The sequence below is a fragment of the Centroberyx gerrardi genome, chromosome 16 (assembly GCF_048128805.1).
Source record: "Centroberyx gerrardi isolate f3 chromosome 16, fCenGer3.hap1.cur.20231027, whole genome shotgun sequence".
Taxonomy (NCBI): domain Eukaryota; kingdom Metazoa; phylum Chordata; class Actinopteri; order Beryciformes; family Berycidae; genus Centroberyx; species Centroberyx gerrardi.
Window position 1 is genome coordinate 20,465,825 of NC_136012.1, and position 234,729 is coordinate 20,700,553.

Below are 234,729 nucleotides of genomic sequence, written 5' to 3' on the forward strand. Positions count from 1 at the left end.
ACGTTAAAGCAAACACACACACATAATACTCTACACATGAAATCTCTACATCTACATCAACTTCATAAAGCAATGATATAATGAGAACCTGCATGAAGAGCTTCTCAGATGTTTTACTGGACTACTTAGGATGCTCAAACTCTCAAAGTCTCACATGTAGTTTGTTTGAATTTGTCTGTCTTTGTATGAGTTAAAAATGAAATTGTCAAAGGTTTTTTTAGGAAAGTCACGGGATTGTGCCATTCTTAACTATTTTTGGTATTTAATAATAATTAGGTTACATAATTAGGTTGTCCTGTGTCACAGTTAGGGATTGATTATGCAGGTGAGGTTCCAACGGACACTCAAAAATCCCCCAAAACACCTAAAGCACTGTAAACACTGTAACACTGTACTTGTTTAACACTGTAATAAGACATATCTGTAAAAAGATGTAAATGAAAATTACCTAAATTACCTTTAAGTCATGCCTTTCTTGGCCATTGTTTTAGCACTTCCATGTTTATTCTTTGCCGGCCGGCTGCAGCTGCCTGTGTACATGCACCGCTGTGCAAGTAGTGCTAAATAAAGAGTGAAAGTAGTCTTTCTTTGTTCCCTCAGCCATCAATTTACTAAACAGTACATAAGGGGAAATCCTACAGTAGCATAGGCATTAAGCACTTTACCACCCGCAATTATGACCCTTCATATTATGTTCGTGCATAGATGTATGTGTTTTGTATTGTAAATTGCTGCACACCACTTGGATTTATAATATATAAAGTCTGAGTTTAAGTACATTCTCACTTCAAACAAACCACTCTGAGTTGACATGGAAGTGATGTGAGTCCACCTCTCTCAGGTGCACGAGGGAGTGGTTGTTGGTTACGTACCTGTGTTCAGTTGTGGTGCTCTCATCCCCCCGAACAAACTGAAATGAGAGTGTAATCGCTCCAGCGTTCAATTCAACTGCATCAAACAAGGCATGTGTAGGAAGGACGGTTGAAAGAAGCTAACGTGTAAACGTCATGATCTGAGAACGTTTATTTGCAGCACTTGTACTGAATCTGATCCTGTTCGAAATTCACTGGCACCTCCCCAGAACAGAAAATACTGAATCATTCATAACTGTCTAATCTCAGGCTCCACACTGTTATTTGCCACCACTCAATAAGTCAAACCATTCGCTCCTGCTCTGGCACAAAAAATCTGTGCCCTGTATAGAAATGTTCACTTATACAATGAGAAATAAAATGGTATTCTGCTCACAAACACATAGTAATCCAACTACAGGTAAAGAGGTACTGTTTTTCTGATAACTTCCTTTCAATGAAGTCCAAGGATTGGAGTTTTCTATGATCAGCTAGCGTTAGCGATAACAAATAAAGCAGCGTGAGAGAGTTTGACAAAGGGCCACAGTCTTCATAGAGGGTATGATTATTATGCCAAGGTTAATCTCATGTTCTCTGGGTTGCCACATCGCTCCTAGATAGAGCCGAGGCGGTTGTCCAGGATGGCTGAGAAAAATTTAGCTCCATTGTCTCTCCATCTCTACCATCCCAGTATTGATCAGAAATAATGGTCCTCCTTCAGTCGGTTGAGGAGAGTGGTATTAAAGCCCCACATAGTGAAATAGCTTTACCAATCACTTTGTGCACTGAGAACAAAACAGAGACAAAGTTCACTGGTTTACTCCACCACTTTCTTCACACAATATTTCAAATAAGGGCTTTCTGTTGATAATACAAATCTTCATAATGGTATTGGCATACTTCACGTCTCGTATATCTGCAATATAATTTCAGAGTAATTCTTCAAGACATGGATATGGTCAGATAGCTGGGAGCTGTGTTAGTCCACATAAGCAGTACTTTCACTTCATTTTGGCTCGACGTGATTGCGACAGCAATGTACAAATGTACAGATTGGCTTCAATCTGCATCAGTCTCTCCGAATCACACTCTGAGTGGGAATACTGGCAGGTGGAACTGGACCACGTAGACACAAAAATAGAAAAACAGATAAGCTGTACATATTTAGAGGGAGGAGTAGGCCACAGGGTCCATTTTCCTCAGAACTCCACCAATCCTCCCATCTGCTTGTTACTAGGAAGGTCCTCAGCACGCGGCCCCACAGTCTTTAGTGTCCACTGCAGAGCAGATTAAGAAGCAACAACAGAAGGCTGGTGAAGGCAGCTTGAGGCATTAAGCTAGGAGGTGAAGCAGAGTTTGGGAGGCTGTTGGATGGCAGGGTGGAGCTGCCCAGCAGTTGTTCATTTCCCATGGCCTAGGAGGAGAAAGAGAGATCATTTTACAGTAGTCCCTCCAAGAAACACTTCTTTACAATTTTCAAGGTTAGCCTGAAAAATAAAATCAACTTGACACACATTACTTCATTTATATGTTGCGGTGACACTGTGGGCAAAAAGTGAAATAGCTAAATTAAATCATACAGGTTAAAAGGTTCAAACAATGAGTCATTATGTAAATGGTAATATCAACACTGCACTTAAGAGCAAAGTTTTTTTCCAGGCTGCAAAAATGGTTCACTGTTGTCTGCATGACTGTGCAAACCCGGACAAGACAACTGGCCCACCTGTGTTGGTATTACTGTTTCCAGAATGTTCTGCATGGTTTCCATGGCATCGGGTGGAGAAGTAGTGCTCTGCTTTTCTCTGCCGTCGTGGCCCGGGATAGGTGGACTGGGTTGGCTGAGAGTGGGCTGCTGGTCTAATTCGCTTCCAAATGCCAGGAGGGCATTCCCTGGTACATGAGACATAGAGAAATCACAGTAAAAAAATTGGTTATTAGACTCCAGCAATATATAGGTATGATACATTTTCATCACGATCCAATCACGTCTTATTCAATAACAGACGACCCCTGCAGTTCTGAATTGTACATTTTGCATGAGCGGCTTCGCTGGGCCAGAGCTAGTTTGGATTTGGTCAGCAGAGGCGAAAAAAGAAAATACTCAGTATTCTCTTCAAGTATCCAAACTGCACCTGCCTCTCCACATCGACCTCATTAACTCATAGGCCATTGGCACTGGCCAAACAACTCTGAGACCTCTCTCTGTATCTTTTCTAGGCAGGGGGCCCGAGGAAAGACTGGCCAAAGATTCACCTCGTCACACACACCAAGCAAAGGCAGCCCTTGTTTATACAGGTTCAAAGATATTCACAGTTGCAAGACAACAATAAGGACCATTAATTATTCACCTTCCATAGCAAGGGTCATGAGAAAATTGGAAGCAAGGTAGTGGATTGTCAGGGTGAGAACTAACGGGAGGAAACAGACGACACTGAATGTATGAGTCACCCGTCTGAAACATATGACTCCTGAAATAAAACTGACTCCTGAAATAAAGCTGAAAAGCAGTTGAACCAGGTGACGTTATGTTATGAACTGATCATATATGCCTACCTTTCATTTTTATAGTCCTATTACAGAGGTCTTTATGTGACCGTAACACTTACAAAGGAGTCTGTTTCAGTCCACAAATATCAGTAGAACTTGTTGCATTTTTACATTTTTTTTCTGCCGACAGCCATCAGACTGTATAACGCTTACTGTGCAAACGGCGCCAACCTCAGCAGCAATATAAAATATACAAACAAGCCTCTGTTGCTTTTTGTATTCCTATGCTCTGGTCTAACTTATATGACCTTTGCTGTTTCTGATCTGTACATACAGTGTGTCTGTACATTCATATAAATTATCACATATCTCTGGACACGATTTCTGTATGTATGCTACCTGTATCTGTAAAAGTGTTCCAATTGAATTAAAGGATAACGCTGGTGTTTTTTAATGCATTTCTTATCGTCAACAAATCCTATGAAAATAACAAAATCAACAATGATTTCCCACGTTCCCTTTTTAGCCGTCAACCCGGAAGTCATTGGCTCCAATTGTAAGCTAAAAACCTTGAAATACAGCTCACAAAGACATAGTTTCAATTTTAAAAATCGCTAGCTGTTACCATGAAAAGTCAGGCTGTTGTAGTTATTACCAAATCAAATTCAAATGGGAACAAATTCTTCATTACACCGGGGACTATTTTCGGTGCTACGGAACTACTTTCCTGAGATCGCAAAGTGTTTACAGCCGGCTTATTAAGTTGTTTGAGGAAAAAGTTGGCTGGCCCGGTGCATCGCGATGATGAAATATGTTGCCCAGAGCAACGGCATGGCTCTTTGACGTGTTTTTAAACGTTTTTTTAATACAATGGAGTTCTATGGCTGCTGGGACATGGCTGCATTGGGCATCGGCTACATGGACGAGACTTGTTGGCAAAACAAACGCATTGCTGATTTTGTTATTTTCATAGGATTTGTTGACAGTAAGAAATGCAATAAAAAACACCAGTGTTATCCTTTAAGTGAGAAAACAAGTGTGCACCTTGCTCACTGTCACTTTTCTGTACATGTGTCACCTCCAGAGTTTTCATTAGGTGGACAGCCAGCCAGCAAAGCACATATCCACATCCATACACTCTGTCTGTCTACATATGCCCTCCATCTGGCACATTTTTACACATGTTGTATATATAGCCTACTGTAGTTTCACAAATTGTTTTGCTTCATATTCTCATTTCCCCTCTTTGATTATATATTAGGCTACATACTGTATTATATTGCTATTTTTATAACTTATTTCATACTGCACATATTTGATATTTGTTTTTGGTGTCCTCTCATAACATACTTAAAGCTGCCGTAGGTAAATTCAGGAGGAAAAAGATCAAATCTCCGGAAATTCAAATCAACACGAGTGTGAATAACACGCCTCCCACTCCTCCTAGTGAGTGACAGGAGGAGTGACTGACAGGACGGAGTCACGCCTTCTGCCTCAGACTTTCTCCTCATTGATCAGATGGGTTTCCACACGTTTCACTTTGAAATGAGAATAGCAGAGGAACGGGTCCACTGCTGTTTCAGATCCTGACATATTATCCTGTTTGTCTTTGGCTACCAAACACAGTGATTTATTTTTATTACGTTTAAATAAATGTTAATCCATGAAAGTTACCAACTGCAGCTTTACATTATTTCTTTAAATTTGTTTTTTGCGCACCCTCTTAATGCTGTAATCAACACCTTTCATGCTTTCATTCATACATTTTTACCTTACATTTTTGTAGTGTTGTAATTGCTGGTTGTGTATGTTTATATGACCTTCTTTTCCTATATTCCTATTTATATCGGATTTTATTTCATCTTTCGTTTCATATTTAGTTTGATTTTATATTTCTAGCTGTCACCACAATTTGGGTTTCAGAACATTTCCTTCTAACACTGTGATTTAAAGTGTAAATAGATGTTTCATTTGCTGAGCTCTCTAAAATAAATGGAAACTAATCTATATGAGCTCCATCTCAACCAACTATTATTATGCATATGAATAAATGTGATACTCAAGCGCCAACAGAGGTATTACATCTCTAAAGAGGTTAAATCGGTGCCAAGAACAACAAGTACTTTTCAAGAGGATGTTTCTATAAGTTTGTTTCAGATATTTCCCATCAACTGTTGTAAAAGCAAAGTACTTCAGACATTAGAAGGAGGAGGTTTAATAAATATACAATTACTTAAGAATCACAGGGCCAACCTATTTCCATTTCAGCTGAATGCCCAGGTGGAATTACCAAGGAAACAGCACTAAGGGGGTGATTAATGAGGAGAGAAGATGGAGTGAGCAAGGAAAAGAGAGAGAGAGAGAGAGAGAGAGAGAGAGAGAGAGAGAGAGAGAGAGAGAGAGAGCATGCTGTTCATTCTACAAAAGCAGAGGATCCCTCCTTTAAATGCTGTTTGAGCGTGTTGGGACACATCTGTCTCGCCGAAGCCCATTGGCTCTGTCCTGTCACATTCCTCTATCATAATTTGTTCATTCTGCTTTTCAAGTTCAGTTCTGATTTACTTACGTCCCCTGGTTGTTATCAGTGCAAATAATTCTGAACAGGGGATGTCATTGATGATCATAATGAATTAACATGAGCTGTGGAATTATGTGCTTTCTGGAGAAACCATCCACATAGATACACATGGGCCATTGGTGGAATTGTGGGGTGCAGCTAATTTGCTACAATGCTACAATGTTTCTAGAAAGGTCTATTTCTTAACGCCTGTTCACAGTACAAAAATATTATTTCTGACCATTTTAGGCTGCGTTCACTCTGCGGCTGAGCGTGTCCACATTCTGATTTGCCCCTCCCATGTGACACAGATTTGATGTTTTCTCTGTTTGAGCTGCATGGAGTCTCATTTTTCCACTCTGGACCACATGCAGGGTACATGCAACTTGTATTTAAACGCTCAAATCAGAATTTTTCAGCGTTGCCTAGTTTTACGTCATTCACCTGAGACAACTGTAATAATTCTGGCACCCGTGGCAGCTTGGCTGAGCCAGCGATAGCACAGAGGACAACGAGACACAACAGTGGAAAGAAAGCGTAGTAGCCGACTTGATTGGTATTTGGGGAGACACAAACTGCCACACACTGTAACTATGTGTTCGAAACGATTTTGAGTGAAAATTTTCAAACACTTGAGTGAATTATTCATATCAGACAAACTATTCGTCATTCCAATTTAGATCGTAGCTTCTGTGGACGTTGGCGCTGTCCCATCTTAGTCCCATCTTACCGCCGCATCATGTTTCTGTTTGTCTCATCTGTTTCTTATCTCATTGTCATTGTCCATGTCATTGTCCATTTTATTGATTGTTATCCATCTTTGACTCAAGGTTTCTTCCATTTCTTTTCCTAATAAGGTTTTCTTGGGAGTTTTTCCTTGTATGCACTGAGGGTCTAGGGTGCTTCGTTTTGTTTCCTTGTGTTTTATTTTGTTGCATACTGTATTGCATCATTTTGTTCTGTGATTGTTGATTAGTTAGATCTAGGCAGGCTCACTCTCTGTAAAGTCCTTTGAGACATGCTTGTGATGAAGGGCTACATAAATAAATGAACCTGACTTGACTTGTCTTGACTAGATGATGCAGTTTGTGTCCTTGGAACTAAATAGAAACTGCATTTTACAGAACATTTTGCAACATTTGGGATCCCACTGCTGTTGGCCTACTTTTTCTGTAAACAGACAAGGTTGTTTTTAAATTGTCAATCATGGAGTCATGACCTGAAAAAGACCAATATGCCTCCCAGAGCCAAACTCTAACATGGGAAATACCTATGAAAACTCGATCCGCTTCGACTGTACAACACCAATAAAGCAGGGCAAGTTTCACTAAAATAGCAGTCAAACTCCCCACCCCCCGCCTTGCCAAATGAAAGCAAACATCCCTATCTAAACCCAACCTCTAGCCTAAAAAGTTGAGCCAGTAAATTCCATGGCAGAGGACGCTGTGGATAGAGTGACACTCACGGAGACAGATGTTGTCGGTGAAGTATTCCAGGAAGTCGTAGCACTCCTCTCTCTGGTTCCCGGTGGCTGAGCAGGAGCACCATGGGGCCACGCTAGACGTGGAGTTGTCGACGTAGTTGGGGGTTATCGAACTTCCTGCAGAGAAACCGCACCGGGCCTCAGTCAGTATTAAATATTCATTCTACAACGCTGTTTTCACAATGTTTTATATGCTGAAACATTTATGAACATTGCATTTCCCATACACAAAGACAGAAGCAAAGGGAAATAATATTCTAGTGTTGTTGGTCGGAGTTTGTGTGCACTGACTCTTATGTGATATCATTTGTTGGCTTTTATGGAGTCAGGAAAAACTCCAATTTTCTTTTTTAGGTCACAGAATTCTTCGACATTGGGCTCTTTTCTGTGGCTGCTTTTTTATTTTTTATTTTTTTTTCAACAGAGTAGAGGTGGGATTTCAAGTGCTTTAATAAATACAAGACAGGAATGAAAATGCCAAGTGTGTGTTTGTGCTGAGGGGCACCATTTGAGGTTCTTGAAATGCATTAGGTTAGGTTTGCTCTCCTCTTCGCAGAGTGTGAAAAAGAAATGGCTGTTCTTTTACTGACCGTTCATAAAGCAAAGCCTGAGTTTCATTAAACACACTTTGCACAGAGTATAAACTGCCTCTGTTTTCCTGAAGCATGTAATGAGGGGTTCTTATGCATTTTGTCTTAGACCCTCTTGAACTTCATCTGTTGGTGTAGCACGAGTTTCATTTCTCCTCCACTCACTCTTTACCTGTTCTGTATTCATTAATTTACCCTCTATAGCCCACTTTCCCTCATTCCTTCCTCTCTAAATCTCCATTTCAGTATTCAGTATACTTTTCTCACATACCATATGGCCAACACCTCCTTTCACATATTATTTACATGGTTATTCCCTCTCTATCTCTCCTCCCCCACCCGTTCATCTCATCATATTTCCTCCCTTTTATGTGCTCTTACCTCTCATGTGTGTACCTACCTATGAGCCCTGTGTAGGCGAGGAGACAGACTCCATAGTTCCCTTGCTTGCAGCCATTGGCAGACGATTTGGTGGGTTGGCAGTCGTATTGGAACTGCGCCAGGCGAGACCTACAGAAGCAATGCAACGATGCACTGGTTAGCAAGGCCATGACAAATCCCAGTGCTTATGTAGTGGTTTTATGTAGAAAGTTTGCCGCTCCTTTTTCATTCATACTTTTCCACCTTTACTTGCCCACTTAATTAAGAGTTTTTGCCTCCCTACATTAAAAAATATGGTTGGCCATGGTCGGGACTGAAAGCAGCGGACTGTAATGTGATAGTGATAGAAAGAGTAATATATTTCATCCCTCAGACCTGGGATCATTAGTAAAGCCCTCTGAGTGTAATGGGGCTGTGAAAAATAATGGCCATGACCAGAGATAGCAATGAGCGATAACTCTGATCCATCTGGCTCTTTATCTGTGCTAAATATTTAATGTGTTATTCCAACAGGCTCTCTGGGGTGTTCTAACCATTGGTGGTAGAAAGCTTCAGGGTAAAACAACGGGCCATTTTGTTGATTGAATGGCTGTTTGTTTGGTTTCGAAGAGCCATAATACTAACCAGCGTTGGACCCAAAATGGCGAGTACGTCTAGACTCGATATCCAAGGAATACTTGGAAAACTAGGAATACTGAAACACTGGTTAGCTGATTGGGGTTGCCATGAAAAAATAGTTGAGCTGGGGTTACAATGATATTATAAGAATCTGTTATCCTAATGGAGCTGGTGCGAGACCGTGCTAAGTGAGAAATAACTTTAATATCCATTATTGCGATGAGAGAAAGAAAGATTGAAATTGAAATAAATGGAAGCCAGACAAAGGCCTTTTGTCCTAACCTGCACACATAGTCAGCCTTGCAGATCCGCATCTGTGTAAGGCAGCTGGGCTTGTCCACGCCTTCATAAGAGCAACTGGGCACAATAGTCTGCCTTCGACGCTCTGCGCATGCCGTGTCTGTACAAGGGCAAAAGAGCAGCTCGTGTGTGTAGTCGGCGGGGACGCGGTCAAAGAACCTGCGCAGAGCCTTATTGCATTTAGCCCGGTTGCACAGGCCCGACTTGGCGGTGGGTTTGATACAAGCTGAGACATATTCTGTGCGAAGCTTCTGGCACAAGTCGTCCACATTGCAAGCCTTGGCCGCGTCCAGGCAGCGGTTCACAGTTGTCATGCCAACGTCAGAGTCTGTGGACGTAAGTAAGGTTGAAGGCAAGAGTAGATATCAGTGGAAAAGAAATAGCAGTAGACTACAAAGGTTTTGTGTTTATGCGGTGAACATTGGGGTATGTTAACTAGCCTGGCCTCCCGAAATTTCATGAAATGAGCACAATGTCTTAAAATGCAAATACGTGCTCCATGGACGTATGTGAGAGAAATTTCCTGCCACAAAATGATTACGTGGAGGAAACACGACTAGAAACAGCTGTAGTTTGACACTGAAATAGCACGGTGGAAATTGATGGTGTGGAAGCTGGTGGATTTACCTTCAACTCCAACTACCTGGGTTCAATTCCCATCTCATCCCACAAAGTTTTCTACTGTGAGAGAAGTTTTTACCGAAGGTTTTTCTTATTTAACCAAGACCAAAACCTTACCTAACCGTAACCAAATTGTTTTACTTGCCTAAATGTAACCATTAGCCAACCTTTTCATGTGCGGAACACGTGAAAATAGCATGTCCAGTTCATGCTATTGTCACATAATCCTTTCGTGATGGAGGAATGTAATCATTACATTATTTGTGTTCACTACACAGAATCTGCGTTTCTAAGTTTGTGCTCATTTCACAAAATTTCATAAGAGAGACGTGTTGGAGGTTACAGTATGCTGTTTCCTTGCAGCATTATCAGTAATATTTTGTTACAGTAACGTACAACATCTTAATGTTCCCCTTAAGTCATGATGTGTGGCTCTGATAACAAAGACACAAATATGAGGTTGTCAGTTGAAGTGTTGTTATTTGATTGGTGATACCGCTAGCCACATGCCCAGCAGTAAAGAAGCAGTCTGAATTTAGCAATTTTGTTAGAAGGTGCTTTTGGGAAATCCAATGTGAAGAATGAAGAAAAATGTACAAATAATATCATGAAGGGAAGATGAAAAATGTCAATACATAGCATTATAATTAAATGTTTGTGATATGTTATGATCTGAGAAGTTTTTGAAACTGTTGTTAAGTGGCAATTACGGTTGCCTGTTAGCAACCTTTTAGCAACCGTTAGCAACTGTTTAGTTTGCTACTTTGCTGCAAACAGCCTGAAAACAGCTTGAAATAAAGCTGAAAATGGCCTGGGCCTGGGTCTAGCCCACTCCTTCACCAGAGCATTTCAGAGTGCGGCTCCAACAGAATGATGCCCTGAGTAAACAAACCAGATTATTATATCCTAGTGTTGTTTGCACAATCTTGCACTACTATAATATCAGCACAAGTCTTTATACATGAATGAAATCTTTATATAGGAAATAAGCCAATGCTCCTTAGGGCTTCATACTTATTCCATGCATTTCCATCATGCTCATTAAAACTATCATGGTATGTTGTTACATTGCACTGCTAGACTCTCACCATGCAGCATAGACTGCTTTTTTGTTTATATGTAGTAGAGTGATATGCATACTCCACTGTCAATTTCGCCCACTGTCCTCTTGCACTGAATGTGACCTCTTATCCTCTAAATGTGTGTGAGTACTGCCTTATTATGGCTATTGCTACATGTGTCATTTCAAGGTGACTTCAATTATCCAATCACACCAGACACATTAAATTAACTGGTGTGGATGCACAGCAAACAGTAACAGTGACCATAAGGCTTAAATGGGTGCTGCTCTGGCTGCTGTTATCAAATTGGGTTTACTGGGGTTGATATTGTTTGCGTTTGATGTTTCGGATTAGTCTTTTTCATGCTCATATGATAAAATTGTCCTCCAGCATTACTGAAAACTGTTTTACAGAGTGAGATAATTAAGAAATGTACTGTATGGCATTGCACATTAATATTACAAGCAATGTAAAGTAGTAGAGAAGGATAGCATGAGAAAGTAATACAGATACAGGTTTAAAGAAGCCACAGGAATTGCATAATACCCATTTTCAGGCCAAGTGTGAATATAGGGCAGTGTGATCACAATATCTGGTTATCTTTAGAATCAGATCTTCAAAATCCCATCGAAATGACAAGTGTAACCATAGCCTATGTTAGTTTGGTGTTACGTCTCTGCACCAGTGTCACCAAGACAAATTCCTGTACATTTGTTGTATTGGGAATAAAGGTTTCGATTCAGAGATCATTCTGAATGTATGTTTGGTGTGAGAGAGAACTCTGCTGCTCAGTGTACCAACTTCTAAATAAACCTTTTAAACACACGCTGCCTTGGAAATTAGTCCCCAGGTGAGCACTTACGCAGGCTAGGCGATGCTAATCATAATGTTAGAAGTGCTTGAAGGATGTCATAATTTTTCTGCAGTACGTTTATAGGCAGCCTGATCTCATGAAATTTTGTGAAATGAGCATGATGTCTTAAAATGCAAATAACTTGTGAATGTGAAGCGAAGTGAAAGAAATACATTTCCCCACCAAGAAAGGATTACATGGAGGAGACACGACTAGAAACAGGCTGTAGTTTGAAATTAGTTGTAGCAGTTGTTGTGGTTGGCGTGGTAGATGGATGTATACACTTGCCTTCTCATGCAAAATAGTTTTAATTTTTTCATTTTTTTCTCATTGAATCAAGACCAAAACCTTACCCTAACATTAACCAAATTGTTTTAGTAGCATAGCTTTAACCAAAGTTGTTTTACTTGCCTAAACTAAACATTAGCTACAGTTCATGCTATTGTCACATAATCCTTTCATGGTGGAGGAATGTAATCTGCGTTTCAGAGTTTGTGCTCATTTTATAAATTTTTTAAGACTTTTGTTTGTTTGATTTTTGTTCTAGAAGTATAAGGCTATGAGAAACAAAGCATGATTCAGACAGGAATAAATTTGAGTTAGCAACACAGAAAAGTAACTGCATTAGTATTCATTAACATTCATGGTTTATGTTTACTTTAACAGCGAGTCTGAGATAGATAGATGTGAATGTAGTTGCAATTCAACAACTTGAAAACAAAGACATCATTTTAAATATCCCAAATTATGTACAGATGCATGGCAACACTTTAATTTTTTAAACCATGCCTCAAGGACATAATACATTATATCTGCCTTAGGCACGCTTCCAGGGAAAATACAATAGAGTCATGTACTCTTGCCAGAACACAACATCTTCAAAAGGGTAAAATGGTAAAATAAGATGAAAGTTAATGAAGGTCAGTGAACTTGCCAGCTGTAATAGAGGCCAAGCGGACGTAGTCATAATCCCTCTCCACTGCCTCATAAGGATAACTCTCCACCAGGTTGAGTCCTGAGAGAATAAGTGACACAGGTAGTAAAATCTGCAAGGATTTTATGACACCACAATTAGTCTAAACTGCATGAAATTATAAAAGACGCTCAAATGTAATAATTTTCATTTACCCACTGAGACTGTGTCCAACAGGCTGAATCACGAATTATGCCCATGTGAAAGCCCGTCCATTACTCATTCATCAGACATACTGCATTCTTTTAACAAATTGAGTTTCTCAAAAATGTAAATGCACTATTGTTCCTCAGCTAGTCTATGTAAATTAAGAGTTATGATCTGTAAGACTTCCTAGAAAAGTCAAAAGTGTTGTAGCAGTAGAGACAGCTGCTACTCACCATGTATGATGGACTGATGAAGGCTCCAGTAGATGCTAAGGCAGTTCTTCTCCTTCTTCATGCCCCGTTTACACTGGCAGCCATGTAGGGGGCTGGAGAGGAGGGCGGACACTGCATTGGCACACTGGCTTCTTGCCCCGGGACCCAACTTCATGCTGCCGTTGCCCGCCACACATTGACGCAAAGTCCGCAGACGTGGACTGCAAGTCTCATCACTTGAGCACGAGTCTCCAGCCACCAAGCAGTCTCTGCCGGCCAATATAACCTCCAACAGAGCTGCGGGAGAGGAGAGCAGGTGGCAGAGCACAACAGAGAGCAGAAAGATAAGGGGATTTGCGAGGGCAGATGAGGTTTAAGGTCATGGGATGAGAGGGGAATGAAGAGTAAAGGAGAGAGAGAAGCAGAGTCAGAGCAAATGTCAAGAATAAGAAGGAAAGAGAGCGGAAGAAAAAGAAGAAAATGTGGGCAATTGTGAGGGGATGTGAAGGCCAAGAGACATACAAAGTTGAATCTATTGGGAAAATCAACAAAAATTTATTGATATTTTGCATCATTTCATTGCTTGTTATATTGAAGAATGTTTCTATGGTACATGAAAGTAAAAAAATATCATCCTACAATAGTAGAATCTATCGGGAAAATCCCTTCAACTCCAATGAAAGGAGGGGAGAGTGAATCTTGGGAGATGAAAGATTGGGGATTGAAGGAATGGAGTCTTGTGTCTTGCCATCCAAAAACACAAAAATATAGTGGAAACCAAATTAGGTATTTTTTTTGGCTGTGGTAGATTTGTTCCTTTTTTTCATAGATGAATTTCCATTTTGACACACATACAATATTTCCTATTTTGTTTATTTTTCCTCCTCGAGACCACTTCATGAAAGCACAATTGTATGAGCAGTTAGTTCTAGTGCTCTTTTCACATAACCTCAATTAACTGGATGATAACTTTGCTCAAATTCATTAGAACGGGCAACGTGCTTTGTGAATATTCAATATCCTAAAGGTAAGAATGTGCTACAACAGTGGCCTGCCGGCTGCAGGATTCGCTGCTTTATTTCCACGCAGGAACCCTGTGAAAGAGAAAAGGCCTCAAGGCTGAATTACTTCATGTATTCTTACTAGCCTCTCTGAGATATCCAATTGCTGAATTACTGTATTCTTCCGCTCCATTATCCCGTAGATTTTCACTAACAATGGACTCCGGATAAGTACATTGTTTAAAACATCCTGAATAGCAATACATACACTAAGCCATGTTCACATTGTTTCAATGACAAACTTGAGCAGGTATTCTATTTGACCGCTCCCCTTCCATTAGATGACTCAAGCCCATTCAGCTAGCCGGTGAACCTGAATAATAGGTGTGTGTCAAGTGCAGAATATACAGAGAGCATTAAAAAGTGAAAGGACCATAGATATTTATCTGTTGCAGCAGCGGAGAGCCCATACCATGTCCTTTCACTGCACTTTATCTCAGTGGCCAACATGACAGCCGGCAAGATGAGGTTTAGCTTTTCTTTTGCGGGGTTTTCTGTTGTGCCATGACGGCGGGATAAGAGCATCTGATACAATGGATAACTGAATGTGTTAAATGGGATAAGTGTGGGCGTCCTGGTGGTTTAGTGGTCTTGGGCGCGTGCCTTGGGTTTGAATCTGACCCAGGAACCCCCCCCCCCCCACACACACACACACACACACACACACACAATATTTCCTGTTTGTCTCTACTTTTAACTGTCAAATAAAGGACAAAATGCCCCAAAAATAATAGTAAAAACAAAAAGGTATAGGTGAAGTTATTATTATTATTAGTAGTAGTAGTAGTAGAACTAGTAGAAGTAGTGAAGGTAGAAGTAGTAGTATTGAGGGAAGACAAATGAAATGCAGTTGCAGTTCTAATGCAAAGACTATGCATTATTCGAGGTCATGTCTCCTTGTTGTCATATGTTGCACACAACTGACACTCACAGGCATATTAATGTGGGATTCATGTGCAGTTCGCTGCAGCGTACTGTTTATATTCTGCTTCTGTTTGTATCTTTAGTCTTGTACTGTCACCCCCCCTTCCAAGAACATAATGACACACATCGAGACGTTCACCCCAGGTGTAAAAATGTGGACAATTAGCAGTTACAACACATTTTCATTGGAGAGCTGTTAGTCGTAGAGTTCATAAGGAGGCACAGACCTTTGCAGGAGTTAATTGCTGTGTAGGTGTTGGATTTTTCAAAAGAGCTGCCACTGTTCTTTTGACTGCCTCTTCTCTTCTAATACTCCCTGCTAAAAATTGTACTTGTATGGAACAAAGTAGCATGACTTCAAGAAGAGAGAGGCTTCTTAAAAAGGACTATTTTTTGTTGTTGTTCCACTTCCACTCGCCATGTACTTTTTTACTTGAGATGTTGTGATGTTTTACACCTTTTATGTGTATCCAATTAAATCATAAAGGTACATGTGGCTATTGCCAAACAAGGATGTTCCCTGTGAAGATCTGGCAGGGTGTTTTTCAGCTTTGTGCTCTCAGATGAAGAAACATATTTCTAAAAACATATTTCTAAGCATGACTAGTCTGCATTAGGCCAGGTGGATCTTATTATTCAAACACTTTAAATTCATACCATCTCTGCTTTCTCTAGTAATGTCCCTTACCCCATGTCTTTAAACCAAAATTTTTCAATTTCATGCTGCTTTCATCTGCTTACACTGTAGGTAATTCTGGGGCAAAATTGCATCTCAACAATTGTTTTGATTTCCAACAGACACACACACACAGAGAGAGAGAGAGAGAGAGAGAGAGAGAGAGAGAGAGAGAGAGAGAGAGTAATAATACAAAATATTGTGACATTCTATCTGTTGTATTTGACCTAAAAGCTGGATCTTAACGCAAACCCCATAGGTGTATTGAGTCTCACTCACAGCATGAGTTCTCCAATCTCTCATCCTTTATTCAACACATGTCAGCTAAGCTCACCGAATACGGACATGTGGCTACTGGCAAAAAAAAAAAGTCCCAACCAAAGCCAACGTCTTGGAAGGCCAGATGGTCAGTTGCAAATTCAAGGCAGAGATCCTGGGCCCTTCCTCTATGGCTGCGTGTCAGTTTGTGCTGCCTGGGCAGAAGCTGGAATAGACACCATACATCATGAATGCAAATGAGCCGCTTGATTTGACATTTCCAATAAGCCTGTCTCAATGTACCAGTGGGTTTAGCCAATTAACCATGTCAGTAATCAATGCCTTCTGAGCCTCGGTTAAGTCCTCAGTTTCCCTGCCACATAAATCACAGGCAGATTAGCTGATCAGTTACCCTGGCGCACTGACTTAATGGCCCACTTCAGGAGAGATAAAATGGAAAATGAAACTTAATGAAGTCAGCTGGAATGTTACCCTCACTCCTATATACCTACAAGGCAGTAAGGCTGTGGGGGAAAAGTTAATGTATTGGTGCACTTAACACCTATCGCACTTTGTTTCAGCACTCTTAAGATTTCTAAATTTATATTAATCGCTGAATTAAGGCAAGCACTCTCAGTGAAACATACTGTTCCAGCAGCATTAACCGACAAAATGCAAGCCATACATTTCTGTATATTGTTTTGAAACACTAAATTCAACTTGAGGAGAGTTGACAACATTCAGACTGGTAAATGAGGTTTGACATTGTAATTCATTCATTAAAAGTCATTAAAATGTAAAGGGTTAGAAGTGGCACACTTTAATAAAACCAAGTGAATATTAAATTTGGCCTTATTCTTTATTGATCTCCTGCTGGTCTTATTAAACCTAATTGTACTACTTTGCCTTTGAGAGAAAAGTAAAGTTCTTTAGATATAGAAACTTGGTCCTTATCTTACCTGTAGCCTATATGCTGCACCTCCTCTGCTTTACCAGTGACAACTCAACTTCTAGGTGGAAAACACTGGAGTCACTGACATAAATTAATGTGTATCTATAGTTCTACCAGTGTATGAACGCTTCCTTTGCAATGATATACCCTATATTTTATTATTACAACCTGATTTATTATGGCTGAAACCCTGGATAAGACAACATTACTTGCTTTTATGGCACAAAACATTTAAATTTCAGACATCAAAAGGGATTAGATTGCAGTTGGGCAAATGAGACAGAAAAATATCCAACTTAATTTAAAGTAAAGCATTGTCAGCTCCACTCAAACTCCATGTTAGACATCAAACAAATAGTGCATAGAGGCTTCGCCAAAAGCAGAACAATTTATCTTCAAAGTTTCAACAGAAAAGCAGTCACACTTTCAGGAGAATATATCAATATGTGGTACGGAGCTGAGGGTCAAAGTCCTTTGTCAAACGTGAAGTTTTTTAATTTTTTGAAAAAATGCACCCATTCAACTGACCTTATTCGCACAGTGGCCATTTTTGCCATAAAACTAGCATACTTCCAACACATAAGGGAGAACTTCAGATAGACCTAAGAGTTGTCAAATTAGCTAACAATCTTGGGAACAACAGCTACAATGTTTGAATTTAGAGGGGAAGTTAGCTACCTATGCTAGATTCTAACAGCTAGCTATAGTGGGCCATATTACCTGAAAATGTGAATCTACATCTGGATTCTTAACATCCATTTGTTTCTAATACATGTTTCAGTGGGGAAGTTTGAAATGTTTGTCCAAATGTTTGTACGATGTTCATATTGGTACACAACAGTAGGACATAGCTGGGCTGTACCTGCTTTTCCAGGTAGAGTTTCCCACCAGAGAATGACATAAGTTCAAAATTGCCTATGGGAAGTTTACATTTACATTCACCTACTGTAACTTGATAGGCGTGTGCTGCCATCAAGGCAATTAAGCATCTAAAACAGAATGGCAAATCCTACAATATTTTGTCCTTATGCCTAAATGCAACACTTGTAATCTTCACAGACATTGGTAGGCCTGCAAGAAGAGAATTCATAGGTCAAATCGCACACACACACACACACACACACACACACACACACACCTCTACTTGATTGAGAGTGACAGAGAGGAGGGTTAAAGCACCGCGAACCCTGTATTCCTCTAAGTGACGTCTCACACTCCAGGATAAGATCAGGTCCTGAATAGAAACCATTTAGTTCCCTGATAACTATCTCCTCTGCCCCACCAGCACCTCCATCCCGGTCTCTAATCGATGCTTTCCCTGAGTGGAGCTTTGGCTTGAAAGGAGACGGTCTTGTGTGTGGGAAGCCGAGCCTAAACTCACACACTGCGAACACGAACACAAACGACAAACCACTACAACCACAAACTACTACAGAGGGACATTTAAGGGAATAACAAATAAACATAAACCCAGCCAGCGCCAAGTATCACCACAAGGCATTCAAGTCCTCATAACAAACAATATTGCATGTGTACGCTACTCCAGTTCCTCTGTAATGAATTGCTAATAAACACACTGTCACAGCCTGAACTCCCTTTGGCCGCCTTCTCTTTTTCTTAATTATGCAGTCTGTGCATGTGCTTATGTCTCTCCCCCATGGCTCTTACACTGACAAATATGTTTCTTATTATTAATCACTGGCCGTCACTGGAGGCAGAGGCATGATGTTGTCATGTTCTCACACTACAGTAACAGTTAAGTACACAAAGGGCTGGCTTCCTCAGGGACCATAAGGAAACATCTGTGCATTACGCTCTTTTATGCTTTTTTTTTTTTTTTTCTCAGATTGCTTTCCACCTATATTTCGGATTTTCTCTTTCTCACTGCACATTTCGAAAGAACCTATAAATTGATCCCATAATGCAAGGGGCTGCTGTGTGAAGGACGGGGAGCGAATTGTAAACAAAAGATTATATCTGAACACGCCGAAGACGGTGGTTGTTATTCATGCCTCGAATCGCTGCTTCAAGTGAGCGCCCGTGTCAGCTTGATCCAAGGGTTAGATGCTGTAAGAATGACTGACGCAGTTGCAAAGGTCTTGCAGCATTAAAGTTTGGTTGAGTCTTTGGAGAGCAAACTATCTAGTAACAGCTTGAGTCTGTATGTGTGTGTGTGTGTGTGTGTGTGTGTGTGGCAAGTTAGGGCTTGGGTTAAGGGTTAAACTGGCATTAACTAATGCATGACATTGATCAACCTCCATCAGTGACTAAGGAATTGCCACAATGTCAGCAGGTCTCTTGCACAGCTTACAGTGGCCTATAATTGACACAAATAATAGTCATATGCTCACAGTGAAAGGAGTCACATAGATGACTGAGCTCGCTAATTAGCGCAGAGACCCAACATCTAGTGAAGAGGCAAGACTTTATATCACAATCCAAATACTGTAATAATAATACCGCTTTGTCCTTGGCTTTTTTGGCTAAAGAACAAAATGTCTTGCGATACCGGTTGAACGGGCTGGAAAGTGAGTTTTGAGGGCCAGAAATCTCAGTACCTAGCAAAGTAATTGTTGATCGACATATTGATTGACAACACTATCAAACCTCTACAGATATATTATGTGCCATGGGAAACCTTTAAGATTAGAATTAGGATTAGGTTAGGCCCGGAAATGAATGTAGTCAACGGTTCCTCATAAGGATAGAAGCACAAGGATGTGTGTATACACGCATGTGTGTATATCTGAGTGTGGTGTGCATGTATGTGCACTCGTGCGTGTATGGCTATGCATGTCTTGTGTCTTGTGTGCGTGTTTGTGTGTGTGTGTGTGTGTGCGTGTGTGTTCTGCAAAAGCCTTAACTGTTCTTCTTCGGGTGTTTTCCAAAAGCTTTCTGAACCACCTGAGGCTTATATCACTGGCAGGCTGAAATGGCCTTAATGCCCTGGGCCAAGTGCCAAGATTCAACCCAGTGCAACATCACACACACACTCACACTCACACTCTCTCTCTCTCACACACACACACACACACACACACACACACAGGCAGGGGCAAACACTCATGCACACACACTAAACAAAACACACACAAATGCACACAGAGACACACACACACTGACACAGTTCTAGGATTTCTATTCTCTTGGGAACATTTGGATCCAAAAAGATAGCCAACGCATCGTCACATAGTACACACACACACACACACACACACACATATATATATATATATACACAAACCACAAACCCACAGCCTGTTTTGTTGCTATTGACCCATAAGAGAGACTACAGGACAAGGACTCACTCCACCGGCAATATACAATTAGTGGCAGGCAATTTGCTACCTGGAACGGTGATCAGATACTCTCACAGTCATTTTGTTAGGACTAACACTGATCTCAACACTGACAGGGAACATTTATCTCTCCCATCTGAGGAAAACACGAGAAGACACGAGGACAAAGTAGGACAAAGCAGAGACATATATAGATGTAGCTTCGTGCTCTTATGCACTGCTGAGTGATACCAAGGGGCAGCAGCGAAGACTCTGAGTGTGGAGGTGACTGGATTAGCAATGCTAACAGTATCTGCGCACACAGGTCCTCCTCCTGGGGAAATCTGAGGAGGCATACCGCAATTCATCAAGATACCTATATTTGGAGGAGAAATAGAGAAAAGGCTTCAAATGGATATCAAATGAAGATAAGACTACATTTTGTTCTGTTGAAATCTCTGGAGATATTCGCAAATTGATTACCCCAAAAGTCGCTTAGTTACTTATTCATATCTTGTTGATTTGTTGAAAGGACTGCATTCCAGCCACAAGCATCTTTTTTTTATGAGGAGGCTCCTGGCATTTATACAGCAGGAGGAGACGCAACTTGTTACCGTTAATGAGAATGGGAATTATGCAAGGCTTTCTTTTAGTATGCAAAACAGTTTGACTCGGGAAAGTTAAATTTCATTCATTTTCCCAGATGTGGGTAAAATAGAGCTGTGATTATTTTGCGGCACGACTGATGGAATCGAGTTCAGTGTGTGTGTGTGTGTGTGTGTGTGTGGGCCAATTCTTATGCCGGTGTGATGGCTTGTCAAGTTCAGTCTCAATGTCACACAACAAAGACTGCTTTATCTTCAGCTGGAAATGGTGACATTATGAGAGTGTCGACTATTGGTTAGTAATGGTTGCAATTAACTTATCAGCATATCGTCCTTTGCTTGCTGAGGGTGAAAGCGTGACACATCGGCTTCTCCCAGTGTGAAAGTGTTGGCTGTCTGCAGCGCTGAGCAGAAGGACCCAGGCCAGCCAACCAGGACACACAAATTGTCTTCTCAAATGTAGGGTGCAAAATGTGGTGCAAATACTGGTCCTGATTCATTAGGAAATGTGTGCGTCATACCGCAAGAGGGTAGCCAATTAAATCTCGCCTTCATGATGAGACCAGCATGCCGTCTAAACAGGCAGCCAGCCTTGTTAGCAGTGCCGTTAATCATCCCACCATTTGGTATGTGACAGACCTCAATGGATCCCTCTCTGACATGCTATTATGCATTACAACTGTTAATTACAATCAAATAGTACAAAAATAGATACTTACTCTGACATCATCCAGAACACATGAATTCCTCAATTTCAGGTTTTGTTGTTTTTTTCGTATCAAGAACCCCTGATTTAGTACACATTGGGGCCATGGACCCCCATTTGATGAGATTTTGTCTCTCGGACCCAAATCTGAGAATATTTTTATTGTTGGATATGATTTTGTCCAGAATTCCAAGACTATCTGTATTGTAGAGAGATAACAGTGAAACTATGCTCAAAATAGTCATTCTTCAATATTCTCTTATTGTGTTAACTTCTTGTAAATGAAATACTGGTGAAGTTTAACAATTCATCAATTTGCTGGGGACCCCCTGGAACCCCTTCAAGGACCCCTGGTGGTCCCCTGACCCCACGTCGAGAGCCACTGCTCTAATACACTAATAAAGTTTTTTCTAACAACTCTTATTGCAGCCATGTCACGCAGAGGCCACACTCCGGGCATACAAACTGTAGGAAGCTGGAAGTAAAAGCTTGACGTGAAAATAGTTTTTCAAAATTAGAGGAAAGTGATTTACATAACAGTAAGCATAGTGATGAAGTGTTAACCTTCTGTCGGGGTCCGTGGTGCTGTGGCAGGGCCCTAATATCTGCCAGCTGTGGCTGTCACTCAAGAGTCATTACAGCAGGGGGAGGAGCCACGCATTCCACTAGAATGACTGATGGGCACTTTTATTGATGAGACTCTTAACTGCAGAGCAGCCTCAGTCCTCTGTCCCTCTCAGACTCTCAGCATGCCTCCAGTCAGAGTGTGGCATTGTAATGCAACAGTGAGAATGAGAGGAGCGCACACATGAATCTTCAGATAGGGCTTTTCAGCTGATTGCCTCCACTTGCTTCCATCTTGATAAAAAGGTGCAACATGGCAATTTCCGTAACGTGTTGTGTTTTGAGGTAATAAATCTAGAGTGTTTCGCCGTGTTTTTCAATTTTATGGGTCTCAGATGCACTCTGCTCTTAATTGGTGTGAGACAACAGTCTAGTCAATGCTGCGCAAATAAAGCCTGTTTTAGTTGTACGTTATTCAAATGTCTTTAATGGCATTTTCCACTGTGAGCACCATTGCTTTCAATCTTGGTTTGATTTTGAGTCTCCACCTGGTTACCTAATAGGTAATTGGTGTCTTGCCACGCCACACCCAAACCACTTTATATAACAATCTCAGTACAGAAAGGTTATGACTCAACTAGAGCCAACATTAAGATGACAAAAACTCAAATGTAGGTCAATATGACCAGATGCTAGCCCATTGAGAGGGATAAGTATGCCTCGCCTCCCTTGGCTGAGGTCATTCCATGGAGGACGGAGCAGAGGAGCCTGTCAATCATCAGAGCCCCATGGGAGTACAACAGCGATCTGCAGTAGCTCAGTTACATGGCTTCTTTCACTGTATTAGAGCCTCTGATGAAAGGTCAAGAAGTGATCAGAGAAACCAGAAGCCATAGCCTTAACATCAAAGGGAACTTAAGCTCTCAGTCAACACATTCCTGAATATAAAGTCACAAAAGTTCTGATGCCAACCGCTGCTAAACAAGTCATTTTTGTAAAATCTTCTTTAACCGGTGCTTTGATGTGTGTAGAAACTGGGTCAATCAATCACTTTGGTTTGCCACAGTGGGACGACTGAAAATGAAGACATGTTGAAAAGTTGTGTAAAAGGATCAGTGAAAGTCCTTCTTCAAGGGTCTACAACCGCGGTGCCAATTTGTCATCTTCAGAGCTGTCAATCATGCTTACAACACCGCTAGTGATAAATAAAATGTACAGTCAGTTGCTGAAGCGCTGTGCAAAATCTTAAAACACTAAGAATAAATGATAGGATGTCATCCTCAACATTTTCCTCTCCTCATTAGCATGTTATAAAAGTGATTCATAACATGGAGGTGTGACAGCGACCACCTGGGTTGCAGAAAGGCCCTGAATCACCTCTACGTAATGAAATACATTTATTCATTATTTCAGTGCATTTTCTTGCCACAAAACATGTTCGTTTTACAATCATTCTTGTGTTATCCTTTCCTTATTTATACTGTTATATGGAATGACATTGTTCACTAGTTACATGATAGATTGCATTTTTGCAAGAGAAATAAAACTTTTCAAAACGTCTGGTCTGCATTGATTTTTTTCCATTCAGTTATACAGCTTCTTCAACAATCCACTGTCTGTTGCAAACAAAAACATCGATTCCGACTGAAGCAGCCATGCATTATTCCCACAAAAAACCTATTAGACATTTGTGTCACAGTTTGTAGAACAAAAGCAATACTGTGCATGAAATTAATAAAGTTTTCTTTTTACAATCACTTCACTTCCACTGGCAACAAACCACAACAATGTGCTAATTAATTTCTGCTCCGAAATTCATAGTTATTCTTGCAAAGTGTTTGGATTATAGCTTGCAGGGCCAAACATAACAGTGGCTAAACTATAATTAGATAAGTGGCTTCATAAACTATGTTCACCATGTTGCTGTAAAGGTAATGATAAAAACATTCAGTTGCAGATAATTATATGCTGTGTATTTCCAAAATGGCAAAATGAATATGGCAAGCTCTACAGAAAGCCAGAATATGACAGCTAAATGAATGGTGCTGCAATTAACTGGTAATATCAGAGAGAGCTTTCATAACATGTATCACCTCATCACTGCCTCTATGTGATCCATGAAAACTGACTGATATGTGTTAGAGCGTTGCTCTTTTCTTCTGGGCTTTCTCTCTTTCCTGCTCTCTTGGTGACTGAAAGGAACAAAGGGGTTGAAAAAGGAAAAGTTGATTATAGATAAAACAAGATTCAGAGAAAGAGAAAAGGAGATTGAGAAAGAGAGTTGCCCTGTTAATTTTTTATCTGGTCAGCAACTATTGTATTGGGATCAAACCTATGAAATCATATTCCAACCGTAGCTTACATGGTTTAATTTCATTGTGCACTATATTGCCATTTGTATGATAATCACATAGATTGCTTTCCCTCCTTTCCTTTGTCCCTGAATACCAAGGCTGTCGAGGCTAGCTCATATTGAATGCAATGTGTGTCACTTCCCAGCAGCCTTTCAAGGATTCTTGGTGTATTCATCTTCTTGGTGTATTCATCTATTTAAAAATGAATGTATACAAGCACACTAATGTGATTAACCTGCTTAATAAAAACCAAACTGCACCACTGACAATGAATTTGTTTTCTCTGTAAAAATCAAGGATGACCAGTCTAAGCAGTGAATACTACAGGAGAAACAGCTAGGTACACAGTTCTGAGAAGCTGGAATTGAACTGAAAATGCTCACAATGTAGCGAGAAAGAGAAATAAAGGCACAGAAGATATATGACCTGAGAAAATGTTATTCTAAATATATAAAATTCACACTTTTTGAAAATGCCATGCTGACCTCTATGCTATCGCCCTCTGAAAGGTTGCTCTGCTGCAACTCCATTACATGCAATTCTGTGAAATACTAACTCCAAATCATGTAATAATTGACCTTTATTAACAGAATTGTGCATGTATTATGGGTATGCTTTTGATTGCTATGGATCCAAGAAGATCCCCCGCCTTGCCTCTTTGCATAATGTGTGATCCTTACTAACAGCGTGACAAGAAAATCTTAAGACATGTTGTTAGTCGTGAAATGACCTCTGTTTTCCCAGGCTACGACTTAAAAAAAAAGTCTTGTGGCCTTGTAATGACTGGGAAAGAGCAACATCAGCTTTTACATGACCTTTTGTTTTGCCCAACATCACCATATGTTGTCTCTGTAACCTCAAACAGGTGTTCCTCCCAGGTTCGAAGGGCATGTTCAAAAGTATTGAGGCAGGTAATCTCAGGCAGCAGCTTGTTCTGCAAGCCTCCCCCCCCGCCCCGAACCCTCCCAAAAAAAAAACCTGGCTCAGACGCTCCCCTCCTTTTCCCTAGGCCGAATGTGTGATGCTGTAAGAGATATCAAGCCGCGTCTCATTATGATGCAGACCATGAGATCTGCAGGGCAATGGATCAACCTCCCAAAAGCAATAACAATGCTGCCAAAAACTTAGAGCTGAGACATAGGCTTCTCTAGCTTCTACAGGCCGTTTTTTGCAACATTAATGAGCAGGTTGTTTGGCAAAGGAAAACTTCCACGCATGAGGTCGCAGCTCCAGACCCTTAATGATATCAAAACTATCTCAACGGGTGACCCTCCCACATTTCCACCACTGGCTTATAAGGCCATCAGACACTATGTATAGATATATCTTCTGCTAAAAAAAATTAATTTTACCACAATTTATAACTTTGTGAAGGAAGGTGTCATACAAAGAAATTATTATAGTGGCACGTTACATTACGGTACACAAATTACACGGTAGTAACTGTGTATTTACATAGAAATTATCAGAAAGTAACTAATAATTTCTGGTAATAACGAGTAACTATTATAGTAACTACATATGTAATGTGTGTAATTTCTCGGTTAAATGCTGGTAATTTCTGGTGATAATCACTTACAATTACTGAATAATTACTATGTAATACTTTGGAATCATTTGCTTACCGGTCCTTTCCTTCTCTCTTAAATACAACTTCCTTATTCTACTTCAGAAGACAGATGAGGTTGTTATAGTATTTTTACCCAATAACTATTATAAAAGTACTAGATAACACCATGGGAAGTGTACTGCCAAGTAAAGTCCGGCTTGATACTTTATTCCTTGGTTCAATAGGGACATAGAGGGAGTTATGAGTTCAAATATTTTGAGCACAATACAAAACCTTTTAAAAAATCTGTTCCATTATGCTAACTTTAATGGAAAATGTTGTTTATCATGACACAGCACTACAGAAAATGACTAATACCAACACTGGAAAATCCACAGCAGCTTTCACAGCCTTGCGAGGTCCTCCTGCCACTTATCACAAAATCACTGCTGAATCCCTCAGGATGAATGTGGCAGAGAGTCAATGGACCTAATATGGAGTGATTCTTCTCCAGGGGCAGATCCATGGGAATGTGGCTCTTGTTTCTCAGTTATCACTCACCCAGACCTGTCAAATGCATAGTGGCATTCTCTTGATCCAGTTAATTAGAGCCTAACAAGCCGTGGAAAGGGATAAGATTGGGTTCCAGGGTGGTGACAGAGGGAACGGCCTCCACAAACTGGCCACCATCTTGTCACAGACTGACCATTAATGAGACATTTGAAATAATTTAGTCGGCTAGGTGGGTTGGGAATGTCAAAACTGCTCACAGGTGTTCAACCTAATATAATTGTGTGACGAAGCTGGCCAATCTCCCTCATAATATTGTAGCACCAACAGAATATCATATAATCATTATGATCAGGTTCTGTTGACAAGTTTAAGCTCTGACTCCAACTGAAAATGTGGAGTCAACCAAACAATCCTGAAAACTGTAGAAAGATTTAAAATCCCCATCTTGCGGCGATGCCACTGAGCTGAAACAGAGATGGGGGTCTTCTGTGCATAGGATTTGCAATTACTGTTGCCTGCCTCATTCCCTGTGTCTGAAATAATTAATCATGTAGTGGTGAGCGGAGGTGGCATCCTCTCCTGCATGGAGCAGATGTTGTAAATCCACTGCAGCTCACAGAGACAGGTGCCCTCCAGCCGGTTCCTGTCTGCTGGCTTGGTAATGGTGTGTTTCCTTTCCTGGAACACTGGAGAAATCAAGCAGCACTCAGTCCAACCTCTATCATCTCCACATTACAAGGTTATACAGTAGAACATAACTTGACTAATCGCCTCAGGAATGGAGGATATTTGGTGGAACAAAATGTTCAGAGCGTTGAAACGTATTGAATTTCCAGACCAAAGCTTCATACAGAAAAACTCAGAAATGCTCTGTACAGCCTCTTTCACTGATTAAATGACTATTTGTCGTATTAACAGAGAAATTCAAACAATAATGTACAATCAATGCACAGTAACATGTATTAGGATTTTCTAGTTTCCAATATAAAAGACCCCATCCACCAGGAGAGTCCATCGAAAAAAAGAAACTCTGACTGACTCACTGACTGTAAGAAAATACTGCATTTTCATTAACAGTGAAACATTGCTGTAGATATGCATTAGTGACTACACTGTTATAGCAATGTTGACACATAAATAGGCCCCGGTAGAGCAATCAAGAATGCATATTGTGTTGTTTGGGGTTCTGAATATTCAGTGTTATATGGAGAAGGGGGGAGGGTTATAGGCCAATGGAAGCTTTTGCAACTTGCATGAAAACCGTCACATTGCTCCAAGTTTGAGCTGTTCCTATTCAGAATTGGGCTGTTCAATGTGCACACTGGGGATTTTGGGTGTTTCTTCACTGGTTTATTCAAAACCTTGGCTTCCTTGTCCTTCCCTTCTATATGGTGTAAAAGCATGCCATGCTTGATGTTGTCTGCTTGTCTGCTTTCCATGTCATTCTGCTGAGGCATTGCCTTTAAAAACCATGCGCCTTTAATTAATTTAGTTTAGGATGACGGTGCATAAAAATTGAATTGGGCACATTCCCTTGGGACATTCATTATATAAAAACATAGTAAAATATACTTTGCAAAATGTTAAATGTTTTAGCCTATTCCACACATTTTTTCCTATCACTGAAAAAAATGTATAAAAAAATAAAGTAAAGGCAACTGCTTTCTACTCAACTCACTGCAAATCACTGTTCAAAAGATGGCACAGCTCAAAGATTGAGGGCCTCTCCATTCAAAAATGGATGCCCAGGATGCACATGGCGTCTGTTAAACTTAACACATTTAAATTATTCCTTGGCACCTTCCATACACCCTGGAAGCCCATCTCCTCTGATCTCATCCCTCCTTCAAAACCCGAGCACATGGCAGGACACGTCTAGTTTACTTAGTTGTGAAGAGTTGTCAAATTGCTTTAAAGTAGTAAAGTAATGACATTTTCATATAAATACATTTCCATCTTACTCTCTCTATCGCCGATTGATATCACACAATAGTGATTCAACCAGCGCCCAGTTCATGAAAGCTTTTACATTTGCTGTTCTAAACACTTTTCCTGGGGAAAATCCTCTGGCAAACAAGAAGTGATGAGTTTTATGTTTTCAGCAGCAGCAACAGCGGTTTGTTTGGAATAAATAGAGGAACTGGATAGTTATAATGAGCAGCGATAGCCACCATGGCTGAACAAACAAAAAGACCAGAAAATCCCAGGAAAAAGGCATAAGTACCGCCCACACTGTTTGATTGACAGGTGATATCTGGGAAGTGCAGTGCAGAAACACCACAGCAATTAGCGCTTAGTACCAAAGATGTCACCAAAATAAAAACAAATAAAAAAATCTCATGGATTACCACTGTACATACCATTCCAATTATGTAGAAACCAATCAACAGCGTTAGACAGTTTGAGTAATTTAAACTTCAAGTTCAAGACTCAACAATTCATATCCTATTTGATATCTTTGCCATTTGTTAGTATACAGATTTCTTGTTTTACATCAGAAAACCAATGGAAGTGCTACATATATCAAACGGTTTTAGGTGCATAAATGTGGAAATAAGGCTTTTGTCTTAATTTTTTAAAGACAGAATGTTTTCTCCCAACAGCAGTGAAATATTTTCTCCACTGAACTCATTCGGTAGATTGGTCAGTTCAGGCTCTACTGTATATCATTTTCAGTTACAGAATTGGTATCCAGTGTTTCTCCTCCTGGAAAGCTTCAGTTACCAAGCTCATGGTTTGTAGTGAGGACACGCGGCCAGTGAGGGTCAATGAATTGCCGGTAGGTTGGGATCTTGTTGCCATTGTGCCATTTCCTGTATTTGAGATCTCACATTTCGTGGTCTAGACAATGATTCAATTTATTTTGTGCAAACAAGCATTTCCAGTCATTCCTTTTTATTTCAACAACGATGAGGCCACCAAACTGATTTCACTGATTTGATTAACTGAAGAGCTCCTCCTGGGCATAAAAGATGCTGAATTAATTTCAGTGAAAAACTGTTTGGTGCCGTAGCTTGACTGGTATATGGTCTAGTCTGGGACCGGCGATAAGAAACTATTCTATTTGCTCGCTGAATTGCAGTGTAATTCACTTGCCTGTGCATGTAAACAAACAATGAAATAGCCCTGAGTAATTAGATAACGTAGAGAGGCCACGTTTAGTTTTAATTAAATAATAATAATACGGTATATAATACACGCAAAGCTACAGATATCAAACAGTTGAGTTACTGTAGTGAGCTCATTCATCCTGCCTGTCATAAAACTTTAAAACATAAAACATAAAACAGCAACATCGTCTTAGAGCTCACTCTGGCTTTCAGGTCAGTGTATAAACTTTTTTCCTCACTTTTTGGCTCAACTCTTAAGGCTGTGACACACCTAACAACTTATGGGGCAACATGACAAGACAGCATTCATGGCAAGAATAAACTGAAATGAAAAAGAGGACAAAATATACAAAAAAAAGGGGCACCACTACAAATGTTTTCTTGCATTTACAATACTTTTATCCGGGCAACAAGACGTCATGCCATGTAATCAGTGCAAAATGACAACTCCTTGGGCAACATTATCCTAAATCATTGCCTAAAAAGTGGGCCACTTGACAATAGCCCTTTACCTGAGGAACAACTGCAAAGGAGGAGGAAAAGGGGATGAATACCAGCAGCTGTCATTTTTACTTGCAGGAAATAAAATGAGAGGAATAACTGGTGCGCACATTTCATCTAAAAGACACTTCAGTAGCTGTACTCCTCGTGTTTAATAATGCCAGCAAAGCCATATAGGAAAGAGAAAGAAAAACCACTGTATCAAAAAGGAGTTCATGAATAAATTTAAAATTATTACATCGGAGAGAGGGAGAGTACCGTTATTTACACAAAAAGTCCATATCTACTAATCTTACCATTTTTAAGAGGATTACTTCTGTCAGGGTCTTTCCAAAGTCTAAAAAACTGCAGTGCTGTCTCCAACTGTCTGGGATAAACTTGTTGCTGATGTCACACCGGTTGGTGAGTCAGTCTTTAGGAGAAAAAGTCAGAGTAACATAACTTACACTCACTCAAAGACCATATTGTGGGTTTTGTGTGCTATTGTGTGCTATTTCACACTCAGCTAGCTGGAGGAGAGAGACTGAAAATTATGTCCTTGGACCTTTGTCATCTGTTCTCTTCCAAGATTCGCTTCCATCTATCTTCATAAAACTTCACTCACCCCAAATAGATTCAGCAGCGTCCCAGAAATACTATAAGAAGGCAGGAAGTGGAGCTTAAGCCCTCCATTTGAAATTGTGTCACAATGGGGCTGTGCCTACTTGTCTGGAACAGACTTTCTCTCTGGATAACCACCGACAGACTCAGAGCTAATGAGCCTCTGTTTGGCCCTTAGAGGCCACTGTATGTCTATAACCTCGGAGCCATTTTCTGAATTCCTTAACAAGTCTAACAGAGAGGGAGACACAGCTCTTAGTCCCAGCAAGAGCCCCACTTATGCAAGTATCGTATCAGTTTCAACTTCTACCTCTAAACCTTGTGATCAACATGACGTGCCATGAAGATGAAAAGTAGCCCATCCTCTGAATATCACTGTCAAATGAGTTGGGATAATGACCATTGGTGCTATTTTCTCTCACCAGTGTGACCTGTTTCAAATTTTTAAACGGCTTTCTGCAGTGCCTCCCTGTCTCACTTTTGGGCGTAACCTGCCAGTCTATTGGAGGGGGTCTTCTTACACTTGGCAGGGAATCAAGAACTCTTAAATTGGTCGAAATGAAAGCAAAAAGAAGATAGTTTGGGCTACTGGAGAGGATCTGATGTGACTATCACTTGTGCTGTTAAACTAGGGTGAATCCCTATGCAGAAACCTGAACTGAATGCTCAAGGAAATGGGAAAGGGGGGCTGAGTGAAAGCGGATATGTCACTGGGGTTATCAGGTAGGTCCATCCCATCACAGATTCATTGAATTAGGTCTGCCACATCTCCAAGAGACTCAACAATATATTCTAGCATCCCAGACACACTCCTCTTAGCACGCACAATGTGCTTGCACTTAGACTTACACGCCACAACATCTCATCCAATAATTTCTATGCTAAATATCAGCTGCAACCACAGTAGGCTAATGGAACAGCTAACCCGGCTAGCCTGAAAGTGCTTGCTCAGCAGTTCAGAAACCGCATTCAAATGCACACACAAGGTGCTGGGTTTAAGCTCGCTGTCCGGAAGATTGATTTCCAACCACCAGGAGTCAAGCTGTTCTCCAAAAACAAAGCATCTAACCATGACCCAGATCTTTTCCTCGATCTTAACCACAATGGGTTTTCTCGCCAAACCTGAAATTGGTGGTTGTTGTTGCATAACGCTGACCTAATCAAACCAATATGACCTTTTTTTGCTTACCCTAAACTGACCCTTAAGTGCAGCTTTTGTTCCTGCGTGAACATAACCACACAGAGGAAAGTGCAAATGAAAAGAAAATGTTACAGTTTAGCACTAGGGATCACTAGGTGCCTGTACATGACTTTGTAAATTTCCTACTTAACCACCACCAAGCAGTCCACTAACACAATATGGCATTTGATATACTGCATGCCAGTTGGTGGACACTTTTATCCAATACGCCTTGTTTCTTCTTCCTTCCAAAATGTACAACTTAGTGATCAATGCTCATGGAGTAGCAGCTGCATCCCACAAAGTAGCTTTTCTTGCATCACCTGGTCTTCTACTGATACTGTGCTGCAAGATGAAATAAATCCATGTGAACTTTTCTGAGTATATGAATCTATTTTTTCACACCTAAAATTTTAAGAGCCCTGTAAATCTTCAAAATACCAGGGAAAAGTGTTCTCGTCAAATTCTGTTCAGAGATAAATGGTAGGTAGCTGGTTTAGTGAAAAGACCATGAAATTAAAGTTCTTAAAATTGCTACAGCACTTGAACTTAAAGGACAGTTTGAACATTCTTGAAGAGTTTGACTTGAGGATGGAAAATAAGGTTTTTACAACTTTCATAACTCATTGTAACTGCAAATACGTGTCTGTCTTATTCAACTTTACAAGCGACCAATGTACCAAAACATAAGATATCCAGAACACTAGCTAGCCTGACATGTTGTCAGTCATTGTAGCAAGAGTTCAGTCCATTTGAAAGAATGCATTCAATATAGTCAAAATATAAGTCAAAATGTTAACAAATACAGTAGAATGGGGCAACAGTGATTTAACAGGAAGCATCATAGCACAATAATGGATTGAGGCTTCAAAGTCAGACTCATTTTTCACCAACTTACAGTCATAACACCAAATGAATGACATCTCTTCAGCTTCAGCCCCCTCCCCAACTTTATGTACTGTTTGGTGCTATTACACTTTAATATTATAGGCAGATGATTATGTGAGGAATTGAATAATGTCACTATTAAAGGTCAGAGCCATCAAACTGACTGACATTAGATGAATGGCAGAGTGCCAGCTCAACAGCAAGGTTTAAAACCTCAATAATTAAATACAAAGGCATTTTAAGGGGCCTGACAATGGCTGGAGAACAGAGGCAGCCCACAGGAAAGGAGTGTAATAGCCATTCTGTCTCTGAAGCTTTTAACCGCCAGCCTCTGCCGGTGAGTGAATGTTACTCAAATAATATTGATAGGGTTTAGATGGAAAACTCTTATACTGGAGTTTTATTTCCTGTAGCCCATGAGGCTCAACACTGGCTCATGAGATCTAATAAGGAGTCATTTTAACAGTTCACTAAATATTTGATTTATCAACAATGTAGCACAGAGAGAGGTGCACTAAGATTTTTTGATGTGAATACTGAATCATCATCTTCATCATCAAAAATAAGAAGAAATAAGAAAACCTTTTTTTTTTTTTGCAAAGATGCTGCATTCACATGTTTTGTCCCTGTTTTACTACATTATATAGAAGAATACCTACTCACTGGAGGGTAAAGACACACTTAATCTCTGGGTAAAATTCCCATAATCAAGATGGCAATCTCTTTTCTCACCAATGATGCACACATTTAACTGGAATTGGAATGACTGACCCATTTGTCCCACATGAAGAAAGCACAAGCCTCTGATAGGCTATCTGTTCGCCATGGGTAATACCTGCTTCAAATGAGATTCATGACAAATCCCTTACAAGAGGCCAGCCAATATGCTAGGTGATAGCATGCTTGGCAATACTTATCTGTCTCCATTAAAGATACAGGTCATATCCCACAATGTCAAAACCCTCGAATGAAAAAATACAGCATGATAGGCTGAAGCTGGGCGCTGTTGATTCCTTAAAAGGCAGTTAAAATATTAGATCTTGTACAGTGAATAATTTTGAAAGCAAAAACAAAAAAAATGTCCCTGATAGTAGTTAATCAGTTTCATCTTTTTAAGGAAAATTTAAGACTACAGGTCAATTACTACCACCTGCTAGTGTATTTTCATTGGAACCGCACCACTAGAGATAATTTCTTACCCATTCAATATGAACCATTAATATTCAATGCAATCACCTTGTGCTACATTTGGGATTTGCACCTCGATATGAAATGGTCGTGATCTGACTGTGATGCCCCTTTGCCATCTCAGGTTAGCCCAGCAGGCAAATGCTTATCCAACCTAAAAGAACATGCATTGCACAATTGTATTTAATTCTATATCATTCTGTGGCTCCATGTGGATCTGTCTAAGTGAACCCTTGTGTACATTCATCATGCAGATAAGATCAATGCTTTGGACATTCTACCTCTTGCCTGGGATTTGTTTTATTTCTCCTAAGAGTGGACGCAATAGGGATTCAGTTTGAACTCCAACTCATCCAAATGCATAATCTGGCCTTCTGCTAGATTAATTTCTTCTTCAAGACCTGCAGCCCTAGACAGAAGATCATCATTGCTCATGGTCCGCATGTCTCAGCTCAGACCAACGTGCTAGGGATCCATGAGCAAGCTTTAATAAAGCAAGCACCGAGAAGCTCGCTGTAAAACATATTGATTAGTTTAGACTAGTGCCACATGATTACACATGGCTTTCACAATCCTAGCAGTTAATCTTTTCTTAACCATGACATATTCTATACTAGTATTCTTATAACATTCATGTGGAACCACAAAAGTAGAAATGTTGGAAAAACCGTTTGTTTTTTGGTGTCTGGATTGATTACAAGACATCAAAAGCTATCAAAATGGCTCAAAATGATTGATTCTTACAAATAGAGCTCAAGATTTCTTATTATTTATGGGCATTTGTGTTGAAAAGTAGATTGTGTGCGCAAATAAGCACAAAGAAAATAATTTACACTATTGCATGATGAAACATGCTTTCATTCAACAAAGAAAGTAGTACCAGTAAATAAAAATAAAAAAGTCCAACAATGCCAAGCCTTAATGGCCACTATTCTCAGCTGGGAAACATTGTTTTTGATGTGTCCTTTTAAGAGCACCTATGTGTTCCCTTTCTGGGAAAGTGGGTGATTTTAAACTCCCTCTGTTAGTGGAGGCTCACAGGTATCTGGAGCAGTTAGGCAGGCTGGGCAATGTGTGAGCTCAGTCTCTGTCCATATGAGCCACATAACTGTTCAGTATGCCATATAAATGGGTTGAGTCACCCAAACAGCCTATTGTTGCTGACCTTTTGCAGTTTTGCCTTGCTAAGATTGATTTGGGCAGATGGCTGAACAGGCTAGAATCATCATCTGTAAAAATTTGCTGATAAGAAACATGCTGATTTTGAGAACAAAATGCAATATATCAGCATCCTGAATACAGCAAGACATTTATTATACACATTCAAATTCAAAATTGATTTGGGGTTTTTTCAAAAGGAAGTACACTGATTGGAATAGTTTGCAGGCATATGGCTGAAGTACATTACTGCCTGCTTCCATTTCAAAAGATCCATTATCAACCCATGCCAAATGAACGTGTCAACATCGAAGGTCATAACAGAGAGAAATGTTATGATTTCAAAAGCAAATTGTATTCATTTCCATTTACCATTCTTCACTGGCATCCTCTCTCATTTCTCTAATGAAGACATCCAATGAGAATATCAGTAATGAGTAAAAAAGGCTAACTGCACATGCCTGCTGCTGTGTGCTGTTGTTAAGCAGGGAGGTTGGGGCCAATTAAGATGGGTGCCATGGCCATCAATGATCATAATGATATTATCTCTTTGGCAACAAGGTTGAGACTGACACGTGTCAGTACTGTAGTGACAAAAGGACACGGAGAGTCTACAGCTCTTTTCCCAATGCTGTAGATTGTAGGCACAAAAATCAATATTCCAACTTCATTCAATCACAGGAAGAGTGTCTATACTGCAACAATGGAAAAGCCACCCATGCACCTCAGTGAAATTGACAGAAATTAGTCACTTTTGAAAGCTGTACTAGAAAAACCAATGCAGTAGTTAACAAGTTCTATAGAAAAGCTTGATTTTTGCGGTAGGGGTGAGAAGCTATTGAGTAGCCTATTATGGCTATAGGGTATGATAAACACGTAATATAAACATATAGCTAGTTAAATATGGACATGGAAAATAATGGCAAATAATATTATGGAATATGGGTAATATGGGTAGCTGTATTAAACCAAAAAACAATCTACTGATTCATTTAGTAGGAAAAAAACAAGCATGTCAGTTTACATACACACACGCGCACACACACAAAAGCACACACACATACGCTCGCAGAAACGTATACACGCGCACACAAGCTCACCCGCAAACGCATATACGCACACATTTAAACACGTGCGCATAATATTAAGCCTCCAATGCACATAACCCACAATACAATACATAACCCACTTGATTGGTGTCGGGAAATTAAGCGGCTTAATGTCATTAAATTGTTGTAAAAACAAATAAACACATTTTTTTTCAGATTCCGCATGGAAATATATTACTTTGATGGATAGGCAGCTGTCATATGAATTATACAATCTAAAGGATAATTAAGGAACAAGAGAGAAATTCCTTTTACTTTTCGGAGCATTAATTTGATCAGATTTTAAACGGGCATTTTAAATCAAAGCTCAAACATGCACGGAACAGGTTGAAGTATTTTCTTACCCGGCTAATGAAAGATAATAATTACATTTGACAAATTGAATGCAAACAAAGTCGTTACTTACCCAAAGTTATGAGATGAAACAGATAAACTCCCCACAGATCCATTTCTGTATGAGGTGAGAAATTCGGATTAATTGCGGCAACTCCACGCGACGCAACTACACCTACACAGCTCTGCAATTACACGGCGAGAGGATATCCTGTTCTGCATATGGAGATCATTATTGACACAAGGAGAAATAACCTCTGGGAAATCCTTAAATCGATCTTTGGGTTTGTTTGTTTTTTCAGAATTCCATTAGTTTCTCCAACGTGAAACAATTAAGATCGCGCTTTTGCTTTTTGCGCAAAGGCAGAGCCATACATGCGTTATAATGTCAGTGAAAGTTGTCATATGTACGGTCCGGCACTGTGAGTGTGAGAGCTTCTGTTGCGCGTCGAGGAGGCAGTCGCCCAAAGTCCTTAGGTTCGCTGTTTGGAGAGAGATGCTGCGCGCTGCTGGGAAGAACCACTGCCGAGGAGGAGAGGGAGAGAGGGAGAGAGGGAAAGTGTCTGTGCTGCTGTCAGTAAGCAGTTACAAGACCAAAACATGTGTCGGTTATCAAGTATGCTAGAGGTTTGATTCCCCAACGAAAAATCATTATACAGTATATTCCTATTGGGACTTGTAGTGTGTCTGTGGCACTCCATACTGTTTTTTTTATCCTCTCTGGTATCACTATAATAGTCCTATGATATCCCAATAGTATGTCCATATAGGGACTTATAGTTTTTCATGTGATATTTGTATAGTAGCCTTCTAAATAGTATTGCTATAGTTGTTTTTTGTAAGGGATTTGTGAGGTCTAAAAGGTTGCCTATCATAATTCGTGTCATATATCCTGCTGCCCTCTATCATCAGCTCAAGGTCCAACACTTGTCATTCAGTTTACTTTCACTATGTAAAGTAAAAGTATGGGTTTCTGTAGTGACAGAGGAATACCAGAGTATAAGCCCAAAGACAAAAGGCAAACAATGAAGGAGAGAGTCTGTTTAAAATACTGTAGGGAATATTCTGAAATTGTGAATAGTAAGATATTGTAACTCCAGTGAATGAAAACATAATCTTGCTTTACTGCAGGTAAATATATGCTATTTTCCATCTCAAAATATGGTCAAGATGTGAGTTGACCATATGCACTGAAGTTGAGGCAGGGTGTTGAAAACCTTGTTTTTGGGGCAATGTGACTCTGCATCTGGGACAGGCATTAGTTTCTGGTACAATCATTTGACTCTGAGCACCAAGAAAGTCTTCTTTTGCAACTTGTGTGCTATTTATTCTTGAACGCCTCTGTTGTAAAAATGTCACCATTTTGACAGGTCAATCATGATCAAAAGTATATACAAGCCTGAATCTGACACCTGCAGTATGTTTGTGCAGTGCTCATGTTACATGCATTTTTACCAATTTTAAGCCCAGCCGCTCTCAAAGTGGAGCCTTGGGACTCCCAGGGGTTTTAGAGAATATCAATAGTATTTAGCACAACTCTCAGAAGAGGCTGGTTTAGTGCGCTCTCAACCAGAAACTATACGACTTAGGTTTCCTGTGTATGGTAAAGTTTGAGATCGCATATTCACATCTACAGCACAGTCTGATTCGCTAATGAGTTTCTACTGTAGATACACACAGAGAGGCACCTTCAACCTCCTCCCCAAGCCACACAGTTTTAGATTGGTGGTGAACGAAAATAAAATAGCTACAATGTATTTTTTGGTCATGTGCGCCATGTCATCTTTTACTTAATTGGCCATCTTTGCTGTCAGCAGCCAGTAAATGATAAGAACTACAGTAACTTTCTAATGTTAACAGGCATTAAGAAAGATAGAAACACCAGTGAGTCACCTGGTTGCCAAAAACAGCAAAGTAGATTGCTGTATCTCTCCACAACTGTTCAAAGTTTTCACATTTTAATTACATATAGAAACAAAAACACTTGGCCCCCAGAGAGATGTGGATCCAATTCCTGGTCACTACTGATGACTAGAGCTGCACCGCTCCTTTTTCAGACCTGCTCACTGTTTTGAAACAGACAGTTATTGATCCTTTTGTGTTAAGAATTCAAGTTCCTTAGCATCTGTTCATTTTATGGTCCAGAACCCCTATTCATTCGAAGAGGACTTCAGTGGTCCAGGATGTGCACTTGGAGTTTGTCGACCCGCCCTTAAGTGAGTCTCCAACATGGTGACAGCGAATGAGTTTCCAGATGATCCATGCAAACAGAGCTGGCAAGAAGCAGATAACAAAGGGTCAGCCATGTTGGATCAGCCGGACTCTGTGTGTGTGTGCGCGCGTGTGTGTGTGTGTGTGTAAAGCAACCCAGGGGTCCAAAAGGATGATCCAGCTGTGTACCAAAGACAGAATGAAGACCTCTGAAGAGCCATTTCAGCCTGCTGGTGTTATCTTTACTGCCATTCATGGCTGTTCTACTACAGCGTTCCATTGGACTTACATTAGCTAGCAATGTTGATTCAACTGTTTGCAGTCCCATAGTTGGTGATAGTTAATGTTCTATTTTATCTAGTGCTGACACTTCAAGTTGGAACCACCCTGTAATTGTAAAACGTCTTTACGACTCAACGATTGTGATTTTAACTCCCTAACAAGCTTGCCATGAGAGTATTTGAAACAATACATTACCATCTCTACTGGGACTTGGAGTGCTTAAACTTGGGGAGATGAGCTCTGAGAATGCTTTATGAATCTTTAAAGAGAGACAAAGCGCCATGGGGATCTTTTGGTAAAATACATATTTGCAATATGCATCTGAATTTGTTATTCAAATCAACATAAAATTTTGCAAGAATGCGAAAAGCCCTGTTGATGGGTACGAGAGCATTAAGGGGGAAATGTTTATTTTCTCCTAAACTGTGAAGTCTTTGGAGCTCTCCAAGGGGCTGCTGGGTACAAAGGGCTTTGTCTTTCTTCCCCTCATATTAAAAAAGGCTGATCTAACGTGATCCGAATCACCCCAGCTGTGGATTCTCCAACAGAAATATGGTATAGATCAATCTTTTGTCGAGCCAAAGCCCTCCTTCATAAAACATGTTCTCTGTCTGAGGAGTGCTGCCTTACCTGGTTGTCAATAAGTTCAGGACCTCTTACTTCTCTCGACTACCAAGCTTTCAGTATGGAGAGTAGGTCCAGTTTGAAGGTAGGAGATGGACAGCTCTCACTTTTTGCTGCAGGCAAGGGTGCATTGATTTCCTATCTTTGTGAGCTGCGGCAGTGTGGACACAACATTAATGAGGGATTACTTTTGTATCCATAATCATTGCTATGTCAATGTGCCAGACCTGAGTGACGAAGAGGGGCTTTGTAAATATTTGTTGGAATCATTTAACAGCTACACTCACTGCCAAATGGAGACTTCTGACTTCTGCATGACAAACCAAAGCGCAGTGGCCTCATTTCCCCTTGCTGCAAAGTAGAAATGTACCATTTGTGCATATTTGATGCATAACTACTTTTTGTTTTGGGGATTTTTTGTGAAATATTGGCTTTGCCTTGAATTCCCATCTTAAATGATATACTGGTGGGGGGGGGGTGGTGGTGGGGGGGGGGTTAAGTTTGTGCCAATCATCTAGGTTGCTCCTCTCCTTCTTCTTCCTGTTGGTGTCTGCACACAGTCAGCATGCCATTCATTCTCTGAAATTAAAAAATAACAGGCTTGAACATTGCCCAAGATAGATAATCCATCACAGTAAACATGAAGCCTTAATTTGGTTTTGTCAAAGTTTCTGTTTTATAGTTATTCCATTGTGCTGAGTTGAGTGTTTTCATATCAGTGCATGCATTGTGTTACACTCTGCTTACTGTCAATCACCTGATGCCCACAGGAAGAAATGGAAGTCTCCACTAGGAAATAATCCTTCAAAACATGTCGCCTTACAAACTTTACTGTCACATCCATGTCTTCTTATTTGGGGCGTCCCTGACAGCTGCGACAGCAGTTAATTTCAAGCTAGGTTTGACGCCATAAAGTTTGTATTTTAAAAACGAAACAAAAACACACAAATGATTAAAAAAAAATCGAATTACATACAGCATGTGTTGCAAAATGATTGGTGGAAATGTAAACTAGACGTAGACAGTAGTAAATGGGCTATAACTCTAAACAACAGCGGTATTCTCCTTTAACGCAGCTAATGGAGCCAGGAGTCCACATCGCAGCCAGTGATTACGAGTCTGGCGACATGTGTTTCAGGGTTTCATTCTACACCTCCAAACATTCACACTCGGCAAGGAAGTCAGCCATATATACTGCTCCCAGGACAGTGATGTCATGTCTATGCTTGATTGCAAACAGTGTGTTGCTTGTTCTGTGGGATCTGTGTGGGATACTTCCCCCTCCATCTTGTCTCCCCGCCTAACAGCTCAGTGGCTCAGTGCAGGACAGACTGGCTTATACTTGAAGCAACTTACAAGAAGTTCTTCTCCACACCAGAACTGTCACTGTCTAGTTCTTGAATATTTGAAGAGGTTTAATGCGGTTTTATAAACCCTCGCCTTATATTTTTCTCCTGCATGCCAACCAATATTGGCAGAGGCCTCGCTTTTAAATGTCAGAAAAATCGACTTTGTCTTCTATTTGGCAAAGAGGAACTCTAGTATTTGTCGAGTATGTGGGGAGGTTTGGGTGCATGTAACCGCTGTGATCTGAGAAGGGTGTTGCACAGCCAATGCCATGCCAAATAGAGCATTGCTCAAATGCTGCCAGACTGCATGGTGGGCATTCGCACAGACGGTGACTCTGTATCCTCTCACTACAACAGATGGTGTGTCTCATGCATACTGTGTGGAAGGTTAGGTTACTGTTCTGCGGATGCCTAGTTGTGTCTTAAACCTCATTTGGACCACACAGGCACAGACACAAACAGACACAGGCACACACACACACACACACACACACGTATGCATGCACAGGCACACATACACAGAGAGGCAGAGAGAGAGAGAGAGAGAGAGAGAGAGAGAGAGAGAGAGAGAGAGAGAGAGAGAGAGGACACCGCTGAATTAATCAAGCACTAGGTGTTGAAAAGAAGAACTTAATAGTTTTCCAACAGTAAGCACATTGAAGTTTGGCACCCACATGCTGCAATAACAGCACATTCGCAGAGGTCGCCTGTGTTTCTACAGACAATCCTCGCCTCCTGTATCAGCTGAATAAAAGACACAAAGAATCAGAAACGTATCTATTCCCAACTGGCTTCTCTTGTAGGTTTTCCCTTTTAACAATTTCCCCTTTCTTCTATTGGCACCTCAGGATTCAACTATTATCACTCATGTAATGAAAGATTAGTAGAGACTCGGGAAAAGAGCAAAAAGATCAGGTTTCCATGGCTGTGACAGATGTTAAATTCATGAAATCTTTTTTTTTTCTTTTTCCAGCAGGGGCTATCTATCTCTGCGGTTGGTTTAAGGGGGTGAGAAGGTTATCCTGGAACATCTATCACTGATTTCCAGACACTCCTGGTGGCCAAAAATAATCAGATGGCACCTGGATCAACAGCTCTGTGTTTTAAGATCCATAACTCATCTCCTGGGATTTTGTGAATGTGAGCACACACCGAGAGATGTGTGTGCATGTGTGGGTGGGTGTATGTGTGTTGTGTCTGTGTGCGGTTTGTGTGTGTGTGTGTGTGTGTGTGTGGGGGGGGGGGGGGGGGGGGGGGGCAATGTGGGTATTAGTTCTCTTTTCTTAACACTTCCATTTGAATTTCTGCTGTGTCCACCAGGCACCTCCTTTTAAGCTAGAAGCACTAAACAGATGCCTGTGGGAAGCGCTGTTTGTAGCAACTGTTGTTGCTATGAGACTATTGAAAACCAGTTTGAAGCCCACTTTGCACAAAGTTGAAATATTTCTAAGTTGTAGAACTCAGCACTCTGAATATTTAGATCATACTCAGTTCTTAGAAATGTTCGAACACACAACAGCATGCCGTATCCATTGAAAATAGCAAGCAAAAAGAAGAGGTTCTCGGTCAACATGCAGCCTTTTTCATGTAGCCGTGGGGGAGACGCAGGGTTATTTTCAGGCACGTAACTTTGTCATGAATCGTGTTTTAAGACTGGCCTGACCTGGACACGGGTTCATTGATGTTGGTCATACTGCTTGTGCATTTCAATCCTCCTGGGAAATCACACAATTAGCCAAATTAGAAGGCAAAACCTGGCGAGGGCGAAGGTCAAAAGGGGAACCAATGCTGTTTTCGACATTGGTTGTAAAGCAAACAGCTCAGCGGCGGTGTTATTTCTAGCAGTCTAAAGTAAGATGGAAATCAATTACTTTGGTAGTTATCTGTCTCACTAATTCCGTACAGGTTTTTTATCATTTTTATCCTCTCATTTCTCGGTTGTACAAAGACCTGCACAAGTGTACATACATGCACATACACAAGAATGCAGGATCGCACACTGGCACACACTTCATTCTTGCTTTCAGAGGCATTTCACATAATTTCCATAATGCGTTCTATCTCCGATTGTTTGAAGTCATCATCACAGACATTTCTCCTCAAACTAGCTGAAGTAGTAATTTGCCCTTTGTCTTTATTTAATAGGATTGAGAGTGAGTGGTTCAAATGAGGATGTCTGTCTTGTGCAGAAAATATATTTGCATTCTGTAATGAGCCCTGCTGCCATAATGTGTTACAAAGTAGTCATTCACAAAATTAACTGTTTGGCAGTGCATTTAACTTTCAGTAGAGTATGAATCTGAAAAATCACAAGGCGATTTGCAAGGTGTCTTTATGGTTTTGGTTTTTTTCTGTTAGTGTCATAATACTACTTCAGTATGTTTCCTTCTAACAGGGAATTTAGTGGTTTCTTGCAGGAGTTGTTATGGGATTTTCAAAGTTGTATTATATATTTTATGGCCCCCTTTACTGACAATTACATATTTTCACACATATATGTTAGGTTTCTGGGGTCTCCGGCAGCTGCTGAGGCATGGTTCATGGAAAATAGAAATAGAAATGTGATCCTACTATTCAGCTACGTATGTAGGTCTTCCATGGTGCCTTGCATAGCTTACATTGGCCTGAGGTTTCCATGAATACTAGACTGGACTATACTCTATGGTAAAGTCCATGTTATGTACAGTAAATCCCATTGCTTCATGAATCATGGATGAAGATTCTGGCGGAGGAATACCTCATATTTAGTATGGTTCAGGTTCTGTTTTGGTGCAGTATCTCCTTAAAATATTGAGTGTTCATTTTTTTTGGATTATCGCAAACTAATTATATTTTCATCCAGTGGATCACTTCCTAAATTAATATGTGGTTTTCACTTATAGCAGAGGAACAACTTCCCTTTATTCTTAGATTAGGATAGATAGATAGATAGATAGATAGATAAATAGATAGATAGATAGATATGAGCAGTACTTTATTCATCCCTAATAGGAATATTCATAATGTCACCAGCAGCACAACATTTACATATAACACGTAAACATCAACTTAAATAAATTAAGTGCTAACAAAGAATAAAACAAGGGCGAGAAGTGTATGTGTCGTGTCAGCAAGGCGCACAATTCAACTTTACCCTCTTCACAGCAGCGCTCTCAAGAGCTGTCATTGTAAAACCTCTCACACAACGTGCAAGAGAGCATTATAAATAATAAGGCAATTTGCTGTAGGTGTCATCCCCTACTGCTTTAATAAATAACTGCTCCAACTATGGTCCCCAGATCACACATTGCACACAGCTCATACTTAAGCTGCGAATCACTGCAATATAGCATGCTTTGGGGGTTTTTTTTCTCTTCACAAAGACGAGAAATTCAGAATGTGCTCTATTTATTTCAAAGTGAATTTCTTGTTTGTCTACCAATTTCCCTAGAGCCTCTTTTGCCTGTATGGTCTGTTACCTCAGGACCCATCACTATTACAGTGTAAATAGTTGCTCATTCAAGCTTCCTCTTGTTCTTTGCGTACTTTACATAGATTCATGCAATATATAAATGTGTATGAGGAGATCATGATCCTTTGCTGAAAGAGCAAAAAGACTAAATGATGTTTGGTGCTGCATGTTGCATCTGATGAAACCATTTCATGTTCAGCCAAATGTTATATTGAGTTTGAACTGGTTCAAGTGGCAATCTGTGAGTTCTTTGTTTCTTTGCTTTCACATTAATGAAATTGCCTTAGTGCCTGCAAACAGCAACAAATGTAACTTGTAATTCTTATTTATTGGGCCTCTGTCTCTGTAGGACTTGGGGTAAGACTTTATTGTAGAGCCCTACTTAAAACCAGGTGCAAATGGAATCTGCACACATTTCTTAAATTTTCTGTGGGTTTTGTTTTTCCTGAAAACCTGTGGAAAATCTTGAATTATACAGTGTTTTCCTTTATTTTTGTTTGTTCATTTTTGTTTTTTCTAAAGTGTACAACTTCCATTCACTAATATAAAAACTGCTATATGATGCATAACTCTTTTGTGCTGCCTTGTTTGTTCCCCTCCAACGTAAAACAGGTGTAAAAATATACTTGGGGATATTCCTTGGCAGTCAAGTAAGGTACACATGAGGAAGTAAAGGCATGAATTCCCCAAAGAAAAATAGGTAAAACAGGTGTGATGCTTCGCTTGCATCGAAATTATACAGCGCTGCCATAAGTGAAGTTTTTCAACTTAGCAAATGAACGTATTCCATTAGATTTCTAGGGTTCCTTGCACCTTCACCTCAATCAACTGCAGAGATGCTTAAGGAAAGTGGTGATAAAGTGGAGGCACAATCAAAGCTGATTGAGATAATTATGTAATATCCATTAGTTTAGGTGATAATTGGTCTCATTAAGCTGTTGAGAACAGAAAGAAGGTTGGTATGGACGGGGCTGGATTAGACTAAATGTTACATTTCAGCCAAGCAGGGAAGAAATTAATATTTTCTATGAACATGAGATTTCAGCCGTGTTCCACATGCAAATTAATACATCAAACACATGTTGGTTCATTAGTTCTGTGGACAATTAATCATTAGCCTTGCACCACTATGTGTTTTGCTTTCAGTAAATATGCTCATTAGCTCGCTTGATAAAGTATTAAATTGATAAGACAAGGATTTGCCCTGTTATATTTCATTTTCTAATTGGGTTAATTTACTCTTAATTTCACTCTGTTCATTTCCCTGTACCATGTTCTACCTCCCTGGTGATTCGCTTATCTCAAATTCACATTGACGCATTGTTGTATTTACTACGCTTGTTTGTCAGAGAAAATATGACCAAGGGAAATCAGTGTGAAGTCAACAGACACTCCCAGTGAAATGTTGAAAACCACAGCAGTTCGTTTGATCTATTATAAGCTTGGATCTGTGTCCCCGCTGTGAATGACACACCTATCCCGGTATGAAAAGCTACAGAGAGATGTAAGCACAAGCCTCCCCACCTAGGTTTGTTTTTATGTTAAGGGTCACGCTCTCTGCATACTTTGACGCAAGTATTTCAAGAAGTTCGCATGAATAGACAAGGTCATCTGAACCGTAGGCATTAAGGCCTAGTATGGTACAATCGTCCCTACAATAGATCGCACAAATAGCAATTCAGAGTTCTTCAGGTCCATGGGAAATGTGCTCCTGCGTCCTCTTGGGAGTGACAGTGAATGGGAAGATTCAAGATCCGCTCTGCTGAAGAGGGATTACATCCCACAGAGCCTCGTGGGGAGAAAGACACAGATGCTGCATTGATCCTGCTGATAAACACTGAATGGCTGGATCCTCGAATAAGTGTCAGGTTCCCCAAACGGAAACGCAGAGACGGCCTGAGATGAAGCTTGGAGCAACACATGGAGGATTTGCAGATACATGTAAAATTAGCAGAACTACAGTGTACTTCGCTATGGCCCTTAATAATCCACTCAACAAGAATATATACTTGTTTACATAGTTTTCCGACTGCAGTGCCATCAGTGGAAAAGTGGATTTAGTGTTCTTTGAGAGAGAGGATTAGATCATTTTGTGTCCTTTCCTGTGCAGTGTGTGTTCCTATGTGAGTGTCTTGTACCATTAGGTAGTTATTGTGTTGTCCTGCCACATCTTTGTATGCATTTAGCACAAGCAAACTTTAATTGGATTGACACCACTTATTTACATTTACATGTTTGGGAAAAAAATGCAGTTTTGTGAAAAATCATGGTTGGCATTAAAGTTAAGTTCATTATAGATAACTATTAAAGTTAGGAGTCATCTTAAGACATTTATTTACAAAATAATTATGTTTTTGAGGAAAAAACAAAATAATTATCATTCAGTGATAATTATTATTATTCAGTGATTTTGTGATTCAGTGATTTTGAATATTGACTGATGAAATTTAGGAAGCAATTTTTTTCCAAAATAGCGTTTGGGATAAAAACCCTTAATTGTAGCCTAGTCTACAGCCTAGATAGGCTACAGCTAATGGCCTGTAGTCTGCCGTAGCAAATTATGCACCATTTGACAGAATTTCACTGCCTTTTGATCAACATTTATCACATCATTTGGCAGAATCTATTCACAGAATAATCAATTAATTCAATATCGGACACCTTGCGTACAATTTGCACTTAGGACATTTCCACAATCACCCACATGGTCACTGCAGTGTTAATGCCAGTGTAAAGCCATGTGGGAGAGCTGGGTTTGGCTCTTATCTAATTTTCACAATATATTGCCCAATATATAAAAGAATAGAAATAGAATCTTCTAAATAGAAAACTGTTTATTCACAGTTGATACAAGTTGTTGTCAATCCTTTAAAAGTTTGCTTGTGTTAAATGCGTACAAAGATATGGCATAACAAGACAATACCCCCCCAACAGTACGGGACTCACATTACATGGGGCACAAAGGACACGGGACAGGACAGACACAGCGGCCACCTGATGGAACAAGACCCTCACTACACATGAGAAGACACTACTACACAGGACAGGACACAAAATGACCTCACCCCTGCTGCTCTTTGATTTGCACAGCGTGAAATGACTCCCCTGTTTGTATGAGAGGGAATACTGGCCACCTACCAGGTTGGGGCTGCAGAGAGAGGTCCAAGAGGCCCTCATAAATTAAGGGTACATTCAGAGAGTCTCCGGGGAGGGCCGCTGATTGCCTCCAGCTCTTCTAATTGATTTGGTGCAAGGTCAGAGTCTGAGTGACAGAGGGTGAGGGGAGGAATTTCCTGTTTCTGCATCTATAATTCAGTGGCTTCCTGTGTGTGTGTGGGTGTGTGTGTGTGTGTGTGTGTGTGTGTGTGGAGAGAGAGGGAGAGAGAATGTACACATTTGTTCATTCATATGTGTGTGTTGCATATACCTGCCATATATATTCCATATGTATAATTAAACATCCAACATTAATATTCATGTAAACTAGGTGCCTGGCTGTATATTGCATGTCCATCCATAATGTTGAGGGAGGCTGTGTATGCGTGTGCTGTGTGTTAACTGGGGGTTGTGTTGTAAAGTTTGCAAGCTGTCCAAACCAGCAGTCTGCCAACACTCCCTACTGCGCTGTCCCTTTGAAGGTCTGGTGGGTTTCCCTCTGGTGTCTCAAGACTCTCAACCAGCCACACAAACAGACCGCCAGCTCCATGACAGAGGCCTTTGTTTTTGTTCTTTCCCCCTACAATAGTTGAGCCATCCCATTGCAATTGAACAAACACAGTAGTGTTGCAAAATCCGTGATACAATTCTTCCAGTTACAGAATGAAGATGGACCGTCATCTGAAGCATGGAGCAAGGCTATTTTCATTCAGCACAATGTAATGTCAACAAGGTGTTTTCACAAACCCCACAAGCAATTAAAGCTCAACCTGAGATAACCTAAAACTAAAATTGCATATCAGCCACTGCTAGTCTAAGGTCCCTCATGCAGGTCCAGCCAAGCTTTGTTCAAGCCCACAGAACTTAAGCTTATTGTTTTCTAGTCAAGATCCCAAGGTTTCCAAAGATATCAAATATGTCCTGCTGAATTACAGGGACATGTGTATAAAATGATGCACAAGAAATCTATATTTTTCCATTTGATGTAATGGTGCAGCCATAAAAAAAATGGCATCTTGGGTTTCAATATTTCAGTCAATATACGGAGCTATAGCTTCAATGACGTGATGGAACGAGCAGATTCAGAATATGTAGCCTATATAACATTACAGTATGGAAAAGGTATTTTTTATAACTTTGAAGCTAAGGGGAAATTCAGGCTGCAAGGGGTTAAAAATAATCTGTAGGAAAAAGTGGACACTTCATTTGAGCAATGACTTAATTTTGAGAGAGTGCCTCGCTTGAGGGAACAATGACCCTTCCTCTCTCAAGGGATTTCAAACAACCCCCAAGTCACCATTTCCTTAACTATTGGACTATATAGCATGCTGATAAAGCACAACCCACAAAAGGAGAGAGGGAGAAGGAGGGATGGAGTGATTTATATGCTCTCTCAGGAAAAAGAGAAGGTGTATTCCGTATCAACATCCAAACCTTTCGCCGAGTCGGAGAAAGGCGGGATCAGCCGAGGATTTCAAACAGCCCAAAGCAACCCAGGCGTCTCTCACACAAACCCACAAAGTATCCCCCCAAAAAACTCCCCATCACATTAAAGAGAAGCATCTGTCACTTAAGGGGCCTTCATCCTGTGTCACACTAAACAGGTTTATGTTAACTAAATGCTAAATGTCTCCCGAGGAACCAAGGCGGAATCACGGTGTTGGGTTTGGGATTTGTTGGGTGGATCCCCGACCACAGAGGTTCAGGCCTTAATCACATTTCCAGCTTGTGTCGGATCCAACTTTCTGTCCTGGCGGATTTGCACCTCTAAGCTCAATCATGAAACTTTTTTTTTGCAATGCTACACTTCAGACACCAGGGGTATTCAGACTCAATGCCATCTGGAGAATAGCACTTTCATGTCGCAGTGTAGACAGCGGCTTCCCATGCAGCCATTCACCTGGCCTGGACTGTTGGTGTTGTATGTAACTAAACTACCATAATGAGTAATTCAGGACAGTTTTAGCACACTGTGTGGCTCGAAAATGGTTCCATTTAAAAGTTTGCTCCGTTCAATTAATGCAGAGATATTAAACGGGATAGGAAGTCGGCATTAGATAATATATTAATTTGTTTGTTCCAACCATGATGTTGCTTACTAATTAGTTGATGTCCTGAGGTGATATTGACAACTTCTTTCTCCAATAAAAGAGCCACTGCCTGCCAGGGGCACATGGCTTATGGTTAGCAATAAAGCCAGATTATGATTTATCCGTAATATTTGATCACAAGCTATACTGAAAAAGTATGCAAAAGGTCAACCTTTGCATACCAAGCGTGATTGTTTTTGTTATGGATTAAAGATGTTTAAAAACAAATCACTTCAGTCAAAAGCACAAACAAGGATAATTTGCGAATAGAACATTTTTGCAGCACAACCCATGAATAAAGAATATTCTCCTTGAGTTGCTTTCACCCCCAAAAGCTAAATGAAGGGGCCTTGTGAAACCGAGGCCCCCATGTGGTCTTTTTATGTGTAATCAATGGAAATTGTGGGGACCTCAAATAACCGCACAAAGCATTAGTTTTAATGGCATGGGTTTCCTCCCTCCCCCACGCTGGTCAAAGCATGTCTGCAGGGTATATGCTGATGAGGGCACAGCTCACTTTCACACGCAGGCCATTTCATTAGGGACAGAGGAGTGAAATTTACAGATGAAGGATCTGTTTCTTTTGAATACAAAAAATGGACACCATACATCTTGAAAGGGTCAGTTCACAGAGGCTCCTGCCTCTCAGGGCATTTTCATCAGAGATTGATGGGAATACAAAATTCTCACGGGGCCCACAAAACCAGGGGCCAAGCACAGTTATCAGAATGGACAAAATTTACAGTCTTATTTACAGATTCAACACCTATTGGTCATTAGCATATTAACTGACCACTGTTGGCACTAAAGAGAATGAGTAACCCGGGGTCTGTCAAGTTTGAACCCAACTATTGTTGTAAAATGCAATGGTGGTAAAATGTGGTTAAATAAATGATGAACTCTACATGCCTGTGTCGTTGTCATCGGTCAGTCGATATGTGTCATAATAAAGAGCCCTTTCTTTTGGTGCAGTGGAAACCATTTCAAATAAATCTCTTATCCACTTTAATTTCAAATTCAGCTTCTTTTTACTATATATCCAGCTCATTTCACAGCACACAAAACGACACGCTAATTAAAGGTGATTGTATGTGAAAAAGTGAAAATGTTCTGATGCTGCTAACTGCAATTAATCAGTGACACATTCAAAGCAACTCTTTCAGGATTAATTAAGTAATAAAGTGTTAAGTGAACTTCATTATGTTGTGCAATTTGACAAGGGAACTTTAATCAGGTGGCCATTGTTTTTCCACAACTCTCTGACTAATGAACTAATGAATGGCATTGAAATTATACTTTCTATTATGTTGAATCATTGAGGGACGACAAATTGCTCAGCCCAAGCCCTCTGGTCCTAAAAAAACATGAACATGTGTGGTTTTGAAATCTAAATCTTTATTTCATTTATTTCAGTATTGGATTCAATATTCAGAATCAGTCTTCAGACACTGCTAAAATGATAATTCTTCTTTTTATATTGAATATACATGGAAGTCTGATTTAAATTTAACTGCCTGGGGAATATATATATATATACACACACCATATATACATATACCATGCTGTATTTTGGTGCAACAGTGTTCATCTCAATCATGGCCCATCGTACTAGAAATGAATAACTGCCTGAATAACAGAATTGTCCTGTCTGATCCATGTCTATTTTGTATGAAAAGATTCCTGTTATAATTGGCTCATGAATGTGACCTTTTGTATGATGAACAGCCCATCAAACTGCTGCCCACAGGATGTGAGAGCAGCTCTTGATATTGAAAAATGTCTTATCTAGCCAGGCTATCTTGCTAGCATGCTAAAGATTCTGACTCGCAGGAATAAGCTCCACATAATTGGATACTGTTGCTTCTTTTGCATCCCAGAATTTAAAATGCCAAAACCAAAGGAAGGCATTAGCCTCATCCAACAAGGATGTGTTGAATGTCCAGCAGCGGGAGATGTGAAACAGAGATAGTGAGAGATAAAGCTGAATAGCCAAAGTGTTTCAAAAGTCTCATTTGCACAACATGAGTCAGACCGCGTTTAGTCTCAGTGGGAGCGCCTGGCTTGACCTTAGAGAAAGAATTCATCTGGGCATTTGCAGCTGACCTCTTTCACACAAAGTACAATGGTTTTATTTTAATTGTCCGAGGCTCAAATTGTGATAGGGTTTCCAAAAATGTGGAAAATGTCAACATGTTCAGGAGGTCTCAAACCACCGCTGGAGAAAATAAATAAGAACTCTACTAGCCGTGTGAGAACCAAAACCACACAGCTTCTTAGCCATGCTTAGAAAAAATAAAGTCTTAATATTTCGAAACAAGAACTCAGACATATTATCTAAGTTATTTAAGTATATGGCTGTTTATACAACATGAACTAATCAGATGAATATGTCTGAATATGTCTTAACTGACTGATGAATATGTCATCTGTCAATCTTTGCACACGTCTCTGTCTCCAGAATAGGCTGCTGATCACCCTTGGGTGCTCCTATGCTTTGGTCTTGTCTCCTGTGCCCAAGTGTTATTGTAGAGATTGTTTTTTCATTGTTTTGTTTTTTTACTCAAATGGGTTTTCAAATGTGTTTCAAGTGTTAGTGAGGCTGTGTTAAATGCCATAGGGAAGAAGAATCTGTTCATAAAACCTTTTGTGAAGAAGGTAGAGTTAAGCACAGTAGCATCAAAGATAGCTGTTTTTTTTTTTGTTTAGTCCTCTTTAAGATGCTCACAAACTTTTTGTTTTTCTGCTATAGATCCTGCTGTAACATTTGTGATGCTAAAGCCTCAATTTGGATGATTCACAACTCAATTCTTCATGTTCCATCCCATTGGCTCAGACCATGCAGCAAGATTTATACGACGCCATTGAGGTCTTAAATGTTTCTCCCTGAAGATGAATGTGAGGCTATTGGGCAGCCCGCAATGTTTCAAAAGTATCCCCGATGACTACATGGCAGAGGTGCTGTTGACAAATTTTTACTATTTTGACTTTGCCAGGGAAATCATTTGTGGAGAACTCACCACAGAAACCCCAAACAATTCATCAAAACCAACTGGTCATTGTGCAGCCATCAGTGCGTTCTTAAAATAATATTTCACTCTATCATGTTTATTTTAATGCAAGGGGCGCTAAAGTGCAACCACCTTACTTTAGGTTGGCTGATTTCACATGAAGCGGTCGTTCATCACTGAGTCCTGGAGTAGCCCTCCAAGGCAGCAATGGGATCTGTTGTGGTAACCGGTTTGGACAGTGCTAATGTAGGTTGGTAGATTGTTTCCATATGGAGTCCATTTCAAGCCCACTCACTTGGCTTGGTTCTAAAAATCAGCCTCCATGTCATACTTTGCCCACCTCAAGCATGCAATGTGAAATAGTTAGACAACTTTAGCACCAGCAGTCATAAACAACATAGTCTGCCTTTAACCTTGGTGGCTAAATCAACAACAGGTTGTTGGAAATATAATTCTCAAGAGTAGATGTAGTGCAATATGCTATTTGTAATAGCAAGTAGTAATTGCAAGGTGGAAAACAAACTTATAAAATGTAATGAATCTGATACAAGTACAAACGTACAAAATAACAAAAATTTGAATCATACTTTTTTCTATATATATGTGATATTTCCTCCTTGATTTCAATGACTGACTGCTGAAAAGATAGTTACCCCAGGTTGTTACTTTACTGTACAATAATCATAATGATAAAAAATATATATATATAGCTACATTTGCATACCACTGTGCTTTACAATAAAAAAAAGACAAAATCATGAAAACAGAGAAATCCTAATGTAAAAAATAATAAATTGGAATTAAATAAAATAGACAAAATTTGGGTAAAAGCATCTCCATAGAAATCCTATGAAAAATTGAGTGCATTTAAAGTGCATTTTCTAGAGTGACTTAAGAAGAGACTGATTTTGCTAGCCTGCTCTTCCCATGTGAGTTACTCCATAACTTAGAGGCTCTGATGGAAAAACCCCAATTATATTTAGTTACATTTTGGAGCAAAACCACCCTGCATGAGCATCTCAGGCTGCACTTTAGCTCGCAGGGGATTAAAAGCCCTGTGATATATGGCAAGTTGTCGTGCAGATGCAGCCGAGCCTTACAAGTAATCTGTAAAATCTTGTTTGTGGCAAATATAGCAGTAAAATATATGACAGAACTGCTACCTTTTAGCCCTTTACAGTATATAGGGCCTAAGCACACACCTCAGAAGCCCCTCTGGATGTATTCTTGCCCCTTCATCTGCATAATATGGTAATGACAGTAATATGGCCACTTCTACTTCCCTGCAATCTTTGAAATGCATATTGAGTGTTTTGTACTTGGTTTGTGAGAATAAAGGACTCTTTCTCTGCATAGTAATAATTGCCCTTCATACAGCAGACACCCTCCCATCTCCTCAAACCCTCGCCTCACATCCCTCCCCCTCGGTCCTCAAACGAGGCTCTATCTGGCCCACTTCTCTCGGGGCGGGCTCTTTGACCTCAACACTTTCTCTACTTGAAACGGCCGTGCTGTGTGATGTGGAGGCCTATATGTATGCCTGCCTGCGCTCGACCCCTGCAGCGGACTGTTGCACCAAAGTCCACATTCCAAAGTTACAGAGCTCCTGCGGCGTTTCTGGCACGGCTTCAGAGGATGACAGCCGACGGTGGGGGAGTTTCACTGGAGGATGTGTCCAGAGGTCCAGCCTCCTGCCACGCTGGGTCCCAGGTGTGCATCCTCTCATGGAAATAATGTGTTCTTTTTCATCTCTCTGCGGTGCATCCAGGGCAAATTAGCATTAGATGCAAGTGGACCAATGACTCTGGGGGAGGGGCGAGTAAACTGAGAAGGTTAATGGAGAAATGTCACCTGTGGACAAGCAGTTGGGAAGAGTATAGGATTATGTCGAAGTTTGTTAAGACAGTTTATTACTGTAGCTGGTCTGCATTACCATCCAATACCTCCCCCTGTGTTGGCATCTATTAGATTCCACTTGATGTTAAGTCCAAAGTGTGCAGAAGGCAGGCATCAGCGGCAGAATATCTAATTTAACCCATTTACTCATCAATATGATAAAAAATAAGGTGTACAGATACAGTATGTTCTGCATGTTAAAATTGTATAGATAGCCTACAGCATATGCAAATATTTCTATAGCAAGAACCACAAAGGAAATACTGATTAGTGAAGACCCACGATCCCATGAGGAAGCAGACAATTTGACCAAGGGTTTGTTGTTAATATGCGATGACTGAACAAATATAGTAACAGCATAATATTCTGTAGCAAAGGCAAGAGTATGTGCAAAATACAAATTTATGACTCCAAAGCCATTCAATTTCAATGGTTTATGCCATGAGTGGTAAAAATGACAACTGCTAAAATCAGATTGTACCTGATTTCAAAAGCCATGTTCTCCTGTGCCATTGCTCTGAATGCCAACTGAGATAATTGGGGTTACTCATTCAATATTTTCCATCTTTGTCTAGCAACACTGAAAATATTGGGATTCGTAATTACAGTCATTGTTGTATAGTATTGATTTGTGTGTGGGCAGCAGCAGCAATTTCACTCATGTGGAACCGTGGTTGAAATGCAGTTCTCAATAAAGGGCAAACTGTTACTGACAGAGCAATTTTTCACTCAAGGTCTCCATAATACAGTTAAGTAAGGTTTAACTTTACCTCACAGATCATGAAGAATATTTTATTTCACTGGCTGCATGCCTCCAATACGAGAGTGCTGTAACTATAACTGGTTAACCACCATACATAAATAAAAGCCTCTTCAAAACAGAATGCATAGTCTTCTAAGAAACATCTTATAAGCAGAGCAAAAACCTGAGAACCAATTGCCTTTTGCTTAATCACTTTTCCATCCTTAGGAGGTATCAGGAATGAGAAACAATAAGCGTTCTTCTGAGCTGTGTTTTGCGGTGCAGATGCATCTCAAACACGCTTCCATCATTTCAGGAAAAACTTGCTGTGGCAGATCCATGACATTGGGCAACGAGTGAGTGAAATATTTTTTATAACATTTCTTTCATTACACAACTAATGTGGATAGTTTTGGTGATATGCAAATCATGTCTGAGGTTGGTCTTTATTGTGCTGGGCTTCATGGTTGCTTGGTGCGGCGGCAGAATGGGAGGGGTTGAGAACAGCGGGGGCAAGTCTTTCATCAGACGTCTGTCATCTCATCTTCCATCTCATCTCCCTCTGTTTCTCCTTCTGCTTCGCCCTCCTCTTCCTCTTCCTCCTCCGATGTCAGATCCAGCTCATCCATCTGAGACGCACACTTTGGACACGAGCAGACGAACAGGTAGTTCTCCCTGGGAAGAGAATAATGCCGTTACATAATTCACACTGTTGCGTCTCCAACAAGGACTGAAAGAATAAGAAACATTTACACAGTCTGCTGTTCAGAAAATCCATTGTTGTTCCAGCAGCCATTGCCCACTAGAGCAGATGAGGATTTAATACTGCATTTTCAATTGGAGGCTCATCTATGTTCACACCACCGGTCTAGAGTTCAACTGCAGCTTTTCCACAGGATGCAGCAAATATGCATCTGAGGAGGCTTGCAAAGCAAACCCTCCCCCCTGAGTGTTGAGGTGTAAATCAATGATGGATTGACAGCATATTGATCAATAAGCAGCGTAAGCACAGAAGTAGCAATCAGATCCCAGGCATCTATGACTCAGGATTACCTACTACTGCCTGGAAGGCTTTCCATTGATCTAGATGAATTGGGAACAGTATGAGCCCGTCCATTGCATTCATACTGAGGATTACGGACGTTTACCTCAGAATTTTATGTCTGCTATGACGGCTTCGATCACGCTGACAGCAGTCCAAGTAACTGATACAGATCTCCTAGAGATTGAAAAAAAAAACACACAGTTGAATTGGCTATAGTACTCACACATCCCAAAATTATGTTATTGAATCCAGATGTCTTAACAATGACGTGTTAATACCACAAACCCCTTTGAAGCTACTACTGGTTTTGCTCAAATGGCAGAGATGAATCAGGTTTTTCAATGTCCATTCACCCCCCCATGCAGGAAGTTGCCGTGCCCTCCCATCTTTCTATTGGTGAAATGTTGTACAAAGCTCCCCAGTTTTAGCCAGTATTCAAAGGAAGGCTTTGCTGTGAAACTCGTGCGGCTGCTCTGACATTACTGTGGCGGGCAGACGCAAGGCTTCTCAATCTTTCTGACAGCTTGACAAACCCGCTCCAATCCTCAAAGTCTCAGCCTTCTAATACTGTCTGACGACGGAGCACACAAAGCTAGAGAGGGATGTTCTGTCTCATCTATCCCGGGCCAGAATTTATCGCTGCAAACCCAGACGTGTCTGCTGACCTCTCCTGGGTTGATGTCACTAAGGGCACTGAGGTGAAGCAAGAAATTGTTGTCTGGGAAAGAAGCCTCTGCGTTGGGTATGCAGCTGTGGTTACCTGCAGGGACAGAAAAAGCAATAAGGTAAAAGAGGTGTGGAAGGACAGCCTCTTGACCGGGATAACAGTGTCTTTAACGTTAAACGACAGAGATCCTAACAACATGCACTGCTGCTGCACTTACATGAGCTTTGAAGCAGGAAAAGTCCAGAACCCTCGCAGTTCAGAAAGTCTCCCGTCTCTACAGAGAGAAAAGACAAATTACGTTCACTTCTGACCTTTAACAAAATTGGAGCACTAGTTATATAATTATTCCAGTGACGTCCGTGTGTTAAATGTCCAATGTGGACAATATTGAACATTCAATCATACAATATGACCATTACAAATCTGCTCTGATGAGGAAAAAGTTTGTTTACTACAAATACAGGCGAATATTGCAAGACAAAAAATATAATTGTGACCTTTCTCTATGTCCTTGTACAGCTGGTCGATAAAGGAATCCAACTGCTCCCTCTGCTGACCAGGAAGCTGAAGTGCATCACAGGCATGAACCCACTGACTTAGGGAACTGAAATTGAGTAGAAGACAAAGACATTGTACAATTCAGTCAAAACGGAGTTCCAGAGTTAGGCCTGTAATTTAAAAGCTGAAGTGAAAGGCAGAGAGGCAAGTGTTTACCTGGTGCCTATGCCTTGTCCGTTGGTCCCCACAAGAGAGAACAGAGAGCGGAAACCGTCCGGAGTAAACCACTGGAATACAATCATAATAATAACTTTATTGATCTCTGTAGGAAAATTCTTCACCCTCCTCCACAGGGAGGTCAGAGGTCAGGGTCAGCTACAGAACAGCACCCCTTAAGCTGGTGGGGATTCACTATCTTGTTCAACGACACTTAAGCAGGACAAATTTTGACCCAGATTTTGCTGCCCAGGATGAAAAACCATAAAACCTCCAATAAATGCTGAGTATCTGGTCTTTTAATTAGTGCCGGTCATGTCAGCAAATAAACGTTGGTCTCCATTTAACGTCATCAGCTTGTCATCATAACTATAATCACTTACAAAGCCAAGTTTAAGAATATATCTCAGAAATGAATGGGAATATAAACCATCTTTCAGTCTGGCACAAGCTGCCTACATGATTTACACAGAAGACCTTGTTTCTTTCCAGCTTGCACACATTTGACAGACAGGCCAGCAGCATGACACCAGGAAACTTTCACCTGACGTACAATTTACTTCTTCACCCGATTTATATTACAAGTGATAAAAAAAGGTGAAACAATATTTAGTAGACAAGGCGTACACAAACACAATTATTTCGGCGTAGCCCAAATAAAATAAGAGAGAGAATCAGCTGCTAGACGCTAATCTCCAAGCCTCCATAATCTCCAACACCAAAAGCTTGCCGCCCTGAGCAGGATAAACACCCAGGCTATTATTGGAAGATTGACAGTATTTGGTCGAAATACACTAGAAAAATATTGAATTGGAAACGTGGAGAAACATACAGTGGTTAGATTAGAACTGTACTTACCCGATTGAGATGATCATCATAAAGTGCTGCTTTAAAAAGGCTTTGTAGCAAGGCCAACTGTCCCTACAGAAACATTGTAAAGTATTAGAATTATAACATACATATGCAATTTGGTGGATGCTTCTTTGCAATACAGTACCATGATTGCACACATTTTTAGCATAGGTGGCCACTGTGGAAGGTGAAATGTCATGCTCTGCCCATTGAGCTATACAGAACTGCAATTACCCTACAACCATGTGATATAATGCCTCTGAACTGCCTGACTTCACACGTTCATGCACACTGCACATTTTATGTAAGATGACGGTTAACTTACCCTGAACTTCTCCCCCAGGAGCTTGTGGGCTATCTCCTCTTCCTCGTTGGCTGCACGGCTGCAGAACTGTGAAAACAGCTTCTGCCAGTGTGCTTTGTCTTGGGCCTGGACAACATAAGCAGTGTTAATGACAAATATTGTGTGTCACTTAGTAAATACAGTATATAGCATTTTGTTGTTAGTATCTTTCTTCGTTACATACTAGATACACTAGATAATGCATCACAGTAAACATGAAGCCTTAATTTGTCACATCCAAGTCTTCTTATTTGTGTCTTTATTTGCTGGTATTGCAGTTAATTTCAAGATAGGTTTGACACCGTAAAGTTTGTATTTTAAAAACAAGTAAATATTAAGAAATCTAATTACATACGACATGCATTGCGAAATGATTGGGGGAAATGTCAACCAGACGTAGACAGTAGTGAAAGGCCTATAACGCTAAATGACACCAGTCATCAGTTATCTTTGGGTCTGAATGTTTACCATCTTTTTTTCTTTTGTTTCACTTTAATTTTCTTTTTGTATGCAAATTGATCTGTGCTGTTCTTTAGGTCATAATGTCTGCATCTTATCGTCTATATTGTTGTTTGTCCCAGTTCTTGAGTGTGGATGACAAGAAGATTAGCGCCCACTACAGGATAAATTCATGGGAATCCAAAATCAAGTATACAAATGAATGAAAATGTGATAAAAGTAATCTGAGAATCACCTGTTTGACAACGGCCACCATTCTGGCCATAAGCATGATGCTGGAGGTCTCTGGGGGATAGTGCATACTCCTGGAGAGGAGAGGAATGATCTTAACTCAGGAGAAACAAACCCATCAGAGTAATACAGCGAGTTCACACAATGAAAGCAGTAAGTGAAATCCTCCCTCACCTCCATGCGTCTTTAAGCTTGTTGATTGGGTGGTCCGGATCGTCGTGGGAGGGGCCGAGACACAAGACCCGATGGTATTGGTCTGCTGCAGCTTGTCGGCACTCCTTGCTACAGTACATAACCTGCAGGGGAAGACAGGCTCGCTCAAATCAGAAAACATCACAAATGGGTCATTGAAAGGGAAAGCAAAAACATTATTCAACTTGTAGTCTTTCTATGACTATTCCACTCTGTATAGCACAATTTTGTTAGCCACTATCTTGAGAATGAGGTCATCATTAACTAGTAACAACTATCATGTGGGACCTCTGTAAAAAGGAAATCTGAATCTAATCTGAAATTTGCTACATGGTTTATGATTCCTTCAAAAGTTAATTCGATTTAACAGCAGCTAAGGTTGGCTATGAAACACTTTCCCAGCTGAAACAAAACATTAACAAATGAACAAATGTTCAACGCCAGTGCCACCAGTGGAAAACTGAAGCATGGTTAGGCTTAGATTGGTTTTATCACGCAGTTATTGGCCTTTTATTAAATATCCAACATCGGCCGGTTGTTGTCCACCACTGATACAATGGAGGTTCCTCCCTGACTGCAGCTACATAGATTAGATTAGATTTTATTTCGAACATGTTAAAAAAGTAAAAAATATAAGTGAGAAAAACAAAACAAAAATAACCAATAAAATTAACAGCAAACATATACAGCAAACTCTCAATAAACAACATAAAAACTCTGGTCTGCAAAACCTGCAATGACATTTTAGTTTTTTTTACATTTAATTGTTCCATTAAGTTTTTTGGTAGGTTACTTCTTCATTAAAAGGCAGAGAGTTTCCAGTACTATTGAACAGGTGGGGTGGATCACTCTGCCTTAAGGAGCTACAAACCCAACTAAAATAATTTCATTAGTCTGGGATTCAGTGGAGAGTTTTTGTGTCCCATAATGATCTAAATGCTGTTTCAGAGGCTTTTAGAATAAAGTTCTATGTGGGAACACAGAGTACTTTGTAATTTCTGGCATGGAAAGGTAAAGACTTCAAAAGCCCACATGAGCCAAAACCCTAGGATCCCTAAACTGCCTTGTATCCTGTTGAGACCGACCTGGCACTGAGGACAGGCTTGGTGCAGCTCGGGGCGCACGCTGCACAGCTCGGGGTGTGGAAGGCTGAGTCCCGGGATGCCACTGAGCCTCCTCGCATTTTCCTCCGCAGTCTCCAAAGCACGTAAGCAGTACTCACAGGCTGTGGAGGACAGAGGGAGGGGAGAAGAAGAAGAGGGGGCAGGATAGGGCAAAATATCATTACAGACCATGTTGATTTTAATTCAAGCTTGTCGAAGAGCGACAGAGTGAGCGAGGGGTGACAAAATTTCATATAAGTTTTGTTCCAGATCAAACTTCCACACCACCACCCTCAGCCTGATCTTTGATTTATCTCATAATGTGAATATTCATTAAGTGTGTGTCTGTCAAAACACACACGCTTTCTCTGCCCTCCCTGTGTGTTGTCATCAGTTTATGAGTTGTTAATGCAACATGTAGCTGTCGATTAATTTATTCTGGGATGCTGTTGAGTCTTCTTGACGTGTCGTGAATCCAATTCAACGAAACATCAGCAAAGGAAGGTTCCCACTTGATAACATTCACTCACCCTGAAAGCTACAGCAGGTAACTGGTGAATTCTGCTGCCTCTCATAGTCCTGTAGTCTGATGTTTTTCTGTTTTTTTTTATCATTCTGTTAAACTCTGAATCAGGCCTCTATATGAATGCTCACCTTGGATTATGGCACAAGGGATCACAACATCATATCCTGTGTATTGATAACATCTCTGTTTTGCAACAGAATAAAAAACACTTCACCTTTGTATTTGTACAAAGCATTCCACAGGAACTGGGCAGAGACCAGAGGGCGCTCTATGAAGATGCTGTCTCCCTTCTTGATGCTCCTTTTGGCGAACAGACCCTTGCCCTGAAAAATGAACAATACATCATTCCTGTACGTTATGTTTTCTGTCCACCAGGCTTTGAAACAGGTCAGCCTCAACCTTTAAAACCAAATCCACAGCTGGCTCTTTAAGCTGCTAGTTAGCTGGTCTGTGTTAGCTTTTGGTTTAAAAGTCAAACCCCAAGCAAGACTTGTCAAAAACACCTATTATTCACATTGTCAAAATACAGCAGAAAGCTTGTTCTTGTTAATATAATAGCTGGTATCTACTTCATAATCCCAATCACTGCCATGCTAGCTGTATGAGCCAGATTGATAACAGGCGTGGAGCTGCAACATTACTGTTTCAGAGAGAAATGAAGCCCCAAATTTGTCATAAATCCTTTTCTCTGCAAAACTGGGATGCACATTACCTTGATTTTGTCAATAAATCTGACTTCAACGCAACTGCTAACTTTGCCGGGGTCCACGCAGAGAGAAAACATGTCATCTTGGGGAGCAGCCATCTTCCACGTGACCTTTTACCTTTCAACCCTGACGCTGACGTCTTACTAGCGACGGACCGGAGGGAGAGACTGCTGCCCTCCAGCGGCAGACAGGGGAACAGCAGGCCTCAGTCTGCTCTGCCACTGTGTGAAACCAAGGCTGTTATAGTTGACTAACACTAAGAAATAAGTATGAAAAATCGTATATATTTTAGTAAGCTGAAATAAAATAAAGTGGAGTGTATGGAAAAAATGAAACTAAATGAAAACTATAAGTATTACCTCCAAACTGTCTGAAATAAAGGAATTCAAATATTACTTTCTGTCAGAGAACCAAATTAAACATGGTGTATAGGAGAGAGCTATTTAGAAAAGAGTAAATGCCACTAACAGTTATATTAACATTAACTAACATTACAATCATACTTACCGGTACTATGAAACTCAAGGTAATTCTCAGTATACTACTTTGTCTTCCTTTTTTCACACTGGACACATGATTTGCATCTGAGGACACATTCTCCTTATCCATGACAGTTACAATATTAACACTAAAACTGAAACAAAATGAAATAAAAACTAATGAAATTCATGAAACTATTTATTCTGATAAATAGAAACTATACTTAAATGAGCAAACCCCATATGAAAATTAACTGAAACTAAACTAATACTGAACGAATACTGATCAAAATAAATACGAATGCAAATTGCAAAACAATTATTACCCTGTGTGAAAGCCCAGCTGCTGAGGAAAGCCAACTTATAGCACATCAAAGCAGCTGAAGCAAAGTGTCACCTATAGCTCACATTCACTTAAATGCCTGGTGATAAAGTAAAAGTCTTCATAAAACAAAGCAAGTCGAGAAAGAGGATTTATTAAATCATTTAAATAATACAGATAAAAGTGTTAGATTGTTTGACTAGCAAACATTTAATAAAGTAGCAGAGTTATTATACAAAGGAATAAGAATACCAGTTAATGATTAGTACAATAATATTCAGGTAATAATGTTATTAGTTTCAAAATATTGTGCAAAATTAGTTATCCATTAGGAATACAGCAGAGGTCCAACAATCAGTCAATACTGCAGTGAACTGTTCTTCCTTGCAGTTAGGAAGGAAATGCACCAAAGTCCATACATTTGGCTACTGTAGAAAAAAAACAACAACAAAAAGACACTTGCTAAGAGAGGTCAGAGTGCTGTGTGCTCTTTCACATTTTCACATTATTGGGGTTAGAAAACCTGGCATGCAGTCGACTGCCATTCACCAGTTTAAAAACGTTGGTTACCTAATATATATATATATATCCACATTTTCCCATAAACTCATTTGACAAATACAGCCACCGAACAGTGGATTCACACTGGCAGTATCGTCCAATCCATAACTGCTTTGTTCACTTGGACTTCCCTCATCAGCATTTTTCTCATTATTCAGAATATATTAGCGCTGCAGCCGCTGGTTAGTGCATGATAATCCCGGCTCTGCTATATTAATGCAGCAGAAAGTTCCCAGACCTGTCGACAGGTGCTAAGTAGGAACCCTAGGGTCTCCCTGACAGCTATTCACAGCGTAGCCTCATTTACATCCTTGTTCCCTGTCCTCTCCTCTCCCCCGCCACGCCATCCATCATAAGCCCTTGTTGTAGGTCACCACCTTGCAATCTGTCGCCATGGCGATCTCCGGCTCAAGGTGAGACACCTCAATCTGCAAAAAAAAAAAGAACCAAGGTGAGAATTCAGATCTCCCTGACGCCGTCTTGTAACTCTGTCTGTCTTTAAGCCTTGAAATCATCGTGACTATTAATTAGATCTGGGAAGACACATCTGGAATGAGAAGTGAGTGGGGGGAGGGCTGGGGGTGTACATGTCAAGTGGTGTATATGTAATTTGAATTCCACCCCAGCTGTCCCCCGAAGCCATCTGGCCTGAATCAGCAGCAGCAGCAGCAGCAGCAGCAGCAGTCGCACCTACCTGAGACATCTGGGGAAATAGGCTGATGGCCAGAGGCAAGGAGAGGCTGAAGGTAGCCAGGCACACGAGGCTGTGGATGGGCAGCAACAATCTGCGGTTGCTCTGCAGGAACTGGAGTCTGCGGAAATTAAGAGAACGACAAATTAACACATGTGCCTGAAGCCAACAGAGTCAGCTTTGGATCTACAAAACCTTTCACCTGTTTTGCACTATTTGTGGGTGGGAGACAGTTTTGGCTTGTCTTGTGTTTTGGTCGATTTGTCCCAGTTCTGGATATATTGCGCCAGTTGCTGACTACTACTATTCTCTTTGATATACTTTTAGGATAAAAGCAGCAATTATAAACATTCTTAATATTCTTTTTTTGTGTGGTTTGAGGGGAAATTGTACTGAATTATTCTGTTTCATTCATTTTTACATTGCATTCTGTGGTGCCCCACTGCTGAACAAAATTAATATATGGGAAACACTGTGGGGTACAACATATGCCCGCTCCAGACAGTACACATGAAATATTTAGGCCATGTTTTTGTAGAACAAGTAGTGCAAGAGAATAAAACAGCGCAGAAGAATAGAATCGACTAGACTAGAATAGAAAGCGTCATTGTCTATAGCTGCAAGTTTGCTTTTAAAATGGCAAATTCCCAGTAACATGTTTCTGCACAAACCTCTCTAGGTAGGACATTATGATGGGCGGCAGGACAAAGATTGGCATGGGGAGGACCACACGTGTGAAGGCGGTCTCCATGATCGCCTGGGGAAAAAGATGTGAACATTGTGCACACGCTTCATTTCAAATACTGCAATGCGTTGGATTTAATTTTCCCTCCCATGAGATCAGATGGATAATGTAGTGAGGGGCACAGACACATGAAATTAACAGGAAATCATGCAAACCTGGTTTTCCCATTATCAGCCCCCCCCCCATCGCATCAAATCAACTGAACCATACTGATTTGCCATTCGCTGAAAAGACCGCAATGTATGAACAAATTCAGCACTTTCAAATGAATATACTGAGTTTGCAAAAAGCCACTCACATGCCTGGCAGCGATTTTGGAGGATCCCACCACGTTACCGTTGTTGTCCAGCACGTCGATCCCCTCAGACAGCTCGTTGTGCCTCATCAGGCCCACGTTGCAGATGTTGGCACTGGCTGAGGACGGGGAGAGGAAGGCAGGTAGGATCAGCAGCCATTAAAGTGGTTTAATACATTTTCACATGACCTACTTAGGAGGTTGTAATTGCAAGACTAGAATAGACACTGAAGAACAGGAAACGCTCAGTAACAGATTCGAAATCTTTTAACTTTGGCTGCAATTCCTCCATAAATCCCTTATCTCTTCTGGCTGGTGTGAGACTATTTGCACAAGGCTAACCACAACACTTTAGAAGAAGAAGAAGAAGAAGAAGAAGAAGAAGAAGAAGAAGAAACAGGACAGACAAACCCCGTCTTTATTGGTCACATGCAACCATCTACAACACACGCACACGGCGGCTGGCACACACACACACGCATTTTAATGGCGCCGTGAAATTTGTTCTCCGCATTTTCCCATCTTGGCCAGTTAGAGAGATTAAAAAAAAGTGATAATGTGCAAGGTATGAGCCTGCAGAAGTCTGTCGCCTACAACCACAGCATGTGTGACTCTTCTCTTGCCTCTAATAAGACAACATTCACAGAAAACAACAGATTTAAACCCCAAAACACACACTGCAGTGTCTTTTCTCTTCTGCAGCCTCTACCATATTGTGGCATTTTCTCACTGACAAATTCAAACCAATTTCTTGTGAACAATTAATGGCATGAATTTCACCACTGCTGTAATCTTAGAATAGATAAGGTCATAAACTATCGCTGACAATAAAGTTCATGATAATAAAAAAAATGTCAAAGCTCAATTTTGTCTCACACAAGGGAAAGATTGTTTTCATACAGAAATGGAATATATAATATCTATAATTTTAGATATTACATATATCACATTTATACACTTCTATATATCATTTGTAAGATATGAAATCCCCAATGAAGAAGAATTAATTATCTATCAGTGAGCTGCTATAAATCCAACCACCAGAGGGTGACATAATGGCCGTCCCTCCTCATTATTACTGCTATGGCAGGTCGTCCCATCAGTACGCACCCACAGCTGGGAACGGGACGAGTCTCTGTATTATCATTCGGGTGGCAGGGCTCAACTTGTTGGCCTTCTGGATCAGCACGTTCAGTCCCACCTACAAAACATAAACACACTTTAAATCACATCTGCTAACTTTTTAGTAACATCAAGGAACTCCTACTATAAATACTTTAGTGCTATTATTGTTTCATTATTCATTACACCAGAATGAACCTGCCTGAAGAGCTTAGGTGAGCTAAATCAGGTCAGTCTTTTGATTCAGTTAAATTTTTGTCTTCTTAAAACCCACTTTTATAAAATTACTTTATGTAATAACTCTTAGATTCTTAATTATTTGTCCTTATTCATTATTGACTAATTTATATGTAATCTCTTGTTTCTATGTATTGTCTTTTTATCCTCTGTAAAACAATTTGTAAACTGTTTCTGAAAAGATGCTATACAAAGTTTATTATGAGTATTATTATTCATAGCAGCAGTATATCATCATTACTACTAGTATCATAAGCATTAGTACAACTAAAATATTTCCATTTATACTAAATCTATTGCTAAAACTATCCCCCAAACTACCACTAGCATTACCGCTACTAATGCTGAAATACTGTCACTAGCACTACTACTGCTGCTAGGCAAGGCAAGTTTATTTACGCAAAGGCAATTCAAAGTGCTTTACACAAGGTATATAAGACATTAGATAAAAATAAAAAGAGATAAAGTGTATAAGAAGAATGAATAAATAAAGAATTACAATGCATAAAGGGAATAAAGATCAAGTTGCATAGGCAGTGCGTGCAGAAAAAAAAGTTTTAAGCCTATAGTTTTAAAAGTGGCCAAAGTTGGGGCGTTTCTGAGATCTTCTGGAAGTTTGTTCCAGCAACATGTAGCATATTAACTAAATGTACCACACCACACCAAGGAAACAGCTCTGAATCATGTGCAGGTAGTGACCACATAACAACTGTTTTAATCACATCTTGAATCACATCCTGAGAGCAGATATCAACGTCACTGATGTAGAAAGACACTCACTGCGATGGAGACGGCGCTGCCCACAGCTCCCACATAGCCTTGAAGAAACTTGGATGTTGGCGTGGGCTGGAGGGGGAGAAAAGAAATATTGTTCCACAGCTCTATACCTTGTGTAAGACAGGCTATAAACTCTTTGCAGAGATATATTTTCTATTGGACAATGGGACTTTTTTTTTTTTTGATTCAGACAACTTCACAGAACAAAAGACAAGGACATTACAAGACGCCAGGCAAAAACATAAAGGATGATATTGTATTATGGGGGAAAAACAAAAACAGAAACCTAGTCATCTAAAGCAGCCAAAATGAATAATTAATTCCATAAGTTCAGATTGTTTTCTCATATAATAGAAATAGTACTTTTATTGTTGCACTTACTATATTGTCATTCAATAATTACTGATGTAAAATTGTGTTCTTATAGCGTTAGAAATAGACTGAATACAGGTACAGTACAGTTACATGAATCCATATGAGCTCAACATGTGAATGCACACACTTCTGCAAAGGTAACCACATATGGAAATATAATAACAAAGAGTCTATACATCAGAAATCAGAGTCCCATGTACATAATTTAGTGAGTAAATTCCATTTTCTAGAGAATTCTTTGTTAAGCTTTACCAGAAGCACCCCCCCCCTCCCCACCACCACCACCAAGATATAATAGTGTTAAGAAATGATCTGAAAGAACTTCATGAATAGTTCTGTTTTTTGTGTTTTGAAAATAAAATCATGTTCACGTAGTATAATGATACTATTCAGTAGAGCATTGTGATCGCTGAGATCTCCCCAAAATAATCATTTATCAGTAGGTTGCTAATATTTAATATCGACCAATCTTCTACCTCTAGCCAGATGGAAGTCACCACAGGTCAGAAACAAAATAAATGCATAATGTGTTCTTCCTCCCCATGACAAAACCTACAGCTAGGTAGCCTACATTTTCCCTATTCCAAATGTATAACATAGATAGATTACAATTGAATAGAATAGAATAGAATTTAAAAAGATATTCTTTGGACAAACTATACAAAGTGCCTGTTGCCTTGAGAACAGCACAGTGTGAAAAACCTTTTAATTCAATAGGTCAATACCTAATTCAATAGGTTTTTTTTCTTTCTTTTTTAGAGTCAAGCTGTAAATATCCACAGTGAATTTTCCCTACCTTGGTGGCATTGCGGTTGGCGTAGTTTACACAGGCATTGTGACTCTGGTTCAGCCACTACAGGAAGGAAGGAAGGAAGGAAGGAAGATAGATAGATAGATAGATAGATAGATAGATAGATAGATAGATAGATAGATAGATAGATCATAGTAAACAAAAAGATGCTACAAAGATATAAAGGAGCAATAACAATATGGAACAAACAGCACACAGTAGCACTTTACAATGGCCTTATTCCGGTGTATTAACATTGCAAGGACACAATAATAGTGTGTAAGTGCTTACTGGATGTTTCAAAATGGATGATGAATGCGATGCCTTTACATTATGCTTTTCTTTTTACAGTACCTGCCATATAATGGTAGAAACCACAGTCTGATTTGGCAGAAGAAGGCCAATGACCTAGATGAAACCAGGGAATAAGAGCTTATTTTTGGACTAAATGAGTCCCAGGTTGCATTTTTATCCATACCCAAACATGACCATAAATGAGTGTTGCTGGAGCAAATGGATATCTGCATAGCAAAGTCAACTTCATGCAAATGTTGAACAATGTATACATAAAATATATGAAATTTAGATTTTCATATAGGACTTACAATTGGTGTTCCAAATGGTACATAACCTGTGTGGTGTACAAATTATAATCAGCATAAAAATGATGACAAAATGGGGGGAAAAAAAGAACGTTTAGCGAAGATCTTCATCTGAGGTCATACCTGACATTCGAAATGGCATGAAGATTTTCTCTCCTGTGTCAGGATGAATGATGGCCTGCGTGCAGAGATCATGACATCATCATCATGCTGCCAGGAGCTAAGAGAAAATGTGTTGAATGTATGGAAGCGCCGTTAACCCCGGCTGAGCTGCGGCTCCGTCAAATCACTTACCTGTTTCACCTTTTGGGCTTCCCATAGCTGCAGAAAGAAACAGTGCAATTGAACAGAAGAAATGAAATTATTCATTAGGTTTACATTTTTGTTTTTAGACATAGCTGACACTTTTACGGGGGATAATTTACTAGAAGACATTCATAGGATGTCACTGTTTTTCCTTTTTTGTGATAGCTACTTTATTGACCTTATTCCCACGGTGGCCATTTTGAACTTGAGTCAACCTCAGGGTGGGAAAAAGAAGATTGTCATGAAAACAGTGGCAGATAACAGAAACAAACCGGGTCGTCCATGAAAATGGACCCAAAAAAGGGAAGTTAACTAGCTTACTCGCTAGTTAGCTACTAACTACCTAAGTTAGATTCCAGTAGTAATCTATAGTGGGCCAAATATTACCTTAAAGCTGTAGTCGTCAATTCTTATGGATTAACATTAATTTAGAAGTAATATAAATTCCCATGTTTGATAGCTAAAGACAAGCAGGATAATGTTAGAAACAGCGGTAGCCCTATTTCTCTGCTATTCTCATTTCAAAGAGAAATGTGTGGAAACCCATCTGACCAATGAGGAGAAGTCTGAGATTTGATCTCTTTCCTTCCGAAATTACCCATAGCAGCTTTAAAATGTGAACCTATCCCTCCAGATTCTTGGGATCAATTGGTTTCTAATACGTTTTTCAGTGGGGAGTCTGTGAAATGGTAAATGATAAATGTTTGTCCGATTCAAATGTGCATCTTGGTGCACAACAGTAGAACATAGCTGGGCTGTACTTGCTCTTTCAGGTACAGTTTCCCACCCCGAGTGTGATGTAAGTTCAAAATGGCCGCTGTGGGAAAAAGGTCAACTGATCCCTGAATGGGAATTCCTCTTTTATATTTTCTCTTGAACAAAACAGAGGCCCTGGAGCTCAGTGTCTTGCTCTTCAAACACTTCAGCAGGGCAGAAACATCCTGTCCATTTCTGACTGTGAACATCTGCTTCACCTACAATTGCTTCTACTGTTGCTGTATAATATGCATGTTTTTTGTCCTGGCCATACAGTCTGAATTTCCTTTAGGGAAATAGATGTTATCATGGTATATTGTATCATACTCTGTTGTATCAAATCAAAAGGCTCACCTGAAGATCAGACACCTCAGGTGGAAGCGAGCCATGTTTATAATCATCCAGCAGTTTGACACACTCTGTCAGTCGCCTCTACAGACAGAAAAAACTTGTATTTTAGCTGAATAAGCATGAAATAAAGGGCTAACAATAATGGCAGATCATGTAAGAGTTAACAAACGAGTATAAAGTCTGGATCGAACTCCAGAGTTGTACTGAAGACATAAATCTATCTAAAATACATGGCTTCAACAGTAAACTTTACCTCGGACACAAACAGGGTGCTGGGGTCAATGATGTCTACAAAGTGTCTCAGGCGACCGAGGAACGAACCCTAGAAAACAGAAAGCGAGAAAGTTAATCCTTAATGAGAGTCGACACATGGTAATAACAAACCATCCTCCACTCTGTAAATGGATAATTCTCACACAAGTCGGGAAACTGAGAGAGAAATAGGGTTGAAAACACTGAATTGATTTATCAGTGCTCATTTCACTTGGCTTAATACTTACTAAATTAAAGTTGCTAAGCATTGTTTTCTCTAGCACATTGTTGTTTTTAAGTAAAATTAAAGGGGCATTTCACAAATAAAAGCTAACATATTCTGTATTCATATTACACATAGTATAGTGCTCACTTTCATTTGTTTTGATAATTACCGATGGATTAAATTGCCTGTCATCAGGGGACAGTGAAGCCAAATGCCTGTGTGAGGAATACTGATAAGAAACTATAGTAGACTGTTATACACTCAGTGGAGTAAATAAGTCTTTTTCAAACGTCAAAAAAAAGTAATACATCCAAATGTCTAATGTTAAAAAGCAGGCAGAGAAAGTCTTTGAGGTAACTGCACTATGGGACACTTTACAGCTGAGATGTCCAGCAAGTAAAAAGTGTCTTTGTGACCAACTTTGGAGAAAAGACATTAACACTCTGAGCTGGTTTACATTTACCACACACACTTTTCCAGTTGAGGCAATTTTTCACCACTCAAGCTTGAAACTGTTGGTCAGGCGTTCTGTTTTGCTGTTCCCTTCGCAGTGTAGATCGGCATGCCAAGCTAACAGCGTGTGCCAGCAGTCTGAAAAGGCCCAATGGCAGCGCATTGCCAAGAGTCTGTTTGGCAAACCAGATGGGCTAAAACATGGCAGCTTCAATCAGATTCCCTCCGAGCCATTTATCACTTATGAAGGGCAGGCGGCACAGTGGAAAGACAGTGGAATGCACCCTTCTCCATTTTAATTATCTCTCAAGCACCGGGTCCTAATTGAAATCAGGGGAAACAACCTTCAATCCTCCTGAAGCCTGGAAGGGGTGAAGAGAGGAGAGGGAGGGGGGTGGGGGTGGGGGGTGGGTGGTGGTAGGGGGGTGCAGCACCTTTCTACACATCTCCAGGTTTTCTGACAGGCCATATGTGCTGCAGTGCTGTTTTTTTTAGAGAGAGGATCCATGTGAGAAGCCTGCTTTAATTATTCATGTGTTTCAGCTCTCCAGAGAATACACAACAAGGCTAGCAGAGATGGAGCACAGACACACCGAGAGAAGAGAGATTTATGCTGATTCAAGGACTGGCCTAATTTTAACTGCTTTGATGCAAGAAACTGAAAGTATTACAGCACCTTTATCAACTCAACACGGACTACCAGGTTTTCAGATGGAAAATTAAAGGTATAATTTATTATGGGTTAAGACTAAAAGGCTCTCTTGCTGAAATTTCAGCAATAGGAATTGGCAACAAGGATGAATTACCATCTTCGTTAAAAATTACAGTCATCCAAGAGTGATTTTGGGAGAGTAATTATTGAAAAATAGTAATCACATGAGCCAAATGGGTGTAAATAAACTGTTATTAGGCTTCTGTGAACCATGCAACATCCTCTGTTAATTACTATCCTCAGTTATATAGAGGTTGGCTCCAAATTCAAGAATAGAAGTGTCTTTTTTTGGGCTCCTTGTTCTTGCTTTTCCATATAGTTTCCTGCCACATCCATGTAGTGTCGCCTGCATTTTGATAAGGATCGCATTGATAGTATCTCATACAATGATAGATCCAAAACTTTAGTGACTTATTTACAAAACCTGACTACGGACTTTGTTCTGAGCAACATCATCAGGTAAATAATTTCCTATAGGCTGCTCTATAGTAGAACAAGAGGCTTCAGATATTAAATCTAACTAACATGAGTCCAAGTAGCTTCCCAGTTAATGTGCCATTGGAGTTAACGTGAAGGTCACATTATCTCTGAGTTGACCAATGCTAATTCATTTCTCAGGATGGAAAATTGACTAATGTGCTGAAGATAAGGACAGACAGACCATTAATCTTGATCATGGCAGGGTTTAAAGGAGTTGCACAGCTGGGCAACAGTCTGCCAAATGCATCCTTGAAAATCTTGTAAAAGGTGTTAAAGTGTGTTTTGGATTGGCTCAATATACAGAAGATAAATGACGATCAGGGGCAAATATAGAGATATTATATTAGAAATCTGTTTGGAAACTGCGAGTTTGACTTCATATAGGCCAGCAATAGAAATTAAGAGAGAAACAAATGCAGTTAGATACCTAAAATAGCACAAACTAGTCAATAAATGATGAGAAGACTATAATGAAATGAAACTACATTCAGATAGAAGCGCAAAATATTAAAATGTCATTTTGCGGCAGCCTTAAGTAATCTGATTCTTGCACGTAATAGCACAGAGATGCATGTTATGAAATGTTGGCTTCTGTTCTGCAAGCGGACGCGCCTCTGCAGGGTTAATGCTGATGTACAGCGATATAACATTGCGGCCAGATCATCACTGCCACTAGAAACAACTAATCCTACCGCATGCGGAAGTTCATTATAATCTGAAAGTTGTTAATTGGTTGCGGGATGAATTTAAAGGACAAGGGGAGAGAAATGCATCGCGCATCAAAGGCAACTTTCGCCACAAAGTAGCAGCATCCAGATCAGCCACAGCGGAGCAGCAGGGCGGAGGATGGGGGCATTTTTGCACCCGAAAGCCTTAAAAACAAATGTAATTAATGCATGAGTAACGGGCGATAAAGACGACTTACCTGGTCATATCGGGGTCTCCCGAGCTGGAAAGCAGGACAAGCTGCGGATTCCGCCATGACACCGAAGTATTTATTTATTAATGAACTGAATCATGAACGGATTTTCAAGTAGAGTGAACTACACTCAATGTGTAACTAGTGAAGCAACGAGTCGCTACGTCTGTTGGGATGTGTAGTTTCTGTCATGTGCACTTACACTGGCAAAGTTGAACCACATGACTACACATCCCAAATAATCAATAAGGTGAGAGCTATTGCATAACCGTTCGTATTGATAGATCTTGGGAGAGATTAATGGAAACACTTTCAGCTGTCAGGCTGACCCAAATCACAATGTGAACAAGCCTGAAGGAAGAAAGATTAATACACAGCAATGCATTATGTCTGCTTTCAAATGCACGTGAAAGGCTTCATTTGTACAAAAAACACTGATGAATACAATAACTTATATCAAGCTGGGAGATAAAAACAAATATTTGACACCCCATTAGACACTTCCATTATTTTCGTGTCATAAAATTGCCAAAAATACAAGAGACACCTATTTCCACAGTGGTTAGGGTCTATTATGTAACATGTGCCGAATAAACACTATAAATTATGAAGCTTTATTTATATAGCACCTTTACACTACACATGCAGCTCGAAGTGCTATACAAAACGAGAATATGCATTAAAATGAAAATGTAAGATTAATCATACCAAAAAATGAAAAATATAAAATGTAAAATCAAGGACAAACAATGAAACTGCAAAATTAAGGCGCAGAATAAAAACAATCAGGGCACAAATAATAAAATCCTATGAAAATGGCAACTTAAAAAAAGTGTGTTTTCAACTGCTTTTTAACACTATTTACAGTAGAGGGAGCCTGATGAGTCTGAAGTGGGGCAGTGTTCCACACCTTCATAAATCAAATTATAAAAATAAAAAAGCTGCCTCTCCACTTTTTTCTTTAGCTTTTCAGTGGGAATGTTAAGTAAACCAGATGATCTCAAACAGGGACTTGGAACATATTTCTTAAGGCATTTTGATATGTAAGGAGATGCTGAGCCATTTAGTGCCTTAAAAACAAGTAAAAGAAGTCGAAAATCAATCGCAAAAGAGACAAGAAGCCAGTGCAATGGCCAATGCAGGTGTGATATATTCACTCTTTTTTAGATTAAATTGATTTCCTCTACAACATTATTCTCCTTAATAGCTCAAATAGGTGTAAAGTATATACTGTATAGAGTCATGCACTTGAATCTCATTAATATCTGCTAAATCAAAGGCTGCAAGGTGGAGGACAAGGTCCATGCTGAAACAGCAGGTTTACAGCACTGAGGGGCGGCTGCACACCCAGCAGGGGAAGCTGGGATACTGTAAGGTATGGAGTGCTCTCTAGTGGAGAGAAAGCAATGTTACTACACAGAGGTGTGACCAAGTCAGCTTTGCCCGAGTCCCAAGTCAGTCTCAAGTCTTTATGTAGAACAGCAAGTCAAGTCAGAACAAATCAAGAGTCCAGTATCAATTTAATATCTTATAGAAAACTAAATATCTAGGACTTTTCAATGCAATTTGGTTTTAATAGGATAAAAACTTGGTAAGAGCATCATGAGTTTGATTTCTATAATCAGTTTCAACTTCAATAAATTCAATCATTCCATACAAATTCAGAAAACAGAATTTAAATTCAGTCGTCTGCTGGAACAAATCTCATCACTTTCAATCTAAGTCATTTACACAAACACAAGATCTCAAGTCAAGACTTTAGAGTCAAGTCAGAGTCAAGTCCCAAGTCACCAGAACCCAAGTCAAGTCTCAAGTCTTCTCTTCATGCATCAAATCAAGTCTCAAGCAATTAAAATTGTGACTTGAAGCTGACTCGAGTCCAAGTCATGTGACTCAAGTCCCCACCTCTGTTACTACAGTATACACATGCAGTATATTCTGCATCAGTCACTATAGAGTGCTGTGGTCAATGACAAGCCGACAGTATAAGGAGCTTAAAAACTTCCATTGGTTCATGTGCATTTTATTTTACTTTATTACAGTACTGCGGTCATGTAAAGCATTGCAGTTAGCTACAGTGGTACTAGAGTGGTATTAGATAATATATTATCATGACAAAATGATTTGAAAGAAATAACTTAATACACTCTTATTTACTGCATTGTTGCTTTTCTTATTTCTTTAGTAACCTTTTGCTATTTCAACTCGAACATTGGCTGAATAGACAACAGAACAGGAAAATGTATTAAAACATCCTAGCTGCTTTAGCCTGTAATCAGAAATAACTATTTAAAGAACACAATATTGTCTAAAAATGAAAAAGTGCAAACTGGAAATGAGAGTCTGCTCTTCTCTAAGAGAGATGTAAGTATAATTCTTTTGCTTATCATACAGCGATGTTAATGCAGAAACATATTTTCTTCTGATACTGTTTTGCAGTATTCATATTGCATTGCAAGATTTTATGATGTGTTGCTATTTTTTTTTCGTTTTTTGTCACATTTCTTCAGTTCTATTTCAAAATATGGAATTCACTCAAGTTAACCTTTGTCCAGTTGGCATTTCATGGAACTGTTTGAGATAAACACTGTTTGAATATCTTGTGCCAAAATGTTTGCTTATTTTCTTCAATTCAACTTCAATAAACCCAAAACTGCATTTTTTAAGGTTACTTGAGGTAAGATCATATTTTGCAAGAGTAACTGTTTTAATCCCTGAACAGCATATTTCCAAAAAGATGTTTTCTGTAGCCTGTATTTTATTTATGCATAAGTGAAAGCAGTAAACTTATTTTAAATTGATAACAGCTGAGTACCTTACCTTATTCTAAGAAGCATGGGTGAAATAACTGTTTGCATCTGCTATGATAGAAGCTTCTCGCATAGAGCTTTGTTTTGTTCTTTGTTTGTTTGTACCAAATTGAGATAGTAAGAAGCATGCATGTTGGGTAATATCGTGTCTACATCAACAGGGCAGTATTAGCAGTGAGAAGACCTGGATGATTGTGAGATCAGGTTAGTGTTTTTTGGACTACACCTGCCTCTAGAACAGTGCTTCCCAGTCCAGATTTCTTGCCCTTTGTGCAACAATGGGACTTTTCAAGTAAGCGACCAAAACAAACCCTGTGATTTGAAGTCAGTCTCTGCATCCAGTTACAAATGAGTCACAATCTACTGAGGAAGCAGTGTTCTAGAGGAAACTGATCATACAGTGTGTGCAATACCCATACACACTCTAGTGCTGTTGTCACTTGTGTCTCCCGCGCACTTGCAGCAGCGTGGGCGTCTGCTCCATGATCCGCAGCAAAAGATTATCAATGTAGTCCTCAAGGTCTCGAACCTGCAGCTTGACCTTTTTCAGCTCCGCTTCACGTTTCTCCAGCATCGCCTCCTGCTGCTCTGAGGCCGCCTGCTGCTTCTGCATGTCCATCTCCTGCTGCAGCAGCAGGGAGATCAGCTCCATGTTGGTCAGGTGCTGGTACTGAGCAGAGTGGTCCACTGGCACCTCCTATAGGGGAGAGGAACAGCGTGTCACAGGTTAATAGGTTACACCTTTAATCAATGCTCTTCATAAGCTGCATTTCTATTTTCTACTTTTTATGTATTTATAATGCATTTTATCTCATGTAGCCTATGAAGTCTGATGTGTTGGATTTTTCTTTTGCCAGAGTGCCATAGACAATTTTCCTTTGTATGTAATGTAGTGGACAACAAAGATCTATCTATCTATCTATCTATCTATCTATCTATCTACCTATCATAGGTGTGTGACACAGGCTATTTTTTTAATCAATGCTCTTCATAAGTTGCATTTCTATTTTCTACTTTTTATTTTATTTATCTATTTATATTGAATTTTATCTCATGTATATAAAGTCTGATGTGTTGGATTTTTGTTGCTGGCGTGCCTAATTTTCCATTGCATGTAATGTAGTTGACAATAAACATCTATCTATCTATCTATCTATCTATCTATCTAACAATCAATCATAGGTGTGTGACACTGGCTATGTTTACATGCGCAGCATTTCAAGTAACCTGGTTTTGGGTCGATGGATGTAGACGTCATGACTCGGTTAGAAAAATCCGGTTAAACTTGTATTCCGTTTATGAGAAACCTGGTTAAGATGCCTTGCTTACTCTGATATTAAATGTGTTACTGTGGCATGCAAACATCTTATTCCTTTTCATCATCTGCGCAAACTCAGACTTGCACAGCGTTATGGGTAAATTTTAATGTCAGCAGAAAACATGGCAGCAAGCAATATTCACTATTACTATTAGGATCAGCATTTCTTTCCCCTGTATCAGAAGTAAGCTCAGTCAGATATGGAGGGGGGAGCTGGCAGCTTTTCATGCATGTTTGCTGCATACTTGTTCTATCTGGTAGACAGGAATATTCTGTCAACTGTTTTATTAATGGAAACAGCGATTCTCACAGGGTATCAAAGATGCATGTGAACAGCTTAACCTGAATAAGACCTTAACAAGAGTATGAGCAATAGCCGGGTTGCTCTGTGCATGTAAATGTACAATAGCTACTGTGGAATGTATCTCTCCAAGTAATTTGGGAAGAATGTGGGAATACATACCAAGAAGCTAATTTTAGCCCCTTAAGTAACATTAGGCCACCCACAATATTTTCTGCAAAGGGCCAACAAATTCTCATCTCATGACATCAATGAAAGACTTGCTGAATTGTATAAAAGATTCCATCAATATAAAAGGTTATAAAAGGTGAATAAAGGATGTAAAGGATTAGAGTTTTGTTTTTTGTTGCACAGTACCTGACTCTTCTCAGGTTCAGCCACAGCGTGGTGGGCAGTGCGTCCGGGGTGAATAGTGGACTTGAGCTTCTCCAGGACTGAACGACCCTCCTTCTTCTCCGGCTGGCTGCCCATGGAGGTCAGCGGCTTCACTGGATGAGGGCTGCAAAGTTAAAAGGTCAGCGGCAGCATTTCAACAAGGATATATATTTACTAACATTCTATACAGTCTACAAAATAGTATCTGCATGACTAAAACACATTACAACAATCGTCTTGTATGTTGAAATGATGGTTCAGTTAACAATAACTGCACTGCAAGGAAAAGCTCAACAGATCAGAGCAGATCAGAAGGTCGACTCTTCACTCAGTGAAAGAAAATTAAAGACTATAGAGGAAATATTAAAATGGCATCTAGTGTTCTTTGAGCATTAGAAAACTCCTTGCTCCTCAAGGATGAAATAGTCATGAGGGATACACATGGGTCCCTATTCAGCAGCAACAGCAAGGGATTGCTTAGAAATTGAGAAACAGAATTAAAGTTAGAATTCAAATTAAAGCTATATTATGATCACTGCAGAAAGCAAAGCTGGGCTTCTGAGATAATCCTTTAAATATTTACTTTGTAAATATGCTTTTTATTTGTGATCAATTCCAAATGTTGACAATTAAACGGCTGTGCACCTGTGCTTCTCTATGGTCCTTTGTCTGTTTGTCAATAAACACATGACAGCACATTACTAAATACTACCCAACACTGTAGTATTTGCAATATCTCTCCTATATCTGTTGTAAACATAGTATAACCCAATGGATGCTGCATATCTGACCATATACATTTATTGTTTGTTCCCTGTGACTGTATTCTGCTCATCCCTATATGTCATATGTATTGTCCTTTTGTTTCTTGGGAAGACATACGTCCAAAATGGGGGTCCTTTTTCATAATTATTATTAATTACGCTGACTTAGACTTTACCTCTGACCAAGATGCCTGCCTCGTGTACTGGAATGTACAGAAGAGTATTAGGGCCATTGTAGGTGACTTTTTTTTTTTTACGGGGGGAGGGGGGTAATATTCTAAGAAAAAAGTCAGATTTCTGAGATTAAAGTCAGAAATTTGAAAAAAAAACAACTCTGAAATTCTGAATTTTCTCGCAAATTTCTGTTTTATAATCTGAGAATTTCTGAGTTTTTTCTCAAAATATTACCCCCCTCCCCCCAGCTGTTAAATTTTTTTTTTACCTACAATGGCCCTAATACTCTTCCATAGGAATGCTATCACACATTCTAGTAATATAATAATATACCAATATGAGGGAGATTTGCGTTTAGCTTTCATTAGCAGGTGGCCAAAATGGCAGCAAAGGTAACTAAGTTCAGGCAGAACTTAGCGTAAGAACAAATAACAAAATCATAACAGACAACATGAAACTGAAACATGAGATGAGTAACGTAAAAGTGAAGCAAAGCAAAGAACAATGCACAGCAGGTATCATCCAACCGCTTTGGATGAGCAGGTGGGATTTAGAAGGGCATGAGTGCATTCAGCATCCAACAGGCCGGGCCAACAGTAAACAAAGCTGTCAGAGCAACAAAATCAAAATTTCAGCAAACATGTAAAGGTAGTTTCAGATTTATTTCCCCATTTACATAGTTTGTAATGTATGTGCAACTGTTGTCTGCAATACCCATACATCTAAAGAGGAGTTCAGTGCGTATCCTAGAGTGAGGATTCTCACCTGCTCTCCTGATGGGGCAGGTTGCTAGCTGGTTGTGTCTCTTCAGGCAAAAGTGAGTGCCGTGCATCGACCAGGGGCCGGGCAGTAGTGGTGGAGGAGGTAGAGAAGGAGGAAGAGGAGGTGTAGGGGGCCACAGCCGGAGTAGCAATGGCTCCAGCACTGGGCCCCACACTTGAGGGGTGTATGGAGGGGCAAAAGACAGGGGAAGGGTGGAGCTTAGCCTGTGCATCAGAGTCAGCTGACAGGGAGAGTGCAGAAGAAGGGATGGAAGAAGAGGGTTTAGACTCTTGCAAAGATTGCCCAATCTTTGACTTTGAAGGGGTTCTCAAGTTTGGCGCTACTTTTGCATGAAGGTCTTCAAAACTGATCTCAGAGGGTCTTTCTGTTACACAATTTTCTGTAAGAATTGACTGCATGGTAGTGGTGTCTTCTTGTGATGGCCTTAGTGATGTGGTATTCAACTCGCAATCAGTCTGGTCTTCATCTATGCTGTCTGCCAGAGAGGCTGTCTCTTTATCTAATGTCAGTGAAGAGGGAGGAGGCGATTTAGTGGGTTGGTATGAGAATGGTCCTTCACTAGCTGAAATATTTTGCACAAGGGACAACAACTGTTCAAACTTGCCCTCTCCCTTCTTACTTTGACAGTGTGGACTGCCACTCGTCATTCCTTTTGGTCTAAAACGTGCGCTAACCACCCTCGATAACGACTCCTTCTTCTGGTTAGGTGTGGCTAGTTTTGCTTCTGGGTTGCCATTATCATCAAATGCAGCTTGTGTCTTTTTAAAATCGTCAACACCTCTTGTCATATCTTGTCTGGATTCAGTTTTAAGATCAGGTTGATCAGATGTTTGGCTGTCTAATGACGAAGCAGCATTCTCTTTCCTGTTCATTGGGGAGTTACCATGTGTTGTCACATTATCCAGTTCACATCGCCCATCTTGGCAATTGTCTTGGCAAACTGGGGAGACTTTGCAGAGTTTGTTAGATGACGCAGTTATTTCAAAGGAAGAGTTCATCTGGGTTATGCATGTATTCTTCAAAGTGAACATATCCTCAGGTGTGGTCACTGTCTCCTCAGGGTAAATGGATGAATCTTCTGATGGCTGTGGGAAAATCCCGCCTAAACAATTGGGACCTTTACGAGTATCAACTATTTCTGAATGAGAAGAGCCATCAGAATCAATAAAACTAAAGTCTGAATTATTCACATTCATGTTCAGATCCTCCAAAGTTAGTGAGAAAGACACATTATTGTTTACACATAAAGGTTGAGCTGGATGAATGGGGGAAGAATCTACTGTTGACTCTAATGTACTGGAAGTAATACCTAGTGCCTCTGCGTTTGACTTAAGGAGACTTGCAGATGACAGACTCAAAAGATCTGCAACAGACATCTCACTATCAAGAAGCATTTTAGGTTCTGCCAAATCAACATGTCGAGAATGGGTGGTGTTCTTTGACGTGATCCTATTTTCAGCAGTTTCCTCAGTGGTCAGTGATAAATGTTTGCTGTTTACTTTGGATTCTCCATAGTTTCCTCTGCCAACACGTCCATACAAGTCTTGCTCAAACAGCATCCCCCTCCAGCAGTCAGTTTCATCTTCTAAAGGTTCATATTTGAACTTCTTGAGCTTTTCTTCAGGCATAAATCCTGGGGAAGTCTTGTTTGCATGTGGTTGAGAGTGAATGCTGAGGGAATCAGAGGTCTCACTGGTAGTGTGAGGGTCTGGAGATATACTTGGTGTATTTCTTTTGCGTTCTCCTTCTCTTCCATGTTGTAGGGAGGCCACACCAGTCTGTGAAAGAAGGTAGGCTTCTTTGTGGACAGCTAGCTCTTGACCTCTATGCAGCCAGCTGTCAGAGTATATCTCGTTCACTGTAGTTCTTAAAGGCCTCCTTGGAGGCAAAGGTGGAGGCTCCGCTTCACATATTCGCAACTCCTCTATAGGACTAATGGCATTGTTATCAACTGGGGGGTTACTACTTCTATGAGGTGAAGTTAGGATGGTTTTCAAAGAATTTTGAGGAAGAGTCCCCTTTGGTGAGTTGAGCCTGCTGGAGGCGAAGGCATCAAAGGAGTCATCACATTCTCCCCCACTCTCTGACATGGAGCGAGGGGTGGAGTGGTTGGGGGAGCTAGGTGTGACTAGTCTGGGGAGTAATGCGGGAAGGGATATCTGCCTAGCTACTGGCCTGGGGCGCTCACGCCTTATGGAAGCCATTTTCTTTTGCCTAATATCATGACCAGGGCTGGGTATGCATGGCTGGGAGGAGGGCAGAGCAGTGTAATGAGAGAGGTGTGAGCCAGAAGAGGAGCAGGGCAGAAGAGGAGGGGACTTCCGCAACTCCTCAGCTATGAGCTCCTCAAAAAAGGGGTTGCGCTGCATACGTGGGAGGAAAGGGTTGGTGGGGGAGATGGGGGTTGAGGAGGGAGAGGAAGAGGACGTGAAGGGATTAGTGTGATTCCCGTTATCAGGTGAAACATGACCAGTGGAGGAGGCAGTGGGAGAGGAGCACTGGGGGGGAATGGGGGAGCGAGGAGGGAGGGGAGGGGGTACGTCTGAGCTGCTTTCTACTTTAGGAGAAACTTCCAGCCTGTGGAGGAAATAGGGCACAAGTAGTCCTCTTAGTTAATGATGTGCCAGTTGACCAATGGGGAGCATCTTTCTTACACAAACAGAAAAAAGACCACCAAAATACTTGTTGATATTCCACAGCAAGGTAGGACATTTTTCTGTCAGCTACAAAACTGAAATGCTTGACTAGCTTCAGACATTCAAAGTCAGAGGATATAACATTGGCCAAACAAATTATGGAAAGAGTAACACAAATTCAATAAAAGAAGCAAAACACATTTGCAAAATAATCAAGCAAAATAAGAACACAAACAATGCAGTGTAGCATTTTGCCATTCAGGATTTGACCATCTGCATTGGCAGCTATTCTGTTGGGTGAGCTCATATCAAGATGGAATGATTTTCCCCGCATCATTTTGTAAGCTTTTTTTTTTTTTCTACACCACAGTGACGTTGCATCTCTGATAGAGAAAGACAGACAAACACTTAAGAGATGAAAATGAAACTGCTGAGCTGCTATTTGGAGAGTGCTGTGGGAAATGTGAGATGATACAGCATGGTGGTAAAATGGAGAAAAGTATGAGCTGGATCAATTCCATTTCAAATGAGCAGGGGGCAGCAGAAACACTGAACTCAAGACACCCAACTGAATACAGGCCTCACTGTGGAGAAGATGCCTAGTGTTGCGCCTTAGATGGAGGAAACACTGCTCAAACACCCTGGGACCCAGAGGCAGGACTGTAATGACCCTCACTCACCTTGGCTTGTTCTGGAAGTCACTGGAGCCAAACCAGCCTCTGAGTCTCCCTTCAGAAGTCGCTCCAGCCTGGCTCAGGTCTGATTTAGCAGGGAGAGAATCGCTCCTTCCTCCAGAGAATAAAGTCTTTCTTAGCTTCCTGCCTTTGTCAGATGAATCAGGAGCAGAGGAGAGTATTGGCACCGCTGCCTGCACAGGGCGACCCCCTGTCCGAGCGCTTTGAATTGAGGGAGCTGATGGCTCAGCTTCCTTTTCTTCCTCCTTTTCGTCTTTCTTCATCTTGTCAAAGGACCAGCGTCGGCCCTCGCCAGGGGAAGTTTTGTCCTCACTTCGCTTGGTGAGGTTCTGCAGGGAGCGAGAGAGCGGGGAACATTTCTCTAGCAACACCAGCTTGGATGGGAGGGCTCCTGAGCTCTTGGGGGTTGATGGCTCAGAGTCATAGACATGGCTTCCATTGATACACAAGGAAGACTTGGACTGAGTCATGGTCTGACCCTTGATGGACTCCACTGCTAGGTATTGTCGAGGAAGGGCGGTTGTGATCTTACTAGCTTCATCGCTGAAGGCTCGCTTGTGGGTCAGGACCTTTGTGGTGTGTTGGCTGGTAAGCACTGTTGGAAGGTAAGAACTGGGTTACAAGAATCAGGATTAGATCGCAAATGAATTTGAACAGTGTAATAAAAACTATATAATGTATAGCATGCAGGGAAGCTGCAAGGAATGATCCTCAATTCCTTGCTACTTTTTTTGAACTTTTGCCTTAAAAAGTAGGTTGTTTAGTCTTAATGACTACAGTAGACATAATACTCATACATTTTTAGGCCACACCAACAGTCACAAGCCTCCATGTCATGCACCCGAGAAGAATTTAAAAACCTACCTTTTTTAGCTAGGTCCGTCTCTCCATAGTGGGAGTCCACTCTTACTTTGCTGCTGTAGATGGGGGAGCTGGGAGGGTCTGCTAGCAGGTCAAGGCTGGGCGGAGGCCCGGGGTTATCACTGGCCACAGAAGACAAACTGCTCTCCGAAGCTAGCGATGAGCATGACCTGGTGTCAGACGACTTGCGTAGCTTCCCCTTGAAGAAGTCTTTCACCTTACTCTTACTCTTCTCTTCTACTACCTCTATATCTCCTGATTCCACCCCGCCTCCACCGTCCTCTCCAAACGGCTGCCCCAGGGATCCTGACAAGGCTGCGTAGCGGCCTGGCACGATGGCTGAGGAGGACTCCACATCTCCCCTCTTCCTCCCCGTGACGCGATCCTTCAGCTTCCCAAAGGCAGAGCGTGGCTTGTCCTTCATGGTGAGGTCAAACATACTGGCTGTCATGTTGTTGCGAGTGAACTGAACGGTCACCTGCAGTTCGCCACGCTCCTTCTCCTTCCGTCCCACCTTAGAGTTGAGCTTGAGCCATCTGCAGCCACAAAAGGAAAGGGACAGTCAACATCGATACTATGACAACACTCAATCTTACACCACTGCCTTATGTAAATACATTAGTGAAATATCTTAAATATAATATTTTCTCAAACACCAAGCTCAGAGTAGAGATTACATGTATTATCTGGCCATTCACTGAGATAGAGACAAAACAAGCAACTAAAAAAAACATTGATTTCCTCTTGGCAATACCTTCCTTGCATTACATAACTTGAAAATACTTCTAGAGGGGATGGTGCTCGAAATCTGACCGCTGTGTTTGACAACAAACTATTTTATGGACCTCAGAGCACAAAATCATAACCTAAATTCCTGCAGGTCCACCCACCAACACCTGGTGTGTGTGTTTTGTATGTAACAAGGACGTTCCAAGGAGTCGACCTAGGAAATCCTCCCAATGCTCCCGCCTCCTACTCCCCTTTCTGAGTGGACGAGAGAAAATGTTGTCGAGCCAAAACAAACAGCTGGAATTCAATGTGAGTTTCACTGAGCATACAGAGTGGAGAAAGGGCGGAGAACCCACAATTAAAGCCAGATGTGTGGCATTGCTTTTCTCTATTCTGCTCTCCAATGTTGATGCTGGAAATGCTTCACATATTACTGATGAGTCCTTTTACTCCACCTGTGACATAACTGAGCTCTTTAAAGGCTTATAATGGAGCAAATTAGATGGGACTCGGAGCCAGATTTTTAAAGTACAAGAAAATATTTATCATAACAATTTACCTAATGTAGCTCAGTCAAATTATTGTTTGAACCTAAATTCCCTCATTTAGACATTACCGTTTCATTTGTTGTAAGAGCCATCCATAACATTCAATGAGCAATCAGTAACTTAATCTTTGTCTGTAAAACACAGATTAAGTTGTAATGACTCCTTTGAACCTTCATGCAGTTTCATTTGTAGTTGATGTCAGCAGGTTTGAAACCATTTGAATTAGAAATTATTGCTGTGATAAGTAACAACATAACTTTACTGAAATTTAAACAAGGTGAAATACTTTTAAAATACTCAAATTACAGATCATATAGAACACATTTACTGTAATGCTTCAGGAACTGGCATATATAAATTAGGCATAACAAAAATAACATGAATATAAATAGCATATTTGTCAATTTTCTGTACTCAAACGGCTGACACTTGATATATACATATTTTGAAATGTATTATTTAAAGTGAATGTGAATGGTTTGGTTTTGTGGAAAAAAGACCAGTAATATAGGCTTTTTTACCAATTGCCGTGGTTAGGCCAGTCAGAGTTAGCACTCTGTAATGAACATGAACATCAGTGAGTAGTTTCATTGAATATTGTTAGAGCTTTCCAAAACTAAAACTCAAATCTGCATAAAAGGAGGTGAGTGAAAATGGGTCTTAGATTGAGTATTCACTTGAGTATGCTCAATTCTTGCCTATATTTTTCACCTGGCCACGTGTTATAAAATGGGGTCAAGAAGAAGAACACAATGTCGCCTCATGATAAGCATGCTTTTTAAAGTTCTCGAAGGTCATGGAGACCATTTGCCAATTTTGACCAATCTTTTATGTTGTTTGTTCTTCAGCGAGGGGAACAGATCACCAAATGGCACAAGCCTCAACAAGGAGATCTTATCATGTTAAAGTGAGATCTTGAGTCAGTGCAAGACTCCCATTCTCACTATCCTAATTTGACCAGAGTGCCTTGGTGAACTGAGCCGACTATTAACCCAATTGTATAAAGAAAACAGTGGGAGAGCTTCCTCAGTTCCATTAAACCTATTCTAAGGTGTCTATCTGGATGACTATGTGTGTGTGTGTGTGTGTGTGTGTGCATGCATGCCTGTCTGTCTGTCTGACTGTATGTGCAGTGTGTGTGTGTGTGTGTGTGTGTGTATGTGTGTGCGTATGTGTGTGTGAGAGACATTCTTTAAATACTAGGGCGAACCAAACCACACAGTTAAGACTAAACTACATAATTTCAATCCTAGTTAATTATCATGGACATGTGATTACTATACATTAGCCTACCATACATCATAATAATAATGTATCGCAAAGGGCATATGGAGGAATTTTGACCTCGGGTGAAACTCCCGCAATAAAACATACATTTTTCATGATCCCTCATCTCCCTGAAATGTTCAAAACAGAATCTACAGGGCCAAACTGTTGCAGAGGTCACATCCCTGCAGGAATCTGTGTGTTTGAGCCTGGATATCAAGTATGGGTTTTCATCACTTTGGTCAGATGGGAAATGATTTGGTGTGCTATTATTTTAAACTGCTATTATTATACAGCAAAGATAGATATGCAGGCAAATATTTTGGAATGCCATTTACTAGTGTTTGGCATAATTTGGCTACAAGTTGGCTTATTTCTACTGTGTACTATAAGCTACTAAAGAAAAATGAATTACTAAAAATAAGCTAGCCTTATAATGTTTCATGCTCTAGCAGTAGATAGTGGTTATGGCATCAAATAAATATATCCTTTAGACAAATATTAGCTACATATTTTGCTCAGTGCCTAATATGAGTTACTGTCAAGGGTGAGTGATAGTCATGTATTTGGAGATGTCTTTAGTGCTGCATGGAGAGAATATTGTGCTAAATTACTGTGCCAAATTTCCAATGTATGATTCATAACCCTTGGGAAACAGACCATGTGCATAAAGATGGAGGCTTCCTGGTTTAGCATCATTACTTTCCTATAGCGCAAACTGCCCATACATCATCATCTGATCTTGCCAGTTTGCACTGCATTGTGGGATGTGCTCAGGAGGAGATAATGTCAATCCAGTGTGGGACAGAATGTTTCTACCCCTGTATGCATGTGAGTTTAAGCCTTGGCAGTGTTTCTCAACCATGTGCCGTCCTGACACACTACAAGCTGATTTCACTGATTGGTTCTGATTTGTCCCTCCTCTCTGGTTGAAGGTGTGCTGATCGGTGAAATAAGCTGCTGTAATGAGTGTTTGGTTGGAATGGAAACCTGCAGACTATTGGGTCACTGATGGCACCTGGTTGAGAAACGCTGCACTAAGAGAAGTGTCTCAAAGCAGGGCCAGCTGCATGAGATGGAATGGGCAGTGAGGAGAATTTCCCCCCAAAATATTTAAAGAATTTCATGAATCAAAAAATTACAAGGCCCTCCCCTGTATTGTTTATGCAATAACCTGACCCTCCCCTGGCCTGAAGAGAAAAAAAAAAAAGCATGATACAACCCACAATAGTGACCACCCTTTTCCACTGGTGAGTAGGCTAGTCCCTAATGACAAACATACGGTTTGTCATACATGCTACATTAAAACTCAAGCATAACCTACTCATCTCTTGGACACATTCCATCCTGAAATATTTTATCAAGGGGAATGATGGTTTGACCGAGAAACACGTCAAGTCCGATAAGCACCCGGTGCATGACCGTGAGGACCAGGTCTCCGCTCCCCGGGGGGTAGGCGCTCCGCCCGCCGTCCTCCAGGATCCCGGGCAGCAGCTCGAAGCAGCACTCCTCCTTCCACTCGGGCACCTCCGCCTTCTCCACCAAGCCGGTGGTGAATTTCTCCTTCCCCACCTGGATGATGGTGTAAAGGTAGCGGCTCCCGTGCTTGCCCTTCGTTCGCAGTCCCCTCGCGCGAAGGACGGTGACATTCACGTGCGTGGGCACCCATCGCTGGTCATCGTCCAGATCTATAAGTGACATCATCTTGCACCGCTAGGAAGGGGCGCCGTGACTGCGTATGAGTCCCTAAATAGTCCTACTATAATTTAGCAGCGTGTCTTATCAGTTGAGAGAGGGGTACAGCGTCGCCCCCCTCGCCTCGCGCCTGCCTTTACCTGCTGCGTTTGCAGACAGTCGCAAAAAAACCCCTCTGCAGAATATCTCCAAAGTCCAGCCAGCCTCTGTGGCTTTGTCCGACGTCAGTTCTCAGACAGCCGACCCGGGCCTAGGCTGAGCTTCCAGCACTGTGCGTGCCATTCCCAAATTCAATCAATGCAAACCAAGTTAGGCGAGGTACGTGCTGAAATGTCTCCAAGTGCACGCTCGGTACATGTCGCATCAGTAGTTCACTGTCCGAAAACTCCTCATTGTGTTCACGGCCCGCCCTCCTTGAGGAAAGCAGGCCCGCATACAGTATGATACATGCCGCAGAATTAAAGAGAAACACCCACCGTACCGTTATCAAATCCTTCTGTCCAATTTACAGACAGACAGATACAGATCCTTACTGTAAACACAGTCATGGAGCGGACCTTTGCAAAGGCATGTGAGCCAAGACGAAATGCATTTAGGGAAACTTATCTTCATTTCAAACAGTGGGCTAGAAATGCGGTAAGTTGTTGGGCGGACCCTTTGGTGAAATGTAAACATTTTCCAAGTCATCCTCCCATAAATGTTTTTTTTATGTGAACTATTTCCAATCATGTCTATTCCTTTGTAACAATGTCTTAGGCAAAATTTTAAAATAAAAATAAAAGAACGATAAAAAATAACCATTATAGGACTGTTAGACAAATTAATTGAAATGATGAAAAATGACTAGCTTATATAGGCTATTCATTAAAATCTCCCAGTGTTTTTTTTAGTTTTTTTTAAGTATTAGTATTGATTAACTCAGCTATGATCAGGCATGACTAGCCAGTTGCAGTTCTGATTTATTTAGCCTATTTATTATTTATTTACTTACCCATGGACATATTTTAGTGTAGGCTATTAACTTCTTTTTCATGGATATAAGCCTGTGTGTTAGCTTAACATCACAGTACAGTCCTTCATTGATATTGACTGTAGAAGTCTCAGTGATGGACTACAGAGCATCCTGCATCATCCTTGCAATTGCAATGCCATCTAGTGGGGGTGAATAAGACATTTAGGCTACATTATGAGAAGGGAAGAGGCACAACAGAAGTAACTGTGGGACAACAGGCTACATGAAAGACTGCTGGGTCTATATTCATGCCCTGATACATGTGGCTCCATACACAGGTTTTACACTAGCAGCATCCCTCTTCCACATGGAGCCCTAATAAATTCATTACTGGCTAAAATACTGTCACTATGCTGCATTATCCCCTAAGCACACAGCCATGTCCTTACTTCAGAAGGCCAGAGAAACACATTAGCCTACTTTGTACTGTAATTGCCCTAATGAAAAGTCACTACAGGATTCCTGTAATATTAATATAGTGACTTACAGTGTGTCTACATGATACTCAGTTGTGAGTTTATCCTACTTAATGGTATTTTTAGTCTCCTATCATTGCAACAGGCTACTCCTATAGGATATAGCCTATAGTTTATAATGTTGCTGTGTATAGTATATAGTTATGGAGGCTATAGTATCATTCTAAAATTGACTGTAGAATTACTATAACCTTTGCACAAATGGAAAACTACAAGAAAAGGGTAAATAACAAATAGGCCTCAATCAGCAGATTGGACTTTTTACTATAGGCTACAAACATTTTCCAGAGGCAGAAATAATCTCATTGGTTAAGAATAAATGGGAGGGCCCAAAGAAGGCTAGAAGTGGAGGATATTATGAAGCACTCTTGTTGTACCCGAATAACTGAAGAAAAAAACAAAAAAAAACCTAGCCTAGCTTAGCTTCCAAGTTCAGACTAGCCATACTAGCCTATCTAAGCTAGTTAGCTAGCCTGCTGACTTTCCCCATATCATTTTCATGAAGGAATGGAAAAAATAAGTCATTGCCTTTTGTATTTTTTGCAGGGTTAGGTTTTTGCAGTTTACCATTTAGGTTTGGCATTAAGCTAACTAACTGTGGTTCATTGGCTCTAGATCTGCCCACTCCAAACTGCATTAATAACACTTACCTGGCTGTTGAGTAGAGGGAAACTTCTGGTTTGATGCATCATCAGGCTGTTAAAGGTGGGTGGAGTCTGCAGAAGCCCCAGAGTCTGCAGAGTGGATCAGACTATTTCAAAGTGCGTCTGGGGGAAAATGGAGCAGTGTTCAGTTATGTACTACAACACTAAAAATATCATCTCTAAGCCAAGGTTTAATAATTGATTATTATCTTTGGGCTGTTATATATAATTACTGTGATTGGTGGTTGAGTCTCCATGCGAATTTGCTCAAATGTCAACAAACACTTCTCTCTCTTTTCTCCCCTCCTTTTTTTAGAATTTGAAATGTTATTTGTTGACAAGAACATTTTGTAAAACAGTTGCTATTGTTACCATACTATTTGAATTTGGTTCAGATTTAAACTTCAGCGTTCAGTAGACATCACAAATGACCATGCCTGTATTACCGACCGGGCATGCAGGGCACATGCCCCGGGGCCCCAGACCACCAGGGGCCCCAAAATATGTGTTCAATGCATTTTGCAACATTTCACTAATTTCAATTGAAATGTGCAGCCAAGTGGGACCCTGATACACACTTACCTGCTTCAGGCCACTTTAAAATGATTATTGGGGCCAAAGTCACAGCCTCTATTGACATTGGGGGCCCTAAACACGATTTATTTTGATACGGAGGCCCCAACCACAATTATTAAACTGCCACCTATTGATTGTATGTTTATGGGCAGTACATTTAGTGAATATCATCCAACTAAGATACAGAGCACTAATTATGTACACAGGTGGAGCAAGGGGGTCTAGGTAAAGACATAGTCAAACCTTTTCAGTAAATGTCAACATTTAACTTTTTTTTTTGGTGCTTCATTCCCGCCACCTGTCACCTCGTATCCTTAAAGCCACAACCTGCAATCCAAATGTAAACAAAGGGAAGCCCCACCACCCAAAACTAGGAACTAAAACTTGCCTTGGGGTTGGACAAATGTTATCACTCTCAAATTGAATGAGCGAGCTCTAGATAGAAGGAATGGCAGTTTGTAATAGCTAAATCTGAGTTTCAGATTACTTTGAACCTGTTAAAGGTTTACGTTTGTATTGTTTGTGCTTACCGAGAGGTGGGGGGCCCAATAGGACATGTGCCCAGGGGCCCTGTGGTTGGTTAATCCGGCCCTGCAAATGACTAATAGATAGATAGATAGATAGATAGATAGATAGATAGATAGATAGATAGATGATAAGACATGATTGCAAAACGAAACAAGAAAATGCTTAATAAAAAAAAAAAGCCTCAAATTTTACATAACCTTTCACTTAACAGAAAACGGATGAATCATCACTGTTAGTATTCAGCTTCAATGCTTATTTTATTTATAATAAATAAAAAACAACAGAAACTATTTGATTTGTTCTGTAAAAATCAGGTTGACGTTTCACAGTGTTGATACAGCCACTTTGAGGATAAATGATATGCCATTGAAATGCAGAGTAATCACAAATAAATGCTCACATTCAGAACAGTACACAACAACAGAACCCAACTGTCGAGGTTTCTGTGGCACTTTTCTACTTGGCTTTTAAGAGAGACATGGTATTTCAAGAACACCTCACACAATATTGTACTTTATATTACACATTTACACAGCACTGTCATCTTTTTTCACAGTAACTTAGCAAACATATTGTCATCTAATAAATCTGATACATTCAAATGTAGAAAAACCAAGTGTCATGAACTTAAGTTATTCAGTGCCAAATAAAAGAAATATAAAGTCATAGAACAAAAATGGTTAAATGCTGTCATATCTCACTGTAGTACTGCTTTGGCTTAAGCCACAGTGAGACAAAGATAGAGATAAAAGTGCACATAAAAGCTTGATGCTACAGATGTTTAGGAGTTGAAATTTTCAGTCATACTTAAGAAAAAATCAGCTCCGTCTTATTTAACTTAGGTGAAGGTCGAGAGACACGCAGCCCACTTCTTGACATTGTGATTACACAAATTCTAATACACAAAGCATTAACACTTTACACTCTAGAGGTTTTCAACCAGGTTTAAGGCATTCTAGTATATTATAGGGCAGCTGCCTTAAACCGACATACATCATGTCCATCCACACCCAGTCAAAAAGTCCTTTGAGAATCCTGCAGCAAAGTCATGAGGGACTGGTTGTAAAATACAGTAAATTCAGCTTGGCTAGACAGACAGATTGCAGGTGGATTGCTAAAAGACCTTTTGACTAGGGATGAATAAAATCATCTATGATAAATATAACAAATAATTGTATTTTATTAAAAAACAAAGACATGGATATAAAAAAGAAACAGTCTATTTGATTTTTTACTGTGTTCCAGTTCTTCTCCAAATCTGTATTTTATTAATTATAATACCTAGATTATATGCAACAAAAGTCAACATAATGTAACACCCACATATTTCTAAACAAATTTTTGGAGACGTCACGTAACCACTGGAGATGTGTTGGATCCTACAAGGCTACTATCAAACTGTTAAAATCTTTTGCTGTGTTTCCTTGTGTGTGAAAGGCAGAGGTATCAGAGAAGAAACTGCGGTTGCAATCACACTGGAAAGTGAACTAATGAATTATTTTTTAACAAGTCACTTTTACAAAGTTGCTAACAGCACTGAGGATGTCCTCAGCAGTGACAAGAGTCCCTAATTTGTATATGTTTTGCAGTGAAGTGACACATGCTCTTTTCATTGCATGTCCTGAAATCTACTATGGGACTTTCAGAACTTGCAATGAAACAAGGCTGCTGTTGACACTCCATCACCGACCAAAACTTGTTGCAACCCCAACAATTTCACAGGTAAGCAGTTGTTTACTACATTGGAAAGACTATATTTCTTGTCAAAATGCACTTTTCTGTTGCAGAAATGTGTTTCTTAACATCTCAACCTTTGTTCAAATGAAAAAAATGGACTAGAAATATGAGAAAACAGGTTACAAAACATGACTTGTTCAATCTCCAAACCTTTGTCAGAGGCACTCCTGTAGAGGGGCTGTCATTAAAGGTGCTTAGCCAGTGATATGTAACTGTATGCACAAAGATTACATGTCTGTTTCCATAATGCGGGTGGTGGTGGGGTGTCAGAGATGGGGTGTCAGAGATGGGGAGAAGAGCCTTGTTAACAGAACTGAGCCTGTATTTCAGAAATTGGATTCTAATTTGGGCAGCATTCCAACAGGAATAGCTTTGGAAGTAATTTGTTGACCTCGAAAGTCTGTGAAATGTGAAACAACAAGAAACAAAACACCTTTCTATAATGACCCTGTCCCTCTGTGTTTGGTTACACCCCCAATAAATAAGAAAATATTGAAGTGATACTGACATGATCGCTCAAAACATCAAACCATAGAAAAAGTAGCAAACGGAAGACTCAATTTTTGTGTAAAATTTAAAGCACCCTTAAAGAGTCTTAATTTTGACAAAACAAAATCGTAGGTGTAAAAAATGGCAAAAAAGCTACAAAACTATAGGAAAAGAGGACTACTTCAAAGAGATACTGCTTATATTCCCTATGATAAACCTCTTCTGGAATGTTTTACTTCCCTGTGTAAAGTGACAGGATAAAATCAGCATTTTGGGATATGTTGTATAGCTACAGTTCAGGCATTTGTCTTCCATTTCTCCCTCCGCTTCAGTCCGCCTGGCCGTTCTGGCAGCCTTTTAAATACAGTTCGTCCTGCGACAGGTGTCCGTCGTAGCCCTCCATGTAGAGGCTGCTGGTGCTGCTGCCGCTGCCGCTGCTGCCCAGGAAGGTGCCGACCGCCCGGCCCTGGCGAGCGTGACCCACCGCGTCGCTGAACACTTTGTTGATCTGCTCCTCCGATGGCATCCACCAGTCTGGGTTTGAGGCACAGTGCATCCGGATGAACTCTGACAAGGAGGTTTTGATAAAAAAAAAAAGATTGTGAAAAATGTTTGGAATTGGAAATCAAAGCAAGACTTGGTTTGTATTAGGGTTCGACCGATATCAGTTTTTGAAGGCCAGTACCAACAATGATATTTTTAGACGTTAGTCCCTAATAGCTGATATTTTGTGTAAATTAGACCATTTTCATGCCAAAAAATTACATCGATTCAGTGTTTGCCGATCTAAAAACACCACAGCCAACATCTTGTATAAATATTGGCCTCGGCTGGCAGTTTCTTTTTTTGATAACGAAATCCAGTTAGGCTTCTTGTTTTCAGGTTAATCTGATTAGCGCAGCACCACATCCTCGACCTAATAGATCTGGAGTTTGGCATGAAACAGATCAAATGAAATGTCTTACCTTGTCTGTCTACTTGACATGATTACAAACATTAAGAACCATGCCATGCAATTAAAGTAAAATTAATTGCTGTAGAGATGGGAATGAAAAGGGGAAAATATACTGGTATAGTTATGCAGTGTGGGGTAGGGCTGCCCCCTAATAGTCGACCAAACGTTAGTCGATGAGAAAAGTCTTGGTCGACCAAGTTTTCATTGGTCAGTTAGTTGCAGGGAAAAAAAAACCCCCAAAAAAACTCTCAAACTCCATTCGGGAGCTGGCCTTGTCGTTAAAAAGTTATTAGACCAGGGTTGCACTTGACGGGTGTATTGCTGGGGACCCAAGGACGTGCAGTGTCGGATTTGGTGCAATTTGGACACACGACACATTCAATATTAATAAACTTTGAATAAACAAGCGGACAGCGCTCTGTGCAGCAGCGGGGCTCAAAGCAAGCGACTAATAGCCTACGCCTATTGTGTGTTTTTTTTGGGTGAACCACAGTGTATTTCACCGGTGTTTCTGACCGCGAGAAGCCGCGACTTGGGTGTGTTTTTTCCCGTGAACCACAGTGTATTTCACCGGTGTTTCTGACCGCTAGAAACCGCGACTTGGGTGTGTTTTTTAAAATATATATATATTTAAATAATTCAATTAATATCATAAACGTGCGACGACTAGTCGACTAATGGCTTGAACTAACGACTACTAGTCGACTAGGAAAATCTTTGGTCGGGGGCAGCCCTAGTGTGGGGGGAGGAAGACTACCTGATGCTTGGTAAAACAATAGCTGCCTAATGTCCCGCCATAGTCACCATGATATTTTGAACAGAACCACTTATGCCAATGAGGTTATTAATTAAGCTCATGAATGCATTAACAAATATTTCTATGTCAACATACATCTTCACATAACACATGGGTAGTATTACAATGAACTCTGCATCTTAAAGCATTGAGGAGTTACAGTAGTTTTTCCTCACTAATATGCAAATTCATGCAGCAAGGTGCTCCAAAATCTAATCAGATCGTCTACTCTGTAGGGGAAACCTGTGGTGTAAGTATGAAGTTTCTATCATGTATCGCTCTTGAGTTTTTATGGTGGGACATAAAAATGAGATGAGAAATTATAACTGGATTTATAAGACAATCTCAGGTTTTGATAGAATTGAGCAGTAAGTAAGAAAAGCTTAGAAATAATGAACTCACTAAACAGCTACTATGACTTCTCAAATCTGCAAATGGGCCTTTAAGGTTTGGCTACTAAAACAGGCGTAGCTCTACATCATTAAAAGGGGCAATAAGTAAGTATTTTATTGTCCTATAGCAGAAAATGACCCTAATATATCTACAGGAGGTTGATGGGGTTTCACCAATGACTCAGCGATTACTTTGCCAGGCGTTCTGTGCCAGAGAGTTGTATAGGAAGAGAGAACTTCTATAGATGTTGTTGCAGTTCCTACTCGTTGCTGATCGAGGTCAATAAAGGTTATAGATTAGTTAATGCACCTTTAATATGTCACTTCAATCAAGTCGCAAGTTCACCCAGAGAGAATTTGCTTCATTCTTGAGACAGTCCTTTAAATCACTTCTTAAAACTCACTTTTAAACAAAGGCCTTCTCATAGTTTTATTGATTCATTCTTTTATCTACACCCTTTTACCTGTGTTTTATCTTTGTTTTTATGGTTTTATTGGTTTTAACTATTACTTGCCTCTTTTATTCAATATTTTGCTTTGCTTATCCCTTGCTGTGTTTTACTGTAATTGTTATTCTTCTTGTCTCTTGTTTTTATGTAAAGCACTTTGTAACTTTGTTTAGAAAAGTACTATATAAATAAAGTTATTCTTATTATTAGCAGATAAATGAGTAATTTAAGGGAAAAATACAAATCCCTGATTCACGGAATTAGCCAGAACATTGGGCTGCTTGCAATACAGTGATAGAAAATACACTAAAACAAACACATGTTGCATACCAATTTCCTTATTATTAAGCATTTGTTTTAGTATCATTTTAAGACACAGTTGGCATCTTGTGTTTGCAGCATCGTACCTCTGAGGCAGCTGACTTTGACAGGGTTGAGTGGCCGTCTCTCCAGGCCAGGCTCTCCTGAGTGGACTGAACGCTTCCTCTTGCCCAAACCGCAGGAGTACTTGAGCTCGTCTGTGGTGAAGACAAAGCGAATCAGGTAGCGCAGCAGCCGTCGGCCATCTTTCTTGGAGGAGTTGACAGCCTCGTCCCATTGCTTGTTAGTGATGAAGAGAGGATAGTTCCCCAGGAGCTGTTTACTACCCTGAGGTGGAGAGGAGAACATGAGGAGAACAGTGAAAACAGAAGAGGTAATAATGCACTTATATCCATAGACATACCGTTGTTTGGTTGTTTATTAGGATGTTATTTGAATTGTTCATGCAGCATCACATGATTATTACCTATTAGTTTTCTTTTTAACCGATACCTCCAGGTTTGACTGCACTGTCTAAATGTAAGCTTTGATTTTGGCTGTCACACTTAACAATATGATCTATCGTAGCCAATATTATGCATGACTGTTATAAACTATTGTAGTTCTTTCAGGATCTACTAGATCAGTGGTTCTCAACCTAGGGGTCGGGGCCTCTCAGGGGGTCGCGAGATAATTTTGGAGGGTCATGAGATGATTTATGGGAGAGGAAAAAACATATTTCTACTATACAAATTCGATATCATGTCTATTTCTTTTCCTTTCTTTTCTCTCTAATTTTTGCTTCTTGTGCAATACAAAATGGTTTTCAGCCTCTAGGCCTCATCTGATAATGAATCAAATGAAACAACCTGTTAAGGGAAAGTCATTCTTCGGTTGAAGTGTTCACCACTCCGCGTATACACACCTGTGACAGGGGGTCGCGAGTCGGCAACGTTTCATTTTAAGGGGTCACAAACAAAAAAAGGTTGAGAACCACTGTACTAGATGATCTAATTTGAATGCCCATTTCACTTAATTTGTTTCTGTTTGTGTAACAGGCAAATATTACGCAAATATGCCCTACTTCAAAAAAATGCTTCATGCTCTTAAAAAAAAGAAAGCAGCTGAAATTGATGGAGCAGTATATGGGTCAGGCCATTATAGGCTTAAATGAAAACACAAACCTCAAAGACTGTTTGCCGTTCTTCTTCCTGTAGAGATAGAGTTTTCTTTAATTCTACATTGGATTGTATACTTAAAGACAGTATGAAATATCTCTAATGCAGTATAGTTCTGTTTAGGACTGAACATGCTTACTTTAAGTATACTGTATGTGAGTGAACATGAACTTGTGGTACTGAAAATACAACTTAGACTGAGGGAGCTATCACTAATAATAGCAGCCTACAAGTGTTTTATATTGATCTGTTTCCTCACCTCTGTAAGCTGCTCCTCTGGCATCGGCTGGACCAGCTGGTTGTGGAACTGAAGAACAGTCTTGAAGTAGTCAAGAACATTTTGACAGGGAACTGTAGAAAATCACAAGTTAATGTGAGCAGTAATACAAACACAATGTCAGAGATACCTGTAAACAAAGCGACGTCAAAGTCTGCTATTGCATCGATGTGGTGTATAAATGAATAGTAACAACCGAGCATTGTTTGGCTCTTAGTTATAGGGTATTTTTGATTCTAGCGTTTAGTATTTTGTGGTTAATGTGGATATGAGAGTGATACAAGTGAAGTTAGAATGAGCAGTCTTTGTGCTAATTAGGTTAAGGTGACACTAGGGAGTTCATAATGCCTAGGGGAGAGCAGAAAAGGAAACAAGAATAGATGCTATTAAGACTGTTGACCCAAGCTCTGATGCATTGAGGTAGCAAGACTGTGTGTGGGCGGTGTAAAGATAAATACGGCTGAAACTGATGACTGTGCCAACAACAATAACAGTTTCATTAAAATCCATTCCCATTGGGGTGCCTCGTACTCAGCCTGATCTCGTATCAAATTCCTAGTTATAGTTACAAAAAGTAATGTACCCTAATTTCGTATTATATTATGAGAAACGAGTGAAACAGACAGTAGTTTGACATTGAAATAGCATGGTGGGAAGTAAGGGGTGGCGGATGGGCGTGTCTATTTGCCTTTAACACAAACTACCTTGGTGCAATTCCCAACTCGTGCAACTCAACTGTGAGTGAGGTTTTTTATTTCCAGTTTTTCTGATTTAACCATGACCAAAACCTTAACCCTAACCTTAACCAATGTTGTTTTAGTTGCCAAACCCTAACCCTAACTTTAAAGGAAAATATCACATACTATAAATCCTCTTCCACCCTGCCTATCCCACCAGGGGGTCCATCATTACATACACTTTCGTGGCTGAGCTTTGTTCAAACCCACAGAACTTTATTTTAAATTCTAGTCAAGATCCCAAGGTTTCCAAAGAGACCAAGTATGTCATGCTGAATTACAGGGAAATGTGTATAAAATGATGCACACAACATCTAGAGTTTTTCCATTTGACGTAATGGTGCAGCCATGAAAATATGGTGTCTTGGGTTTGAATATTTCACTCAATATAAGCAGCTATAGCTTTCCAATGAAGTGTTGGAATGAGCAGATGCAGAATATGTATGAGACATGTTTTTTCTAACTTAAGGGGAAATTTAAGGGGAAAGTCAGGGTGCAAGGGGATAATGAGCATTAGAAAGTTAAATACATTTAAAATATTTGAAGTGGTTCACACTTGTCAGGCAGTTCAAGCTACTTTTGTCCAGGTGAATCAGCGCCAGTATAATTTTCCTAAACATTTGCATAGCTTCCCATCCAAACAAGAGAATGAAAAGCCTGTGAAGCCATGGCCTTCATTACTGCACCTGGTATATTCTCCAGCTTGTTGCGGAGCTCCTCGTTCTCCTGCTGCAGAGACAGCACCTCCTGCTCCAACTCCAGGCAGCGCGGACAGCAGCTCTCCTCCTCCTCCTCTTCCTCCTCAGGCAGCGTGGACGAGGGGTGGCCGTACGACTCCGATGGAGTCGGGGAGCTCCAGCCTCCCACGTTGTGTCGTTGAGGAGACACCCCAGATCCGGGCTCCACTGGTGGACACTGCTCGTCCTCCAGGCCTGGAGCCAGGTGGGACTGCTGCTGCTGCTGCTGCTGAGGCCCAGAGAGCAGATAGTTCTGCAGGGAGTCTGTGAAGATGCGGAGAAAGGCAGAGGTTTGCTGTTGGTTCAGATTGCTTTGTTGGCCCTCATCATCTGGGTCCGTGGTGGAGGTGCTTTCTTCAGGTTTGGACTTCCCCACGGAGGAGCAGTGCCCCCCCTGCAGCCCCTGGCCTTCCCCCGGCCCGTCTTCCTGCTTGATGTTGGAGGGGAGGGAGGAGGAGGAGGACTCCAGCAGCCGGCCGTTGTTCAGGAGGCTGAGGACGCGGCTGCACTGCTGGGCAAAGGCATCCAAGATCAGACGGTTCTCTGCAGCAGAGAGAGGAAGAATCAATGGTCAGAGACATTGATGATGAACTTCTACAGCAGCACTTCATCTACAGGTCAGTCAGCATCTTACAATTACAGGAATCTTTTGTGTTCATACTGATTTTCTCTGTTGACTGTCTTCTGGCAGGTTATGCTTTATTGCATCCAAACATAAGAAAAGAAGCTTCTTATCACAGCAGGTGTCAAAGTGTCATGTCTTGTAGTGGGTCTGTTTCCAGTAGAAAGGGCGTATCGATGCACAGTTATGAAAACAGTATGTGTTACATTGTGGTTTGAGCTGCACTGGTTTGGCTTCCTCCCTACAGCATCACACCCCTTCTGCCTCCCTCTTCCTTCTTTTCAACCATCTCTTGTTTTGGTAAAGCATTCTGTTACAGCAATACAGGCTCTTCCATTTGAAACAGTTTCAGCTTGAGTATGCTAATTTGCTCAGATGCCAGTAAACTCTAAAGTCATAATATCTACCGTGACCGAACCCAACCAAGCAAAGGAAATCAGCACAAAGCTATTGTCCAGAACAGCCATCTGTGTATATTTTCCCTGGTAGTCTAGGCACGTCTCAATAAGATGATCTCACACATACCTCCATGTAATGATTATGAGTCAATTGGTCTCTCTCTCACACACACACACACACACACACACACACACACACACAGACAAAATGATTTCTAGGCGGCCCCTGCTGCGTTGCCAGTCCCTGAGACGTGTCTATTGGCCTGGCGCAGATGTGTCGCATTTATTAATATGCGCGCCGTCTCTGTTTACCCGTTGAGATGTATCTGATATCATTCGCCCTCACCCCACCCCCCACCCCCTCTCCTCTCACTGGCTCTGTGGTACTGTGAGCTGAGAGCCTCATAAAATTTCATTAAAAACAACATGCTCGGCAGAGGCAAATTTATGAGCCCCATTTATTTTAATCACAACTCTTTGGGAAGGCTTTTAAATGCAATTTGTGTTATTGTGTGCTGAACTGATTGCTGAGTCTTTGGGTCTCTGATACTCTCCTTCACATCGAGTTGTTTCCATCACGCAGAGAAAAGCGCTCTGATCTGTCCTTATCAATAACAATGCGTGAGAAGTGTGGCTAGGACTGGATTGTACATTTTGTACAATATGACCATATTCATTAGCACATGGCAGATAGGGGTTTGTGTGATTATTCTGCCAATACTATCAATAGCTAGGTGTAAGAAGACCATGTCCAGCCCAAAATGGAAGCCAACTATAATAGGTCATCACTGAAACCTGGGATTTATATTTATAAGGAACCAGTGGAGGCATCTGGTAAACCATTATAGATGGAAATGGGTTGTAGATGTTATCCAAAATGTCTTCTTTTTAGATAACAATGTGTAGCCTATAATACTTAATGCCTACAGCACACTTTCACCAATTTATATGTAGACTAATATAGATTCTGGGCTCTGTGTAGACTTGATTGCCTGTAAAGGAACAATAACCAGCAGCAAATTGAGCCTCCGCTGCTAGCAGAGATAAAGAGATTAATATCTGATTAGAGGATGAGATGTCTAATGTTTAATTTAGTAACTGCAGGGATTAGGTTCATTGCTTTCATCTTAATGTATGTTCCCAGGACCTGCCCTCCTTACTCTGAGCACAGCGCTTTAATGAACAGTTGTGGAGAAAAATGAACATGTGACAATGTGCTTCAACAGGATGGGCCCGTGCACACACACGCACGTGCGCGTGCACACACATACACACACACACACACACACACACATGCGCGCACACACACACGCACACACACACACACACACACACACACACACAATTACACAATGTGATTACTGATTTTAGCACACATAAACACGCTGGAGATTCAATCATGGCCACTCTCTCTCGTTACAGTAGCAAATCAATCACTGCTGATGGAAAGAAAAAGGGAAGAAAGGGAAGCAGAGAAGAAAAGCCTAGGTAATGTACAACAAACAAAGGAGATGCTCTCAGTAATGAGATGTAGTTTTGCTTTCCATTCATGTGTACTAACTGTACAGAGCATTTAAGCTTATAAGAAACAATGTCAGGGCATGTGGATATGAAAGTAGGCATGTTAAAGAACTCAACCCAAAACATCCACCAATATCCAGACAATCTAAGGACATACTGTATGTGGATCAGAAAACTATGAACATCCCAAATACAGAATAATAAGCTATCATGCACAGAGATGGAACAAACCTTCAAAGCTGCTATGGGATCATTCCTCCTCCAAACATGACCACTCTCATCACAGACACTCACTCTCAACAAGTTTGAAACCCACCTGAGCTTATACCGTAGGTGCAATCTGGAGATTCTTGGTTCAGCGCGGCTCGTGCGGGCGAGTATCGGGGGTCCTGGTGCGCCGCCGTGCCGCCGCTGCTGCGCCGCTGCTGGGTACCAAGTGATGCTGGCGCTGCCACGCTGCCCGCCGCCGCTGAGGTGGATGTCGGGACCCTGCTGCTGGGCCTGTTTTCACATGGGAAACGATGCTGATGCTGTTGTGGCGTCGGGTGATGCTGCTGGCTGCTGCTGATAGTGATGCTGGTCTGCTGGAGCTGCAGCCGCTGTTGGTGATGCGGCTGGAAAGGATGAGGCTGTCCGGGATGATAAGTGAAGTGATGTCCGCCACCATCACCAAACAGAGGGACCTCGGCCATAGCGGACCTGTCAAACCGCGACTTGCCCGCCGACCGCTTGCTCTGGAAGGTTTTCAGGGTGCTGTAAGGACCCCGCTGTTGTCGGCACATCTTCGGGGCGCAGGGCCCTTCATCTGCCGGCTGCATTTCTCCCTCCATCACGGCCAGGTGTCACAGCGCGCTGGATCACTCCGGGTCGCTATTGTCGCGTCCTTGTGTGACAGGCTGCTGATTACTGGGGATCAAATCCGTCACTGTCTGGCTCGGTTCCCCTCATACACTGTCGGAGGGTGGGCTAATTTACTGACAAGCCACCGCTCCAATCCCCAGGCGGGAGCGCCGCTATTTAAGACTCTTCCAAGAGGGAAATACAGGCGGGACTTGTGCGCTGCTGCCTGCCTTCTTTGTAGCCTACATCCATAGAAAACAACGGGGCTCAGTAGCAGTCGAACAGTCTGAATGTAGAAAAAACGCAGAACGAAATTGTACAAATGAAGGCAGAGGCCATTTTGCTACTGAGCACAAACCAGAGGGAGCAAATCCCATCAAGAACGCGACATGAGCGCTAATGACAGAATAAGCTTCCATCCACGCCCAGACATATTAGTTTAAGCGCTTTAAATGAGCAATTAGCAGAGAGTAAAACATATTAATGGGATTTGTTTTCGCTTGATATAGGGATATTGATCGTTTGAAAAATAATCATTGAACGAATAACAGAATATAATAAACTGTCAAAAACAGACTTAGAGCTTTTTTTGTTGTCTTGAATGCCACAGGCTATACGGCTTTTGAAGCTTGTATCCCTATATAACCTCTAGACTGTCCCTAACATCTTCACTTTACAATATTAGGCCTGGTGTAAAAGTCGCCTGTCTTAAATCATTTCAGCCAGATTTTACAAATGAAATACCCAGTCGGTTTGACGCCGCTGTCCAGTAGCCCACAGGCCTAAAAGTTTGCAGCGCCACATGGGGGCGCCACATCAATAGGGTATAAACAGAAGATTTACTGAATGATGGAATGGGAAGACCTGCTGCTTACAGTAAATATAGTTTTCTCTCTTAACAACTGGCCAAACAGGTTAGTCATTTGTATTTCTGTAGGCCTATCAACACACATGAAAGTGTTTAGTCAACAATGTTCTATTTTCTGATTCGCCTTGAATTTTATTTAGGTTGTAATTCCAAAATCTGGACTGTAATTAAATATATCCTAAGCACAGTGATGTTGGTAAATGAAAATGTGTGTAAACCATGACTTTCAATCGGTGATCGTCATAACGCAAACAACCACCAATGTAACCAAACATCGACTAGGCCTTTCAGAAAATAATGAATCTAACAATTCAATCATTGAAATTACAATACAACAGTCTGCTGCTGTGCTATAAATTTACATAGGCCTAAACCTAATTAAGATTTACTTAATCCTAAATGGGTGGGTACACTGTAAACTACTCCGCAAACAAAAAAGTGAGTTTAAGTGGGTTTACCTTCCACTACTTAAGTCCGTTCACGTGCATTTAAAAATGTTAAAGTGAGCAGGTTGTAGTTTTCTTCTGGCTTTCTTATGGATTTAGCGCCTATGGAAGCATTAGAGAAAAGTCAGAATGCCCCAAATATAAATGGTGCACTGTGGGTATTGTAGGTACTTTCACAGGCGTGAGAAATAATTGGCATCACCACACCACTGCCACCACGCCACATGAATGCGCACGCCCGGTTAATGGGGGTTACGTGCGCGCCTACGGAGTTGGAGTCACAAAAGCAGCAGATTCCCAATGAGGTGGGCGCACAACTTCTGCACAGACATCAACAAACGGTCACAGGAGAGTTTCCCACTCGTTCTCAGTGGGAAATAAAGAGAGAAGCGGCTTGGTTTGTTTGGCTTCGCTCTCTACATTTACACATTTATTTCTTTACATTCTTTCACACAGAAGAAGCGCAAGAATGATATTTTGAAAAGTTACTTGAAACCGTCATTCATTCGGACAGCCGGTGAGGATTCAATTAAGGATTGCAATTTGCTGTGGACTTTGGCTCCAAACGGTTATTTTGAAATTGGGCGTCGGATGGGAAAGATGACGATGACATAGACTGATTTGTAAAAGCGGACTTGTGCTGATAAACCGGATCCAGCCGTGGGGTTTCTCTTCCAGTAAATCCATCTCAATGAAGACTCTCTAACCCCCGCTGACACACAGTAGCAGGGAGTTGGCCAAGTTGGACCGGGAAACGTGAACACCGGTGCGCTTCCACTGTCGCCGGGATGGTGCGCCTGCTGAACTGCCTGCTGCTGGGGTATCTGACCTGGAATCTGCGGATATCAGACGCACAAGGGGAGTACTGCCACGGGTGGCTGGACGCTAATGGGAATTACCACGAGGGCTTTCAGTGTCCGGAGGACTTTGACACCATGGACGCCACCGTGTGCTGCGGCTCCTGCTCCCTGCGCTACTGCTGCGCGGCGGCGGACGCGCGGCTGGACCAGGGGAGCTGCACCAACGACAGGGAGCTGGACAACACCGAGTTTGCAGCGCGTAGGTTTAGGGGTTTTTGAAAACTCTGGTTCATTCCACAAGTGTCTAAAGTAAATTTCAAAAGTTCATTTCAGAAGTGAAAAGTTAATTTAAACATTCATTCCAAAAGTCAATTTGAAAAGTGCATTTAGGCTAAAAACTTCATTCCAAAAGTCAATTTGAAAAGTGCATTTAGGCTAAAAAAAACAAAAAACATCATTCCAAAAGTGCACTAATTCAGCATTGAACAAAGTTGTGTAAAAACATGACAAATAGCCTACATACAAAGTAAATACATTAATAGTCAAATAAATTATTTTTAGTGTAAATGTGATAATAATTGATCCTTGTAGGGAAGTTGTCTTCCACAGGCAGGTCAGAGGTCAGGATCAGCTACATAGCAGACAGAACAGAACAGAACGGAGCCGGTAGGGATTCAGTGCCTTGCTCAAGGACACCTCAGCAGGGTGGATGGTTGGACTTGAACCCGCTCCTCTGGTTGATGGACGGGCTTTCCAACATCTAGGCCTCCCTGCCGCCATTTGAAACGATGAAAAAGTATACAGTGCGCAAGAAGTTTAGTGTATAAAATCCTATAATCCATTTTACAATTTTACAAATCTTTTTCGGCCAATTCCCACCTTCTTAGCCTACTGTATAGCTAATAAGCATTTAATAACCTTTGTATTATGGTCGTTTTAAAGTTTCCATTGCTCTATCTACATAGGCCCAGTGCTTTTATTTAAACTACTCTTTCAGAAATGAAGTAAAAGCTCCAGTTCCAAGCACCTGCTTTCATCCCGGCTCCTGTGGCTTCATTTGACCCAATAAGCTGCAGCTTAGGTAGATTGTTATCGGCGGAGAAAAAGGAAACAAGACGAAGTGTGTTTGATGATCCACACCGAGAGTCACTCAACGGTTTTCCAATGAAACAAATACACGAAAAAAAAGACTGGTGAAATCGAGTGTAGGCCACTGGATTCCTGAGTGAAAACAATTTGGTTTAGTAAGCTCACACTACAGGGAAATGTGGATTTTTTTCCACGCACCTTTTTTCCAGATAGGCCTGTAGTGTATTTCCAGTTTCACAAGTATAGACTGTGTTCTCAAATTCAACGCTCCTTCACTTTAGACAAAGCTCAAATTAGCAAACCAAAGTAATCACAACATTGTGAGACAACTCATTTCCTTGGCTGCTCTAAACGTTTCATTGCTGTCAGGTTGTTACACTTACTGTACTGTTCGTTTTAAAATTGTAATAATAGTTTCTCCCCAAGATTTTATTGGTTTTCTTTCAATTTCCCGAATGGATAAGCGGTGTAACTGACTCGGCAGTGTCGACACAATTTCCTCATTTTGTTTCTATCAAAATAAATAAACATCTGACGATTTCCTCCCTGGGCGCAAAACGGGCTTTCTAAACTGTAATCTGAGCTTTTAAAATTTTAAATTGAGGATATTTTCCTTCAGGCAGAAATGCTTCCGTGTTAGGTTTTGTCATTACTACTGTGAAGGATTTCACACAAATGTCATTATCTTATTATTATGACTATATTAAATAATATAAATGTCACAAAGAAATTTGGCAGCCATAAATAGATCTATAACTTGTATAAATAAGTAATGCAAATGAACAATGTAGATATTGGTATCTGAAAAACACCAGATGTGTGCTGCTTTGTATTTGAGCAAGCCTTCACCTTTGATGTTTTCAGTTTCTCCTAACATTTTTCATCCTTGAAATTTGTCTGGAGAGGAATGAAAACAGAAAAACAGACTGCTTGTTGTGTATTATTCACACATGCAGGCACTTTTGACTGACTGTGCTTTTATGCATGCATTTCCCATGAGACACCAGCCTGTTACTTCCCCTCTCACGCCTGTGTCTCCTCTGCCCACAGAGCCTGTGTATGTGCCCTTCCTGATGGTGGGCAGCATCTTCGTAGCCTTCGTGGTCGTCGGCTCCCTGGTGGCGGTCTACTGCTGCACCTGCCTGCGGCCCAAGCAGCCGACCCAGCAGCCCATCCGCTTCTCCCTGCGCAGCTGCCAGGGCGAGACCATTCCCATGATCCTCACCACCGCGCCCCCGAGCCTCCGCACCCCGTCGAGGCAGTCCAGCACCGCCACCACCAGCTCCAGCTCGGCAGGAGGCGGCAGCTCCGTGCGCAGGTTCTCCCTCGGGGGGCCGGGCCAGCAGCAGCAGCACCCGCAGCAGCACGGGTGCCTGGTGTCCGCCACCGTGTCGTCGTCGGCCTCCACCCCGACCCCCACCCACGCCCCTCAGACTCTGCCTCCGCCCCCGCCTCCCCCGTACACATCTCCAGCAGCCATTCCAGGAGGCATCCAGCACCCGCACCCGCACCCCCACCCCCTCCCCTCCAGCCACAGCCACAGCCACAGCCACGGCCACACCCAGCTGCAGCTCCACCAGCCCTCCATGCACTCGCACCCGTCCCAGAGCGCCGGCTTCCTCCTGCCGCAGCAGTACTTCTTCCCCCTGCAGCCCGAAGCCTTCGCAGGGGCCAAGGGCTTCGCCGACTTCGGGCAGAGCTGACAGGGCTCCCAGCAGGGCAGAGAAGGGGGATTACGAGATTTTACGATGGGATGTGAGTCAGTGTGGCACTGCAACACAGCCGGCGGCGTTGGGACGGAACGCCTGGGCCGGCTGGACTGAGACAGAGAGAGCAACAGGCGGACAGGAGATAAAGTCTCAAAAAGTTGCCATGGTTGAGCAATGTGCCTAAGGGGAGTTTGCCACTGCGTTACAGGACAGGATGTCAGATCTCAACAGACCTGCTAGGGGCAAAAACGGTTCTGAATCTTATGCACTTTTTGTATTCATTCATATTGTAAACAAAGTTCTCTGTCCTCCCTATATTTTTTTACATGTCGTTTTTTGTCAAATTCGCAGCTCACAATATCGGCTAACATTTCGCCAATGTTGTTGCTGAAAAAGTAAATGCGGCCCAACTTTCTCAAAGAAGAAGAATACAAGCAGACGGGACAGTTTTCTCTGAAACTGTGTTGAGCATTTTAACAGATACAGACAGTGGAAACCAGGGGATTATAACATTTATTTCGACAATCGCAAAGGCCTCTAAAAGAGGGGAGGAACTGGTACACAAAGAAAATTGTATTTGTGGAGGTATAGGACTATTTTTACAGGATGTTATACAGGCTGACCGAGGCATCATACCCCAGATCAGGGGTGTCATAATTATTCCCTAAGTTACAAAAAATAAAATTTTATCTGACAGTACCCTCTGTGCACTGTGATGAATATAATTTAAAGCAAAATCAGTTCAGTGACATTTTAGTCATTTGAACAAAAACGCATGTGTCTTGAATTAAGTGAAGCCTCCATCATTCCTCAAACAGAAAGGAAACCAGAGTGGCTGGAGCTGCACAAAAGTTCCCTACCTGTCGCTCATTCTTGCGCCAGACTTCACAGCAGGAATGCAGCGCTGAGATCAGTCATTGTCAGTGTTCAATGAGCATGGCATGGCCACAGTGTTAAAAACAACTGGGCCCAGAAATAGGTTTTAGGTTGCACCAACAGGTATGGCAAAATCTCAACAAAGACCGCTCTGTTCCCCGGTTATTTGAGTGTGAAATAGACTTGGCAATCACTGTCTAATTAATGTCTCATACCGTTTTGCCAGAGATATTTGCTGCTGCATTCACATTGATATTTTTGCTAATTATATCCCATGACATTTCCATGACTATTCTACCGCAAAATGCAATTTCACTATCAGCATCTAGATTCCAATGTTACATTTCTTTAATAGCCGACTTAAATGTCCCATGGTGTTGTTTTTTCTTGCACCAACTGTCACTCGGGACTTCTGTAATCAGTTTTTATTTGGGCTTCTGTTCCTTCAAAAGGTAACTATATGTGCCAGCAGCCAAGCTTGACATTTCACACTTGACTGGTTGAAAAAAAACAAATTTCCATGGCATTTGCAAAACCTTCTGGATATGCAAAATTCCCTTTAACTTTGCCAGGCATGGAAAACACGGTTTTCAAATTCCCTTTCCAGGTAGGAAAGAACGCTGTTCATTATTCCTCACTCAGGTTTGAAGGATATTACTTCTGTCTGTCTTATGGCTCTGGTCAGAATTAAAACTTTGCATTTGGGTCCTGTACCTCCAAACACCTCATGTCATATGTTCCTACATTAGAAATTTAGATTTTTAGGTTTCAGTCAGGGTGGTAGGGAAGCTGTAGTCATCATGGGTGTGTGAAAAAATAATCTCCCATTCGCAATACATGGGATTTCAATGTCCAAAGAAATTGGAAAAAAGACCAAAATTTGATCCCTGGCTCATGCGGTATTTGCAACCCCATGAGGAAAGAGTAAAAGCCCATCTGGGTCATTTATTAATCTGGATACACATCTATGACAGGGACAGATTATTGTAATTATGGGATTTTGCATGCAAGTGGAGGGTCAGCCAAGCATCACTGCAATAATAAATAGGGATTCTATTGATATCATTTGTTTGTCCTAAATGCAGACTGGTGTTTTTTCCCTGAGTCTCCCCTGCCTTTTCCTGTTTAGGTTCTCACTGCGCTGTATGTCCTGTTTGCTGCCACACACACACACACACACACACACACACAGGCATAAGACATGGGAGAAAGCAACAATCTGCCATACACAGAACAGTTAGAAATAATGATGATCAAGTTGTTCCTCCATGTTTGTAAAGTTTATTTCAGTAGTCCTTCATGGCAGTAAAAGACAACAGTTAAAAGTTTGCAGTCCCAACATGCAGAACAATCATTTAACAAAATGACGTAAAAGAAACAGAAAAAAATTTAAAAGTGCATTTTTCTTTTGTAAAGTGACCAACACTTGAGGGAGAATCAAAGTAGTACGATTAACACTTAACCAAAGAACAGTTTTTGTTATCCATTCATGCAGCCCACAACTTTCACAGACAACAATGTGTTTTATGTTTTCCGGAAAAAAGCAACAGTCCAAGCCTTCCACAACGACGAGATCCACATTCAGCAGTTTGGAAATTTTGACAGATGACAACCAATTAGTAACACTAAAGAATAGCATAACAAATCAACTCATTGATATACCCTCACTAAACCAAGAATAGAAACACAAAAGAGCCTTTTTTTTTTGTAAAGTAGAGGTACACTGCATGAAGAACACAAGTTACAAACATGTACACCCAGAGAAATTATATACCAAAACCAATAACCAGATAATACCAGATATCCACTACTGGAAAGGTACATTGAGTGCATTGTGCAACATCTCCTGTCAAAGCGAGCTGAACATCGGAGGGGCCAAAACTCCCATGGCTGAGGCTGGAGTTTGACCGCACAAACCCATACACACACACACACACACACGCACACACAAACACAACCTCTCACACGCTTACAAATACACGCAGTCGTACCACACACAAACACACGCACACATTCCCGAATGGGCCATGCATCAGCACACAGTAGTACACCATAACTATACCTGGAGTCGTGCAGACAGACAATTGGAGCAAGCGTTACCACACACATGAAAGAGCGCGCACACACACACACACTCATGTACACACACACGCACGCTAAAAGAATGCAACAAGAGAACCGAGGTGCCAGGAACTCCCAGTCTCACATATAGGACACAGACATGCAATGCATACATAGAAGTTATCAACAGAAGAGGTTACACACACACACACACACACACATGCACATGCAAGCAACAAACCAACACACACACTCTCACACCGTCAGAAATCTGATCTCCCATAGGGAGAAGAAAGCAATCACACAGATACAAGTAGTCAATTATAAATAAACAAAGCTGTAATAATATTAATAACAAGACGTTTTAAGAAAGCTCAGTTTCCTCATTCTATCATTTGAGCATTCTGCCAGTTTATCAGACAAAGAAAACAAAAGAAGTTACGGACGACGATTCATTACAAAGCCAGTCAATGCAAAATTCATACATCTCCAATATAAAAATACAAATTCACAAAATAACTATAGAGACAAAGTAGTTTTGATACTGTTGTGGAGTTTCCTGGCTAATATTTCTCTCTCCCTTAAGCTAATGGCACTTACGTTAGAAGGATAAAATCTCCATTTTAAGGGAAATACTATCATGAAATAGAAGCCACCGTTGTAAGCATACAGAAATTCAACAAGACCATCATATAGACCCCCATTAAACCGCAGGAACAAAGGAATCTTGGTTTTACACGTGCCACAAGGCACTCGCTGTGATTTTCACATTGTACAAGTACAATACTGTGGTGGGGGAGACAATGATTCTGTCTTCTCAGTAGGTGTGTGGAGCACTGTTCTATGCTAGCTGGCTAGACTATTCTTGGCTATCTTTTTTCTATTAGGGAAAAGGTCTAGTTAGGCACCATTGTGATTGTTGCAGCCGAGTAATGTGTGGAATGCAATTACTTGTCAGGAGCAATCGAACTGCTGTATAAATGGTGGAAACTGGACTGTGTCACAGGAGGCAATTGTTAAAAAAAAGAAAGTGAAATCAGGCACAATATCTACATACTTTAAAAAAGAAACAGAAAAGAAAACTAAATGTGAATGAAAATAAAGTATGGCTGAAGGCATGAACAAATGTAAGGCCTTATTATACAGTAGATGTTTCCTTAAGTGCAAAACGAAAAAGAAAATGAAAACATTAAAATGTCTGGTCTGAAGTGGTCCATTTAGTGCTGGAATACACTCAGGAGTGTGATTTCGTTTGGTTTTAGGTTTTTCCCAATTTTCTCGTACTTGGAAGAGATTGTATATACGACTGCTCTTTGGCAATCTACTGCAAGTTCAAATCCATTTTTTTATCCTCTACAAACTAATCATTGTCCAGTGTTTTCACTTTTAACAATACATTAACAGTATTATAGGAGTTTGATTTCAATTTAATAAAATGATTTTATATTTTTTGGCTCAGTGCTAAAAGTTTCTTTCCTTAAATAAATAGGGAGGAGACGGTTCACTCCGACAAACTGAGCTAGAACAGTGAGGAACTTCAGACCACAGACTGCTAAAAAAGCACAGTGCTCATCATGTCTGCTGGACACACAACTACAGCATAGTGAATACGTTTTCAATACTTTTTTGTTCCTTGTTTTTTTTTTTTCCCTTTTTGAAGTATTACAAGACATCACTCTCTTCTGTCCATTCCATTATCATGTCCAAAAATCCCCTCAGGCTGGAGGCATTCGCTCGCACCACGGCTTCCCCTTGTTCGCTTCAAATCGCCATTGGAAACGGCTGTTGTGGCTCCGGATAGGCCGGCCAGGCCGAGAAGGGCGGGGCTCACCACTCATTGGTCCTCTGTTTGGTGGTGTCGTAGGCTCTGATGACCTCAGACTGCGACACCACGCCGTTCTCGTCTTGAGAGAACGCGTAGCCGTCTGCAAAAGGGATCAAGGCAGTTAAAACTGAGGCACGACACGTAATCTGCATCAATTAACTTGAGCCAAACTATTTTAAAAAATACAAAAACATGCAATCAAACCAACTGAATTAACAGAATAGACAGTTAACAAAAACACATGGATTAACATAAATCATGGAATGAAAAGAATACACAAAAGTAGTAAACAAAGTAATCAATCCTCCCCTAAAAGATTCGTCTGTACTATAAGAGCAAACCTGTTATCTACCACCTAATCTATTCTACAGTTCTGAAGCAGCACACAGGGTTTCATCCTGACCTCTGACCCCTGACTCACCTTCAGGTGTCAAATGACTCGGTCAGTACCTGGAGGCCAGCGGGCGAGTTCAAAGGGCCCCGCTGAGACGAGTGCATTGTGGGGAATAACAGCGCAAAATTTCATCAATCGTTATCTGGCTCTAAAGAGCGCGGAGCTCAGGACACGGCACACGAGGGAAGGAGAGGAAGTCAACAGCTAGAGCACAAAGATCTACAGGAGGATATACATGTATATCAAGAAGATATACAGTATATCCTACAGGCTTCTATCAGGGGCTGGTGGGACTGGATTTTTATGGGTTAGGGGAAGATTAAATGAGAAATAAAAAGGTGTCACACAATAACGATCTCATCCCCACCTATGAGACAAACAAAAAACAAAATGATCAAAGGAGCGGAAAGAAAAGAACAGAACAGAACAGAGCAAAGCAAAACAAACAGGAATAAAAACCAAAAACACAAAACCAAACCCATGCTATCTGTTTTCTTCTAGCTGTTGATATGAGCGGACAGACACAGCGGTGGTTAGCAGGTGTTAAGACGTGGGTCAGCTTTAGAGCTACATTATGGGCTTAACGACAGGATTACAGATGTGTATTTCCTACATCTGGTTAATGCGAAACATGCATAAAGAGTGGAGGGATGAGCACGGTTTTTAGTGCTTCCCCAGGACGAAGGCCGGCCTCCTCTAGGGGCTGTGAAGATATGTGTCGGAGCAGGAATAATGACATGCGCTCCGCTCCCCCGACTAGCTCGCGATTTGGACGCCGATAAATCTAATGCAGATAAACTGGAGGCTCTGCTTTCTCTTTGGGATAACAGCTAACGGCATGATGCCTCTGCCTTCAGGCACGTTTAACAAGTAACTGTGTGTGTGTGTGTGTGTGACAGAGAGAGAGAGAAAGAAAGAAAGAAAGAAAGAAAGAAAGAAGGACAGAAAGTCAGAAAGAAAGTCAGAAAGAAAGAAAGAAAGAAAGAAAGAAAGAAAGCCTGTGTGACTTACGGAGCAGGTTCTGCTGCATGGAGTCAGACCGGTACAGACTGACTGTGCTCTTCTTGAAGACGTTCTTCAGGAGCTGGGCCCTCTCCGTCAAACTACACACACACACACACACACACACACACACACACGCAGAGACAGAGGGAGTGTGTTAGCATCACGCTGAGCGCCACAGGCAGATTTAATGACCCATACATCAAGCCTCTGTCCAAGCACCTCCACAGAGCGGAGCAGAGACGGACCTGCCAACTGCTCTACCTGCTGGGAGAGACCATGTAGGGAGACAAAACTCTGGAGATGCAGGGGGAACAGGGAAGTGTGTGTCTCTCTGTATGTACGTGTGTGTGTGTGTGTGTGTGTGTGTGTGTGTGTGTGTGTGTGTGTGTGTGTGAAATATCATGCTAACCACTGGGCATGCATGGAAATCAGTCAAAAGTGTTTCTGTGTTTGTATCTGTATGTGTACGCGCTATATAAGCAAATATAAGCAAAATCAAATACACAAAAAGTATGTGCGATGCAACTCTATACATGCTTGTTTCTGTATGTGTGTGAGTGTGTGTGTGTGTGTGTGTGTGCCAGGAGCAGGACCAGGGCCGCAGCCTGCTGGGTCCGGGACAGTGGCCAAGCAGGGGGATCGCTTTCAGCCGGCAGGAGATTTCACACTGATCTGCTCCATGCTAATGCCCGCCACAGGCCTCCGGGACCCAGGAGAGCCAGAGGACCTGGATTAACTAATGAGAGTCCATCTCAAGCAGCCGTATTCAAGATATATAGCTTTAATATAGGAAGGAGTTTGCTCCAAAATGAGATATCCACCAAAAAGACATCTACTCTTATGAAACGATTTCCAACAAAAAAGAAATTCAGTTACCTTTCAGTATTCATTTTAAGATTTTTGCCCACTGTCAACTTATATTGTTGACAGTGGAATCATCTAGATTTTTTAAATATTGAGTGATGGTTTTAGATTTTGGGGTGATGGATGTGATTTTTCCTCAAAAGGGATATACAGAATTTGGAAAGAAATTCTTTAGTTGACCAAAGCTTCACAGGTTCTCTCTGTGAACTATTACAGAGAGGGAAAGGAAGAATAATGGTCCTGGCATGGGCTACTTAGCCTGGATAAATAGTTTTGGATGTATATAATAGTGGCCACTAAATACAAAAGGCAAGTGACAGCAGTTACACCTTTTACACTAATAAGGAAAAATGATCAGAACTCACTGATACTTTATAGAATAATACGTTTTCAATTCTAGGACAAAATGTGTCCTTTCTCTTAACCTTATACGAGTTCAAAACAGTGAACTTTCATTTACTCTTCATCAAGCAATTGTTTTTGGTCCACTTCGATAAGCATTAGGTCAATTAGATTATGTTAAGAACTTGAAATCTTGGAGGCTACAAAGGGAAGAGTGGTGAAGTAGTGTGTGATGTACCTCTTGCCATGCACCACTGCTCCAGGGTCTTTGGATAAGGCTTCAAGTTCCTGCACCTCATCCACCAGGGTCTTGAAACACACCTTCTTTATCCTGTATATAAAATTATATAACATCAAAAAAATAATTGATTACCATACGATAACCAGCGAAAGATGCCTCGACTTGACACAATCTGTTCAAATTCATTCTCATTAACTAATGCAAACTTCTTCAAATGTAACATGAAATAAAACTTTCTTTGTAAATTGCTCATGACGCCTTCAATCTGCTGTGGGCTGATGTCAACCAGACACAGGACATATAACAACATTTCCCACAGTATATTCATTAAATGAAAATGCTAGACTTCGTGGGAAGTTTGTGCAGACAGAGGAAGGGATTCCTTTAGGAGATAGGAGAGATTTTGGAGGAATCCCCCAAGGAGAGGTGTAGGGGGGGTGATGATGAGCGAGCAGAGCAGACAGGAGACTCACACTTTGTAGGCCACGTCAAAGACCAGCGAGGTGATTGGGATGAAGACCAGGCCCGTCCAGAAGACCCCCGAACTGAACATCATGTCCGCCTGACACACACACACACACACAGATAGATTTTTTCCAGGTCATTGCAGCAGACAATACCGAGTACAACAGCTGATGTAAACGGAGAAGAGCTCTTTGACAGAAAAAACACCCCTAAAGGCAAAACCATTATCATCTTCTAAGATGCCAAATAACAAGAAACATGCATAACAAAAGTAGCCCAAAACAAGCAGTTGCGTTGTGAAAACAGTGAGTGGATGGGTCCAACTAGCTTAGTCAAAGTAGGTAATCCTCCGTGACTAAATGATGCCATGTTGTTGTTTGGATTTCCTCTAACAGACCTGAGACCCCCCCCCCCCTCCCTCCACCCCTTCAGGGCTAAGGAAGTACCTGTGAACTATTTCGACAGTGGTATCTTTTACACAGGAAAACAACTCTGCTTTGTGCCGTGTTAAGAACCGCTGTCGATACATCGCTACAGGAGGAGGTCTGTGGTTTGAGGTGCTTTTAATGTGCATGAAAGAAAAGCCCTACCCTACAGAAGCAGGTGAGGATAAATCATAAAGAGGTAATTAAAGCAGAATAGCTTCAAATACTGTATATGTGTAAGCTTCACACACAAATACTTATCACTTCCTTGTGAATGATTAATGCTCGGAGAGGGTAATCCCATTAGACCAGTTCCTATCAGCAAGGCAGGTAGCTCTTATCAGCAAAAGGTGCAGATAACACCTTCCCTAAAACCATAAGCCAGGGATTTTAAAAGCCTGGGTCAACAACCAAAAATGAGTTGCCGAAAGCTTAAAATTGGTCCAAAAATTCATATCAGAAGTAATGCTACTGTATGCTGAGTAAAATTGCATTAACTTGATAAGTCCTCCCAGGTCCCTACAATGTAAATTAGGGTGAATGAAATATGGGGACTTAGATTAGTTATCTTGTTGGACAAGGCTGAATAAAAGCCTGTAAAATTAGTTTTAGGTTGCAGGAATTTTTTTTTAAATGTTTGAAATTCACAGTTTCAGGCAACAGAAATGCAAATACTTGTTAGTACACAGGTGTTTTAGTGACAAACACAGTAAAGCATGTGTTATATGGGGTGTGTGGCCCAGTCAAAAGCTCTTTGTGTAGAGTATGACCCGAACTACATTTGATTCCCTCTGGGGCCACCCATGCTAAAAATGTATGCACTCATGGCAATGTATACATTTGTACACTGTATACTGGATACAAGAGTTCACAAAAAGCCAAAAGCCTAAAGCTATATGTCGTGTTGATGCTATGTTAAGTTATGTTATGGTGTGAGAGGAAGCGGATGGCAGAAATAACAGACCGTCTTTGGTCTTCTTTACTGAATAAGACACAGTAGAGAGCGGCAAGAAAGATGGGAGCAAGAAACGGGGTGACACGTGACACATGACTGTGTGCTGTACTTGAATCCACAAAATCGCAACTCGAGTAAGTAGTATGCTCCACGCCTATCTTCAAATACACACACAACCTGCTGCTCAAGATGCCTGGAAGACACTCACCTGATCCTCAAATTGCATTGAAGGGAATGGAATGAGTAAAGACGGGTACATAGTAAACTGTACTGAAATACGGATGCTATGCTGGATTGTCCCTTTATATATCAGTGATTCAAAGTCATCCTGAATGAAATTTTGGTCCCATAGCTCAACAGGTAGAGCATGGCACTAACAGAGCCACAGTTAGGGGTTTGATTCTCATTGGGGCCACCCATGCTAAAAAATATACATTGTTATGTTACTCTAAGACACTTAAAGCATTCACCAAATGACATGTGTTGTGTTGTGCTGCTCATTCTTAGTGTCACATAGCATTAAGGCACAGTCAAGTTGAATAAAAGTTCACAGACAGATTTTCTTTGCTGTCCTCATAACCCCTTTTGAATAATAAACAATGAGATGTTTTTTTATTTAGCACAGTATCTAACAAATGTGCACGCTGAGTTCATGTGCCAAAATAAATCCACAAATGAGACGGCTGTGATCTTCACTGAGACTCATTTGTCATGCTAGAAGAAAAATGAGTTTGGATGTGAAATTTTCCAATTCAGATCTACATCTCAGATATCATAAGTCTGCCATGTCGGGAAACAGCTTCTTCTCCATCCTTGGTCATCCATAGGAAACACACAATTCATCAGAAATAGACTAGTAATAGAAATAGTCTTCTGTAATGGTTTAAAGTGAAGGTTTGCAAAGCCATGGCCATGTTGGGAGGTTCCTTTGGGTCCAGAGTGGAGGGAAGACAGTGGATCATCTTGGCGTGGGCTAACCTTTTCAGCTTTCTGAGTGGGGGCCATGTTTGCTTTGGCCCGGTTGCATTGAAACTATCTGTCATTACGTGTCAAAGTGCAAAACTCGCACTCCTTGCATTGCAATTTGGGCCTTACAAGCTTGTGCCACTTGTTCAAACTGCTGGGGCCCCCAGACAATGTCCTTCCTGTAATGTGAAACAGGCAGGCCCTCGGACGGCGCCTTAGGAGATATATGCGCACACGCGCACACGTGTGTACCCGCACACACACACACACACAAATACACGCATGCACATACACACATGTACACACAGATCAGTGTCAAAAGTATCAAAGCGCTCAGGTGTTCTCAAATTAGCTAATCTGTTCGTCATTACCAGCAAATGGACTTTGATGTCTGACAAAACATTGGGGAAAGAGGAAATCCCAAATGACTGGAAATCAAAATGGCTTTTTCCTACAGTTTGAGATGGGATGGGAATGAATAGAGCTTTTCTATGTTGCCCAACGACCAAAAACATATAAGATGAGGGAAAATTGCGTAGAAGCACGGGATATTTTCATGTCAATTTTGAAATTATGCAGCCATGGAAACATTGACCTTTTTTTTGCCGTAAGTCAGTTTAATTATTTTGGTTTTCATCCAGTGTATCACACATTTTAATGGGGGCATTTAAGCTGTCTTGAGAGTCTTTTGAAAATAAACTATGGATGTATGCTCAGCATATTATATCAAAGTCAAAAGAGCCCAGAAAATCTCCATAAATAACCCACAGCCACAAATTATGTATATACAGTACCAATACCTTGCAAATCTTAAGTTTATCATAAAACTCAGTAATCCATCAAAACATTACATACAGCATTTTAGGTATAAATGTAAGAAACCATTAGACAATGACAAAGTAAATCTAGACCTACTTAAACCACTAGACTATTAAGGTAAATCTAGATCGCATTCATTATGTATTATATGTTCATAAAAGATGCATTTGATGGCACCATTTCACAATATAACAATCACTGCAAACATCAGTGACAAGTTATTATCAACAAATGTTCAGGCGTGAAGACAGGCTCCACCACTGCTAACTGAGCCAGCAGTGTTTGGTGGATGCTAGTGATGGCTCATTCCATGGGGCCCTTGGGAGCTGGATGGGGGTGAGAGGGGTCCAGGGGGCGGGGGTGTATTTTTAGGACAAACCAATAAACTTGTCTGGCTGGACAGACAGTGGTGTCCGCTGGCATGGTGTGGTGTGTTTTGACAGGCCATCAACCCCCTCATGACCACTGGAGACACACACACACACACACACACACACACACACACACACACACACACACACACATACATACATACATACATACAGACACACAGACAAGACAGGCAGAAGCAATCACACGCACACATATGCACACACGCAAAATGCTAACTACCTCATATAATGACACACACCAACACACACAGATTGGTACTTTCATACAAGGGGCACATATAAGCTGTTATATCACAGATGTACTTTTCTCAGTATTTCTAATCATTTCCAAATGTTGTGTAGTAAGAACTCACTAAAGAAAATCAAAGGCACACGGTTATTTAAAGACATAAATCCTGAAACTTTGGATGAATACTGTGGCCAGACCTGAAAACAGTTTTATGATTACTTTTCCAGGAAGAATTGATTAGGGAATCCATCAAAGCGGCAGTTGGCTGATCATGCCTAGAAAGGCCCACAGTGATAGTGGCTCCAAGAATGTTAATGCCTGCCATTGTGATGGTAAATGTGAGTAGAGGACAATCCACTACTTCACTATTCACCCTGTGCCCAGGCCTTTGGCTTTAGAAAGCATAGATTGAGAAAAGCCAACTTCATACACACAGCACACACACACCACACAGAGACACACATGTGTCACACACAGACTCTGTCCTACCTCCCTCTATCTCTCTATCTCCCTCTGTCACATGTATGCATAAGTGATAATACACACACATCCATGCACAGTCCTGAACCCTCTCTGTCACATATGAAAGACTGCTCTACTGACTGTGCCACATCCCAGAGATGCTAATATTCAGACACTAGCTGCTTGAGTGCACAGAGCTCCTTTGTGCAACACTTTTTTTATTAGGTACACTGAAAGGAGGAGGGTTAGACTAAGTCAAATCCAGTCTCAGGCAGTACTTTGCTCTGCATCTATCCATGTTGTTTTTCCAATTGGCTGAATTCAGCTGTCTTAAACAGACTGTACATGCTGTCTGGAACAGAGGTGAAGACCGTTCCCTGGAATTAGTTTTTGAGGAACTTCAGATGGTAAATGGCTGCAAGTAGACAGGGGAAACTGAAGGTGAACCTATACATTTGGCCAAATGTGGCCCCAATCCTCAACAGCCTCTGCTCTGAATACAAAATCTTTACATTTAAAGCTTGCTGAGGATGAATAGGCAGCAAACACAGTAGAGCGTAGAGGAAACGGTCCCAGAGGACTGAGGAAGACAGAAAAGACAAGGAGGCTCACTTAAAGCCCAAGAATGAATGAGAAAAGCAAAAATGAATTGTAAGCAACAGAAAGAGAAAGAACGTCCTTAAATCCACAAATTCCCAAAATGTCGTCATTGCGAAGCAGAGGCAAATGAGGAATTAACAATCCCCTAACCAGCCCCGAGATATCAATGCAGAAAACCCTGACTTTCTCAGTTGGGTCCTTCTTCCACTCTATGCTCTCCGTGTGTTGCCTCACAAAGACAGCAAGACATCCATTAGGAAAACAGAGGGAAAACCCCTTACATAAACACTTAAAACTCAGCAAGTCACACAGCCCCAACTGCCCATCTGTGATTTACAATGTGTCTTGAAAAGATTAAAATTGCCAAAAAGATAAATTATAGGCTAGACCTCGTTTCAGTTTTACACGAATTAGCTCGTGAAATACACATACACACACATCAACCAAAATAAATAATCTACTCACCCATACTGTACCGACCCTAAGGATCACACCATGGTCAATGGTGCAGTTACCATGTGCTGCGGTGTCATATCAGTCATTAGCCCTGGGGGGGCTAGTGGATCTGGGTGCAAGTGTTTAACAACATCTTTCATACGACACACACATGGCTCTTTAAGAAAGACCGTAAGCATTCCAAAAACACTGGAGGGGGACAAAGTCAACAGCAGCGGTGAAGGCGGGTCTCCAATTCCATCATTGGATCTTTCACAGGTTTAATGGTGAGGAACCTTGCGGGTTTCTATTAAACGACAGGGGGCTGGGAGCTTGATGTTTCAGTCTAACCCAGAAGTATTAGAGCTCCCTATTGCTTTCTAACAGCAGAGCTCACAGGTAGCAGCAATTATACACGCAGGCCTGAACAGCTTGATAGCCTGACCCAGCATTCACACGATCAACAAGTCACCAGAAGTTCATTCATTTTCTGTAGAGCTGAGTGACCGGGGGAAACTCGGCCAATGTGTGGACAGTCAACAAGCTTGTGGGCCAAATCTCATGTGTACATTGCTTTGGATAAAATCGTAAAAAATCATTTTTATGTTCATTTCAGTGGCTTATATTTAATTCTACGTGGCACTAAAACGGTCTTGAAAAGTCTTAATTTACCTTTATGAAACTTGCAGAAAACATTAAAATGGTATGCAAATTAGCATATGACATCATTTGACCCTCATGACAGAAGAACTGCCAAAGACACGTTTTAAAAAGAGGGAAAAGCCTGGTTGGGGTCAATGGTAAGCTCCGAAATCATTTTATTGAGTTCTTTTGTGTATTTTCGATTAATGCTACCTAATTAGCACTAGCCATGTTAACTCATCAAAACAATATAACATTAAGAAAGGCCATACCAAAGCAGCTAATAATATTTGATTTGACTGTACAGAACTAGCTTCAAGAGACCAATACATAGATGCAATCAGAGCCTCTCGTACCGCACACAGTCAGTCAGAATAGACTGACCCGTCAACCAAGTTTCTCGCCGTATGAATGCGGGGTTAATGTGAACTGAGTGGAAAAAGGCAGGGCTGTCTGTGGAGAGGAGAAGCAGACATTTCTACACCAATATGAAGGGCATTCTTCTACTTCAAAGACAGTGGTTTGTAACAAACTGTTGTATAACTACTACAGCTGCCCTTAAATATAAATCATTCTCTCAAAATGCATGCGAATAAAGACACTAGAAATAATATCATCTGTTTCAATGAAAATTCCATTCCTTTATAAATCCCATCAATATCTAAAGCAGTGGCAGAGCCCTGAGTATGTTCATGGCATGCTACCCATCTACACACTTCTGGGTAAAATGATTCTCTACTGAGAAAATGTTGCTTATCGCAGAAACTGTGGAAGAATTTGAGCCACACTTGCTGAGTGTAAAATCCATGTGCCGATGACAAGTACTTGAGTATGCGTGAGAGCGAGTGGAGGTCCACTGCAGCACATGGCAGAAGTTGGAAGATAGCACAGGTGTGGGTGAAAAGCGAGAAGAGAGGAGGAATATACTTGAGCCAGCTGTGTTGATAGGGCAGGCAAGTCAGCAGACAGCAGGCCAACGTGACAGGACCTACCTGAGACGTCTCCTGAGGTGCAGCTAAGCCGCTTAGTGTGGCGGATTACATTGCTTGTACAGAAAAATCTGACATCTTCTTTTGCTATCCGTGTCAGACTTTTGTGAGGCGAAAACGGATGAGATATGTGGTTTGGGATCAGGCCAATTTGGGAGTACCTTTGAAAGGCACACTGGCTGTTTCAAGATGTTTTGTGGATGGATCTTGCACCTGTCTTGTCAATCGTCCAAAGAAAATTTTGTCTGACACTGATTAATGCTTTCACATTAAGCCGGCCATTGCTTAATGTCTCCTGTTGAAGGCGGTGAACTGGGGAGTGAGTTGGAGCAGAAACAGGAGGAGAGGAGAGTTCTGGTGTCTGGTGCGCCGTTGGCCCTCAGGCAGTTTTCAAATGACAGAAGGAGAAGATGAACGAAAAGAGGACAAAGAGGAAAAGGCTGATACGACAAGTGAAAGAGAGGGAGCAAAAGAAAATAGATGGAAGGACAGAGAGCACGAAAATATTTGAAGGTTTAAGTAAGCATTGGGGAGGACTAGGTGAAACGTGGAGCAGAGAGGGAGATGTATCAGGAGAGAGCCTAATCCTACTCCACAGAGGCCTACAAGGTCTCAGAGGTGGAGATGCTGTCTCTGATGTCTTCTCGGGTTTCGGGGAGATGTGCCCCTGTGTGATGATGTACGGGCGTCCCCATGTTGGGGCTGGGGCGTAGGGTTACCAGCTGCCCACAGGACACCATTACTGTCTTTACTCTAATGCTGCAGGGCCTGGATGAAAGCCCTGCTTCATGGACAGGGGATAGAATAAAGGGCAGATACCCATTGCCTGTGTTTGTGTGTGTGTGTGTGTGTGTGTGTGTGTGTGTGTGTGAATGTGTGTGAGAGAGATATGAGAGACAGAGACAGAGAGAGAGAGAGATTGTGTGCATGTATGAGTAGACAAGGACTAGCAGGGTAAGAAATTCACTTTGGGCGTCCTGGTGGCTCAGTTGGCTAAGGTGCATACCATGTAACTGTGATGTTCGAATCCGGCCTAGGACCTTTGTCACGTTATCCTGCTCTCTTTCTCCCAATCTTTCCAGTCTCTCCCCACTGTCTACTGTCAAATAAAAGGCAAAATACCTCCCCAAAAAAGTCTAAAAAAAAAAGAAAAAAGAAATTAACCTTTTTTTCCGGAGGGCCTTTTTTGCCCCCTTGATCAGATTTTTAGGGGCATTTTGGTCCTTTCCGGGGACAATTTTATTTAACTATGAAACAATAAGTTTGCATTGCATTGCATATAGGATATATAGGATAGAATATCGTTTGTTTTTTTGTTTCTTTTGATGCAGTGGTTTGTGTGGGGTTGGCATTTTCTTCTGCTTCAGGTTGTGTACTCACCTACGTAAATCACCTACGGTGACCTTTGAGGGACAGTAGTCACATTCACGCATGAATATTTGACAACTCAACAAAAAAAAGATGTGAGCAGGGTGAAATGCAAAACAGCGTACTCCTAATTATCAGGAGTATAATTTGCCCTCTCATTTTCAAATTCATTGGCATTTTATGAAGTTTCAAGGGCATTTTTTCCCAGAGCCTGTGTTAAGTTCTGACCCTGGTGACTAGTGCTTTGGACGGATGCAAACAGTTCCAGAGTATTGCTCTCAAGGATATCAGTGTGCACGCCAAATCCCTTACTTCTTTTTGCTTAGCTTCAGGATAAATTCAGCCAGCACTTCTCCAGACTGCTACAATGTTTCAACGTCACCTGTGGATACTCAGGGCCGAGTGAGGGCGACGTAACACAAACACTGGGCTAATTGGCCCAATTAAGTCATTATGCAACACAAGCCAGAGGTCCGAAAGTTTATACCTCTCTGGCTCTCCTTACAGAGAGCCGGTGTCAAGTTATACTCTGAAATTTCCCACCAGCATCTCTCTGTGGCGGAAAATGAATTATGAGGCAATGTAGGTCTACAAGTGATGCGTAATAATATCAGCGGTATCTTTAGTACTGGACACTTGTGTGTGTGTGCAGCTGTGTGAGCATGTGTACGAGTGTGCATTTACCTCTCCTGACATGTCGGGAGCCAGAGGGATGAGAGGCCACAAGGAGGAGTAGATAGCGAAGAACACCACCCACAGGCCGATGCTGCCCCAGATGGCAATGTGACTGAACTGAGGGTAACAAGGTAACAGAAATGATGTAGCCTCTTCGTCTACACAAAAATACACCTATTGAAATGGTATTTGGGCAAACATTTGACCTTTTCATACATAAGCTTAACTTGCAATTTGCTATTTTCAAAATGTGGTTTCTCTGAATAGTATCCATCGCTTGGCTCCCTGATAACTTGAAGCAGTTACCATACATGCCATTTCACTCGTATTATAGGCTAGTTACAAGCCCCATGGAGAACAAGCCATTTGTGGTCAAAGAGGTGGAAAATGTATGTCACAAGTATCTCTGGACCCATAAAAAGTGAGGAACTGGAAGGAGACAGAACTCTAGTGAGAGAGGAGAGAGCCATCAACTTACCATGGTCCAGGATGAGGTCTCAAGGCCAGCTTTAAGACAAACTGTGATGACCACAAACTATGGAGACACAAATCACACAGTCATATGCTAAACCAATACTGTCCCTCTCCAATACTAAAACCACAGAAAGGTCAACACAGAAATGCACTCAAAGTGACCCTTCAATAGATTTAACTTGATCTTTTGTACTTGACTCATGTACATATTTCTGTTTTAGACAGTAAAGATAAGCACACAAAAATGCATTTTAAAAACGCACAAATTTCAACATAGCCACCTACCATATCATGCGGACCAAAACAAATGCAAAAGAAAACTTTAAAGCAAGACACTAAAGCCTAGGTCACACTAGGCGATTTTAATGCTGAGCCGAAGCCCGATTGGAATGTGGGCTAGTTGGGTTTTGGGGGGACACGGGCCCAACGGTCAGCATATTATTCTGTAGTGTGAACGGGCCTTGGCCTGATGCAATTTTTTTCCAAACATGCCGAGTCTGGTCGGGCTTGTGTAATCTGAAGAGGTCTGAATCTTATATCAGCAAGATTCCCAACTCTACTTGTTCTACTCTTGTTGTTATACAATATATTTATTGGAGGAAAAAATCTCTTACAAAATGGTATTAAATGGTAACGTACCTGGATCAACCCATAAAAGACACATTTGTCATGTAAATGTAAAACTGTAGCTTCTGTACCATGGAGCAAGACACCCATTTTGTAATTGTATTTACTGTGAGCTGTTCTGGACGAATGGGGAAAATGTTTTTGAATGACAGAATTGGGTAGTGGCGTCTTCATGTGTGACGCCCCATCTTTGTCCCGGTGCATAGTGTGAACAGCCTCCCGACCGGACATCAAGCAGACCAGTCGTTTAGTCTGAACTGCTAAATGGCTGTCTTGTAGTGTGACCTAGGCTTAAGTCTAACCAAAATTGATTCAACAGAAATTTAACACTTGGCCCTCAAGACACCTCACATCTTTTAACATGACAGAAACACTGCTTGTCAAGAAGATTGGTGTACTTACTGTATAAACCATGTTGCCTAAGAGGAGATAGTCTGGGGTCTTTCCGTTGCCAAAAACAGTATCTGTGAAGGGAATCAACAACAGAAGCTTTTAGACTGATGCTGTCTCTCTTTCCAGCTCTTGGGCTTTATAAAGTGTTCCATTAGGCTAGCCAAGGAGAGTTAGTCTCTGCTGTAGAGCAGACAACCAGATAACAAATGGGATACTACTAAAAGTACAGCTCAGTGTGAACTCTAATGTAAAATACCCTACTAGAGACTCAGATATAACACTGGACACAGGAGTATAACAAAGTGAAGAAAAAACCACAATTCAATTGCTGCTTCCATTACTGCCATTTGAGAAGGGCTGGAATGGTAATTCTGTCTTGCGTAACAATTAGGAAAGAGGGTTCTTATTAAAAGCTATCAGACTGAAAAACAGAATCAGTGCGCATTAATCATGGTTGGAAATTGGCTGTTTTGGCTGATTCACAACTGAAATAAAGAGAGCCAGCTTGTTTTTCTGACAAAATGGTTATTTATTCTGCCATTAGAAAGGAATCCAACTTCTTGAAAACACTTTTCCTAAAACACAGTGGTTAGGAGGGCTTCCTAAATTAATAAAATGAAAATTAACTGCATATCAAGAAAACATATTGCTGCAAACTGCCACGTGGGTTGGGCTGTGTCTGAGGCTAAAATATCAGCAGTGTGCGACCGCCAGTGAAGAAAGAAAGAGGGGCTCCCTTTCCCTTTACTTCCGGCTGGTCACATGTCTATGTGTGCGCTGAGGCTTTGCTGACAGCCCGTCAGTCAGAGTGAAGGGGCTTGGCGCCTTTGTTTGGAGAGCAGGCCCAAGCTTGTGTGGTCCTCGGCTGTGGCCAGCCAAGACTTACCGGCTCAAAGATCCTTATTCTCTCAACACACACACACACACACACACACACACACACACACACACACACACACACACACACACACACACAAAAACCTGAATTCTCATGTGCACAAACATGTACATGCACATATGCACGCGTGTACAAACACACACGCACAAAAACCTTTCACACTCATGTGCACAAATATGCACATTCACCTATGCACACACACATACACACACACACACACACACACACACACACACACACACAGCTGCCTACTTGGTTAAATAGCATGGTCTGAGCTGAACAATGACCTGAAAAGTGTGTATCTGAGTGTGTTTTGTGTGTGTGTGTGTGTGTGTAATCAAGTAAGTGTGAATGATTGCGTGCAAATGCATTTCAGCGGGTCATTGTGTGCACACACGAACTGGTGTGCGCATGAGTACGCTTGTTAGTGTCCGTCTCTCTCGCTGAAGCGCACACATGTTTGTAATTCATGACTGGAAGGTTGAAGAGAGAACTAATTAAGACAAAGTATGTGTGTTTAACTATCCTCCTCTCCACCGTGAGCCTACCGAGAGTCACGGAAGAGTCTCTGGGAGCTACTTACCGTGCTGGAAGGCTTTAAGAGGGAACCAGAAGAGGATGACGGAGTGGAAGAGGCCGTTCAGACAATGGGCCCAGAAGACCTGCAAGACGAGAGAAGGATGGAGGGAAGGAGGCGAGAGGAGGGGAGGTGGGGAGGAGGAGAGGGGAGTAGGGGATGCCAAGAATGAGAGACAGAGAGAGAGAGAGACAGACAGACAAGAAAGCATGAGAAAAGGGTGTGGGTCGCTCCAGCCTACCAAGTGACCCCTGACCTGGGCCCTTTGTCCCAGCCCAGCGCTAGGCTAAGTGGCGGTTTTGTAGGGGCCTCCATGCTGAATGGTCTCCCCGCTGACAGACACTTTGTATATCCTCTGTGTGTGTTATGGGAGAGACAGAGGGTGCTGAGTGTGTGTGTGACTACATGTGTGTGTGCGTGAGAGTTGGTTTTGTGAGAGGCTAGTGGACAATGTCAGTGCGCGGGTATTTACATGTTTTTTTATATTAGATTGTATTTGACAAATTCACATAAAATAGCAGTGAGCATAAGAAGTGAACTGCAAAATATATGACGCAAAATAGATGTCCTCACCTCCACAATAAGGCCATTATACAGCATTAATATATGTGCTGCCAGTGTGAGAGTTTCCCCTCATTACATTTCATTAGATTTCAGTCCTTTCATGTGAGAATTTTAAGTGGTGTAGAAATAAACGATAGAGAATTAAACAAGCAGAAATCAGTCTAGAAACACACACAGGGAGTCTGACAGGCCTGACAGAGATTAAGCTGTTTTTATGGTAATTAATAAGGGCTTGGAAAATCATAGTGTGTGTGGTGGTGTGGACAGTGGTCTGTGTGTGTGTGTGTGTGTGTGCTTTTGTGTGCGTGCATACGCGCTTGCGGACTTTGGATGAGTCTTTTAAATCAATACTCCCTCTCCAAAACCACCTTGTTTCAAATTTACATTATGCAAGGCCGGAGCCAAACAAAACACTAATGGGCGATGTAGCATGAAACAGCCGTGAAATCCAGTGTGCCAAAAACTTCTCCACATTTGTGCCCCTCTTTCTCCCCTGTGCTGACCCAGACATTGGTGTTATTTCTGAAAGTTGAAAATTCGTCAAACCCAAAGAGTAAAAGGCAGACTGGTGAAAAAAATAAATAAATAAAAATCACATTTAAATCTTGGGCCACGTTTTAATCATCATCAGTTCTTGGCAGATTACAAGTTTTAAGCACACTTTCTTAAAAACACCCTTTTCAACAACTTCATAAAATCTGTCAGTACATAAAACATTACTTATCCAAGACAAATTATACACACTGAAAACTCAAGTTAATGGGATTTTCACAGGTTTGAGACATTTTAGAGCAACTGCTACCAGTGCTTTAAATCTTAAGATCGTGTCGGAAAAATCTGCCAGGAAAGGAGAGGAAAGAAGAAGAAGGGAGAGGAAAAGAAAGTAGAATAGAGTAGAGTAGAAAGTCTTGTTCTAGGCTGACTATGAGCCTTTATAATATACCTTGGCCTCTGTGGCCTGACCTTCTCACCTTTGCTATCGGCCTTAACAAAACAAAGCCCGAGTCCCACAGCAGCCACCATCCCCCACCCAGGATTACCTCACCCTCCCACTGTGCACACAGACCCCATACACTGGGCAAGGGGTGGCCGGGAACACCCCCACCCCTTCATATCTGTGTGCTAAATTATCTCTAATGTTACAATCAAATGTTTATCCCAATTAGCCTCCCACTGACAGGCCCAGTTCTCTGTGAGCCTTCCCCCTTCCAATCCCACTCAGCCCCAACAACACACTGGGGGTGCAAACCAGCCCCCCTTTCCCCCCCACAAAAACCACGATAATGAATGCTAATGAAATCAATAAATGTTCATAATAATTTGTCACAGTGAGATCCTCCCTCTCACCCCTCCAGCCACTCTGCACCCTGCTCTTTCTTTCCCTTGTATCCCAGCAGGTTGCTAAGGATCCCCCCAGAATGAATGCCAGTCTGTCCTGTAAAGATTCGGCCCTTTGTGCGACTCCTAATTGCCTAAAAAAGCATGAAAGCCTGTACTTAATATCGGGCCAAATATTTCCAGGGCTTCCCACCCCTTCCTCTACTCCTTCCTTTTCAAAGGGGTGAGGGAGGGAGGGAGAGAGAGAGAGAGAGAGAGAGGGAGAGAGAGAGAGAGAGAGAGAGAGAGAGACACAGAGAGAGAGAAAGAGAGGTACTATATAAGAGGTGATAGATGCTGGTGAACTGGTAAGGGGAGCTGTAATTACTAGGGCCACATGATGGGGACTGTGGTTTATTAGAGTGACTTAAGTGTCAGGAATATGTAATTAAAAGTGAAAGCGGGACACAGTCGAGGCCACGCCTTAAGTATTTAACACCCTCAGTCACTCCTTCTCTCACCTCAACACAAACAGCTTTAATTCACAAAGACAGTATCTGTTGTGTACAAAAGAGCCAGGCGTGCAGAAAGACAGGCTTCTAGGGGCCAAATTCCTGCTGGATTTTCTCGCCTCGCCTCAGGCCAGCTGCAAGGAAAATATCCCGGGAAAAGAGTGGACAAGCCAGCAAAAACAACCTGGCGACCTGGCCGAGTCATCATTTATGGGTCTTGGAAAATGAGGCCCAAACAAATTGAGGCTCATTGCGTGTAACTATCAAACACATACTTTTCTGACCCTTTTTTGGCATGAAAATCTTGATGAAGTCTTATGGGGAAAATCCACCCTACCACAGAATTCACACAAAATGTTGGACTGTTCAATCAATATTTGTGAGCATAAAAAGAATCTCTCCCTAAGCTATACTTCATTGGATAAAGACCCCAATACCTGATGTCATCAACACTTTTAGAAACTACAGTAATCTATTGGCACTAAAGGGAAGACTTATTTTATGGATGCACAGCGGATTTGTTTGAGCTTTTGCAGCCAAATTATCTATATTGCTTGATTGTATTTCTTTCTTATATTTCTTATAGCTTTTTTTATCATAAAATTTGAGAACCTGAAAATGAATCTATATCCAATGAAAACACACCTGCGTCTAACAAATAGTGGACCTTCTTAGTGGGCAATGTCAATAGAACAGCTTCATCAAGTTAGACTTGATAATGTCACAAATTAGTCTTAGTTTTTGTGTTTCTAACGCTGGGAGAGACTTGTTCCTGTACATACATTTTACAGTATATATATAATGTTCAAGATCAGAGAAATAGTCCATGTGAATTGTGTTTTAGGGTGAAAATTTCCCTTTAACAAAGACCAGACTGAACAATGTCACCCCACTAATCCCTGGTTACCAATTTAACTCTTGGCCCTTTTCTCAGCCAAACAAAAAATAGACAGACATGGTGTGGCTCAGCTATGTGTTACTTTAACAGGGAGTTGAAGTGAGTGTTCTTGGCCCTGTAAAACTGGAGATAAGCAAATCTAGTTATACTGTCATTTTTTGGTGCATTCAGTCTGGTCCTGGCCAAATTAAACTAGATCTGACAGCCTTGCTCCCAGAACAAACAAGGACTCGCTTAAACAAATTGCATAATTTTCCGCAACAAATGCCATCACACCATGACAGCACACTCTCTCCCTACTCCCTCTTCCCCCCCAACTGCTTTGCCTGCAACCCCAACCCCTGCCCCTGTTGCCCCTGACCTCCGTGGCCAATCCGTCTTTAATCCACCTCTATGCGGTGCTAACCAGGTCACCACGCCTGTGAGGAGGGTCCAGGGGTCTCTGTCTCAGCATGGAGAAAGGGGAGACATCTTTATTACCAGCGGGGGAAAGCTAACGGACAGCCCCCGCAACCAGACAGAATAGGTCAAGCCAGGCCAGACCAGGCTGTGGATGGAGACGTCCTGACCGCAGCTCACAGGTCATTGTGATGGAGACGTATCAGTGGGACACCGCCGACACGATGGACAGGAATATCTCATGTCATTCATGTGACGGAAGGTTGTGTGAGCTAGAACATTTGACCTGTTTTAATTGCTTGGATTCAGTAGTGGAGCAGACAAAAGTTTAATTTTCAGTTTTAGATTAGTTTAGTAGGGAATTGTGTGAGTGTTTGGTGAGACTGACTACTATATGAGCTGTATAAAATATATTGTCAAATTGGCATGTGACATTACTTGCTTACTAGCAATTGAACATAAAATCATCTTCCAGAGGGGAAGAAATAAGATATGTAAATCGTGAACTAAGCCTCCCTGATCCCCTGTGTTAGCAGAGCCCAAGAATGCCAAAGCACTCCTGAGCAAGAGTGGCCAACCCCAATAAATATGGACCGATGTGCTCAAAGGACAGGTATTAAACTAGCTAATACTAGCCGAGTACTGTGATACAACACAAGGGACACTTCTTTGCAACATTTGATTAGATAAGATAAAACTTCAATGTCCCCATGGAGAAACTGGGTCATTGCAGCAGCAAAGAATAGAATACAAATAAGAACAGAGCAAAAATAAAGTATTGAAGATAATACAACAAATAATTACAACAAAAATAAGCTAACACATTGAATACAAGAAATCATGTCATTATGTTTATATCTGTTCTTGTAAAAAATAAATAAATAAATAAATAAATAAACTATACATACAGTATACTCAAACAACATAAAAGAGACTAAGGTTACCTTGGTATTAAAGCCCATAGCATTCTGGGAGGTTTTGTAGAGTTCTGGGTACTTCAGCATGTTCTCTTTCCTGCATGAGCGCTCAAATATGCCCAAAGTGAGAGGAGGCAGAGCAGTGAAGATCTGGATAACACAAACAACCACAAGAACAGAGGCGTCAGTGCTAAATTTAAGATACACTGAAATACATTTTAATAAGTTTATATCAAAAATCCAAATTCAATTAATATACAGTTAGAATAAACCAGCCAGATAGAAAAAACAACACAAACATTCTGATTTCCAACTTGTGAAACCCACATAGATCAAGGTTGTTGCTGAGAGAATGTGGCTCACAGACTTGAAATAAAAAAATAAATAAATGAAACAAAAGACTTGATTTGTAGCCCAGGGAGTTTAAATAAATATATAAATTTCAGTGCCTTTAGAAATTGCGTTGTTACTACAATTAATATATTTTTACAATAAATAGTGCAGCTCTATTACCTACAATAAAAACTCAAAAACTTGAGATTCATCAAAAAATCTAATATTAGTTCTAGGGAACTGGATTTTCATAAGAAGGTCTTCATGAAGAATTAATGAGAAATAATGGTCTTTTGTTACCACATAAATTAATTGCCCTTTCTATTTACCTTTTGATTTGATTGAATTCCAAATTAACTGACTCAACCCTGCTGGGTATTAAATGAACAATATTTATGTAACTGAATACCAAGCTCACTTTGTCCCAAACAGAGTGAACAGATAAATAAAATGTCTCATTGTTTTAGACTTAATGGTAGTTGCGTGTCTTTGTCATCTCCATCTCCATATGTTGCAGTTGTAGCAGAATTTGCTTCATGCCGTTTTACACTTGTCCGATTCTTTATTTTATTTTATTGAAGACCACTGACCTTAAAACACTTCAGGGTTTCTTATTTTGATTCGCCATGCCCCAAGTCCGTTCATATGCAAAAGCCATTGCCAATGAACATCTGCGATGCTCTTGACTAGGAAGCAGGTATTTAAACATGGCTAAAGTGTAATTTCTAAGTGGTGTTGTAATGTTGTTCTGTATAGCAGCTGCTGAGAGAGCAGTGACGGTATTGTGTGTCTGGGGGGCTCAGCGGGTCAGTTGGTGTGAGTTCCCTGCAGGCCCATCTGGAGTGGGAGTCTGCAGGCCCCAGTCTGCGGGACTGGCGGGCCACAGGACATGCTCCACTGGACTCCTTTCTCATTCAGGGCCAGGGCCAGGAAGATCTCCATTGAGGGGCGGATTCAGCCCACTGCCCCCGACAGACTCCCACTGAGCCAGTGGAATTTCCTCGCTTTTCAGATAAAGCAAAAGAGTGAACCCTCTTCCCACCCCCCAATAAAGTGTTGATGTTCTAAGATGGTAGTTTATTAAGAAATAAGTGCAAGAGCCACAGCCGTGAAAATATCCTACTCTCCCGACAGTTGGTCCCCCCATAAATCACTTCCATTTGTGGCTGATCAGTAGTGCGGTGAACTTCTCTCTTCACACTTCTCTCATTCATCTTTGTTTATTGAATTGAGAAGATTTTTAATAAACAGTTTAAAGTTACACGTCAACTCCTTGTGAGCTTAACAGTACAGTATTAAAAACAAGACTGTTGCAGATGCAGATTTTTTTCATCTACTGAATTGATATGACAGACATGAAATATGAGTTCATTAAGAATGGTCCCATTACAGAGCCCTGCGGGACTCCCCACACCACCAGCCAGCTCAGTTACTGCTCCATTCAACCTGTTCTTTTTATCATTCACGAAAACCCCTTGCCCTTGCTAACTACACTCTTTGGGGCATGCGAAGCTGTTGTTTTTTCGCATTCAGTACATAGTTTAGGGCACAGAGGGAATATGGACTTGACAACAGGCCATAAATAAATGAGAAATTTTTCAGGATGTCGATGACATGGTCATGCAATAAAGGGATCCCATTTGGGGCACCACGGCATATGAGTTCTGTGTCCGAGAGTGACAGGGGTAGAGGGATAAAGTGGGCTCTTTCACTCTAAGGGAGAGAAGAGAGTAAATCACGTTAACACTCACCACGTTGTACAGACCGATGCACCAGCGCTCAAACAGAATTTGACCTGAGAAGCCATTGACAAACGCGAACCAGATCTATGGGAGACAAAAAGAGCACAATGAAGAAGGGGTGAGAACAGCAAAACAGCAGAAGTGGTGCAAGCATATGAAAATATACAGATGTGTACTGCACTTTGAATAAAAGTGTTCAACAAATTCAATGCAAGACCATACAGGAATTCCTTCATTTTGAGAACCAAGACAAAGAGGATGGTGTCAAGTCCGAATTACTAATTTCTCCTTTTCCATTAACTTTAATTATTAAGGCACTTATTCATGAATTTGATACTGTAGGCTTTACTCATCAGCTAGACGAGGGAAACTACACTAAATCCCTGTAGTCTTTCTAATTGCCTCTTCGATGTATCCTTTCCATTATAGATAGTGAGGGTGAGTTGCTCCCCATTAACAGATTAGAGACTGACTCACTGTGTCTACAGAGAAACAATCCATCTGTCCATCACACTACATTCTTCACTGTCTTATGACAACAGAGACTTCAGGTAGAGACTGCAGTATCTATAATTATTACAATATGAATAGATCAAAGGGAGAAAAACAACTGCTAATGTACATAAAATCATTAGGAAGCAGTGAATCAGGCAATAATGGCCTTTCCAGGGGTGAAGTGGGAAAAATAAATGTTTCCAGTCAATGTGAAAAAGTATCTAAATGATCCTAAAACTAATGTGGATTTGTTTGAAGTGCTGACCTGTGCTCAACACATCATTAGTCTCTATAAGAGCCAGGTTTCAAACTTGGGGAAAGGCAGGGGGGCCAAATGGACTGAATTAGAATAGACAAGTAACAGTGGGAAAGCCAAGTCCTCCAGATACCACCTCCACAATGTAAATTGTCCCCCGGATTCACCACAGGATTACATACAAACATATATCAAGCCCACTGTTTCCCTCCTTGATCTACCTGAAGACATGTGGATGACAGGCCAGGTTAGTTATGGGGCTAGAGTTTAGGGTTTGGGGACTGAGTGCATGATGGAGACTTTGATATACTGCGTCAGGAAAGGGAGGGAGAGCTAATATAAACCATATGCTGGGTGGAGATGAGGCCTCACACCATATCTTGATTAGTCGTACGTATCTCAAAAAAGCAATGTGTGCAAAACAGAAACAAAAAAGAGGCAGTTTCAAATATGCAGAGCAGAGGATATTTCTACCTTTAAAATGTAGTCACATAAACAACATATGTAGAATGAACAAGCATTTAAAACATGTGTTTGTTGTAAATCAGAAATGTCTGGCATATAATGGGCAAAGATGGCACGAACAATCTTAATATTGTTTCTGGAGTGAGATTTAGAGTTCATGTGAGAAACAGTGAATCAGAAACTGTCCTTCACGGTGCTGCTGTTTGACACACAGTGGTCCAGAACAGACCCCTGCTATTGCTCAGGCCATGGCTGTCGAGGGAACATCAGGGGTGCTATGTTTTGGACATGGCCATGCGAGCATTTCCTCGCTTCATTTAACTTCATTATGAAGGCATGAATTGCTACAAATTCTCAGTTTTGGACAAAGCCTATTTGAGGGCCCCACCCGCCACTGCCACTCTCTACACGACCAATACCAATCCACCACCGGCCCTTCCCATTCAATCGTGTGAGCGTATGCGTGAAAATGGTCCCAAAACAAATGTCTGTCACCCACCCCCTCCACTTCATTCCCTTGGGCGAGGGGGAGAGGCAGAGTGTGTATAGACGAGGCCTGTGTATGTGTGTGCGCCCCTAAACCCTGCCCCTCACCTCCCCCCTCTGCCACGCCCACCCATTCCAGATCCCGCCCTTCCCTCCATCAGGTGCATTCTACCATGATGTTGTTTCTTTTATACGAGGGGGCCTGTTTTTCACTCACATGGGATGTTCACCCCAATCTGGGACCATGTGACTCCTGCCCAGAGTCGGCTGTAACCAAGAGAATCACAAGGTTTGCATAGGCGCAGAGAGTACAGTACATCTATTGGCAGTGTGAGAATAGCTTGAGAGTGTTTTAGGGCTTGCCTTGCTGCATTCAGAGCCCGTTGCTAGGGGTTATGTGAAGATGAAGCCCAAGCCATGAGGCAGGTTAAATCAGCAGCATGGCTCAAGCAATGGTAACGAGAGGCTAGCGGGTAGGTCAAAGTGCTGAATTAATTACAGCTCTGCTCATTGAGGGGCTCTGGGCTGATATATTGTTGTGCTAAGTTAAAAAAAGACTCCTATTCATAGCATGCGGTAACTGCTTCTGTGTGAGTGTTTTGGCCTGGTCCTTAGGGTCCCAATAGCACCCCTCTCTCTTTCTGCCTCTCCCTCTCTTGAGGGACAGATGCATTGATTTGCTCATTAGGGGAAGGACCAGGCAGGATTTTTCTTCCTCTTTTCTTCTACTCATTGAGTGCCACTCAGCGGAGGGGTGTGGCTGGCCTCTCTCCCCCATTGCACATCATGAAAAACAGAGTGATGGAGGAGAGTGGGAGTTAAGAAAAGGGGGATTGGGTAGGGGCTAGCAGATAAGAAGACTCCTTGCATATTCATCAGCAAATCAAAAATCAATGATTCCAAGGCTGTTCCACAGTTGTGGAGCCCTTGTCTAGAAGGAGGGTGAGGGGCATGACATTTGTCCCCAACAATGTGAGTCCTGATGCTCTTAAGCTTAGTATTGCAGAATTGCTGATGAAATGTATACACAAAGAAAGCAAGGAATAAAGAGGGACATAAAGAGAGTTAAGAAGGAGCTGCTGGTAATGTGTGGTGGGAGAGGGGCAAGCCGTGTTACAATGCTGGCCACGGTCTCTGTGGTTTCATTCAGTGTGCTACCAGTCGGTACGCTTTGCTCTGCAACTCCCGGCCTTCCCTACCTACTCTGAGCCCCAGTGAATGAGCCTTCATGTAATTGCCTCATAAATGCCACTTGTCCATCAGCCCACTCTGTAGCACCCTGCCACGGTGTCAATCAAACATGAGTAGCCAGCTGGATCAGTCATTTGAATTAAGTTGCTATGGCTTCCTTTGGAAAGGTCTCTTAGTTTGGATGTGGCTGAATCCAATCCTTTCACCACTTGTTCTTTGCTTAGCAGAGTAATTTGTAACAAAGTAGTAGTTATGAATACTGCTTCAAACATCATTTATCATTGAGCCACTTTGTGTCCAAACATATTTGCAAAATTCTGACTGGCTCTTTCAATCAGATGGATACTCACGCTACAAGGATGAACATGCAAAGAGACTGTCCAAATTTGATTAGATGGCCTCTCCATACAAGTAAACCTTGGCCCGCCCAAGGTCTCTTCCATTTCCATTTTTTTTTCTGGGAGGGCTAAGGTTAGTGGTGCTGGGTAGGCCCAACATGTTATTTTCTGTCTTGTGCTTTGTTTTCTTTCCTTGTGCTTTATTTTGTTGCTTACTTTATTGAATAATTTTGTTTTGTGACTGATTGCTGATTAGTTACATCTTGGTAGGATCATTCTTTGTAAAGTCCGTTGAGACATGCTTGTGATGAAGGGCTATAGAAATAAATTTGACTTGACTTGGTCTCTCCATAAACTGTTCTGTCACTGAATAGCAATAGCAATGCTAACCCTAATCAACAGCATTGGGAAAACCATGAGAAAACAACGCAGGAGCAGTTCCATTTGTCAATCACCCATTGGAGTGACAGTCTTACTTCCTGACTCACAATTAACCCTCAACGAGTCGCAGCAAAAACCTCAATGATCACACAACTGCTCCGAGAGACTCAGACTGAGCTGCACCTACATTCACAGTTCCCACAATGGCCACAGAATCCTTCACCCTCCTACTCTATGTCTCTCAAAAGGAACCAAAGACCCACTGGAAAGAGAGGGAGAGGAAAAGGGGCTTAAGTATAGAGTCCCCCGGTCCTGGTATTCAGATTGTAACACACACTGTACCAGACAAAGGTGCCCCGAACAAAAAAGTTAAAATTCCCTTCAACATCCGTGATTCTCTCCTTGCAACGTAGCCTGGGAGTCGACGAGAAAAACATGCAACCACAAAAGTAAACCTATTAGCGCAACAAATGTAGCTTTTACCTATACCCTGGGGTTGCTGCTGTGTTGGATGTCAGGGCCTTACAAAACAGGGTGTTTGAAATATTGAAGCAGCCAAACGGAGAAGAAATCCCCTATTATCTACTTGAATCCCCTGAAGGAGCGTAGCATGGGGGGAGGGGGAGTTATGTTTTTCAGAGAGTAACAAAAGGTGTGCTGGAAGGAAGCTCGCCTTGCAGTTAGAACTATAGACATTATGTTCCAATTGTAGGAAAGGACCTCCTTTGAAAAGGGACCTGGTACGTTTCAAAGAGACACACAAAGAAAGGCTAAACGAAGTTGAGAGGAATTTTGAGGAAGTTTTAATGTGAATGAGGGTTCTGCCAGTCGACAGGTCCATTTAGAATTCACATGAAGGAGAGAGAGAGTGAAAATGGGAGAGAAAGAAAGAGGAAGGGGGGGGGGGGTTTGCATGGTCTTTGATTTTATATATGAAGCTCTGCTCTTTGCAAACACACAGGAAGTTGTGCCAACTATCTTGGGCTTAAAGAGTAAATTCCCAGTGAGTGATATATTGACCAGATTACAGACAACAGTTAAAGGAATCCAACATTTAGGCATACATTACATTTTATATCTAGTGTTTTTCCCTTCAGAAATAACGACTGTTGACTGCAATTTGAATTTTATTGCGGCTCCACATTTGCAATTGGTATAGTACAGTATATCAAAAAGGGCAATTTGATGAAACAGTTACATGTTTGCAGTTACGGTCTGGAAAAAGATACTAGGCTCTTTCGTTGCACGGCACCATAGATAAGCTAGATGCAGACATGGTGGAATGTAAAAGGTTGTACAGAGATTTTCCACGGCACATAAACTAGAATGAGGATGAAAAAGGGGGTTCAGAGGTCAAGTGCCACAGAAAGAGGATGAAAAAAAGAGAATTTTAAAGTGCTCATATTTCCATGACGGGTTATGCGGTAGCACAGCCGTACAACCCTTTTGTCCCATCAACGTGCTGGGGCATTTTGTCAAGTGGTGACATTCTCATGACATGTGGCTGATCTTCTTCTGCCCCTCAATAGCCGGCCAGGGAGCACGCTCCAAACTGCCTGCTGTTCACCGATGTCTCACTCCAGAGCAAAGGCTGAGGAAGAGTGTAATTCACGGTGTCTCTATTGCTGCTGGACCCCTAAGGCAGACAGCTCAAGCCAGAGGAATGTCAGCATAGAAAGGGGGTGGGTTGGGGGGTGGGGGGGCACTTTTGAAAAATGTCTATGTACTGGAGGAATAAGGATTTGGGTTGATTCCAAAAGCATGATTCTTAGGGCTTGTCATATTATAATGGTGAAAATGTAAAAACTGTACATTGCCATCTATTTTATCCAAGTATCAGCGAGAGTAGTGTGGAGCATAATGGCAATTGTAGCACGCTTATCACCAATTATCATAAATAAGTAATTATCGAACCACCCTCCCCCTTCCTCCCCAGGCACACAAAAGTGGCAGTAAGAGCAAATTTTATTCTTATTAGCATACGCTTTCAATTTTACGCAAGAACATTTCTCTTAATTATATTACAGCACTAATTACTGCCAAATTATGTCTTCTGACTTCTGTCGACTTCTGAATTAGGGATTTTAGAAGATGATAAGCTGTTCGAGAGGTGCTACTTCCATCAGACAAGTGCACGGCCTGTAGATCAAAACATCCGAGCACTCCCTATGATAAAGCTGGTGCTGATAGCAAGCCCTTAACTTGTCTGGTCACTCTTGGTTATAGCTCTGAACCTGCTATCAGCACTGGGTCTGGTGTCTGTCAAATGCCATCACACATACCACATGCCAACAGAACAATATTGGGAGCAACATTCCTGCACCATCATCCACCGATACACAGGGAGAGCAAAAAACATGATAGCTTGCACACACTCATTCCCCACTTGTAGTTTCCCAACCAAACCACATATTTTTGGATCATCAGTGAAGCAAAAACGTATTATTCATTTTGCATTTATGTCTGTCCAGTTTTATATGTTTGGCTGTTTCTGCTGTCAACAGAGTATAAATTGGTAAAAATGAATTGATGATTAATGATTAACAGGCATACGGACCACTAGTGAGTTGGCTGCATCTCGCAAGTATTCAGGCGGGCTGTCTGGATTTATATTCTAGGGCTCTAATAACTGAGAGATTTCCTAAATGCAGACTTCCAGTTAAACTAGGTATAGTTTCCCTTCATTACTGTGTGTGTGTGTGTGTGTGTGTGTGTGTGTGTGTGTGTTTGTGTGTGTTCTGTCCAGCCATGTCAAAAGGGTAAACTCAAACCATTCACGCAAGGAGCCACACAAATTGGCAGGTAATGTGTGGGGCCAGTCAACAAGAAATACAAACATGGAAACTCTAACAAGGAAACTTTGCCTTTACCTAATCATGTCATATGGAAAAAACTCAATGCTTGCCATTCAAATCTGGTTCTAAGCATGACTCTCGGCCTTGAGAGCTACTGTATGAGACTTACCTCAATGATGTAGAGGACAATGTTCTTGTAGAAGCAGTACAGGATACACTTGGCTACACGGTTGTAATTCCAGGCCCCATGGACCAGCAGTAGATTCTTCAAGTATTTGAACTGTGTGGGAGAGAAGTGAGGGGAGGAAAGAGCCAAGATGAATGAATAGCAGAACTCTGGGTATTTCACAGTTCACTGTCTTATGGGTCTTCACTATCTGAGATCAGTGCCAGCCCTCCTGGAACACTATCGTGTTTACAGGAACTCCTGGATTAAAGAAAGCAGCAGCCTTAACGTCATTTCACAGCAGGAAAAGGGTTGCTGGCCATTAAGGGGGATCTTGCCCTTGCCCTCACTGACACATTCTAGGAATTTCTGGTCAAAGTTTGATTTTGCCAGACCCAGGCTTGCCTTAAGTTGCTGAAAACAGGGGAGAACACATGGGGTTATTGGTCTCCAAGGGCTCAGCATAATAGTTAAATGGATTTATAATAATCCTACTATTTGGGGCCTGTGGTGCACGTCATATTTCAGGGCAATTTGTTGCTGATGAGTGTGATTACACTGGAGCAGAACTCTCTGAGGCAAATACTTCATCTTAGTTGCCCATAAATTACTAAAACAAAGCACACAGTGTAACCATGAGCAGAACGTCTACACTGCATCCGCTCATCTTTCCCCTGACAACAGGAACATTTCTTAAAATTTGTCTGAAACCGGAGAAACAGGTCTCTATAAAACCAAATAGCAAATCTCTAGGTAAACACAATTTTGCTTATTTGAAGGCCTGCTTGTCTTTCAGTAGAACAGCGGTATTCCTTGGCAAAATGAAAGCAGACTGGAGCCTCCAGTTTGTCTGACCCTTAGCATGGTCGGATCAAAAATCAGTTAACACAGAGCTGAGCTGATGACAGACAGACAGCAGAGGTGCCTCGGCCTGGAGCCTCTTCACCCTCCACTTGCTTCAACAGATACCAGTGAGCTTTAAGAAAACCGACTCTAGCTCTCAGTTACAAAGCGTTAGAAACTGGTTGAATAATAAACTACAGCAGCATGAACTCATCTGATGCTGCAGAACATTAATATACATCATGTAATCAGTAAAGGAGTAGAAAAACAAGTTACACAACTTCGCAGGATTGATTTTAGTATGCAGTCGGCAAATTACAGGTAATGTACCGTTACGCCAATAAGGGGAAAACACCACAAGTCTGGAGGAGTAATTTAATTTGACGCCGGGACGCAACCTAAATGGATTATAAGAGGCCACCTGCCTTTGAAAGACATACGCTTTCTACATGTCATATGGATGGAAGGGGGCACTTAAGACAAACCCAAGTCTCTTTAAGAGTAATTGGATGCTGAAGCACAGAGAATGTGCGGTGTTTCAGTCAACGATTGGCTTCCCTTAGTCTCAAGCCCTGTGGCTATAATAGAAACATTAAGTACTGAGCGGCACGCTGTGTGGAAAAAGAACCATGATATAAGAGCTCCATGGCTTTTGTCGCTGGCACAATTCTGCTTGCTTATGGGTATCGCATATCGATGCTGAGTTTCAGACATACTGGTTACTAGGATATAAGAATGTGTTTACATAGCATTTTGCCGGATCTCTTCCTGTATAGCTATGTTGGGAGTTGAGTGTCGGGAGATGCCTGTTTTGCAGGTGCTGCTGCTCGACTGTATAAGTAATGCCCCAGAAGATACCTGATCTAGGGTTACTCACAATAATGTGCCAGGTTATCACTAACACTCATTGTACTTAAGAAGACAGTAAAAAGACAAAGAATTGTGTAGAATCTAACTTTTAGACGGAATGTAAACCAATATCAATGCTGCATTCCAATGTAGAAAAACACTGTAAAAAGTAAAAAAAAAAGATAAAGTAAAAAAGTTTGTCAGACACCTGTAGCTCCTATGCAAACATGACATTAATCAAGTTAAAAATCACATTTTTAAATTTCCACAGTTTAGCAGTCTTTAGCTCTATGAATAATGCAGCTTGGATATTAGCAGAAGAAAAATAATGACTAATGAGACTCTACTGCGTTGGCAGATTTTTCAGTGTCTCTGACTCTCTCTGACTACACAAAGGCTGGTGACAGGTGCATGCTCCAGGCAGGCACTGACATAACCTAAAACCTGCCTTTTTTTCGCCTTTTAATTTAGACAATAAATCCTTGGCAAAGTTCCCATTTTAGATACTTTTATCCTCCATCTCCAACAACTCTCCATCTCTAAACTTAAAAAAAGTTTAACCAAAATGTTCTCCATTTCTCTTAAAATGTACAAGAAAGGCACATGACAGTAACATCTGATAATATATAGCCCAACCCCCTGCCACCCTGCTCACCTGGGCAATGGAGTAGTCAGAGGAGTTTGCTGCTTGTAGGCCCTCATTGCCTGAGATTCCCACGCCAACATGAGCTGTCTGGATCATGCCCACGTCGTTGGCACCGTCGCCAATGGCCAGTGTGATCACCTTCACCTGTTTCTTCACCATCTCCACCACCTCTGACTTCTGAAGTGGTGATACTCTAAAGGAGAGAAGGAGAAGGTTAGTCACCAAGAACAATTAATGGGCAGAAATTTGTCTTGGTGATATTGGTGCAGCGATATATTCACAACTTGGGAGTTTCACAGCGCATACTGATGGTACCAGGACAACAGGAAGTCACATGTAGTGCAAAGGACAGTGCAAAACACATTGATAGTAGACCTCAGATTATACACAGCACCCCAGGAAACATTTGAAGGCATTTTCTCACAGGAAATTCTATTTCATACTTTCCCAGTATTGAGCAATGTAATTGAGGTGCGCATAGAAAAACATTTATTCTAAGAAAGTCTTGAGTTCAGCATTTTACAAACCCCAAAGCTCTTCCTCAACCTCAGAAAACAGCACAGAAGGTTGAGACAGACAGTCAGGCGTGCCAACTGTGTGAACATAACGGCCTGTTGTAGATAGGCTGCACTAAATACTAAACACGAGGGGCATTTTGAACGGAATATATTCCTGTAAGAATTATCCAAAATCATTTGTCATTTTCTGGAAGATAATTGCAGATGACAGATGCTTTCCTTCCCTCTGCCTGCTGCCTTCTCCCTCCCCTAAGACCCCTGTCTGACTAACTTAACCTTACTAGGTCCATGAAGTACAGCCAATCATTATGTGATGGTTGTGACACATCCTATAACTCCTCCTTTACGAGACTTCAAACTTTACTTTATCCCCTCAGTGACACCCAGGCCCACAGCCTCCCACACAGGAGCTTCCTCTGTGAAGGCCAGAGGTGTAGGGGTGATGTACAGTACAGTCAGTCTCCAGAGATGACGTCGTAAACTGCACGTCTTTCTTAAGCTAGCAAATTCCTGTGAAACTGTTTATGGTTATGTTCTCCCGGCTTAAAGAGGCCTCATTCATCTCCCGGCGTCTCTTGGTGCCCGCAGAGTGTGTACCAGGCAAAAGCTGGTAGAGAAAAAAAACTGACTGAGTCATAGTGTGGCACCTGTAGGTTTGCTGTTGTTCTGAGAACATGGTGCTGATTTCTGGCCCCGGACCCTGTCACGGTCGCTTGAGCACTTAAGTACTTCCTTTAATTAATGTGGCCTAGGCAGGTCAACACAGTGCACCTTCATAATTTTGAAAGTTGTTGTTTTTAATTTATGACCATCACAGGTTTTAAATTGCAGCCATAAAACACTCAATGACTTTTGTGGCAAAAAAGTGATTTTTTACATAACATTTAATTACACATTCAATTCATTAAAATTAAAATTAATAATAATTAAAATTATATAAAATTAAAACTAAAAATACTTTTTAATAAAAAGCCGATTTGCTCCTTGTGAGCTGATTTTCTCTAGTGATACACTGCTACTGCTGCATATATGGAAAACTGGGTGAATACCAGGGTAAAATGGGGTATTGGAGTATTTCCCAAGTACTAAATTCCAATACCAAGAGTGTGCAACATGTCAGAAATCAGAGATAATTGACTTGATTTTCTCCTTATTTCATAGGAGGATCTGTAAGAGCTCTCTAATGCAGGAACATTGATTATAACAGACATTTTTGTCCAATTACTACAGTCTAATGGTCTTGTTCAGTAAAACAATGGATAGGAAGGATACTACTGTATACGTAAAGTTCAGTTCTCAGAACTGATATATAAATATACCAATTTTGTGGATAGTTAAAAATCACTTGAACTGTTTTTTGTATGTAGAAACCTATGCAATGAGCAAAGAACACTTTCTTCATTGTGTGAACTTTGTTACCTTACCTGCAACATATGACTGCTTTACACGACAGGGCCAAATCCAGGAAGTACTGCCTTGCTCCAAATGTAAGGGCGTATTTGAGAGTCTTTCCGTCGATAATGAGGGCGAAGTCGTTCTCCTTGTACAGGGCATCTCCCAGCATGCCACAGTGGTGGCTGAGGGTCTCCCTTGTTCCCTGTATACACAGAAAAAGATGTCATGAACATTAGTTATTATAATTTTAAGTCTACAATGTTTAAGAAATGTTGTACTGTTATCATAATACTACTGTAAAATAATCTTAGCTATTTCTGTCCAGCTGAGAGGTTCTTAATGGAGTCTGACGCGCAAGTCTTGCCTTTAACGATTAATTAATGTATATGTCGGTTTAGTTAGTCTAGTTAGTTAATATGGTTGCTTTGTTTTCCTTGTGATTTCCTTTTTATTTCAAAGCATTATGTCACTCTTTGTAACGAATACAAATATAGATATTGTTATTATAACATTATTATAAGAACACTATCTATTGTCCTGACAAAGTTGATAAAATGCATATATATTTATGCATGACTTCATATGGTCGTATGAAATAAAGCCTTGACCATCCTTCAAGTTTTTCAAAAAATGAACTCCTCTTCTCAATGATTTCACTGGGTGTATACAGTACTTCACCCCGCTTTCACAATCGCTCTCTGCAGTGGTAATACAGTAATCTCATCTTAACATATGGAAAAGGTTATTAATGTTTGCCAAGTAAATTCAGATTTGCAACAGATGTTAGAATATAATGCAATGATGGAAAATAAGAAAATACCAAAAAACATAAACATATATGCCATGCTTTATTAGCAACAGCTTGATGGTTCATTAAAAAAAAATAAAAATAAAAAAAAAATGCATATGTTATGAGGCATCAATAACAGTATGACAGGCGTCAAGGGAGATTTTTACTTTCACTGATTCAGAATTTTGCTCTCAGCTTCAAAGTTGATTGTTGTAAGTTTCTAAGCTGTTTTTTCAGGAAAGCCCTGCCCCTGCTGAATATGATCAAAGTGGAAGCCAGGAATATTTCTATGCACTGATTAATCCTGGACCATTTTAATCACCCCTGACCTGAAAAATATGCATTTTTTTTGTTAGTTTTACATTTGAGAATTGGCTGAGAAATGCACTGAACCACGGCATGATTTCCCCTATTAAACAGTATCCTATGACTGGCAGATCATCTATTGGAGCAATGAGCGGGACTTAAAACAAGCATCTTCTCCTCTGAATGTATGACATATAAACTCTGAGGACTAGGCAGGAGACAACATTTGTACAAGGGATGAATTTGTTTCACTGCTTGTGCCTCACAATTCAAAGTTTGTAGAGCAACACTACAGAAAGACCAAGGTGGTGCTCCGATTGCCTCATACAATACTACAGGTTCCTCAGTCCATTCTCAGAGGATGAGTATTTTATAAGTCTCTAAATCAAAATGGACTGTTGATAGATTATAGCTACTATAGCTAATCCCAGGCTGCTGCACAGCTGATGTTTTGGCCATGTTTCACATGCTTATTGGACTCAGATCCAGACCTTAGCCATGAGGCGAGAACTTAAACGAGTTAAGTTCAGAATCTGAATGGATCATATTCGGTGTTTGGTGATATATACAGCTGTGATGACAAGTGATGAAGAAAAGCCATAAATATGAGGATGACAGCAGGATTAAGTGCTGGTACAGGGCATACAGACTGAGATGGATAGAGTGGTGAGATCATCATTTTATTCGTCATTCAATCATCTTCCTTCCAGATGTTGAAGCCATCAGGAAACAAAACTCAATCTTGTAACCATTATCAGAGTGACAAGAACAGGTACTGCATAGATGTGTTCATAAAAATGTGAGGTCTTGTGCTGAGCCTGTACATTGACAAAAGTAAGTCATCAGGTTTCTAAAACTATATGAATTACATTTGTGGCATCTTCCAGATTTCTGTCTGAACTTACATTGCAAAAAAGATTAAAGCAAACAAAATTTTGACACTGAAATCCTAACTGGGGAGAGGAAATTAAGACTGAAATATCAAACCAGAATAATTCATGTACAATAACTTTGTATAATCTACGCATAATAAAGGCATAACTCAAAAGAACTACATTTTCTGATTTGATCAAGTTGTCTAAAATAAACCTACATTCTACTTCAAGATGTAGAAATGTGAACATACTGAACCAATGAACAAATAGCATTAACTTGCTAAAGAAAAAGAACCAACTTCTATGGGAATGAAATGATGACTTAAGTATTGACAAATGTGCATTATGTATCATAATATGTGCGAATGCCTTCTCAGATTTGTGAATGTGAAATATCATATTTCCAAGTGGGTATTCGCATTTGTAGACATGTATTCTAATCTGTAAATAAAACAGTTGTGAGATAAAATATTCAGCAAATAAAACCGTTGATATTCCCAAATGTACAATAAAATTAGTGGATAATTGATTTGACATTTGCATAAAACATCCAAATTTATATTCCTCTGTTTTGAGTTTTGCACTTGCATTTTGTTCTTGAACTAATGCATGTTTGAAAGCCATTCCACAGATAGGTAAATAGAAGAAAAATACAGAAATACATTAGTATGGGAGCAGAGATACAGCCATATGTCTGTAAAGGACAGCTTGAGTGGAACAGAGTATGTGGCAGGTGTATGTGGAGTGGTCCCAATGCGAAATGTGTGTGTATCATAACTGATTTCACGAGCATGTGTGGGAGTAACACATTCAACTGGGCAGCAAGGCCTTGTGGAAACACCGCATCAACGATACATGGAAGATATCACAACTAATGTGCCAAGCAGATGCTCCGAACAGCTGTAATCATTATGAAATCGCAGTGACCTGGTGGCCATGAACAGTGCAGAGGGAGGGAGGGCTCCGGCCCGCTGTCGAGGTCAGATACCTCAAAGCGGCCCGATTGTACCAATGGGATCATGCAACGCTCGCTTGGCATAACAAAACTCTGAAACCCCATCTTAAAGGAAATATTTGGAGAGACGGGCTTTACGTTTCACAAAGTGAGAGAGGAAGAGTGAGACATGGGGAGGGAGACACACAGAGAAAGATGATGGATTAACAGAGGAGAGAAACTGAACATGAAGACACAAAAGCAGCTGTGAGGACTTCTCCACATGAGTACAGCCGTCCCTGATGGGGGCTGTAAAGCAGCTCATGAGCTGGCAAGCAGTGTGTGTGTGTGTGTGTGTGTGTAGGGAACAGCACATGTCAGATGTCAGAGTAGGCATGGATTGTGTGACATCTATATTGAACCACAGAATCCAGAGGAAAGCATCTCCATCTCAGTTGGCAGATCAACTTTAGATGAGAACATCTGTGTGTGTGTGCATGTGTCTCTGTGTGTGCATGTGTGTGTGTGTGTGTGTGTGCATACTTGGTACAAGCCGGTATACAGTATGTATGAGAAAGAATTCACTGTGTTTGGGGTAAAATCTATTCATCACGTATTGTGATAAGCACAGTTTACCATAACAGCCATTTCCTCAAGTAGAGCGGCCATTTCCCCCCTAATTTCCACTGAGGAATTTTAGCAGTAATGCTACATGTCTCCTCCTAAAGCCTCTTTGTTATGGCTATAATGACCAGTTTAGCCTATGTGACTAGCTAGTGTTTGGTTTGGGAGTGGGTATGTGGCGTCCATTCAGAAATCCACAAGAGCTTCCCATAAAGACTGAGCTCCATTGTTGATATAGCTCTTGAGTGATATAGCCAACAGGACGTGACACTCATGATGAGAAATCTGGACATTTGTATGGGCATAATGTCATCATCTGTCTTATACAGACTTAGAGGCACCCAAAGAGGGGGATTCACCTTGGTTAGAGGTGCATGGACACACACACACACACACACACACACACATACACACAAATACTCACACAAAGCATTATTTGCATCCACTGAATTATTAATTTCAAATTATTCAAATGTCACATAGATACACGTGCACAAAGCCACATTTTAAATGCTCAATTTCCATTCAGACCACACACACGCACACATGTACACACACTTCTGCATCACCGTTCTGACCCATCTAGATCTACTGCAGCTTCACCTGTCGGTGGAGATCAGACAGCTGGGCTAGCGAAAACTGGAAACAAATTAAAATGGTGCGTCTGTGACTATAGTCTGTAGAAGACTGTAATATACTAATACCAACACCCTCATGGTCTTCACTAATCATTGTCGGCTCCCCAGATGATTAAACGTGCTGACTAGAAGATGAAGCTTTTGCAAATGACCTAATCCTACCTTGGAGAACAAGTATCACTTTGGGAATTTCAGTGATTGTAAAATTTAGTACTGGGGATGTCTTGGAGCGCTTTCAAGCTGTCTAAAACTTTGTTCTCTCTTTGATAACCATTTCTAAACACTGCAGAGAGGGAAGACATGCTCCAATTACTCTCTTTCGCAACACGAGAGCACTCCAAATTACCAGCACTGCCGCTTGGCCCTCTGTTCACTGAGCCCCCTCAGTCTTGGTGGAGGAGAGTCTCTCCCTTAGTGTTTTAACAAACTGCCTTATGTAAGCATCTGTGCAACCACAGGAGAATGGGAGCTGACATTTCAAAGCGCCGGTCCGTGTGCTTTATGAATGCACCGACCCCAAATTTTTACCTTCACTCCATTTATCACGCTTAACGACTGGCTGACAGAGTGAAGGCCGTCCGTCATCACCACAAGCCCCCACCCCCATTCCCCTCCCTTCCTTAATTTCTCCATCCCCTTCTTCCCACCATTCCCTCCTCCTTGTCCAACACACTCAAGCCAGTCTTTGAGTTCCTTCTCCAACTGTGGCTCCTCTCCCTAGCTTTCTCCTGCTGGAAGTGCAGGGACTTGCCCCTTTCAATTCCAGAAACAACAGACAAGGCTCTCCCGCCGGGGGTCAACAGACTTCTCTGCTGGATGTCTTAAATAGATGTTAAAGGCAGATTTGGGGTGTGTGGTTGTGTGTGTGGACGGCTCCCTGTGGCCTCCTCCTTTCAGTTTCAGGCCAGTTTTTTTCAAATGGAGAGTAGAGGATGTGTGTGTGTGTGTGTGTGTGTGTGTGTGTGTGTGTGTGTGTGTGTGTGTGCGCGTGGGGGGGGGGGTTAAGCTGTGCTCCAAGATGTGCCAACATCATCTTTTTGTTTCTCTTTCATGGGGCAAACAGTATTTAGTAAATAGAGTATTTACAAATAAATCTTAGCACTTATTTTCACCTGCTTACAGTACCATGTGATATCGTTTGCTGTGTAGACACAAAGAATAATACAATGAGTGCCAGAAATTTAAGACAATCACAGTAAAGTAAGTTGTAAAGTACTTTTCTGTTTTCTGATTGAAAACTTGAGACTAGCTGAACTGTCCTGATGCAGTAAACACCACCCATCTGGTACCATAAGGAGTTTAACCTAAAACACTAAGAATTCTTTGCAGCTACTATTTCATCCAATGTACTGAGAGACTATTATGCTTCCCCTCTGTCATGGGCGCATCCTCACTGTAGATGCAGCAGACAACTAGAGCAACAGCTGTTATATGAGTCACAGAAGATAGGCAAAAAGAAAATAGGAGATAAATAAAGGCTGAGAAACAGTGACAGAGAGCTCCTAAGGCAGTTCATCTGATAGCATGTTGACAGATGAAGCGCTACGCAAACACAGGCTGAAGGCCTAGTGTCCAGCGCTAGCCAACGTCACTCAACGAGCGAGTTCTCAGTACACAGAGGGCGAACAATGGCAATCAGTAATGCTGGTTAGTAAGCACATACTGAGCCTGGTCAAATGGATTAAATAATCAATGAGTCAGTGTATTTGTGTTGGTAGTAAATCATTTTGAAGAAGGTGTAGGATGCAAGTATGAAGCAAACTGCATTTTGGGTTACTCTTGTAATTAGTACTGAAAAGGAGGATTGAGATTTGGATTAAATTGAATGACAGACAAAAAAATAACATTTAATGTGTAGATTAAAAGGAAAAACAGACTCAAGATGTATGGATGTGAAACTCACCTCAGTGTATGAATAAAAAAGTTGTGGAACAATAGTGAGCTGTGTGTGTGTTGGTTAGGTTGCTGTTACAGTGTGCAAGGCAGTCTGAAACAAACTTTTCGGGTTATTACTCACATCGAGAGTGTCTTCGTTGATCACCAGCATGCCCATGTTCTTGGTCAGTAGTTTGCAAGAATGTCCTACAATAAAACAGAGAAAAAAACTGAAGATGTAGTTCAAAGTTTCATAGAGCAGATTGATTAGATTGATACGATAAGTAGATAGGTAGGTAGGTAGGTAGGTAGGTAACAGACAAAAAGATATATTTAACAAACAGATATATTTTATACTAACAGACATATTTAGACAGACAGACAGACAGCTACTCAAAGAGACAATCTCCACTGCATCAAAGAGTAGTTTAGCTTAGTTTTATTAGGATCCTCATTAGCGTGAATCTCAGTGATAAGTTGTCTTCCTGGAGTCCAAACACACAACACAAATTTAATGTCAGGGTTAACAAAAAAAAAAAAAAAAAAAAAAAAAAAGAAAAAAATAGAACAATTAAAGCATACTAGAGGATACAGCAATACAGCATATTAAAGGATGGTAATTAAAATGTTACAGCTCAGAGCCAGCGTCTCGAGACATGACTAATGACTTTGGTTTACAGGGGTTTGTCAGTTTCCTGTTTTAATGGGCAGTTACACCTCTGTGTTGCCCAACATGGCTCCCTGGGGAGCGTCCACCTCAGCTCTTGGCCGGGACAGAGGCTCAGGGTCACCAGAGAGGTGGCAGATAGAGACTCCCTTGGGGGCAAACAGAAATGTCTCAGGAACCCAGACCTACATCCTTAGCCTAATCCCTTTGCAATATGAAAAGGCTGCCATCTGTGGCGTGACCACATGAATATTTGTGGGCTTCATCAATTTGCTTGTGTTTTGAAAGAGATTTTAGTTTCTTTAAGGGGTTTACCATGAAGCCCAAATCTGTCAGTGCATGGGTGGCAGTTTATGTGAGTGAAATTGAGATAAGATTATGCACAAAACACACACACACGCATGCATTCACAGACACAAACACACGCACACATGGTACACACAGAGGGGGGCTTCCATGAGGAAATGAGGAGGTTTCACCTCCAGAGTCAAAACCAAACAGGGCTGGGGTCTGGGTCTGGCAGATTGTTTTCTTAACTGCTAAGGTGCAAACTTCCAAAAATTTGCCAATGTGTGGAAAATGTCTCCCCATCTCAACACTGTCTCTGCCCCCTTCCCCCCTTGTCAATTCCTGCCACAGCCCTTCCGCTTAATGTGTTTACCTTAAGCTCATTTCACTGCAGCCAAACTGCCTTTTTTTATTTCACCAGAGAAAGTTAAATTCCTGGCCTTTCTCCAGCTCAGGCGGAACTAAACACGGCTCCCAAAGGAGTTAGGGAATGTGTAACAGCGACACTCATGTCACACAGTAATCTCAGAGGTTCCAATGGGAGCAGCAATTAAAGACACAAATTATGGGTACAGAAGGCTCTCAAAATGGATGCCAGACAGTGGACACTAGGATTTTAGGAGGGATGGAGGGGAGGGAGGAAGAGTTGGAAACTGAGATTAATGACTGGCCATGGTGAGGTAGGTGGGAAGGTAGGTATTATGGGGGTTCATGTTTGTGTTGGCAGACCAGGGGGTGTATTTACCTTTTCAAGTCTCTCTGCTAGAGGGGACGATGCACCCCCTGGCCAAGATTAACACGGTGCTGTTTATGTGCCTGTCTTCTCATCTGTGATACCTTCAGTGCAGTGAGCAGAGTTTACCAACAAGCTGACCAGCAGGCAGTGTGCTTTCATGGAGTTCTGGCCCTGACCTGCCCCGAGCATCAAAACCCTTCAACCAAGGACAGCTCACAGCACTAACAGCCTACCCCAGTGCAAACATTGCTCCTCAGGCACCCAGACATATGTTGTCAAAGTGGTTATGTCACAATAGGTCAGGACTGGGGAATAGGACAAGACTGAAAAACTGACAGTCTCTACAGCCTCTGGTGGGACAGAAGTCAGACCAAACTGACCCTGCCATGTTTCAGCATCTTAAGTATGTTAAAACAAGTAAACTCAGCTCCATTTGCACTGATTTCTGCCCAAGATGGTGTGCAAAGAGTGCTATTCAGGTGGTTTGGGCCACCACAAACAACCCAATTGCGATGAGCTAAATTCACCGGTCCAGAGTGGCGAAAGGTGCGCCGTGAACCCTGGTAATGGGGATCGTCTTTCAGCGAGGAAAATAGTAAAAAACAAAGTCAATATTGAGAGGGGCTTTTACAGAGAAACTCAGTGAAACGGCGGACCTGTAAAAATACTTCCCGTGAGCATGTGCTTCTGAGGAGCCCCCTCACATCTGGGCACGGCGGGCACAAAGGGCTGATTCAGCCAGCCCACAGTGGTAGGTAGCCACAAACAGAGGTGCTTTTAATATCTATTTTTCCGGACTCTTTTAACAAGTTGGCTGTTTCGAGGTTGACTCGTTTGTAGCAATTTGCGCTAATTCAGCCACATCTAAGGGTTATTAATGGCCAGGCCCTTCGAGGAAGAGGAAGGTGGGCTACTCTGCTTAACCAATGTTAGTCCTTGGGCTTTCTGATAACACCAGCAAGGCTGAAGCCCCTAGGGGAACCAGATATGTGAAACGGGCCTGCTTGTGTACATATGTATGTTATTTTATTTCCTGTCAGTGCAGTGTGCTCGTATATCATCTTGCATTCTGCAACAGATGCTTCAGCTGGACAGATCTGACGGAGAAACATTGTGCTTGTCAGTAGTTTGTCCTGCTGGGTGAGGAATGACCACAGGCTGACTGGATTACCTGTCAGGGCCTGATATAGATGTCTCCTCACCAAGGACCAGGCTCACCTGTGGTTTTCCATTTGGTTTGAGACCAAGTGCACTCGCAGAGATATGTCATGATGGAGAAATGTTTATGGGACTCCTTGACTATAAATGTATCTTATTATTATTAGTAGCCTCAGTGATATAACAGTATGACATTCATTCATATGATACACATCAGACCAGTGTCCAAATAAGTAATCAAGTCCAAAGACCAGTCTCATCTTACTCTCCTTGAGTCTTACCAATATTGATGGCTGTTTCCTGCTTGTCCCCAGTCAGGATCCAGATCTTGATGTCGGCCTTCATCAGAGTCTCAATGGTCTCAGGAACCTTATCCTGGAGCTTGTCCTCTATTGCTGTGGCGCCCAGGAGCTGCAGGTTCTGCACCAGAAAGAAAGAGAAAAAAAAAAGTCAGCAAGTGGAGATTTGACAGGAGAGGGGCTTTACAACGTCATGTGTCAGAGAAATATGGGGGCCGGGACTATGTCACTCACTCACAGTAGTGTTTTTCCCCTCATCAGCTGCTCTTGTTTATCACCCAGCTAAGCCACTGAGGGCTTTAGGGGTTTTGGATCAGTAGGTAGTAAGCTCTGTGTGTGTCTGTCTGCGTGTGTGTGTGTTTGCACATCTGTGGACATCATCTCTTAAATTCCCACCCGCTCGCCCACACACCCTCACAATAGGTGTGTTTTTCTCAGGAAGCCTAGCTGGTCTCTGGGACAGGTTGTGGGCTCGTAAGGCCCAGCAGAGGGCCAAAGTTTTGACAGGACTCAGGAGTGGAAGGGAGACGAGAGGCAGCTGCAGAGGAGAGGCGAGGGAAGCGATGGTCAGCCCTCTCTAAGCTGTGACCTGAGCTGTGCTGCCTGTATGTCTGTAGCCACACAGCAGTGAAAACCATGGCTGTGGGAGAACATGTCTGTGTCTGACGAGTCCTCATGTGCGTCTTGGTGTGAACTGCTCTATTCTTACAGTGGTGGTTGTTAAAGGTGTTCTTGGTGAATTATGGTAAAAGAACCACATGGATCTGAATTTTAACCACCTAGCCAGGATGGGAAAATAACGGCAGCCACCAGCCAAATGTAAAGTTTGTTTAATCTGCCAGTCACTTTGGTAGTTAACTAACCATAATTTAGGGGTTCTATTCTATGCTTGATGTAAATTTGTAAGGCAGCACTGTGACAGTGGCTGGTAAACCTGTGAATCCACCAGACACTGTGGACAGTGGGCAAAGTGAGTTTCCTGCCCTGTGCCTGACATGCAAGAAAAGAAGTTACAACCTTGCAAATGTGTGTTAATGCACATGACCCAGGGCAGAGGGGGGACACTGCTCATCTGGCTGGGGCTGCAGTGTATGATGCTTCCTTTCCAGACCACAAGGCTGTCGGTCTCTGATGGCTGCGTTTAACACTAGCCTCTTGACTTTTTTCCTGAAATATTTAGTGGTCCAAGCATGTTGTGCATGTAACTATATATTGGGAATTTCTAGAGTGAGTTACTATGAGAGTCAGAAATCATCTGATACAAAAATAGTCTTAAAGCTTTCATCCCACATGGACTTTCAAAGAACCACAACCACTCATTATTGGAGGCAATGAGTAGGGATTAAGTGAAACTTGGAGGTTGTGCATCCTTCACTAAGTTGAATTATTGTTTGAAATTCACCATGCTTTTCTACACCAATTAGACCTATTCTTATATGGATTTGACAGTCTTATACCCATCTACTGTAACTGATCTCTATGGGCAATTTGTTTGGGAGATGTGGTGAGGAAGTACCTTACTGTTTTCAAGCAGCCTTGGAATGCCTGTGTCTTTCAAATTTCATTGCAACTCCACTGTGCCACCTTGTGGCATGAGTGCATACATTTTTAAGTTTGGGTGGCCCCAGGGAGAACTGAACCCCAAGCTCTGGCAGTGTTGGTGCCATGCTCTACCCACTGAGCTGTGTACCACACTGCATTCTCCTCTCTGAAAGCTTTCATGTTTATTTCATGATTGATTGCGTCCATTTGTTTTGGGCAGCCTTGGGCGACCATGAAGAACATGCCAGGCGGTTGATTTACGAGTGTGGCTGCCTGTGTTTGACTAGTGCTTCCACATAGACGCTCCTCACAGAGAACTGATTATACTTCCTGGTAATATCTTAAATGACACACTCACACACATACACAAACAAATTTGTCATTTTTTTCAGATTTCCGAGTGTGATTATGTGACGAGCCTGCATTAATTACACAGGAGGTTCTGGCTTCAGCTTGAATAAAGGAAGCCAGTCTGATCCTGCTGCAGATCCACTGAAGACTATCAAACAGATGGTTTGTGTGAAACAGTGTACATTAGGTGAAGGCAGCAGGCAGCCAGGTAAATAAACAGCTCATAATCTCATTTGCCAAGCTGACTACATTCCAATATTAAATGTTTCTTGGCTGATACAGGACTAGTGGGCTAGGGGACTAGTTCAGAGAACAGAACAGGTGGCTATGGTGTTGGTGTTGTGGTGGGTGGAGGCAAGGGCTGATACCAATATAAACCTGTCTATGTATCCGTTTCATTCTGTGGATCTACCACCCACATCTCAGGGTTATTGACATAACAAACCTTCTCTATCAGTTCGTAGCTCTCCTCCAGTTTAAGGGCTCTGTTCTGCAGGGAGGTGCAGGCCCTGTGGTGGACCTCCTGCCACTGCTGATAGGACGACTCACTGATGTCTGCCACCGCAAAGCACAGAGTGCGCAGCCCTGCATGGAGAGAACAACATCAGGAGACCTGGGTAAATTTTCAAGATTTCTACCCATTTTCCATTTCAAAATTTCAAGATTTCAAGACCTTAATTTGTTGATTTAAGGGTGTTCAATAGGATTTATGCTGATAGTGGCTATGCAATGTAACTAACAGGACCTAAAATTGCCAAATTTAGTATGCATATTTTTCTAGACTTTCTAGGCCTGCATATAACTTTTTTTGTGTTGTCTTGCCGTTTGTTTTGACCTACTTACTAGTATCTGATGGGTGGGGTTTGCTACACAGCACACAATACACACAATACATTTTCAATGCTGCCTGAGGAAGAGCGCTAAGCTTGAAATGTGTTGCTTATCCTGCATGTAGTATAGAGGCCAATCACTGTGTTCTGTTTTGCTCTTTAAGCACCTTATTGTTGTGCACCTACAAAGCAATTAAACTTCCACCCTCTGCATTGAAGTGGCTTCTAAACTTTTCATTTTGTTTTCTCCGGGCCTTTTGGCAGGTCATATTTTTCTCCACTGTTCTCTAGTGGAGACTTAAAATTACCAAATTTATTTTCCATACTTCTCTAGACTTTCTAGACCTGCCTAGAAATCCTGGTTTTTGTGTTGTCTTGGTGTTTGTTTTGACCTACTTAAAGTATCAGATGGGTGGGGTTTCCCACACAATGAGCACCAGAGCAATTCTACAGTCACAGGGAAGTACTTTTAAGTCACTTAAATATACTTTTCTATAACTGACAAGTTAATAACTTACCTGAATTGTCCTAATGCGTTAAACCCCACCCATCTAATACTCCAAGCCGGGTTAAATACAGATGCTAACAGATTAACAGGCATATGATGTCTGTGTGTTGTTCCACTGATCATGTTTGTAGCTCATATCAATGTGCATCTGTTTAAAGACTAAAATCTCTCAACAGATTTAACGCAAAAAACAATTACCAAATTCTAAACTATATATGCTTATTAAATGTTACACTCCTCGTCAAAAAACTAAAGGAAATTCTTATATTTTATCTAGCCCTTCACACATTACTGTTATTGGAGATCTTCAGAGTCTGTCCTGTGTGCTATCTTTAGCCTACATCACATATTGCCGATGACATCATTTTGCTGGTGTCTCACAAGGGGGCAGTATGAACACAGAGCAAAAAGAAGAGCCTATGATGCAGTTTCTCTCAGCTCCATTGTCTTACGTTGCTTCTCCTTGCTTCTTCTTATAATGACATTAACTGGTCATCCAAAAATGACCCATGAGGATAAACTCTCAGGAAAAAAACAAAACCCTTGCATCTGTTCCAACAGATTATCGAGTGATGATTATTACCAGGGAGAAATAAACAAGGGATGCATAGACATTAGAAACATCCTACATGATGTTTTACTTCTGGTAGACAGGGGGCGATGTTTGTCCACTCACCCTCTGTAGCAAACTGTTCGAGGTGCTTCAATGTGATCTCTTTGTACCTAGAGCTGTCAGCCAGACGGTCATAGATCACTGTGTCCTGAAGGGAAACGAACAGTCATTGGCTACTGACACCCAAAAAAAAAAAAAAACCTTGGGTGAGTGGCTAAATGGGTGAGTCAGCCTGCATCCAGCACTTATGAGTCTATCATTTTTGTTTTTCCTCATATTTGCCCGATAACCATGAGACCATCTGAATTACACGATTGAAATGGTCATATGGTTAAGAAGCAATTAGAAGGGAATACAAAAAATGCAAATAGGGCTGAATCATGGATAAATGAGTCTATGTTTGAGCATTAAGTAATGTGTAATAAATGTTATATAAAAGTAATCAAAACATTTCAGCAAGATCAACAATACACTTTACTAAAACACAATCTACTCGCTGAGCCTGCAGAGTCAAAGCACAGAAAATGAAGGGAAAAAAGAGAAAAGGAGATGATACAATGATATTCAAAGCTGCAGGGATGCACTTTCCTGACATTTGTGAATAGTGAATACAAAGCCATTCTGGATGATCACCCTCACTGAATGAAAATAATCTCTATCCTGCTGGGTGTGGTTTCTTCCACTTGCACAAAGGCATGAGTGGTCACTGAATGGTTTGATGAGCCTGAAGACTATGTAAACCATACGATGGCAGTCTCTCTCAACTGATCACAACCCTATTGAACAAAACAGCGTGTTCAAAATAAAAAAAAACATCAAAGTTACTCCAAATGATGTAATTCCCTTTGAATGAATGGTGTTGTATCCACCCAATAGAGGTCCAGATACTTGTATAACCTATGCAAAGGTGCATTGAGGCTGGTTTGTTTGTTTTAGCCCAATGCCTAATTGTGACACACTGTGTTGGTGCATCCTTTATTTTGCTAGCTACCCATGTTTGAAATATGGTAATCTTACTGCCGCTCATTGAAATGATTTCCTGACAAGAGAGGGAGGCAACAGGGGGAAGAGAGCATTCAACACTCCTGTGGTAATGATGGTGATGGCCTGTCATGCGTTGCCATGGAGAGAGACAGACACTCACGGCTCCTTTGCAGTAGAGGCGGATCTTCCCAGATGGGGTGCGCATGATGACTGACATCCTCTTCCTAGCGCTGAGAGAGACAGGGAGAGAAATTAAGTGAGAGAACGCACATCACAAGGTGTTACAGCCACTAGAAGCAAATTATCACATACTATTTGAACTAGCATACGTCTGTTGAAATTCAAATTTAAACAGTGTGTAACAAGATAACACACCTACGTCTCACAATTAATTAGCACAAATCATGTGAGAGCAAAAGGCAGATGACGCACTCTAAAGCGTGTGACTCCATAAGATTCATTTGGGGATTCTGTGGCAAATATAATCATTGCTGTAGACCTGCAGCACCATCATCACAAATCAGATACAAGTTGTACTGTAATATATGCAGAACTGTATGGACAACATGTTCTAAATCACCAAGTATGCTGCAGCTGTATACACAATAATTAATTATGAGAACAACACATTTATGAAAGTACTACCTTGTGAACTCCAGCACATGAAGCAGCTCATACTTGTCCTCTGTTCCAGGCTAAGACCAAAAAAGACAGACGTGTCAGTGTACTCCAAAAAGAGACAACTCAACTCAGCCTTAGTCTTCTTCTAAGACATCTTATCTCAAACACCACAAACCAACCCTGCAACCCCTCTCCAATCAGGCTTAATTGCACTTTAACTGTGTTTATCAGTTGCCTGCACTGAGCTGATGGTGGGAGAATAATAAGGTAAGATTCAATTAACTTCCTTAATTGTAGAGACCGCTAGATACAAGAGAGAATAATTAAATAGACGCCGAGAGCTTTATAAGGCCTAATAAAGGTTAAGAACTTGGACAAATATCTCAGAGGCAAGATGTTCTCAGTGGGCAAAATTAGAAAATGGTTTTGGTCTTCCAGCCTCTGGATCTTCCCCAAGTGCAATCACCAGGTTAGCCAATTAAGAGAACAACACAATGAGCGACCTTAGCTTTGGAGAGGACACACGACGTATCGCCTTATAATATAATCACAGCGGATGTGAAGTTAGCCATTTTCCATTACTGGCACATGTGACTACAAAAGCCAGAATCCTCCCTGGCATTGTGTATTAGCTTTATCTTACGGTCTGTTGCTGATTTCATTGGAACATCTGAGCAACACGGCAAAATGGAGAGTTACTAAAGTTAAAGTTTTACAGATTGCAGAGACAGTACAACTGTGTGGAAAAACATAGTTGGGATATGTGTTGTGGTCATTGAAACTAATTCTTATGAAAAGAAAGGCTTCCATTCTTCCAATCTAGGGTAAAAAGTAATGGCTTTTTGTTCAGCATGGGACAATGTAAGCATTTTTGTGTCACTCTTCAGTACACAATCACAGTAGTCTTCCAAGGCCACAGCTAAATGGGGCAAAGTGAGGCTGTGTGTAGTTTTATGAGCTGGTGAAATGCACAATTCATGATTTGTTTTGCTCATCAAGCCTTTCATAAGTATATTACATTCCATTACTTTTCAGGCAATTAGCTGATGTTATCCAGAGTGACTAACATTGAGCAAGCAGATAGTCTTAAGTCAATGTCTTGCTCAAGATTGGTCTTGCAACTTTTTGGTTAAGGGTCAGTCTCTCTAAATACTAAGGCATCCTTTTGCCCATATTAAAGATAAAGTGGATCCATTCATCAATTCAATAGCCTGTGTGCCTTTCATTATACTCTCGTCTTGGTTCATCTTACCGTTTCCACGATGACACTGTCTGGGGTTCGACCAGAAAACACAAAGCCCAGGTTCCGTGCTGCTCTCACCAGAGCTCCTTCATCTTGGAAGCAAAAAGAGAACCCAAAATGTTACAGATGAGCACACACAATCTGTGGGCATACAATGCTGTCAAGACAACATGGACATGAGTTTGACATTCACGATAAGAACCACATTTATATTTGGTACATAAAACTAATTCAACTAGACAGTTTTCACAGTGAGGGCAGGAAATGGAGGCTGTGCAACAGGTATGTTTTACTGCAGCTTGCATGAGGATGCTGCAGGGAGAGAAAAGCTTTCTGCATGTTGTTTACAGTTCACTTAGCTAGCTTTCTCTTTGCAGCCATTCCCTGCTCTGCTTCAAACCCCAAAGCTCCATAAAACCATTATTGTTCTAAGTAGTCAGGCTAAAAAAAGGCTCATCTTATCTCTCATATCAAAGGAAAATGTGAAAAGAAAAGCAGTAGCGTTGCATTGTTCAGTTATTAAATAATGCCTTTTCATGTAATCAAAAGGCATTTGATAATTATTACAAAGGAAAATAGTGAACATCAAACATACAGTGCTGACATTTTTTGAGCTCATTATCTTACAGCTTATCTTATTAAGCTGTAAAAATGGCACTTAAAACAGATTGCAGAAATTGTAGTACTTTTCATTTAAAAGTCAAATCTGTAACTGCAATACAGTGCTAAAAAAAAGGAAAGAAAAAGCTGTAAAATGATTGGTTACATTCTGGAGTAACACAGATCTGTTCTGATAAGTAATCAGTTAAGAAAGAATTGAGCTGGATATAGTCTCTTCCTTGTGTGTTTGATGTTTGTATTCCCTGTCTGTTGTGTTTTATTTCTATTTAAACTGTAACTGGTGTGCCGTCTTGGCCAGGGCTCCCTCGGAAAAGAGATTTCAATCTCAAGGGACTTCCTGGTTAAATAAAGGTTAAATAAATAAATAAATAAAGAATGTTCCAAAAAGCTTATTTTCCAAACTCTTCAACAACTTATGTGAATAAACCCAAAGGTGAAGTGGCCAAATAGATTCTGGAACAACTCTTACAGAGTGGGCCTACCAGATGAAATGTGGAGCAGAAGATGCAGAGAAACAGGTCTTTACCTCATCACTGCCACTCAAACACTTTCATCCTTGGTTGATCAAAGTACTGTAGGTCCAATTAAGCCTAATTTTAGCAAGAGAATCAAGGTGCCATGTGTTTTTCGTACAGGCTATTTGATTTTGCAACATCAGTTCCTGGCATCTCTTCTTCTCCTATTCTGTATGATTATATAACTTTATGAAATATAGGTGTCTGAAGGCAGTAGTGAGGTCAGGTGTTCCATTTACTAAGGAACATAGGAAATTGAACTGAAAATGAAATATCTCAACAAAAAGAATTGAAAAACAAAATTTGATTAGCTACCAGGTTCCCTGTTATCTAGGCTTGACATCTTGCTATCCTGATTTTTTCTGTTTGTTTGCTTCTTTGCTCGTTCTTCATTAGGCCATTTTCCTTAATTCCCCTTTAGATTAACTCTCCATTTACTAAGGATTAACTGATATTTTTGACAAACTCTTGGCTAAAATAAGAATCCCACACAGTAGGATGGTGTTAGTGCTATTTCTAAGTTGCTCTAAGTTGTCGTGCTTGAGGAGGGTGCGGCGCACCTGGAGAAGCCGCCTGGTAGGTGATTTTGCCATCGGTGCGTTCAGGGACTGCAGTGTGACAGATGGCCATCATGGTCATGAACTCCAGGATGACAGCAGCTGTAGGCTACAGGGGGGGGGAGGGGAGGGGAGGGGAGGGGAGACTTTGACTTTTGATGTTCTTTAATGAAACGCCTCACAAGAAAAAAAGAGGAATAAGTAACTAGACACACAGTGTTACAGTCATTAAAGAAAATTATCCATAGAGAGTGCACTGTTGGACAGAATCTGCATGAGTCACACTGTCACCTTTCGCTCCTTTCATATACCTATGGATGGATGACACACATGACCTGCTAGAAAATCATACACCGCTTTCAATATGTGTTGAGTGTACAGTCAGGCATATAATAAATTGCTCCTGTTCATAAGAAATCTAAGCAGACCTGGGTCAAAAAGTACGTGCAAGTAATTCTTAGCACTTGTTTTAACCTATTTTGGGCACCATATGGGTGAGGCTTGCCACATCAGGACAGTTCAGACAGTGGCACATCAAGTGTCAGATATGTTGTCCATCACAAAAAGTACACTAGATTGATTTTCAAACAGTCTAAACTTCATGGCACTGCATTGTCTTAAGCCATCCATCTGGTCCCCCGAGCAGGTTACAAAGCAAACATTATGAATTATTTGGAAATGCTATATCTAATTATTTAGAAGTACTATAATACTAAATCTTGCCTTCTCAGTGAACCTAATCCTATTGGGTCGCACTGATAGTTATCTTAGTTTGAATCACAACAACAACTCTAGCAATGACGCTATCAAATGATTATGACCACTAATGCTTGGAATCTCTTATTTAAAGCTAATTGTCTGCTTTCTGAATAGGACATGTGCCTTGTCTTCATTAGCTCTGTTCAACCTGGCGGGGCCTGACTACTGTGTAGTATGGTCTGGTATGCATCTCCATTGATTATCCAACTAGACAAAGAGCAGCAGGATTTGAAAATAACAGTCGCAAATCATGCACCCCAAATCAACATTTCATTTCAGCACTACAGAGACAGAACAGGAAAACAAACGAGACACCTGAATGTTTCATCACTATTCTTCTCCCAGTCACATATTTTGTGAAACAAATGTTAATTTACTACAACCAACTACAAATGATTATTGGACAAAGCTTATTCACAATAAACAGGAAACAGTCTATGTATACAGCCATTTATTCTTCATGCTGTAGTTTGAGTGCAGCTTCAGTCAGGTTTAGTCAGGTTGTGAAACACAGGTGGCTCAGCCATTGGCCAGCTGTGTTTGGCCACATCCTCTTTAGGCTGTAAGCTAATAGCCGCTGGAGACAAAGCAATAGTTCCATAATTTTAATAGGATCCCACAGAATGCCAGTTTCCCAGCTGCTGACATACATTTACTGTATGACTGCTTGGTGAATCATGCTTGTGCATGCAATATAAACTTGTGTCAACTAATGAAAAAAAACATACTGAGCCTAGCCTATATACTACGAGCATCTGACGTTAATGACTGGGGAAGCTAGCCATGGGGTAGACTGGGACAGGCATCTGCTGAGGCTCCTATCTGGGGGTTGCAGGACCACCAGCCTACAGTCAGTGACCTCAGCTGGTACAGGGGATATCAGCAGCCCCCCGGGCTACGCTAGGGATAAATCATACAGCAACAATATGGACTCTAATCCGACTGCTATTGCTTCTTACAATGACTGCAACATTAGAATAAGCTTAAATTCCCAGATCACCAACATTACAAGCAACCAATAATGAGTACGTCTCAAAGAAACAGCACCCAGACAAAAGGTGCTCATGTCCCTTTAATGATTGTACAGTACATGAAAAGCGCATGGTAAAGCCATGTTATGAATTGGTGACTGTGGATTAGTCTCTTGTATGTATTCTTACAAAAAATGTCTATCCAAATGTAATTCTAAAACAGCATAGTTTCTCCTCTAGATTGCTCCTTCAAGCCAACACCCATTTACGTTGAACTTTATGAAACAACCTATAGAACAAAAAGCTTTGTGCATACATATTATTAAATCTGCTTTTATCCTTGTACTGTCTGTCATGATATCTCTTTGAACAGCGTTGCCTGTCTGGGAACAAAGGAGCCATGAATGAAGGAGGGAGGGCAAATCAAAGGGCCTTTTGCAAATGAAAGTACACAGAGTCTATTACAGGCCAGGTGGCTGTGAGGACCCCTCTGCCTCCTACCAGAATGCTAATCTGGTCTGGGCTGACAGGTAGACTCTGAAGGACGAGTGTGTGTGTGTGTGTGTGTGTGTGTGTGTGCATATATGTGACAGAAAGACACAAAGAGAGAGGGTGTGTGTGTGCAGGTGTGCATATGTGTGACCCAAGTGTATATGCAGGCATGTGTGTCTGTGTGTCGCGTGTGTGTGTGTGTGTGTGTGTGTGTGTGTGTGACAGCCAGGGTGATGGTCACCTAGGCAGAGAGTTCAGAGCACGTTGCTACGCCCACAGTCGGCTCTGATGGCACAATTAGATGTGACAGCTAATACGCCGCTGCCGGCTCTCGCCCCCACGGACTCCTGGGTAATCTGTGTCACGGCAACAGTGACAGACGCTCATTGCTTCGGACATGGCCAGTGTGGAAAAAGTTGAAGGGGTCATAGAAAACCATGCAGAGAGCCCGGGTGAGCAAACAAACAAACACGAAGACTGCTGAAGCTCTGCGGGCGGAGAACATGTCCAGTGACTCAAGAGAACATGAAAAGCACCAGAGGGGATGTTTATTTTTGTCAGCACTGTTAATTCCCCTCTCCACTAGTCCGCCATCCCCCTCACCGCTGTATCAACATCACTCCTATAAACAGCCCAAAGCGCTGCAAAACTGTTGATAATGATAAGGATTACTAATGTTTAAGTAAGCAAACTCCTGATGGCCACTGATAACCCAAAGGACAAAGTGTTTGGACTTAAATTGATCTATAGTACAATATAAGAGAGGGCGTCCATTGATGGATGACTTGTAGTGTGTCTGAAAAGGTATTTCAGCTGGTGTTTTGAGGGTTTGAGGTAATGTTAACTAGCTGTAATGTAAAAGGTTCAACTCTTGTGGATTTCATATCAATGTCACAACAGTTTTCCTCTAGTGTATTTCAAAAGTATCAAGTGACAGTTTCCTCACATATTAAGTGACTTATCTTCAAGAAAAACATTATGAGGAACAAATATGACTCACACAAGTGCCAGAATACCACCATCAACAAAACACTAATACAACTATACTCCATTAGAGTAATCATAATCAAAATCCTTACAAGAGACGGAGAGAGATTGTGGTTTCTAAATAATGGTGTGTTGTACACATTGTAATTAGCAGTGGGTGCAGGGCTATCAATAGAAAACTAAAGCAGATCCTAGACAAACTCATTAATGTGTGGAGAGTTTCTGCTGTCATAACACAGCAAACATCACAGTAGGATTACTACCCTTCCCTGGGCGATGCTACTGTATGTAATTAGATGTGACATTCTGCCTCCCCCACGCTGTCTGGCAACCGAGTGACTCAACCAGCCAATCAATCACAGCTTTCACCCATTTCATCACTACAGGTGGCAGCTGCCCCCCCCTCTCAGCTCCTGTGACAGTCCCCAAATGCATGTGACAGTCCCCATTTTGAGGCAGAATGCTTTATTAATCGATTTCCTCACACTGAAGTAATCACTGACAAGAAGTTGTGTGCTCTGCATGAAGACTACGCACAACTGTACAGTTCCCCACACTGGATAAACAAATTGGAATTCTAGGATTCCAAATGGCTCATAATTACTTTAACGAGGACGAAGCAGGCCTTCATCCTGTCAGAGTGAACTAATTAGTCTGTGTTTGCCTGCTTGTGTTTACAATGGCTTGCGAGGAAACAGTAGTCACTCCCTCGGCATGATTTTAATCAAATTGATATTGCAGGGAATCACAGGAGGTCAATTTGGCTGTCAAAACACTTCTTTTTGCCCCAGAAAAGTCTAGTAAGTCTAGTGTATATAACAAAAAATGCATACTAGAAAGCATCACAGAATGGAAAGGTTTCTTACCACTATTTTTGACATCTTGAATGAAAATATTGTAGCCTTTTCAATATAAATGCAAGTTGTCACCATTCAAAAGACTAGCATACAGCCAACACAAGTATATCACATCAGTAAGACCCGTTTAAAATGGCAAGAAGACATTATACAACCACACACATACAATTAAATTCTACATCCCTCTTAACTTTGCCCTGAACAGCAGCCATCCCTGCTGGTGGGTGGTGGGGAACCCTGGAGTTACTTACGTGATTACTTTGGAGGTTTTCCAGTAAGCTCGGGTCATTAAATCCAGCCTCCTCTGATGACTGTGTGCTGTGGCTGGCAATGAGAGACAGAGGAGTCAGAACCACACAACACACTGAAATGCTTTGTGACACCATTACACTTATAGTCTACCTGACTAGAACACATGTTACAGTGACAGTAGACTAAGGCGGCAAAGAGTAAACAACAAACTGGATATCACTCATTTTCAAAGAGAGACAATGGTCAATTCTAACAACATCCAGCAACTTCTGACACTTTTTCAAATCATATCATTATTAAGCATGTCAGAATTGATCTCTTATTCAATAACAGCAAAAATAGAACCTCTTGGAGCCTGCATGGACAATCCTGTGATTTCCCAGTTTGAAGGTTGAAAATGACGAGTTACCTAAAATTGTGCAGCCTGGCAGGCTTGTTTAAATGTGCTGCTCTGTTCAACCAATGCTACCCAGAATTTCTTCTTTAATGCCACAATATACACACATAACTAATGTGTGCTGAGAACAGGACCACCAAGCAGGTTTCTAACTGGTATTAACACAACCACGCTGTATTGCAAAGACATTGACATTTGTTGGGAATGATTTCCAAAAGTGTGTCCCCTGGTAGTGGTTGATCCTTTGGGAAAACAGAGGCCTAAAAGGGGAAATTTTCACAAAATTCTACAAAAAACCCACACTCATTCATGCATTCATTCATGTATTCATTTTCCTCCTTATATATATATAAATTTCAGTCATCTCCAAAACTCCTTACATGGTGGTCCCTCTGGTTTCAGAAATTAAACAACACAAGAGGAACTGTTTATAGGGAAATGGTAAACAGACTGCATTTCTGGCAGTTAAAAGTATAAAGTAATATCGCTCATACAGCACTGAAAGCCCAAAAGCCCATCATTTGGTATGATAATCACTGGAAATAAAATTAGTTTTGCATAAATGCACAAGAGATGCTTTTTGTTAGAGACTAAGCCCAAAATAATGTAATATGCTATAATCCTTCACCAGGAAAATGGCAAACCAAACAACAAAAACATGTTACTGATACAATCTTTCATCAAAGTGCAAGCAGGAAGTCATGCTGAATTGGGAAAACAAGATGCATAACTTGGATTGCAGAGAACAGACCTTTTCACTGAAAAAGGAAAGGATATTTTTATCCAACAGTGTCTCAGAGCACTGATTTTATATAGACACCAGCCGCCCACTGGCCCTCCAGCAGAGATCGATTGATGATTGTGATAAATAGAGTCCTATAGATCAGGTAGACGGCAGCTCTGTCCATGGAACTGAGGCTTAATAGAAATGTTACTGAGGCTGCCATTAGCAACTATAAATCTTCCTAATCCCACAGGATGCTCTGTTTCGACCCCTACAAGCCAGCCAGCAATATTCCCATCTAGTGCACAGCAAATAAATGCAGCTTTGGGGGGGGGAAGAAAAGTAGGAAAGAGACAGCAATGCAATTATATAGCAGGGCTGGAGCAGACATGGTGTTACACCTAGATGCACTGGAGGTAAGTGAAATCTATCACACTCACAGGCTTGTATTAAAATATGTCAGGGAGCAAGCGGGAAGCAATTTCTCCATTTCTCTACGCCCCATGCACAGGGACACAAACACTTACTAAGGAGTGTGGCTGCTTCAACTAAATGGCTTTAGGTTATTGTATCATATTGAATATGTGGCTTCTCATTTTGTTGATGTCTTGCTCTGATTAGGTTACATCCATGTGGCTTGTATGGTCATGCACTGTCTCTACATCTATCTTGGCAACTTCTCTGTAGCCTTATAAATTCATAATAAAAAGAAATAGTAAAGAAAAAAAAATGCATTTGAATTGTGCAACGAAGACATGCTGCTTTTTGAGAGAATTCTTATTGATTTATTAATATTGTTTCACCATCTCTAACACCTGTACAGGAAAGGAGGTTTTGCAAGACTAAGCCTTTGTCTGCTGCAGCAGTGGCGCAGCTCGCCATGTCCATCGTCTTGATGAAATTTCTGGGGCACAAGGCTGGGTGTGGAGGACGGTCAGTTATTGATTATCTGCCGGCACACAGAGGTCCTGTCACTATGGGAACAAGGGTGCTGGTTGTTCACAGTCGATAGTCGCGGACTTGCTACACCAGCCAGTTATGGTGATAGAAAAAAAAAAAAAGATTCACTGCCTGGACTGAGTTAAGCTTTGTGTTGAATTAACGTGATGTTTTGGATACAAGTGACCTAATGTCTTTGGTACAAAGACTGCAAATGTTGGGGTGTGGTCTTCATGAAGTCTACACTGTACATTTCCTTATAATCTGTGCGCAAAGAATCTTTTTCTTTGTGTGAAGGGGCAACATATGATGGCACATCGATAAGGTTGTAACAATAAATGTACTATTTATACATAATGACTTACAGTTCCCACTGCAGTATGGATAGGGTAGGGAATTAATAACATTTTAGCAATATTGATGACTTAAAAATCTCTTCCCTTATCAGTTTCTTTCTTATATATATGAAGTTTATAGCACCTCTTGTAGTTTCCTTGTAGCTGAAGCATGTAGCAGCATAGCAACAAAGAGGACAAACTAGACTGTTAGACTCAGGGTCTGAAAACAGTGTTTTCATTATCTGCAAGTGAGTGCCAAGCGTGTCCCAGTGGCTCAGAGGTGTAAGGTGCAGACCATGTAACTGCAACGTTCTGGGTTTGAATGCCAAGCAAGTAAAATGGCTAAGTTGATTGGATAGAAATCACTGAAGTTGTGTTATCCTGATGGAAGTGAATTTGCACAGTCAACAAAGTCTAGGGTGGATTACCTCTTCAAAGAGTACCATAGTATTGAGAAAAGTTTAATACTGAAGAAAACCCAGTGATAAGTGATAAGGGTTAAGAAAGAAAGATATTTTAAAAAGTGAAAGAGCGAGCATTGCCTGTTCTGGTGATGGGTTTATGTTTTATTCACACTTACCATCTGGAGGCAAAACACTTTCACTAACAGTCTCTTTTCACTTGTGCCTGTATCTGTAAGGCTGTTCTGTGTTATTACAGTACCTCACATTACACTAACACAGCCTCCACTCAGTTGTTTCAGAGAGAGAGAAACAGTAAAAAGAGACATGCTTTCACAGAAGTTGGCAACAGCCACCCCAAGTCTCCCCTTTCTTCTACAGCAGCAACATTCTACATTTTGGCATAATAGGCATTGACAAACAGGCCCGATCCCCCATGCAAAATGGATGAGACACACCCATGCTGCGCCTGCGGATCTCAACACTGTAGCAGATGGATCTCAGGGGTAGGAGTGTGTGTGTGCATGTGGGTGTCTCTCTGAGTGTGTGTGTGTGTATGTGTGTGTGTGTATAGCCATCTTCTCCAAAGCTAGTTTGATGCTACTGGGGGAAGGATGTGCTGACATCTCCTTGACAACTTCAGCATCAACACAACATAAGTTCTGGACAGCTTAATTCAGTAGCAAGACTGATCTGTCAAAACTGCTGAATTTATGAGTGCACCTTGTCATGAAGCTGCAATACGTTCCCCCTTATAATTCAAAAATAACTCTGATACCATACTAGCCTATAATTAGACATATCAATGCAGATCCTTTGTTCTTCCACATCAACAGATACACACAATATATCAAGTGCCACAGTCACATACAACATGTCCCAAGTGTACTAAACACATGAAAAAAAGCCACACACGATACACTGAAGTATTCTGTTCAAAGTCACGATTCCCACAATGCAAGGCAGCACCAATACATCACAGAAGCGAGGAGCAGGAACACAACCATCATTTCACACCCAGTCATCTTACCAGTCATCCTCTGCAAAACTACCCTCCTCAGCCTCAGGGACGTGACTGTTGGAGCGAAGGTGGGGGGAAAAGAAATCATCTTGTTGAGAAAATCTAGCGTTAGCATGTTCTGTGAAAGTGCAGGCACCAGGATTTGATTAAAGATGGGTTTGTTTATGAGTTTCATTGGCATAGGTCAGATAACAGGAAGGACTGTAGCCACAAGAGCCAATGCACAGGATCTGACGGTGCTGTTAAACTAGGATGAGCACCTATGCAAAAACCTGGCTTGGATGTTAGAGGAGGCGTAGGGGTTGTAAGGGAGAGGGTTCACAGCGGTGACTATAGCAGGCCCTGTTATCATTAAGGGGGCAGCCAGACAGAGATTTTGTATCTGTCAAAAACAGATTGAGCCAATGTATTCTTTATGGGGCTGACACATTGACGGATGACGGAAAGAACGGAGGGCTGACAGAGAGAACGGAGGGCTGACAGAGAGAACGGAGGGCTGACAGAGAGAACGGAGGGCTGACAGAGAGAACGGAGGGCTGACAGAGAGAACGGAGGGCTGACAGAGAGAACGGAGGGCTGACAATAGTGACTAGTAACTGGCAGAATAGTGACTAGTGAGCAATAAATAAGTACTAGTGGCTATTTTAGTGAATAGTGCATTTTAGAAAGTAAATGATAAAAGGGCCTGCCACAGGGGTTAGTCACTGGGATTATCAAGTGGAAATCATCTCTCTCCCATTAAAAATGTCTCATTGAATTAGGCGAACAAGACTTCCAGAAGGCTCAACAGTCAATGCATTGTGAGCATTATGCCCACATAAGATGTGTGGCCATTATTCATTTACAAAACATTATATATTAATTCTATTGTGGAAAATAATCAAGTATAATACATTTACAGATATTGCGCTCAGAAAGTATGGCCCATATCTGTTTTAGGAGTTTTTAAGAAAATGAGATGAATACTTGCTTTTGTGAAGAAAAAGTTAGAGGCAGAGGGAAGGCAAAAGCAAGTGAGGCAGAAGCAAACTTGGAGGAAAATGTCAATGTCTTGGAATCATTCAATATTATTCAAGTGAGATGTCTTCCCTCTAGTTCCTCGTCAGGCAAGAGGAGGAACGGGTCTTGGCAATTAGCCCTGGATTTTGAGTATGTGTGTGTGTGTGTGTGTGTGTGTGTGTGCATATATGTAACAGAGACACAAAGAGAGAGGGTAGAGTGTGTGTGTATGTATATTTTCATGGCTGCTAAGTCCCATCTTGTCGGAAATTGTAAATGTGGTCAGAGCGCACACTGTTCCAAAATGAGGCACCAAATTATTTTCACATCTCCGCTCTGGCAGACTAACTGCAGTCCGGGGTTTTGTTAATTGTAATAATATGAGAAGGAGTGGAGCTGACCAGACAATGTGCTTCACTGAACATTAAGGCTCTCAATTTGATTCGGACTGCCTGAACATCATTGCGAGCCTCGGGGTTGTGTACCTTGAGTGAACTCAAGTAACGCTGTGGTTATCTGCAACAAACAGACTGGCCAGGATATGGGCTAATACAATATTAGACATTAGACAGATATTAGACATATCTAACAAAGTGCATCCAGTGTAGTTTTTATATCCACCACTATGCACTATACAATGACAAAAGCCTCAGAAAAAGAACATTTTATTTTAAACTCAACATATTTTTGTGAGTTAAGCCACTCAAGTACATCTAACTCCAACTAAGGTCGGGAGGATTCTGGGAGCCTTTCTAACCTATACAGTATCTCTTTTTGAGATTTGGACTCCCATCCAGTGGAATTAATTAATGTCTGCACCCTTGGGGATGACATTATTAATTACAGCAGCACTTAATTTGTGGTGAGGAGGACATGCAAGAGGCAGTGTGAGGGGGGTTTGGGGGTGTGCGGGCACCAAACTACAAGTCACACAACAGTGTGTGTGCACTAATGTAAGAGAAAAACCTACTTCTATATTATTTTATTCTTTAGATTTCTTTAGATTTCTTTGTCAGTTTTCATTCCAAGTCTATCTACTACTACTTCCTGAAGAACTGTGGAGACTATCTTCATACAAGAGGCAGGAATAAAACGTCAACAAAGTAGGCGTGCTTAAAAGAGTATTTAAGTATGTTCATGACCAAAATAGATAAGTGTGATTGATATAAAGAAAATTTTAAGAATAATAAAACCATATGTGCCTTAAAACTATTTTTCCCAATATTTACCACAGGAAAGCAGGCCACTGGATAAGACTATAAGTCTATTGTAGGAATAGGAAGCAAGTACCAGTTTTCAAACTCATATTACATGTAACTTTATGTATGTGCAATCAGACCCAGTTAGGTGAATACCTGGACAATGAATTCATCATGTACTTCTATAAATATACATTTTCCATACTTCACAAACTGTATAAAACCTTTATAACAGAGTACTTGCAGAGAAATTACATTGACATTAACCTCATCGCCAGAATACTCTGCCATAGATTAGGCTATTGATTATTTGCTTTGAACAGCACTGTCTAACACATTTTGGCAGATAATTCTATGTTATCTCCCTCAATGTGATGCTTCTAAAATCTTGAATTGAATCAAAATGTGATAGTCATGAACTGAAAAATCTGGTAACTAATACCTTAGAGTTTATTTTTTCTTAGACACATTAAAGCTACTTCTGAAAAAAAATCCTGGATGACATAGAAACAGGTTTTGAGAGAAAAAGGCATTTACATTGTGAGATTATCAACATTCATCATAATTTAACACGTCTTGAAACAATGATGGATATTGGTTGCAGACAATGATTATAATACTGTACAACATTATGTTCTAATTTGGAGAAAATTGGAAGTAAATTAATCAAAAAATAACAGAAAATTAAACAGATTACAGAGTTTGAGCATCCCAGTGGATAACATTACTGTTACATCTATTCAGATGATGTTACTGGGGTTGAGCAGTCTGGTGGATTACAAACACAGTATAATGAAATGTAAGCAGATAATCAGTAATCTGATGATTTCATTTTGAATCTAACCCTCACAACTCTTAGCTTGGGAACCCTAAGAGGAGAGCAGAGGGCCAAATGATAGGATCATCAAAATTGGCTCGCCTCATTAGAAGCTGACTTTTCCTCTCCTGCTATGAAACACTCATCCATATTTATCAGTGGTATAAGAGGGAGTCCTCGTTTCAGAGAATCAAAGGAAGATATCTCTATTTGGGATGAAAGCGAGGCTGCTGCCTAACTTCGATCTTTGCAGGAAAAAGTTTCTGTCCCTGGTGAGCGACAGGCTATACCCAATTAAATGAGGGTAAAAAAAGGAGAAAAAAGGACATTATGTAGCACAAAAGATGTTGATCTCAAAAGACCATAGGTAAAAAAAAAAAAAATGTGTCAAATGACACTACCTTTCAACAGCAGTGAGGGTTAGAAATAAAGAAAATAAGTGATGGTCAGCGAGTTATCACATCATCAACATTTATCACTTTATTTAAGTGTTAAATTTTATGCTCTTGACTTGGGGATCCACAGTGAGAAGTTGTGAGTGTCCTCACTGGACTAGCAATCATAGCATAATGAGAGCTTGAGTACAGAGAACTCCAGATAAAATGCTCTCTCATGTCCTTCAGCCTGCACCTCATCAATCATGCTTTTAATTGAATCCTAATGGGATTTATCATGTACTGTTACGCCAGCGCTTGCTTTGGTCCTGTAAAGATACTCTGCTCACTCCCACTATTTGCATGCACTGAGGCAAATTATTAATACACTAAAACAAAATTATAGTATGTTCATAGAAAAAAAAAACATTAAGTGCTGACTTAACGAAATATAACACTATAATAGGATAAGCCATTACATCAAAGGGTGTGACAGGAGGGAAAAGTATAATGGTGTTACAGAAATCTGTATTGTAGATTCTGGCTAAACGCCTACCTTTACCAGAGGCTATGTTGCCAATATTCATGCATTCATGTAACCTAATTTTGTGTAGTTACAGACAAATAGGTCTTGCAACACTAACTGAGCTTTAAATTAGTTTTCTGAATATTGCTTTCTCACAAGTCCTCAGTCTGAACATGAGACCTTGACAAGATCTCTCTTACAAAGAAAAAACTTAAATGTATAGCCAGATTTCACTTCACACAAACCTCCAGCAAGACAAACGATGGCTGAATGCCTGCGAAGGAGAGGGTAAAGTGCCTTTGCTTGCAAATGTCTGTCCGCCTTTTATTTATAGTCTATGTTGAGAGGAGCACTGATGCAGCTGCTAATGAGGAGGCAAGGGAGGAGACAGAAGCGCCAGATGTACTATGATGCACACTCTGCATTTAATGAAGGTGATGTGGGAGGCGGCGGTAGAGGATCGAGGGGGGAAGGAAGGAGGGATGAGGGAGGAGAGCAGACTCACCCATAGGCCACGCCGGCGACGGTGCACTTCTTGAACTGCATCACGTTGCAGGTCAGTGTCCCCGTCTTGTCAGAGAAAATGTATTTCACCTGTATGGGGAGGGAAGGGGGGAGCATGACCGACAGCATGAGTAAATCCTCTGTGTCGATCAGCCTTGTGCATGCCATAGGTGTGTGCCAACTGGCATTTGTTTTAATCAGAGGAGGGCAAGACCTCTACTTTGTCCAGGTCTCTAGTCAAGATAAAGTGAGAGTTAACCAAGCAGAGAGTGTAATTCGAATCCCATTTCATTACCTGGCCTAATTCTTCATTCAGGTTGGAGGTGCGAGCCATGGCAGGTGTGTTGGTGGGCTCATAGAGCATATCTGTGTCCTGAAAGCAATCATAAAGAACTTCACATGTAACTTATCTACTGAGACAAAACTTTTTGGTAAAAAATAAAACATATCAAAGTAATCTTCACATCAATGGTGAAAGTAAAAGAACTAAATTGGAAAAAAGTTTCATGCTTCACTTCAGTCAGGCCCTTGGTCCCCTTGGTCTGTTTTCCCTAAAGAAAACGCTGAACCATCTGGGGCTGTGGGAAACAGACCAACTGAGAATTGCCCTAAATACTGCTAAAAATTCCTAGCTTGGATTTTCATTTAAAAATTAATGAATAAAGGCGCTCAGTAGAACTTCAGGCAAAGAACGGGAAGATTTCTGAGCTGAGGTAGTTGGTGGGGTTGACCTAGTTGCTAGCGATGATAAGAGCATAATGTTCTGAGTACTCACTCCAATGCTTCATGTCACTCAGGTTTCAGAAGTACTGGCTTGACTATGCACTGCTCTGTACAAATGACAACCCCTGCTTGCTTTGTTTATATAATGCTTTATTGGATTGAGGACATTTTTTCACTCATTGCTATTGCTTGAACTCACAGCATGCAACAGTAAAACAGGTTTTACGTGTATTCTGCTGTAGGTTTGTTTACATTTGTAATGTATGTTAATACTGAGGTAAAATACACCTGTATTTTGATTTATGACTGACTGATTGACATCAGTAATCTGATTTTTTTATTTTATTATTTATTTTTCACTTTCAAGTCAAACCTGTCAAGGACAATTGTGAATTTATCTGAAATTCAGAGTTTGGTTCCAATAAATTACTGATTGTATCTTTAACTCACCCAGTTGATGAAAAAGGCTTGGATGAACTTGATAACCTCGAGGGTGACCAGCAGACTGATGGGGATCAGGTTGTTGAACAGGATGATGAAGGTGAGGAAGTTGAGGCCAAAGTTAGCCGCCCCGCCATCTGTCAGGGGACGAGTTTTGGACAAAGGGAGCAATACACAGGAGACTCATGAGTGCTGGTTCTGAAAATATCCATTGGTTAAATGAAAATGCCCAAAGCTACTCCCGGCTAATGATCAACGTTATCACAACGCAGAGAATGTGTTGGGCTAACGTTGCATTAGCTGGAATTAACCATTTCTTCCGCCCAACCTCATCCTCTCACAACTCAACTGATTAGCAGTCCAATTTAACGTCCCAAAGATTCAAAGTAGCGGACAGGGACTGAAGTATCTCAGATGTCATTAGTGTCATAGCAGCAGCCTTGGCATCCAGCATGATCCAGGCAATGAATTCCACAAAGCACTATGCAAAATGATGCTGGTTCCCCCCACCACCCCAACCCACCCCGAATCAGTGATGACATGTAACCCCACTGACACCATACACGAAAACAGGAGTGATGTGGTTTACCTTTCCTCAGCTTGCAGGAGGTGCAAGAGTTACCTTCCTCAACCCAAGCCTTGATCTTAGCATTGCGGTTGAGAGGGACAGCCCTTCCCCATGACAGAATGATTGCAAAAGAAACTAAATGGCACAAAGGAAATGGCAGAATGGAAGCTACTGCTACTGGTACAACAGCACATATAGGAGGGAAAAAATTTCAGAAGTGGGGAGGAAGACAAACGTGTTGGATGCTCTCAAGACAAAGGAGGGAGATTCAGTCCATAGCACATTCTCAACCAACAAGGCGTGGAAAAGAGTGGGTGGATTATGCTACCAAAAATTAGAAGTGTTAAAGTTCACTACATCGCTTATTTCTAGTAGTCAGCTTGTGATTTGCCCTTATGCGATAGTTTTGCTATCAAATGGGAGAGGAATTGGGTTGGATCTAAATTAAGAGCCATAAAAAACAATCAAATCATAGCAAACCAGGACATGCACAAGTCACAACTAAGCTTGATGTCTTTTTTTTTTATGTTTCCTAAGTTTAATGCATGCTAGTGTTTATAACCATTTTTTAAACAAGGATGTTGACAAAGAAATCACTTCACACAGCAACAGCCTGAGGAACTAGTTGCAGGAGCGGAAGAGTGAGTTATTTCAGTTTGTAATTCTTTTTTCTTTCATTTCATACAGCTTGTGTACATTAAAGTAAGACCACCACATCTCCTCAACTTTACGCTAAGAGTAGTGGTAAAAGGAGAAGCCACAACCTCCAGCAAACTTTTAGGTAACAGTGTGGGACAAAGAGCCTTCACTGTGCTATCAGTTAACAGATCAGCATTTTACTAAGAGAAATAGTCAGCAGAAACTAAATGACGTGGAGAAAAAAAAATACAGCTACCTTCTATTTAGTTGACATGAATATAACAGAGTGAGGTGTAGCAGGTGGCATGAATGCATAACAAATGGCCGTTATTCATTTTTGCACTCAATCTGCATAAAGGTAAGTTGTTAAGATGTATAGGCTTGGAAGAATGCCAGCGAGGGCCGGTGTCAGCACTCTGCGCTGGGTCAAAGTCAAATGAATTATTTACCAGGCGTGCATAATCGCAGCCCTCGGTGACATATGGGCCATGATGTTTGATGTGTGGTGGGCTAACATTTTTCCCGTGCTGACTGTTCTGTCGTCGTCTGCATTTACCTTGCCAATGTCAAGTCTGACAAATTGTGTCTAAAGGTGCAATTACATTAATTTTGGTATACACGGTGTATGTGAATAGGATGTTTACGGTATGAAGATCTGCCACCTCTCTCTTTTGTCACAGGTTGGATAATATGCACTGGACAGAGTCTCAACAACTCCTTATGGAAATACAGTCAGTCTCAAGATGGACGCCTGCTTTATGACTTACATTCCCCTCATCAGTTCTTTATGGGGTCTTTTAGATGTGGGTTTTAATGCCACAGAGGACATTAAAACCCTTGTGAAGCCAATCTAAGCCAATACAACATCTTATAAAAAGGAACAGTGTAAGTCATAATACAAGCTTAAACTGATCAGGGCACAACCTCTCCTACACAGGCCTATCAGGATACAGAGTAATGGCCAGAATGGCACGATAATCACTTTGCAAACCAGGTTCAGAGCTTCATCACAACAGACAAAATGGTCAAGGAATTCACCTTTAATATGCCTTTCTTCTTATTATTATTATTATCCGTATTTATTTGTGTTATGTCAATAGATGTTTGTGTAAAACTAGCACTTTAATTGAGAGCCATTTTTCAGAAGGGCTTGAAAACACATTTAAGACCTACAAAGGTTTTTGCATCTCTCCCTCCACTTTCTCTCTGTCTCTGTCTTTCAGAAAATAAACACAAGAAAATAAGGCAGCAGAGGCATTTAGAAAATGTCAGCTCTTGCCCCTTGGGCTGCACTGCATGTTGTGTTCAAGCAACAAACAAGTATAAGCCTCCTGCCATGAAAAGCTTCCTGAGTACAACCTCATTTCCCTGGCAGTCAAAGAGCAGAAAATAAGTGCTGCAATTCATTTTTTGGTGAAATAATGAGAAAAAAAATAAGATGAGGGTCTGAGGCTTGGGAATTGCAAAGCGCTTAACGTGCCACACAAAAATGGAGGAAAAGTGAGACACTGTTTGCATCAGGCACTAAAAGGAACTAAACGAAGGTATAAGAGAGCTGGAGGGGAAAAACCTATTGTTGGATCCCTGGTATGTGCTTGTCCATGGCATGGGCCCATACAAAGTAGGGCAACCATATAGGGGCGAGGGTAGGGGGCTTCATTTGCTTAGCAAAGGCAGAGCTTCAGTTAGGGGTTAGTAAGGGAGGGTCATTCACGGATGGCCAAGGCTTTTAAATGGTTGTTACCTGGAGCTGTTAAAAAAACGACAACAAAGAAAACAAAAAAATCAAACAGAACATTAGAAAGGAACAAAAAAGTACAGCAGCGCAGTGATATTCAACCATTTCTTTTTTCACTCAGTCTCATTCACATCACATCTATGCATGTCACAGCTTTCTTTTCCCGATTACAGGGAATTCACTTATTCCCACATTGCCACATATTTCACTTGTATTGCCAAACATATTTTAACTGAGGCAACATAAAAACGACAGCAACACACACCAACACTTAACAAAGTAACTTAAAATGACAAAGAATTAAGCAGATATGGACAAGTGAGACAAAATATGTGGAATAAGAGGTGTAGTATGGGCTGCTGGGACTCTTACAGTTGAGATCCATATACCAGGCGGCATTGCCGTACTGGTACTTCCAGATGGTTTGGCCGATGGAGCAGACCAGAGAGATGGCCAGCAAGCAGCCAAACAGCACAAGGATCTGGAAGTTGGTGATGCGCTCCACGTTGGACAGCTTCAGAGGAGGCCGAGTGGAATTCTGGGTAACAAAAGAGTTGTGGTAATAAAAGAAAAAGCATGGCCAAATACAGAGTGATGTTCTGCTTTGTACGCCCTCAAAACAGCACTGCAGGAGATTGTCACTTGTCTGAACCCCATTAAGAAGTTGTTTGGGAGCATGATATGTTTGAATATTAAATCTTACTGAAAAAACATCCTAAGGTTTATTGAAATACATGCAGGCACATACATTCTGACATATTCATCATATTTGAATTTGAAGGTTTAATACATTTAGTGCATGTATGTATCAACAAGTAAAATTCCACCAATGACGCAAAATCAATAGAATATAGTATCACACTGAAGAATATTTTGCTCATTATGCCAGCTTATCACTTTGGAAGTCTGAGTCACAGTAACCATGGTTCTACTGGTTTTGATATATTGTATACATTTTTTGTATTTTTGCTTCCTTGCTCCCTTTTGTATTTTTGCTTCCTTCCTTTGCTTCCTTCTCACCTACAGTATACAATCTGTATTTTTCCCTCTTCTTTCTGTGTTGTCATTTTCTAACTCTAGCAAAACACCAGGGGAAAGACCATGCGGATGACAATGGCTAGTTAGTGTTAGTGTTATAGCTGACTGAGACTCCAGCACCGTGAACATATAGACTATGTGCAGATCTTGACAGAGAGGACTGTACTTGTCATTTTCTAACTACAAATAAATAAACTCTTACAAGTCCAAATGTTGTGCAAATGTGCTTTACCTGCATGAGCTTTGTGTCATGTCCTGTATAGACCACTATACCATGGACCCACTGGGTGTTCCTCAGCTGGGCTCCTCTCAGTAAGATCTGGTCTGGACCCAGTGGCATTGTACTGCAGTAAGAAACACCACTGCCATGAGTACAGCTATAGAGGTTTACTGCAGACTGAGGTATCCACCATTTAAAAAAAGAGTAACACCTTCTCTTGCAAAATGACTGAACTATAACTTTTTAGAGAATGTTTAAATTATTTTTGGTACTTTTTAAAGGCATGGTGGGTAACTGAAGTTACACATTGGTTGACACATTTATAGACTCTTACTTTGGATATATTGAGTGATAAACAGGGGTTAAAACCTAATGGGTCAAAAGCCAGACATAGCTACTGGTGAAAATGCTTTTTCAGTAGAGGTTTTTATTCCCAACTACTAGAATAAAGCCAAAACATAATAAAATTAAGCTGCACTACAGACTTATATAATGTATTTTCCTGCCAATCGATGGCAAAGGCCCCAAAAAATAGATAATCAAATACCACTGAACCAGGTGCTTTCATTTATTCAGCAGAAAGATTAAATATTCCCTAAAACCACATAATGCATGGGCACTGGCTCTGCTCCTGGATAATGGGCCTTTGAGCTACAGCAGCAGCAGCCTGGTAGAGGGGCAGGGAGCCAGGCATGGAGCTCTGCAGCACCGCCCACCTGTGTCCGTCCAGTCGGATGTTCCCTACAAACTCATACAGATGGCGGTTCGGGCTCTCGCACTCCATGCGCCCAGAGAGACGCATCAGGCTGTCGATGTCCTTGTTCTCTGCGGTGATTTGGAGACCCTGTTGACACGGGGTTAGCATTACAGTACTGTTTTTTTTCCTGTCAATTTGTGTCTTTACCAAAATCAACGCATCCTTGCTGGCGATTGTCCATAATGCCAGAGTGGCTCACTGTATGCACAAATGGCATTAACACGGTATTTAGAGAAAGTAAAAAGACATGATCACCTGTCTGATTTTGAGGTTTGTTTCTCCATCCAAGTTTGATGTTTCAATGTAGCACATACCCTGTGGTTCACTGTTTTTTGGGGAAAGGAAATAGAGGCTTGGAGTGCAGACACAGTAAACTACTACTCAACCAAATATCAAATATATCAAATATATCTAATATCAGCTGCTGTTGATGATAAATTCTATACACAATTGCAAAGAATTAAGCATATGTTGCTATTCCTTACGTATCATATTAATAATTGACAAGATTAAATGTAAAATTCATTCTCAATTATCCATTAAATGAGGGCTGATAAGAGGAAGGGACTACAGCTGAAAGACAGCATGAGACAAGATCACTGCAAACCAAGATGCTCCATGCAAGTTTTACGGCCACTCTGGAATATAAAACTCCATCAAAGTTTTGCTGAATAAAAGTAAATTTAATGGTATGCTTTGAATCCAATCAAACTTTAAATCTCCTTAACAGCCCAATGGGGCAAGTCCAGTATATTGAGGACAGGGGAGACAGAGAAGGTTATCATCTTTGTTTGCCGCTGCCCTCGAGTTGAGTTGTCTTTCAGAAAGAGCTACAGGATACTGCAGAGAGCCAGAGAGAGAGAGGGTGAGATGAGCGAGCAAGCATGCCGAGCACAACAAATAGAGCAGACAAATGGGCTTCTGACAGACACTGGGCACAGGGACAGAGAGTTAGAGCGTGCCGGTGCTTAAGGTGAGCTGGGCCGCTGGTTAGCTGCTCTTTTAATAGAGTGATTTATGCACACCAAGGGCTGGTCCAAAAGCACACAGGGTGGAGGGGTAAAATCAAAAAGAAATCTGGCCAATGGAGCCCAACCACAATCAATGAGAGTTTTAGAATGTGCTGCTATTAGCCATCAAATGAGAGCTTTGTTTCATGGAAACAAGCAGAGGTCAGCTGTGATGGCCAGAAAATTGAATTCTAAAACTAGTAACAACCAGTGTAGAACACTGGTCCCATTCATAAAATAGCATGATGCTTCAATACTGATTGAGAATTAATGAACTACAATTAGGCCCTTCCAAATGGCAGTGACGGCAAGTTGGCAAAACTACAATCCCAAGATGCATTTCACTGATCTTGGAATGTGACAGCATGCATATTGTCACATCAAATGATAAAACAAATCTGCATTCAGGTTGCAGTAAAAGCCATGCAAAGGTAAGTACATGAAAATACATTCACCACCAAACTTAAAAGAGTCTGTCTCAAATTATGAGCATGTGCTCCTCATGACATATTGGATGTCTCTATTCACTCTGAGCCGTGCTAGAAGTCTGAGCCAAAACATTAAAAAGGGTCAATGGTACAACTTAAGTTGTGCTACACCATATTCTAAAACATAATGACAATAATTGTAGACAGGGCCAATGTTATGGCCATAGAACCAAAATGTAAAGGAACCATAGGGAAATGGAGGGGAACATGGTGTTCATTGACCTCTGGCACTCCAATATCTGGCTTTTGCCAACATAATCAGAGGCCCCTTCCTTCCTCCAAAGTGGAAAATTAAATATTTATCAGTAGTGTCAGCAGAGAAAGAAAAGGTCCTGGCCTGTAGCTAAAATGTCTAGTCCCGGTTGGTACACTTTATGCTTCACCGCCACTCTCCCCACAGCCCCAATCTCTCCCACGCCTGTTTTCTCGGTAGTGTTGTTGGTTTCCTGACCTGGACGACAGAATGACGAGGTCAGCCGGGAGGTGATCCCCATTGGCAGCTCTGACTACTTCCCCAACAGCCACCTGATATTACCCACCAGGCACCAGCAGGGGGCACGAGAGAGAGTGAGGCAGTCGGTCGCACAGGGGCAGGAAAGGAGGAGAGGATGAGAAAAAAAGGGGATGGAGAGGATAAAAAAACACAGACAGACAGACACCAAACACAGGAGGGAAGAGAGACAATTGTTTCAGTTCTTGGGGGATGAGAAGAGCACAATGGTCACCCCTGCATGATCAGAGGGTACGACTGGTCCTCTGTTCTCCTTTTCAAGAAAACCATTTGGGTAAAGACATTAAAACTGCTTACCGCAAAGGTATTGTGTGTAAAATAGAAATTAAATATGCAGAATTAAGAAGTTATACGGGAAATACTGTGCTAGTGAATGATTGCAGTGCCAGTAGAATTGATTATGGAATACACTTAAGATTGCACAGTCAGTATTTTTTGATATATTTGATTGATGCAGGGTACAAAGCTCCAACCCAAAGCAGGTCCAAATGGTTTTTGAAAAGGCGAAGGAGTAGGTAGATTTATGAAGACATGTTTGGTCAATTCTAATCAAAAAACCACATTACAGCTATGCCACCTAGAGAAATGATGGTTCCCACATGAAGCTACAGAATATCACATCCATTCTTTAAATGCTCAAATGGCAATTGCATGTCTTTACAATACAGAACAAAATTTCCAAATGCAGTGAATGCTTAACCCACTTTGACACGAACAACCCCATTTATTGTTGCCTCTCTTATTTGAGCCTAACCATCACTTCTTTAGGGAGAGCTGTCTGAGAGAGAGCAAGAGGAGGAAAAGGAGGAGGGGAGAAGTTCCCCGGGGACTGGCAGCAGGTTGGACCCCTATACCTGGACGATAAAATGATAGCATCCGCAGGAACGAAATCACTGCCATTTACTCTAATAATATCGCCCACCTCAACCTGTGAAAATAAATTGGTTATTGGTGTGCATTGCCTATGGACACAGCATGAATGGAAACATGAGTCTAAAATTATGAGTAAAAATACACAGAGCTGGAAAAGACAACAAATATTTTTATCTCTAAAGTATGTACATTACATTGATGAACATAGTACAATACTGATGAGGCGTTTTCTTTCCATTACTGCTGAACCTTGCATAACAAATACAACAACATAACATATTACATCCTTCAACAGCCTCACTAGAAGTACTTCATTTTTCATCCTTTTCAATCATAAAAGCTAGCAAGCAATGAGCCATGAATTTGCATTTCAAAAAACTATGAATTCTCGTCAGTGATCACCAGATGGCAAATGAGCACCAAAATAAATATATATATATTTTTTCAGAATAGCATTTATTTGTGTTCGTTTTTTTCTCGAAACAGCCGTTAGGTGGCACTCACTAATACTACGAATTTAAATTATAAAGATATTTTTTTTAAAAAGGTAAATAAACTTTACTTGTCACAAAAAAGGTGGGTAAATAGCCTAGATCTACTACTTCACTCCTGCTCTGCTTTGTGCTGTTCTCTACACCTTTTGGTTGCAGGCACAACGCTTCGGCCATGGTAAGTTGTTTTGTTTTTTTTGTTTTTTTTATGAAAGCAGAGAAGCTGCTCTCTGTCCTCCAGCATAGCCTTCTCATGGCCGTCCACGTGGAAATGCTGGATTAATTAGTGGCTGGATGCTATGGAGGAGGTCAGAGGGTGTGTGTGTGTATGTGTGTGTGTGTGTGCACGCTAACATGAGATTTCTGCACTTGATAACAATATATTGGATGGTGAAACTGGTAAAAGGAAGCATAGTCACATCTGTTCTCTGTTCCAGTTGAGTAGAATGCAAACTGGTGAAAACGACCATTAGTGACTGTCTATGAACGTTGACACCACTGAACACCATTGACACATTAGCTTCAGACATGACAGTCTGGGAACATACCTTCTCCCAGTGCACAATCTCCCAGGCACCATTCCTCAATACTGTGGTGAGCAATGAGAGAGATGGGAGAAGTAACAATAAGAGAAATGGGGGAAGTTACAATGACAGAGGTGTGGGAAGTTACAATGAGAGAGACGGGGGAAGTATAAAAGAGACAAAGGAAAAAAGACATATGACAAACCACCATCATTATTTTGTTTAGCTAATGTACAAGGCTCTATGCAATGCAGACTATCGAAAATATGCATACATATAAATTAAATAATACAAAAATTAATAATAAAAGTAATAGTTTGCAATACCTTGACATTCCTTTTTGTTGACGACACCGTCAGCATTGTGGCGTTTCTGTAAGGAAACAAAAAGAGAGCAATTTTCTTCAGAGACATATTCTATTCTGATGTACACTAATACCAATTAATTAGTAACCATCCAAAGCAAGGGAGGGAAACTTCTCCAAGCGTAACCCTGGAGGAGCACCATGCCCGAGTGAAGAATCAATGGGACAGGGATTTAACAAGGAGGAAGAAAAGATAATCGGACAAACTCTGTCCTGGATTACAAGAGCCTCCTTTGGTCTGGTTTCACTGGGGGAAAAGGCCTGGAGAGGCTGACACCGTGTAGTAATATTTACTATAGAGGGAGAGAGAGAGATGGGCTTATCAAAGTCTGCAGTTACAAGCTACAGAAAGATTAGACTTATACACTGACTGCACAGTGCATGGGAACATCCACACACAGTATGGCTTTGGTCTATGTAATCTTCGCAATGCACAGACTCATATCATATGGCATTTGGTGGATGCTTTTATCCAAGGCACCCTACAGTACCATGAGTGCATACATTTTTCACATGGGTGACCCCAGCGGGAATCCCTAATATTAGTAGCGTTGAAGCCACACTCTACCTATTGAGCTTTACAGGAGCACCTGATAACAAAGGTGCAATCAGTGCAGGACTAAAGGCAGTGATACACAGCATGATATATGGGAAACAGTACCTAAGGAGTTGCCTGAGCATTGTTTCTTAATCACATAGAAAAATTGTGTTGCCAAGAAATGTGTATAGATTTTTGACCTTGTGTCTCACTTTGTTGCCTGTTGCTTGGAGTGTCGCCCATCTATGTTGCCAAGAAAATTGCCTAGTGGATCAAAATCCTAATACTCAGTCCAGCAATATGTATTTTACATCAACAAAAATTCTGTTTACAAACTAACCAACTGTACTGCATGTGATCAAAATCCAATTCAGCAATATTAAATCCCCTCATGTACTTCCTGTTCACTGAATAGTCATGCAATCAAATGTAGCTTAAACAGCAGATTCCAAGGGACAGCTCATCAAGTAGCATGACCCAGAGTAATGGGTCATCAGTAACGTCTTGCACAAAGTTCCTTTTTACATAACACTTGTCCCAGGAGCACAGACAAAACGGCATGTAAATAATCATTGCGTTTTAAAATTTAGCTTCTAAAAACAATCTGTGATATACCTGACTAGTACAGAGGAAGGGAACAAGACACCGAAATCCACATTTCCACCAAAGCTCTCTTTAGTTTGAACTTACAATCTAATTCAGTTTAAAACAGAGTAAAACTACTACTGGTAACTTCACACATTTCCTATTTTTTGTCTTTATTTACCCATGAAATGTATGTTGAGCATGGGAGCCATTTGTTAGCAATGCCCTTCTTCACACTCATGCACTCACACCTGGGAGCTGCCGAGTGTAACTACAGTCTTCTACTGGTCACCGAGGAGCTCCACTGGAGCAGTTGAAGGTTAAGTGCCTTGCCTCATGGCACTTCAACGGTAGTTGTTAAGGGAGGGGAGAGAGTTATTTACTTCCTCTGCCTATCTTTTTCCCCCAAAGATCTGGGGATTCAAACCAGCGACCTTCCAGTCACAAACACATCTGTCCAATCTTTACGCTACAATCACCCAGTCTGTTATCTAAAGCCTACAGTATATGGTCCCTCTGAGTAACAACTGCTTTCAGGCATGAAATAAAGTGAGTGTTCTCTGAAAGGCCTTTGTGAGAAGGAAGAAAGCTTCACTGCTGTGAGTTTTGATGAGTTTTGCAGTCTCTCCATTCTCCTTTGAGGAATGGAAACCATAACAGCTTGCCTAGAGATGGTCAGCAGTGCTTCTTTTTCTCTTTCATCTCTTCTACATCTCCTGTCTTCATCCTTTCGCTGATTCGCTACTGTATATATATCCACTTCTATCTCTCTATATCCACTCTCCCCCCCTCTTGTCTTTGCAAGTCTATCTTTCTCTCCGAGTTCATATTCCAGTCTTTCCCCTTCTTACACACTGCCACTCTGTCCTACAGTCCTCTCACACTCCCTTCCTGCTTCTTTGCTTCTTAGGCTAGTGAAATCCAGTAGAATCAAATTTGATTAAATACCCCTGCAACATTCTGTAGTGTCTAATGAATGGGCTGGCTGTGTCACATGGCGTCAGTCTCTCACCAGCTGCACTATACCCAGGAAAAGTTTGCTAGAGACCTTTACAAAGCTCATTCATCATCCCCTATGCAAGAGCTGTCAGCTTATTTCACTCATCCATACTAACTATTCTCGCTGTCCAGCCTCCTCCTCTATTTTGCCATCTATTTGGCTGTTCTATTTCATTCTTCCTGACCACCAGAGGCAGTGCTTAACACTGGATATTATCCCTTCCTCTTTGTTTTTGCCTGTTCTCTGTCAGCACCCAGGCTAACGAATGCACCCCTGCCACCACTGCCATTAGCAGGCTAGCCCTGGGACAATTAGCTTGCTAGGGAACTGTTTTTGGTGCCCCCATATGTGAACACCTACTATCGGGCATAAGGCATTGACACAGGCAGCTGTGGAATAGCCACTATGCACTGAACCGTGCTTGCTCAGCTTCTAGCTGAGATTCCTATCAAACACTTTTGCTTGTTTCATGTTGAGTAGTTTGTTCAGTCACACTGCACTGGAGGCTATTGCTGGCCATATCGCTAGCTTTGCTGCAGTAGTTGGCAGCCAGCGTCGCCAGTCTCTGGCTAGGTCATACCGGTTGGAGAGGTGGCTACCTACCCAACCAGAAGCTAATGCAGGATAGCGCCAATTCAGTGCAGGGATAGGAGAGATTCCGCTTCGCCTGCAGTCAATAAGGTTGGCAAATGCTTGGCTCCAATGTGTGTAGCTCTTGCATGGCCCCTCTTCAGGCAGAAGAGCGGGCAATAATGAACGCCCCTCATACCTGGGTGTTCAATACCTGACAGAAGGGCTGTCGGATTCCCCATGCATGAATTGCATTTCATGCTGCGGGCTCTGAGGGTAGCCGGGCTACCAGAGGTTGAGGGGCCCTGGCTTGACCACAAGCTGCACCCACTGGTTCACCAGTGGAACACCCAGTAACCCCAAATACCTCTAGGCAGACACAGGGCATGCAACCCCAAAGATTAAGGCTCTGCTCCTTAACTTCCAGCAGGACAAGGACTTCACAGCCCCAACTGACAGTCTTCCCTCTAGTGCCTCCAGTGCCTCCTCACCCTCCGGCCTTAGAGGAGCAGGGCATATCTAACCAGGGGCATTCCACTGGGAGGTCAGGAGGTGGTGATAACAGATGTCTCACTCTCCGAATGGGGAGTTGTGTGGCAGCACAGGATGGTAAGGGGGGTATGGAGTGCAAAAGAGGCTAAGAGCTACTTCCTATACAGTCAGATATCATCTCAGTTGTTTTTATATAAACAAACCGAGGGGCCCATGTCCACCCAGTCTCTGCAAGTACCACGGCAACACATATGGGCCTTCCCTCACCCAGCAAGCCTCAGAGCCATACATCTCCTTGGTATGCAGAATGGTGTGGTGGACTTTCTCTCCCACCACAAAAAGGGGAGCGGAGACGTGGTGAGACATGGTGAATATGATCTGGTGGAAATACATCAAGGCAGCGGTGGACCTCTTTGCCTCACAGTCCTTGACCTGTCCACTTAAATGGGCAGGATGTGCTGGCCCATCCCTGGCCAGACTGCCTCTTCAATTCCTTCCCACCAATCCCTCTACTATTGATAACACACAGAGCCAACAAGACAAGACACAAACTGCTGTTGATTGCCCCAAACTGGGAGACCCTTGTTTCCCAAACTACAGATGCTGCTTGATGGAGAACCACAGTGCATCGCCAGGAGTCAAGACCTGCTCTCACAACTAGAGGGTGGCATCTGACATTTGTTGATATACACTCGATCTGTGTGTGCGCAAGACATTTAATATCTAGCATTAAGCCTTCCTCTAGCGGTCATCCAGAATTCATTGAACCGTAGTTACATCCATAACTCTTGTTTCATGTTGTCCCTCACTACCTGTCTTTTTTTCTTCCCTCTTTCTCCCTTTCTCAAATTCTCTCCCTCTCGCCAACAAAAGACCCATCTCTCCCCTCTCTCTCTGCCCCCCTCTCTCTTTCTCGCTCTCTCTATCTCTCTCTCCCAATCTCAACCCACTATCACTGTCCCCATGGATATGGAGAAGAGGAGAGATATTTAGATGATGTGTGTAATCATAGCGCAGTGGAGGGTGAGAAGCACACAGAGGTTATGTGTAAATACTGCAGCATCAGGCCTCTGTAGACTTCAACCACAGAGAGAAAAAAATTAAGGCAGCAAAGGATAAAAGGGTAGAGCATCTGCAGTGTTACCTTGATTAAGCCGCTAAACCGCCGTCAGTATAAACCTCATGAGATAGTGAACAGTGATAAACCACATGAGGACAATAAAAAGGTTTCTCTTTGGTCTTTTACAGGTTGCAGCAGAACGGTGAGTGTTGTTTCCGTACACTACTAACGTAACAGCATCACAGTGTAAAAGTGCACTGCAGTATGTCGAAATGCATTGTAAACAGTATGCAATTCACGATACTGTATTTTAGATACGTTATCCTACTTGAAATTGAAAATAGCATTATAGCAGAAAGAAAGACATTGCCAGGGACTCCTGTACGAGAAAGGGCCAGCAACAAGATGAGATAAATGTGTCCATAATGCATGATTCATGAAGTTAGGGGTCGATGTTGCCCGGTCATGTCAACTTGTGAGGGTCAGAGCAATGGAGGGAATATACATGTGCGCAGGTGACCTTCAGCAATAAAGACAGCGTCATCATCACTCCGTTGCCATGTTTTTTTCACGAGAGGCCAGGTGAAAAGTGCTGCGCTGGTCCCTTCAGCACTAGATACAAAGTAATGTATAGAGTAACTGTCCACTGGGACCCGCACAGAGGATCGCATTGCAGGGTCACTGCAATACAGTACAATGCAACACTCTCTGACTTGATTCAGACAGACTTAAGTGGATTATTTGTGGACAAAGGGGAAACATATTCTGAGGCCTGTAACCAATTTATTCCCAACAAACAGTAAGACTTCATAGCTGGCAAAACAGGATTTAAAATTATTAACAATGGCAAAATTAATCTGAAATAAACCCTTAATACTAAGATAAATTGCATAGCCTTTTGTCAAGCATCTGTTCAACAGCACAGACTTGCTCGAGGGCAGACAGTTGTTTTGTTTTGTTAGCACTAACTGCCTTTGTGCATGAACATTCAGTATCTAGGTTAATTGACTGAATGAGCACTCTGGGTGCAGCAAGCACAGCTGTGACCTCTGGAGTGAGTGTGTGTGTATGCATGTCTGTGTGTGTCTGATTGTGTGTCTGTGTGTTGGGGAATATCCTGCTGTGGTCATGTAGCCATCACTGCCTCCTCTCTGCTCCACAGGGAGGCACTTCTAAACACTCAGAGGACATACTGTAAGAGACAAAAACAAAAGCCCTACACGCTCTATAGGGACAGTCAATTCAATTCACTTGAGGGAAGTGAATTAAATTGAGGGCAAGTCGCCTACTTCACAGTGATACCAATACAAAAATTTGTGGGGAAAGATTTATTTTGTTATTTTACGCATTTTGCACACTCTGAAGCCTTTGATTCGATAGGTAGTCTTTACTTCAGGAAATACACATGAAGTCATAAAAGTTTTTTGCTATGCCCTTTTACTGCTACCAATTGATTGGCTGATAAAAATTATGCAGTATATTCATGACATAAATGGTTGGAAATTCCAAACTTGAACTGTCACACCAGAGACAAGCAGGACACTTTGGTGGTTTCTCTTCAACTGGTTTCTCCAGTTTTTGAAGGGGAAATGCATGTCTTATAGGCCAGATGATGGCTCAAGATCACTCTTACAGCAACATTGCTTTATAAACACTGTTGTAAAAAGATAGAACATAATAATGGACACAGTCCCTAACAGTGTTGGGGAGTACTCAGATTGCTTTTTTGTGGTAACAGGTAACTTAATGCATTAGTTTTTCAATTTATGTAATCAGTTACTAGCTACTTCTCAAACTTTCATTAGTTTTCACTTTAACATAGTTTTCCTGCTTTCATTTCAGTCAAACATTAAGATCTATTAATTATGGAGAAAAAACAAAACTGCATTTTAAATCATGAAAACTTGTTCATCATACTAGCTACAGAAAATTGTGTTATAATATACTAATTATTGGCAAATAATACTTATGGTTTATTTTATCCTACTTGGGTGCAAGATGGGTTGGGCTTGCCACACAGGACAATACAGTGAATGCCAGAAAGTTGTATTGAAACCAATTACAGCCAAGTATTTTAAAGTCAGTTTAGTAAACTTTTCTGTGATTGCTAACATACCTGGCATTATCTGAAAAGTCCTGGCCCCTCTGGTACTCCAAGCAGGTTAAAACAAACACTAATTATTTACAACTAATATTTGAGACAGGTGTGGTCCTGATATATCTGTCTGGCCTTTGTTAGTAGTGGCTGTTGTTTTTCTCACCAGGTCTTCAATGACCTCCTTGACAGCAGCAACCACCAGGATGAAGAGCAGGGGTACCAGTGTGGTCCAGCGACCGGTAGGAGACACATCTGGGATTTGCTGAAAAAGAGGCAAGACACAATAAGCTTGAACATCAAGTCAAACCCTGTCAAATTCAAAATCAAAGCAAGAATGTTCTTCAGATCTACTTTTCTATTTTGCAGTTTAATCTTTGGTCAGCACCAGTGAGAGAATTGGATGTGCATATAACTTTGATTCACTTGACTTCACAAAATCTATAAAACTTTCCTTTCTTTAGAAAGCCAAACAGCACAGTGGAATTTAGAATGCTGTACTGCAGGGCTATTCAACTATATTGTTCAGGGGGCCACATTGTCAGAAAGCTAAGGGCCCGGGGCCCGGACATTTCATTTCATTATGTATGTACACTTGACACAGCGCGCCACCACATTTTCAAAACTTTTATTTCGCTACATTGCAAAAGTAGCCTAATCATAAATTAAAAAAGAAAATAAATAGGCATTCTTTAAGTAATTAGGCCAAGTGCTATTTTTTTCTTTTCTTTATTTACACATATTTCTCAGTCCAGTCGCTGTTGAATTGACGATTTTCGGCATCAACTTTTCTTTTCTTCAGCATTGATAGTGACATTGATGATGTCATACGATCATTTGCATATCAATATATAATGCTGCACTTGTTATGCACGCCGCGGCGTAGCCCGTTTTAATATAAGTGCTGACTCCGCCCACCCGGGCCAGTTTCGGCGTACGCCGGTAGCAATTACAAGCGGACCCTATCCTACAGTCCCTGCTCTCAGCGGAGGGAGGGGGGCTACGCTGTGTGTGGGAAGCGCTGTGATCATCAGACCTCTCTGGATTAGACAAGCAAGTAGAGAAAACCGGCATCAGCCATACCAATTTATTGCCAAATGCTTTGGGATTCAACACATTAACATTGCTTCCCATGGTCAGAAAAAGTTGCCAGATTTGTCGCTAGTCGCTTTTGAGAAATAAAGTCGCCAGGGGGGTCTGAAAAGTCACTAAGTCTAGCGACAAAGTCGCCAAGTTGGCAACACTGCACCTACCGTACCGGAGTATGTAGAACAGGATCTAGTTTACATTACACAGGAGCGCTCTGCTGGTTTGAAGGATTTATTTTGGCAAAAATGTCCGTTATTCACGTGATTTTTTCTTCTTCAGGTTTTAAATTTTATTTATTTGTAAACAGAACTGATCGGCGGGCTGGTGTGACTTGATTGGCGGGCCGGAGTTGGCCCGTGGGCCGCCAGTTGAATACGCCTGCTGTACTGTTTGCAATGATGCATTGCCAAAGATATTTGGGCATCCAGTCTGGTATCTTAAGATTTGTGACACCAGATGACTGCAGGGGTCTTGTCAGCTCACTAGGAAGATTTCCCTGAGAGTATGATATGACTTTGAATCAAGACTCTGGCATGTACTGTACAGCACACACTCACACTCAAAACACACACACACACAAAATGATGAAGCTTCTGGTGTCACCATTGGTGTCACAGGGCTCTCCTTGAGCTTGGCAGGACCATTTGTTAGGGAGGGGTCGGAGGAGCAGGCTATAGTATGTGGGGGCTCATTAACCATTAGGATGACATGACTATGGAGGCAGGAAGAGAGCACATCTGTCACTCTATCACAGTATGTATTAGTATGAAGCAGGGAGGGGCACGGTGACTTACTGTAAGCACACAGAATGTCATGCAGTTATGATGGGAAGATAGAGGTTGTGATCTTTAAGAATGATGATGTGCAAGAAAATGGGAATGCTGTGTGCCCTTCCCACAACGGTGTCTTTAAAAACCTGGTCCATAATTAAAGTGAAAAATTGTCATTCCATCATTGGCCTTGTTTACATGGTGATTTATTGGATAAATATTTTTTCACTGTGAAATTTATTGTCTGGTCTTTTGATACAAGGACTGACTGGATGAAATGTTGGGTTAAGAAAGTTGTAAAAAGCCTCTTTTCCATCTACAAACTCTTCAAGAATATATGCAAACTTACCCAAAATTTATATAAACTAAATTTGTTTGCGCATATGCAGCGCAAACAAATGTATCTGTAAAACAATTGCCATCTTCTCCTCATCACTGAATGATTAATTATTTAGCAATTTAAAATCGACCAAAATAAACAGTCAAAAATCTTCACAATTAAAGCCAAGCAAGTGAGGGCCAGAGGAGACAACAGTCCCTTCAACACTGCTTGAAGGAAACTCGGTAGAAATAGATCTCTCCTCTTCCTCATCAGCATAGATGTTTTATTCAAGGTTGCAGCATCGACAGGGCGGGTAATGAAGATTCACACCAGCTGCTTTTCAAAGCCGCAGCTTCAAGGTCGTTGGATTAGGGCCTCGCCTATCCTCAAAGCCCTCGTTAGAGCGGGGCAGCCTGTCAGCACAAATATAGGTAAAGACAGAATCTGAGTCCTATGAAGCCTTCCTTCTCTCCATTGTTTAATCTGCTCTGCTGCGCTTTTGAACACCTGAGACGTGACTCTGGGCTCCTTTGAATCATGTAGTCATGATTGGTGGGTGAGGCTCAAGTGTTCTTAAAAGGGATTAAAGGTGACCCACATAGGAAAGCCACTGCAAAACTTCCTCAGGGCCAGAAAGTCTATTTGTTCTGCTCGCACTTTACCCAAACTGTGTGTGTGTGTGTGTGGGTGGCTGACATCAGGCAGTAATCAAAACATCACCAGAGCCAATAATCGACTGGACACTGCAACTCGCCACCCAGGAGCAGCTTATTTCTGCAACAAATCTAATCCTAATGTTTCTTCTCACTCTGCTATCCTACTACTCATGTGGTTCAGGATCGGTTGGGATACTTATGTGTGCTGTACAGGCTATATCTCACACTATAGTACAGGACAGTTCAATTCCTTCACTGCAGTGTGGTACAGACTAGGGATGCACCGATCCGATACTGATATCGGATATCGGTCCGATACTGACTCAAATAGCTGGATCGGGTATCGGTGACAATGGGGCCGATCTATTCAATTCAATTCTATGTTTATGTCTACGTGCGCATACTACGTCATGCGTCAGCAACGCGCCGGTAGACCCGGCCAGAGCCATATAGAGAGAAAACCATCTCTCTATATGGCTCTGGACCCGGCCATTTGCCTTCGGTCCGTCCGGTGGCTCCTCCGGTCCAGCATCTCCGGAGGATCCCGCCTGCCGTGCGCAGCATCTCGCGCACTGAATTCTCGCTCGTGGGGCGCGAGCCTCCCGCAGCTAGCATCCAGGCTAACAAGCTAACCTGGCGCCCAACCCTCATAACAGAGCCGGGGTCGGGGTGAGGTGACCGGGGGTCGGGGTGAGCTGACCGGGGGTCGGTGCTGATGCTCGGTAGTTAAAAACACACCTGCATGAATACTCTGTCTCTGTTATATGTTTAAACTCTCCCGGGTCACCGCGCGGCCGAGCAGGCTGCCATTTAACCTGCGAGGTAAAGTAGTTTTCCACCAATTATACAATCGGCGCGTCCAGCCAGTAGGTCAACGTTGTTTCCTGCCACAACATGATTTAAAGTGTTTTCCGTGTTCGTCAGGTACTGCTGCTCCATTCGGCCGACACATAGTCAGACTAACATACCTTGATTTTTTTTCTGAGGGCTGTTTCATAAAGCAAGATTACCAGTTAAGCCAGAGTTATTTCAGTAATTTAGGTTTATTCTGCATATTTTGAATGTTTTGTTTTTACCAAGTTACTTGTTTATACTACTTGTGTGAATTGTGATTTAATTTATCAAGTTTGTTTGCACTAGTTTGTGACTTAATTGTGACTTAATTGTGATTTAATGTTTACATTTTGTTCTCATTTGATGCAGTTGTATTGTTTTATACTGGAATTTTAATTCCTGACCAATTTGTTGCTGCATTTAAAAGGTTTACACTTGAATTGTAGTTCCTGTTAATTTTGAAGATGTTTTACCAAGTTGCTGGAGCACGATTATTTATTATTTTAATAATAAATAACAATTGAGTACATTTATATCTATGTATTTATTTGTTACATAGGAAAGCAATGTTAAAGTCAAGCCTGATGTTGCTTTACACATAAAAGAATGATCCCAGTCTCTTCCACACAGTGAGGCATAGCCTACAGTTTATTAATTAAACACTGGTATCGGATCGGTACTCGGTATCGGCCGATACCCAAAGCCCAGTTATCGGTATCGGTATCTGGACTGAAAAAGTCGGATCGGTGCATCCCTAGTACAGACACAGTAAAAGAACAAACTAGAAGGGCACTCTGAGAGCGCAGACCTCCGCCAAGGTTCGTGCTATTATTGCTTGTTCGTGAGTCGGATCCGGATCCGCTCCAAAATTTAATGGGTTCTTCCTTGGCCCATGCTACACCCTTCCACAAAGTTTCATGAAAATCGGGCCAGTAGTTTTTCCGTAATCCTGCTAACAGACAAACAAACAAACAAACGGCACCGAAAACATGACCTCCTTGGCGGAGTTAAATATGGCCCTCCACTGCAGCTCATGCATTTTAAAAGGCATGTGATATGTAGTATAATGTGTGTTGAGGCAGCAGGCAAATCTAGTTTCCTTTTGAGAGAGGCACACGTAGTATTACATGTATTATTCATTATGAGGATATATAAAGTACTCTGCGTCTGTGAGTGTGTGTGTGTGTATGTGTGGTTTATTAAATTACAGACGTGACCTTTGGATATGGTGTCTAGGCCACGGCAGTAAAAAAAGAACACTCGCACACTAATGAATCGTAAACAAAAACGAAAAAATTGAGGCTGCAAAGAAGGTTAGTGCTACATTATAATGGAATTTTACCTATTATTGGTACACACAAATCTATGACAACAACAATAACACATCTGATCTCTTACCTGCAAGAGTGCAATGAAGAGAAAGAAGGAGTTGGCTGCCCTCCTGAACTGCGAGTAGAGGAACCGAGGAAGGAAGGTGAGGACATTATATTTCGCTGTGCTGGAGACCAGATCCGGCAGAGAGCGAGAGAGCGAGAGAGAGACAGAGAGACAGACAGACAGACAGAGCATAAAAAATGGTTAGTTTCCTAAGTTTGAGCACCATCTTTCTGCACCATCAACGTTTCAAAACATACAAGATTGAATCTGACAATTGCCTGGTTCTGTATTCTACAACCTGAATATTACGATTACCCTGGCCATTCAAATACACTTCAATATAACCACTACCTTGGCCCCAAGCCCACCCATTCCAGGAAGTTGTTTGTTCCCTGAGTGGAGGAAGTGTGGCGGGCGGAGACGGTGTGTGTGTCTGTGTGTGTGATTGATGAACGGCAGGGACCACTGGACTAAATGACCATAAAGAAAAATTAGGAGGAGGAAAGGAGCTGGTAGAAAGGATGTAAAGAGCTCCTGGCAGATGTGAGCTATGTGTGCCAGGGCCCGCACTGGGGTGGAGGAGGAGAGGAGGGGTGGGGGTGTTGGTGAATGGTGGTATACTGAGGCTGGTAGAGCCTTCAGCAGCCCACCGACTCAGACCTCCAGCAGTCTGATTTACAGCTGCATTAAAGGGCCAGTCAGAACAGCCACTTTGAGAGAAGATATATGCCGTGATGTATGCCAAGCCACCGGCAACGCTTTGCTTACCCACGCGCACACAAACACACAGTCACACACACATACAAGCAGCATAAGAGACTACAGCCTCCAACTTATCTGAAGGGGCCGAGCATATGGAGTCTAGCAGTGGTGATACCACTGTTTTATCCCTGTGGGGCTGTATCATATTTGACAAGGGAGTTTTTAAACAATGTTTTCACTTGTACCATGTCCAGAAGCATGATGTATAGTAAAAAAGAAAAAAAAAAAAGAGCTTGTTTTCCATTCATTGTCATCCTGGCTGATTGGTACAGTGGAGCAGTGTATATGTTGAGAGAGGGGGAGTGAAAGAGAGTGAGCAAGAGAGCAAGGCATTGTTCTGACAGCAGTACAATGAAATACCAGCCTCACAGAGGAGCCTGATGGAGAGCCTTGTCAGAACAAGGGTCAAGAAAGGAGCCAAGCTATCAAGCTTTGTTTCATTCAACAGAGTCTAGTTAGTCCCCCCGGCTTCCCATGGAAAAGAAGAAAAATCATAATCTGCGGGTCACCTGTCAAAAATCTGCAGTTTGAAAAAGAGGTTTACTGCAATACTCTATGGTCTTCAAAACAGAGAGGTAAAATACAAATTTTCATGAAATGTAGACAGAGCAGAATAACAATTGTTTTTAAAATCATTTCAACTTACGTAGGGTGGTATCAATAAGGAATGCAGGAGATTTCACATCGCCATTAGTTACCATACACAAAACATAGTGTAAAGATTTGGCTCTATTCAAGAATTTCAACAGGCCTTATGCAGCTACATTCCAGGAGGAGAGTCTGACAGCATTTATTACACATACTAAACATAAATATATTGGACAGAAAGGCCAGTTCATTGTAAAAAAAAAAAAAAGGCAAAACTGTTAGCTAGATTGCTATATTTAACAGTATGTATGTTTGTCTGTGTTGTGTCTGTCTAAATCTAAAAAACAGTGCAATAACACTTATGTATAGCTATAGGTAAAAGCATGCTGTAAAATTTCCCCAATTTTGATTTGGTTGCTCTATGGGTGGTGAAAAGCAAGACCGTAGAAACAGAATAAAAGCTTGACAATCCATCACTGACATTGAGAGGTAGGTATTTAAGATGATTTTCTACATGATTGTGTAACTTTCTTTTATTTTTTTCTTAGCCTCAGTGCATTTTTGGTGATTCAGCCCGTTTTCAGATCAGAAAAACGTTCAAAACCAGGGGGAAATCTAGTGTAGTTTTTATTCACTCATTCAGATGAAAGTACATAGTTTTCTGCTTGGTATAGGCACAGAACTGCATATTGCTGATACGTCACCATACCTTACATACTGGGCTTTTGCTGGGTCACACAGTCAATGGCGATATGTTTGATACTATATGAAGACACTTTCATCCAGGACACCTTACAGTACTGTGAGTGCATTTATACTTACGTACAGGTGGCCCCAGTGGGAACCAAACTCCTAAGCCTGCTAGTGTTAATGCATTAGTGCCATACTCCCTTGAGATACAAAGAAATGGCAGCTCAGGATGCCACTCTGACAGCAGATCCAGCCCAAATCTATTTGTCAACTCGTCTTCTAGATCACCCTCCTCTCTCTCTTATCATTTTATCTTCTTCACTCCATCCTTCTTTCTGATCTCATGGGGTAGCACTGTAAAACATGCCATGTCCTATTCTCTAGTTATCCCTCTACTGTAAAACTTCCTCCACCTACGCAGGGCCAGATAAAGAGCTGCTTTCACGCTCCTGTTAATGGTTGATTATGGATCTTCCTCGCCTCTCATTTCCTGCCTGTGCCCTAAGGATCAAGACGACAATACAGGAGCACTTCCTCTGCTTGTTCAGCTTACAGCTATCCAGATAATAGCCATGCAGCACCAGTCAGAAGGAAAGCTTTTAATTCAAACTATCAACACTGCTACTAAAGTGCAAATTATGTCATCATGAATGTCTGTTTTAGTTTGCCATATCCAAACTGATCTGGCCAGACACAGATTGGGGATGGGTAGAAAAACAGGATGAAAAAAACAGTAGCATCTCATTAGAAATTAATGAAAGTTATATTTCCACAAAAACTGGAGTCCTGAAAAATCCCTGACAGATACAATTACCAGTACAGTATGTGTGGTAAAAACTTCAGGCAGTAAAGTGAAAACTACCTTAGAGCTAGTTACACACTTGTCAGCTGTGAGCGTCTTGGCAAGCAATGTAATAATTACAAGTGTTTTATATGATTGCTGTCATGGATACAGACAGTCTTTTAATCTTTTGGCAACACCTTTTATTGAGCCAACAAATGTTCATACAGACAGCTCAAATACGATTTATTTGCATATCTGATACGAGTCGGATATGATCTTTTCAGATCATATTTAAAGGTCCCATATTCTACACTTTCCAGTGTTTTATTTTACGTCTTGAGGTCCATTAAAAGCTGTTTTTTTGTGGTGTCATGTACCAAAAACACTCTCCATCCATTTTCCAGCATCTCTCTGAGCCTTACCAAGAACAGGCTGTTTTTGTTGCTGTGTCTTTAAGGCTCATTAATATTAACGACCCTCTGTGGGACCTTTAAACCACATATAGGTGGTTTGAAATGTGATTCAAATCACATCTCTGAAAACGCAACTCAGTCATCAACTTAGATCAGATTTCAAGTGGGGTTTTTTCCGTCACTCCCCCCCAGCAGGTGAATACAAATGAAGAGCACAAATGAAGAGATATATACCACCCTCCTGTGATGTTGACGCTGTCTTGTACGACAAATGTGTTCTGCACCACGACTGGAAAATGCCATCATAATAAGCAACAGCGAAACTTCCATGTTACTAGCTTGTTGCTAGCACTCAGAGCTGCAGAAAACACAGCTGTAGTCAACGCGTGCATGCCTGCTTTGTTACTATGACAACCACTTTCCTAATGACAGCAAATGATTATACTGTCTAAACGTACAAATCTGATCTGGTCATTTTTAAATTGCAATGTGTACAAATCTGATTTGCCTGCTCTCTGAATACAGTGAAAGGGTTTAGAGTAACAATATGTTACATGTCATTAGTTTACAGTCTTGCAAATCTAGCCAGATAGTAGCTTAAACTTTTATTATTGAAAGACACTGTAAAAAAGACGTGTATATACTGCTTGCACTTACAAAAAATGGCAGTACTGTGAAGTGCTATCTCACTGATCTATAGGGCAGTATATACTGCCCAATTAGTCCATCAGAGCCATCTGTGGGACTGTAGGATTTACCACCACATGTTCAAGCACATGAGAGATAAGCGAATCAAACACGGCCAACAGCTGGCCACTGAAGCTTACAACCACAGTTAACTCAGACATGCACAGTTCAACACTGACTTCAACAAAATGTTACAGTCACTTATGGAAAAACCAAGCTCTAGATGCTTGCTAATACCGCTACCAAGCATAAAAATGGTGATGCTGTGAGAGACCTTCATATGGGAACATGTTGAATGGGATTTGGAGAGTTTAGCAGCTTCGGTGCTTTACCATTCAGTAGAGCCTTGACTGTTAACATTGCTAAAGTCATTTGCAGGAGGTCAGTGGTGAGGCTCATATGAGTCATAATGTTTTTATGTTCCTCTGTGGAATAACCGTCTCAAGACACACACAGAAAGTTGATGTGGATACTGTGTGGTCAGACAAGTGGACAGATAATGCCTGCCTTGGCATGAAGGATGACATGACAAAATGGCTCTCCCCTTGTCAAACTTATGTTGTGTACACACACAACTGCACAAGAACCTGCATAAGGCTGAAAGACTGGTTAGACTGGTCATTTTGACATGAGCTGACAGTGAAACAACTTGCATAATGAGCTATTCCCCTGTCATTTTTTGTTTCCGTGTCTAGATGTGCCTGTATCCGTGTTTATGGTGAATGTGTGTATCTGTGTGTGTGTGTGTGTGCGTGTGTGTATGTGCGTGTGTGTGTGTGTGTGTATATGTGTGTGTGTATATGTGTCTGTATGTACGTCTGTGTGTGTGTGTGTCTCATTTGTCCCTTGCTTCCCACATAAAACATGTAATATCAGCATTTCAAGGACACACAAAGGAATAATGTCTTGCCCTGCCACTCCTGTTTGCCATAGGACAAGTTGTGCACATCTCACCACATGCATGTTTACATTATGGCCAGATCTGCTCTGACAACCAGTGCAGCTGAATAAACAGCAATGCAATCCTCACATGCTCGACAGCATTAAGACCAGAGTGGTACAGAATTTAATGGACATATTACTATAAATGAAACTATTAATGACAGTTGAGTACAGTGATGGTGTGTGTGTGTGTGTGTGTGTGTGTGTGTGTGTGTGTGTGTGAAGTATCTGAAACACTATGCCAGTAGTGGTGCAGCAGATGGAGAATGATAGCACACTGTGTGAAAACTTCTGGGTTCCTACATCAGTTTGCTTGAAAGGGGAAGCGTGAATGTGATATCTTGAGGCAACACTGTGTGTAGAAATGGGTATTTGTAACCAGACTTGGATCAAATCATTTTTGCATATATTTATAGTTTGTTTTAGCCTACTCAGGTGTTGGATGGCTGGGGTTTGCCACAAAGGACCATACAATGAGTGCCAGAAAGTTCAAACTATAGCCTAGGTTCTGATGCAATATACTACAACCATCTGGTTGTAGTATATCAGAAATCTGATATCTACTTAACTGAAAAGAGAAGCTTAAGGAAACAAGGGCAAGATTCACAGAGGACCACCACCCCTTTTCTCACAACTGAGTCAGAGCAGAGTAATTTCAAGGACCTAATGGAAAGGAGCACAGAGGGCATCCTCCAGTCCTCTTAGCTGCCTGTGTCTCTCGCGCGAACTTCATACATGGACATAAAAATCTTATCTCAGAAGGGCTACAACTATAACGCCCAGGTTCATTGGCTTTTTGATTTGTTCCTCATTCCTCTGCTGTTTGTAGCTGTGTGCGTCTGTCTGTGTGAGCACGTACATATCTCAGGCCGCTCATGCAGCAGGAATGCTAACACTAATATCCCTTGACAGAGGACAGCCCGCCCAGACCTGACCTTTTAATGCTAAAACCGCTACAATCCTCCATGAAGAACAACAGGATGCAAAGGGCCTAGTCTGGAATATCTGGACTAATCCACCACAAGTGGATCAAACCTTGCAGCTACTGATCAAACCTGAAATGGCCATGGGTGCCATCATGGTCTCGACTATGGGCCAATGGGAACAGGTTGACATTTGTGTGGCAGCTACACAACCAAAGTATGACTCAATTCAGCTGGTATGCTTGAGACTCTGAGGGTTTATGTAGGGTTAAAGGCAAAGTGGCCAGTTATGCTGCAGGTCATCACGAAAAGCACTGCCCGCCTCTGGGCTGCCATTACCAGGTTCAAAAATAGTAGCAATTCTCACAAATCCAAATATACTTCAGAGAAAAACTTTCAAGTGTGAATTTTGTAGTAACTGAACTTAAATGAACTTTCTAACCACTTTCAAGTCAAATCAAATGGGAAAAGAACCTCTACCTCACAACATTACATTAAAGATACTGGGTGATAAATGATTGAGGTCAACCTTGTGCGATTGGTATGCAGCCTATTTTTGTGGCCCTGTAGGACAGGAGCCTCTATTCACCAGCTGCACATTAAATCTCTATCAGGTCATAAAGGCGTGCGTGCAAAGATTCCTCAACTGCCAATTGACCCGTCTTCATTTTCTGCTGTACATCACAAGGAGGCCATATTTAAAATTGTGATAAATTACTATTGCGTCTCCAACATTGTTGCCTCCACAGCAGCCATATCTCCTGCTTGTCATGTGACAACACTGATGTAGTGTCTGTTGCCCTCCCTTTTGTTCTTTCATGTGCTATATTCAGGGCAAAGCGAGCCCAGGTGGGAGGCAGGGCCATGAAGAGGTGCAGAGTGACAGTGTGCAAAATGCGCATAGTCCCACAAGCACTTCTAGGCCCTCTGAGACAACTTGCATTGAATTGAGAGCTGATGATGGAACAAGACAGAGCTGTGACCCCACTGTTTTCAAAGCAGCCTCCTGTTGTAATGAGTTTAAAGAATTGGCTAGGTGCCTTGGAATCTATACATTCTAAATGATGCAAGGAATATAGCGTGCGGTGCATCACTCAGACGCACCTCAATTATCCACCGTATCAAGCAAATATGTAATGTGCAGCAACGCCCCTGTGACCTGTGTTTCAGTCTGTGTCACAAGATGATAAGAAAATATCCAATAATAAGTGCCCTAGCCCTTTTTAGGTGCTCAGGTGGAGGGATGGGGTGGGGGGTATGTGTGATTGAAGGGAGTGAAGCTCCATTAACTTTAAAAACTCCAGATGTTAACACCAACGTGTTATGGTAGCACAGTGAGAATCGCGAAACAAAACATCTAATAAAATAAAAAAAACACATATATTTTTGATCCACTAGCCACTGTGTGTGGTAGATTCCTAAATTCTACCAGCCACTTGCCACTTTTTTAAAATCAATGTTAATGCTTCCCCTTTATCTAAACTATTTTAATTTACTGACTCACCATCAGTTCATAAAGTTAAAACTTCCTATCACATCCAACAAATAGCCAGCCATGAATGGAACACCTCCTTACCTGACTCGATTGCTGCAGAACTTGGTGAACTGCGGCTGATTGAGGAATATCAGTCGGGCATCTTCTTGATCAGCTAAGGATGTCTTTTCTGAAGTGTCCTCTGTCTTTTCATACCCTGCAAAATGGGAGAAAAGAACAGATACTCTAAGGAACAAAGCCTTCCTTGGACACAAACAAAAGCAAAAGCAAAATTGATTTATGTATAAGTGTTTGTCTTATTGATGGATGACTTAGTCCTCAAAAGTCTTTGGAGTCTGTAACATTGTAAAAAGGCACACAAGTTCGTACAGTAGTGAACATTGTTGTTTTACAGCTACTGTCTACACTGAGTCAAAACTATAGAGGCCCTGGTGGGTCAGCAGGCTTAGGTGTGTATTATGTCATTGCAATGTCATGGGTTCAAACACTGCTCATGACATTTGCTGTGAATCATCCCCTCTTTTTCCTCCTATGTTTCCTGTTGCCTTCTACTACGCACCATCAAATAAGACAGAGATGCCAAGGAAAGTGAAAAAACACTGTGGAGGCCATAAAGATGAAAGCATTCAGTTCTCGCAAAGTCAAAAACATGCATGGAGGAGAATATTTTGCTGAGCTAAAGCAGAAAACCTAAAAAAATATGACAGGGTGTCTAGACAGGACTCGATTTCCAAGACGGCTCTTGTGAGGAGGAAGGCAAAATCAAGGGCAGATCTCTCACTGTCTTCTACAGGGTCATCCATCATCACACCTACAGCTCAGGTGGCATGGTGGTGTGTCTGTGTGTGTGTGTGTGTGTGTGTGTGTGTGTGTGTGTGTGTGTGTGTATGTGTGTGTGTGCTTGTATTCCTAAGAGCTATCATAGAGAGAGTGAATTGTGTCTAAGAGGTGCACTTACACAGAGATATCGGCCTGGGAGGCCATCTCAACAAGTACAACAGTAAAGTTGTGCATGAACGTATGGGGGCAATAAATAAAGTGGCAACATGTTGCACAGCTATGTTACAGTGTTACAGTTAAATGACTATTACAAAATAATTCCTAGCCTAAGTCACATTCATCTCTGTAGAAAGTCAACAATTTTGTCACTTATTCCTAAAGCTGTCAGTAGATGCGCATGTAGTCTGCTTATTCAAAGCACACATTGAATAACACACATTTTCCTGTAAGAGCTTTCTGTGGTTATTGTCTTTGCTGGGAATGCCATTTGATTAGAGCTGGGGATTTCCTATGAAGACTTTCTGACTTCCTGCTGGCAAGAGTGGATAAAGCTTATCTGTGCGGATCAGGTCCAACAGTATGGTGTCAGATGGCTACAGCACAGTGAGTGCACCCCAGATCTGGATCAAACACTGCAAATAATTATTAGTATTTTTTTTTTTAGTACCAGATGTGTGGAGCCAATGCAATGAGTTTTCAGAACTCCGGGAAAGTATTAGAACATCAAATTAGTATACATTTCTGTGATGGACAACTTATATGACACCATCTAAATTGTCTTTAAGCGTTATACCCTACCCCTCTGGTGCCCCATTTGCCCAGTTCTTGGGAATTTTAACAGTTGGTTTCTCTCCTACCGAATTATAAGACCCCCAACATCAGTATGGGACACAACTATTGTTTTTATTTTTCAAGGTAATTGATATTCAGCTTTAATGGAACTGTAATATGTTATCAGTGATCCAAATAAGGAATGTAATTATATAGGGTTAAATACAACTGTGCCACCCCCTATATAAGCATCATGTGTTGACATGATCAACAAGTCTCTCACCTTATGTGGGCATTGTGCCCAGCTCTTGGCTCGGCTTATCTCGGCCATCAAAAGGCCACAGCTAGCTACTGAATTCCTTGGGGATGAATCCTGGCATTAACATTAGAAAATGAAGTGGTGGACCTCTGAGAAATAGACCTATAGATGGGATGCTTAATGTGATGAGCAAATAAAATAAAATGTCAGAGCCACTAAGCCTCGTTGATAAAAGTAGAATACAAACCTAATAAAGACAATGGCTTACGAAGGTTTCAATCATTACGCCTTGCTCTGGCCTCTACATCAAACAAATACAGTATTTAATTGGCAAGTGTTGGCCAGCATTCAGTACTGAAACAGTTCTACTTGGACTGATGACACTCTTCTTCTCTCTATCTCTGTGAGAGTGAGATACTGCTCTGCTCCCACCAAGTTCAACAAAGTGGGATGGAGCTTTGTTGACCAAATCGACAGGAATCAAATGAGGCTGTACGTGGGTGGCAGAGATGCTTATGTATGTAACACTGTTCTTTTTTATTTGGTCTAACATCACACTCAAATGTTATTGATTTGTGACCAGGGAGCCAGCTTGTTTTTTTGTTGAGCACTCCTATTAGTTTGGACTACTCCAAGATGACTAACAAGCCTAGTTTGTTAACACCAACACAAATCTATGGGGCCTACAGCCAGCAAAGCTAGATTACCAACAATGATAAAATCCAATTCAAAGGATCAATCATTCATTCATTTTTCATTCTCCTCTAGGCTGTTATTCATAAGTCCATGAGCTGTATCCTTATGCTAACTGAAATCAACTTAGAGTCTCCAATCCATCTGACTAGCATGGTTTTGGAAAAAATACAATAAAAATGAAAAATGGTGCAAAATGTTGAGTCTAGAGAGAAGGTTGCTCTATTAATTCTGAAGGACAGACATCAAAACCTGACATTTACCGCTGATGTTTCAGATGGCTAAAAAATAAATTCTGCTATCAAACTCCATTATAGCTGCACTGGAAATATTTTGATGTGATGTTGCATAGAACATACACATTTTTACTGCATATCTCTATAGGAGTTCATGGATGGCTAACAACAACTACTGGGTTCTCTCTGGAGAGCTGTAGTTAGCACAACTCTCTTATTTTCATTTTGAAAACTAGTCAAAAAATTGTGCTTAAGACATGTGCAAACAGAAAAGGAAAATAAGGCCCACGTTGTAATATTTCAGTATGTGTCTTGGCTCTAACTGTTCAGGAAGTAAGTTTGCCAGTTTGTAATTATTGATAGCGAGAGCTGAAGAAATACTCCGAAATGCCAGTGGCTGAAAAACAAATGTCCTACAAAAGTGAAGTACCATTTGCAGCTGACAAGGACACACCCACAAATGCAGGTTGGATAGCCATCTTGTATGTAAGATGAGAAATGGTAACCTTTAAGGCCTGCGGATCACATTTCCCTATCCTGATGTTTTAATTGATATGTCTAGCTTAGCCCTCTCAGCACAGCAAAGCGCACACTACTGTGAAACTGTGTGAAGTCAACAGTATTGCCAGCCTCTCAGGTTGCTGCGTGCATGTGTTCCAATAGGTGCTGGATGGTCTTCCCAAACACGCAGCGGTGGTGGGTATCGGGGGTTTGGGGTCGGGGTAAGGGGTGGCAAAGCATCTACGGCTACAGATGAAACCCTGGTGCTTAAAATGGACTGGAAGGAAGTACGATTTTGAGGGAGGGAGGGAGGGAGGGGGACATGGGTAGGGAAGTTAGCTGCTTTAAACGTCAACAACAACAAACCGCAGTGTCATGAGGCGTTGTAACCGGAGTCCTCACCGGATATGCCCCAGTTGCAATCTGCGCCCCCGTCCCCCTGCCTCTTTCTTCCTTGTCTGTGTCAACTCCAGAGGAAATAGACTGGAAGGCTGACACAGTTTTCAAAGTCAGTCTTCCTGCCCCCCCCCCCCCCCCCCCCCCCCCCCGTCTCTCTTATTCTCACCTTCCTCTCTGTACTTTCACACTCTGACTCATGTTACGTAAACCCCATATCTTTAATTACATATCTTGTCGTTTTAGTGATCCACTTGGGCTCGTATGGAGGATTAGTGGGGAGTGACTGCTTAACATTCTTCTTTCACATCATCATCCTCTGATTCTCTCTCTCTTTAGCATGTGCTCTGGGGCTAAAAATAACCGGCCCCCCTGTAGTCCTTTGGTCACTGGGGGCAACATGGGTTGGCTATCCCAGCTCTGTTATGCAACAGCCCACCCAGATGACAGAGCAGCATAGGTGGCTTATTGGATTAGCGTAGAGGCAAGAGGGCCCATGGATCCAGGCAGCAACCGGAGCTTAGGGAGTGGTGCCTACTGCTTAAGTAGAGAAACTTGCTACCATGATGCCCGTGATTATCCCACGTGGTGTTTGCGGTAAGGGATTTGTAGCCTGATATAGACGCACAGTGTCCACAGTATGATGCAGTCAACTGGTAATCTAATATAACATTCCTTTAAAGTAACACAATTGTGGGTTTTGTGTACAGTGTGAAACAGGATCATCTTGGAAGCCAGTGACAGATGTAAGAGATGTGATCGTTTGCCCAGAATTGGCTGCAATCTGTTAAAAAAAAAAAATATATATATATATATATATATATATATATATATATATATAAAGCCTAGACAGCTGTGGTTACACTCACAGTTTCAATGTGTTTTCAATCATTCAAACATAACAGGACACACAGAGCGAAACAGAATTTTGCTCACATTGGTATGGGATCTTCAATACCAGATTTAGAAGTGGTCAGATTAGCCTTGTGATTGGATTTCAGTCTGGACACAATCCAGCCTCAATGTGTGTATGAGCAATCAATGTAAAGAGAAAGAGAGGACAAGCGGGAATGAAGAAACATATTTAAATAAATGTGGTCACGGTAGAAGCATAACTTTCAGGCCAAGTGTGGACAGACAGCAATCTCATAAAATCCAAGCTTTAAGATCAAATCTCAAAAATCAATTGTAGAATAGGTAATTTTGCCAAAGTGATGCAGGGAGCCAAGAGCTTAGTGGAGAGACAAGTGGTTGGGACAGACTGACAGCATTGCCTAAAGGTGAGGGAAGCAACACAGACTCAAAGCCATGCTGCCTCATTGACCCTGGACTCGATGAACGCAAGTCTACATGATATGGCTACAGTTATAATCACAATTTTTGTTAGATATTAGTCTTGCTGATTTTGAAACAAAATCATTTTACTGCACTTTTGGCATCTTGTACCAACAACTTTATCATTTAAGTACAGCGTACATTTTAAATGAAATGAAATGTCTCAAAATTGCTGATGCCAATATTAAACAATTATTAATTTGGGAAACTAAAACTGTAACAACGCTACATGACCAGCCTCCACATGATGCTCAATCCTACAGAATGATCTCTAAGATGTCAACAATAATGTCACCTGAGCCAGAGATGGAGACAAATCAGATCACATCTCCCTTTGGAGAATTTAATGGAGCTTGTCTGCAAACAGTAGTCAAAGACAGGTGTCCTGACATTCGCATGACACCCTTTGATAAATCTCAATAAAGTAAGTGTAATCAAGGAATTAGAACCCACAATGACAAAAGAAAACAAGGAGTTGGCATAGCTAGTGACTGCAGCATAAGCCCTGTGTAAAATAGCAGGCCAGAGGAGCTGGCTGAGCGGCTGTGATTGATGTTGTGTCTCTATGTTCTGAATGAGCCCACACAGCGGGAGCCTGTGCACCGGGCTAGGCCAGGTGCTGCATTGCACCAGTGACGGACCGGCTGGTACTGCTACTGCTTAACTTAGTCCTTCTGCTCTCTCCTTTTAGCAGGTTTGACATATGGTGAAGAAAATCAAGTTTTGTCCAAAGTTTCTGGTAAAGTTAAATACAAAAAACATTATAGATTATTTAGGGCTTGCAATTGCAAATATACTTTATTTTAAGGTATAGCCTACTGGTATGGATCCAAACAAAAGTATGTGTTTATACTGTAACGTCATCAATGATAATTTTGTTCTTTATTTTTTTCAAATGAATAGGCTATACAGTAGGACTTTCAAACTGCAGCAGTATGATACAGAATTTGGGATAGTAAATGAACTTGAGTGTGCGATGAAATGTTTCAACTCATTTGTGTGTATGCTGCATAAATACATGCAGTACATTTTGGATAACTGACCAATTTATTGATCACTGACACCAAATTTCTGACTCTGTCCTGAAATAAATATTGAACCATTTACATTAGCTCAACATAAACTGGCAGCAAAAGTTTTAGGAATAAATAAAATATACAAATAATCGAATAAACAGGCAAACTAACAGCCATGCAATCAATGGAACATAGGCTGACCAACAGTTTTTCACCCCTTCCCATCCTACACAGTCGTTTTGGACTGGACTAGACTACTCCACAAAGTTGCATGCATTTTTGTTCATTGGAACGCAGTTTTTGTCAGAAGAAAGGAAGAAAGCGATAAAGAACACATACAAAAAAACAATAGGCTGCCTGACCTGTAGGCCTGGCCACCTAATGAGAGAATGAGCCATCCACCTACAGCTAAGTTTTTATCTAAAATTCTCTAACTCAACACATTCAACTTGATATTTCAGACTTTGAAACATAAAGCATAATGTTGAACAGTTATATAATTACGCCCCAAATCTCTTAGGAAAAGTATGAGAGAGAAAATAAAAATGGAAACCACTTTGAAGTTCATGTGTAGCCTAGCTGTGGCTTTTGCCAAATTAGAAGGACCACATTTACACACTAACAGTCAGTCAGTCTGAAGGGAGGTAGGGTGGGGGTGACAGAGGAGGTGGAGGGTCCAACATCAAAATAGCCTTTCCCCAGCTTCCCCTGCAGAGGCATTTATGGGATCTCTCTCTCCCGTATCCAGTTAATTTCCTTAGTTTCTGCCACAGACATATTGTGTGGATAATGTACTCTGCCACTGACACAGATTTCTCAGTGGGAACTGCTCTTAGTATTCCCTGGTGGACATTGCATCGTCTCCGCACTAATTTCATTAACCGTAAGCGAGTCACGGCTCAACCACCCAGACATCAATAAAGAGAGCAAGAATGGGAAGCTTACTCATTCTCTCTGTTTTACTAGGTTTCATAACAACACTCTTCGTCTATTGATGTAGCAACCATATTAGCCATGCTAGTTGGCAATATAAAGAAAATGTGAGTCAAAGCATGAGAAGAGGAGAGAAAAAAAAAGAGTTGGTGACAGAGGGCCAAATAAAGCTCAGTGGACGTAGAGAGCAGAAGCACACGGCTCTGGAGGGGAAGCCTCCGGAGGAGGGATCAATGCCACCAAGTGTCGTAATGAGTTTGGACGCAGGCCAGATGTCAGGATTATTGCTTGTGTCAGCCAACAGACAGACGGGCGGAACAATGGTCACAAGGGGGCACGTATTTCGGAGGGGGAGCCCACTGGGGAAAAACTGGGCCCAGTATGGCTTGGCATTGGCCAAGGCATCTCTGTCTTTCCCGGTCTGTCTTTTTCTCGCTCTCTGAGTGTTCTAGGTTACACAAATACTCTGAAACCAACAGGCATGGGAAATCCTTTCTGTGACGCCTCTGTACGGAAACTGTTTGAGGTGGAGAATAAAACTATGTAAATCAGACTGGAAGACTTTTCATAATACTAGTTGGCTCACCGATGCCAAGGAGCATTTCTGTAACCTTGTACAGTAAAAGAAAACATATTATGTTTTTTGAGTGGCTGGCTTTGTCCCTCAATGACAGCTGAAGATCATGGTGACAACAACAACAAACTACTGAACTTATAACCCCAGCTAGGTTTGTTGGCTTTCACACTTCATTTGAGGGATATAACATTATCAATATCATTCTCTGCAGATTTATGGTATGCAGGGTGGTAACATATTAGCTCAGGTCAGGCAGAGTTGGTGGATTGCTGCATGACTGTCAACTCAATCAAGATTAAATGCATCAAATGGCAGCATGACAGGAACAATAGTGACTTGATACCTTGCACATATTACCTTACACAGCATGTCGTGACCAGGTTAACACTCAGGGTTAAACACTAAGAGTACATGAAAACAACTGGCCATACTGAGCTGACTGAGCCTTTAAAAATACATCCACACAATACCAAAATGTCACAGTAGAATGGGGCTGAAGTATAATGTCTCACGATTGTAACCGTAACAGCACTAATCCTTGTTTTTAAAGCTCAGAGGATCAACTCAGAAATCATTATTATAGCTGTGCTATTTCTAGTAACACCGGCCTATTCTGGCTATTTGTGCTTGAGTTCAAACCAAGCCATCATAAAAGATATGTGGCATGCTGCATTTTACAGCACGCTTTCAGTAAATAGCTACTATGGCTATGATTATACTGTACTGATTCAGACCAGGTGGCTCCATGACTAAGGCATAGGAATATAAGACTTTTTCAGAAAGGCCCATCACTCGATCCCCGGGGGTTTAACAGCCAGCTAGAGGCTAATCAGAATGATAGAAAGGCTTTCTGTTCTTCCAGAAATAGGCCCGGGCAGAGTCCAATCCAACTGTTGCGATATTGAACAAGCTCTAATGAAGCTGAGAGACTCATAGGCAGGTCAATAAAACTGTAGAGAAGGAGGCACGTGGTCTGGCTAGATCCAGGCTCCCACGCCATTCATTCAATAATACCAGGGTGGGGGAAACAGCTCGAGGCCACTGCCATTGATCTAACATGAACAAATGAGTGGCAAGCGCGCCACAGTCAGAGTCTCTATGAAGAGAAACGGCATCAAATACTTAACTGGAAACACAAAATGCAGAGAAATGACTAGTGGCTTGGCTCCACTTGAGAATGTGAAACCATTATGATCTTTCACATGTAAAACAACATGCATTCTTCCATCTGTACAGATACACATACACACACACACACACACACACATACTGTATGTACATATATAATGTTATTATATACTGACAATAAGGTTAAGGAAGTCTCTAAGGAAGGTTAAGGAAATTGCGATCTAGGCTCTAGCATTATCTGTCATGTCTAATGCTTTTGAGAGACTCCTACATATTGTCCACCTTAACCTGAGGCCATCTACTAAATATCATGGTCAGATCAGTTCCATACCCCCGGGCTTTGGGGTCTCTCCATCCCAAAATCCACTGCATCCAATGTGGCATTTATATTAGCCCTTCACAACCAATGGCAGATCTGTACATGATTCATTTATGCCAGATACATATTTCAGTAGGCGGAGCAGCCACAATCTATTCATGAGAATCAAAGTACCAGAGATGAAAGCTGCCCCTATCTCCTTCCATTTATGAATGAGGGAAGAGCCGGAGGGGGATATAGATACTGACTCAATCTAAGCAACAGTAACATCCATAAGTCGCTTATCGGATCACAATGCTGTAACCAGCACCCGCGACAACAACAGGGCAGCCGCGGAATTAAACCCCCTCCCTGTTCCAATCCGTCTGTCTCCCCATAGGCTCAGGCGGACTACAGTGGGATGTTCCCCGGGACAAGACTAACACAGGCAGCTGGGGGCTGCTGGTGACATCAGAGGGCCGGCTTGGCTTAGCTTAGCATGGGATCTGCAGGGACGGAAACCTTTCCACTGCATGGGACTTTATGAATGGTAGAAGGGAGAGGCGTGTGGCGCACAACACATGTTTCAATAAAGGAGTGAAGACAGAAAATAGACTCTGTGAATGGAAGCCAATCAGGCACAATGTTATGTCAATATTGTGCCTGACTTGACGAAACTGCACCTTGTTTTCATCAAAGCTACAAAATAATCAGATTAAGAATTCACAGATTGTTGAATCACACTACTGGTTCCATTTTTGGCGATACTAAATAAAATCTAAGGTATCAGCTTGTGAACACAGAGTATCACCTACTATACTGTTTCAGGTCGTGGAAACAACCTGAGGTTCCTTGTTTGCATCCTACCAAATTAAAAGAGCAACAATCTCTTTGGATGGCTGTACCTTGTCTCCACCTAAGCGTTTTCACCACCTACATTTGAAGGCTACACATGTAAAAAGGATATTGCATAACCACTGTATGCAAGACTTGAAGGTATTGCACTGCCCTGTGTTTCTATTTTCCTCCTATTAGATGGAGACATGTTATCGAAGTATAAATAATTCAACAATGATGTGTTTCCAATGCTTATTCAAATATTTTCAAATTCTTTGGAGAGGGACTTTGAGATAGGGATGGGAATTTAAACTAACTTGAGTCATAATTATTCAAATTTATGCTACCGACTAACCAGTGAGTCTAAAAATAGAAAGACACCCCAAATAGCTCTGATGAACTATTTTTTTTCCATGAGTAATACTAAGAAATATAAAATGTGTTTCCCATACAGATATCTATGTGACCACTACTTGTTTCAGCACTTCAAATGAGACAGACAGCAGCCCACTACCAGTGCACTCGAGGATGTATAACACACTTCAAACTACATTCTCGATGGTTATATATAAGTCTGATCAAATATTTAAGCCACATTCGTGAATTGGGCCTACATGTTAATTGGTTATTGTACATATCACGCTGTTGAGTATGTGCCCAATGCAAACTAGGCCAAGCAAGATATCTGATGTGAAACTTGGGTGTAGACTCAACAGAAATCATGCACAAACACAATAACCCAATTTCCATCAAATGTTCCCCGATTTAAAAATAGCTTTAACACCTGAATGGCTGAGCAATAACAATGAATCCATCCCAGTGGTTAAGTGATGCTCATTGACCTGATATAGCACGGTAGCAACATGCTAGCTAAACTGACAAAACTGGCACCTCATCAACTCACACTCTAGAGTAAGTAAAACATATGTGCACAAGCACACAACATACACACACACACACCCACAGAACACACACTTTAAGCTCTGAGGATGAGTTGATCATGGGTGTGCCTGCCTTCCTTGCCTTATTAATTCAGGCGTAGCCCAGATATTGAATCTTCAACAACATTAATGCGTTCAGTCTATCTATTAATAGCCAGGTAGTTTACAATACTGCTTTGACTGCAGGAGCACTGGCGCTGATAGATGCTTTATTGATTATGGACTCTACTTATCCTCATTAAGCTATTTGTAGTATTGTATAGCATATATGCAGTAGCGTCCAGGGCACAAAAAGACCAAATCACAAGTTGTATTACGAAAGCGTTATTATTTTGTCAGTCTAATAAAAATCAAACCCATTATAATTCAGATGGTGCAGGATTACTGAATAGGTGTTCAGCACAGAAAGGTACACAAAACTGCAACTTGAATTACCATTCAAGTACAATAATTGTACAGGAATTGTCTTGGTGCCAGTGGTGCAGAGCCATATCAACAACTTGCACTGTAACACAGTACATACTGCTGACACCCATGGCAGTGCATTACTATGCAAGTTGCTAGAAGTGTGTTCTTAGAAATAACCATCCATCTGTTGGGAGCAGCGCTTGTGGCACAGTTGTATGTCAAGTTGAGACAGGAACGGGGTCATAAAATGCACAAGACCGCGGGGGCCAAGGGCAACGATGGTTTCATCTTCCTGACCATTGATGGTGTTGCCTTCCCGCGGAGTGCCTACAGACGCCTCTCCATCTGACCTTGCAATCCTGCCGCGACACGATCACATTGGCCGTCTCCCGGCACGTGTGAGCGGACTCTGCATTAAGCTGTGTGCATTTTCCTGCTGTTCGGCACGCGCATGTGCACATCACACAGACATACGCAACCAGGATCTAGCTTTCCCAGCACCAACCAGAAAAATGTGAGGCTACGTTTTATGCCTCTTTCTCCAGTCTCTAATGCTGCTTTCATGAATTATTTGATGTTTGGGAACAGGAGCTCAGAACTGAGTTATGTCTTTTGAGCTGGTGGGAAGGCTGTTATGACGAGGCGATGTGGCAGATTCATCTCACTGTGAGCTTATGTTTGCGCCGCAGTTTTCCAATGGCTCGTAAATAAGGTTCCATCTGAACATTACTGAGGATCTAAAGCCGACCTGCAGATCAGAGGATCAAATCGATTTTATAAAATGGATAGTTCCCGTACTCAGTTCTGATTTTTTGAGTCACGTTTGAAATCCTTGTCCATTATCCAGGAAGGGGATTAAGACATCACCTGATCTTAGGGCTGCACAATGAATTGTAAATCACAATTTCAGTTTAACAATCTTAGAATATCATCTTTTCGGCAATGTTGAAACACTTGGAATATTCACTGTAGTTGAAAATATCCAAGATAAGATGCCAAACTAATTTTGTTCCTCAAATCATCAAGACTAATAATCGTAGTTAATAATCATCATCACATTGTCCAGCAAAAATGATCATCAAAAAGGATTATCATTTTAGCTAAAATCATGCAGCTGTTTACCTGAGCTGTCACGGCTGTGGGTTGTTTGTGATGAAAGTTTGAGCAGTGCAATTAATCAAGGGGGGGAAAAAAATCAATATTGCCAACTGTAATCAAACAAATTGCATGAGGCTGCATTTTTTTTAGAAGGAAGGAAAGGGGTTTCACACAGCCTGCTTGCCTGCCTGTTGAGCAGAATCTATGGCCTACAAATCAAGTTGCAGTAAGACAAAATACTTTCATTATATTCACAAAGATCAAGACTACTGGCATGCTAATATAGCCTAAGTTCTGTCTATAAATTATGTAGATGGATTAATGTGTCCACATGTATCAAAATTAATTTAATAATTGCGATATTCAGAAATATTGTCAATATCATGCAGCCGTGTTGACAGTGAGGGAGAAGGAGTCTGTCTGCTGAGTTCCCACTCATCAGCTCATGGGCCTTCTTCATCTACAAGACAGGTCAATAACAGTGTGCATGAGAAATCATTAGAATGAGTTCTGTGTCTTGGCATTAGAAGAGGAACTGCATGAGCTTCGTGACTTTGTGTGTGTGTGTGTGTGTGTGTGTGTGTGTGTGTGTGTGCGTGTGTGCGTGTGTGCGTGCGTGTGTGTGTGTGCGTGTGTGCATGTATGTGAGAGTTTTCACAACCCCCTCACCACACAGGAACCTGCCACTATCCACCATGCCTTGCAGACTGAAGAAAATCAGTGAGCTGAGGAAAATAGAGTATGTGAAGAAATGGATATTAGGCTGGCTGCAGGTTAGTGATGGAAGGCAGGACATGAAGTGGAAAATAGAAGAGAGGAGATGTCCCATGCCATGGCACATGGAACAGAATAGAGAGGCCCAAGGGGACCTGATATGACACGCCAGCGGCCCCAGACAGGGGATTTAGTGGCGTGTTGGGCTTTTGTGCCACATTATTATCAGCCAGTGATCCGCCAAGCACATGGGCAGCTCTCGATCCCTTCAGAAGGGAGCGGTCTGTTCCCCTCCAGTCTCCCTCCCTACGCTGTAGCCACTATTCAGACAGACTGAGGCTTAGCTGGTGTTATTGAAAAGCGACAGGGGGGGGTGCTTCCTCACTTTCACATGAATAAAAAAAAATCTTGGGCATGAGAGAAAGGGAGAGATATGATGCTTTGTAAAGAATGGCACCATTTTGTGTCTTGAAAAGACTAGGTAGGCAAGCAGAGGCTGAATAGCAGCTCCTCATATCATCTGAATCAGCTGACACAAAAAGACAAGCATTTGGTCTTTTGATAGACTGATCCTCGCAGGACAACCTCCACATTTAGTGTCAACAAAAAGGTAGGCATGCCAAACAGATTTGGTCTGTCTACAGATAAGCAGCCAAGCTAAGACAGGATGCTTGTTGGCATCTGTCTAGCTGTAACTTGTGTGTCTTCTGTCAATCAGCCTTTCCATCTGGGAGTGGAAGCGGTCATTCAGCATCCTCCCTCCTGGCATGGAAATTTGTCAAGGAAACTTACCAGTACACTAGATCAGCCTCTAAAGGTTAAGGTACTACTGTGTGTCTTTCTGTCAACACAAGATCACAAACTAAACACACTGATAGCTACTGACGTCACCTGTACCCCGTGTGTCCCAGATAAGGCTATTTTGGCAATGCGGGCAGGCGTGGGCTGGCAGAGACGTCGGATGTTTCCACAGCACAGTAGAGAAGAGTGAAAAGGAGTGGTGTGGCACGTGGTGGGCAAGACTGGGGAGTGTGCAGCAGGCACAACTGATGGACAGCCCACGGGTGGATTAGGTGGTAAGCCTGGCAGAGGGCTGCCCTTTCTAGATGGAAGCTCGCCTGATGCACTGTGGTGATTAAAAACAAAACTAAAAGGGTGGGGAGCATGCTGAGGCTCTCATAACAAAAAAAAAACAAAATAAACAGGAGGAATGGAGCAAAACAGTAAACTAGACCTGGAACCATGAGGGTGGCAAACACTTGATGCTGGGGCAGCACAGCATATATAGGAACTGATCGATTCCAACGCTCAGAAAAATGCTTGCAGAGAAAACAGGATACTTTCTTCACAGGAGTGGAGGTGGAGGGCGGGGGATGACAGCGTACGGCTAGTGGCATGAAGCAAAGTTAAAAAGCAAATCGTTTTCTCTTTGTAACTGAAAAAGGTAGTCTATGGTAGTTGGGGGTTGGGGTAACAGCACAAGCTGCTGCATAATTCATGTGTTCGCTCTTGTGACTGCAGCAGCCGCATCGGTCGACGGTTCTCTATGGCATCTACACTTGCGTTGAATAATTTAGAATTCTACTAATACAATGCATCGGCCTTCAGTGTCATAACGCTATCATTCCTGTCGCGTTAGGGTGACCAATTACCAACTGTTGGGTGATATCTTAAAAATAAGTCACAAAACTCTCACCACGCACAACCAACTGAAGACAACATGATGAAATCCCATTAAGAGATGCACCTTGCTCGCACCATGTGTTAATTCTTGAAAAAATATGTAAACATGTATTATTGAAAAAACACGTAGAATGTTTGAATGTTTGGGAGTAACACACCTAAATAGTGAGGGTATTAGGCTAGTATTAATAGCATACTCACATCCAGTTTGGTCATAGAAATTTGGGCAGCACCACTAAATTTCAGTGCTGAAATATATTTTTCATGACAATTTTTTATCACTGAAGATTCATTACTGCCCCCTATATCCATAATTGAGAAAGAAGAGTTTGTCCCACCCATTAATCTGTGATGTCACACAAATGTAGAACTCCATTTTGAATGCATTGGAAAATATTAAAAAAGTAGGCTAACTTCAAGATGATCGATTGGGAATATGGGTACAATGTCTGGTTCATATTGGTTATAGCTGCTATGAAAGAAGGCTTGTTTACAGTTTCATTTCCCAGTTTGAAAGCTCAAACAAATATTCTACAAGTCTATAAAATCAGTTTCCCATTAATGGTCAAGGGAGCAGATCCAAGTTCTAGGCTATGTCTTGATGGTATCACAGTGTTGATTCTGTGTACCTCTGTAGTAGCTTTCAAAGAGAGTTGTCCATGTTCACAAATATGGAATTCATAAATTGGGTGGCATTTCTCTTTAAAAATGAATTTCTCTCCACAGTCCTAACTACCTGAATGGAGTATTCATGTATACTAAATGTATTAATACAAAATTGTATCATTTAAGTTAGAAAAGTCACTCAAACTGAATCAACATATTAAACCTGTCATGCAATGACACTATGACAGTCAAGCAAAGTTACTGTATAACCAGTGGTATTTCAGATGGCACACTGTGCATTATTTTGCATGTTTAATGTGCCCTTATGCCATATCTTTTGAGTTGTTAAGCAATATACCCAGAAGTAAATGACAAGATACAAATAAAAATAAGTCAACAGTCTGAAAATTCAAACTCACTGTGAGAGGACAGGTTGCTTTGCCCTGGAAGCCACTAAAATATACTCAACTGTAACTCAAATTGAGATACCAGGCTGAGCCCACATTTATAAATCAAATCTAAGCCATTCAAAATTGAACCATATCATTTTCTTCTGCGCCATTTCATTTAGTGTGCAGAGAAACGGAAACTGCGGGCATTATAAATAATAATGTGACAGTTTATTGATCTCCGTAGGGAAATTCCTGCCCCCATCCGGAGAGGTCGGAGCGCAGGGTCGTCTACAGGACAGCGCTCCTGGAGATGGGAGGGATTCAGTGACTTGCTCAAGGACACTTCAGCAGGACAAACAGGTTTGAACACAGGTGGTCTGGTTGAGGGATGGTCTCTAGGCCACTCTGCCACCCAAATAAACCCCAATGTAACTTCCCCTTAACTTTCAGGACTACCTTTGCCCATTATCAAGCCTCATCAACACACGGCCAGCCACTCTTTAATTAAACATGCACACCTATACACTCCACAGCTATTGTATAGCTCAGCTGAGCTAACTAAGCAGCCTTTGCCGTCATTAGTATTAAGTAAACAGATCTCTCTTTGTGTATTCAATTCACTTGTACTATGTGATGAAGCCGCATCCTCTTTCTCTGGCAAACACAAGTGAGATGCAGTGGAAAGTTACTGGTGCATTGAAGGAGTGAGGGTCAGAACCGAATCACAATGACTGTATTATTAGCCCCACGCTACATGCCATTCGGTGGATACTTGTTTCTGTGCTTTAAGACTTGTGGTAACAGTCACTGCAGACATGAAGGCATTCTGTTCACTTCTCCTGTCCAGTTTTTCTGAGATGATGGTACAGTGCAGTTGTTAGGCAGGCAGGGCAATGGATGGGCTCTGAAGTTGGTCCCAGTCTAGATGGGTGCCAGCTTTGCTAGGTCAGGTGTCTCCACACTTTTTCATGTCAAGGACCCTCAAGTAGACAGCAGACACCCATTTGATAAAGCTTTTCTCTGATCCCCATCTGAGAAGATTTTTGTTATCTTGCTGCAGATAGGGAGACGACAGTGGAGAAAGTGAAACCGCTGATCACAGTAGTCATCCTTACACACTCTCTAACTTGTAGGGAATTAAATAACATTGAAATTGAACTAAACGTCATTTTGCTGGGGACCCCCAGGAGCCCTCACAAGGCCCCCTGGGGATCCCTGGACCCCAGTTTGGGAACCACTGAGCTAGGTAATCACAGCTAGCTAGCAAGTTACTGTACTTCGAGAAAGCTGGCCTTCTTGCGGTAACGAGACAATAGCCATAGAATCCTAGACGTTATTTTAAAATTTTCTCTCACACATGAAACGCAGTAATATTGGCTGTAACGTTACATACCCTCCGCCCGGGAGCGAAGATCGGACATCGTTCTCTGGACGGGCGGCATCTCTCCACGCAGAGCCGGGCGATGGCACCTGTCAAGCAGCCGCGGCTTGATAATTCGGCTCCCTTTGGCTGCTTCTTTTCAACCGTCAAGGAATTTCAAAACCAGCGTACATTCAACGGAACAGCCTCTCTCATGCGGACAGTAATGCTGCGATTACCTGCTCACGAATACGATATACGTGAACTATGAGATATGTCGACATTCATTTCCTTGTGACAAACCATGCCCCGTGAATCACGACTTCACGGATTCCCCCCGCATCCCTGTGTACACGGCGGCTTGGACGAGGAAAGACGCGGTTAGAATCGCAGAAGTGAGCACGGGCTTCCCATAAACTGAAATGAGGGGGACGGTGCCGCTTCACATTATGGACTGTACCACCTACACTGCAGGGGGGGTGGGATGACTGAATATAATAAATATCATTACGCCACGTACCGAAAAAAAATGCTTGAATAATTTATTTTGCTGAGGCTATACAAAAGACAAAGTGGTGGATTTTAAGAGGCATGGGGAATACTGATTAAAGATATAAATAGATTTATGAAGCCAACCAATATATTGTTCGTTGGTGAGCCCCCCCCTCCACACACACACACACAAACACACACACACACACACACACACACACACACACACACACACTGCAGTCGTTGTAGACGGATTGAGGAAATAACAATAGTACACTGTTTAGCCTGTCTTGTGGGTAGGAGTAGGCCTATCACAATTGAGTCATTTTTGGTAAAATATTATTAAATATCTGATATTATGTTTAACACACACCACAAAAGTACAGGGTTTTTTTGTTCATTTGAGGGTTTTTACTATTGTTTGTGTTAGTGTTGTTGTTGTTGTTGTTGTTGTTGTTTTAACATTTATTATAGCTTTTATTAGATACATGGAAAGCCACCAGTGACATACAGGAACTGACACACAGGACAAAGACTAGACTTTAGACATGTTATCTAACATGTACTTATGCAGTGATAAATAAAAATGAACAACAAAATGAACAACATTGTTTCCAGGATTCACATATGCTTTAATTTCTATTAAAAGATCCTTCTTGTCACTTACATCTGCCTGATATTATATAATGTACACTGAGTTTGGAGGTGGCTTTGTCCTCCACAACACCCATACGCCCCTGCTAACATGAGAACAGAGAGGACTGCTGCAGGATGCAGGAAGGGGAGTAGGTAGTCAGTAGGTGTAAATACCAGTAAATCACGTTAAGCAAATAAATGATATGATCGAGGGTGTGCTGATAATTTGAAAAGCCAGGAGTGATTTGCAAATCAGTGTCCATGTGAGCAGGGAGGTTGACCACAGGGAAGTAGCTGCTGTGCATGGATCTAGTCTCTAAGGACCAGTATCATTTTCCAGAGTAGGCCTACCTTCTGTATTGTGTATATATTCCTTAAGGTGCTAACAAAACAAAAACAACATTTAGATCATCGCTCCATTTTACATTTTAGGGCCTTATCCAGAGCAACTTACAGTGAGTGAGCAGGTAGGCCAGTTTCTTCTTCATGGACATTTGGCCTATTCATATTAGGGCCCCTCTCCTTTTGTTCAACACCATGCAGACTAACTAATCATGTTAAGCTTACTATGTAATCCTCTCTGTAACAACGTGCTTCAACTGTGGAGCAAACTACATTCACAAAGATGTCAATAATCAAGTAGTTTTCTATAGTTTTTCAGACAGCTACTGACCACAACAATGTAATTAAGCTTGCTAGACACTCGTTGTAGTATCAGTCACTGTGTTATTATGTGATTATTGTCTAGAGACAAGCTCAGTAGAAGATCTAATCCAGGGTGACTTACTGTTTCCTTTAAATCCCTCATCAGCATGGAGCTCTAGCATGTACACTCAGCCACAAGAACACAGAGGAAATACACAAGCAATATCCATGCAAATACAAAGAAGAAATAAAGCAGCAACAGTGCCAGCTCTTCTGCAACTCCTTGGCTGTTGAACCCACAGTAAATCAAACTGCTCTCCCACTGCAGCTGAGATGCAAATCATACTAGTGGAGGCAACATTTGTACAGCAGCAGCACCACTGCAGTTGTCTGAGAGAACTGCAGTGTTACAGACACACCACAGTTGTCTGATGTGTATATTGCACTGGCAGTAATTTTCATCATGGTAATGCTCACGTCCTTAGCTGTGTTCATGTCTTTTTAAGATTTTAATGCAGACTCATTGCACATTCTCTGGTTCTCTCAGCATAACATCCTTCATTAGGACTGATTCAGTGAACTGTTATTATCTTGATTCCTACTTCTTATAAAATTACAATATATGTACTGTTGTGGGGATTAGGGGAAAGACTAATTTATGCCCTTGGTCTATGGAAAGGCATAAAACAGTTTTTGTAGGCTGTGGTCGGTGTGTGTGAGCAGTGCAGCAGAAGCAGACAAATTTAGCATCAGAAGACAAATCAGTGTTCGCATCTCCTTGGGCTTCAAGAGATTCAGGTACATTCAGACTAATAATATATCAGTGTTTTCCTGTTTTTTGAAACATTAAATGCAATTGCTACAGTATCAATAGCCTAGAACCTGGAAGATTCAGGCACTCAGGAGCTGCAGATCAGGTAAATCCAAAAATAAGAAATGAACACTTGAACATCTATACTTAACTACGCCTCCTCTCCAGTGCCTGCTAGAGACGGATCTTTTCCAAAGATTTCCTTTCTTTCCTTCTCTCCACCTAATTCAACATCAGCACGCCACCACAGGGATTTGGGTCTGTAGCTCCCAAGGTTGCTAGGCAACAGTGACAAGAAGCCTGCCTCTCCGATTATGTGTGCGATGTTTTTGTGTTTCAGAGCATATCAGTCTAAATAATGACTCACTCATCCACCCATCTAAACCTCTACCCCTGCCAAAATCTGTGTCGATTACAAGCTGCATGCATGATTTTATCAGAGGTTTTTTTGTTTGTTTTATCAGAGTGACCTAAAAAGATTTCACTGATACTCCCTGGCACCGCCTTTGTTCTTTGATAAGCTATTTAACTGTAAATATAAATTTCTGCTGACTGTGACACAAAGGCGAATAAAAGAGGCAACAACGCTTTAGCACAAATCAGTTGATGCTACTTTAGAATCAGGTCCTTTTGGTTGTTGTTGTTGTATTTTTGTGTTTCAGATTAGACATTAATAACAAAATAAGTTTCATGGTGCATTTTATTATTCTAAAAACAAATCTATTGAAAAACATAATTTATGATCAATTTTCATATCTAATTCTAACGGCTTATGTCAAAATTCATGTTATAATAGGAATTTAAGCTTAATATTACTTGATAACAAAAAAAAATAAAAAATCACAGCCTTTAGTATCTTGCAGCATGGAAGATGGGATGAGAGGACTTAGTCCCTAAATCATTTTTTGCCTCATTAACCAAGAAAAGCTGCTTAGAGAGGGATAGTTTTGATAGAGTTTGGGACCAGACAGTATTGAGAATCATCAGAGCCACCACTGCCTGTTTTCTGTCTTCCATGATGTTGAATGAGAATATTGTCAGAGATTCTAGATAAAAACTGATAGCATAAATAAGGAGCAAAAATCTTATCCAAGCAATGAGTGTTGATGCTTTTCTGTGAAGTAAAACAGAGTCCATTGTGTTTTAGCTGGATCATTCTTATGGTATTACTGCTCATGCCATTGCACTAGCAGTTTTTCCTGCCTCCAGCTATATGTCCAAGGGTCCAGCGCTCTGACAGATCAGGAGGCTGCTGCTGTCCTCAGGCGAAGACAGCGGAGCAGCACTCATCTAACCGGTCAAATCACTGTGCTTCATCGATGAAGAGGGATCCTCTTTCTCTACCAAACCGGATAAATGTCAGCTCTATGTCAGTGCACCATGGACTGACCTGTATCACAAAGATGTTAACACGTGGCATTTCTTTATTCCATGCCTATGCAAATAAATTCTCATTTGAAGCATTTGATTTGTTCTTCGTTAGATGCTGTTTCTAATTTCACAGACGTCTCCATCATCAGATTAAAGAGACACACAGTACATGCCAGGAACTGAGCTGAACTACTATAAAAGACACATGATCTGGAAAGTCTTAAAGCCTAGAAGACCTTTAAGGCTGATCATTAGTTTTCACAGCAGGAATCAACAACATGATGATATGAGCATCTGGCTGCAATCCTTTTGAAGCTAAGTTCAGTTTGTGAATTGGACGGCTCTTTTTGGGCTCCACTCCTCCTTCTCCTTCTCACTCGGCTCGAAAGATTTTGTCATTATGGCAGATTGATCACCGATGCAGCCGTCAGCCCTGTAGCTGCATTCTTCATCCCTCGTCTATGGCTCTTCAGGGAGTGATAGGGCAGCGTGACATTTAGCTGTAATTGAATTGCAGTCTGCCCCCTTGTGGATGTTGATCTGCAGTCAGGGAGGGTGAGGTGGTTTGATGCTCAACTAATCACAGATGGTGAGTCACTGTGGAGCCATTTCATTCCTGTTGCCTAAACCCTGTTCAAGAGGGTTGAATAATCTTGTCAGTCTTGTAAAAAAATGGTCTATGAGCCTTTTTGCAACAGTTCTCCCCTGGTATCAAAAGCTAGCAAAGACACTGAATACCATTTTTCACGGACCCATCTTAGACAAAAAACAATGTACAGCAGATCAGTCACATTATGAAATGCTCATAACGATCATAGCAGCATTGTAGGAGTACATCTGCCTATTTAAGCCACACAAAATTAAAAACATTTGTCACCCTGTCAGCTGGACTGTTTTTTTTCTACTCAGTTGCAGCAGAGCAGACTTGAGAAACGGCAATGAAATTAAAGAGCGTTAACCAAGCCATTATCTTTTCAAATGGCTTTTTTAATAGCAGTTGAGATGGCTGGTGAAGCTACATTAGCACTGCTGATGAAGAGGGCTGAGAGATAAGCTCTTTAGGTCAAATTGACTATCACCAGCACACTGGCCTCTTGTCTGAACATGCTAAAGTGAGATAAAATGGCTTCTTGGCTCAGCATGGTGTGGGTGTGTCTCACTGAGGTCTATAGATAACAGCGTGTCCTGGCTTTACAGGATGCCAAACAACATTACACAACACAGTGAGCTTATTTTCATGTTTTATCTTAACTCATCTACTGCCATTGTATTTCTCCTCATGTGAAGCCATTTGTTGGCCAGGTTTGCACTGTAGCTGAGGGGCAGTGACGGGATGTACGGGGGAAGGATGCTGATTGAGCAACTGCTGCTCCAGGAATAAATGTGTAATGCCACTTAAACTGATAATAAAAATGATATATGGTTGCACAAAAACCAAGATGTTCTGGTCACTAATATACTATAATAATCGTTATAGGGTTCAACCGAAATGGGTTTTTGAAAGCTGACATCAATATTAATTATTATCTTGTCTAATATTCTTTATCATGGAAGTATTCAGTCTTTCCCTGCAGAACTTTATTCTTGTCAGGGTGGAAAAGTCATGTGACACTAAAACTCTCCATTGAAAGACTAATGAAATTCTTTCAAGGCAGGGTGACCCACCGCGCCTATTCAGTGGTAGGGACTTAAAATGCCGAGTTAATCCATGAAAAATTAAATGAAGAAATAGAATGTGCAAAAAAAAATCAAATTTCATTGCAGGTTCTACAGACTGTTATGATGTAGCTGTGGTCAGGAAGGAACCTCCATCTTACTGGCAGTGGACAACATGATATTGATAGAATATTGGTCCAATAGATCGGCAAACCAATATATCAGTTTAACCCTAATTCAGTTATTTATTTAGCCTCTATTAGACAGTTCCAAGTAGACAGAGACAGGAAAGATTGGGAGAGAGAAAGGGATGACATGCGACAAAGGTCCTGGGCCGGCTTCAAACCCAGAATGTTGCATTTATATGGTGCTCGTCTTTAACCACTGAGCCACCAGACGCCCCACTTTACCCTTAATTTCTATATCACTTTTGACAGCACAGTTTCAAAGTGCTTTACAAAGGACTGAATAAAAACTTAAAGATAAGATCAACAGTAAAAGCAAGAAGGAATGCAAGTAAAGCAAGAAACATAAATGTAAAACATGAAGAGGAAAGTCAAGGACGACTAAAGATTAAAGATCATTACATAAAAGCAACTCTACAAAAGTGAGTTCTAAGAAGTGATGTAAAAGATGATGCTGATGTAGTCATCCTAAACTCCTCAGGCAGCTTATTCCAAAGTCTAGGAGCTCTGATGGTACCTAACTCTTTAATATTGGCCCTTAGTGGCAATAATACACAATGACCCCTTACAAGCCATATGGTAATAGCTGCTGTAATATCCTTATAATAAAAGAGAGTTTAAAAGGAGAGTTAAGGTCACTTTGGATCAATAGAACTTGGCACTGTAGCCAAGCCCATACTATTACAGCCTCAAGATGCCAATAAATCTTAGTTTGACACATTAGACTTTCTCCGCTGGGTTTGAGGCGACGTGGACAGGTGAAGGCAGGGTGGAGGGGGGGTGGAGGGGGGGTCGGGGCCCGCGCTTACCCGAGAGGCCAAACTTCGGCACTCAAACAGAGTGGTGTTGTCACCACTATAAGCTGACGTGTCACATTTCCTGCGAGCCGCTTCATCACCCGTGACACAAAAAACTGTCCGACGGACACGCTGTTGTATTGTGTAACTGTGACACATTATATGGTCTGGTCCACTTCTGCTGTGTTAGGGCGCCCAGTGAACACCTGCGCTGCCACCCTGCACCCACCCTGTTGGGTGTAACGGCAGCGTGCAAAGGGAGGGAGGTGCATACTAGACCAATGGAGACAAAGGCTGGATGTCCCCTTATGTCATTCATTCACGTGTGTGGTATGTGCAAGATGTCGCAGCACGCTTCTGAGAGGGAACACTTAACACACAATGCTGAGCAACAAAGCTGGACACCAAAAAACCTGCTGGTCCAGATAATCTGGAACCATACTTTTTAAAACTTGCAGCTGACTCTATTGCTAAACCCTTATCAAGTATCTTTAATCTCACTCTCACTCAAAATGTCATCCCAAAAATGTGGAAATCTGCCCATGTTCTCCCTCTGTTAAAAGGGGGGGACCCTACACCACTAAACAATTATAGGCCTATTTCCAACTTAACCGTCTTGTCGAAGGTCCTTGAAGGATTGGTAAGTGATCAACTGAAGGACTTCCTGAGCGCTAATAATATCCTTTCATTGTACCAGTCTGGCTTCAGGAAACAGCACAGTACCATCACGGCATCCTTAAAGGTTGTTAACGATATAATTGAGTCACTGGATCACAAAAAAACTTGTGCCGCTCTTTTTATCGATCTTTCTAAGGCCTTCGATACAGTTGACCACCTTATCCTGAAGCAACGGCTGCTCAATATTGGGTTGTCTGAGCAGGCTGTTGGCTGGTTTGAAAATTACCTCTCTGAAAGGACACAATGTGTCAAATTTGATGGCACTTCCTCCAGTGTACTAGATGTTGCGTCAGGGGTCCCCCAAGGTTCTGTCTTGGGTCCACTTTTGTTTACAATCTATATTAACAACCTGGGTCAAAATATTCCTAATGCACAGTTTCATTTTTATGCCGACGATACTGTCATTTACTGCTGTGGTGCCACCCTTGCTCAATCACTTGAGTATTTGCAGTCTGCTTTTGGTATTGTAGAGTCACGGTTGTTTGATCTGAAACTTGTGTTGAATGCTGCAAAAACTAAACTGATGTTGTTTTCTAATGCCAGGAAGACATTAGCTTCTCTTCCTAACATTGTAACCTTACAGGGCCGTCAGATTGAATTAGTGTCTCAATACAAGTATCTAGGCATTTTAATTGATGATCGTTTAACTTTTAAACTTCACATTGAAAACTTAGTAAAGAAACTAAAGCTTAAGCTAGGTTTTTATTTTAGAAACAAATCCTGCTTTTCTTATGCTGCCAGGAAAAAATTGGTTGAGGCTATGTTCCTTCCCTTGCTTGACTATGGTGATCTGTTGTACATGCACGCCTCTGCCCAATGCTTGCATTGGCTGGATACTGTGTACCACAGCGCTCTGAGGTTTGTCACAGGCTGCAAAGCTCTCACTCACCATTGCACTCTATATGCCAGAGTTCAGTGGCCTTCATTGACCTTGCGCAGACTTACTCATTGGTACATATTTATTTATAAGTCCATCCTTGGTCTGCTCCCCTCTTACCTCTGTGGGTATATCTCACTCAAAACTAGTAATTATTGTTTGCGCTCAAATGACACCCTCTTACTGTCCGTCCCTAAGGTTCGCACTGAACTTGGCAAACGGGCCTTTATGTTCTCCGCCCCTGCAGCCTGGAACCACTTGCAGACAGATTTGCAGCTAGATGAGCTGATCCCGATTAGGGCATTCAAAAATGTAGTGAAGGGTTTGGAGGCAAATTCAATTGGAATTTGTAATTGCTTCCTTAGCTAGACCCGTTTCCTCCTGTCTGTCTTTTAGGCATATGACTCTGTGAGTTACTACTGTATGTTTTGTTTTATGTGCTTTTAATCCTTGCTTGTATGTTGTTTGAAAATCTGTATTGCTGCTATCTTGGCCAGGGCTCCCTCGAAAAAGAGATCTTGTAATCTCAATGGGACTCACCTGGTTAAATAAAGGTTAAATAAAATAAAAAAAAACACAGAAAAGACAAGACTTTGCCAGTCTTCTGGATTTGAATGTTGAATAGTTGTAGTATGCTATGGACACTGTATGCATAAAGATTTCCCCACAAATAAAGAACCTGCAGTATTCAAATCTGGGTACTTGCAGAAACTGACAGAATTGTTTCTTTATCTAATTTTTTGTTATTAATGTCTCACACAAGAAGTCCCCTATAACATTAGCCTGTAGGAGAGGAGGTAATATTGTACCTCTTATGAAACTGCACTCTACTGTGAGGGATAATGAAGTTGTTTTTGCCTCACAGCATGAACTATCTTATGCAGCTCTTCTAATCCCAAGAGGGAGGAATGTTTGTTTGTTTGATTCGCCCATATGAAGTCAGGCCATTAAAACTCTTCTGTCAAAGCTTTGGTGAAAACTGTGTAAATTGTGATGAATAATTCAAAGACAACTATCAGTTTACGTGAGATTAGCTTGCTCGGTTGCCATGGCAGAAATGCATGTATTATTTACTGCCTGTGTGACTCTGACTGTAAGGCAGCTTAGGCTCTCAGTCGTTTTTAGCACTGTTCAAACTGTGAGGATTAAACACTGTAGTAATCCATGAGAGAAAAATAGTTTGTCTGGGCTTCTTGTTAAGTTTCCGAATGAGAAGGGAGGGACTGGACAGCAGAGTTGCGGACCATGTAATCTGTCAGTGGATTTCCAATGGAGGAGACCATGTTGACGCCAGGAGAGGAGAAGCCACAGAAGCGGGTGAGGTTCCGCGTGGCCTCTGGGAACAGCGGCCGGGTCCTGAAGGAGATGTTCAAGGATGAGGGGCCTTCGGACTCCCTGGACTCAGATTGCACCAGCAGCTCGGACGCAGACCGGGCCAGCACCCCCTCCACCAGCGGGGACGCAAGCGGACACCTGTATGGCTTCCTGGGCTCGGAGCTGGATGACAGTGAGAGTGAACCTGATGAGCTGCTCATGTACGCGGGGGCCACCAAGGACCGGATGTTCACCACCAAGAGGGTCAACATACTGAGCAAAAACGGAACTGTGAGGGGCGTCAAGCACAAAGTCAGCGCAGGCCAAGCGTTGTTTGAAAACCTTCCCAAATCCAGTGGTGTAAGTATTTGACAGGCTCCAAGTGTATTTCACATTGGTTGCATCAGTGGGGGAAACAACTTGCTAAAATCTGTCTGTGTTGATGAAATTACGTAACTGCTTGTAGGATATCAATGTTCCTTCAAATCACAGTGTTGTCCATATCCTCTGACTTAAGTCTAGTTACAGGTAGAGAGCTGGGCTACATGTAGGCGAATGACTGGGATAAAAGCACACAAAAGAGGACAAGGTCACAGGGCAATTAAAGATTAATGACGCATTTCGTTAAGTGTTTCGAGAGAAGCTAATTAGGTTAATGAATTCTCAGCACTTTGCTTTCTAGTTTCCCTGCGCAAAGATCTGTTTCTTATTCTTAGGTAAAACTTGGTCTGTGTGTGCCAGTGTGAAGCGAATGTAGAGAGTCATAGTGAAGAAAGCATTTCTTTGCATTGTGGTGTTAGGTAAACAAACAGCCTCAACTCAGACTTGATAATGAATCTAATGGGCCTTAAGTGAGATTAGCTCACTTTGAGGGTGAAGTTGATATGCTTATTGGTTTATACTGGTCAAGGAGAAAAGTGGGGTCTAGTCTTACGTAAACACACTACTGGTAATATTACTGTACTAGTGTTGCTACCACTAGTAACACTACTATGTGTCTAGTTTGACACCTTCTTCTGGCATGTTTTTCTCACTGACACGCCTACATACACAGACATGTTTTTGCCACAATCTAGAGCAACCTGTTTCTGGGAAGGATGATTTGATCCATGCATAATTCATCTGAAACACATGGGTAGAAAAAGGAAGAAATACAAGAAACAAATACAAATACAAAAGAAAAACATTAGAATGCAGGTGCTGTATGGAAAGCCGAATAGGTTCATTTCAAATCAAGTCTTGTTTATCTCCCTCTTAGCTGGAGTTGTCACTTGAGTTTGGGCGGATAGTGATCTACACCACAAGCTTCCGCGTGGTGAGGAACACCTTTGAGCGGTGTGAGCTGGTCCGGAAGATCTTCCAGAACCACAGGGTGAAGTTCGTTGAGAAGAACATCGCCCTGGACAGCGAGTACGGAAAGGACTTGGAGGAGCGGTGCAAACGTGTGGGAGAGCCTCCTTCGTTACCAGTCGTGTTCATCGATGGACACTACCTTGGGGTTTGTTCTTATTACTCCTCTCTAATGGTATCTAATGGCCTAAATGCCTTGCTACTGAGAGAGTTTCATGAAATACTGACTCTTGACTTATTTTGCAGGGTGCTGAGAAGATTCTAGATATGAATGAATCAGGAGAGCTTCAAGATCTTCTGACAAAAATCGAGGTAGGTTTTCACAGTGTTTGCCTTTTGAAATCACATCATTAATAATTGATAGCAGTCAAATAGATCATTTTCCTATGAGTCAGGTCGAGTCAACTGCTTGCTTTGACACATTGATGTTTAAAAATTCATATGTTTTCTGTTGGATTTATTGAGCAATCTGCTTTGCAACATGTTAGCATAATGTCATTATAAATTCATAATATATTCACAGTTTTTATTTGTCGAAAGCCAATGAGATGAACACAATGAAAACAGCGGCAGTCATTTCCCCTCTCCAGTCATGGCATCAATAAAACATGAGTGAACTGCCATGTTAAAGATGCATGCACATCAATAAGTGACCATCAATAATGGAAGGCCTGTTATTGATTCTGCTTCCAATACATTTGTTCAAACACACCAACGCTGAGCGCACCCCTCTGTATTCAAACTGAGAGTGTGTGAACTGTTTTATTTCACACAGTAATGTTAGTCATGCAAGCACTGGCCTTTACTCAGACCTTTGCTATAATTTGGAGGTTAGACCTAACAGAAATCTTCATAACAGAATACAAAGCAGTGTGTTGGCATTTAAGTCATGCATTCCAATCACTGCTGGCTATTAAAAAAGTAGGCAGCCCTGAAAGGTCACGCATACACTAATCAGTCTAAAAATGGGCCAGTACAATGGCTGATTGACTGTGTGTGTTTATGTACAAAGAGTTCTACTCCAAAACATTTGCATTTTGTAAAAAACACATTGCTACACTCAAGGAATTAAGTTAATTCATTTAAAAGTACCAGCATTCCCTTGTGTGCTAGATCTTTTGGTGAGAGCAGGTGTCACTTTTTTCTAAATTGGAACATAATTCTTTCTATAATAACATAATCTATAACTATCTATCCATTTCTCCAGAGGGTGCAGCACCCCCACACGTGCCAGACCTGTGGGGGCTTTGCCTTCATCCCATGCCCAATGTGCCATGGCAGCAAGATGTCCGTGTTTCGCAACTGCTTCACGGATTCCTTCAAAGCCCTCAAGTGCACTTCCTGCAACGAGAACGGCCTGCAGCCCTGTCTGAGCTGCAGCCAGTGAGGATGTTCAGTGCCTGACCCAACACCCCTCCCTCCCCAGGACCTTACACAGGGCCCAGCATCGGACTGCTTCAGAGTCAGTGAAATAACGCTCTGCGCACACACACACCATGGCTTTTCTTCCATGGGCATTGTCGATAAAACAGCATTTGTAATAAAATCATTGAATATGATTTGTGGATGTGGTAGTGTTACTATGGGTGCATTTAATCTCCATGATATGTAAATCTGTGAAGACTGATATTTAGGTGTAAAAGTGTTATTTGTTTATGATCTAAAGGAATGACTTGTCTCCTTCTCATATCAAGACAGGATTCTCTGATTAGGTTATGGCAAAAATTTATTGAAAACTGTCCACCGGTCTGTCCAGAGCGGTCAGACTAGTCTCACCTCTGGTGAATTTAAGCTTGTTAGCTAATTAGTAGCGAGGAGGATCCTTCATTAACAATGCTCTCATCACTAATCCCATATCAGACAGAGCTAAGGATACAGAGGGACAGGGCAGAGAGGGAAAGTCAAGGGCTCAGTTTGCAGGCTGTACAAGGCATGAAACTGGAGCTTTGCTCACAGCGGATCACTGAGCATCATTAAAACATTTCACAAA

General features: G+C 41.4%; 8 protein-coding genes across 17 annotated transcripts; 2 read left to right on the plus strand and 6 right to left on the minus strand.

Annotated features, from left to right (window-relative positions):
* Positions 1–1,683: 1,683 nt before the first annotated feature.
* gfra4b (GDNF family receptor alpha 4b) lies at positions 1,684–16,142 on the minus strand. Its single transcript, XM_071900333.1, has 8 exons — positions 16,130–16,142; positions 13,156–13,431; positions 12,737–12,817; positions 9,250–9,595; positions 8,369–8,478; positions 7,361–7,495; positions 2,575–2,741; positions 1,684–2,265 (listed from the first exon to the last, which is right to left on the minus strand). The coding sequence occupies exons 1-8, from the start codon at positions 16,140–16,142 to the stop codon at positions 2,119–2,121; spliced, it is 1,275 nt and encodes a 424-aa protein (XP_071756434.1). The 3' UTR covers positions 1,684–2,118.
* A 39,004-nt stretch (positions 16,143–55,146) lies between these two features.
* smyd5 (SMYD family member 5) lies at positions 55,147–62,411 on the minus strand. The gene is made up of 13 exons (XM_071900344.2): positions 62,295–62,411; positions 61,797–61,905; positions 61,039–61,178; positions 59,936–60,057; positions 59,766–59,835; positions 59,054–59,158; positions 58,735–58,797; positions 57,877–57,947; positions 57,660–57,766; positions 57,380–57,436; positions 57,161–57,255; positions 56,599–56,669; positions 55,147–56,125 (listed from the first exon to the last, which is right to left on the minus strand). Exons 1-13 carry the CDS (start codon positions 62,385–62,387, stop codon positions 55,975–55,977), a joined length of 1,254 nt encoding a protein of 417 aa, XP_071756445.1. The 5' UTR covers positions 62,388–62,411; the 3' UTR covers positions 55,147–55,974.
* Positions 62,412–64,001: 1,590 nt separating this feature from the next.
* Positions 64,002–73,803, minus strand: sfxn5b (sideroflexin 5b). Of its 3 annotated transcripts, XM_071900340.2 has the most exons (14): positions 73,747–73,803; positions 70,952–71,020; positions 70,702–70,779; positions 69,580–69,606; positions 69,409–69,463; positions 69,289–69,314; positions 69,038–69,091; positions 68,690–68,746; positions 67,522–67,587; positions 66,493–66,583; positions 65,386–65,501; positions 65,014–65,099; positions 64,346–64,463; positions 64,002–64,079 (listed from the first exon to the last, which is right to left on the minus strand). In XM_071900340.2, the coding sequence occupies exons 1-14, from the start codon at positions 73,801–73,803 to the stop codon at positions 64,002–64,004; spliced, it is 978 nt and encodes a 325-aa protein (XP_071756441.1). The 3 variants fall into 3 exon arrangements, with proteins under 3 accessions (XP_071756441.1, XP_071756442.1, XP_071756444.1); XM_071900341.2 differs by lacking the exon at positions 70,952–71,020 and having other exon boundaries at positions 73,747–73,770; XM_071900343.2 differs by lacking the exons at positions 70,952–71,020; positions 73,747–73,803 and adding an exon at positions 71,743–71,757.
* A 3,183-nt stretch (positions 73,804–76,986) lies between these two features.
* On the minus strand, positions 76,987–88,704 carry LOC139912555 (uncharacterized). Its single transcript, XM_071900391.2, has 7 exons — positions 88,325–88,704; positions 84,461–84,993; positions 83,582–84,191; positions 80,710–82,842; positions 80,248–80,625; positions 78,527–78,668; positions 76,987–77,247 (listed from the first exon to the last, which is right to left on the minus strand). The coding sequence occupies exons 1-7, from the start codon at positions 88,702–88,704 to the stop codon at positions 76,987–76,989; spliced, it is 4,437 nt and encodes a 1,478-aa protein (XP_071756492.2).
* Positions 88,705–94,485: 5,781 nt separating this feature from the next.
* bend4 (BEN domain containing 4) lies at positions 94,486–103,349 on the minus strand. Its single transcript, XM_071900389.2, has 5 exons — positions 102,836–103,349; positions 99,928–100,521; positions 98,487–98,578; positions 97,157–97,397; positions 94,486–94,724 (listed from the first exon to the last, which is right to left on the minus strand). Exons 1-5 carry the CDS (start codon positions 103,347–103,349, stop codon positions 94,486–94,488), a joined length of 1,680 nt encoding a protein of 559 aa, XP_071756490.2.
* Positions 103,350–105,461: 2,112 nt separating this feature from the next.
* shisa3 (shisa family member 3) lies at positions 105,462–108,956 on the plus strand. Of its 2 annotated transcripts, XM_078289236.1 has the most exons (3): positions 105,462–105,732; positions 107,613–108,040; positions 108,104–108,956. In XM_078289236.1, the coding sequence occupies exons 1-3, from the start codon at positions 105,462–105,464 to the stop codon at positions 108,263–108,265; spliced, it is 861 nt and encodes a 286-aa protein (XP_078145362.1). In that variant the 3' UTR covers positions 108,266–108,956. The 2 variants fall into 2 exon arrangements, with proteins under 2 accessions (XP_078145362.1, XP_071756485.2); XM_071900384.2 differs by having other exon boundaries at positions 107,613–108,956.
* A 1,458-nt stretch (positions 108,957–110,414) lies between these two features.
* atp8a1 (ATPase phospholipid transporting 8A1) lies at positions 110,415–222,290 on the minus strand. 7 transcript variants are annotated; one of them, XM_071900257.2, is made up of 37 exons: positions 221,961–222,290; positions 205,047–205,161; positions 197,703–197,802; positions 192,800–192,898; positions 186,256–186,301; positions 185,954–185,994; positions 183,982–184,055; positions 182,288–182,357; positions 181,992–182,119; positions 181,288–181,399; positions 180,390–180,555; positions 177,082–177,209; positions 176,204–176,281; positions 175,910–175,998; positions 171,499–171,543; positions 167,669–167,741; positions 163,355–163,460; positions 161,668–161,750; positions 160,440–160,489; positions 159,955–160,024; positions 158,874–158,958; positions 157,305–157,444; positions 154,949–155,087; positions 151,961–152,025; positions 145,806–145,978; positions 143,873–144,056; positions 141,529–141,639; positions 134,962–135,036; positions 132,905–133,027; positions 128,277–128,355; positions 126,805–126,866; positions 125,780–125,836; positions 125,311–125,418; positions 116,353–116,441; positions 115,877–115,969; positions 114,439–114,530; positions 110,415–113,133 (listed from the first exon to the last, which is right to left on the minus strand). In XM_071900257.2, exons 1-37 carry the CDS (start codon positions 222,007–222,009, stop codon positions 113,036–113,038), a joined length of 3,495 nt encoding a protein of 1,164 aa, XP_071756358.1. In that variant the 5' UTR covers positions 222,010–222,290; the 3' UTR covers positions 110,415–113,035. The 7 variants fall into 7 exon arrangements, with proteins under 7 accessions (XP_071756358.1, XP_071756356.1, XP_071756359.1 ...); XM_071900255.2 differs by having other exon boundaries at positions 180,384–180,555; XM_071900258.2 differs by lacking the exon at positions 183,982–184,055 and adding an exon at positions 184,896–184,969.
* A 9,054-nt stretch (positions 222,291–231,344) lies between these two features.
* grxcr1a (glutaredoxin and cysteine rich domain containing 1 a) lies at positions 231,345–234,126 on the plus strand. The gene is made up of 4 exons (XM_071900390.2): positions 231,345–231,749; positions 232,648–232,887; positions 232,986–233,051; positions 233,947–234,126. Exons 1-4 carry the CDS (start codon positions 231,345–231,347, stop codon positions 234,124–234,126), a joined length of 891 nt encoding a protein of 296 aa, XP_071756491.1.
* Positions 234,127–234,729: the final 603 nt, after the last annotated feature.

What these genes read in the sequence shown, in the direction of transcription:
- grxcr1a (XM_071900390.2), top strand. Translation starts at nt 231,345, where the DNA reads ATGGAGGAGACCATGTTGACGCCAGGAGAGGAGAAGCCACAGAAGCGG. An exon ending in ACCTTCCCAAATCCAGTGGT is followed by an intron (nt 231,750 to 232,647) that starts GTAAGTATTTGA and finishes TCTCCCTCTTAG; the next exon opens with CTGGAGTTGTCACTTGAGTT. An exon ending in ATCTTCTGACAAAAATCGAG is followed by an intron (nt 233,052 to 233,946) that starts GTAGGTTTTCAC and finishes CCATTTCTCCAG; the next exon opens with AGGGTGCAGCACCCCCACAC.
- smyd5 (XM_071900344.2), bottom strand. Translation starts at nt 62,387, where the DNA reads ATGGCTGCTCCCCAAGATGACATGTTTTCTCTCTGCGTGGACCCCGGC. An exon ending in AAGCCTGTCCTCAGTGCCAG is followed by an intron (nt 60,058 to 61,038) that starts GTCGGTCTCAAC and finishes CTTCCCCTGCAG; the next exon opens with GTTATGTACTGTAGCAAGGA. An exon ending in TCCTGGGGGAGAAGTTCAGG is followed by an intron (nt 58,798 to 59,053) that starts GTAAGTTAACCG and finishes ATGTTTCTGTAG; the next exon opens with GGACAGTTGGCCTTGCTACA.
- shisa3 (XM_071900384.2), top strand. Translation starts at nt 105,462, where the DNA reads ATGGTGCGCCTGCTGAACTGCCTGCTGCTGGGGTATCTGACCTGGAAT. An exon ending in CAACACCGAGTTTGCAGCGC is followed by an intron (nt 105,733 to 107,612) that starts GTAGGTTTAGGG and finishes CTCTGCCCACAG; the next exon opens with AGCCTGTGTATGTGCCCTTC.
- LOC139912555 (XM_071900391.2), bottom strand. Translation starts at nt 88,704, where the DNA reads ATGATGTCACTTATAGATCTGGACGATGACCAGCGATGGGTGCCCACG. An exon ending in GGAATGTGTCCAAGAGATGA is followed by an intron (nt 84,994 to 88,324) that starts GTAGGTTATGCT and finishes TTGTGGCTGCAG; the next exon opens with ATGGCTCAAGCTCAACTCTA. An exon ending in GAAGACCAGACTGATTGCGA is followed by an intron (nt 80,626 to 80,709) that starts GTTGAATACCAC and finishes TGTAACAGAAAG; the next exon opens with ACCCTCTGAGATCAGTTTTG.
- bend4 (XM_071900389.2), bottom strand. Translation starts at nt 103,349, where the DNA reads ATGGAGGGAGAAATGCAGCCGGCAGATGAAGGGCCCTGCGCCCCGAAG. An exon ending in CACCTACGGTATAAGCTCAG is followed by an intron (nt 100,522 to 102,835) that starts GTGGGTTTCAAA and finishes TCTCTGCTGCAG; the next exon opens with AGAACCGTCTGATCTTGGAT. An exon ending in CAAGCTGGAGAATATACCAG is followed by an intron (nt 98,579 to 99,927) that starts GTGCAGTAATGA and finishes GATTTTCTACAG; the next exon opens with TTCCCTGTCAAAATGTTCTT.
- sfxn5b (XM_071900340.2), bottom strand. Translation starts at nt 73,803, where the DNA reads ATGGCGGAATCCGCAGCTTGTCCTGCTTTCCAGCTCGGGAGACCCCGA. An exon ending in CCAAAATCGCTGCCAGGCAT is followed by an intron (nt 65,100 to 65,385) that starts GTGAGTGGCTTT and finishes CTTTTTCCCCAG; the next exon opens with GCGATCATGGAGACCGCCTT. An exon ending in TATTTCCCCAGATGTCTCAG is followed by an intron (nt 64,080 to 64,345) that starts GTAGGTGCGACT and finishes TTTTTTTTGCAG; the next exon opens with ATTGAGGTGTCTCACCTTGA.
- atp8a1 (XM_071900255.2), bottom strand. Translation starts at nt 222,009, where the DNA reads ATGCCGCCCGTCCAGAGAACGATGTCCGATCTTCGCTCCCGGGCGGAG. An exon ending in CGAACAGTTTGCTACAGAGG is followed by an intron (nt 157,445 to 158,873) that starts GTGAGTGGACAA and finishes CTCTCCATGCAG; the next exon opens with GGCTGCGCACTCTGTGCTTT. An exon ending in GGAAACAGCCATCAATATTG is followed by an intron (nt 152,026 to 154,948) that starts GTAAGACTCAAG and finishes GTTTTATTGTAG; the next exon opens with GACATTCTTGCAAACTACTG.
- gfra4b (XM_071900333.1), bottom strand. An exon ending in TCATCAGTCCATCATACATG is followed by an intron (nt 12,818 to 13,155) that starts GTGAGTAGCAGC and finishes TTATTCTCTCAG; the next exon opens with GACTCAACCTGGTGGAGAGT. An exon ending in AAACAGTAATACCAACACAG is followed by an intron (nt 2,266 to 2,574) that starts GTGGGCCAGTTG and finishes TTCTCCTCCTAG; the next exon opens with GCCATGGGAAATGAACAACT.